Here is a 237,193-nt window from a genome sequence, read left to right on the forward strand (position 1 = left end):
AGAAAATGTAGCCGATATTGGGCTTCCGAATCATGGTTCTGCTTGACATATGTGTTTATTAGTACGGTCGAAAATGACTATAGATTGCTAGTATTTACCAAAAAATTCGTTATATTTACTAATTATTTCTCTCAGTGTAGAGTCTAGTTATTAGAGCCATGTAAACACCCGGCTCCAGTTACTTGCGCAAGTATCGCACAAGTAATACTTATGACAGACATACAGCTGTACTTGCGTTGTACTTCGAAAATTGTATGTCTGTCACCATGTACAGCGCTAGAACCATGCAAGCAACTCGGTACCAAGACGGGTCTATGGTACTAGGTGAGGCCGTTTCGTCACTAAGTTGGTTAGGGGAGCGGTATATGAAAACAGCACGGAAGAAAGTAGAAGGGGAATTATTTGCTTGTAGCGTGAAAGAGACAGACTGATCACGAGCGAGCTTCGGCAATAGCGTATTGTGTTTTGTTTACAAACAAAACACAGTAGACTTCCAATATGGCTGAAGAGTGGTTTTAGCAAGTTGGCCCACCTTAGTATTTACTTCTAGGCGCCTTGCTCGGTACAATCGCTGTATCTGTACCTACCTATTTCACCCAGGGGTACGACTAAAACGTCAAATCCCTCATATTGCCAGTGTACCCAATATTGCTGCGGTTTACTGACATTTTGGTTCAATCAATTACTTTTTTTTTTTTTTATCTGTATTATAGTGACTTTCAACTCATTTGGCTGGTTCGTCACTTTTACTTCCATATGAAAACAGCATTCCTATTCAGTTCGTGAGGAAAAAAACTATAAACTATATATACCTGTGGCCAAGAGTAGTTGAACAATGGTAATGGAGCTAGCAAAGAAAAGGAAGGCTACGATGCTCGACAAATCGGGGATGCTGGTCGTCATTGAAGTGTGGAAGGACAATATTCTGTCCCTTCGGAGCACTTCCAAGAACTCCCACATCTACAAGCAAATGTGTGAGGAGCTGAAAGGCCACGGCGTTATACTTACGGCGGTCGAATTGAAAAACCGGATCAATAATCTCTCTCGGAAGTACAGGTAGATACTTTTTGAAAAGAATATAAAATCAAGTCAAAATAATGGCATATTTGGTCCCTACGTGGGGAAATGTGCCCTTTGTCAAAATAATCACAAGTGCCCCTGATTTTCATAAATTCCTGATCCACTGAAAAAATTCATGAAATTAATGCCAGAGATAAGATATTTTTGTGGCATTTGTGATTATTTTGACAACTGAGCTACTAAAAAGACATATTTACGAAGCATACGGACCAAATATGCTTTTATTTTGGCTCGAATTAACATGCTTTTCGGCTGTTAAAACGTTTGAGTCAGCACTCTACGGGAAATTTTTTGAGATAGTGTACTTTTACAGATCCGAAAGAAACGCCATGGGGCCCTCGGGAGGATCACCTTCTTCTTGGGATTATTTTGATATTCTACACAGCTTTCTCCATACTTATAAACAAAACAGGTGATTGGTTCCGGTAAGTTAAAAGTAATTTTGACAGTAAATTTTCGAAAGAAGGAGACTGCATGGATCGACTTTCTCTTGTGTTAAACATCATCTAGAAAGCTTTCCTTACCATTTTTAATTTATTAAATGTGAGATAAGAACTTCCCTTTCAATTTGAGTCGTACAAATATAGTATCAAATCTCATGCAATGGGTGACTTTAGCGGTGGTCCAAATGACCTGTTTGGTATAATTATTCTGAAAAGAATCAAACTGAGACCTTGCAGAATCATGCGCGGAACGTGAATGTATGTAAATAACCACTCAGTCTTAGCATTCAAATTCATTTTCATTGAAGCAGCTTTGGATTTATGAGTAATTTGAGTTGGGTTCTGATTCAAGATAGAATAGATAGTTCATCCAGCATCTTCTGGAAAGTATTCCAGCCAAATTTTATAGTTTTTCACTCAACTTGAAAACAGTTTTTTGATCTATATCAGGCATTAACGAAGCAACTAACAATATCTTTTATTTTGTTCCAGATGATGACTACTGCGATGCTGAGTATTTAGATGAAGCGTACAACCCGGAGAACGACACATTCGCTCAATCTATGTTTATGTCACCTTCTGCGCCGACATCATCAGTATCATCGCCATCACCAACACTGCCATCATCAAGCCGCAGGAAAAATTGTTGGAATTGGCTATAAAGGAAAACGAAAATATGGTTACTTTTATGGAGCATTCCAAGACTACAGATCTTCAAATAATCGAGCTCATGAAAGAAAATAACGCGTTGATGAGCAAGCTGGTCGATAAAATTTGAATTGTGTACTTGGAAATTTGAACCAAATAAAACATGTTCAAAAAATCAAATGAATACAGAAATTGATAAAAAGTTTGCGGTGGTGGGTACCACCCACTGTTTATACAGTGAATATAGAGGGAGATAATGGGACAGTTTCCCTGTGATATTAACCGAAATGTACCATCAGTGCGTTTCTAATCCTGGATGCTGATGCGTTTTCGTTTCTTACTATCAATCCTCTTTGTGGTTGTTGCTTCGAATTTAAGGTTTGAATCTGGATCATCCATTTTTTGTTAATATGGTCATTGTGGTTGTTACATAGGTTATGTAGAATGCAGCAAGTTTTGATAATTGTATTGACATTATTTCGGTCGACCTCCAAACCTTTCCCGATTCTTCTGAAACGGGCCTTCAGATGGCCGAAAGCATTCTCTACAACCCGTCGGCATGCTGATAGATGATAATTAAATAACTTTTCATGCTCCGGCTGATCTACAGAAAATAGAAATGGCTTCATCACCTGGTTTGACAGTCTGAAAGCCGAATCGCCGATCAACAGCATCGGTACTACAACCCCTTCGATTAGTTTCGAATGCGCTTTAAATGTCTCGTTCGTGCAGTGTACTTTTTTGAGTTTGGAGTTCTCAAAAATAGTTGAATCATTTGAACGGCCAGGAACTCCTACGTTGATATATGTGAACCGGTAACGATGATCCACCGCAGCAAACAGAATAACCGAATGCCATCCTTTGAAGTTATAGTAGTCGGTTGCCTCATTTTTTGGTACTTTGACTTCTATATGGCATCCATCAATGGCATCGTAGCATTGTGGAAAACCCAGTTTCTCGAAGCCACCGACTATTTCTGATATCTTCTCCGAGGTTGGTGGGTATGCGTCAAACACTTCGTGTTGCACAACATCTACAACCGCATTGCAGATTTCAATGACCAGTTCACCCGTAGTTGTTCTTCCTACACCGAATAGACTTCCAATAGTTCTATATTCCGCTGACGATCCGAAAGCATATAGGGCAATAGCGATGCGTTTCTCCAACCGAATAGCAGACCGCCAAAGAGAATCTTCTCTTTGCAGGCGATGTAATTTTTGACCAACAAATTAAACGTACATCTGTCAACCCGAAACGTGTTTTGAACTTTTTATCACTAAACTTTGGTACTTCATCTTCCCAAAATCTAGAATTTTCTACCTGAAAGACCGATGTAGTTAGAGAAATTAAAGTTGATATTCAAATGCATCTTACAGTTGACCACACCCTACGTTTTCGGGATTTAACCGGACTAGAGAGTAACGAAACGTATTTCCTGTAGAGCTTCCTAGATATCAAAGCTAACATCCTATATTTTCTGCTCTGCTTCAACAGCATTTGAATTTTTCTGTTATTTTGAATCATTTTCGTTCTGATTACGTTCAGCATCCTGAAGAAATAAAGATACAAAAAATAAACAAGCAAGAACGTTGACGGCATTGAGCTTCGTATTACGAAACGGGGGAGTAGGCATGACAATATGGGTTTTGCAGAAGAAATGAACACACTTTCAAAATAAAAACTATGAATGATAATTATTTTTCCCAAATCAAATTAGTACTCCATGTAAATGAAAATCACTCTTGCATGCAAGTAGTGAAAAAATATCGTACAAAAATTATGTCTAAATATAATTTTATATTATAATGGTAAGTTTTGGTGAGTATATTTGGAAATTTATAGAAAATAGTTTAAATTAGGGTCAGAACAACGTACTTCTAGTAGGCAAACAACGCCAAGAAAAAAATTTCATACAAATTTTAGTAATTGAAAACTGCCTTAGGGTCGACTAATCTGATAGAGAAGAGTTGGCCTCACACAAACTAATGTCGTATCCAGATGTCGACACCATTTCGTCGTCAACCCGAATGCAATAGATTTAAATGCCTGATTGTCAAGGCTGATTTATGTGCGATTCACATAGCACGTTACGGAGAAGAACGTCTACGTTCCGTCAACGTCTCCACCAATTCACACATGCAGTCAATGCTTCCACCAGCACCGTCACGTCAAATGCCAAACGAACGATTTATTTAATTTTATTCATGGTGTCGCCACCTACAACAATTTTAAATTGCAATGCCCTCTTTCAAATCAGCATGCCTAGAATCAGTTCTAAATTTTGAAAAATTCAATGAGAATAATTGAATTCAATTATTTAAATGCTTAAACCCCGTAGTCCGACCCTTATGCAACAATAATAATAAGTCGCGAATGATTTTCACTCCGAAATTTGGAGCTAAAAGATATGTTGGCATAAAAAGTACAGTAAGTTACTTATAGAGCGATATGCTGAAGCACCACTCAGTGTCGCATTGGAGTCGGTTTTGACCAGTAATTGGACATTTGCGACTGGTGGCGACTTTCAATGTAGGGCCATAATTTGGGCCCCGAACTCAATGTTTACAAAAATGTCCAACTAGAGGTAAAAATGTCTAATAAAACGTGTTGCATCACAGATCTGTTCAATAAGCTTAATGTCGATGTAGATGTAAATTACTGTACAACGAAATCAAAACAAAAGCCGAGACACAAAGCCCAGACAAAAACCAAACGAGCCGTCCGTCTCCGTCAATTATTCTTTTCTACAAACCCTGCCGGTCGTTTTCGTTGAACGTATGCTGACGGGTCGTTACGTTACTGGTGTATGTGAATGTTTTCATGAGAATTGCATTGTAGAATCATTGACGTATCGTGACGTGACAGGACGTGAACGTGACGTGTATGTTGTATGTGAATCGCACTTTAGACGGTGCCAGTCAACGCGCTAGTAGAAGAATCCAATCACTAGAGTCTAGTTATTAGAGCCATGTAAACACCCGGCTCCAGTTACTTGCGCAAGTATCGCACAAGTAATTGGCCACGCCAGCGAATAGAAAATTTTCTAGATACTGGCGCCAATAGATAAATGACAATTACTTCCAAACAGTGCGTCATATTAGACATTTGTGTGAAATCGAAATGCCAGGCAGTTTCAGTGGTGCCATATATTTATTTGTACTGGAAGGGCTTGGGCTTGACTAGTAGAACACAGTTATGCATGAGGAATGCAAATCCAAAATGGTCGCCTCCACAAAACGGTGGTTCACATATTTTCTCAAAACCAGGTCAATATTGGTATCAAATGAAAGGACTTGACTAGTAGAACACGGTTATTCATGAGAAATGCAAATCCACGATGGCCGCCACAACAAAATGGCGGATTACATATTTTCTCAAAACCCTATCAATATGGGTATCAAATGAAAGGACTTGACTAGTAGAACACAGTTATCCATGAGAAATGCAAATTCAAAATGGCCACCACCACAGAATGGCGGATTACATATTTTCTCAAAATTGTGGAAATTGTACGCTCTAAAAATTGAACATATTGTTAAGATGTCTCTAGGAGGGTGGGAGACATCATATATAAGGTGGGAGGTTCGTATATAATGTTAGCATCATCATGATAAACACGGCGAATGGGATAGAAATTATGAACTGAAAATTGAATAAAATATACATATACACGCTGAAACGCTGTGGACAAATATAATGCATTTTTATCGGCTTATGTATAATGCATTATCAAAATAAACCCATATGTATTGTAATCAGGGTTGCCAACTATAATTTTGAAAAATCAGGGAAAATGAAAATAAAAATCAGGATAAATCAGGATAGCTCATATTGGGTTGTCCGGAAAGTTAATGCCGATTTTTGGGAATACAAAAATATCATTTTCAATCAAAGCATTATAATTTAATTTTATATCCATAGTTCTGTTTCACAATCTTTCGCCATCTTTCACACAGCTTAAATATTCTATCCTTCCAGAACATGTTTGAGAAACCGGTTGCTTGGATTTGCCATTCCAAATCTCACCAGAAACAGAGGTATTTCTTCCTTCGGGCGAAGACCGGATGTGTAAAAGAATTATTAAGCATGGTATAAATCATCGCATAAGCGGAAATGCTAGTGTTGAACCTGGTTTTTTGATCGTTTATATTTTTTTCCGATAATTCTACAGCATCACTATAGTCAATTGCAGAGAAATTAATATTCAAATTTTCACTGAATTCATCATCCATGCTTTAGAATGAATCTTTACTCGACAAATGAGGAAAGTATATCAGCAGTGGAAGACTTGTTGAATTTTTCCTATTTTTAATGATATTTGGTACTGTTATAAATATATTCACCATAGTCCCATCATTGAAGTTGATTCTACTTTGAATCAGACGAGCAAATTATTTATAAAATCTTTTTATATTGACTGTGGATTCAAATTTTTTCTCTTGAGTAATTTTGGAAAACCTCGAAACAATTGAGGATTAAGATTAAAAAAAAGTTAATTACAGATCTGCGTCTAGAGAATTTAAATTAATGTATGATATATACAAGTGCGAACCGGAGAACTATCATGACAGAAAACTTTGACATGGAAACCAGTATATTTATTACGAATAATGTAAAGAGTACAAAAATCAGGAAAAATCAGGATCATTTCAGAAAAATCAGGATAAATTGAGTGTTTGTCAGGATATCAGGGAGCGTGCTAAAAAGTCTGGGAAATCCTGAAAAATCAGGAAGGTTGGCATCTCTGATTGTAATCATAACTTGCTGTTCTATTCATAACAACATTTATGGTCGTATTCCACCAATGATGACAAATGTGTAATTTACGAATGAAGCTTCGCCATAGAAACTGAACATTGAAAAAAAAAAATAAAATGTGGTAAGAGCATCAGTTGATATATTTTAAAGCATTCTCATCGGAATAAATTGAATGATACAATAATTATACCACTAAATAATGTATGTACGCTTAAAAAACAACTTAAAAATATGATTTCTGAATAAATTTCTTTTTTTTCAGTTTCGAACACACTCCGTAAAAAGCCATTTTTTAAATACCCTCTGTTGGTATTGTATCTAGAATTTACAAGGTAATGAAACGTTAACGTCAATTAGTTTTTAGTAAACAGCTTTTTAGCTGCCGGGGAAATTAACACCAAATTATATACTATATATATTCCATGCCAATTATTGTTCGTAATTGTTCTTTATAGTTTTCATTCAAGGGCGCTACATTTTTTTATATTCTTTCTCGAAAGCTGAGGATTTTTTAGACAACCTATCCAAAAATGTGTCCTTCGTTTTTAAATTATGATTTTTCAAATTTAACCGATGGTTCAAAAAATCATGTTTCTCCTTTTTTCCAAAAATTACGTTTTTCAAAAATTCATAACTTTTGATCTACTGAACCGATTCAGATAATCGACATAGTTAATTCAAGTCAATAATTTCACACTTGCAAAAAATTATTTTTTTTTATTTTAAAAAAAAACATACAATTATTAATGACGAAAACAAATTTTTTTTCGCAAGTGCAATATTTTTCCAAAAAAATCTAGGCTTTAATTTGATATATCTATCATCTGAATCGCTCTAGCAGTTCAAATGTTATGAATTTTTGAGAATAGGAAAAAGGGGAAGAAATTAATATTCCGAACTATCGGTTAACTTTAAAAAATTATAACTCAAAAAAGAAAAAAAGAACATATCTAATTTTGAGTTAAAAATCCTCAGTTTTCAAGAAAAAATATAGAAAAATATAGCGCCGTTGGTCCCGAAACCATGTAAACGGATACAATCAAGAATTACAAGAAAAAAAATTCAAATTTCTTGCAAGTTTGACATTTTTTCCAAAAAAGACTAGCTCATTAACTTCAATTTGATGTATCGATAATGTGAATCGGCTTAGTGGTTCAAAAGTTATGAGTTTTTGATAATCATTTTTGGGAAAAAGTGAAAAAAATCGAATCACCCCAGCAAGCATTAAATCGTATAACTTTGCATATGATAAGTTACATATAAATTCGTATCAAATCACAATCGCATAAAATATCAATCAAAATATCGATCATGTATATCTAAACTCGCATAAAATGCAAAAACACGATTTTCCATGTCATCGATGGATTGAGTTTTAACATTGTCGGATCAAATGGCATATCAGTCCAAAAAGCATCGCATATCGTTATATACGGCTTTATATGCGTACACAATATGGCATATACGTATATAGCTTCCACTTTTGCGTGTATATACTAGTTATATGCATCATATATCATACAAATGTGTCTTGGTTGTATGTATATCGCCTCCAATTATAGCTATTCATACGACTTAATGTTTGCTGGGACCCAACAAAAAAATAATACAGGTTCAATATTTTACCATAACGAAAACAACCCAGCAAACATTAAATCGTATAACTTTGCACATGATAAGTCACATATAATTTCGTATCAAATCACAATCGCATAAAATATCAATCAAAATATCGATCATATATATCTAAAATCGCATAAAATGCAAAAACACGATTTTCCATGTCATCGATGGATTGAGCGGTAACGTTGTCGTATCAATTCGCATATCAGTCCAAAAAGCATCGCATATCGTTATATACGGCTTTATATGCGTACAAAATATGGCATATACGTATATCGCCTCCACTTTTGTGTGTATATGCTAGTTATCTGCATCATATATCATACAAATGTGTCTTGGTTGTATGTATATCGCCTCCAATTATAGCTATTCATACGACTTAATGTTTGCTGGGAAGCTACCAATTTTCACGAAAATCTGAAAACCACTATATCAGTTTGGCATGGAATGGCTGCAATAATACTGCAGTAATACTGCAATGGTTCACAAATTTCAAAGTTCGCGTTTTTCTTGTTGTTTTTCATGTCTTTTAGTACGGCCATAATAATAATTAAGATTACTGCATTTGGATTGATGGTAGAAAATATCATTAACTTCCTTGAATAGTGGATGTGATATAATCCACTTTATATATGGATATATATTAATAAATATTTTCAAACGAATACATTTGTCAAACAAACTGCAAAACTAAATACTTTTATACTATGCCTTAATTTTTTGATTTTAACGTTCAAAGACTCTTCAATAAAAATGGCATTGAAAAACTGAGTAAAACTGACATACAATTATGACGGATGATTGCTTCTTGATTGACGCGTGCTCCAACTGGCGAAGTGCCAATTAAAAGGCACTCCAACTAAAAAAGCGCTATAAAACTACTATAAAACTGTGAAAATTATATAAAAAATATACGAAGACTCTTTTTGTCGTTTATGAGTTTGTTTTTTTTAAGTTTTTTGGCATGTTTGCGGATTAATGGAAAGATATGATATGTTGATCCTTGATATGAGAATGAAAGTTAACAATTGGAAAAAAAATTAAATTCATGTGAATGGAGACGATTTTTGTGTACAGCACATGCCACGTGGGCCTTTTGCTGATTAAATAAGTAAGATTTCTTCCAAAACGTCATAATTTTACAACCATTGAGTCGATTTAAAAAATCGTAATATCAAATGAATTCTTATTCTTCTATGAATCAACTTCAATCTGTCATTCAAACAAACTCAAAAATTAAATACTACATAAAGACTTTAATTATAAAGTTTAGAGAATTTGCGACTTAATTTTCTACAATTCGCTCTTTCACACCAAATTTCTATCTTGTCGCAATTTCAAACCTCTCAAAATGATAGGTCAAAGAACGAAAAGCAGGAAAAATTAACAAATAATGGGGGGTAAATAATAAAGCAAAGGTAATCATGGATTTTTAATAGATTAATCTCATAAAAATATTGAAAAAAAACATTCCTTTTTTAATTTCTCTTTCAAATTTTGATAAAATTGCACTGAATAGTTAAATAAGGGCAATATTAATATTTGAATAAACTTATGTAATTATAAACATGTTTATATAAACCTTCCCATCTTCTCATTTTTCATTAAAGGCCTTGCGTCAAGACAGCTAGAAATCCATACACTCTCAAACCAAGTATGCGTGAAAAAATTATATTCTTCACGTAAACAAGCGATGAAAATGTGGACACTTTTTAGTCAGTGAATTGTATGGAGTTCCACTGCTGTGATCAAATTCAATTCCCTCAACGTATACATGGAAGAATCTCCATTCGCGTTGACGGCATTGTGCTTCATGTAGATACTGGCGCCAATAGATAAATGACAATTTCTTCCAAACAGTGCGTCATATTAGGTACAAGACGGGTCTATGGTACTAGGTGAGGCCGTTTCGTCACTAAAGCCGGGTTCAGACGGTGCGAGTAAGCATACGAGTCGGTCTAGTCAGTTACTGCAGTACAGCTACTCACACCGTGTGAACACATCATGCCAGTTAGTGTCATGTGTGATTCGGCGTGCGAGCTACTTCAAATTTTTTTGAATTTACTCGCACTCGCATCCCTCAAAACGTCAAAAACAGAATTTAGCGCTCGAATCAGGGAGGCCAAATCTTTACATTGTCTTTACATGTCCCTATTTTTAAGATATTTGAAAATATGCGAAGATTATTATAGACTTGAAAATTATTGAAAAAACAAATAAAACCCTCATAGTTTCTAAGCGGAATCGTTGTTATTAAACGGTTTTATTTAGCTTGCCCTGTAATCTGTTTGTATGTTTGTAACATGTCCCACATTAGTAGAAATTTGACCCCCTTCTTGTTGACCGATTGATCTGAAATTTGGAACACACCTTTATCTCTGTAGTCATTACAAAACTGCGTATTTCATTATCTTGTAAATCCAAGATAGAGGCCGCTACAAAATGGCGGATCCCTTTCTTCCTCAAAACCTCATCAATGTGGGTTTTCCAAAACCCCATCAATATGGGTATCAAATGAAAGGGCTTGACTAGCAGAATACAGTTATTTAAGAAAAATGCAAATCCAAGATGGCTGCCACTACTAAATGGCGGACTACATAGTTTCCCAAAACTTCATTAATATGGGTGTTGGGGGGAAGCAAACTACGCCACTGATGACTTGATCTGAACCTGCGCATCCGGACGGTGCCACTCCATGACGCACCCAGACAATCATTGACAGCTAGCTGTCATCACTGTCATTCTGAAAACTTCTCTCGTACCACACATTCTTTGCTAATCACAAAAAAGGAGTAGAGATAGAACCCAAAATAAAGTTGAATTCCCAAATTGTTAAATAATTGAATCATCCTGTCGTGCTTTGAATTTAAAACGAGGAGATCAAATGTAGGTAAAACCTAATAATGTAAAGTTCTTGTTTAATTATTGTTTCTCTTAATAAATACAGCTTTGAGCTCGCTATACATTGATAAAAACGCGTGCTGAATAGAACCTCCGAAACCCCCGTAACAATGGGTATCAAATGAAAGGGATTGACTAGCAGAACACGGTTATTTGTGAAAAATGCAAATCCATCAAAATTCTACCAAATGGCGGACTACATATTATGTCAAAACACCATTAATATGGGTATCAAATGAAAGGGCTTGAATAGTAGATCACAGTAGATCATGAAAAATTAAAATCCAAGATGGCCGCAATCACAAAATAGCAATATACTTTATTAAACGGTTTTATTTAGCTTGAACTGTTCGTATGTATGTATGTATGTCTGTAGGATTGTCCCACAGTAATAGAAATTTGACCAATAGGAACTGACCGGATAGGAACTGCTGTCATTTTAAAACTGCTTATCTTGAAAAATCCAATTTGGCCTCCGCTCAAAATCGCTGATTCCATATCATCTCAAAAAAAAGGTTGATTGAGATATGTGTATCAAACCAACGAACTTGACTTGGAGAACACACTATGTATTTTCTGCAATCTACTCAATATCGGTATCAAATGAAATTTTTTGACTGATAGAATACAGTACAATGCCTTTATTGTAGAGAAATATTCTAATGAAACAGATAATGTACTAAAAACTAGAAAATAAAATGAGTAAACAAAAACTTTTTAAATTATAAAATCCATTAATTTTCATTATCCACAATTAGTGATTTCATCATATGTCCCACTATTTTATTTTAGTCTTATCAATGCCCTAGACTAATGAAGGAGAGGTGTGATAACTACTAACTGCAACTTGCCTAATTATTTTCTCTAGCTTTTAGTACATTATTATGTTTAATCACAAATAAACCGTTTAACTTAAAAAGTTTTTTTACTCATTTTATTTTGTTTTGCACGCTGGTGGGGCACGTTTTCTTTTTGAGATAGTTTTCTTGGGATTCTAAATATAAAATCATTATCGGGCACAATTTTCATTCGAAATTCACTCACAACTTCCAAAAAAAGTATTGTTCTAAAAAACAGAATACATATTCCATTTAAAAAAGTAGATTTTTATTCATTATTTTAGTTTTTGAGGCGTATTTATTCCTCCTGCAAATCTACTATCATTTTCATTTCACAAATTGGTACACGAAGCTGCTGTCAAGGCGAAATAATTCAAAATTTGAAAAATCTTTTAGACTGCCATTTGTAGCACTACATACTTTCGGAATTATTTTAGCTATGGATGCTTTCGAGATTCTAAAAAAATATCGACAATAATCTGAACGATATTCCAGAAGAAAGGTACAACATTTCTAGTTTCACTTATGTAGGTATAGCATCCCTCATGAGTGTATCTTGCGTTGTATTTGTGGAGCAATTAAATCCAACAGTTTTTTCACTTTTTCAGGTGTTATTCTCAACACTGCTCTGTACTCTCGGGGATCATCATCGTAGAGTTACTTCAATATTGTATTTGTTGCTCCTTTTTTTTGCATCCAATTCCTGGACCGAATCCTTTTTTCTTTCTGCTTTTTCCGGATAGTACCTTCAGTTCAAAGAAATTCAGCACAAAGTATTTTTAAACACGGCCAGTGTGTGTTTAGCGATAAAATTGTGTAATGATAAATTCAACTGAAAATCTAAGACGAAAACTGCCAATAAAGAAGTCGATTTCGGATCAATCATCTGACAAATTCGGATCTGATTGCTGTTTCTGACGATTTGATGGACATTTGAAAAACCGCCTGGCATCTCTGGAAAACCTGTGCCGTAGTATCTAGTTTCTTGCCAGCAGCTCACATTGTGTGAACGGACAAGGCGAGTCAACCATTTGTCAAGCGAGTTCACCTGGTCAGTAGCTGCTCATTGTGAAGCCAGCTACTAGCAACGTATAAATGGGCCTTAAAGCCGGGTTCAGACGGTGCGAGTAAGCATACGAGTCGGTCTAGTCAGTTACTGCAGTGCAGCTACTCACACCGTGTGAACACATCATGCCAGTTAGTGTCATGTGTAATCCGGCGTGCGAGCTACTTCAAAGTTTTTTGAATTCACTCGCACTCGCATCTCTCAAAACGTCAAAAACAGAATTTAGCGTTCGAATCAGGGATGCCAAATGTAAAGACATGTCTCAATTTTTTAAATATTTGAAAATATGCGAAGATATTTATAGACTTGAAAATTATTGGAAAAACAAATAAAACCCTCATAGTTTCTAAATGAAATCGTTGTTATTTTGATATGCACGCTGGCTGGGCATGCTTTCTTTTTGAGATAGTTTTCTTGAGAATCTCTAATATAGAATCATTATCAGGCACAACTTTCATTCAAAATTCTCTCACAACTTGCAAAGAAAGTATTGTTCTAAAAAACACAATACATATTCGATTTTAAAAAGTACATTTCCATTCATTATTTAAATTTTTGACGCGTATTTATTCCACCTGCAAATCTACCATCATTTTTATTTCACAAATTGGTACACGAAGCTGCTGGCAAGGCGAACTAAATAAAATTTAAAAAAATCTTCAATGTTGTCATTTATAGCATCACATACTTCCGGAATTATCTTAGTTATGAATGCTTTCGAGATTCTAAAAAATAACGACAACAATCTGAACGATATTCCAGAAGCAAGGCACATCAATGTCGTTTTTTAATTTCACTCTTGCAGGTATAGCATCCCTCATGAGTGTATCTCGGCGTTGTATTTTTGGACCAATGAAATCCAACAGTGTGCTACTGGAAACCTGAGACGAATACTGCCTATAGAGGAGTCGAATTCGGATCAATCATCTGTCATATTCGGACCTGATTGCTGTTCCTGACTATTTGATGGACATTTGAAAAATCATCTGGCATCCCTGGTAAGCCAATGCTGCAGTATCTAGTTTCGTGTCAACAGCTCACACCGTGTGAACGGACAAGGCGAGTCAACCAATTGTCAAGCGAGTTCACCGGGTCAGTAGCTGCTCATTCAGTCAGTCAGCTACTAGCAACGTATAAATGGGCCTTAAAGGCCCATTTATACGTTTCTAGTAGCTGACTTCACAGTGAACAGCTACTGACCCGGTGAACTCGCTTAACAAATGGTTGACATGCCTTGTCCGTTCACACAATGTGAGCTGCTGGCAAGAAACTAGATACTACGGCACAGGTTTACCAGAGATGCCAGGCGATTTTTCAAATGTCCATCAAATAGTCAGAAACAGCAATCAGGTCCGAATTTGTCAGATGATTGATCCGAAATCGAATTCTTTATTGGCAGTTTTCGTCTTAGGTTTTTAGTTGAATTTATCATTACACAATTTTATCGCGAAACACACGCTGGCCGTGTTTAAAAATATTTTGTGCTGAATTTCTTTGAACTGAAGGTACTATCCGGAAAAAGCAGAAAGAAAAAAGGGTTCGGGCCAGGAATTGGATGCAAAAAAAAGGAGCAACAAATACAACATTGAAGTAACTCTACGATGATGATCCCCGAGAGTACAAAGCAGTGTTGAGAATAACACTTGAAAAAGTGAAAAAATGTTGGATTTAATTGCTCCACAAATACAACACCAAGATACACACATGAGGGATGCTATACCTACATGAGTGAAATTAGAAATGATGTGCCTTTCTTCTGGAATATCGTTCAGATTATTGTCGATATTTTTTTAGAATCTCGAAAGCATCCATAGCTAGAATAATTCTGAAAGTATGTGGTGCTACAAATGGCAGTCTAAAAGATTTTTCAAAATTTGATTTATTTCGCCTTGACAGCAGCTTCGTGTACCAATTTGTGAAATGAAAATGATAGTAGATTTGCAGGAGGAATAAATACGACTCAAAAACTAAAATAATGAATGAAAATCTACTTAAAATCTACTACTGAATTTTGAACGAAAATTGTGGCCCATAATGATTTTATATTTAGAATCACAAGAAAACTATCTCAAAAAGAAAACGTGCCCCACCAGCGTGCAAAACAAAATAAAATGAGTAAAGTTAAACGGTTTATTTGTGATTAAACATAATAATGTACTAAAAGCTAGAAAATAATTAGGCAAGTAGCAGTTAGAAGTTATCACACCTCTCCTTCATTAGTCTAGGGCATTGATGAGACTAAAATAAAATCGTAGGACATATGATGAAGTCACTAATTGTGGATAATGAAAATCCAACGTGCCCCACGATTTTATTTTAGTCTTATCAATGTCTTAGACTAATGAAGGAGAGGTGTGATAACTTCTAACTGCTACTTGCCTAATTATTGTCTTGCTTTTAGTACATTATTATGTTTAATCACAAATAAACCGTTTAACTTAAAAAGTTTTTTTTACTCATTTTATTTTCTAGTTTTTAGTACATTATCTGTTTCATTAGAATATTTCTCTACAATAAAGCCATTGTACTGTATTCTATTAGTCAAAAAATTTCATTTGATACCGATATTGAATGGATTGCAGAAAATACATAGTTTGTTCTCCAAGTCAAGTTCGTTGGTTTGATACACATATCTCAATCAACCTTTTTCTTTTGAGATGATATGGAATCAGCTATTTTGAAGCGGCGGCCAAATTGGATTTTTCAAGATAAGCAGTTTTAAAATGACAGCAGAGATAAAGGTATTTTATAAATTCGGTCAGTTCCCAGTTCTATTAATGTGGGACAATCCTACAGACATACAAACATACATACGAACAGTTCAAGCTAAATAAAACCGTTTAATAAAGTAATTTGCTATTTTGTGATTGCGGCCATCTTGGATTTTTATTTTTCATGATCTACTGTGATCTACTATTCAAGCCCTTTCATTTGATACCCATATTAATCGAAAATGAGAAAATATGCAGCCCGCCATTTGATAGTGGCAGCCATCATAGATTTGCATTTTTCATGAATAACTGTGTTCTACTAGTCAAGCCCTTTCATTTGATACACATAATAGGGTTTTTAGAAAATATGTAGTCCGCCATTTTGTAGTGGCAGCCATCTTGGATTTACATTTATCATAAATAACCGTATTCTGCTAGTCAAGCCCTTTCATTTGATACCCATATTATTGGGGTTTTGACATAATATGTAGTCCGCCTTTTGGTAGAATTTTGATGGATTTGCATTTTTCATAAATAATCGTGTTCTACTAGTCAAGCCCTTCCATTTGATACCCATAATAATAGGGTTTTTAGAAAATATGTAGTCCGCCATTTTGAAGTGGCAGCCATCTTGGATTTGAATTTTCCTTAAATAACCGTAGTCTGCTAGTCAAGCCCTTCCAATTGATACCCATATTGATGGGGTTTTGGAAAACCCACATTGATGAGGTTTTGAGGAAGAAAGGGATCCGCCATTTTGTAGCGGCCGCCATCTTGGATTTTAAAGGTCATGAAATACGCAGTTTTGTAATGACTACAGAGATAAAGGTGTGTTCCAAATTTCAGATCAATCGGTCAACAGGAAGGGTGTCAAATTTCTATTGATGTGGGTCAGCGCTACAGACAAACATCTTACAAACAAACAAACATACCAACATACAAACAGATTACAGGGCAAGCTAAATAAAACCGTTTAATAACAACGATTCCGTTTAGAAACTATGAGGTTTTTATTTGTTTTTCCAATAATTTTCAAGTCTATAAATATCTTCGCATATTTTCAAATATCTTAAAAATAGAGACATGTAAAGACAATGTAAAGATTTGGCATCCCTGATTCGAGCGCTAAATTCTGTTTTTGACGTTTTTAGGGATGCGAGTGCGAGTAAATTCAAAAAACTTTGAAGTAGCTCGCACGCCGAATCACACATGACACTAACTGGCATGATGTGTTCACACGGTGTGAATAGCTGTACTGCAGTAACTGACTAGACCGACTCGTATGCTTACTCGCACCGTCTGAACCCGGCTTAAGTTGGTTAGGAGAGCGGTATATGAAAACAGTACGGAAGAAAGCAGAAGGGGAATTATTTCCTTGAAGCGTGAAAGAGACAGACTGATCAGGAGCGAGCTTCGGCACTAGCGTATTGTGTTTTGTTTACAAACAAAACACAGTAGATTTCCAATATGGCTGAAGAGTGATTTTAGCAAGTTGGCCCACCTTAGGATATACTTCTACGCGCCTTGATTAGACATTTGTGTGAAATCGAAATGCCAGGCAGTTTCAGTGGTGCCATATATTTATTTGTACTGGAAGGGAAAAATCATTTTCGGCTATGGTGAAGACAATTATTAAACGGTGTTATTTGGCTTGCTCTGTAATTTGTATGTTTGTATGTTTGTATGTTTGTAACATGTTTGTTTGTAGCGCTTTACCACATTAAAAGAAATTTAACCCCCTTCCTGTTGACCGATTGGTCTGAAATTTGGAACACACTTTTATCTCTGCAGTCATTATAAAACTGGGTATTTCATTATTTTAAAAATCCAAGATGGCGGCTGCTACAAAATGGCGGATTACATATTTTCTCAAAACCCCATCAACATGGGTATCAAATCAAAGGGCTTGACTAGTAGGACACAGTTATGCATGAGGAATGCAAATCCAAAATGGCCGCCTCCACAAAACGGTGGTTCACATATTTTCTTAAAACCCGGTCAATATTGGTATCAAATGAAAGGACTTGGCTAGTAGAACACAATTATTCGTGAGGAATGCAAATCCGAAATGGCCGCCACCATAAAATGGCGGTTCACATATTTTCTCAAAATCCCATCAACATGGGTATCAAAGGAAAGGCTTGACTAGTAGAACACAGTTATTCATGAGAAATGCAAATTCAAAATGGCCGCCACCACAGAATGGCGGATTACATATTTTCTCAAAATCCCATCAACATGGGTATCAAATGAAAGAGCTTAACTAGTAGAACACAGTTATTCATGAGAAATACAAATCCAAAATGGCCGCCACCACAAAATGACTGATCACATATTTTCTTAAAACCCTATCAACATGGGTATCAAATGAATGGACTTGACTAGTAGAACACAGTTATCCATGAGAAATGCAAATTCAAAATGGCCGGCACCACAGAATGGCGGATTACATATTTTCTCAAAATCCCATCAACATGGGTATCAAATGAAAGAGTTTAACTAGTAGAACACAGTTATTCATGAGAAATACAAATCCAAAATGGCCGCCACCACAAAATGACTGATCACATATTTTCTTAAAACCCTATCAACATGGGTATCAAATGAATGGACTTGACTAGTAGAACACAGTTATCCATGAGAAATGCAAATTCAAAATGGCCGGCACCACAGAATGGCGGATTACATATTTTCTCAAAATCCCATCAACATGGGTATCAAATGAAAGAGTTTAACTAGTAGAACACAGTTATTCATGAGAAATACAAATCCAAAATGGCCGCCACCACAAAATGACTGATCACATATTTTCTTAAAACCCTATCAACATGGGTATCAAATGAATGGACTTGACTAGTAGAACACAGTTATCCATGAGAAATGCAAATTCAAAATGGCCGGCACCACAGAATGGCGGATTACATATTTTCTCAAAATCCCATCAACATGTATCAAATGAAAGGGCTTGACTAGTAGAACACAGTTATTCATGAGAAATGCAAATCCAAAATGGACGCCACCATAAAATGGCGGTTCACATATTTTCTCAAAATCCCATCAACATGGGTATCAAAGGAAAGGCTTGACTAGTAGAACACAGTTATTCATGAGAAATGCAAATTCAAAATGGCCGCCACCACAGAATGGCGGATTACATATTTTCTCAAAATCCCATCAACATGGGTATCAAATGAAAGAGCTTAACTAGTAGAACACAGTTATTCATGAGAAATACAAATCCAAAATGGCCGCCACCACAAAATGACTGATCACATATTTTCTTAAAACCCTATCAACATGGGTATCAAATGAATGGACTTGACTAGTAGAACACAGTTATCCATGAGAAATGCAAATTCAAAATGGCCGGCACCACAGAATGGCGGATTACATATTTTCTCAAAATCCCATCAACATGTATCAAATGAAAGGGCTTGACTAGTAGAACACAGTTATTCATGAGAAATGCAAATCCAAAATGGCCGCCACCATAAAATGGCGGTTCACATATTTTCTCAAAACCCTATCAATATGGGTATCAAATGAAAGGGCTTGACTAGTAGAACACAGTTATTCATGAAAAATGCAAATCCAAGATGGTGGCCACTACAAAATGGCGGATTACATATTTTTTCAGAACCCCATCAATATGACTATCAAATGAAAGGGCTTAACCAGTAGAACACAGTTATTTATGAAAAATGTAAACCCAAAATGTCAGCCACCACAAGAATGCGTCATATATATATTTTTCAAAATCCCATCAACATGGGTATCAAATGAAAGAGCTTAACTAGTAGAACACAGTTATTCATGAGAAATACAAATCCAAAATGGCCGCCACCACAAAATGACTGATCACATATTTTCTTAAAACCCTATCAACATGGGTATCAAATGAATGGACTTGACTAGTAGAACACAGTTATCCATGAGAAATGCAAATTAAAAATGGCCGGCACCACAGAATGGCGGATTACATATTTTCTCAAAATCCCATCAACATGGGTATCAAATGAAAGAGCTTAACTAGTAGAACACAGTTATTCATGAGAAATACAAATCCAAAATGGCCGCCACCACAAAATGACTGATCACATATTTTCTTAAAACCCTATCAACATGGGTATCAAATGAATGGACTTGACTAGTAGAACACAGTTATCCATGAGAAATGCAAATTCAAAATGGCCGGCACCACAGAATGGCGGATTACATATTTTCTCAAAATCCCATCAACATGGGTATCAAATGAAAGAGCTTAACTAGTAGAACACAGTTATTCATGAGAAATACAAATCCAAAATGGCCGCCACCACAAAATGACTGATCACATATTTTCTTAAAACCCTATCAACATGGGTATCAAATGAATGGACTTGACTAGTAGAACACAGTTATCCATGAGAAATGCAAATTCAAAATGGCCGGCACCACAGAATGGCGGATTACATATTTTCTCAAAATCCCATCAACATGTATCAAATGAAAGGGCTTGACTAGTAGAACACAGTTAAGGCCCATTTATACGTTGCTAGTAGCTGACTTGACAATGAGCAGCTACTGACCCGGTGGACTCGCTTGACAATTGGTTGACTCGCCTTGTCCGTTCACACAGTGTGAGCTGCTGGCGAGAAACTAGATACTACGGCACGGGTTTACCAGGGATGCCAGGCGACTTTTCAAATGTCCATCAAATAGTCAGAAACAGCAATCAGGTCCGAATTTGTCAAATGATTGGTCCAAAATCGACTTCTTTATTGGCAGTTTTCATCTTAGGTTTTCAGTTGAATGTATCATCACACAATTTTATAGCAAAACAAACGCTGATCGTGTTTAAAAATACATACTTTGTGCTGAATTTCTTTGAACTGAAGGTACTATCCGAAAAAGCAGAAAGAGAAAAGGATTCGGGCCAGGAATTAGATGCAAAGAAAAGGAGCAACAAATACAATATTGAAGGAACTCTACGATGAGGATCCCCGAGATTACAGAGCAGTGTTGATAATAACACCTGAACAAGTGAAAAAACTGTTGGATTTAATTGCTCCACGAATACAACGCCAAGATACAGTCATGAGGGATGCTGTACCTGCAAGAGTTAAATTAGAAATGACATTGATGTGCCTTTGTTTTGGAATATCGTTGGGATTGTTGTCGATATTTTTTAGAATCTCGAAAACATCCATAGCTCAGATAATTCCGAAAGGATGTGATGTTATAAATGGTAGTCTAAAAGATTTTTTTTTTTAATTTTATTTATTTTGTGAAATGAAAATGATAGTCGATTTGCAGGTGCAATAAATACGCTTCAAAAATTTTAATAATGAATGAAAATGTACTTTTTTAAATCGAATATGTATTCTGTTTCTTAGAACAATACTTTTTTTTGTAAGTTGTGATCTGATAATGATTCTATATTAGAGATTCTCAAGAAAACTATCTCAAAAAGAAAGCGTGCCCCGCCAGCGTGCAAAACGAAATAACAATTATTTCGTTTAGAAACTATGAGGGTTTTATTTGTTTTTCCAATAATTTTCAAGTCTATAAATATCTTCACATATTTTCAAATATCTTAAAAATAGAGACATTTCATTACATTTGGCATCACTGATTCGAACGCTAAATTCTGTTTTTGACGTTGTGAAGCATGCAAGTGCGAGTAAATTCAAAAAACTTTGAAGTAGCTCGCACGCCGGATCACACATGACAATAACTGGCATGATGTGTTCACACGGTGTGAGTAGCTGCACTGCAGTAACTGACTAGACCGACTCGTATGCTTACTCGCACCGTCTGAACCCGGCTTTATTCATGAGAAATGCAAATCCAAAATGGCCGCCACCATAAAATGGCGGTTCACATATTTTCTCAAAATCCCATCAACATGGGTATCAAAGGAAAGGCTTGACTAGTAGAACACAGTTATTCATGAGAAATGCAAATTCAAAATGGCCGCCACCACAGAATGGCGGATTACATATTTTCTCAAAATCCCATCAACATGGGTATCAAATGAAAGAGCTTAACTAGTAGAACACAGTTATTCATGAGAAATACAAATCCAAAATGGCCGCCACCACAAAATGACTGATCACATATTTTCTTAAAACCCTATCAACATGGGTATCAAATGAATGGACTTGACTAGTAGAACACAGTTATCCATGAGAAATGCAAATTCAAAATGGCCGGCACCACAGAATGGCGGATTACATATTTTCTCAAAATCCCATCAACATGGGTATCAAATGAAAGAGCTTAACTAGTAGAACACAGTTATTCATGAGAAATACAAATCCAAAATGGCCGCCACCACAAAATGACTGATCACATATTTTCTTAAAACCCTATCAACATGGGTATCAAATGAATGGACTTGACTAGTAGAACACAGTTATCCATGAGAAATGCAAATTCAAAATGGCCGGCACCACAGAATGGCGGATTACATATTTTCTCAAAATCCCATCAACATGTATCAAATGAAAGGGCTTGACTAGTAGAACACAGTTATTCATGAGAAATGCAAATCCAAAATGGCCGCCACCATAAAATGGCGGTTCACATATTTTCTCAAAATCCCATCAACATGGGTATCAAAGGAAAGGCTTGACTAGTAGAACACAGTTATTCATGAGAAATGCAAATTCAAAATGGCCGCCACCACAGAATGGCGGATTACATATTTTCTCAAAATCCCATCAACATGGGTATCAAATGAAAGAGCTTAACTAGTAGAACACAGTTATTCATGAGAAATACAAATCCAAAATGGCCGCCACCACAAAATGACTGATCACATATTTTCTTAAAACCCTATCAACATGGGTATCAAATGAATGGACTTGACTAGTAGAACACAGTTATCCATGAGAAATGCAAATTCAAAATGGCCGGCACCACAGAATGGCGGATTACATATTTTCTCAAAATCCCATCAACATGTATCAAATGAAAGGGCTTGACTAGTAGAACACAGTTATTCATGAGAAATGCAAATCCAAAATGGCCGCCACCATAAAATGGCGGTTCACATATTTTCTCAAAACCCTATCAATATGGGTATCAAATGAAAGGGCTTGACTAGTAGAACACAGTTATTCATGAAAAATGCAAATCCAAGATGGTGGCCACTACAAAATGGCGGATTACATATTTTTTCAGAACCCCATCAACATGGGTATCAAATGAAAGGGCTTGACTAGTAGAACACAGTTATTCATGAGAAATGCAAATCCAGTAAGGCCGTCACCACAAAACGGTGGTTCACATATTTTCTCAAAACCCGGTCAATATTTGTATCAAATGAAAGAGCTTAACTAGTAGAACACAGTTATTCATGAGAAATACAAATCCAAAATGGCTGCCACCACAAAATGACTGATCACATATTTTCTTAAAACCCTATCAACATGGGTATCAAATGAATGGACTTGACTAGTAGAACACAGTTATTCATGAGAAATGCAAATCCAAAATGGCCGCCACTATAAAATGGCGGTTCACATATTTTCTCAAAACCCTATCAATATGGGTATCAAATGAAAGGGCTTGACTAGTAGAACACAGTTTTTCATGAGAAATGCAAATCCAAAATGGCCGCCACCACAAAATGGCGGATCACATATTTTCTCAAAACCCTTTTAATATGGGTATCAAATGAAAGGCCTTGACTAGTAGAACACAGTTATTCATGAGAAATGCAAATCCAGAAAGGCCGTCACCACAAAACGGTGGTTCACATATTTTCTCAAAACCCTATCAATATGGGTATCAAAGGAAAGGGCTTGACTAGTAGAACACAGTTTTTCATGAGAAATGCAAATCCAAAATGGCCGCCACCACAAAATGGCGGATCACATATTTTCTCAAAACCCTATCAATATAGGTATCAAATGAAAGGGCTTGGCTAGTAGAACACAGTTATTCATGAAAAATGCAAATCCACGAGGGCCGCCACCACAAAATGGCGGATCACATATTTTCTCAAAACCCTATCAATATAGGTATCAAATGAAAGGGCTTGGCTAGTAGAACACAATTATTCGTGAGGAATGCAAATTCAAAATGGCCGCCACCACAGAATGCGGATTACATATTTTCTCAAAATCCCATCAACATGGGTATCAAATGAAAGAGCTTAACTAGTAGAACACAGTTATTCATGAGAAATACAAATCCACGATGGCCGCCACCACAAAATGGCGGATCACATATTTTCTTAAAACCCTATCAATATGGGTATCAAATGAATGGACTTGACTAGTAGAACACAGTTATCCATGAGAAATGCAAATTCAAAATGGCCGGCACCACAGAATGGCGGATTACATATTTTCTCAAAATCCCATCGACATGGGTATCAAATGAAAGGGCTTGACTAGTAGAACACAGTTATTCATGAGAAATGAAAATCCGAAATGGCCACCACCACAAATTGACGGATCACATATTTTCTCAAAACCCTTTTAATATGGGTATCAAATGAAAGGCCTTGACTAGTAGAACACAGTTATTCATGAGAAATGCAAATCCAGAAAGGCCGTCACCACAAAACGGTGGTTCAAATATTTTCTCAAAACCCGGTCAATATTGGTATCAAATGAAAGGGCTTGACTAGTAGAATACAGTTATTTATGAAAAATGCAAATCTAAAATGGCCGCCACTACAAAATGGTGGATTACATATTTTCAGAAATTTATGGAAAATTATGAAAAATGCAAATCCAAAATGACCGCCATCATAAAATGGCGCCATGTTTTTCTCAAAGCCCATCAATATGGGTATCAAATGAAGATGCTCGACTGGTAGAACACAGTAGATCATGAAAAATCCCAACAAACATCGAAACATACTTTTAATTCTACTGTCATTATAAAACTGCGTATTCCATGTTCATGGAAAATTTGATTTAGCCGCCGCTAAAAAATTGCTGAATGGTTTGATTTGGAGAGTACACTACACTATGAACAACATAATTTCGAAAAGGTCACCGCCATAAAATGGTCCACTATGTATTTTTTTTGCAATCCCCTCAATATTAGTACCAAATGAAATGATTTCACTAATAGAATACAGTACATCATCGAAATATTCCGAAATATTTACCTTACTTTGTAAGAAACAAAAATTGAAAAAACACAAATTTTTTGAATGGTTTTAATGTAGAGAAACTAGGAAATAAAATAAGTAAATTATCACATCCGTTCTTTCATTGATCTAGGGCAATGATGAGATTAAAATAACATCGTGGGGTATATGATGAAACAACTAACTGTGGATAATGGAAATCCAACGTTTATTTCTTACCTAATTTTCTTCGGAATATTCTCATGATGTATTGTATTCTATTAGTCAAATCATTTTATTTGATACCGATATTGAGGGAATTGCGAAAAATACATAGTCGACTATTTAGTGGCGGCGACCTTTTTGAATTTATGTTGTTTATTATGTTTCGTGTTCTTCATGCCAAGTCATTCAAGGATGGCGGCCATTTTTGATTCGCATTTTTCATAAATAACTGTGTTCTACTAGTCAATCCCTTTCATTTGATATCCATATTGATCGGGTTTAAAGAAAATATGTAATCCGCCATTTTGTGGTGGTGGCCGTTTTTGATTCGCATTTTTCATAAATAACTGTCAATCCCTTTCATTTGATACCCACATTGATCGGGTTTAAAGAAAATATGTAATCCGCCATTTTGTGGTGGCGGCCATTTTGGATTTGCATTTCTCATGAATAACTGTGTTCTACTAGTCAAGCCCTTTCATTTGATACCCATATTGATGGGGTTTTGAGAAAATATGTAATCCGTCATTTTGTGGTGGCGGCCATTTTGGATTTGCATTCCTCATGAATAATTGTGTTCTACTAGTCAAGCCCTTTCATTTGATACCCATATTGAAGGAGTTTGGGAGAATATGTAATCGGCCATTTTGTAGCGGCAGCCATCTTGGAGTTTTAAAATCATGAAATTCCTAGTTTTATAATGACTGCAGAGATAAAGGTGTGTTCAAGGTGTGGGCTCAAATTTCTATCGATGTGGTAATGCGCTACAGACAAACATGTTACAAACATACAAATTACAGGGCAATCTAAATAAAACCGTTTAAAAACAGTTCCTATCGGTGCTTTATGAGAAAAATCTGTGTTCTTACTGTACAGAACAAAACAAAAAAAAATACCTTTCCGGATAAATCTGTACATTTGCCAACACTGGATGGTTCGACGGTACAAGGAATATAAAATTCAATTCCCTCAACGTATACATGGAAGAATCTCCATTCGCGTTGACGGCATTGTGCTTCATGTGTTCGATTTGTGAAGCGAAAATGATAATAGACAATGAAATCATGGAAATATCAGGACATTTATATAAAAACAGCTGATGAAGGTTCAGTACGACGTGTTTTAATTAGTAAATTAACAAGAAGTAAAATTTTTCATTCAAATTTTGACAATTTAAAACTGCCTCCGGGCCTACAAAACCGATAAAGATTAATTTGCCTCCCAAAATGGTTATCGCCACCAGATGTCGCCACTGTCATTCGTCATCGAGGATAAAGTGACAGCCAAGCTGTCCAGTTGCTGAAAATGTGTATAAACGCACAGCACCAGTCAACTGGTGATCTAAATATGGCGTGCCGTTGACGTTCAAGTAACTGGCGCCAATCTAGGTAGTGCGGACTGAATCAAAACGGCTGTCAAAAAAGATCCAATTGAAATGTCAAAAGAGATCCAACGATCAGGAGTGTTATTTTTCTTATGATAATCAACACTATAAAAGAGGTATTGTTGTCAAGGGCAAAAATAATTAGAATTATAAAATGAACGAGCTACATTTTTCCGTCAATTGTTTAATTAACCATTGCATCTCTGAAAGAGCATCTCAACCTTTCACTGAGCAACGCATTTTTAATCTCCCCTCCCTTTGACATAACGTTTTTTCCGAACGAAATAAAAACAAACGAAGTCAGAGTCACGTAAATGTTTACTCCTGCGATTTGAAAATATTCGATAAAAAGTGGAAGGAAGAGATGCCAGATGATTTTTGAAAAAAGTCTGTAAAAACATGTGAATGTCTGTTAAAAATGTGGAAAAGTCTGTAAAAGTGTACAGATCTATAGAAATGTTTTTTAACGTTAATTTTCACATATTCATTAATACTTTGTACATCGCGATGCACGTAAGATTGTATTTTGTATATATATACAGCCATTCCATGCCAAACCAATATAGTGATTCTCAGATCTTCGTCAAAAGTGGTAATTTTGTTCTTTATCGCAAAACATTAAACTCGTATTTTTTTATTTTTTCATTAGGGTGCCCATTTCCATTTTAGGGTGATCCAAAAAATTATTTTTTTCCACTTTTTCAAAAATGACTTTTTTCAAAAATTTATAACTTTCGAACCACTTAACCGATTTAGATGATCGACATATCAAATTCAAGCCAATGAGCTTTAATTGAGAAATATTGAAATTGCAGGTAATATGGATCCTATTTTCGCAATTATTGATTGTAGTCGTTTTTCAATGTATTCATGGCTTTGGACTAGGGGGCGCTTTTTTTTCTATATTTTTAATTGAAAGCTGAGAATTTTTACATAAAATATCTCGATATCAAAGATGCTTTTTTTTCGTTTTTGAAATATGATTTTTCAGAACTAATCGATGGTTCGAAAACAATTTTTCCCCATTTTTCCCACTACAAAAAGTCATAACTTTTGAACTATTGGACCGATTCCTATCATCGACATATCAAATTGAAGCTTACGAGTTATTTTTCTATGGAAAAATTTTACTTTTGCGAAAAAATTGAATTTTTCATATTTGTAATTATTGATTCAGTTAGTTTTTCATAGTTTTCTCGGTTAAAGATAGGAGCGCTATAATTTTTTATATTTTTCATGGAAAGCTGAGGATTATTTACCTAACATATCTCGATATCAGAGATGCTATAATTCTCATTTTTAAGTTATAACCTTTGTAAATTTAACATGTTTTAAGTCTTCGATCAATATTCCCGCTTCTAGAATCCAAACTTCCCGCAAGTGTGATATTTTTTCAAATTTTGCTTATTGGCTTCCATTTAATATATCGATCATCTAAATCGGTTCAGAAGTTAAAATGTTATGATTTTTTGCAGAATATTATTTTTGGACAAAGGGGGAAAAATGATTTTTCGAACCACCGGTTAACTTTGTAAAATCATATCTAAAAAACGAAAAAAATAGCATCTCTGATATCGATATATGTTATGTAAAAAATTCTCAGCTTTCAAGAAAAAATATAAAAAAATATGGCGCCCTCTAGTCCAAAGTCATAAAAAAATAAAAATACGATTACAATCAATAATTACTAAAACATAATCATTTTTTTCGCAAGTTAAATATTTTTCACTAAAAGGCTAGGTCATTAGTTCAATTTTATATGTCGATCTTCTAAATCAGTGATTCAAAAGTTATTAATTTTCATTTGTCATTTTTGGGAATAAGTGGAAAAAATTGATTTTTCGGGCCACTTAATAACTTATGTGTTGTAAGTGTGTTTAAATGTTTCAACAATCTACACATACATACATACACATATATACGCGTTGTTAATTTTTATAAAAATCAGTATTTCTTCGTTGATATATTGGACATCCACCAAAGCTTGCGGTCTTGTCGTTGATGAAATTTATAAGAAAATGCAGTGAATATTTTCCATCCGCCATGCAAGGCTATACAAGTTTTAGATCACCACACGGCCATGAACCATGTCTGTGGTAACAATATCGAACAGTAACCCATATTTCGTCATAAGCAGACCCGAAAGCGAATGTAAGTTGTTGAAAATAGAATGAAAATTTTTATTCGATGTTGTTTAAATACTTAGAAGACATAGTCCTGACCCTAACTTAAATATTCTTCAATAAATCTCCTTGCATTTCAGCAAAACAATCTTATCTAGAACAGAAAATAATTATCAGAGACAATTTTCATTCAAGATTTTTCCTTTCCTGCAGAGAATGCAATTTTTCATTAATTGTGAATAACCGTATTCTCTCTTTCGTCTGCAATGATGTCATGGCAAAAGTACGAGTTTCAAACTTTATACACACCAGATTGGCCAACCAGAAAGACTGCCGGGCCGCAGGTTGAGTATTGTGCTGGTCTAACGTCATGTGTATTGATATAAACTAAATATAATAACTTTTCTGTATTAAAACTATGGAAAAATGTCATATGGTGAGTCGAATATCTTTGATGTGATGAAGAAGGCCTCTTATTTTTCAAAACCTGTGAAATATTTTTGTATCCAAAAAGTCTACAACAAAAATGAAAAGTGTTTTACAGATGTCTGTAAATTTACAAACATATTTGTAAATCTGGCATCCCTGGTGGTCTGAGAATTTATTGCAAGAAATCGCTTGAAAACATGCATGAATTTGCTTGAAAATGAAGTGGATTGAGTCCGCACCACTTAGGCGCCAATTACTGGTCAATGTGTAAATCAGCTATCAGTATGCATACACTCTCCCAAGGCGCCTAGAAGTATATCCTAAGGTGGGCCAACTTGCTAAACCCAAGGCGCGTAGAAGTATATCCTAAGGTGGGCCAACTTGCTAAAACCACTCTTCAGCCATCTTGGAAATCTACTGTGTTTTGTTTGTAAACAAAACACAATACGCTAGTGCCGAAGCTCGCTCCTGATCAGTCTGTCTCTTTCACGCTTCAAGGAAATAATTCCCCTTCTGCTTTCTTCCGTACTGTTTTCATATACCGCTCCCCTAACCAACTTAGTGACGAAACGGCCTCACCTAGTACCATAGACCCGTCTTGGCTAAACCCACTCTTCAGCCATATTGGAAGTCTACTGTGTTTTGTTTGTAAACAAAACACAATACGCTTGTACCCAAGCTCGTTCGTGATCAGTCTGTCTCTTTCACGCTTCAAGCAAATAATTCCCCTTCTGCTTTCTTCCGTACTGTTTTCATATACCGCTCCCCTAATCAACATAGTGACGAAACGGCCTCACCTAGTAACATAGACCCGTCTTGCACTCTCCTACGAAACATAGTGGAAAAAAATATATTCGTCGATGTAAACAAGCGGTGAAAAAGGAGATAAAGGCTGATTTAGACGATGCCAGTCAGCGCTCTAGTTGAAGTATCCAGTGAACAGAGAATAGACACTCTGTTCAAGTAACTTGTACCAGTATCGAACAAGTAATTGGCCTCTAACTTGAACAGAGTGTCTGTTCTCTATTCACTGGATACTTCAACCAAGGCGCCTAGAAGTGTATCCTAAGGTGGGCCAACTTGCTAAAACAACTCTTCAGCCATCTTGGAAGTCTACTGTGTTTTGTTTGTAAACAAAACACAATACGCTAGTGCCGAAGCTCGCTCGTGATCAGTCTGTCTCTTTCACGCTACAAGCAAATAATTCTCCTTCTACTTTCTTCCGTACTGTTTTCATATACCGCTCCCCTAACCAACTTAGTGACGAAACGGCCTCACCTAGTACCATAGACCCGTCTTGACTTCAACTAGAGCGCTGACTGGCATCGTCTAATGTGCGATTCACATAGCACGTTACGGAGAAGAACGTCTACGTTCCGTCAACGTCTCCACCAATTCACACATGCAGTCAATGCTTCCACCAGCAGCGTCACGTCAAATGCCAAACGAATGCAATGCCCTCTTTCAAATCAGCATGCCTAGAATCAGTTCTAAATTTTGAAAAATTCAATGAGAATCATTGAATTCAATTATTTATATGCTTAAACCCCGTAGTCCGACACTTATGCAATAATAATAATAAATAGAATAATTCTTTCAACTAGTCGCGAATAATTTTCACTCCGAAATTTGGAGCTAAGAGATATGTTCGCATAAAAAGTACAGTAAGTTACTTATAAAGCGATATGCTGAGGCACCACTCAGTGTCGCATTGAAGTCGGTTTTGACCAGTAATTGGACATTTGCGACTGGTGGCGACTTTCAATGTGGGGCCATAATTTGGGCCCCGAACTCAATGTTTACAAAAATGTCCAACTAGAGGTAAAAATGTCTAATTAAACGTGTTGCATCACAGATCTGTTCAATTAGCTTAATGTCGATGTTGATGTAAATTACTGTATAACCAAATCAAAACAAAAGCCGAGACACAAAGCCCAGACAAAAACCAAACGAGCCGTCCGTCTCCGTCAATTATTCTTTTCTACAAACCCTGCCGGTCGTTTTCGTTGAACGTATGCTGACGGGTCGTTACGTTGCTGGTGTATGTGAATGTTTTCATGAGAATTGCATGGTAGAATCATTGACGTGTCGTGACGTGACGGGACGTGAACGTGACGTGTATGTTGTATGTGAATCGCACTTAAATCAGCCTTAAGGCTTCGTTATATTTACTAATTATTTCTCTTAGTGTATAGTTTATTCGATTTGACTGGACGGAACTGTGTATCTTTTTTCATTTATTGTAGAGAAATATCCGAAATATCGGTTGCATATTCATGGATCAACTGGCGAAACTCGAGAGAAAGAAAGCAAATCGTATAAAGAAGGTATTTTCTTCAACGTTAAAAACATGATAATAGTTTCACTTAATTTTTCTTGTTCGTAGCATAAAAAGCGTATCGCAACATTCAATTTGAGTCTGCCATGTTATGCAGCTGAAATACGGAAATTGGATCCCATAGCACTGGATAACAACATGCTGGCATATCTCGAGACGCTCATAAACATGTTAACAAAAATGGTCCAGAAAGAAAAGATCCAATATCCATGGAACGATGAAATTGATTTTCATGACAGAAATGTTAGTTTTGCAATTGGTTGCAACTATTGCAAAAAACCGGACACCAGTGCTTTCGGATTTATGGTGCACATCATGGATACGAATCAACATAACTCCGTTGACAAGCGCATGAAAAAATTGCGAACAGTGAGAGATACTTTGATGACCAACTACGCAACTTTTCTGAATGAAGAGAGAGAAATTCTGCAAAGAAATGGATTTGATCGTCCGGTTCTTGAGAATATGTTAAATTTTTATTTCATAACGCAATTATTCGTTCAGGTGACTGCCAGATACAAAAAGTCATTGAATTATTTGGGATGCTCGCCATCTACAATAGTAGCACGTGGAGCTCTTGATTTGTTGAAGGAACTTGGCGATCTGATTTCGCGTGCGAAATGTGTTGAATCGAAACCAAACATTGACAAGATCTTAATGAACAGGGGGCATAAATTATTTTACCAGATCGAGGACATGACATTTGTGAGTATTATTTTACTTTCCAATCCAACGTAATATCAGTCCGCAAAGCTTATACTGTGTTCGTTTTAGTCCTCTGCGGGTGGTGCTTTGACATATGCCGAAACTAATTTCGAAAAGTGTCATCGTGGAAATAGTCCACCATTGTCGTAGAGATTGAAATAGTCATTTCTAACCAGTTCCAGGTAATCGAAACGAAACATTGGTCAATCCCATAGTGCGTTCCAAATACCACTGGATCATTACAAAATATTTTTCATTAGGAATGAAAGAGGAAGAGTGTTGAAAGAAAGTCTGGTACTTACGTATTCACACCACCGCAGCGCAATTTCTATCATGAATTGTTTTTTTTTCCCCAATGAAATATATTCTGCTAGCTGAGCCGGCAAACTTCGTCCCGCCCAAAATTTATTTTCCTTTATCACATCCATGTTTTCTTACTAAGCGCAAGGTCATGGGGTCAATCGTAGAACTATTCATCAATTGATCTTCTAATCTACCCTTTAAATTATTTTTTACTATAAAATTTCAGTACTTCTATCAAAACTCGACATTATTTTTTTTTATCCCATTTATTTAAGGCTCATTAGCATTTTAGCTGTAACAGAGCCGAATTTTAATCGTGTACATGTCACATGGTTATCATATATCTATAATTAGCACATTACACAGTTGCCATTCGCCAGTATTCCATCTATACCATTACATATAGTACATTCACACAGTAGCCATTTAGGCGTAAGAGTATTCTTTCTGTTCTTCCATTATCCAGTTGGACCACCGGACAGCGGAGACAGTTGATTGATCCCTGTTGAGTTATGTGCGATTCACATAGCACGTTACGGAGAAGAACGTCTACGTTCCGTCAACGTCTCCACCAATTCACACATGCAGTCAATGTTTCCACCAGCACCGTCACGTCGAATGTCAAACGAATGATTTATTTAATTTTATTCATGGTGTCGCCACCTACAACAATTTTAAATTGCAATGCCATCTTCCAAATCAGCATGCTTAGAATCAGTTCCAAATTTTTATAAATTCATTGAATTCATTTATTTAAATGCTTAAACCCCGTAGTCCGACCCTTATGCAACAATAATAATAAATAGAATAATTCTTTCAACTAGTCGCGAATGATTTTCACTCCGAAATTTGGAGCTAAGAGATATGTTGGCATAAACAGTACAGTAAGTTACTTATAAAGCGATATGCTGAGGCACCACTCAGTGTCGCATTGGAGTCGGTTTTGACCAGTAATTGGACATTTGCGACTGGTAGCGACTTTCAATGTGGGCCCCGAACTCAATGTTTTCAAAAATGTCCAACTAGAGGTAAAAATGTCTAATTAAACGTGTTGCATCACAGATCTGTTCAATTAGCTTAATGTCGATGTAGATGTAAATTACTGTACAACCAAATCAAAACAAAAGCCGAGACTCAAAGCCCAGACAAAAACCAAACGAGCCGTCCGTCTCCGTCAATTATTCTTTTCTACAAACCCTGCCGGTCGTTTTCGTTGAACGTATGCTGACGGGTCGTTACGTTGCTGGTAGAATCATTGACGTATCGTGACGTGACGGGACGTGAACACGTCTCGTTCACGTTGTATGTGAATCGCACTTTATTTATAGAACAGCAGCCCGATGTGTCTTGCAGAGCAGAGCAGTTGTATGGATGAATCGATCTTATTTCGACCGTGGATCGATCTCCATCGCTGATGATTGTTGCGTAGACGTAGCTATTCTGTAACAACACAAAGATGGTCAATGAGGGCCCTGAGTTTTGAACTCAAGATCGATCGCTTACTAAGCGATAGCGCAACCAATGTGGCTACGGAGACCCCCGTCGACATTATTATATCAGATAATTTTCAGACACTATTTTCGTGCAAGATTTTTCATCCACTTGCAAATAACATGTTTCTCCGTTACTTGGAATAAATGTTTGGTACAGAAAATATGATAGAATAAAGAGCCCTAAATCGAACAATTCGTTTCTCGAGTTTTGCTCTTATCAACACATTTGGCGATCCATTTTTATTTATATACAGTGACTCAAATCCGTAATCGTACTCCACTGTGCAGATCTCTTTTCCCTTCTTTTGAAAATGTCGAAAACAGGCTTTCGGAACATTCTTACTTGAATGGCGTTAACGTTCCCTGTGGAAGTTTTGCCGTCTCAACGTATGCATTAATTAGCGTCATTTATTAATACTTAGTTGAGATTTTTTAAGCCAAATAACACGCCTTGAATGTATTCCGAGGGCCAAGCTCTAGAATACGCGTGACCACAGTGCAAGTCGAAGGAAATTTCTTTGACGAAAAATCCCCCGGCCAGAACGGGAACCGAACCCGAACACCCGGCATGATAATGTGAGACACTAACCACTCGGCCACGGGTGCACATTCTATTTAGATGAAATCATAGTTCTATATAAGAGTTAAAAGGTTTGCTATCTGTTTTCAGAATAATGGTTTTTATTTCTCTAAAAATGGCAAATGTATGTGCTTATGTACGACTCAAACTGACTCAAACTCATAATCGTACGCTGGTTGAAATCTCTACTCGATTTCGAAGCCGTTGGCCAATTTCCGTATTACATTATCAGTATGGTATCCCTTGTTCATTGCAACTATATTTAGCTGTCTTTAGCCTTATCTACTAGTTTTTTGGTGTATACGGAAGGAATGTTTATCATTTTTTTTCATCGAGTAGTTTTTAAAATTGTTATTTTTAGAAATTTCATGGTTTCTAAATTTTCTACACAGATAATTTATTTATTTTTTTACTGGGATTGATGTCGAAAGATTGTGGAGGAATATTAATAACTTTTGAGCAATTGTAAACATGTACGAACTTTATATGTTTTGGCATAACCAAGATGTGTGGAATAAAGGTGTGACCGTGTCGTTAATAAGTGCGCGAGGGGAAACGGTATAAATATACAGAGGACTGTGGAGAGGGATTTAACTGCAAATAGAGATGTCTAAATTTTTCGTTTATTCGATTAATCGTGGGGTCATTTTTAAATTTAAATTTTAAATTTTCTTTCAGTATTCGATTAATCGAGCGAATATTTGTTACTTGTAATCAAAACGAACAGTCATTTATAATAAAAAATGATGTCATAATTTTAATAGTTACATTAAATATAATTTTGAAATAAATATGGTGTACTGAAAAGGTATTTCAGTATATTGATAAATTTGCCATTTCATGATTTTTTGAGGACGATTGAAAAGAGAGCACACCATGAAAATGATGCACAATATTTTTATTATACCAACATAAAATGTTTTCTGTTCAAAATTACCTATTCTTCGAATGTTGTTGAAATATCTGATTTGTGTGTATTTTTCTGCTTTTTCCCTATAACTACTAGTTCAAAAAAAGTATATTTATAGAATCATTGACCACTAGTATGGTATATTTTCCTCGACACCCGTAGTTTGAATACTACTATTTTAGAACATGAGTTGAGACCACCTTTTTCAAGTCCACATGTTACTTCTGCAGACCCTGAATTCTTCATCCCAGTATCCTCCATCTTGGATTTTGTATGTAAACAATCTGCAATATTTTGCAATATCTTTTTTTTTTGCTCTTTGTGTGTGGTATTGTTTTGGTGGGAATAAGAGCATTGAAAAGTTGAAAGGTAAGTCTTTTACGGTTAAAGTTAGGTTTGTGATATACTCTATCTTATATGTTTCAGCTCAAGAGAATAAATCGACTTTCGATGTCGGTCGGTGATGGAGGTATTTTTCCCGCGTTTTGCAGTTAGAGACGTCGGTTAATTATTCGATTGTAAGGTTTCTGGAATTTCAAGTTTTCCTATATCTAATATTCTTTGTTTCTGTGTTCTTGATTAACAAAAACCTAATGCCTGTTTTTGATGGGGCATAAAAAGATGATATAAAAGGATTTCTAGGAACTTCCTGCGACTTGTTTTATCGTCGATATTGTTCAGCTCATATATTATAGAAAAAACCCGAAGCTGTAACTGTAAAAATAACCATAAGCCACCGATTAATTTATAATTTACAGTTTACAATTCTTCCGCAAGTGCATTTATTTCACAAGTGTGTATATGCGTGACCATTATATTTAGTGAACAACTATACGAATGTCAAACATTTGTACTTTACTTTTGCACGTATGAATCTAACGACGAGTATATCGACGAATAATATATGAATCCATTCAATCCGGTGACAAAAGGACTAAAATAAAATAAGAATAGTCCGCAAATGATATAATGCATTATATTTAATAAATATTCCAAGCTACTGACATTAATTTATACATTTCATTGAACAATATTCTAAAATAGGAAAAAAAAGTCACTTGTCCAAAAAAGATGCTCCTGTACGCGCGTCGGTGTCTCAGACCGAAGGTGGTGAAAAAGTGATATACGTCCCCTTCATATGAAAAATATATGAAATATATATGAAAAAGTGATATACGATACGCTAAACGATGATGAACAACGAATGACGAAGCTAGAGAGAATCGCAATGTCGTAGTGTTGATGTATTCTGAGAAATGAACGGATTATTGATTTCTTGGTCTCTCAGACCTATGCGCGAGTATAGGAGTGTTAACCGTCATGGTGTTTCGTCGAAATTCTTCGGATATGCTAAATCATTTACGGTTGAACCATAAAAATGATTCCCTGGTGGTGGAGGAGACTGGGAAGAAGAATTTAGGGTCTGCAGGAGTAAAATGCGGACTTAAAGAAGGTGGTCTCAGCTCCCGTTCTAAAATAGTAGTATTCAAATTCAGAGTGCCGAGGAAAATTACCATACTAGTGGTCAATGATTCTATAAATGTACCTCTTTTGAACTAGTAGCTATAAGGACCAAGCAGAAATATTCAAACAAATCAACTATTTCATTCAACATTCAAAGAACAGGTAATTTTGAACAGAAAAAATTTTATGTTGGTACAATAATAATATTGTGCATCATTCACATTGTGTACTTTTTTTTCAATCGTCCTCTAGAAATCATGAAATGGTAAATTTATCAATATACTAAAATACCATTTCATTCAAAAACAATTATTCTTCACCATGTTTATTTCAAAATTATATTTAATGTAACTTTTAAAATTATGACATCATACTTTTTTATTTCAAATATGTCTGTTCTTTTTGATTACAAGAAATAAATATTCGCTCGGTTAATCGAATACTGAAAAACAATTATTCGAATGAATCGAACATTTAAAAATGACCCCACGGTTAATCGACAATTGAATAAACGAAAAATTTAGACATCTCTATTTGCAGTCAAATACCTTTCCACAGTCCTCTGTATCAAGGCGCCTAGAAGTATATCCTAAGGTGGGCCAACTTGCTAAAACCACTCTTCAGCCATCTTGGAAGTCTACTGTGTTTTGTTTATAAACAAAACACATTACGCTAGTGCCGAAGCTCGCTCCTGATCAGTCTGTCTCTTTCACGCTACAAGCAAATAATTCCCCTTCTGCTTTCTTCCGTACTGTTTTCATATACCGCTCTTCTAACCAACATAGTGACGAAACGGCCTCACCTAGTACCATAGACCCGTCTTGCTCTGTATATTTATACCGTTTCCCCTCGCGCACTTATTGACGACACGGTCACACCTTTATTCCACACATCTTGCTCGATTCCTTCACCTTTTGTTGACACTTTGCTTTATATTTTCTTTCGGGGTGTTCAAGTAAACATTAAACCCTCTCAAAGCCAAAAAAGAAGAAGAAAGGGTATACTCACGTTTATCAGATTATGATAGCTTGAACAGTGGCGATCCTAATATTATGCTCCCCATATTCAGTCAATCGCAAAATTAAGGAAGCACCCCGTGCTGATTTGTTATTTTTGTGTTTTTGGGGGTTAAAAAGTGAATGATTAAAAGCGACTAATATTCATCGTAAAATTGATCCTTTTCACTTTCATGTAGTGATAAGAAACAAATTGAAATGGTCACATTTCTACTTCATGTTCAAAAAACAAACAAAAATTATAGGAGGTAGTGTCCAAGATACGACCACATTGTTGACCTAGAACTACGCTGTTATTTTATATAAGTCGCTTGTTTATACCTTCGAGTATTATTCAATAATGCTGTGAAATTTTAGAAACAACTGCTTAGTAGAATAATCTCTGAAATGTTTTTTTTCATTGTAGAAACAGTTAATGATAATTGATTGATGATTCATTCTTGCCCACGGAAAACAATACACTAGCTGATCGTATGTCGTAATTTATTTCATGTCAATGCATTGAAAATTTACATCGAACGCTATTCCGGTGGCCTTTTTCGCAATTGACATAGACTCAGCTACAGTCGATTATATACACGTTGCACCAGCACCATTATTTCACATCCCATAACTACATCAATGTATCTCTGACACCGCATGGAAACAACAACAATGACAACACTTGCAAGTATCAAATATCATGCTACAGGTTATTCAGTATTGCCTCAAGGAATCGCACCTCTAGGCATCGTTCGTACAACGTAAACCAAGCGCCAAACAAGCGTTCGCCATAGCATGCATACAGAGCCATACATTCGTGGCTTGAAACCACTATGAATATAAACACTTCTCATCATTTTGCGCTATTCTCAAAAGAAACGCTCCTGTTAATATTACTGGCCTCGAAAAAAGTTGCATTACTTTCTCATACTCGAGAGAAGCGCAGCTGTCACCCTTAGTGGAGGAAGTTTACTGGCAAGCGAAACCTAATCACATACAAAATTCCAGAATGATATTTACTTTCTTGGTGACTAAAGAAGCGAAATAAACTCTTTTTGTTAATATCAATGTAGAGTTGATGAATGTTAGTTTGGCAACCATGACCGGTCAAGAGCGAGCGAGATAATCAGAGAGGCAAAGAGGTGAAATAGGCGACGGCGCGTAGAGAGTGGCTAAGCAAGAGAAGTTATCGGGGCAGAAGTTTAATAACCATCAGTGTGAGCGGTCGCTATAAAACGATAGCATTTGAGAGCGTGTGAAGATCTCTACAATTTGGCGCAGTCGAACGGATTAAAAAAGTATAATTTTTTTTTTATTGCGCTCCTGAGTGGTTTTATTTATGCATACTCAAACAGAGTGATAGCGGCAGCTTTTGATTGCTTAGTGATGATGTGTATATCAATTTATTCATTTTGTAAAGTGCAGGAGTGAACATACTAAAACAGGAAGTGAAAGGAATTGTGATGTTGTTGTGTTGTGAAAACGATGCCAACCCGAGGCCAAATCGTGGTGGAAAAGATGCGAGTCCGGTTGAAGACCGAAGCGCACACCAACACTGGCAAAAGATGCGAGTCCGGCTGAAGACCGAAGCGCACATTAACAAAATAAAAGATGCGAGTCCGATTGAAGGCCGAAGCGCACACCAACACTGGCAAAAGATGCGAGTCCGGCTGATGCCAACCCGAGGCCAAATCGTAGTGGAAAAGATGCGAGTCCGGTTGAAGACCGAAGCGCACACCAACACTGGCAAAAGATGCGAGTCCGGCTGAAGACCGAAGCGCACATTGACAAAATAATAGATGCGAGTTCGGTTGGAGGCCGAAACACTATAAAATATGCGAGCCTGACTGAAGAACGAAGCTCACAAGCAATAATCCGCCTGGCTGGAAGAATGAAAGTAGACAATCATGTGTGGAGGAACACGAGAATGAAAATGATGCACGATGAATTGTGAATATCTGTAGAAAGCCTGTGTATTGCGGTAGTAAATAATCACGCTAATTAACAATACCAATAAAAGGGGTTTTGATCAAAGTTTATGAAATCTCGGAAAAGCTTGAATCATCATGTTTGTACGGATTTTAATCTGGCACTAGTACTATGTTTTTAGATGTTGATTTTCATTGCTTTTATAACAATTGATGGAAATGGTAAAGAAATACATTTTGCAGAAATTGGAACTACGATCAACTGGTATTGTTGTTTGTATTGAACAGCTTTGAGTTTTTAGCATTAGTGGAAAGTGGGATTCAGTCCTCTCTAACTATATTCTCATTTGTACTTAATCAAGCAAGTTGCATGAAACACGACACCAATCATGAAAAATTTTAAGGAATTTTTCTTCCCGAAGAAAATTTAATACTTGAGGATGTTAACGATGGAAGAAAAGTGGCTGAAAATATGGTGGAAATTTTGCACAACGATGTGATCGAACCAGTTGTGGAACTTCCGGTATGGATATCGCTTTTCAATGAAGTATTGAAAGGGAAGGATGATATTAGATTTAGCATCAAGATGAAGTATTATAATGAAGCGATACAGCGTGAACACTATCCACTGCCAATGACTGATACCTTCCTGAATAAGCTACGAGAACTAATTAACTTTTCGGAAGTTCACATTACGTCTGTATTTCACAATTTTGATTGATGTTTAGAATCAATTGTGCGCCGGATATTTTCCAGCGAGTTTTGTCAGAGTTGTGATTGTGAATGAAAGCAAATGTTTGAATGAAGTACCTGAGCTTGAGATCTTACAGTTTCAAGGGAGTGTTGTAGAAGTAAGCTCAACTGATGAAAAATCTTCTATTCATTCGAAACTTCCGGATACTAAGGAAAAAGCTCGTAGTTTTAAAGAGCTTATTAACTTCGCCGGCCAATTTGTCCACTCGAACTGAGGTGTCCAAAACTCATCAGAGGCGATGTTGAAGTGTTCGGCGAGAGCCATATTCAGACTTTTGAGGAATGTGTTGTCAAACATAGGTTAGAGTTTTTTCGACCCAAACGACGAAACAGAGCTGTCAGAAGGTGCGTTCCCCATAGGCCAGGGGGCAGTTCTCACCCAGCGTAACAGTGAAAAGTTCGCATAGGTTTTTCATAGGAACAATACATATGTGCGCTAAAGACACGTCCACATTACGCCAATCGGCCTAGGCCGTCCGGTAAAGCCGACTAAATGTGGACGTACCGCCCGGGCTTGCCGACGTGCCGAAAACCGACTTGAATCAAACCGAACCCAACCCGAAATAAGTGGGTCCGGTTCGAGAAAGTCAAACCAAAATAAAACGAAGTAAATTAGTGTTGACGACATTGTGCTTCGTGCATCCGATGGGACTTCGGCTTCGTGAACCCGATGGGGCGTCCACATTACATAACGAACCGAATATGACGCCTGGTACAGGCCGATCGGCATCATTCGGCATAATGTGGACGCGCATTAAGAGAGGATCCCACGGCTAGAGTATGCGAAAAAAAATAAGAAGCAAGACTATACGAGATGCTGAGTGCAGTGTGAAAAGCAATTCACAAACCTGGATTGTCCATAAGATCTTTTCGTAATCAAGCTTTTGTTTTAAAGAGAATAGGAAGTAAGAGACGGTATCGAGTTCAGAAACGAAAAGATTATTTTACCGAAGGATCTTCGCAGGCGAGCAGGAAAACTAGCGTCTCTTGAATAAATAGAAGTAGTTACCATGTGGCGGATCCTTAGCGAGAGGTGTTGTGGACGAACATGGATCGCGATATCGAGGACTACATTCATTTGTGTGCAAAATGTGAAGTAGTTCGCTCACAAGGTTCACCGGAGCACATGACGCGAAAGGAAATGCCAGATCGGGCTATGCAAAATATTGCCATTGATTTAAACGGCAAAACAAATTACGCAACGTTCTCATCGATTACTACAGCCACTTTATCAACATTATTGAAATAAATGGTGCTACCACAGGTAAAATAATTGAAGCCTTTGATATCATCACAGTTAACTTTTAACAACGAAGAGTTTTGTACTTATAAGTACGATTCCATATTAGCACCATATGTATGGCCTAGTGGAGGGATGGAGTTAGCACATTTTGCGAACTTGTGCATTGCCAAATCAACTAATAGATTGGTGCGAGGAAATACTATGCATATGCATGAAACGCGTGCGGTGACGAACAGGGTAGGGATAGAACACCAACGGAACTGTTGACTGATGTATCATGCTGAAGCACCGAGTCATGTTGGTGACGTGATGAAGGAACTGAAGGATGCCAACATGATGATAAATGTAAAGTTATACGCAAACCAGCTAAGATACACAAAGCTATCAGAAGTCAATGTTGGAAATGATGCTCATTAATTACGAAACTGGAATGTTCGAGACTAAGTTTAAATTGGAGAAATTCGCCGTGGCTGGAAAGTGCGAATAATGATATAGTCACAAATGGGGAAGATTTCTTGTACCATCGTCCTGCATTTCTCATGAAAGAGACTGATGACCATTCTAATCAACCTCAGATGGGAACATCAGATGCATACTGTGGTTCTACAATTGAAACAAAGTACCTGAAGAATTCTCCTGGGATATCGTTAGATGAGTACGACAGCCAACAAGAGACGCAGGATGGATTCTGGGAACCCAGCATTCCGAAACGTCACATGCGCGATAGTGGTAGCCGGCACGATGTGGATTATAGCTAGTACATGTAGTGCAACAGAGAATGCCGATTTAACTCCACTTTTGTTTGCTGTTTATTCGATGGAGCTGGGAAGGGATGTAGAGTTGATGAATGTTAGTTTGGCAACCATGGCCGGTCAAGAGCGAGCGAGATAATCAGAGAGGCAAAGAGGTGAAATAGGCGACGGCGCGTAGAGAGTGGCTAAGCAAGAGAAGTTATCGGGGCAGAAGTTTAATAACCATCAGTGTGAGCGGTCGCTATAAAACGATAGCATTTGAGAGCGTGTGAAGATCTCTACAATCAACAACCTCGAAAACAGTAGCAATGCTTCATTATGATCAATATTAGCGCAAATGCAATCCTAGTTGAAGGCAGTTTTGCGACTGGCACGCGAACCCAAATAAGTTATAACATTCCAGTGAGACATTCAAGGTGCTTGGTATTCTCCAAATAATTTTTTGGCGCACAACCTTTACGCCTGCTGCGCCATAAAGTCAGTTTAATGCATTGATGCATTCTCAAAGGCACCAAAGAAGCCCTTATGATGATGGAAAACGATGTTAACTGCTTGGAAAAAGACTGAAATCTGCCACACAGCTTGTACTCTGCTGTAACACCCATCGATGCGAATTCGCTGATGAGTTAGTCAAGAGCGACCGCCTTCACCACCAGCGGGGGGAGCTTGATTTTGGTTGCTGCCTAGGTAACGGCGTTTACATTTTCGACCGACGTGCCGAAATCGCCTACTTCGCTGTTGTCCGATGCGATGTCACACTCGCGAAGGCTCGGTTTAGTGCGAGCTCTTTTGGGCGATTACACATTATCCGGTTTCTGCCGGACCGGTTTTAAAAAGCGCCGCTGGGTTTGGACGGAAAACCGGACAACAATGTGAAAGAGACCTCGTGCTACACAAAACCGTACATCTCTCACAAATACATACATGCATTTATTTATAAGTGGATTTGACAGGTAAACATTGCTTCAAATATTCCGGTTACTTGCAGCTGACTGCAGACGGAAAATCTTAAACTCATGGTCACTGCCCACGAGCGTTCTCATATGTTTGTTCCTTGGAAAGTACATAAGGCCGATTGTTGGAGTGTAGCACACATGAGCATGATCAAAGTGAGACCAGGCCTCACGGACATTACGCACGTCCTGCATCATAACGGCGTTCTTAACGTACCTATCGTGAATACTTCCGCCCCACTTCAGAATACGTTTCCAAAAACTAACTCTAGTCCAGTTGCGGTTTACTCTTTCATACGCATAATTATTTTGTTTCCAAGCATACACGAATAGCATGATTTATTTCACACGCTCTGTTGCCACATATTTTTTCAACAGTCTCAGAAACACGGTTAGATAAAAGTGCAATTTGATGAACCAATAATAATAACATTCCGTAATAAGCTAGAGGCACTATTTATTCATATGTATAATGTGTTCACTTCCTGTGATTATTTTGGAATTTACTTACAAGAGAATGTATGCACATCTATTCATTTTAGAGTGTTTTTATTTCATTATTACAGAAAAAAAATTACGATTAAAATAACATAATTCGTTCAAACACTATTCCATTGCTGCTTCCGCTGATCCTCGTCCAAGAACGCGCTCAACATATGCCGCAATTCCTCGAGCACGTAATCCTGGGGCAATGGCAGCTTCTCGAGTCCAATTCGCATCACAGCTATAAATACGCGGATCCGGAGCAAAGAATGACCGAATCAGATAAGCTGGAATTTCGTTCTGACAGAACCGATGCTTTGGCGTCGGGCATGGGAACATTTTGACCACAGAGCACATATAGGACAGTTTGGGCTTGAGTGCCTCGGTTTCGTCGTCGATCGTGTCCCGGGTCAGGTCAAACTGGAATACCCAAAGAATATTAGACGAGAGAATTATTTTTAGTGTGTTCAAATTAACAAAAACTAACCTTCTCATTCAGCTCGATTAAGTCGCTCAAAATCCGCCCCTCGATGAACCAGTTGGAGATTTTTTTGACCTCCCCGATCTCGTTCAGTAATAATTTCAAATAAGGAATGTTGCCTGTGAACCAAAAATAGAGGTTAATTAAATAACTCGATCTGCTTGTCGAAAAACACCACTCACCGTTAATAACACAGTCCGTGGCAATATGCTCAATGATGACATCGTGCACCTGTGACCATTGCTTCTCTTTGAGCAGAAATTTGCATCACAGAATTAGTTCCACAGCACTGGTAGTGCTGGTAGTGTTGAAGAAGTGAAATAAAAATTTCAGCATCCACATCACTTGCAAATTATCAACTGGTTTCAAAATCAACAAACAAACGTCAATAGTGCACACATACTATTACATGAGACGAAAAATTGCCTGAATTGCACTAATACTAACAGCATGACAAAAAACTGTCAATTCATGTTGATGGCATAGAGCTTCGTGCGCCGCTTTTGGGAAATGATAGTTATAATGGATTTTCAGGTGCAATAAACTCATATACAAAATAAAAATTATGAATGAAAATTATTATTTTCTGATGAAATATGTTCGTTTTGTAATAAAGTAACACGTTCTTTTGCAAGTAGGGAAAAATCCCTGAACAAGAATTGTGTTTAACAATGATTTTATATTATAATGATGAGTTTTAGTGAAAATATCAAGAAAATTATACAAAAATGGTTAAGTAAAAGTCAGTACTTCGTGTTTGAAGTAATAAAATAACATGTAGTAAAAATTTTCATTAAAAAATTGAGTAACTTAAAACTGTTTTGAGGTCTAATAATCTTATAGAGGATGATTTGCTTCCCCAAACTGATGTCTCCACCAGACGTCGATACTATACTACTGTGATCGCGAATAATGCTTGTCCGGTCACCGGACATTGTAGTCGCAGTAGACGGCTGCATCACGGCGCCGTGAAGAGGTTGGTACGGTCGAAATGGTACGGTCAATGTGGGGCCATAACTTGGGCCCCGAACTCAAGGTTTACAAAAATGTCCAACTAGAGGTAAAAATGTCTAATTAAACGTGTTGCATCACAGATCTGTTCAATTAGCTTAATGTCGATGTAGATGTAAATTACTGTACAACCAAATCAAAACAAAAGCCGAGACACAAAGCCCAGACAAAAACCAAACGAGCCGTCCGTCTCCGTCAATTATTCTTTTCTGCAAACCCTGCCGGTCGTTTTCGTTGAACGTATGCTGACGGGTCGTTACGTTGCTGGTGTATGTGAATGTTTTCATGAGAATTGCATGGTAGAATCATTGACGTATCGTGACGTGACGGGACGTGAACGTGACGTGTATGTTGTATGTGAATCGCACTTAATGTGTAATCGGCCTTTCACTGCACCAACATCGCGTGCATCATTAGATGACGCTGGCCTAGAAATTAATTGCTCCTGGCAATGCGTTTGGTTTTTGCAGGGCTCGAGTCTGCCCTTATCTTCCTCTTGCTCATAGCACTATATGCAAAGCGTCCACTTTATGACGCGGAAAGAAAAACACACGATACGAATAACGCGAAAAATGAACAGAAAAACCAAACGACGATATCCAAGTTGGATTACCACTGGTGGGGTTCAATCTTAGATCGAAGCGCAGTGATAGCAAAGTGATCTGGATTGCTCAACAGTAGAGATGTGCCAGCTGCTGAGCTGTTGAGCTGTTGAGCTGCATAGCTGTGGAGCGCAGAAGCTGCAGAGAGTGTGAATTGCGAGACGCGAAAGGATTTTTCGTCTCCCGCGCTTCATGGCATGACGTCAGTTTGTTTTCGTGTATTCCTCTTCGTACTTAAGCTTTAGCAGAGATGCCAGATGGGAAAAAAAGGTTTTTGTTTTGAAGATATTCAATCGTTCGTTACTTCATTAAATTTTTCTTATATGGCCAAACAAAATAATACACATTATTATATGCTTGTAAATAAATTTAATATATTACATTGTTATTTAAACATTACTGTGGAAACACATACATTTATTTCCGCGTGCTGAATCAAAACAATTCAGAAAACCACCCGGCATAAATGTTGATGATTGATACTGGTTCTTTTGTTACCTTTGTGATCGCGAATAATTATTTCTCGTTGCACCTATTAGTGGATTTATTTTGATATCCTCGGATGCAAAAAAAAATCTCGATGGTTTTTTTTCAAAAAACGTTGTCTCGGCCAATGTTCCTGGAGGCATTCTATTTGGCTACTGCTGGTTTTTCTGTTGTTTAAGTTCAGCATATCCTAAGCATCTTCTATGTTTCAGTTTTAGTTTTTGTACAATTACGAATTAAATTCGTTTATTTTTCGCTTTCCGTCTTTTAAAAAAATGCACACTATGCAATGTCCCATGGTGATTACGTTTCATATGCAATTGTGTGGACAACTGCAAAATTCAACTGAGCTGATGAGCTGTTCCAAATGAGCAGCTCACTTGTATGAGCTAAACGGCTCTGAGCCGCTCACCATGATCAGCTGATTTGCTCATCTCTACTCAACAGTCCGATGCCGAATGAAAGTTTGCCTCAGCGAGATCCACTGTTTATACTCTAGGCAAGTATTCCGCTTCATTCTTCTACTTTTCCTTTGTTCACGGAGACTTTAAATCCTACGATTTCCCCTCCGTTGGTCATCGATAAGTTGTTCGTTATTGACAGCTCTGTTCGGGAAAGCACTCAAATGGACAGAACAAATGTATGGGAAAATGGAAACGCTTAAAGTTTTCATGAATTTTAACCATTTACAAACCAGAGGATTCAAATGTATAGCATATGAAACAAATCTTAGGGAATTTTCGATTCGTTTAGTATGTAAATCGCCAAAATCCGTTCGCGGCAAAAATAGTTATTAACGCTAACTTTCATAAAAACGTGACCAGTTTTCTGATTTGGCACCCTTAATGAAAGACGTAGTTCTACGTCAAAAATCTTCAATTCAGACGTTGCAAAATTGAGTGTACAGTTCATGTAATACTCGAAAAGAAAATTGAAATCAGTTCAGAAATGTTAACAGATAACAAAAATCAATCTCCTAGTATTGGGTATGGCCCCCTTTGGCGTCCAACACTGTCTGCAAGCGCCGACGCGAGATTTTTGATCACTGTAAACGGAATGCTCTCCCTGATCTCCTTAATCGTCGTTTCGAGTTCTGCTTCTTTCCCCGTTTATTCTTCAGACATTTCTTGATAGCTCACCATAGATGCTCAATAGTGCCCAGAGTGTTTTGAGTTGATTGTGACATTATAGAGCAGGCACTCCCGCGCGATGAGATCAGTTTGCTTCGGGTCATTATCCTGTTGAAAGTAGTAATCACGAAAAATATATTTCTTCCTTAGAGAATTTCTGCACGGGACACTGAAGGTTACGTTTCAGGATGTTCACTTAAAACCATCTTGTCCATGCCGAGTCGATAAACTCCATGGTTTCAGTTCCAGAAGCCGCCATCGTACCATACATCATCTGACTGCCGCTGCCGTGTTTTACTGTGGGAACCAAATGCTGAAACTGGAGCACCGAACCTGGTTCCCTTCCCACCATCTGTCCTCCATCCGATTCAAAGAGATTGGTTTTCATCTCATCCGCATAAAAGACCTTGTTTCAGAACTCCTTAGGTCTGTTAACATACGCTTTAGCAAACTGTAGTTATTTTCAAACGGTTTTATTACTTGCCTTGTTTGTATGTTTGTAACATGTCTGTAGCGCTGTCCCACATTAATTTAAATTCGACCCTCTTCCTGTTCACCGATTGATCTGAAATTTGGAACACACCGTCATCTCTGCAGTCACTATAAAACTGCGTATTTCATGATCTTGAAAATCCAAGATGGCGGCCGTTACAAAATGGGGGATCACATATTTCATCAAAACCTCATAAATATGGGTTTTTACAAAACCCCATCAATATGGGTATCAAATAAAAGGGCTTGATTATTAGAATATAGTTGTTTATGAAAAATGCAAATCCAAAATAGCCGCCACCACAAAATGGCGTCATATATTTTTTTTCAAGGCTCGATCAATATGGGTATCAAATGAAACGACAGGACAGTTATTTATGAAAAATATAAATCCAATATGGCGGCCGCTACAAAATGGCAGATCACATATTTTCTCAGAACCCCATCAATATGGGTATCAAATCAAAGGGCTTGAATAGTAGAACACAGCTAGTTATGAAAAATGCAAATCCTTAACTTAAGCTAACTAAATATTTTAGGAACAGCTAGAGTACTATTAGAAAATTTGATTACTAGTCTACATCTGGATTTTTTATATAAAATAACTGGAAAATCAGGGAATATCAGGGATTTTTCCCGGATTTTGAGGCGACACCATGGAATAATTATCTGGTGATTGATTAACCTATTTTAGGCCAAGCGTTCGAAAAATCGAACAATAACTTTGATAATTTTTCATGTCTTTGGAAAGCAACCATATGTTAATGTTTTCGCACCAAAAGATAACTTAATTCATTAGCTTCAACTTACCATCACTCATTAATTTCGTATAACTTTATTGGGCAATAAATACGATTTAAACCAAGTATGTCTGGAAGCTGTTTTAAAATTCAATGAAAAAAAACCCAATAAAATACTAAAATATGTGTGCTTTCATACAGTATTACTTTGATGAAAGAACAAACATTGTATTGTAGGGCAACAATCATTTGATTGAGCCTCCTACAAGGAACTAACAGCCAGAAAAATTGAGTGTTCGAAAAATCGAACGTTGGCCATAACGAACTTTTTTTTTCTACTGTTTATATACCAATACATCTAACCTCCGCAATGCACTCTGGTTTGTTTACTTTGGAAGATGGATAGTTATTCATTTATTTTTGAATTTTCAGATGTGAATGTGTACAAGTATCGATTTATTTAGCAAAAATTGTCGAAAATCTGTATTATTTTTCATCCGTAATTACCATATCTGGAAGTGCTGGAAGATTCTAATGAAATTGCTGGTGCGAATATTCTTTCGCTGGATCCGGTAGGCGATCTCATCGATGAAAAATACCTAAATGATGATTCTATTCAACTGGATAATAACCATCAAACCCTCAATGCCATTGTTTTTTTCGCAGAGTTTTTGTACTTTGTAGGTTTTGGGAAATGTTCGAAATGCTCGGAAAGAAATAATTCTTAAGTATTGACATTTCTTCATGGATTTTATAAACCTTTAAAACATATGAATCCGTAATAATAACCCATAAAACTACTGTAAATCATGAAAAAAACAAATTTATTTTATATGTTTTGAAACATTTGGGTATCAGATTTGGTGCGCTGAACTAGAGCATTTAAAAGTGGACAAACCAAGATCATATTTTCGATTGGACAATCCTACATCATTTACCTTATCATTATTCTTTATCATGCCACACACCGCCCACAATTGATTTATTGATATGAATACTATCAAACATTCACGTCTTCTTACTAAGCGAACGTGGGTCCAATCGCAGAACACTTCATTGATTGATTACCCTTTAACCATTTACAATTTCCTTTTACTATATTAAATTTCCTGGTACTTCTACCAAAACTCGCAAACAATTTTCGTTCAAGATGTTTCTCCGTTACATGAAATACATGTTTGTTGCAGAAAAAAGAGCATATGGGAACTTTTTTTTTCAAACTTTCTCTCAAAGCTTTACAAAAAATTCAAAACTTTTTCTCACCATAACATTGATCTACGGGCAGCGACAAATAGAACAAAATAAAGACGTCTCATATCGGACCAATCCTCCTTCGGCAGTTGTCCTCAGCAACACATGTGGCCTTTCATTTTTATTCATATACAGTAATCGTTCACTAACTGGTCCTGGTTTAACTGGTCTGCTTTTTAACTGGGCGAACGTTAACTGGTTCTTGGATCAGTTAAATCGACGCCATATTCAAATGGAAGATTTGCTGTGAGGGGCATTCGAATATAATTTGAAATGTTGTGAAAATTTACATTATTTTTGCATGACAAAAAACATTGATTAAATTACAGAAACATAATTTTCTCAAATTATATTTCATAACTGCCGTATCAAACAATTCATCGAAGTTCCCCTCGATTTTTTTGACGTTTTACAACCCGGACCAGTTAAAACGCGAATGTCGATAACTGGTCTTCATTCTTCGCCCAGTTAGCGAATGTTTACTGTAGATAGAAAATGAAATGTAGGAATGTGTTATTTCGCCTGAAAATCCATTTCCACCTTCTGAAAAGAGCAATTTCGTTATCGCAAACATCGGATGGACTAACAACGCTTATTACGGTGTAATTTTTGAACAAATGGGAATTCAATTTTCCGAATTTCACGACTTTCCTTCAGAGTTTTCCAATTTTTCTCTCCACTGTATTGATCCATGGGTAGAGACAAATACGACAAAATGAACACGGCTCAAATCGGACTATCCCTTCTTCTGGTTTTGCGCTCAGCAACACATTTGGCCTTCCATTTTCATTTATACAGTGATAGACATTCGTTTAGCCACACTTGAAAAAGAAAACATGAACTGACCGCCACCCATAAGAACCTGAGAGAGAGGAGCCAGCTCGCGTTTGTTGTGATCGCCCTTATGTCAGCGCGAACCAGTCACGGTGAACCAAGGGGAAGTATTGGAATATGTAGAAAATTTTAACATGATATTTCTTCGCAAAACATTTTATAAGAAAACTAGCTAACCCGGCAAACTTCGTCCCGCCCATTTACTTGATTAATTCTCGAGTAATGCAGAAATTTGTGTTTTATTTGTATGGCAGCCACCCCTAAGAGAGGGGGGGAGGGGTATCTAACCACCATAGAAACATTCATTGCACCCTAAAGTTTCCATATGCCTAATTTGGTTTAATTTGCTTGATTAATTCTCGGGTGTGTGTTACTTATTGATCCAAAAATTTGTTTCCAAAGCTCAAAAATTGCTTTGAAAGCAAGCTATTGAAATCACAAAAATCTGTATATAAGCAGGTAGCAGCTCCGAAATCCTGATGAATGGAGTCACCACCAAGAGCATGTTTGTGCAAATGAAGGGCACTGGAGCATCGTGTTCGTTCAAGCATGGCCAAAAAGGAGTCCACCGAAGAGAAGAATAGTATCGCTAAGAAGGCGACCAAGAAAGCGTCAGCATCGAGCTGGTGTGGCTGCCCGGAAGCAAAAGTCAAACAAATCCTCGAACATCGCTGCATACAAGCCGAAGCCATAGAAATCAGAAGCAGCTTCGTTAAAAACTACCGTCGCCACACATAACGCACAACACGAGAGTGTTTTCAGCAAATCAAATCCAGTTCTTTTCAGAAAGAGTATATCAAATACTGCGCTCAAATACATTCTTTTCGTAATTTCTTCGATCAAGTGCGATCAACGTAAAATTACATCTTTCGAGAACTTATAAGGGGTACAATGAATCTTGAGAAAAACAAACGGGAAGTGGGTATTGTGAGGAAGGGCAGAGTGCTTATTAAGAATGCAGACACAGCATCATTTTGAGTCAACCTATTCTTATTTCCATCGGACACAAACAAAATTCCCTCAAAATGCACCTGGGAGAAATCAATGTTGACTCTTTTCATTGGGAGATTAGCGCTTATTTTGTATATTCCACATACGCTGCATATTCAAGTTGTATCGGAAAATATACAATTATGGCTCACATTGCAAAAATCGATTCACCGAGCTTGCAGCAATAAATCAAACTGGAACCAGTTAAAGAATGAAAGAATTCACGAAAATTGAATGAACGATCGGAAAAAGTCACAAATGAGCGCAAAACACCCATTAATTCACACAAGAACTCCACCGGTAAGCAAATCATAAAAATCAGTTTACTTCTTATTTCGGATATTTTTTAGAAATCATCGAAATAGTTCTTTTAGACAACTATATCGGAATTATCAAAAGTAAAATGACCTGGTACATATTTTATTATTTCCTGATCATGTAAGTGCTCAAATTTTTATCCCCATATATTCCTGTTAGGCGTAGTCCTAAGTCAAAAATAAAATCGCGGATAGAAACGCACAAATGATCTCACAAACAAAAGTTCACGTCAAGTTTCAACACATTTCTTATAAATGAATGACAACAACTTGCTTGATTGAAATTGTCCGATTTGAATTTTCTTGATGAGAATTCGTAAAAAGAATAAGAAGAAAACAAACTATCTGTCATTCAGCTGGCTCCTCTCTCTCAGATAAGAATCATCTCATTTTCGCCCGGCAATACATGGAATGGAAACTTTGTATTTTCCGTCGAAAAAAAGTCCAATTTGGATGGTCCGGACTGTTACAGTGGCTATTGGTACAATTTAAGTCAACGGCATGTCGTGAGATCGATGCGAAACTTTGGGGGCGGAAGTTTGACAGTGTGGGGAGCCGTTTCCTATCACAGCAAGCTTCTCATTTGTTTCATTTTCACCCGAATGAACTCCGAAAAGTATCTTCAATTACTGGAGGACGTTTTGATTAGCCATATTGAGAATAACGCTACCGAGGATGTCGTTTTTTCAGCAGGATTATGCATAGATCCACGTTTCCAAGCAATCGAAGGCATGGTTTGCTGAGAAGGACATTCCGCTTCTTGAATGACCTGCTGGCAGTCGATTGCAATCCCATAGAGAACCTATTGAGAATATTGGCAGAGATGGTCTATGCAAACGGATGACAATTTGACAACATTTCCTGTCTCAAGGCAGTAATTCAGGAATGTTGGGCTATAATCAATATGGTATTACTTTAAAAGCTGTCTGACTCGATGCCAAATCGAGTTTTCAAAGTGATCCGAAATGGAGGTGGACATACTAAATATTAGTTACCGATTGGACTCAAAATTTGCCGCACAATTTTTCTTTTATTGAAATTTTAGGATGCGGCTAAACGAATATCCACCCTGATTCCACATATTTGAATTACTTAGAAAACAAAAAGTGAATTTATACTTTTTTTTAGAATAAATTCGATGAAAATAAACAATAATCATCTTTTATGAGCAAAACTGTACAAAAAATTGACTTATTTTTAAAAATATTAAGGAAAAATAGGGTGCGGCTAAACGAATGTCTACCACGGTATATAGATAGAAGTAGGAGTGCGTAAATTGGCATAAAAATCCATTTCCATCTAGGTTCTAGAGAAGGTTGTGGTTCAGCACTTCGGGATTACTACGGGAAGGACGTCTTTTAATAGGACGGCGCACCGGCCCACACGACGAATATCATCCAAGCATGGTGTCGGGAGAATTTGATTGATGTTCTCGATAAGACTTTGTGCCCTCCCAGCCCCTCGGACTATAATCCTCGGGACTTTTATGTATGGTCGTCAGTGCTTGGAAATATCTGTATCATCAATCTTTTCAGCTGAATTTCCGACCACATTCGATCATTATACCATTGCATTCGGGATACCGAAAATGAACCAACGCTGAACTTCACAATCACAGCACACAGATCACAGTTGATTCATCCAGTTTTGTTCATTCTCCTTTTCGTTCTGTTCTGCGTTCACGGAATGTGAGCAAAAGAAAATATTCCTAGTTTTGTCATCCATTGATATCAATATATCAGTTCATTCACTATCAGCATCGTTCACGGACACTGACGAAACGGAGAAATTCGTCGTGGAAGATAACGAAGTATAGAATGTTCATAATAGTGACAAGAATTTAAATTGTTCAAGTTTGTAAGGTTTCCGTCTCAGTTAAAATGCTTTCATTTTACATAGTGAATATGCAATTCCAATTCCACTTGTCAGAAATGCTTCAAAAGACTCCAATTCCGATGTAAAAAATTATAAGAGGCTGTGTCCAAGATACGACCGCATTGTTGACGTAGAACTACATTGTTATTTTATATAAGTCGCCACACATTGGTGGCTTGAAACTACTAGGAATATAAACACTTCTCATCATTTAGCGCTATTCTCAAAAGAAACGCTTCTGTGAATATTACTGGCCTCAAAAAAAGTTACATTACTTTCTCATGCTCGAGAGAAGCGCACCCTTAGTGGAGGAGGTTTTGCTACTGGCAAGCGAAACTGATTCACATACAAAATTTGGCGCACAACCTCAACGCCTGCTTCGCCATAACTTCAGTTAATGCATTGATGCATTCTCAAAGGCACCAACGAAGCCCTTATCATGAAGGAAAACAAACAATGTTGACTGCTTGGAAAAAGACTGAATTATGCCACACAGCTCGTACTCTGCTGTAACACCCATCGATGCGAATTCGCTGATCAATTTGTCAAGAGCGACCGCCTTCACCACCAGCGGGGGGAGCTTGATTTTGGTTGCTGCCTGGGTAACGGAGTTAAACAACTCTCCCCACGAACTGATTGCGAGCGAACGGTTTGTGAACGAACTGATTCCGAAAGAACGGCTTGCGAGTGAACTGATGGAGAATGAACTGCTTGTGAACGAACTGGTTCAGAACGAACTGTTTGCGAGTGAACTGTATGGGAAAGAACTGATTGAGAGTGAACTGTTTGGGAACGAACTGTTTGAGAACGAAGTGTTTGCGGGCGAACTGTTTGCGAACGAACTAGTGCAGCTGATCTGATTTGCGCTGGAAGGAATGGACAAATATAACGAGAACGTTTGTACGGAAAAACAAACGATATTGTCATGATGAGCAAAATGCATCTAACGAAGGGTTTATTTTGTTAATGTATACTCATTTTTGTGTTAAAAATTAAATTAGATTTTAGTAGTTTTAAAAGCAAAACTATATATTTTCAATTTCATGTATTCTTTCATATATATATTTCATATATTCAGCATTCATATATTTCCTGATTATCAGAAAAAAAATCTGGGGGAAAGCTGGGGCGATTCATGGATTAGGTAAACATAAAATCTTATAGTGAGGGCAAAGTTTTTTCGTTGCTTTCAATTCATTGTTTGGCTTATTGCGTGTACGTGTTATCGTGATTGTTTGTATGATCGATTGTTAGTGACAATCGCTGCTGATTTTTCCCCTGAATGAACATTATGAAATATGATCTTATATGGAACCTGTGTGTTGTCCAAAAAGAGAATATGAAAAATTGCACATATTTTATGCACATCAAATTATTACATAAACTTTTGTTGACCGATAACCATATTTTCACATACAGTTTGCGACTTCTAAAGAAGAAGCAGCTTATCTTTCCCCACTAAATTTCAAAAATATAAATCCCATACGTACACTATCCAATTCAACGATATCAATTAATAGCTGTCTATTGATGTTGGGTTCCAGCTAACATTCAAAGTTGTTCTTAAGAGCCCCCGCAGACTGCAGACTGATTTGTCGGCCGATAGTTTGGTCGGATTCTTAATCAGTACGGAGAGGTATGCATGTGCGCACATTACGCCGATTCAGTTGGGTCGGTTTTTGCACCAGAAGGCCGACCCGACCAAACTGTTGGTTGACAGAAAGTCTGTTGTATGCGGGGGCTCTAATACCGTTGAATGAAAGAGCGAAAGAACGGTTCAAAAGAACTGATTCGTTTAGATGAACGGTTAATGAGTGAACCGTTCATCAAAGGGAACTGCTTTGCCCATCTCTAAGTCCGATGCCGAATGAAAGTTTGTCTCAGCGAGATCCACTGTTTATACTCTAGTCAAGTATTCCCCTTCATTCTTCTACTTTAGCTTTGTTCACGGAGACTTTAAATCTTACGATTTACCCTCCGTTAGTCGTCGATCAGTTGCTCGTTATTGACAGCTCTGTTCGGGAAAGCACACAAATGGACTGAACAAATGTATGGAAAAATGGAAACGCTTAGAGTTTTCATGAATTTTAACCATTTACAAACCAGGGGATTCTAATGTATAACGTATTAAACAAATCTTACGGAATGTCCGATTCGTTTAGTATGTAAATCGCCAGAATCCGTTCGCGACAAAAAAAAGTTATTAACGTTAACTTTATTTCATAAAAACGTGACCTGTTTTCTGATCTGGCACCCTTAATGAAAGACGTAGCTCTACGTCAAAAATACCGTCTTGACTCAAATTTCAAAAATTTGATTTTTGACTCAAATGCCGAAAACACAAACATAAAATGGTGGTGTCCAAGACACGACTGCAATCAAGGATGGAAAACAAGGGAGCATGATGTGATTTACGATTAATCGCATACTGCACAGATCGTAATCTGTGCAAACTGCGACTAACTATTAATCCTCACCCATCATAACCAAATGATTTTCTCTTGGTAACTCTGAGTTGACCAAAGCATTACTAGACTGAAACTAGTCTGAATAATTGAGTTACTCTCCTTCCTCGTTTTGCTTTCAACTCCTAACAAGAATTTGCTCCATGGGAATGAGTGTCTCTATGACGTACGATTCTCGCTCTCTCATCCGGGCGTTCAATTTTCCTTTCCGAGCGCGTTTACTTCGATGAAACTGGGTAAAATAAAAAAAAATGCGCTACAGCAGATAGGACGACTTTAATGTTTCATGTTTCACGGAGGATTTCTCAGATGGTGTTTAAATTAATCAAGAGACTACAAACAATAATCCCTCTCAAATCACTAATTTTATGAGTTAATGTAAATGCGTTATTGGCCAAGGCTTTTACGACATCGAACACGTGGTCTTGCGAGATATATTTTTCCGCCTGCCCAAATACAGACCACTTTTTTCGGGGCCGAGTAAACTGGTGTCTAGAAAAGACCTTGATTACCTTGAATTAATAAAAAAACATAAATTAGCGCAAATATGTCAACATGTGTTTTTTTGTTTAAGCACGTAAATATTTGCTCATAATTTTTTTGGATTGTGGCACTCTACATAATTTGTATGCAGATAGACTATCCACAGTTTGTGGGGGAATGGAATACTCATACAACTCAAATGGATAATGATTATCTGCTATCACAAAGCCGAGAAATTTTTTGACGTTTTGTTTTACTATTGATTCATTCAAAAAAAAAAGCTTTATTTTTAAATGTTTTCTTATCCTGAGACTGGCTCACCATATTGCACTGCTACTAAAACCGTAGGCTAACTTCAAGGATATTTTTTATTCATTTTCGGCGAATAATCAATAGAGTGCCGTGTTATGAAACATCAGAATAATAGCAAAAACAATATTACGATCATAAGGTGTTGGACAGGTTATTCCAGACGACATTGGAATATATTCCATCTGATCATCTTTAGAAAGGTTAATGACCTTCAAAGGATAAATTTATCTTGGGCACATTGAATTGATGTTCATGACTTCCAGTCGGACGTTTATTCGCTCTGATAATAATTGTGTGGTCCTCACTAAGCATATATTCCAATGCCGTCAGTTCACTGAAATTATTCGCATACCGTTTGATGATAAGGTAAGATGTTGATAATCATTTGCTGCGATACCTATTGTTCCAACAGTATTCATTCGACAATATGAAGACTGAATACCTGAAATTAACCAGATTCTACCATGCAAATCTGCGGTCAAAGCAGTATGTACACTTGAGAGATGCAACAAGTTTGAAGGGATATAAAAAAACATTAGTCGTTCGACAAATCTACTGCCACATATGTCGGAAGTCCACGATACATGAATATCATACGTCCATACTATTTCATTACATTTATTCGCAACGAAGAACATAACCACACAGAATTCAATTAATCAAATATGTGATCCGTTTTATCTACAAAATAAAAAAGGGTCTGAAATTCAATCGAATTCGAAAGGTGTTTCGTGAAATCACTAATTGAATTACTGTTAGAAAAATTATTTGGAGAGAAATGTGAATGTTCAGAATTATTGGAATCTAAAAACGATTTTGGGCGGGATGAGATTCGCCCAAATCTGCTGGTAATAAAATTAATCAATTGCATCCATTACCCGTCTGCTGTTTATCGGGCGGGAGACGACAGCAAAATAAAATCGACACGAGACTGAGTCAGCCACTCACTGCGGACAGTGCAATAGAGAATTAAAAATCCCTCGATGAGTGTCGTAAGATTTCAGTTGATCGTCTCTTGTTACACTTTCCGATCAAGAACTCATCATCCGCTCTATGGAATGGGATTAATCGTTTGTGGCTTGCACTCACGATAAAACCTGAGTAGTAGAAGTAATGCTTCGAGAGTGCAAGCAGTTGGGATTCCGCTCTCATATTTCTTTTTTGAGATCTTGGTAGCTCACCGTTCCAAGTATTCTCTCTGTGTACATATGAAGAAAAAAAGAGCCTCGCCTGCTGGGGGTGATTTAAAAACATCCGACTAGAGGGATATACTTATTCATTGATCGTTGAATGTGATTTTTTACCATCCCTGACTGCAATGGGAATTGACGAATTTACGTTAGAACTGCAACCAGATGGCGCAGCGAGTAAAATGAGGATGTTTTGTATTATTGGTATGAAATTCGTTCAAATTTCCTAGAAAAATCAGAATTTATCTACAAATTTCCCGGTTTCATGTATTCTTTCCGCGCTGAAAAGGTTAGAAAATCATCATTTTACAATGTGCTATGTATATTACGAGGAATGGCTTGTTATAAGTATTGTAACTTCAATTTTTTTCGACTAAGTAAACGATGAATAGGGTGTTTTGCGCTAAAAATACTGCAAATCCTTCGCGTATCGGCCCCTACATAATCAATTATATCATGGCGCATATGATATCGATTTCATCGCGATTATCCTTAGTATCAATAACCGGTATGCATTATCAAACTTGAAATTTCGAAGATTATCTATGACTTTGGTCAAATCGCGTGTTGAAACCATCGTAAATATACAAAACTCCAACTTTCGTACTATATACTGACGACGTTCAATGGCTGAAATGAATCTTAATTGAAATAAAATGAGTAATCACCACCGAATCTTGCTTTTCAGTGCGTAAAATAAACAAACACCCTCACTTTTGTGGTTCTGAGCTCTAATGTAGATGTCGCATGAGCTGTATCAGCTTTGCGTAAATTCGTCAATATTTCGAGCTCTCTTTTGCAAACGGATCAAACTGTGCAATCGGATTAGCGGATGAAATTGCCAACATCCAGCTTTGGCTGACATGGCTGCATTCGCTACTCGGATCGATAGCTGTGAGTGTGCATGCAGATCTTGCTCTTTTGTTGGCATTTCCGCTTGCGCCACCGATTAGCGTTGCCCTTTCGGAGTAACTTCAAAAATAACTGAATAAGCAAGGCACTGACTCAATGAGAAAATCACACACACGTCGGGATATTGAAAATGAACAGTCACAACATTCCTGAAAATTCAATGGCGATGAATAAATGTGAATGAATTCTCATAACTCGAGCTTTAAGGGAATAACTCGAGCTTTAAGAATGAATATGAATGAACACAGTTGTAAATGTGTTTGCCGTCGAATGAATGACAGCAGCATCGACAAGCAAAATAAACGCGTTACACTGATAAAAATATATTTTCAATATTACTTAACAAGCTCAATATTTCCAAGCCCTGATGGTCGTACATGCTGGCCATGCAGGGCATAAAGTGAGCACTATGGAGCAATTTAAGAAGCTCATTTCCAAGATCTAGGACGATATGCCGATGGACTAGATGCATGCCGCGTGCGATTCTTTTGAGAAACGTCTCAAGCTCGTCATACACAAAAAAATGGGTGGGTTATATCTATGATATAACCGCAAGGTTGACGTGGGACTATTGTTGTCTTAGTAAGCATTTGTATTGTATTTATTAAATTATCGATTGAATGAAACAATTTTCGATAGTACACAAAAGTACTCGCAACTTGCAAATATTTGCAAAGTTTTGTTTAGTTTATTGTATTATAGAGGCTTACTTAAAAATTCATTCGCCTCTAATATTTGCAAAGAGGATTCCCCCAGACACCGTGTTAGGGAAACACAGCTCGGTGGCAACAAAAACACCCCCTACTTGCATGTATATTTGCAAAACGGATTCTCACAGGTATATGCATTATGAAGTCTGTGTTGGGGAAACCGTAAATCGGGCCAATCAAAACATGGTAGCTAGGGCGTTTAGATAACGCTTGACATTTTACAGTTATTTAATTGTTTACCTCATAGAAAATAACAAAAAAGCAACGATTTCTCATAACTCATTTCTCATCGCCGTAAACCAGTGGCGATTGCATTACAAAACCCATTTGGATGCTGCACGTGGTGACGGATCGGCTCCTTCACTTTCGAGAGCTTACGACGAATATAGCGGGGCCCGTCACTGCTGAAGAGACCTCTAAATTCGTTCGGTTTTGTAACAGGGCTTACGAATATTTCACGAATCAGGGATAAGTTATTCATGTGTCATCGGCTTCAATTTTGTTGAAATATAAAACGATGAAATTGATAGTGTTGTTTCTGTGAGAAATTTCTTTTACAAATGAAACGAACCATTATTCATCTATTTCATTTTATTCTTTTTGTCATTCCGTTTTCAACCAAGTTTTCACATGATTGTGCCCCGTTGTTGTATTTTTTTGTTGTTGTTGTAATATTGTACGATCGAGTTTTCGGCCCTATAATGTTGATATTCTCTACTCTAATAAGTGTACATGCTGTTTCATCACATTATTTTCTTATACACATTGGTACAGAGATTGTTTCGCTTCTATTTGAGAGCTCACGGCACCCTAATTTAGTCTATGTCCGTTTGTTTCGGTTTTGTTAATTCAACATTTGAGTAAACATCATTTCCTCACGCGCGCGCTCGTTTCATAGGTACTAACGTTAAATATAAGTGTTATATCTGTCTATTTCTAAAAAAATTAAGTGATTTTGAAGTTTTCTAAACTCAATAAATATATACAGACGATCAGTTTTTCTATAACTATCTAAATTATACATCGTTTATTCAGTTTTGCTCTACATTCGTGCCTAGGTAAATACGTTTTTGTTTTCAGTTTTTTCTCAACATTCGTTCATTTGTTTTCTAGCGAACGCTTCTCGTTCTTTTTTCTGAACAACAACGAATATTTTCGATTCGTTTGATTCTAAACCCCCTTCGCGTACTTTGTGCTTGTTTCAATCGTTATTGTGTAATATTCCCAAACATACCTTAACAATGTTGTCTCTAGCACAATAATCACAATTCATTCGTCTGATCGGTTCATCTAATTTTTTGCTAATTTTTCGACACTAACAGAAATGTAACTAAACTTCTACATGTAAAAAAGTATAACTTTTCAAACAATGAAACAAAATATTGTGGTGGTCGATCCTGGAACGATTCTGGGAAATTCTAGACCGGTAGCTCATTAGGGCGAGGCAACTAGTGAGACGGGCAGAACTGGACAGTTGCCTGGAATCAATCAACGGAAGCCAATCCTCTGTGGACCTATGGAGACGTGACAATGTGCTGAATGGAAATAGAGGAATGCATAACCCTATCCTGCAAGCGAATGGCACGACGTACAGTGACCCTATCGACATCGCGAACACTTTAGGGGAATATTTCTGAGTTCATCCGACGACAGAATAGGGACACGAATTCAGCCAATCGATTCGTGGCTCCGATCAACCGTTCAATATCCTTGATCTGCTGTACGTCTGAGACCCTGCAGAGGATGACGAACCGATGGTTTGTCACCTACTTGACAGAAAAAATGAAGTTGGACTACCGACAATTTGCCTTCCGACCGAGGATGGATACAAAACAATTTGGAAGGTGCAAAAATTTGAGGCACCAGTTCTAGGTGCCTCAATGAAGAAACTGGTGTACATCAAGTTTCCGTCTCAGCCTCTTCCTTTAAGCAATGAACACAGCCGGGAACTATCGCGAAAGGAGTGTTCATATTCATCTTTGCGTACGACAGCCTTCGATAGTGGTGGGAACACGCACAAGGCCACACGCATCAAAATCCAGGCAGCTAGAGGTTTTCGGCTTCCGTCGTAGAAAAATTAAAATCCTGGCAGTGGAGGTCCACTACCACCTGAACTTCCAACACCATTTTGACGAGGTGAAGCAGAGCCGTGCCACCTGGTTAAACCTTTTGTAAACTATCTTTAAACCTTTAAATTGGAGTAATGCCTAATGCCATCACCAACAACCTAGGGTCTCGAATTGACATAGCTGGACAGAGATAGACTCCTAGAAAACTCTATTTCCAATTTACAACAATGCACTGCGATATTGTCATTTTTTAACGGAAACTCAATTAGGTATGATTTTATCCATTAAATCAAATTATTTTTCTTTTTGATGTTCAGCTAGTATAAAATACAGAAAACAATATAATACGTTTCATTCTTTAACCAAAGTTTGTAAGTATGATAATTTTATAGTTAGAATTTTTTGTAAAGAATAAGAAAAAAACTTTTGTTTTTTTCCAAAAAGTAGTTTTTTTTGAGATTTTAAATCTGTACAGTTGCTTGAAGGGCCAATCAAGGCGTGTAGAAGTATATCTTAAGGTGGGCCATCTTGCTAAAACCACTCTTCAGCCATCTTGGAAGTCTATTGTGTTTTGTTTGTAAACAAAACACAATACGTTAGTGCCGAAGCTCGCTCGTGATCAGTTTGTCTCTTTCACGCTACAGGGAAATAATTTCCCTTCTGCTTTCTTCCGTACTGTTTTCATATTCCGCTACTATTATGATACTAAAGTTAAGATTATGCTTCAAGATTGAACTTATAAGTATAACCCTTTGCGGTCGTATTAAATTACGACAAGTGTATCGTACTGGTCCCATTTTTTTACATGATGTATAACATTAACATTAACATAACACAGTATAACATTGCGAGATTATGAAAGATGAACAAGATTCCATTAATTTTTTGTTAACTTCTGATAAGTATTTACTAAACAATGTTTTTATTTTTATGTTTGAAAAATATTTGCCATAATTATGCTTGGTGTGATATCTTTCGCATATATCGCAAAAATAATTAGTTTGACGTCTTTTGCCTTTTATTCTTCTGTTTGAACATACAAAAAATTTGTTTATACTGAGTACCGTTATCTATTATTATATTATTCATTATGGCTGAAAGCAGACAAACGACTGCAATGAAAATTCAGATTTCGATACAGATTTTCTGAAAAAAAACACGGATAAAAAGATTTTTTGAGACCAAAAAGACAGTTTTTATTATGGGATTCCTGCCCGGGACCGTCATTCAAGAAATTTGCATAAACGGAGGTCTGGGAAAACTCTGCTGTCTTCCCTGGAACAACACACGATTGTTCCATTTCAGAATATTGTGGCAGAAGTTAAATAAAAGCCCGTCAATTCGGATTCGATCAATCGAATTGAAAGGTTTTTTTTTCTCTATTTTATACTAACTGAACTACAAGAAAAACATAATTTGATTTAATAAAAAAAATTATCAATTTACACGCGTTCTTGTTTGACCAAATTTTGATCATAACACCCTTTAAACCTACGCCGATAAATCTTCAACCAACGTAGACAATATACAGTACATAGCAAATACTTGGATGAAGTAATAGATAAATAAGAAATCTTTCAGGAGGCATTTGAGTAATACTTAAGTGAGTAAGTAATTCTTACACTCACATTTGTCGACATCGGAAATAATTGATAGAACACATTGTTATTGATGGTCCCTACGAGTCTTCTGAGTGGAAATCATGTTACTAAGAAAAACTATCACCATGTCTGAAAAATACTATTTTTGTGATGGAATACGTGGACTATCCAGAAAGTTGCAGACGTTCTTCACTGGTGCAGCTGTGTCATTTTGGTCATCTTGGTGGAATCTTTTGACACCAGGATGACCAAGATAAGCCTCGTTCATTACGGCGCTAGTTAAGAACGTCTGCTAATTTCTGGACAGCCTCCGTCTGATCGAACAACACAACGGAAATCTACGCACGCGTGTGATATGTGATTATATGTGAATGAATGTTCTGTGACACACAACCGGGCTCAGGTTTTCTCCTCATTGTTGCTATCTCTAAAAGGAAAATAATTACGTATGCAAAAACTCTACTTAGAAAAAAATGTGATTTATTTTGCGTTTCGTTTTCATTTCTTTGTTTGAGCGGCGTCCTCTGTGTGCGTTTATAAAACTTAAAAAATTCTACTTAAACTAGAAATTCTACTTAAAATTAAACACATGTCAATTCATTGCATTTATCCGTTTTGCGTTCAGAAAAAAATTGCTCCAATTTCGATCAAATTTGTTGTTTCGATCTGTCAACTTAAAACAAAGACTTGGCATTTCATCTGTTATAACAATTATTGTGGTTCATCAGTGAGATTTACATGCTTACAGTTTGAGTATCGTGGTCAGAAAATGAACGTGATTTATTAATGAAACGAAATGCATATGCCCAATCTTCATCCCTTGGAAGTAGTAGTCCCCGTTGGCTGCGATACGTTTGATCCATTCATATGAAGCTTTTATCTCCATACTCCATAGAAAACAAGATTTTCGTATTGAGCACAAAAAAAGACTATGATGATTTATCTATGATCATGATGTTATTCTATGATCATGATTGAATTATTGATTCAAACAATGTGCCGGACTCAAGGCGACATACGCTTCATATAATGGGTATTTCGATAGGGACGCTACAAAAGCAAACGACACCATATTTTTTCCTGCTCTCTTGACATTTCTCTTCAGTAAGGTTTGCCATTTGATAATAAAAAGATATACGATCCAACAACGAGTCGAGGTTATTAAAATTTGCTACCGAAATTCAGAGTCAATGGCCTCAACTTAAAGAGCGCTATGTCCAGTTTATGGTCGTCATAATCGTCCTGCCAGATCAACAATTGAGCATCTAGTGGAAAAATTTGAATCCACAGGCACAGTACAAATGTTCCCGTGCCAGTGAGACAAAGAAGTACCCGTAGTGTCGAGAATATTGATGCCGTTAACGCATCAATTGAGGAAGATCCAAATGAGTCTCTCACACGTCGTTCTCAAGTGTTGGGCATCTCTATGACATCGTTATGGCGAATTTTGCGAAAAAATCTTGGCTTACATCCTTACAAGATCAAATTGACGCAAAAACTGAAGCCGCTTGACCACCAGAAGTGTCGTATGTTCGTGAATTGGGCTGAGCAACAAATTGAAAATGATTTTCACCAAAAAATCATCTTCAGCGATGAAGCTCATTTCTGACTGAATGGTTTCGTCAATAAACAAAATATGCATCATTGGTCGGGCAACAATCCACACGTACTCCATGAGTCACCATTGCATCCCGAAAAAAATACGGTTTGGTGCGATTCATGATCCGGCGGCGTCATTCGGCCGTACTCCTTCCATGATGATCAAGACCGGCACGTTACTGTGAATTGGATTCGTTACCGCTCAATGATAACCGAATATTTTTGGCTCGAATTGGGTGACATGGACTTGGACAACATTTGGTTTTAACAGGACGGCGCCACTAGCCACACAGCGAATGTAATAATCGATTTATTGAAAACCAAGTTTGGTGAGCGTGTTATCTAACGAAATGACAAAGTCAATTGGCCGCCTCGGTGATGCGATTTGACGCTGTTAGACTATTTCCTGTGGGGCTACGTCAAGTCTATGGTCAATGACAACAAGCCAGCGACGATTGATGAACTTCGTACGAATACCGAACTTGAAATTGCAACAGTATCGGCCGATTTATGCTTGAAAACCGTCGAAGATTGGGTTCAGCGTCTGGACTTTTGCAAGCGTGCCCGTGGTGGCCATGCAAAAGAAATCGAGTTCCATACACAATGGCATCAAATGTACTTTCACATGAATAAAGAATTTCATTGTTATCCAAAACCGTTTTTGTTTTGACGTAGGACTACGTCTAACCGGAAGATATAGGGGGTGAAATGGAAATCTAGGCACTGAACAAGTAGGAAAAAATGCAAGATTTGGAACGCTTATAACTCGAGCATTTCTCAATAGATCGCGAAGGTTTTTGCATCAATCGATAGGAAATATATCTACGCATCTATCATAACGAATAACATTTCATTTTTCTTGAGATAAATAATTGAATAATTGTTAAATATCAAGCATTGTCCAAATGCCCTATGTGCCCATTTTTGATTGGTCCATTTTGTGCTCCTCAAATCGTACCGACCAAAACGGGCAACCAGAGCAGCAGCGAAATAGAATGAAGCACGATTGGAAAGGAAAAAGAAAAAAAATGAACGAAACATTAGTCGCAGTATCACACATGCGTAATTCTCGAGCCAGCCAGTCAGCTTAAAAATCCCCGCTCCGCTGCAGTAACGATCATTCTTTGTGTGGACACCGACTGGACAACATCGTTGCTGGACGAGCTGGACGGCGAGGGATCGACACATACACGCGCAGAACTCTTTCCGTTAGGATGCCATTCAGCATCGAGAAAGTTCCGGAAAGATCTAATCATTGCTGGAAAATAATCTGCCAGTTCCTTTGGGAATTTTCAAAATATATTCATGTGAAAGAGTTTAATTGAATGTTTTCTATCCATGTAACACTGTGACCAAATATGTTTCAATCAAGTGCTATTAACAGGTGGTTATCGAGTTGGCATTAACCACTGGTGGGCTTCCAGTATCGAGGAAAATGTGGAAATATCTAATCGTTACTGAAAATAATCTGCCAGTTCCTTTGGGAATTTTCAAAATATATTCATGTGAAAGAGTTTAATTGAATGTTTTCTATCCATGTAACACTGTGACCAAATACATTTGGTTTTGTGGTTTTTCAATCAATCGCAATTAACAGGATAGCTTCAGAAGATTATTCTTCCCCATCAGTAGGATATTTCCGTATCCAATATTGTATGCGCCCGCAATCGATTATTGCTCAGTCGCCGAAAGTTCCGAGCTCAGAGAGTTCATTCCCCTCTAGTTTGCCTTCCAAATTGCCATTGTAAACCACACCTTCTCTCGATTCAATCACACACAAAAAGCATACTTAAGCGATATTCTGGTGGTGAGACACATTCATTTTTCGTGAGGACATCGACAAGACAATATCGTTGCCTAACGTGCTGGTGAAGGATCGACACATACACGCGCAGAACTCTTTCCGTTAGGATGCCATTCAGCATCGAGAAAGTTCCGGAAAGATCTAATCATTGCTGGAAAATAATCTGCCAGTTCCTTTGGGAATTTTCAAAATATATTCATGTGAAAGAGTTTAATTGAATGTTTTCTATCCATGTAATACTGTGACCAAATATGTTTCAATCAAGTGCTATTAACAGGTGGTTATCGAGTTGGTATTAACCACTGGTGGGCTTCCAGTATCGAGGAAAATGTGGAAATAACTAATCGTTACTGAAAATAATCTGCCAGTTCCTCTGGGAATTTTCAAAATATATTCATATGAAAGAGTTTAATTGAATGTTTTCTATCCATGTAACACTGTGACCAAATATGTGTCAATCAAGTGCTATTAACAGGTGGTTATCGAGTTGGCATTAACCACTGGTGGGCTTCCAGTATCGAGGAAAATGTGGAAATATCTAATCGTTACTGAAAATAATCTGCCAGTTCCTTTGGGAATTTTCAAAATATATTCATGTGAAAGAATTTAATTGAATGTTTTCTATCCATGTAACACTGTGACCAAATATGTTTCAATCAAGTGCTATTAACAGGTGGTTATCGAGTTGGCATTCCAAGTATCGAGGAAAATGTGGAAATATCTAATCGTTACTGAAAATAATCTGCCAGTTCCTTTGGGAATTTTCAAAATATATTCATGTGAAAGAGTTTAATTGAATGTTTTCTATCCATGTAACACTGTGACCAAATACATTTGGTTTTGTGGTTTTTCAATCAATCGCAATCAACAGGATAGCTTCTGAAGATTATTCTTCCCCATCAGTAGGATATTTCCGTATCCAATATTGGATGCATAAAACCTTGTGCCTCCAACGTAACGCTCTCGTTTTCGAAGTTCTCCAAATATTCATTCATTCAGAATGAATTCAGATTCAACTTTATACAAATGATCTCTAAATCAACGATAGTCCTACGTCACCCTTGCGGTTATACCATAGATATAACCCACTTCCTGTTATTTAAAAAAAACTTTTGTAGCGCTCTTATTGAAAAACCCGATAATTGGTTATAGCAGACGATGTTTTGATTAACGTGAAAACCCGCGACTCGGCGACTTTCTATCCGAAGCGTCTTAATAGAATTTTAGCAAGTGTATACAGAAAGCGTGGAATCCGTAAAGTCATAAGAATCATGAACAAGTGAGATTGCTGAAACTCTTGCAAACACATTCTCATCTACATCTAGCTCAGAAAACTTTTCCCCCGGATTTTTGAAACACAAAATTCAATCTGAACAACATAATACTATAATATATGAAATTGACGTACAGACTGTTACATATGATTGACGTACAGACTGTTACATATGGAATATGAATCCAATCCCAAGCGAACCACCCTCTGTTTCCTAACATGAGTAATTCGGAAATCACAAATCACTACTCATCTCGACCTCGTCTAGCACGACCATTCTATGTAGGGGTAGTGGGGGCAAAAAGGTCATGGGGGGGGGCAATGTGGTCACCTGCTTGTTTGGTAGTAGAACTATTGACTATAGATGCCGTATTGATAGTTACCTTATGTTTGAAGAATTTAATTACTCTTGAGTCACCCTGTACTTCAGTAGAGCTGTCGTATGTCAAAATACAAATAAAAACAGAAATTACGCTCTCGATATGGTATCTAAGGAATTTCTCGTAAAATTTAGTTTATTCAATCTGATATGTTGGACAAATCATCAGTTTGGACGACTGTTTACATATTCTAGGAGAGGTGAACAGATATTTTGTTTAATCTCAGCGATTAATTAGCATAGACATTATTTTCATGTTTGGGGGCAAAGTGGTCATAGGTGAATAACAATTTACAATGTTCTGTTTACTACATCACATTCTGCTCTTGAAAAAAATCCTTTTGTAGCTTTGACCCTGGATAAATATGCCACTCCAACTAAACCAAGCCTCATTATGCGGAACGTTATGTGTTTCTTATTACGCTTTTGTATGCAAAAGAAAATTTGAATTGAGACTCTAGGTGAATAGGCCAAGCTTATTTCATGCATGTACCTACTATAACAAATATGATTTGAAAAAATTTTGACGAAAAAAACGCATAAATCTATCCCATTTAGCTTGATATGTGCAAGTGACCACTTTGCCCCCACTAGGTGACCACTTTACCTCCAAGCAAATAAAAAGTTCGATTTTTCACCTTTTTTTTAATGATGAAAAGTGTACTATTTTGAATTTTAATAGTAAAAGCCGTTTGCCATCTTGAAGAACAATGAGTTGAACTATAATATTCTTCGAGAAACGGGAATAAAATCGGTATGTTGGCGCTGGAAATGCGCATATTCATTAGGGTGGCCACTATGCCCCCACTTCCGCTATGGTACTTTGAAACATTGGATAAATATCAATTAAACATTGAAAGTATTTCTCGTCGTGGTTTTCATACGATTTGTCCATGGACTGGAACGAAACCAAACATAGATTTATCATTAGCTCGTTTTGAAAAATCTAGTACTTCAGATGACCAATATTGTATGCTTTTTAGAGAAATAGAAAGCAAGTTCTGTGATTTTTTATTTGTGTATACTGATGGCTCTCAGTCCGGCAACTTTACCGCATTCGCAGTATTTAGTTCGTCGTATCAGTATCAAGAACATCTCGCACCAGGATCAACGATTTTCTGTGCAGAATTAAAAGCAATTCATCATGTGATCAAATATGTATTTCAAGCATATGTATCACCAAAGCCTTGAATACATCCGATTCTCTGAGTTTTCTGAAAGCTATTGAAAATATTTTCAGTGATAATCCATTTATCCAAAATATCCAAGACGATTTAAAATCCGCAAATGGCTATGGCAAAGTAATTAACTTTTTATGGATTCCAAGTAATTCTCGAATATATGGAAATGTCGCGGTAGATGAACTGGCCAAACAATCTTATGTGTTGAGCATCAATGATCCAGCTCTAGACATATACACTGGTAAAGCTCAAATAAAGGCAAAACTAAAAGAGTGTTGGTTGAAAACTAACGGGTGTTAAATAAAAAATGAGACTTTTTTCAATAACTTTCAGTAACTCAAATAAAGAGCGTAAAATTTTCTTTCTCCAAGAAAATTGCTCTTTGGGCTCCCTAGAAACAGTAGGCGTGTTTAGTTTTGCTAGTTTGAATTTAGTCAAAGCAAAGATGGCGTCGAAATAGCACGTGCTCCGCGAACGCATTGTACGGTTCTACGAAACGCATTTCCAGCAAGGAAAAAAGTTCACGGTGGCACATTTTAAGGAAGAAAATGAACCTGTCAGTACGGTATATCGTATTCTGGGTTTCCTGAACGTAGAGCGGAAGGTCGGAAGTGGTCGTCCGGTGACGATAATGACGAAGCAGAGGAAGACATCGTTAAAGAAGCTGTTTGACAACAAGGACGCAACCAGCCTGCGTGACGCCGGTCGGAAATATGACTGCTCCCAAGTATTGATCCATCGGACCCTCAAGATGGAAGGAATCGTCTGCAGGAAGAAGACGAGGTCGCCGGAGTACACGGAGGAGCAGATTGAGACGGTTAAATCACAGTGTCGGTGGATGACCAAAAAATACCGCGGGACATCTTTCGTTCTGGACGACGAAAGCTATTTTCCGCTGTCCAAAACGCATATCCCAGGAAATGATAATTACTACTCCAGCGACAAATCATCCACACCGCCTGAAGTGAAATACAAGTTCAAGCACAAGTTTGAAAAAAAGGTTATGTTGTACATCGCCATTTCCGACCGGGGCGTTTCAAAGCCTTGGTTTAAGCCGAGCGGTCTGGCAATCAACCAACAAATCTATCGAGAAGAGTGCCTCGATAAAATCCTGCTGCCGTTCCTGAACGAGCATTACGCGGATGGGAAGTACGTCTTCTGGCCGGACAAGGCGTCTTCCCATTAAGCCAAGAAGACGCTGGCGTATCTTGAGGAGAAAAAGATACCGTTCGTGCCGAAAGATCGTAACCCAACAAACTTGCCCCAGTGCCGTCCAATAGAGGATTTCTTTGGCTCACTCAGTGCCCTAGTGTATAAAAACAATTGGAGGGCCAAGGACACGAAGCAACTGACTACAAGAATCCGGAATTGTATCCGGAAAATGGACGTAAGAGCCGTACAACGTTCTTGTGAGAGCATCGCGACAAAGTTGCGTCGAACAGCAGACCACGGCCCTTACTCAAACATTCGCTGACATTTTTTTGAAGAAAATACATTATGTTATTAATAAAAAATACTGAAATCGATGAAAACAAAAAAATTATATGTGATTGAAAAAATTCTCATTTTTTTTTTAACACCCGTTATAAAAACTGTGCCTTATGAATGTTCACGTCATATCGGCAATCATGAAAAGAGTCAGTGATTCTAACGAGAATTAAAATTGGCCACATACACATGACACACAGTTACCTTCTCGATAAGTCCCCTCGACCACTATGTACAAAATGTAATTCATATCTTTCAATCAGACACATTCTAGATGATTGCGTTCTATATGCAAAAGCGAGACAAAAGTTCGGTATCAGTACTTCAAACTTAGGAGACGATCTCTTCTTCTTCTTGAATGGCGTTAACGTTTCCTGTGGAACTTTTGCCGTCTCAACGTATGCATTAACTAGCGTCATTTATTAATACTTAGTTGATATTTCTGAAGCCAAATAACACGCCTTGAATGTGTTCCGAGGGGCAAGCTCTAGAATACGCGTGACCACAGTACAAGTCGAAGGAAATTTCTTTGACGAAAAAATCCCACGGCCAGAACGGGAATCGAACCCGAACACCCGGCATGATAATGTGAGACGCTAACCACTCGGCCACGGGAGACGATCTCACTGGTGTTGAAAATTTGTTGAAGTTCATTGAAGAAGCAAAATCAGATAACAAAATTTAGATATTGAATGTGTTAAGATTAAAGTTATTCATAAGTAGGATGATTTGTTAACATTGTAATATGTAGTAGCTTGTATATGTAAGTATTGTAGAGTTGCACACAAAAAGCCATATGTGTGCTTTGTCATTTCCTTGAATAAAAAAATAAGTGAAAAAAACTTTTTAAGTTAAACGGTTTAATTGTGATTAAACATAATAATGTATTAAAAGCTAGAAAAGAATTAGGCAAGTAGCAGTTAGCAGTTATCACACCTCTCCTTCATTAGTCTAGGGCATTGATAGGACTAAAATAAAAACGTGCGGCCAAATTGGATTTTTCAAGATAAGCAGTTTTTAAATGACAGCAGAGAGTCAAGCTAGTCAAGCACTTTCATTTGATACCCATATTGATGGGGTTTTGGAAAACCCATATCGATGAGGTTTTGAGAAAATATGTGATCCGCCATCTTGAATTTTCAAGATCATAAAATACGCAGTTTTATAATGACTACAGAGATAAAGGTGTGTTCCAAATTTAAGATCAATCGGTCAACAGAAAGGGGGTCAAATTTCTATTAATGTGGGTCAGCGCTACAGACAAACACGTTACAAAGTTACAAACATACAAACATACAAGCAGATTACAGGGCAAGCTAAATAAAACCGTTTGAAAAAAAGAACCATGAGTGTTCTAAAGTAGTGAGAGCTAGGGAAGACCGACGAAATGTGAAACATGTGTTAAGGATGGACCGATTGATATACCCAAGATCCAATTTAGTGATGCGGTCTCGTTTTTCTAGAAACAACGTGACAAAACAGCTCTACGATGAATAGTGAGGTAGGTTCAATGCCACACATTGCTACTATTAAAACTCATTCATCATCAATTTAACCGTGCAATACACGTAGCCATATCGACCTTAGTTTCATTATTGTTTGAACATCATTCAGAAATTCGAACCAATGCACATTTTTTGAGAAACCAACATTGTATTTTATTCCCAAACATCCGGTAATATATGTCATATTACTCAGATCGATTCACCTTCATAAAACCATAGTCCCGGTCAACCTGCGATATACACCAGTTCGTTTTACACCGAAGCGGCTCGTGTCTGGCTATTAAATTAAACTCAGATGGTGTACCTAATTATACCCTACCAATGCGACAGTTTAAGTTTACCGACGGCGGTTGTTTATCCAGGAGGAAAAAAACGTCACCTTCAATGCCGGCGACAGCTGACTGAAAACGGAACAATGTCTACCAATGTGACAAATGGAACACTTTGTGTTGGTTAAAAAGATACACAATCACTCTCCCTGCCTCCCTGGGGGTGTTGTTTGGTTCTTCTATTTGTGTTATTTAGCAGTGAAATGCATTCGCCAGAGCGTATAGAAGCTAACCACCCAAACCTTCGAACGCGGTTATAAATTGAGTGTAAACATTAGCACGGATTGGATGAAGCGATAAAATAGACGAGTGGTTAACATGAACAGCCAGCCAGCCAGCAGCCACACAACCGCCATTTGAGTAATCATTATCGCACATTCAGTCGCTGCCAATTCGCGCACCGTTGCGATGATGCAGTGGTATTACCTTATCGATATATCCTTCGAATCAATACCCCAGCCACCCCCCTCCCTTTTCACGACGCGTTGTAATGGCATTAGTTGTGGAATAAAATGCATACACGGTTGTTAGCCCTACCAGCCCTTTTCAAGCGTATTACTTAATCTATGTTTATCACAAGTCTGCAAGCACCACAAATCAACCTCTAATGCGAACCGGAACGATCTAAAATTAAAGCTTGGGTGCATGTTGTAATCCGTTCGAGGTATTTCATTTGCAACGCCTTGCTATGTTTACGATTAACGTTCTACCGTTTTGTCTCAAATTTCGAACACTTCATTTTTTAAATGTAAATTTACTGAATTTTATGTTATAAATAATTGAATAATGAAAACCCTGACATTCTTTATGGTATAGGCTTCATTTCAACATAAATTACAGGTATCGATACAGCACATAATTTATAGCACTAAGCATTTGCAACAAAGTGACTGTGAAAACCAGTGACAAAATTTTCGCGTTGTATTCCGTGAAAATGAGCATCGTTAATTTTTCGTTTTTTTTGTAGTTGTTTTGACTTTTTTGTTTGCTGTTTTCATGCTAAGTGCTATAAAAGGTAAGAACAACTATGAACAAAGGTAAGAATCTACTATTCTTCTATTCAGTCCATTAACTACCTTTGTAACAGCTTCAATATGACCGTTTTGAACACTGGGGAAACAACAGGTGTGCCTAAACCTCCTGCTAACCCAAGCGCTCTTGACCTCTCGCTTTGCTCGATTTCACCATCGTTAGATTACAAGTGGAATGTAATCCAGGACCCCAACGGTAGTGATCACATGCCAATAAAAAATTCCATCACCATTGGGTCGAATTCTTCTGAATCTATAAACATGGCATATGACCTCACAAGAAACATTGACTGGAAAAAATATGCGGACGCGATTGCTCTAGCCATCAATTCCAGAGATGGCTTACCTCCATTGGAGGAGTATAACTTCCTTTCTCATTTGATCTATGACAGCGCAGTTCGCGCTCAAACGAAACCCATCCCAGGTTCCACCATTCGCCGAAGGCCTCCCAATCTATGGTGGGATAGCCAGTGTTCCAAGCTTTATCAGGATAAATCGAATGCATTTAAAGCTTTTCGGAAACGTGGAACCCCTGAAAATATTCAAACGTAGCCCTTGAGAATCAATTCAAAAATTTGATCAAAGGGAAAAAACGTGCTCTTTGGCGAAATTTCGTCACGAGAAACGTCAATGAAAAAAATATAGAAAGTGGCTCGAAACATGAGAAATTGTTCTTCAAAGAATGAAAGCGAAGAATATACACATCGATAGATTTTTAATTTTGCACGGAAGGTGTGTCCTGATTTCGCTCCTGTGCAAAAAAATGTTCGAGATATACCACAAGATAGGTGCGATCTTGATTCCGAGTTTTCGATGTTAGAGTTCTCTCTTGCTCTCCTTTCTTGTAAAAATTGTAACATTAAGTTCAACTTGTTGAAAAACCTCCCTGATGTGACGAAACATCGCTTGTTGAATTTATTCAATCGATTTCTGGAGCATAATATTGTTCCAGATGATTAGAAACAAGTACGAGTTATAGCTATTAAAAAAAACCGGGAAACCCACGTCCGACTTTAATTCGTACCGCCCAATAACTGTGGTGTCTTGTATACGGAAATTGTTGGAGAAAATGATCTTGTTTCGCCTTGATCAATGGGTTGAAACGAATGACCTCCTCTCAGATACACAATATGAGTTCCGCAGGGGCAAGGGGACGAATGATTGTCTTGCGTTGCTTTCTTCAGAAATTCAATTAGCTTACGCAGAAAAAAAAAACAAATGGCTTCAGTATTCTTGGGCATCAAGGGGGCTTTTGATTCAGTTTCAATAGAGGTTTTGTCAGACAAATGACACTCTCGGGGTCTGCCGCCTCTATTGAATAATATGTTATATAACTTGCTTTGTGAGAAACATTTGAACTTTTTTCACGGGGATTCGACAGTAAGTCGGGTCTCCTACATGGGACTCCCCCAGGGCTCATGTTTAAGCCCCCTTTTGTACAACTTCTATGTAAGCGACATCGACAATTGCCTTACACAAAATTGCAGCCTAAGATAACTTGAAGACGATGGAGTGGTTTCTGTCGTAGGATCAAACGAATCCGACCTGCAAGAATCCTTACAAGATACTTTGAACAATTTTTCAACCTGGAATTCTCCACGGAGAAAACAGAGATGGTGTTTTTTTCTAGGAAGCATAGACCAGCAAAACCAAAGCTTCAACTTTTGGGTAAACCGATCACTCATGCTATGTCATTCAAGTATCTTGGGGTCTGGTTCGACTCCAAATGTACTTTGGAGGCCCATATTAGGTATCTGAGTAAAAAATGCCAACAAAGAATAAACTTTCTCCGTACAATTACCGGCACCTGGTGGGGAGCCCACCCAGAAAATCTTATAATGTTGTATCGAACCACTATTCTCTCAGTGATGGAGTATGGCAGTTTCTGTTTTCAATCAGCTGCCAAAACACACCTCATTAAACTCGAGCGAATTCAGTATCTTTGTCTCCGTATTGCGTTGGGATGTATGCCCTCAACCCATACCATGAGTCTCGAGGTTTTGGCAGGCGTACTCCCACTAAAAGATCGCTTCAATTTATTATCTCTTCGGTTCCTCATCCGGTGTAAGGTTATGAACCCATTGGTGATCGGAAATTTTGAGCAACTGATCGAGCTAAATTTTCACTCTTCATGAGTTCATATCATGAATTCATCTCCATGCAGGTTATTCCTTCTTCGTATATTCCCAACCGTGTTTGTTTTCCTGACTACATCAATTCCTCTGTACATTTTGATCTGTTCGTGAAGGAGAAAATCCATGAATCCATTATCTTCTATCGGGGATCGTTCCTACGATCTTCAATGCAAAGTATGGGCGTATCAATTGTTATAATATGTACTTTACTGATGGGTCCTCTATGAATGAGTCCATAGGATTTGGAGTGTTCATCGTATTTTTTAGCACCTTACACAGGCTTCAGTATCCTTGCTCAGTATATATTGCTGAATTGGCAGCGATATACTGGGCGCTGCCAATTCAGCAATATATCCTAGCTTGTTTGTCAGAGATTTAAAAATATGACCGATCGTGCAAGATAACAGTACAAGTGATTCCAGCGTTTCTCTAGCGTATCATTGATGTTGCTCGAACGATTAATGCCATGCCATGCCACCAACTCAAGCTAGCGTAGAAAGGCTGTTCTCTGCTTTGAAAATTGTGAAGTCATATCTTCGAGCCTCAATGAAGGAAGATTTGGTTGAAGCAATTCTGTTTTTACGAGCATTATAAATTTTATTCAAATTCTTTATTTTAATAGGCTCAGTTACTTAAGTTTAAAGGAGCCAAACTCTCAACTACAGGGCTTCTCAGATTAAACACTCACGCAAAAAAATCGAATAGCTCCCTATAAATATATTTTTTCGCTCCGTCGATGATAACATTTTATTTCCAACTTCGGGGCGATAATATTCAGCTACTCGTTCAGTTGGGTCGGATGATTTTTAGCGTCAACATGTACACTTTACAAGAACGTGTATTTTTAGTGAAATTGTATTACTCGAGCAACCGAAGCCTTAATGAAACTTTGTCCTCTTATAGTAAGAATTTCAACATTTCTCGTCGTCGATTACTTCCTCTGGGGGTAGGTGAAGGACCGTTGCTGTGTTAATAAGCCACAAAATTTGGAGGAACTTAAAGAAAAAATAACTCGGATTTTCAACAGCATCGAAGTCGTAATGTTAGAGTTGTGCAAGAAGAATTTAGTTCACCGTTTAAAACGCGTTATCGAAAAAAGAGGTGATCACATCGAAAATTTCCTAAAACAAGCTTTATTTTCGTATTTTAAAATAAAAATCGGTTCACTTTTGTAGAAGTTATTAAAATTTGTTACGTGAGCGTTTAATCTGAAAGACCCTGTATATTTTTACTAGTATATATCAACATTTTTCTTAACTTTAAGGTTAATAAAGTAGGAAACCGATCACTCGCAGTCCACTCGACTTTAGAAGGGTGACATATTTTCTATAATATTTTCTATGCACCCGTGGCCGAGTGGTTAGCGTCTCACATTATCATGCCGAGTGTTCGGGTTCGATTCCCGTTCTGGCCGGCGGATTTTTCGTCAAAGAAATTTCCTTCGACTTGCACTGTGGTCACGCGTATTCAAGAGCATGCCTCTCGGAACACATTCAAGGCGTGTTATTTGGCTTATGAAATCTCAACCAAGTATTAATAAATGACGCTAGTTAATGCATACGTTGAGACGGCAAAAGTTCCACAAGGGAACGTTAACGCCATTCAAGATGATTTTTGACGAAATGGCGACATTTTTTTGTGAAAAAATACGTTTTTGCCTCAAAAATCAACACAAAAACGTTCACCAAAATTTTATTTTTCAAAATATAAAAAAATCCTCAGTAAACCGTGTCCGCTTCAGCAAACATCAAACGACGTTCTTGAAATGGATTTCCAAGCGAGCACCAGTTTATATACAGATTTGTGATATCATTAGCCTGATTTCAATGAAATTTTTAAGCTATTGAAATAAGTTTTCGGGTTAATAATTAAGACGTTCCCGCCGTTGCTGTAAATCATGTTTCTCGCCATCTGACGGCCGCGCTTAATGCTTTTCGCTCTATCGAACGGAAGCAGTGTTTGCCGATCGAACGTTCTTCTGAATAATTCACTTTCTTTTGTTCCAAAATGATCGACTTCTTCAATATTATTTTTTCTCAGTGTCATTCGTTTGTTGTTACATGTTACGAATCATTACACAATGACACAATAACGATGAAGCAGCCTAGTCCGAGCCACCGGTGTTACGCGCCGGCGGGAACGTGTTAATGAGCTGGAAAAGAATTATTAAAGCTCAAAGGAGCAATCGATTTCTCCAGCACCAGTCTTCAAACTGCAACGCTCTCGTTTTTAAGAATTTAACACACTTCGTACCAAGAGAGAATATGTGTTGGTTATGAATTCGCGCTGAAGAAAACTAAACTCGAGTGCAGCGCAGCATGTTTTCTGAAGACTGCCCAGCAGGAATGATACCCCCTTTCCCGCCAATGAAAATAATCTATCGATGGGCCATTCGTCAACAAATTATATTAGGCTGTCAAAAAGTCCTGCGGTATTTTTTTTGAATTTTCATTTGTTCATAAAATTAGTTATAATCATCTGTTTTAAGTCAATGAAAACTCAATGAAAGTTGATAAATGCTCATCTTATTTCCTAACAAGGATAAGACAACTATTGAGTGTTTTGGTCGAAAAATTATTCAAGATTACCTTAGCATGGGTTCCCTCTCATTGCTCGATACCGGGCAATGAGAAAGCGGACTCGCTAGCTAAGGTGGGCGCTTTAGAAGGCACACTTTTTGAAAGGCAAATTGCTTATAATGAATTTTTCCACATTCCTCGTCAGTATACGCTCGTAAGTTGGCAGCGCATGTGGAGTGAAGATGAGTTCGGTCGTTGGTTACACACGATTATCCCTAAGGTCTCGACGAGTGCATGGTTCAAGGGATTGAATGTAGGTCGTGATTTCATTCGCGTGATATCTCGGCTTATGTCCAATCACTACAACCTAAACGCGCATCTCTATCGCATTGGGCTCGCAGCAAACAATCTTTGTGATTGTGGCGATGGCTACCACGACATCGAGCATGATGTCTGGTCGTGTATCCGGTTCCATGCTGCTCGCTCTCAGCTCTCTAGAGCACTGAGAGCACAAGGCAGACAATCGGATATCCCCGTCCGGGATATCTTAGGTAGCCGTGATCCTGATCTTCTGCTTCATCTATACCTGTTCCTCAGAAACGCCGATGTCAACGTTTAATGATGTTTCCTTTGTTGTGTCCCCGTTTCATATCCCTCCTATCCAAACGATAAACTTTTACTTAGTCGCGGCAATACATACACACACTCTTTACAGATACACGGGCCAAAGGTTGTGCAGTCCACTGATCATTCAACAAGAGCCAAAGGTTGTACCGCTTATGACAACTCTACACGAGCTGATGATTGCGCCGGCTAGTGACCATTCTATCCTGGATTCTTCGAGTCGAGAAAGACGCACCACGCTAGATATGGGGTACAGACTAGGGGGGCGTTGCTGATTAATGGTCAGCTGCATCCCAATAGCAGGTATCCCGTGTCGGGCACACGTACAGAGCATCGAAGACTGCAACATACCAATTATGAGAACACTTGTAATTCTAACCTCGAGCCAACCGCGAGTAATCGGTTACATATTACTAACATAGTTGTAAGCAAACATTGTCGAAATATTGAACTCCCGGCCCCGTTAGGCTGACGCCATATGAGCCTTAAAAAAAATATATATTTTGGATAAAAAAAAAATAAAAATCTGTTTTAAGTCAAATATGCGCCGTTTTGTTCGATGACTTGTTCCCAACGAGATGCCAACTTCATAATACCCCTGTTATAGAAGCTCGCTTCCTTATTGGCAAAAAAACTCGGATAGCCAATTTTCACAGGCCTCTTTTGTGGCTAACTTCTGACTACCTAGCTCGTTCGTCATGGACAAAAACAGGTGGTAGTCACTTGGTGCAAGGTCTGGACTATACGGCGGATGCAAAAGAACCTCCCATCCGAGCTCCCGGAGCTTCTGGCGCGTCACCAAAGAAGTGTGTGGCCTGGCGTTGTCCTGATGGAAGACAATGCGGCCTCTGTTTATCAAAGATGGCCTCTTCTTCATGAGTGCTACCTTCAAGCGGTCCAGTTGTTGGCAGTACAGGTCCGAATTGAGCGTTTGGCCATAGGGAAGCAGCTCATAATAGATTATTCCTTGACAATCCCACCAAACACACAGCAGAACCTTCCTGGCCGTTAATGAGGGCTTGGCCACCGTCTGAGCCGCTTCAGCGGGCTTCGACCACGACCGTTTGCGCTTCACGTTGTCGTAAGTGACCCACTTTTCATCCCCAGGCACAATCCGCTTCAGAAACGGGTCGATTTTGTTGCGATTCAGCAGCGATTCACATGCGTCGATACGGTCAAAGATGTTTTTCTGCGTCAACGTGTGTGACACCCATACATCGAGCTTCTTTGTGAATCCAAGCTTCTTCAAATGGTTAATAACGGTTTGATGACTTATCCCTAGCTCTTCGCCGATGCTACGGCTGCTACAATGCCAGTCTTTCTCGGCTGATTCAGCGATTTTGTCGCAATTTTCGACGACAGGCCTTCCGGAGCGTGGCGCATCTTCGACGACCTTTACACCAGAACGAAAACGTTGAAGCCATCGTTGTGCGGTGGAAATGGAAACTGTATCGGGTCCATAAACTGCACAAATTTTATTGGCAGCTTGAGATGCATTTTTGCCTTTGTCATAGTAGTACTGTAAAATATGTCGGATTTTCTCTTTATTTTGCTCCATATTTGCGACACTATAACTCACGAACGACTTAACCAAACAAAACACTGTCAAGGACTATATTAAAGCGCGCAAAAATACCTTTCCAACAAGCTATAGTATGACTCGATACAATGAATACAACTAGAACTACGCGCTTACAACGACACCTCGCGGAAATACCGCAGGACTTTTTTGACAGCCTAATATTATAGCTCCTGCTTTCATCAAACCATGTGGTTTCTTTGATATAGTGGAATATACTCTACACCGTATGAAACATTTCATATTTTCGGCTATCAAATCCATAGTCAATATCACCATTTGTAAACAATATGTATCGAATTGTTCGGTCCGGCTGCACAAAAGAAATGGGATTGGGAAGGAAGAGCATAGTATATAGACGAGCGAGCAAGCGAGACCATTTTCCCGTTTAATATTCACAAGAACAACCTAGTACCACTATTTAATTCACGATTAGACGTAAAATTTTCAATTGCATAACCACCCTTGAACTTCGAGACACTTGAATAACTGATGAACTACCTAATCTTGTTGTTTTTGTTGAATGTATTCCCTAGCGAATGTGAATTGACCTAGAAATAATACAATTTAACCCTACCATATCATTCATGCAAACATTGGAAAGGACCGGTAAATTATGTACACTAGCCGTCATAGCTGTATTCCTAACATAATTACAGACTTCTTCTAATCAGTTTTGTATACGCCGAAAGGAGACGGCTTCCCCGAAACGTATACTCACACACATTTCCCCGCACATTCTCTTTCTCACTATTTCAGCTTCGGACCGATGGTAACTACTATCTAGCAGATCTTGCCAGCGTAACCGCCTTCCAGAGCTTTCGAATCTCGGTTTCTCGCAGATCTGGTGGGGTGAAAAAGAACAGCTGCTCCGTGGCGTTAAGTTTTTCCGCGATGATGGCATCCTTCTGGTGCTTGTTGAGTAGCAGCGTACCGGTCGGAGTGATGGACGCGTTGATCCGCTTCGCGATCGTTCCCGTGAGATGTACATCGTCGATCCAGAAGTATGGCTGCTGTTGGGCTTCTTGGTACAGCTGGAATGCCACGTCCGGCGTGTAGATGATCGAATACCCGGGACAGTGGTTGGGGTAATACTTGTTCCGGTATTCCGTCACACTGACGTACCACTTCGAGCGATGGGTGCGTTTAACAGCCGCCCTGTTGATCTCTTGGCAGAAGAGCAGCTTCCGCCTTTGGGTTGTTGATTCGAGCACGTCATACAGCACCGGTGTATTCACGAACACATCATCATCTGCTTTCAAGATGTACTTAGCGTCCGGGCAGTGATAGGTGAACCATTTTAATGCCATCACGTGTTTGTATGTCATATTTCGGTACGCATCTACGAAGTTACCCTGCACGATATCGTCGTATAGACGGTTCTCCTGCTGTATTCGTCGTTGGAGCGCACTAGAGTTAACAGCTCCGAGAAGGAAGACGAGCTTCGCTCGTGGGTCGTATTGCCCCCAAGTATCACGAATGGTATTCCTATTGTACCAATTGGTTGGTGCTGAATGAACTAATATTAAAACTAGTGGTGACCGTCGCTCGTCACCCTTAAGGCTATTGTTACGCACACTTTCACGCTTTCTCCGCTCGCTCTCACTACAGTTTCTATAATTGATAATGAATTTAAAATGTTTTAAATCTATTAAACTGGTATAATCATCTTTTGGCAACATTTCTATTGGATTGACTAATATCGGCGCAGGCGCCCGTGGGGCGGTCTGGTTGACCACCAGGCCATTACTCCCTGCCGTTCCTCCGTCTTCATTTTTCACATCACTATCGCCACCGAAACCTGTAGATGCCTGTGATGCCATAGGCAGAACGTGATGTGGTGTAGATGCTTTCGGGGCGGCCGTTCGCACATACGCTAGCGGCCCGATGGCAACCGCTGGCTCCAGGTATGTTATGCCGGAACTGCCAAGACTGTTGGTGACACTGCTGCCAGCACTGGTGGTTGCTTGGAACGACATATGCCATATTGTGACGACCAGCGTTAGCACGAGCAGAGCCCCAAACAGAGGACGACGCTCGAACATGACCAGATGTGCAGCGCGATGGAGGTGCTTTCTTCGTTCAGCGATACTGGAACTCTCGCATCGTGCAACTGCAACTAGCTGCCAAAGAGAAAGAGAAACATAACGTCAGTTGAAATCCACTAATGTGTCAAGTAACATTTTCGATGTATACAAAATGAAAGTTTGTCTGACTATCGTGTACAGATTTGAAATCTATCGAACCGTTATTTGTTTATATGGTTCTTGAGTATCTCCAACTCAATTTAGTATAAGTATGGTAATTCAAAACTCAGGGCCTTCATTGACCATCTTTGTGTTGTTACAGAATAACTACGTCCACGCAACAATCATCAGCGATGGAGATCGATCCACGGTCGAAATAAGATCGATTCATCCATACAACTGCTCTGCTCTGCAAGAAACATCGGGCTGCTGTTCTATAAATAACTCAACAATGATCAACAACTGTCTCCGCTGTCCGGTGGTCCAACTGGATAATGGAAGAACAGATAGAAAACTCTTACGCCTAAATGGCTACTGTGTAAATGTGTACCATATGCAATGGTATAGAAGGCAATACTCTAACGCCGAAAATGGCAACTGTGTAATGTGCTAATTATAGATATGATAAACATGTGACATGTACACGATCAAAATTCGGCTCTGTTACAGCTAAAATGCTAATGAGCCTAAAATAAACAGAAGGGATAAAAAAAAAGTATGATAAGATTATTATAGAGCTTGAGCTTGGGTAGACTGTACAATTCGTAGCTGCTCTCTGTGATTGACCTGAACCAATCAAATTGCACAAAGAACACACAGAATGACGCTTGGGACTAGCAAATCATTCTCGTTGTGCAATTCTCGGTGATTCGAGCTTTAAATGGTCAATACGCCGGCCACGTCCTTACAGTCACCAGGGAAAGGGAAGGAATGTTAGTATGATATTCGCCGCCCGAAGGCCAGAAGGGTCGCCTCTATAGCGTGGTTCCTTAGCGTTTATCATGGAAGGGATAGTTGTTAGTGGGAATGGTTAAGAAAAATCAGGATTCACTGTGGTAAGTGATATGATTATGTAAACGGAAACTATCGATCATTCGACGAAAATCCAAAAATCTCATGTGACACTGCCACGTAGATTATCTTTATGTATCCTTAAAAAGAAAACTTGTAAAATTAATTGGATCATCTATATATACTACTATTCATCGCACGTATTTTTAATTGAAATTCTGGGAAACCTGAGAAGGTAGCCGATAAAACTTCTCTAAAACCAATCGGACCTGTTATATATATCTTTATTCATAGTGCGTTCTCTGCATCGGACTCCATTCGTGACGTTGCCAGTATCTGTCAATTCTTTCGAATCGGTTAAAATGATTGCTAACCGGTTCCGGAGAAAGCATCAGAGCTACTTCAATGTTTTTTTTACACGGGCGAATAGACCCATGTATACAAATCGAACGTCAAATTTCGTGTTATGGGTGCGTTCGCCATTCTCCGGTTCGCAATCGGTTCAACTGGCACACCAGTTACTGACAACGTCCAAATAGCCCATTAGGCTTTCCGCGATAGACAGCCATTCGCTCGGAGCGGAAACCATGCGGTCCCCTTCGCAGCTGACACAAAATGAAACACCAACATTACACATTTCTAACACACGAAAACGACACCATAGTAACCAATTGAATCTACTATTGACAACACATAAGAACTACACGGGTGGTGCAAAAAGGCGGTTATCTCATTCACAACACAATCTACATCTATTCGAAATCCAATATGTTTAAAAACTGCAACGAAAATCTAAACGGAACGTGATGAAACTTACAGGAAGGGAGGAAGACACGAAAATTTAAAGAACAATACATAAAACAAAACTCAAGCCACTGAATTCCAATAATTGACGCAAAAAATATGAGACGTAAATGACAAATTTAAAACATGAAATCACAATAACAAGTATGTATTTCTCGAGGCAAGTATGAATTTTTGACAATCGGATATATTCTTATCATTATTAAAGTGTCTTAGAAATCTTTGGATGCATGTGTACAAAATATTCAAAATATCGTTCAAAGTTCATCCCACTAGCCAACTATAATTCAAACACTGAAAGAAAACAAACACAGCACCACGATAAAAACTTTCCCAAGCTTAGAACCTCGTTAACCCCTTCCCATATTATTCAATACGTCACACATCAAGTGATTTCACTAGCCTGCTGAGCGTTCTAGTGCCCTATGTTATGCAAGTACCCACGAGTGAGACTCGATGTTGTACGGGAAAGGGTTAATGTACGGCTGGATACAAATCCATGGAGCGTATTTTGTCTGCCATATGGCAACAGAACCCCTGCATTTACATGTATTGTAGTATGTGTATGAGAATGAAAATAATTGAAAAATTAGCTCTAGCACCAACTCATCATGTTGCACTTCCTGCAATTTCTCTTATGGTGGTATTCACTCATATGGTTACACTACGATACGCACACCAACACGCACCTCGATTAACACGAAGCATGAAATTCCACATGACGACACTACACTATTACAGGAAAAGACACTTCCTACTTAAGTAGTAGATTTCCTGTAAGTGGAACCACACTTTTTCACCGGAGAACGCTATATATCCACAGCAAAAACGGAGCTACCGAAAACACGTCTGCTCACGACGAATGACCAAGACTCTCAAGTATGATAAGATTATTATTATTTATTAAAGACACTTTACAGTTATGTGATATTCGTGTTATAGAAGGTTTGAGTTTTGATTTTTCATTGAGGCCATCCCGAAACGAGTACTTGTCTAAAATCTTGGAAAGGCAGTAACAGTTCGGCTGAAAAGTTTATAAGGTAACACAGTAAAATATTTTTTTTTGCAAATTCAATTTTATTATTCATATTATTCAACATAATTGCCTTCGAGGGCGATACAGTGATTATAGCGATCTTGCAACTTGATACCATTTTTATAGTACTCTTTCGGTTTTTCCTCAAAATAGGCCTCAGTTTCGGTAATCACGAAAATATAAAATAGACGCTGGGGGCCAGATCTGGAGATTACGGTGGATGCGGAAGCAATTCGAAGCCCAATTCATGCAATTATGCCATCGTTTTCATTGATTTGTGATTTTTCCATTTTTTTTACAGTAACAAAAGTTGCTTCACTCTCAATGCTGTAACTCACGAACCAATCGACCGATTGCTGTCAAATTTTGACACGTATCCATTGAAAGATGATGCTTTGTGATAGTCAAGTAGATTTTTACAAGAGGCGCCATCTAGACGTCAACCTTATGAACTTTTAAACCGAACTGTTACATAGGGTAAAGGGTGTGTCACATCAAATTGCGGAAAAAACGCTGTAGAAATTCGCCCAGTAGACCGATCCTTTTGAAAATTTTAGACAGTAAAATAAAAACTATTAAACAACTTTTGGCATATTCTTTATATTCATACTTCGAGCCCAAGCCCGTATGCTCGTACCTTCCTCTTTACCCCATCCATAAGGTTCTGTACAACGTCAGGTTGTAGTTTTTTTTGAACAGAAATCCATTTTCTCTTGAAGTCCGTCTCCGATTTGACAACTTTTGGGTTCTTCCGGAGGGCCTGCTTCATAATCGCCCAATATTTCTCTATTGGGCGAAGTTCCGGCGCGTTGGGCGGGTTCATTTCCTTTGGCACGAAGGTGACCCCGTTGGCTTCGTACCACTCCAACACGTCCTTTGAATAGTGGCACGAAGCGAGATCCGGCCAGAAGATGGTCGGGCCCTCGTGCTGCTTCAACAGTGGTAGTAAGCGCTTCTGTAGGCACTCCTTAAGGTAAACCTGTCCGTTTACCGTGCCGGTCATCACGAAGAGGGCGCTCCGCTTTCCGCAAGAGCAGATCGCTTGCCACAACATGTACTTTTTGGCAAACTTGGATAGTTTCTGCTTGCGAATCTCCTCCGGAACGCTGAATTTGTCCTCTGCGGAGAAGAACAACAGGCCCGGCAGCTGACGAAAGTCCGCTTTGACGTAGGTTTCGTCGTCCATTACCAGGCAATGCGGCTTCGTCAGCATTTCGGTGTACAGCTTCCGGGCTCGCGTCTTCCCCACCATGTTTTGCCTTTCGTCGCGGTTAGGAGCCTTCTGAACCTTGTATGTACGCAGGCCCTCCCGCTGTTTGGTCCGCTGGACGAATGAACTTGACAAATTCAGCTTATTGGCGACATCCCGGACCGAACTTCTCGGATCACGTCTAAACTGCTTAACTTCGCGCTTGTGATCTTTTTCACTGCCGGAGCATCCATTTTTGCCGTTCTTCACCTTCCGGTCGATGGTTAGGTTCTCGAAGTATCGTTTTAGTACTCTGCTGACCGTGGATTGGACGATTCCCAGCATCATACCGATGTTCCGATGTGACAACTCCGGATTCTCGAAATGAGTGCACAGGATTAATTTACGACGCTCTTTTTCGTTCGACAACATTTTTCCAAATTTACGAAAAATTGACAGTGAAGCATGGCCAACGTGATCTATACACTCTTATCTGATTATAAGCGAAAGCTGAAGATATAATTCCTAAAAATTAAATTTCTACAGCGTTTTTTCCGTGATGCAATTTGATGTGACACACCCTTTAGATAGGGGCAATATGAACGGGTGGAGCGAAATGGGCCATCCTTCGATTGGGCTTGTTACAATTATTTTTCAACAATTGTGTTCGAAATACTTTTATTAAGTAGCTCCGTAAAAACAGTATTCAAATTCAATAGTTTTATAAAGATATTTAAAGAAATCTCACACAGGCTGATTATCACGATAAGCATATAAGAAAAGATTCTACAAAATAACATCTGTACGCTTCATACTGAAAATTATGACTCTGCTCTTCCTATCAATTCGTACTAGCACTATTTCTGAACATTTCCACTGATTTATTGCGCTACTTCGCCGTTTCATGTAAAAGATCAGTTGATTTTTATTGAGCGAAAATGCGCGGGGCGGAATGGGCATACCTGCTTGGAGCAGTATTTTTTCAACATACAGTGACTCAAACCCGTGATCGTACTCCACTGAGAATCGAAAACAACCTTTCGGAACATTCTATTTATTTTATTTATTTATTTATCACCGTCTCGTTGTTTATAATTCCACAGACTGAATCCTTATACACTGCGTTTCACAACTATAGAACCACTCATTTTTTCTGAGTTTCTAGAGATATGTAAGAAGTCGGTTGAATTGAAGTATATAGCGTAGAATACAATAACTATCTTCATTTATAAGTGGCCATTTCAACTTTATTGTTGTGTTCAGGCGCGGAACATTAAAAAACTAAAATTCCAGTGTTTCATAACTATAGAACCAGATGGAAAAACTTTATGCAAAAACAGCAGTAAATGATTCTGAATTACTTCATTGCACTTCTGACTGTTCATTCATGTTGATGGCAAGCTAACATGAATCTAAACCAGGCCTTTTTGAGAAAATTCTTCTCAAGCCATCAAACTGCAAAGTTATGAGTTGAAAAATTGAATGACACCTTCCGTAAATCCTTCCAGCATGAAGAAATTCTATTCAAGTTGAATTTATATTTATCATAGAAGTTCTCCTGAAATAGTGTAACCCATGAGATTAGCTTTCACATTAGTTTTTGGACTCGCAACTTTGAAAATGTTTATGGTTTTCGGAGGATTTTCTCAAAGCGTACCATCAACACGGATGAACAGTCAGAAGTGCAACGAAGTACTTCAGAATCATTTACCGCTGATGTACATAAAAAAACTGTGTGATAATCGGGTAATTTGGCATCAATTCATGAAATTCGAGAAGTCAAGGCATTGTTTAATGAGTAGGGGTTTCGGATTCTAAACTTGTTAGCTTGTTTACCTGAGCAAAACCCTATTAAGAACTTACGAGGAGTGATCGTATGAATAGTAGATGCAGCTTACAAGCAGTATGAGGGTTTTGAAATGCTGAAACGAGCAGTATCCTCTGCGTAGAACGAGATACTCACTACAACATGGCGCAGCTTGGTCGTAATCACGCCGAATGGGTTATTTGAACTGATTGAGAACTAAAGATGACCTACGAATTAGAAACTTATCGTAATTCATGTTAAATTGGCGTTAATTTTGTAAAGGAGCGAGCGTTTTTCCATCTGGTTCTATAGTTATGGAACAATGGAATTTTTGTTTTTTTAATGTTCCGCGTCTGTACACAACAATAAAGTAGAAATGGCCAGTCTTATAAATGAAGATAGTTATTGTATTCTACACTATATACTTCAATTCAACCGACTTCTTACATGTCTCTGGAAGCTCAGAAAAAATGAGTGGTTCTATAGTTGTGAAACGCAGTGTATTCGCTCTATGAAACAACGATTCTGCGGTTTTACGCCGAAAGAAATCCGGAAAGTGGAGTATGATTTTTCCGATAGAAATGGTATTTATCATCCTTTCAATAGCCAAAAACAATTAGCCAGAATAGATTAGTTAGATGGTTTTCGTAAAGCGCCACCCATAACTCTCACTTCGGACAATAGAAGCAACCTTCGTCGCCAGGACACAAGGATTCAATCGCGCTGTAGTCAGGGAATTCTACGATTTACTGGAGGACGTACAGTAGAAATACGAAGTAAGTGTACCCCCTCTCTGATTATCATCCCTGAAGACAGTTCTAAATTTGTTCAATCTCAATAGAAATTATTAATTGCTGTTCTAAATTCACGTAATTATTACTCTTACTCAACCTGTATTAGAATTATTTCAATACACTTTCAAATATATTATAATATAAAACCATTATAAGAAAAAACTGTTCCAGATTCCTTGTAGAAAACTTGATACACTATTAAATAGGATATTTATTCTCAACGGAAAATTTAATATTCGTTCATAATTTTTATCTAAAAATGTGTTTATTTGTTTCTAGAATTTAACGCTTCATTTGCTTCATGTACTCCTGTGGTTTCTCTCAATTTTGTATTAGCTTAGAAAGAGCCGAATATCCGACCGCCGGATATCCGCCTATTCGGCTTCGAAGCTGACCGGATATCCGTTTTCCGGTATCCGACCAAACCACTTTTATCACTTATCAATACAAATATTTTATAAAACATTCCCGGGAAATGGTAAAGGGATATTCAACTCGTTGTTTTTGAAAGAGACACTATCCTAGATAAGCTGGGGGCGTCTAGGAATAGCTACGCGGGCGACCTGAGGGAAATGTGAGATTTAGCGCATTTAGATAATGCTTGATATTTCACAATATTTCAATTATCTCAAGAGAAATAAAATTTTATTTATTGTGATAGATGCGTAGATGTATTTCCTATCAGTTGATACAAAAATCTTTGCGATCTATCAAGAAATGCTCTATTTATAGGCATTCGAAATCTTTCATTTTTCCTATATGTTTATTAATATTTTTTTTACCCCCCATATGTACCTGTTAGACAAAGTCCTACGTCAATACGTTTTGTCCGAATTTGACTCTTTTCGTTTCCCCTCTATTAAAAATAAAATAAATTAAATAGTATTGCCAGATATAAGTGTAAAGTTTCAAATTTTCAGAGTGTCAGAGTGAGATATCTGCTCCCTAGTTCTATTATAGCTTTTCGTTGTTTCAACGTTTGCATTAAGAAAATGGACAAAATTTGCCGATTTTCATGGGTTTACCTTCATACGCACTGACGAAACTACCCATGCAGCATCAATCATAGTAACCCATGAGTCAGCACTTAATAAGACTTAATAAGACTTAATAAGACGACTGAATAAGTATGGAGCGATATGCATATGCGCACACTACACCAATTCAGTACCGGCCGATAAAAAAGTTTGATAGACTTCCCGATTGCATTCGAACTATTCGGTCGGACAACTATCGGCCGTCCGTTCAATCAGTACTGGCTAGCATCGATCTACGCACACACGACGACTGTTTATCGGCCAATTCCAATCGTCCAATTCGCTCTCAAATCGCTCTCAATTTCGGCGTCCGACATACGTGTCGTGCGAATCACTGAGAATGAGATGCAAAAATTGAATACACAGTCTTTCGAGAATATTCGGCCAACAGTTGGCTAGTGTGCGACTCTCGACCAACACGACTGTTTGGTTGGCTCGGTGTGCGCACTAGTAACCCAACCCGATCAAACTATCGGCTGGAAAAAAGTCTGCAGTGTGCGGGGGCTCTAACTGTGATGGCGAAAACAGTGAAGCTACTTCAGAAGTGTGCGCGTTCAAAGAACGGTACCCCGCCGTGTCCAAAACGGACATCGTGCGGTACTTTGTGGACGCCGGATACGCCCATTCCGGCATCTACAACATCTTGGCACTGTTGGACAACAATCAGAGCATCGAAAGAAATCCCGGTTTCGAACGACCGACGACCCTGAGCGACAAGAAGCTCCAAAAGATGCTAAAGCGGAAAATCGAGGGAAAAATGGCTACATCGCTGCGTGCGCTTGGCCGGGACGACGGTGCAATCTGCCAAACAGTGAAAAAGTACCTGGCGAACATGGACATACATGTCAGGAAGCGGAAGTCCCGTCCACTGGTCTCGGAGCTGCAGGTAATGACGCTGCGGCAGCGGCTGAATACTATACATGGGAAATTTATCAAACTCAACTATCTGTCTTAGTTTCTTGCATCACTATCCGAATAACGTCCATTTTTTAATGCAAACGTTAGTCTGATATAGATTCTAGGCTCTGCCCCATTGAACCGTTTGAGGAAATCATTGAAATTTCATTGAAACTTCTAATCTAAAATGCTAATAAAAATGGAACAAAATAACCTTACGAGGGTCGTTCAAAAAATAAGTTTCAATGCCTCAGAAATCGCGGAAAAATAAAGTTAGGACAAAAAACAAGATCGTAATCTACGTTTTGTTTTCTGAGGCAGAAATTTTGCAAAATTGATGAAAAAATAAGAAAAAGTCGGGAGAGATGGACACTAATTGGAAAATTATATTTTGAAATTTAAGTTGATGTACTCAACCGATTTTTGAGGTCTTCAAACATGCCTTACAAATAATTGAACCAAAAGGCTTGTCTAAAATCACCTAGAAGGGCATTGTAATTTTTCTCATTTATTCATGTGTTGTGCAGCTGTGTTCACGGGGGACCTTTCTCAACAGTTTCTTCATTCGCTGGTTCGTCCATGACTTCCGGTTGCTCTTGCAAACGAAGTTAGTGACCAACTGTTAAAAAAGGAGGGGATAATCGAATTGTTCTCAAAACAAAATGTTCGTCTTCCCCATCGGTGGAGTGCCCGTCTTTCCCGACATGATTAGTATTTTTAACATCAATATTTCTGGAGTAAAAGCGAGAAAAAATTACCGCTTATTCGATAAAATGAAAGGAAAGTGATGGTAAAACACTCGCGTAATGAAAAAAAATTTCCAAACAAAATTCTTATTAATAATAAGAACCTTATTTTCTACAGACGAAAATTTACATCGAACTGTTCTTTGCAGATCGTTTTTATGTTTTTTATTCACAAATTTGACAGAAGACCAGATAGGTGCACACAAGATGTATTGCAAGTTTGTACATCAATAATACATAAGTGTCCATCTTAACCGCCCTGTTCGTCTTTCCCGACTTTCCCCTACCTAACACCCCAGTACAACAAATGGTCGATGTTAAGTCAGACTGGACCATGTGACATTTTTATGATTATGAGAAAAACGAACTTGAAGTTCAATGCTCTGCAATTTTCAAAGTATTTAATTTTTCCGGTTCCGGTTCACTACGACTGAACAATTTCGAAATATTTCGCAATCAATTAACAGTTGTGAGTCCAGTGTTGTAAACGGTCGACATTTCTCTCAACCATCACATACTGCTCTTGCGCGAGAATCACGGCTCAATATGTCTTGCGGATGTGACCAAGAATGCATTGCTAGGTTCCAACAGAAATAAAGAAATAAAGTTCCTCAGAAATAAACGCACAGCCGCGAACACGAACATCAATTGAACGTTTATATATTCTCTCTTTCTGTCGAACGTACCCAGAAGAGCGGTGAACTAATATGACTGTATGCCCAAAATTGATTTTTAGCTCATGTTTTGTCATTCCGATTTATGATATTAAATGAGACATAACATAACAGAAAATGTCATGACTCACAAATACTGGTAAGCATTTGTATAATATACGTGGTACAGCAATATAAAATTATTACGAGCGAGCGAAACAAAAGACAAATAAGCTTTTCGCATACTTTGCCACATACACGGCCCAGACCGAGATAGATATTGCTCTCCTTCATGCGCTTCTTTTTTTACTCTTAGAAAACACTTCCCAACTTCATTTTATAATCAGGTGCAATATTATCACATATTTGCTGAACAACTACTGAAGTATCATTAGCCTTGAGGATAGCGTGGTCGTGTAAAATAGTTTTGCACTCCAGCCGGCCTTGGTTCGATCCCCATTGACGTCGTATGGACTTTTTTTTTGGCACAATCCCAAATGAAATGAGAATAGAAAACAGAAAGAGATGTCTGCACGCATACATACAAACCATTTTTAAGCTATTAAAAAAGCTCATTATTTGCGCATTTGACTCTCCAGCACACGGAATGGCATAATTTCTGCCAAAAATGAAATGTTCTCTGCCAACGCGAGTTTAGGTGTTATTTTAATGTCATTTGACATTAAAACTGCAGTGGTATGCATTCTTTCTTAAAACTGCGTCGAACACTGATTTTTTTCGTTAGCAAAAAAAATGCAACTCGAAAGTAATTTTTTAACGAAAAATCCGACCCCCCGGAACACGAATTGAGCCCGAAACACCAGCATGATGCTATTTACTCACGGTAGCCACAAATAATCACATAGCACAATATCCACAAAAAAGGGGGGTCTCCGTAGCCACATTGGTTGCGCGTTCGCTTAGTAAGCGATCGATCGTGAGTTCAAAACTCAGGGCCCTCATTGACAATCTTTGTGTTGTTACAGAATAACTACGTCCTCGCAACAATCATCAGCGATGGAGATCGATCCACGGTCGAAATAAGATCGATTCATCCATACAACTGCTCTGCTCTGCAAGAAACATCGGGCTGCTGTTCTGTAAATAACTCAACAATGATCAATCAACTGTCTCCGCTGTCCGGTCTAACTGGATAATAGAAGAACAGAACGAAAACTCTTACGCCTATATGGCAACTGTGCAAATAAATGTGTACCATATGCAATGGTATAGAAGGGAATACTCTAACGCCGAAAACATGGCAACTGTGTAATGTGCTAATTATAGATATGATAAACATGTGACATGTACACGATTGAAATTCGGCTCTGTTACAGCTAAAAAATGCTAATAAGCCTAAAATAAACAAAAGGGATAAAAAAATATATCCACAATATTTGAGGAAACTCGTCCTGAAGGATTACTTGAAAAATTTCATGACACATTGATCGAAATCAAGGTGCTTTTCGATTTCGATTCTACTGATGAAACCTACGACGAAGCACGTTCAATTCACAATTCAGTAAACTATACCATGATGTCAAATTCTTTCTCATATACACCATAAGACCAATGCATGACCCACCGGTCCAGGATCTATTAATTTAATCAGATAGTAATCGTTATCACACGTAATTAAAATTGCAAACATTTCGCAAGAAATACATTTTTGTCGTATAAACACCTTTCTTCACATCGAACATGTGACTTCATAGGAAGAAATATCTTTCCGTTCTTCATTGAAATATAAAAGTTGAAGATGATAAACGTTTTTTACCATTGTTCAATGACAACTGCAACAAATGTTTTGTCCTACACTGTAAATGGAATTAGTCATCTGTGAAATAGCGACGCAATTCAAGCTCACAAATTACGTCACTGCCGTCCACGATTGTGTCCCAAAAAGGAAACCTACTGTATTGTAATGACCCCAAGCATTAGGAAGCGTGAGGAGTTGACAAACAATGTATTTCCAATGTCTGTTTGAAAGACAATGAGGACCGACTTCATAATTTTGTTCTGAAATGCAAATAAGAATTGCACACAATATATCTCAAAGAATTCGCGTTTAATGGATGTCTAATTACGTTGTACTATAATATAAATCATTCCCGAGATAAGTTTTTCATGAACTCACAAAATTCGAACTATCACGCAAGAAGGCGAACAAATAACGGGAAAAAATCACAAGGTGTAGTTGCGTTCTATGAGTATGAACCTTGGGTAGTTTCTGGCACTGAAGGCTCCGAGAATGGAATGTGCTGCTAACGCTCAGACAAGGTGGGCGCCTTCATTCATGCTATGGGGGAACGAAGAATTCAAACGTTAACCCGTGTGGTTTTCACCTTATCGAGTACCACACGTGGTGTGGCCGCCGATAAGAACCTCTATAGTATGCAAATTTATACAAAGGAGTGAAAAAGCGTCGTTTGCGTGCGGTTTAATAATTACACGTTTGATTGGCCTGAGCTTTGCGGGTAGTGTTTTTCGACCTAGTATTACTGATACCGCAATGATACTTGCTGTGACATCTTCGTGTGTTATACTTTTGCTCAAGATTTAAGTTGTACACCACAGGAAAAAATTATAAACACATATTCGAGGAACTTTAGCAAGTAGTTTTCCTGTAGCCTTTGTCATATTTTTTGTAACGCTGTTTCATTATTTAGAAGTCCTTCCGACCTTCTCAGCAAAGGCTGATTCATTTCGTCCCTTGGTATTATTCAACGAGTCCCCTAATAACAAAGCGCCAATCGAACACGTTCCCGCGTTCGCACGGCGACGGATAGCAGATGATTCGGGCATATCTGCATATGTATCGTTTTCCCCATTCGGCACTTAATTATTAACGTGTTCTTACTCTTTTTTCCCTCCCATTGTTTAGTGTTCGGTGTGAATTATTACAGCGGTATAACCGGCATGCAGTGTCCGTATTCTGTTCGCTGTAACGGGAGCTCAATAGTTATATATACGCGCGATTTTCCTTCGAATCGATAAAGTGGAGCAGGATTTGCATTTTCCTCCCATACAGGCTTTTACAAGGCAACCGTGTGTGTGTGTACACGCCACTCAAAGGGTCGAGTGATATCGGCATCGGGGTTTCAGTTGGCTAGATAGCAGTTTTTGGCATAATTACAGCATCTACTGGCGACAGGTAGTCCCACTAAAGAACCACAAAAGCCCCTCTCCATTGGTTTTTTGTTCCACATACAAGGTACATGCTGCTGCCCTTGTGCCCAGCCTGGTGGTGCCACAATCGATGTTGTTGGTCATATCACTTGGCAATGGAGAAGTTCCGACTATACCGTGCATATTCTTGGCTCACAGACGCCGGATTTTGGCAAGCTAGTCAATTGTTTTAGCGTGCGGTGCCTGGAGAAACACATTTTATATTGAGCATGTGTTGAATCCGTGTGGCGGAGAAACTTGAATGGTTCATAATTGAAGGTTACTCAGGAAATCGTTGATACTGGGCGATAAAAATATATTTTTTCAAATTTACTCAGATGAAATTTAGTATCCACCATCATACTGATGATACATTTCCTCTTACTTCGAATAATAAGTTTTCGAGGTACTGAGGGTGCAACTATGTTTCCACACCTGTGGCATACAACGATTACACACAGAAGAGGGGTAGATGAGATCCTCTAGGGAGAAAAACAGGAAGTGGGTTATCTCTATGGTATGACCGCAAGGGTGACGTAGGACTATCATTGATTTAGAGATCATTTGTTTGAAGCTGAATCTAAATTCATTTTGAATGAATGAATAAATGAATATTTGGGGGACTTCGAAAACGAGAGCGTTACGTTGGAGGCTCAAGGTTTTATGCATCCAATATTGGATACAAAAAACCTTGTTCTTAAGAATAATCTTCAGAAGCTTTCCTGCTAACTGCACTTGATTGACAAATCACAAAACCAAATGTATGTGGTCGCAGTATTATATGGATAGAAAACATAAAAATAAGCTCGCTTGAATGTAATTTTCAATTGCAAGGGGAACTGGCAGATTATTTTTCAGCAACGATCACTTCTTACAGGTTTCTTCTCGATAACCAGCAAACGAAAAAGTTGCGCGCGTGTATGTGTGAGTGTGGCGGCTGCTTCGATGTCTTCCCGGGGAACCGTTTTTCGATGCTGATACTCTCTTGGTCTCCTTCTGATCGATCGGCTTTTCTGCGCTTCCTCACAGTTAAAACAAACTGATTGCAGGTCAGGTCAGGCCAGGTAATGAATCCCTCGATCTCTCGCCGTTCAGCTCGTTCAGTAACGATGTTGTCTTGTCGATGTCCTCACGAAAAATGAATGGTATTCACCACCAGAATATCGCTTAAGTATGCTTTTCGTGCGTGATTGAATCGAGAGAAGGTGTGGTTTACGATGGCAATTTGGAAGGCAAACATTGAACATAAAAGACAAATGTCTTAAGTTTGTGAGAATAAATGATAGTAATAATAATAATAATAATAATAAACTAGAGGGGAATGAACTCTCTGAGTATGAAAATTTCGGCGACTGAGCAATAATCGATTGAAAATTATATAATTTTCGCGATACGAAACATTTTCCGTTGTGCGCGCATACAATATTGGATACGAAAATATCCTGCTGATGGGGAAGAATAATTTTCAGAAGCTTTCCAGCTAATTACACACAAATTAGAAAATCAAATGTATTAGGTCGCTGTGTTATATGGTTAGAAAACATTAAAATAAACTCTTTCGCATGAATGTATTTTTCTATTCCCAGGGAACTGGCAGATTATTTTTCAGTAACGATTAGATCTTTCCGGAATTTTCTCGATGCTGTATGGCATCTAAACGAAAATACTCCTTTCAGTTTGGCCTGTAAAATACTTTTCTGAACTCTAATCCGTCAAATTTGGAGCCCTGAAAAGGGCCGTTTATTATATAGCACGCTTTCCTTGGATTCGACGGGCTAGCTGAATGTCCTTGGGCATGATGTGACGCGTTTCGCATGGATAGCACACAAATTGGTTTCTTCGAATAACCCTCCTGCAGCGTCATAACCGCGGAACTTTGGAAGCGCAAGTCGGTTTTGAAGTCCTGAGCAATTCCACGAACCAAATGCTGCAAAGGTAGCTTGCGGATCAGCAATTCGGTCGACTTCTGATAGCGACGAATTTCATGCAAAGTTCCCGGTCGATAGCGATGTGGCTTCTTCACGCTTCCTGCGGTTAATGCGCTTATCCGAGCTGCTTTCGTGTGCCTCACCACCGAAAGACTAACGAGCTGTCTGCTTGGTCCCAAACAAACGAGTCCTCACGGTGCGAGAGTAGAGTAAGAAATGAACGAAAGCAAAGGAAGCGTCATTTTATAAACCATAAAAGTATAGAATGTAAACCCCACCCTTATTGTATTCGTTGCTTACCCTGAGAGAGACACGAATAACATCGAAGTAAGTATACAGTAATGTATTTGCATCCGGACACTTTGCGTTACATTTAATATCATACCGCAGCCACAACATTTTGTGCATGTTGAATTAATGCGATTGATTAGTAACTATCAAGTAACTATCAGTAACTATATTAGTAACTATTAATCGCATAAATTCAACATGAAAAAAATGTTATGGCTGTGGTATGACATTGAATGTAATGCAAAGTGTCCGGATTCAAAAGCATTACTGTAAAAGAGAGTTAACTCGACTGAAATTTTTTCAGTTCGGCCTGCAAAAACGAAATTAATTGGAAGAGTACAGCATAATGCATTGCGGTGAGTATGAGCTTCCCTATCTCACATCCCAATGAGATTAATGGGTTTCCAAGTGGGCGCGCTACATACGGATACGAATGATTTCAATAACCTGTTTTAGAAGCTATCATTAAGATATTGAAACAATTTTTCGAGTCAATAAACAGCAATCATATAACCCTTGGACATTTTATCTTTTGTATGAAATGATTATCATACTGTTCCGTTGATCTGAAGCAGAATGAATCACGCTTAAAGAAGGAATGGATTTTTTCTTGGAATTTACTCAGCAAAAATAATGCCCTTTCCCAACAATTGAAAACGACAAACGATAAACAGTTTCATCAAAGTGATTTCTTCGATATGGGGATATATTCACTGCATCATGCCATATATTTCATATTCTTCATTATGAAATCTATATCCATGCCCCAAAGACATCCAGCTGGCCCATCGTATCCGAGGAGAGCGTGCTATATTAGCTTGGCATATAATCAACGGCCCTTTTCAGGGCTCCAAATTTGATGGATTAGAGTTCAGAAAAGTTTTCTACAGGCCGAACAGAAAGGAGCATTTAGCGAAAATCGTGGTGTCGATGATAATTCGATACCGATAGGTGCCATGGATATGGATTTGATAGTGAAGAATATGAAATACATGACATGATGTAGTGAATATATCCCCATATCGAAGAAATAACTTTGATGAAACTGCATTATAAAATTATTTGTATACGAATGCCGCAATCGATAGTCGACCCTAATTTGCGCTGGGTAATTTCGTCGGAGGACTCGATTCCTCCTTTGAGCACTAATAATCTCTTTCTGGAAAAACGAAGTGGTATGAATCACATTATTCGAAAGATAAAATGAAGAAGTTTTCTGCCAATTTCCTTCAACCTCCAAACATCTCTTTCTCCCGTTTGTCATTTTTGCGTTCGCTAATCCTTTCTCACAACACCCATTTCTCGTTTGAGAAATTATTGAGTAAACATCGTTTGCCAGTGCGCGTAGAGCGGGAATTCCTAAAGATTCATTGCACCTCTAATGAATTGCCGAAAGACGTGGTCTTACGTTGATCGCACTTGATTGAAAAATCCAAAACGAAATGTATTTGGTCGCACCATTATATGAGTAGAAAGCAAAAAATCGCTCGAAAATGACTTTATTTTCCCGATGTGAAACATTTTCCGTTTTTCATGTTATGCATCCAATATTGGATACGAAAATTTTCTACTGATGGGGAAGAATAATATTCAGAAGCTTTCCTGTTAATTGCGATTGATTGAAAAATCACAAAACCAAATATGTTTGGTTGCAGTGTTATATGGATAGAAAACATTAAAATAAACTCTTTCGCATGAATGTATTTTTCAATTCCCAAGGGAACTGGCAGAGTTACGCGCGTGTATGTGTGTGTGTGGCGGCTGCTCCGATGTTTCAAGCGGAATCGTGGCATCACTCTCCTCTTGATGGATTCCCTTCTGGCCTTAGGTGCACAAACAGGCTCTTGGTGACACCGTTCATCAGCGCTTTCATGGTGAACGAAATTAGCTTCACCACAACAGCGACAACATGCTCCAATCGCTGTTCAATTATAACTGAGTGGGTTTACGAGCGGCGCTCGCTTATATACCGATTGGTGATTTCAATAGCCTGTTTTGAAAGCAATTTTAAGACTATTGAAACAAGTTTTTGGATGAAAAAGTAACAAGTATATAACGCGTAGACATTTTATCTTTCGAATGAAGTGTTTATCATACCATTTCGTTCAGTTGTTTAAGAGCTATTAACGCTCAAAATCTCGGTCTCCGGCGTAACGCTTTCGTTTTCGAAACTTTGGTTTGGCACCCCGGTATAGAAATGAAAGACGTAGTCCTACGTCAAAAAATGTTGGGCGCAAAAAATACTCCCATTCGAAATCAAAGTATTCCAATATTAAAAAGTTTTTCTCAAACTTCTTGGTGTTTCAGTCAATACTACGTAAAAGTAGGTAATTAGTAGACCATTTTGTCAATTTAGTATCATTGATTTATTTCTTAGAAAAACAAAAAAAGTTATTTGTTCCTGAATGGGTACTTTTAGAGTATGACATAAAATCCACTTCAAGCTTTATTGAAAAAAATAAAATGACCCCCTTCGATAACCAACTGACAACGCTTTGGCCTACTCTCCACGAAATTCCGGAGGTTTTGGGGGTCAAGCTCATCCCAAGCCTCCTTCAACGCAACAAAATAGTTTTGCTTGTTCGTAACGACCTTGTTGTCAAAAATCGCCCATAAAATCTTCATAGCATTCAAGTCGGATCTTTGGAGCGGCCACACCATTGGTTTATTCCGGGCCAATCTGAAGAATACGTCTGTTTTCTTCACAGTATGCTTCGGGTTCTTATCTTGCTGGAAGATGTAGTCCCATTCTTATCATGGATTATGTCCGTTCTCACAAGTTACATCATGGACAGACTGACACCTGAACAACGCCTATCAATTGTGCAGTTTTTTCACGATAATTATAGTTCAATAAGAGGAACTCATCGCGTTCTTCACAAAAAGCGGCGAAACTCATTTTTAGTTAAATGAATACGTCAATGAGCTAAACTGTCCAATTTGAAGTGAAGAGAATCTTCGTGCCATTGTCAAAAAATTATTGTCCCCTAATAAAGTAACTGTTTGGTACTCTTTATAGGCCGGTTGAATAATTAGTTCATTTTTGACGTAGGAACACGTTTTTGACCTCTTAAAAGGGACTCATTCTACGTAATTGAAAATGGATCATACAACGAAAGTTTAAGGGTTTTCAAATACATGTTAGGGGCATTGTTGTCGTGATATATGACATATACGAGCAATATACCCTTGACGGGAATTTTTTTTTTCTGAGATACAAAAAGTGGTAATAATTAAATAATCACGCAATTCCACGAATAACATTTTATTTAGAAAATAAACGCGTCCTAGTGCAAAGCAGGAATTTTTTTTCTCCCTGGCCTGAACGGGCCATAAAATGTAAGACGATAGCCACTCGGCCACTGGAGTCACAATATCAAATTATCAAGCATGAGTTGAAGTGGTGCGACAAAACAATCAAAACACCAACTGTTTTGGAAGAATGGCCAATTTGAGTGAACAAGTATGTTTTAAAGTTTTAGCACTCGATTTATAAAAATGTTACTTGCCTACCTTTTTATACAGATGTGTTCTCGTTATTTGTTATAATAATACAATTTCATTTGAAAGAAATCAATTATTCTTGCTATTTCCCATCACAAGCTACAAAATTTTATAATCCGACCCAAATCAAGGAAGAAATTCTCTGACTCTCCAGTATTTTTTCAGAAAAATTTCAGTTGTAGATTAGTAATCGAATTTTCTACAATTTTTGTAGTTACGATTCTTCAGACATTTAATCGGCTGAAATAATGAAATTTATGAACGTCTGTCGATATCTTCTGACAAACGAATTGTTAGTGATTATTTTTTTAAATTTTTTTTTTTGGTTTGGATCAGTTTCACGAAACTGTTACAATTTTAACGAAACGATTTTTCTTTCATTTTTTTTGAATGCATCCATTCCTTCTGTACGTTCTCCAAAATTTTCTTCATTTCTCCTCGAGAAGTTTCGCTTTTGACGGAAAAGCTCTACCGATGCGTCCAAAATTCGTTAATATAGTCAAAAGCTTATCTAATCGTTTCGATCTTTTTTTTTCATCGGAATCAACGACAGAAGCTTAACGCTTATTAAGCTTTAAAACCAGTGTTTTTAACATTTATTCGCATCACAGACGAAATTGTAGGATTCGTCTGTCGTCTGTCGTGGATCTACCGTGTAAAATATGCAATCCCAGGAGCTACCCAGGTTCAAAGGTTTTTCTTCACAATTTGTGGGTGCTCGCGTATAATGACCACGTCACATCCATCTACAACAGAAGAATGGTAGACAGCTTTATGCTTTTATCGTACCTCTCTTTCTGCTCACGCAACATATCTGCAAATATCAATTAATAGTCCCAATGGCTTTATTTTCTTTTTTTGCTGTAATGAATCCATTTTTTAACATAACACCTGTAACGATGCAAAAAGAAACTCCTTCCTTTTTTTCGCTACTGGAGCTGTAGTTCATAAACACAGAAGCAAATATTAGGGGTTGTGTTCAGCGCACGACCACATTTTTGACTACGAAATTATTTTTATTCAAACAGAGGCGACGCGTGACCAGGTGAGCTACCTGTCATCATAGTATTTGGCTTTATATTTCGCTCGACCAAACATTTTAGGGACATTTATTGCATCAAAGCTTTATACTGTTCTCTGGTTCGCTCATTATTGGAGTACGCCTCTATTGTTTGGGCACCTTACTACCAAAACGGTATTCTACGTGTGGAAGCTGTCCAGCAGAAGTTCATGAGGTTTGTGCCATTGTGCCATCTACCGTGGAGTAATCCTCATAATCTCCCCAGCTATGAAAATCGCTGCAAACTTATCGGAATAGAAATATTGCATGATCATTGAAGGATTGCCTAAACCTGCTTCATATCAGATTTGATATTGTCACATATTGATTGTCCAGAGCTTCTGCAGAAGGTTAATTTCAACGTGCAAACAAGAAACCTGAGGTCTCACAGTTTCCTTCAAATACCGTTTTTTAACACAAACTATGGCTACAATGTGCCGTGAGTGCAATCACTTGAAACTGCAGAAAATGTTTGATTGACGGCGAGTTCAGATGGAAGGTTTGAACCCAGAAGTAAGTGGTAATCTACTTTTTTGTAGTGTTGCGTGCGGGTTGGGTGGTGTCAGAGATCGAAATCCTCGCTCGGATGCACGATAAATATTCAGTCAATCCATCTAGTTTTCGATAAACCGTGTATTGTTGATATTTTCGTCTCTTCCTTTTCACCGAAAACTCTTTTTCAGAGAGAAAGAGATGTGGAAAATATCTATCTCGGAAGTTCAACGAGAATGCTTTTTCGTCTCTCATTTGGTACTGAAAATATGGAGCGAAAAATCATAGCTAACTTTACCAACGTTAGCCTGGTGACCGGAATAAATCGCCACAGTAAACAACTGCAACAGAAACAACCGCTTAGAAAAAGTGTAGTAGGCTAGAAATATTTGGCGCGGGAAAAACATCATGTGCCTCACATTTCTATTATAAATTTATTCTCTTGTTCTCGTTTTTCGAAATTTATTCTGAGGACAATGTAATGGGGACGAAGTCCCCATTTGGCGAGGATAAGGAATCGAGGCGGCCCATGCCGCCAAGATGACGCAATCCGAGTCCACCGCCGACCCGCCGTCGGAAGCGGCGGTGTCTCGCACGCAAACCTGGGATCCACTGATTGCCCGGTTAGTTTGAAACATAGGATACGATCCTTTAGCAATGTCCGACCGAGCTCTAGCGAGCGTCGGACGGTATACGTCTGCCCGGGGCGTTACGTTTGCCTGGGGCGATACGTTTGCCCGGTTAATTCTTGTTTTGAAATACAATACCGCGCCACAATATTTATAGCCTACTACACATTTTATAAGCGGTGGTTTCTGTTGCAGTCGTTTTCTGTGGCGATTTATTCCGGGAACCCGTTAGCCTATTTGGACAGCGTCCAAACGATCTGCACTTGTACAGCGTCTGAATTGTACAAATGTTAATCCTTCTCATGTTCACTTCACGATGAAACCCAATATTGCCGCATATTTTCATGCAGTGTTTTCAGCTGTACTGAAGAAGTGAAAAACCATTATCGGCATCAAGGAGTCACTGAAAACGAAACCATTTTTCGGCAATCATAACTCGATGAAAAATAAAAATCGGCATTGAATTTCTCGCAAGAATCGAAGTGAGCGTATAACATTCTCTCGCCTCCTATATTCTCAGCTATTTTTCCCTGTGGGTAAAAACGGATGTTTTTCGTCTCAAATCGGCGAGCATTTCGATCTCTGGGTGGTGTATTCAAGTTTAGTCACCAGATTACATTCTTCACGGTGAAGAAGTTTTACCCAAACTGAAATGAAAATAAGGATATTCGGGATAATATGGAAATTACAAATGAATTTCCTTCGATAATGTTTCATCCGTGCTACATGAGACATTCGAGTTCCTAGTCCTAGATCTCAATATGCTGAATAAAATCACAAGTTTCCAAATTATTATACTTTTGTGCATCTTATTTTCTGGCGATTATTTCTATTTTCTATTCAATGAATGAAACATGAAGCAACTGTCTTTATTTTTTTATTCTTCATAAAAATTAGGTAGAATAGAATAAATTGGAGAATATTGAAAAAAAAACCGGAAATTCGAAAGAATCGATTACGCAAATGTTTTGCAGTGAAAAGTTTATGCAATCGGAGTTCATCTCTTCAGTTTGATTTAACGTTGACGACATCGTGCTTCGTATTCCGTGGTTGTGAAAATAATAATATCTTTCCGGTGAAATAAGCACATCGAAAAGCGTTTCATTAAATCAATAACTGGAACTCGTATTTTTGGACACAGAAAACCATCCCTTCGGGAGTATGGCGGTAACTTACGGTTTTCACACCGAGATTGACGTAATCTGAGGAAAATGACCCAAATAGCATCATCACAATCTAATGTATTTTTGTTTTAAGTCTACCACAAATTATTATATGAGTTTGAAAAGTATGAGGCATTATCATCCAAAAAAAAAAATGTAATCCCTAAACTATCATCTCTAAACAAGGCTGCATAACGATTTATGATATGATTGAGAATTTTGTGATAATATATCAATATTTAGTCGAAAGGTTCTTATGACGGAACGTGTTAAATATTTTCTCCATGGCGAAACAATTGCATGCTTTGGCTTCGTCATAAATTTCTGGTGAATGTATGAGTATTTTTAAAATTTTTATTTTTTTTCTATTTTAGAGGCTTTCAACTATACATTTCATTCGTCTCTAGTCTTGAAAATGACGTATTAGAAAATCATTCAACGGAGAGCCCTGGGATTGGATACACGTTATTCGGTCACTTAGTTCTGCTTCCGCGTCCGTTTAATTACATATCGCATACGGATACTCCAGACGGGGCTTCTGCAGAAATTGTATGTTTTTTTGAAATATTACCATGCGAAAGTCCTGTGCTTGCTCTGATTGGGATCAATACCATCCAATGCAGTTGTTGTTCTCAACGTGGGCTATACATGCACCTATCTCGCCGATAATGCAACTCTTCTACAAAATTGACGTGCCAAAATATATCGTTTTCTATCCGACACCCAATAGGTCAGTGCGGCTTACCTTTCAGTGTTGCCTTAGTAGAATCCCGACTTTACAAGTACTGGGAAGCACAAGTTCTGACAGCAGCGTGTTGGGTTTATTAAAGCCAAGCAGTTGCTCAGTTGGCCGAGTGGTTAGCGTTCCACACTATCATGCCGGAGGTTCGGGTTCGATTCCCGTTCTGACCGGGGGATTTTTCGTCAAAAAGTTCTTCCGGCTTGCACTGTGATCATGCGTATTCTAGAGCTTGCCACTCCAGAGTACATTCAAGGCGTGTTATTTGGCATAGAAATTTCAACCAAGTACTACTACACTCTGTCCAACTTCTATAAGACCACCCTGATTCTATTCCGTTACAACACAAACAGTTAGAATTTCAACAAGATACATTCATACATTGTTGAATGCTTAGAATAAAGTTTATTCAACGTGAATTTCGTTCAAAAGAGTTGTTTGTTTATTTATTGTGCTTAAATATGATAATTTCAGCTGCCCAGTTTCTATAAGGCCATTTCAAAATTCATAAGTATTGTCAAAGAAATATTCAAAACGATCGGCTGATTTACATGTCAATAATTGGCAACCTTGCCATTTCAGCTAATAACCTGGAAAATTCATGTTGAAATACTATTTATCAAATACTGCTGAACGGATTTGTTAATATTTTTCCATGTTTCCGAAATTGCGACCTTGAGCTCTTCAATCATGGTGTACCGTTTTCCCTTAGTGTAGATTCTTCGTACAAGGATCCCCCTAAGATTTTCAACAGGATTCAAATCTGGAGAGCGAACCGGCCAGTCCAAAAAATTAGGTTTTTGATCCTTAATCTATCGCTTAGTTTCCTTGCTAGTATGAATAGTAGCATTGTTTTGCTGGAATGTGATTTTTTGTGACGATATTTACGCAAAAACAATAGAAGATGGAATTCCAGAACATGTATATAGTCCTTCAATGATGTGAATGTGATGTGCACGAGCCTCCACTAAAATTCCTGGAAAATGAAAAATACTGTTCCTTCTTCCGTAAATCACGCCAGTACCCGTTGAAACCATTAGAACCATCCTAATTGAACTTGTCTTCGTCAGATAACCTATACATCGAAGAACTTTTCGTTATGGTATATAGCAAAATGTATTTTTGGAAACATTCTTTGCCACAACATACCATGTCCCACTGTCGGTTCATGTGAGCTTTGGCAAAACTCAGAACTTTTACCAAAACTTGACGAATTGTCACCCGGGTAATATGCAAATTGAAATATTGCTTTATTTGCATAGGCGATTTTGAGGTATTCGAAGCTGTTCTAGCTATTTTCCGCTTATCCCGGTCAGAGAGCTTCGATTTACGTGGAGCTATCTCCTTCTCGCCGTATCCTTGAGGATTCGCCAAATAATTAAGCACTGCTTGATGGGTTCGTCCAATCCGACGAGCAATTTCTCTGATACCAACATTTTCTTGGTGAAATGCATCGATTTGTCTTCCTTCTCTCTCTGTGAGCACTTTTCCCTTCGGCATTTTCCAGATTCATTGATCAAAACAACTAAAACAACGGAAGATGTAACTGGTCTTATAGAAACTTGACACTTGAAATACGCAAAAACATTCGTTTACGCTCAGCGCTTGCACACACATATATGAGAATAATCCAATATATGGTAGTCACCAATACCTACACACTAGAATATCAATCGAAGCATTGTTTGTTTTCAATGACACAAAGCAGCAAGATCATCACCTGGTCTTATAGAAGTTGGACAGAGTGTAATAAAAATGACGCAAGTAATGCTACGTTGAGAAGGCAAAAGTTCCACTGGAAGGCTAGTGCCATCCAAGAAGCTGCTCAGTTTGGCAGCTTTTACACATGTTTTTTTTCTGGCGAAAAAAGATTTCCGAAATTCTCTGATGAATTAAGCAAGTGGTTTGTCACTGGAGCCCAACCATTGATTGTGTGCTAGTACATTTGGTCCGTGGATGCCAGAAATATGTGTTCATTCTCCAGTATTCATTGTACAACGTTGAGTAAATTAAGTGTATTTTAATGCATACTTACGCCACAACTAAAATTCGATAAAAGCAATTTCCTACCTGCAATGAGAAAGAAAAATCGTTGTAAATCACATAATATTTAACTATAATATGTTGGATAGAAAAATAAAACTTTTAACATTTAACAGAAAGACGTATAGAATGGCAATCATCATAAAATAACAACACACGAAATCGAATCAACCAACTGTTTGCGCTTATACGCCAATAATCGATTTTCGCATGCAGTTGGAAGCCATATCATATCAAACAGTTTACCAAATCGTTTTAAAATAGCCGTTCATTGTTTTAATCGCGAACCGAACGATTCGATAACCAGGAGCAAATTGTACACATCCATAACCGAGTACCGCAAGCACATAGGTCGTCCAGCTGTAGGGGTGGTACACCAAACTTCCTTCAATTTCTCTGCGGATACACATCATGTTCACGTCACTGCCGGCGGGTCGAAAGAAAGTCCAGAAAGAGAGGAGGGTGTTTTTTTTTGCACACGTGTTGTTGTACATGACCAATTTAGCGACTCTGCATGCAAAGTGCAAGTCCACGCATACACACACATGTATACATACGCGATAGAGGAAAGCGATTTTCCTTTGTTGGCAGTTATTATGGGTTGAAATTAACTTTTGCTTTTAGCATAATTGCTCACCGCTTGGTCTTTCCGGTGCGGTTCATGGGTTGGTTTCCGTGCACCGTTTGTGCCGCTCAATTGAAGGAACAGAATGGAATAGATTGGGGAGTGACAATTATGGTGTGGCAAAAAAAGGTTCACGAGTGCGTGGTATGTGCGCCATAATTGGAGGACGATGAAATTTTGAAATCAGCCACGTCATTTAGGGTAAGGTTTCAAGTAACATGAAGTAATGCTCCGAACTCCATAGCTTGGAACTCATCATCAGAAGCTTTTCGATTTTATGATAAAAAAAACTGGCACTACTTCAATACGATGCCCTCGCGGGGCTTGTGCAGATATATGAGTTTGTTCCTCGCCGCAGCAGCCGGTAACTGTGCTTTGCGCAATAAAACAATATTTCACAGTCGCAGTAAAAGCGTAAAAGCCGGTCATAATCTGTAATTAGTATGAAATTCACATCCCCAATAATTTTCCGCTTCATGTACTTTCTACTGAGAGTCTCTACTCGCAATAGAGGAAAAGAAGTTTGAACGGTACAAACGTTGAACAGCTACAACCCGTGTGTCTCGAAGAACTTTTTCATAACTTCCTGTCCGTGATTTTACACAGCTATTTCTGACAGTTATACAGTGCCAATACATTGATGATGTGTGTAATCGATTTGGTGGTACAGTAATAGGCATAAAGGCCACCCTTGCATATTTACAAATTTTTCTCAATTTCTGGACTATTTCATCAAAAACTACTATCATAATTGCATGGAATTGTACATTAACTATTACTCTTTCATGTAATTAACAATTTTTGCCATTTTTGTTTACTTCTTTACAAAACTTATTTAAAGTGTGCAAATATGCGATGACAAAAATAAAAGCCCACCCCCAAAAAATAATATTAAAATCATTCAAAACCTTTGAAAAACCCCTCGTTTCCACATGTTATGACAGCTAGGGCTGCGCGATATTATTTACAACCTTTCAATGATTCAATTGACGCGATATAAACAAAGTATTGTTTACGTTGGCACATAAAAGTGAATTGTTGTGGCCTACACAAAGAGTTTCCAACAAAATCAAATAGGGTGGAAGGAAAATCAGCATGCTAGTCGGAAATCTTGTTGTTCAGTGTCATTTGCAGCAGATTTCACAGCGGAAGATTGCAGAGAAGTTCGGAATAATCCGGGAAGCAGTCCGTGAAATTGTGCACAAGCACCAAGCTTACGGTTCGCTTACTGACACATCCGGAAGAGGCCGTCGTCGGAAGACCGATAGCCAGACGGATCATCCGAAAAGTGAAGAAATCTCCAAAAGTATCAGTCAAATTCATCCAGGCAAACCTCTCATTGGCGATATCGACCAGACCGTACGCCGCAAACTAGCTGAACAAGACCAACAAGAGCAGATTCACAAAAAAAAACGTTTGTTTGCCCACAAGAAAAATGAGCAGAAAAGGTTGGAATTTGGCTGGAAACATGTCAACAAACCCAAAGACTTTTTGAATGAAATACTTTGGACTAACGAAACGAAATTTGAGCTTTTCAACAATAAGCGGCGCGAAAGAATGATTACAGAGATGGCATTTACAGGTTACAATCAAGCACGGAGGAGGCAATGAAATGGTGTGGGGATGCTTTTCCTGGGCTGGTGTTGGAAATATGGTGCGAATCCATGGAATCGTGACAGCAGATGTCTACCTAGACATCCTTAGGGATAACCTGAAGGAATCACTTCGAAAAACTGCCTACGAAACAGCTTCGTTTTCCGACAGGACAACGACCCGAAGCATACTGCCTATTTCCGTTAACGCAAAATGAAACCCCTTGAATAGTCCCACACAGTCCTGATCTCAACCCTGTGGGCCATACTCGACAACAACGTGGTGAATCAGGATGTCACTAATAAGGACACTTATTTCACGGCTCTTCAGAAGGCGTGGAACGAAATCGACCCTCAGCAACACCTAAACTTGATCGATAGTATGTCCAAACGTCTTCAACAGGTCATTGAAGCTTTAGGAGGCCACACTAAATATTGATGCTTTCATTTATTTTGTGTTTTTTTTTGTGTGATTGGTTATTTCTAGAACTCAGGCTTTTATACTTGTTTTCTATTTTTATTTTACGTGCCATTCAAATAAAAAGTATGGTTTAAGTTTTAGGAATTAAATACGATGGAAAGGCAATGAAAAATGTTATTTTTCTTATAAAGTCTCATGAAATTACTATTTTTACTTAACAACATTGTTTTTATTCAAACAAAATTGAGAAAATCGTTATCTAATAAACAGCATTAATACAATGTAAATAACACTTTGTTTATATCGCTTCAATATCGATTGTTATCAATACCGCGCAGCTCTAACTGTCATAACATGAGGAGAAACGAGGGTTTATTCAAAGGTCCTGAATGATTTTAACATTATTTTTTGGGGCGGGCTTTTATTTTTGTCAACGCACATTTGCACACATTAAAGAAGTCATGCAAGGGAGTAAATGAAATCTAACAAAAAAACAAAACTTGTCAATTACTTAAAAGAGTAATAGTTAACAAACGATTCTCTAAAATTACGGTAGAAGTTTTTGATGAAATTATTTAGAAAAGTTTCTAAACATTCAAGGAGAGCTTTTTTATGCCTATTCAGCCATTCCATGCCAAGCCGATATAGTGATTTTCAGATTTTCGTCAAAAGTGGTAATTTGGTTCTTATCGAAAAACACGAAAAACGTATAAGATGAGTGAAAATGGTGATGATGGTGTAACAAATATAAATTGGCCGGTGTATGTAAACTATAGAAGTATCGCCGCAGATATAGGGGAAGACGGGGTAAGACCGTCCCCCTAAGAAATCTAATTTCAGTTAAACGTCCTTTAGGATTTCCCCTATTTGTTGTGCTACATATAATTGAGTATATAATAATTACCTACTAAAAATGTGTAACTTTTGATTGTATAACTTTTTTCGAAATGATAAAAAAACACTTCTTATTTTGCTGGCGGGGTAAGAAGGACCACCCGCGGGGTAGACGGAGCGATACTATTTTCAAACAGTTTAGTCTAGTAATAATAACAGGAACAGTGTTGTTTAAGGTACTAAATGTTTAGGGTTGTTCATAAACTACACACAAACTTCTGAAAAGGATATCTGTATTCCATGTGCAGAGTTTTCAAAAAATTCGAGAAAAATTTACCAAATTATCAGACGATTATCTACGTGGGTCTAAAATCTCTCAAAATCTGTTCACGTGAAGTCTTAATGACCCGAAGTAGGTATTTCTGGTTCCGATATGTTGATGTCACAACGTGTGGCGCTTTTACCCCGTCGAAAATGGTCCGTCTTCCCCCCAGAGCACCTTTGCATTATTTTGCGCGTTATACGCATTTTATATTAAATTCTTATTTCGGTTACCTTGAAAATTAGATCGCTTGCAACCGCAATAGACGAAAACTTTGTTTTGTTTACAATTTTGATATTTCGTGCGCTCAAGTTTTGCAATGTGTTTCGAAATGACAAAAATATTCTATTAATGCTTCTTCCGTAGCATATTTGCCAAAATACTGAGGATTTCTTGTAAAACTAGAAGTGGTCCGTCTTACCCCCCCGGACGGTCTTACCCCGTCTTCTCACAACACAAAGAAGAACAGCGCTTGCGATGCATTTTCATTATTCTTGGGCGTGTCGTATTGTTATCGTGAGGGAATAAAAGAATGAATTATGAATCAACCATCTCCATCTGATTCTATAACAACTATGTAAACTGTTTTCAGGACCACCAAAATTTACTACTGAAGAGGTATTTGGGAAATTTCTATGAATTAAAATTTACGGAGAATATTGCATCGGTCACCACTTTTACCTTTCTTATTCATAACACTCAGGCATTGAGAGATGTCTTTTGCCTCAAAGCGTTGTATGTGTCTCTCGTACGCAGTATATTGGAATACGGTTTCACCGTTTAGGCCCCATACCATGCTGTTCACATCGCTCGCCTTGAAGGTGTGCAGACAACTTTCATCCGATATGCTCTTCGTCATCTTCCGTGGTGCAGCGACCAACATCTGACCTCATATGAAGAACGCTGTGCGCTGATTCTCATACCGACACTGGAAAAACGACGTGAGTTTTTCCAGAGGCACCTGATTTTCGACCTTCTTAGCAACAATCTTGATTGTGCAGAAGTTTTGAACATCTTTCGAATCAACACTCCTGGTAGATCAGCCAGACAATTTGTTTGCTTCCGACAAGCAGCACATCGTACTCTATACGGACAAAATAATCCTTTGGATATTTGTCACCAACAGCCAACAGTGTACTACTTGTTTGAATTTGGTATGACCAGAAATGTGTTTAACATATGAATCAATTATTGTCTGTCCGACAATTTTTTGGCGAAGACTGGATAAATAAATAAATTTCGTAGTCCTACGAATAGAGAACCGTTGCCCCTTTCTTTTCTTTCTCATCAGAATTTTTTCTTCCAAATCTTTTTTTTCTGTATCATCGAAAATGATTGTTGCATAAAAAAATCTTTTTTATTAGCATAAAAAATACTCACTAATTTTCTTTAAAATATTATATTTACTTATCAACTTCATATTTACATTTAGTACTACAAATGCTACATTTGTTGTAAAAGTACATCAACATTTGCAAACCTCGAATCACTCGTACGTTTAATAATATTTATAGATAATCTTTCTAAATTTAGATTGTATACTATTATTCAATAAAATTTTTGATCAGCCAAATCTTTCAATCTTAAAATTGCGTTCATCGTGCCGTTTCGGAGCCGATTTCGAAACGTCTTGTTCAGAATAAATTTAGTAAAAACGAATTCCGAGGAGTGAGGCATAGTGAAATCGTTAGAAACAAGGAATCGAAGAACCGAAAATATGAGCGGAGCGTTAATAAAGCGATGCATTCCTTCAAAAATCTCTAACGCAATCTGTACCATTCAAAATATTAGTAACATAGAATTTTTTTTAAATAGTACTGAAGCCTCAAATTACTAATTTGTTTAATGATTGTTATACACACCAGTTATTAATAGTTTCGAGCTGCCCTATGTTGTTTCGATCAAATTAATGTAAGACTGTGATCATCGATTTATCGATTTAGATGTTTAGTTTTGTTGTTGTTATAATCAGAAAAAAAATATAAGTTGCCGAGGAGTGAGGTATAGTCAGAATAATCATATGCGAGCGAACTGCTTTTCTTTTAAGGCAACCGATTATTGTCCAGCAGACATTTCTTTATGGAACAATTTCATGTTTAAGCACGGTATGCATTCCTCATCATAAAAACCTGAAAACACTTCCAATACTTCTTTGATGCTTGTTAGATTGGGAATGTTTTTGGGATTTAATCTCTACCTTATCTGTTTTACCAACACCACGTGTTATTAACTAATCACTCTACAAAATCTGTAGTCTGTACTGTTCAGAATAGGATTCATGGATTGATATTCCATTCCATTTTTTCAGATTTTCATATACAGTAAAACTTGTTTTTGTGCGATTTTTTTTTATGCGATTTTTTTTGTGCGGTGTATGAAAAGAAGCATATTTGACGAAGTTATCGTCCATTTAGTTTTTTTCGATGGTTTATATGCGTTTCAGCGCGAAAAGAGCATATTTGCGTCTCAATTATCCACTTCTGAAATCATTCCCCTCCTCTCATCAAATGCTCTAAGTTTTTCTAAGTTTTTGCATGACATCATTTCTAACAGAAACACGTTTCGACATGCAGCTAAAAGCACAAAACAGCCACGCGCAACCAAAAAGGCAAAGTGTCCTATCGCAAAGCAGGGAAATAGAAGGAAATTGAACGGTGAATGGCGTGGATTTGAGTTATTTTCTTGGGGGAAACTTTTTTATGCGGTCCCTATCTACCGCACAAAAAAAGTTTTTTTCAAAATGTGTACCGAACACGATTTTTTAAAGCAGTTGGTGAAGTTTTGTACGATTTTTTTATGCGACTTTTTTTGTGCGGTCCCTATCCCCGCACAAAAAAAGGTTTGCCTGTATTCGTCAAAAGTGATGAATTTGTTCTTTATCGCAAAACATAACATATTTCGAGAAGTTTTTTCGTTTTTGAGGTATAATTTTCCAAAGGTAAACGGTGGTCAGAAAAATCATTTTTACCCTTTTATCCAAAAATGACTATTTGCAAAAAAAAAATCATAACAATTGAACTACTGAACCGATTTAGATGGTCGACATATTAAATTGAAGCCAATGACCTTCTTTGAAAAAAAAACATACTTGCGGGAAGATTGGATTCTAGTCGCATAAATCCTGTAAGAAATCCTCAGCCTTCAATCGGTTCAGTGGTTCAAAAGTTATGAATTTTTGAAAAAGTCATTTTTGGGAAAAAGTGGAATAATTTTTCGGATCACCTTAAAATAAAAACCCTAATAAAAAAAATAAAAAATTACGGGTCTAATGTCTTGCGATAAAAATACTAAATAACCACTTTTGACGAAATTTGAAAACAACTATATCGAGTTTGGCATGGAATGGCTGTATTGGGAAGATCGATCTTTTTCTGTGGTTTGAGTTTTTTGGAAAAACAAAAAATCACCTAAGGAGGAGCAAAGGAAATCGGGGTTTTCAAAAAAAAAAAAATATGCCAAATGTCTTCAAATTGCATGAAACGTCGAGATCATCTCGTTTTTTTTTTTGAAAAATTGACAATGAAAATCCTCACTTCGAGACTTCCTGCGAAATGTTGATTTGCACGATAAAATACTCATGCGAAATATTAGTTGATTCGGACTTCATTTACGCAATTCAAAGACATTTGGTATCATTTTTTTTTTTGAAAACCCCGATTTCATTTACTATTTGCTTTAAAACTGTGTCGAGGTAATAAGCTGCATTGATTTTCATACTTTTATCAATGAAAATAACTTTTACCTATTGCTTTGTTTTGCAGCTTCCGAAACACCATAAACCAACCTTTTTTGACGTAGGACTATGTCTTACATTAAGGGTGCCAAATCAGAAAACAGATCACGTTTTAAATAAAGTTAACGTTAATAACTATTTTTGCTGCGAACGAATTTGAACGAATCGCATACCAATCGAATCGGAAATTTTCTAAGATTTGTTTGATATGCTATACATTACAGTCCCATAGTCTGTATATGGTTTAAATTGATGAAAATTGGAAGCATTCCCCATACATTTGTTCTGTCCATTTGTGTGCTTTCCTGAAGAGACCATTCAATAACGGGCAACATATACAGCCGCTAGAATAGAAACAACGAAGGGGGATAGCGAAAAGAGAATATTTGGGAAGTAAACTCCACCCTCAAATAGCGAGTAAACTGTCGCTGGCATATAAGTATTGCATCTCCTCTGAGGAAAATTCTCAATCATTCTTTGTGTGGACACCGACTGGACAACATCGTTGCCGGACGAGCTGGACGACGAGGGATCGAGTGCCTTTCTCAAGTCAATGAGGGTGGAGGTGTAGTGCAGGAGTAGAGTAAAGTTTTCCCAAGGGCCTTTCTCAAGACTAGAGATGAATAAACTGAAAAAGTTTAAAGTCTCTATAATCAAAAACCCAACCAAAGAAAAATTATCAGAATCTTTCTGCGCCCGAAACAACAAAGGTCGATCATTCTGCTCGTTTTGTGTTTTATGTTTTCCCTCGAGCTGTGAACGCTAGCGAATATTTCACATGAAATGTGTTTCGATGTTTCATTTTTATCGCTGCAACTGTGTGCATTTGTTAGACGCGTGTTTGATGCTTGTTGGATGGCGATGCACGGAAGATGCCTCCTTTTAAATACTCAGTGCAATGCGTGTATTGATATAAATAAATAAATTGCGACATATTTCCAATTAGTGTATTGTCGCAAAGGCAAGAAAGAATCGTTGCTTCTGGAATTGATTCTACAAAACCACGCAAGCCATTAAAACTTTTCAGGGTCCCCGGAACTTTTTAATAAAGAGTTATTTATGGAACTTCGACGTATTCGCAAATAATATCCGAAACGATAAACCAACAAATTAAAAAAAAAAAAGATTGCGTAATCCTATGTCCTAAGCGGTCGTGTGTCGTATACAACCCCTCGAATTTTTGTATGCTTCGAGTTGCATATCTCGCCGTGGGAGTGTTCTTCAATTGACATTGAGTTCCTTAGACAACTTCCGAGCAGATTGAGCAGGATTCCGGCGAAGTGGATCCCGTACAATCTCTTTTAACTTTGGTGTTCTCGCAGTTCTTTCTCTTCCTGATCATGGTGTGTCCTCTTCACTCCCGGACTGTACATATCTATCTATGGTACGTTGAACAATACTTGATTCTTGATTCCGGGGAGTTTGAGGCGTCTAAAATTATATCCTGGTTTAAAAACTTCACAATATTCACTATTCACGATAACTATTTCTCTGTGCTCGTTCATCTTCGCAAACTAAATGTAAACAAAATGCACATGATGTCACTCTGTCATTTTGTACTATAATGATGACCCTTTAATTTAACATACAGATTTCAGCGTTCATATCATATGAAGAGAGTATTGGCAATCCAACAAAATTGTGGTCGAACTTTTTTTGTCATGATGTATGCAGAATAAGTAAATAAATTGGAAAAAAGGCATTCGATTATTCAAAAATCGATTCTTTGCTTTAGAAAATCTATCCATAAAGATAAAGGTCATCCAATCCTAGTACAGAATCTGTACTGAAAAAATCGAAAAAATCTGTACCATTCCAGATGAATATGTACGGGTAGCAACACTGTTTAAGAGCTATGTTGTTTTTTACTGTGAAATCTCAAAACAAACTTGGCATGTAAGCGAAGTGGAGGACATGCGGACATAGGAAATTTTGATTGTATCTACTGTTTCCCAAAACTTAAACGCAGTTTCTTGTAATTCAATTAAAAATTATTTCAAATGTCTGTCACATACCAAAATATACATTATATGTATTAAATTTTCAAAATCGAACTACTCAAAATGCCTCATATCGAAGCAACAAAAATTACATTGGCACTAGAAATCATTTATGATGTTGTGTGTTTTGATTCCCTTTCCCACTATTGATTGCAACTATACAAATCAATCGTATATTCGTTTTACCCGCACTTCCTCTTCTGGCAGAATCGAGCACTGTGAAAAATATAACGTACGCAAGCTTCGCGCCAGGACAGTTGTGTCAACTCAGCAACTAAAAAAATCCCTTTAAACTGGCTCCTCAGATGTTCAATTCCTGGCATTTTTGATGGAATGTACAAAGTACACACCCGTCATCTGTACTCATCTGTAGTTCCCCACCCCCTCACTTCAGAAATTTATGCAAAGTTTAAACTCAAGCCTTGATGGTGAAAATGGTGAGAAGTTCAAAAGGGAACGACACACAATAGTCACACAGCCGCTTGCTTGCGGGAATCCATCAACATAATGATAAGAGTGAGTGTAAGACAATCGAGCGATTCTTCTGTCTCTTCATCTTCAAATATAACCTTTTCGAACCGTGACAAGTGGCGGCAGCGGGAAAGCGAAAAGCTACGTACAACAAAAGTGCATATATTTATGACTGACAATAGAATATTGCAGCGAGAACAACACTATTCCCCGCTATCGGAACTCCCGCTTATTTTTGCACCCCGGAGGACCTTACAGATTCACTTTAGCGTGCAACTCTTCCTCCCCCATTGTTTCGAGTCGCCCATTAACTCTGTTCGTCAGAAGCACACGTTCCGTGTCTTGTGATTGCAAATGCATTACTGAAGCGCTACAAGAAGAAAAACGATAAGGAAAAGGAAAAATCCTGCCGGCTTGGTGGAGAAAAGATTTCCAGTCACGCCCCCCGGAGGGACGTAGACACACTCCCGTTGTTTTGTTCCAAGGGGAGGGACCCCAGGACGATTGCGACTGTAATCGTGAAATCAATGCACACTAGGGGACCGGATAGTGCCAGCGCATGAACGAATAATGCTGAATGGTACGATTTTTAACGAATATGATTCGTAATAGCTGGAAATAATGAGATCTATCGGAATCATTACGTTAACGAGACCGGGTAACATTGGGTAAATATATTTACGGCGATAATAGAGAGTGAAAAAGTATGGATTATTTACAAAGCACGGAGTAAAGAACTGATATCCCATTTATTGTCATGTCGTTTACTCTTGATAAGAACGGCAATGGACAAACTGACAAGGTAAAATGCTGTCATTAGCATATGGATACTGATGACGCGCCTAAACCGATCGAAGAGCTTCCGAACGTACACACTATGTCATTTAGCGCTTTACAAAATCGTTATTCATTTCAACTGTAAATATTTAGAAATTCAAAGGTATAAAAATATACACAATCGGTCGGTCATGGGGTGTGGGTATTCACGTCACAGCAAATTTCCGAACGAAAGGGAAAGCGATGTATGGCTTTTCCCACCCCCACTGCTAATAATGGATCTGCAGCTTTTGTCGTGTGTACAGGCCGCCTTATTCAAACATGTCCACTTAACCCGATGTCAGCAATAATTGCAGGATAAACTGTTTCGCTTGACTGTAATCCACTGCGGTAGATTATTATGTTTTCTTCGTCCGTATTACATACACTCGCCGGCTCGGATCAATCGGCGTCAAGCTGGGAGGGGCCACACTTCGAAACCGATACGTTACCCAACCGGTGTGGCTCATGTTGGAGGCAATGCGTCTTTTGATTCTTCCTAGTGGAATAATACATGAGCCATGGCGTCGTGGCCAGTTGGAACCTATCGCCGTGTCAAATGTATATATTTGGACAACGTAAACTCGCGTCACGCAACAGATGCATGCACCAAGCCATGAAGTGTGGAGCGATGATTGCGTTTCAAGAGGTGAAGTTTCGCGCCCAATCATCGTTCATTGAGTGTAACACGTAACGTAATTAGACATCTTTGCATTTTGCGTGCGACAATCGTTATACAACTAGTTCAAAATATGTCGCCATGTCACATCATCGTAGATGAAGAATCATATAATGGATCTGTCTAGACAACGATTAGTGAACGGCATAATCCAATCCTTTGTTATAGATACAACACTTTCAATAGAACAAGGAGATGAATCATTCAGACTGAAATTTAACAACGTCAAACAGTTCACTTCGACACAGCGATTTATGATTCTTTTTCACATATGCATATTGAAAAATATTTTCAGTTTCTCTTACGTCATGTGTTACGGACTGCTCACGGTATTTAAAAACATTTTATTCTGTAGCAGGCTTTTCCTATCATCATCATGTAGTTTTTTTTTGCAAATAGTATATACAAGTCCATGCAAAAATAAAAATTTTAAAAAATAGAAGTGGGTTATATCTTTGATATAACCGCAAGGTGGACGTAGGACTAACGTTGACTTAGCAATCAATAAGTAACAAGCATATAAATCTTAGACGTTTCATCTTTCGAATAAAGTGATTATCATACTACTTCGTTTAGCCGGAAAAGAATTATTAACGTTCAAAGGGGGGATCGATTCCTCCTCGGAAATATCCAGCGCAAAAAGTACCCACTCCCCAAGCCCCGAAAGTTGGAATCATCGTTGATCCGGAGCAGGATTATGGATTCCTCCTCGGAATTACACAGCGAAAATAAGACCACCTTCCCAACAATTCCAACTTCCCAATAACGACGATCGATTGCAGCATTCGTAAACAAATAATTTTACAATGCTGCTTTTATAAATGTGATTTCTTTGAAATGTACTATAATATCCACTTCGATCATTTCCACTACACCGTATCATACCATATCAAATCCATAGTCAATCCGAATACAATAGTAACTGATGCTTGCATCTAATTTACTATGTCAATTAGATATGGGCAAACCGTTCACGAACGGTACGAAAGAACTAGTTCACCGAAAAGAGTGAACGAACGGTCGTTCTTTTTCAAAGAACGATAGTTCTCTCCACGAACTGATTCCGAAAGGACGGTTTGCGAGTGAACGGTTTGCAAATGAATAGTTTGCGAGTGAACTGTTTGAGAGTGAACTGTTTGTAAACGAACTGATTTAGAACGAACTGTATGGGAAAAAACTGATTGAGAGTGAACTGTTTGTGAACGAACTGTTTGGGAACGAAGTGTTTGCGGGCGAACTGTTTGCGAACGAATGAGTGCAGTTGAACTGATTTGTGCTGGACGGAAGGGATAAATATAACGAGAACGGTTGTAAGAAAAATAAAACAATATGGTCATTTATGAGCAAAATGCAAGTAACGCAGGGTTTATTTTGTTAACGTGTTAACGTGTTAAACTAGATTTTCGTAGTTTCAAAGTCAATTCCGCGTAATGTTCATATACTTCCTGATTATCAGAAGAAAAAAATCTGAGGGAAGCTGGGGCGATTCATGAATTAGGTACACATAAAATCTCATAGTGAGGGCAAGTTGAGAAGAAAGTTTCTTCGTTGTTTTCAATCCATTGTTTGGTCTATTGCGTGTACGTGTTATCGTGATTGTTTGTATGATTGATTGTTAATGTAAATCGCAGCTGAATTTTTTTGTCTGAAAGAAATATGATCTTACATGGAACCTGTGTGTTGTCCAAACAGAAAATATGAAAACACATATTATGTTCGCATTAAATTATTGCAAATACTTTTGTCGGCCGATAAACATATTTTCACATACAGTTTGCTACTTTTAAAGAAGAAGCAACTTATCTTTCCCCACTAAATTTCAAAAATATAAATCCCATAAGTACACTATCCAATCCAACGATATCAATGAATAGCTGTCTATTGATGTTGGATTCCAGTTAACATTCCATGTTGTTCTTAATGGCACTGAACGAAAGAGCGAAAGAACGGTTCAAAAGAACTGATTCACTTAGATGAACGGTTGGTGACTGAACCATTCATCAAAGGGAGCTGTTTTGCCCATCTCTAATGTCAATCTCCCCTGGCTCCATGGTTTTAAAGTTTGTGTTAGGGAAGCATTCCGATTTCCAGAAACGAGTACAAAAGTAGACGCAGCTCGCATCTATTTTGCAATACCGACTTCCCCAGGATTCATGATTTTGAAGTTTGTGTTAGGGAAATATTCAAATTTGCAGAAACGCAAATAGATAATTCAACAAAATTGGCTTTGAATTAGCTATTTAATCCTCGACGGAAATAACGTACATTAAAAAAAACAACAAAGGGCCTGGTCGGGTAAGGGAGTAAAAAGTGCCCCCAAACCAAATCATCAGCTGTATGGCAAATATTGTATAGGGGCTGTCCACATACCACGTGGACAGAAAAATCATGTTTTTGAACACCCCCCTCCCCCTCCGTGGACAAACGTGGACATTTACTATACCCCTCCCTCTGTTGTCCACGTGGACATTTACTATACCCCTCCCCCTGTTGTCCACGTGGACATTACACCAATTATTTCTAAAAAAATCAAAATAAAATTGAACCTATCTTAAATTTCATTTTGGGATTGATTCTATTTTGTGTTCTATAGTTTTATGGATAAAAATGTTAGCTTAAATAATAATAACGGTTTAATTTAAATTCGTTTATTCTTTCTCCAACATTCTCCGGGAAGTTATTTGTATCGCTCTTTAGTTTCTTCTAAATTCCATTTATGCTGTCAGGTTGTTTTTACCGCTGAAATCCATATAAAAAATCACTTGAGAATCTATTCTCGGGAGTTCTTTTTTTCTTATTCTTATTATCATTATTTATAATCATATACAATCATTTGCCGACGAAAGTTGGTTGAGCTGTAACAGTTCGGCTGAAAAATTCATAAGGTTGACGTCTCTTGCAAAAATCTACTTGACTATCACAAAGCACCATCATGGATACGTGTCAAAATTTGACAGCAATCGGTCGATTGGTTCTTTTTTTTTTTTTATCTGTCACTATAATGATTTTCAACTCATTAGGCTGGTTCGTCACTTTTACTTCCATTTTTGGAAGAATGTCGGGAGTGAGAATTGAACTCGTGACCTTTAGCGTGAGAGGCATGGATGTTACCACTACGCCAGATCGCCTCCGGTCGATTGGTTCGTGAGTTACAGCATTGAGAGTGAAGCAACTTTTATTATTGTGAAAAAATTGAAAAATCACAAACGAATGAAAACGATGGCAACATTGCATGAATTGGGCTTCGAATTGCTTCCGCAAGTTAGCAACGGAGGTACCCGGGCGGCGACAGCAACAATTTGCTGACAACAACATTGGCGGTCGTTGGCAATCGAGCCAGCAGAACGGGGTCATCGAAGTATGCTGACGACAACTTTGGATCAATAAACTTTGGCAGTTTTCGGCGTGGATAAGCAGAGGCAGGAAACTGCAACTTTGCATTATGAACTGTAGCAAAATTTAATTGATCAATTAAAAGTTAGTTAGTGCTAGGCTATCGACAAGTGTGGTCGCGTTTTTTAAAAAGATTATCACGTCCGTGAAATCTTAACTCGCATCCACCGTATTCTCCAGATCTGGCCCCCAGCGACTATTTTCTGTTCGCAGACCAGAAAAGAATGCACGCTGGCAAGAAATTTAAGACCGATGATGAAGTGATTACCGAAACCGAGGCCTATTTTGAGGAAAAATCGAAAGATTACTATAAAAATGGTATCGAAAAGTTGCAAATCGTTTTACTGTGTTACCTTATATATTTTTCAGCCGAACTGTTATATGTTTTCAAAAAAAAAATCAGACAATGAAATCTAGGGCTTCATTACAAAATCGTTATTGAAATCGCGAGACAAAGCAGCAGTGATAAAAAATCGATATCGGTATCATCATGCTGTTCAAGTTATAAGAATGTCGTGTTAAATTATGTAGTGTTAGTTTGTTTAACACACAAACGGCGGCTCAAATGAATAATTAACCTGTATCGTGATCGCTGGCTTCATCTACCAATGATTTTTCTGTTCAACCGCGTAAGACTTGGAAAATATTAGGTTGTTCCCGAATTCGTGCCGACTTTAAGGGAAAAAATCCAAAGTATCATTCTTACAGACACACAATTATTCGAATGTATTGGGTCATTTAAAAAGTATTCGCGTTTTTCTGTTTAATTTCTGAATGTTTTTTTGATGTAGGACTACGTCTAAAAATTTCGGACGCTTATAACTCGATCATTTCTTAATAGATCGCAAATATGTTTGCAAGGTCTGGGATAATCCATGGATGCATCAAAACTTCCCAACTAATCGCCCTAATTTTTTGGTGCGTCATCAAAGATTTATGTGACACTTTTCTGTTGATCGATTCTGGTGGTTTCTTTCATAATCGCCTCGTGAAATCTATCCAGTTGTGAATCGTACAACACTGAATTAATCTTTTGGCTATGTAACTCCTCATAATCGAAGATTCGCTTCCAGTTCCACCATACACACCGCGTCCCTTTTTGTGTAATCCTGGCTTTGATGTTATTTGCAGTGGTTTGTCTTGCTTATCTCATGATCTTTGCGAACAATATCGTATTTTACCCATTTATATACACCGTGATCGATTTTCTGATGAAAATTCAGTAAAAAATTTACAAAATGTAGCGAAAATTTACTATAATTCATGTGGCTTCCAAACATCGAGTTTCTTCGCGAAGTTTTTTTTTAAATATTGATTTGTTAATTCTTATGCCTAGTTTACACAGTGTAAGGTATTGCTGAATCGATCCTTCCGCAATTTCAAAGCCCAAACTCCCAACACTTGTTTGGTTTCTCGTAAAAAACTGGACAAGGTTCTTTTCCATGCTACCCAATGAGTCGAAATTATTGCGCTCAAGAAAAGTGGCCTGAAAAATTGATAACCGGAAAGTGCAATATCTGGTGATGATGGCGGGTGAAATAGCACTTCTCAGGCAAATCTAACATTTTCGGCCAGGTTGTCAAAGAGAAGGAAGATTGACATTGTCCTGATGGAATATGACGTCTATTTTTTGGCTAATTCTGTTAGTTTATTCTGGGCTTTAGTTTCGTTTAGCTCTTCTGGACTTCTATCGAAGCTCTGTAGAATCACATAAAACGGAATTCCTTTCCAATCTCACCAGAAACAAAACGCAAAAGTATGGAACCGATATATTGTAGCGTTCTACGTGACCAAGCTTCACCAGGTGATTTGTTGTTAATTTTCCTTTGGTTCATCACCTTTGGAGTTCTCAGAAGACAGATATAACAACAAAACCAGTACTTAAGAAATCTATGTCGCGCACTTTTCAAATTACAAGATTCTAACATACTTTGGTGGTATCTTCGTCCTGGCGGAATGTATGATCCTCTTCTGCCAATGTAAATAAATCCATCACTCTCAGTTCATGTGCGTTACTCTCAAAATACACATTTCAGCGAAACAGTTCAACAATATGAAAAAATATGGTCTCTTATTGAAAAATACGGAGTACTCGCAAGGGGCGGCAAGATTGAAATTTGATAAAAATGCAGAGCAGATTTTATTCATTATTGGTTATGGATTTCAAAAATATTCATTTTATGTATCCACGTGGACATTATCTGAACACCGTCCTCCCTCTCCGTGGACAATCGTGGACATTTTCGTACCCCCTACCCCCCCTAAAGTTGCCCACGTGGTATGTGGACAGCCCCATAGGATATTTAATAAGAAATTTTGGCGGTTTATTTGAACCCCTATGTGTTTTGATGTAAGATCTATAGTGAAAAACGTACTTTTTCGTTTATTTCACGCCATCCTCAAAAGCTTCGAGATAAAAATTTGAAAAAAATACTGAATGTGCTACAATATCCTCCTTTACCCGGCCAGGCCCTTTTACCAATTTTTCATGCGTTCACCTGGAAATGAGGCCACTTGTCCATCGTCATGAGTTTTTATATAAAATTTGACAGCGCTATCAGTTGAACTGCGAAAGTTATGGCGAAAACTACTACTTTTATTCCGCCGGATATGCCCTTTCCGGTGTCTATAATATCCTTACCTTTCTGGAGAAAAATGATGGCATTGAACGTCGCAATGAAAGACGAGACGTATTTAACGCAGGATTTTTTTTTTTTTTTTTCTTTCTTTATTAAAGAGATTTTCAGCCAAAGGCTGGTTCATCTCTAAGAGTCACAAACGCAGGATTGCAACGACTGACAGGGAACCAAAGTACCTGCCGGATGTTGCCTTCCTCATCCAAAAATATCATCCGGGCGAGGATGTGGTTTTTTGGCCGGACCTGTCCGGGGTCCATTACGCGAAGAAGTCGTTGGAGAAGATAAACCGCTTGAAGAGAGATGTTGTTCCGAAGTCCGCCAACCCTCCGAACGTCCCTCAGCTACATCTAATCGATAATTTCTGGGCAGACCTAGAGCGGAGGGTCTACTCCAACAATTTCGTGGCGAAAACAGAGGAGGAACAAATAAATAAATCTTAGAAAAAAACAGAAAAACATGCCAACAAATATGTGTTCGACAGCAATGGCGAAAGTTCCGCCCAACAGACAGGGTTGCCATAATAAAACTTGTGGAAAATATTTTTATCTCAGTTTTTTTTCCTAAAACTATGGATATCTGTGTTGAATTTAGAATTTTAATCTTTAGCCATAATTTGAGCTTTTTATCATTGGTTGGCATAGTTATCATACGATGTTAAAGGTATCCACGAAGTGCTAGTAAACATATACATTAGGGTGCCAATGAAAATGTTCATTTCGAATTTCAAAAGTCTCCCAATGAAAAATGTTCACCACCTCGAAAAAACACCCTATGCAAAATATCAGTTCAATCGGACTTAACACTAGAACTACCAACCGGTCAATATAATTGGTTCACAAGAATACGTCTTGAAATATTCTAAATATTATTTAAAAATGTTATGACTTTTTCTAAATATAGTTTATTTCCTTTGAATTGTTTATATTTTGACAACCAAATATCACACTGGTCAAAAGGATTCGTTTGGTGGAAATAGATGTATGAAAATTGTCGGTAGTTCTAGTGTTAAGAAAGAGTGGCGCAATGCGGTCAAAGTTTGAAATTTTGAAAATCGAAAAATCACCCAAGGTGGGAGTGGAGTTTTCAAAATAAGTTTTTTGATGCTAAATGTCTTAAAATTGCATGACATGACAACATCAAGATCTACTATCATCTACTATCTTCCGTCAGAGAATTGTGTCTGAAGATAATCTGATATTATAATGACGAGTTTCGGTAGAAGTACTAGGAATTTTATAGCAAAAGATAATTTTAAATGGTAGATTAGAAGATCAATCAATGAACAGTTCTACGATTGGACACAGGAACGTGCGCTTAGTAACAAAACGTGAATGTGATAACGATAAATAATTTTTGGGCGGGACGAAGTTTGCCGGGTCAGCTAGTAGTCTATACAAGGTACGAGTTCAATACAGAATCATTTATATTCATCATGTTCAAATTTACAATGTAGAACTTACTTCCAGCGCATATTTCAGTGGCGGAAAATGACCAGACAGAAGATAAAAAACAAATCACTACCAATTTGAACGGCTAGTTGAACCGATGAAAGCGTATGTAGACATTGCTCGAGACTTTTGTGAGGGCGGTTCAAATAGAATCCCGGTTATGGAAAAGTGCGAGGAATTCAGTGAGGTGCTAATGCACTGAGACCACCAATGCAAGAGCATCGCATTCGTTGAATTGTAATATTTTCTGGAATACGCTTCTAGTTATTGGGTAGTCCAGCAAGTTTGTGTGCTCAACTGATGATAATCGAATCGAGACGCTGGTGAAGAATAATCCACGGCACTGAAGAATAAATACGACACATCAATTAACAGGTTCCTTACAAGTATCTATGTTCATGAGCACCTGGTGAAACTTGATTACGAAACGCTACAATGTATGAGTTCTACACCTTTTGACCGAAAACATTGAATGTATCGTATCTCCATCAACAATTCGCTTCATAAATGCAATGAAAACCCGCAGTATGAAGCAAATAGTGTCAGGCGAAGAAAAATATTATCCTTTACAACAATGTTCAGCGAAAAAAAAAATCTTTGAGGTGAACGAAATGAACCATCATTAGATATCTCCAAAGCCGATCTTCACCTGCAGAAAGTCATTCTTTGTGTCTACCTACCACTTCTACCAAACAGCCAATTGATAAATTTCAACAAGCACTATTCGTAACTAAACGAATCAAAATCGTCAATCTAGAACAAACGTTCAGAATTGGCCGAAGTGTCCACTTCCAGAATAATGTCAAACCTCATGTCCAAAAATTTTTAGAGTTTGACTAGGATGTGATAGTCTACCCGCTATCATCAGATATTACATTTCTTGTTTATCACTTGCTTAGACCCCCAATAAAAAATATTGAAGGTCAAAAATTTCGACTCCGTAGCCACATTGATTGCGCGTTCACTTAGTACGCGAACGATCGTGAGTTCAAAACTCAGGTCCTCAATTGACCATCTTTGTGTTGTTACAGAATAACTACGTCCACGCAACATTATCAGCAATGGAGATCGATCCACGGTCGAAATAAGAGCGATTCATCCATAGAACTGCTCTGCTCTGCATGAAACATCGGGCTGTTGTTCTATTGATAACACAATAATGATCATATCAACTGTCCGCTGTCCGGTGGTCTAACTGGACAATGGAAGAACGGATAGAATACTCTTACGCATTAATGGCTATTGTGTAATGTACCATATGCAATGGTATAGAAGGAATACTCTTACGCCTAATATAGCAATTGTGTAATGCGCTTTTACAGATTCGACAAAAACAAATGACATGTACACGATAAAATGCTAATGAGCCTAAATAAATAAACAAATGGGATAAAAAAAAGAATTTCGACTCATTGGACACAGTTCTTTGACGAGAAAATAAAGAAGTTCTGCGATGATGAATTCTGCAAGTTGCACGAAGAATGAAGAAAGATTGTGAAACAAAACGGTGCACATTTTTTCTTAAATATCGGCATGATTATTCCAAACAGCTCAATATTACCCAATATTTATTAAGTTGAACGAAAAAAAAAATCATTGGTAGATGAATCGCGGGGATTTATTGAAGCCCAGGCGAGGAAAGATTTTGCAACAGTAAACTGGTTTTAATGGGATGATGAATTTGCGGATCAGCTAAGTGAACGGCATCAGTTATTAGGCACTGACTTACATCTGTTAGTTTGATCGGCAATTTTGGAGTTGAACTCGCCAAAACTACATAGCACAACACAACATGTTTATATCCTTATATATGTTATCATTTTCAATCACTGTATTCTAATTACGAAGTACCTGATTTCATTGTCTGATTCTCTTGAAAACTCACACAGTTCAACCAGCTTGCGTCGATTTATGATAGAAAATGTCCAAGATTAGATTCACATATGATGTTTTGCTATAACGTAAATATTATGTTTTATAAGTGATCACATGGTAAATGAAATTTGGAAGTAATACGAATAGCGAGTTGTTGTTCCCCAAAGATGTTCAATGAATTAAGAAGAAATCGGCTCTATCAATTATGTTCACATGTTTATAATGTACAAACATAGAATAAAGGCCAGAAACAAACATAAACATAAATTTAGGCGCAATTGAACTATTTTTACGATAATTTTTTCCAAAAAATGTCCACGTGGACAACAGGGGGAGGGGTATAGAAAATGTTCATGCTCGTCCACGGAGGGGGAGGTGGGTGTCTGAAATCGTACTTTTTCTGTCCACGTGGTATGTGAACAGCCCCTAAGGTTGGTCAGAATCGAAAAGCTGGAGCGGTCAATGGATTTTTCAAACGGTTTTATTGTCTCATCAAGCCAGAGAGAATAATTTACCTCTCTCAGTTTCTATTCTTCTGGAGAAGGCTTGCGAATTTGCTCAGAAACTAGAAATTCTCAACATTAAAGCACAATCAACAAGGACGGAAGCGATAAAATACCGTTGCTGGTCATTGGAAACTATGTTTCAAAAAGAAGAAGTCATTACCAGTGATATACGAGCAACACCAAGGTCTGGATGGTCTTAATGCTTTTTGAGAAATGGATCATGCAACTTGATGACAAATTTCCCAAAGAAAATAAAAAGGTATCAATTCTGGAATTATGTGTAATGTTAATGTATCATACTTATATCTATTTCTTCTCAAAGGTGGTCATGTTCGTTGATAACTGTATCTCTCCGACCGAAAGCTCAAATCAACAAATTTTCCACAAATCTTTACATCCGTAGCTCAGCAGCTGAACTTCGACATAATCAAGAACCTGAATCAGTACTATCGCCATGTTCGATTAATTAGTTCGATTAGTTAAACGAAGACTGCAAGAAATGGAGGATGTTTGTTCTTTTTAACCTTCATGTTAGTCAGCATTCTTACTGTATTTAAAGGCACTCTAGGACCCCTCAGATGTACCGGTATTGGATGCAATTGAAATACTTTCGCCCTCTAATATCAATAAGGTTAAATCTGGTTTGCTGAAAGATTTGCTGAAAAATTGCTTCAGGAAAGCCGAATTTTCTTTCAATGATGATAGTGATATTTCGTTGGCATAATTAACGCGTCGTGAGCTTGCTGATGTCGACAGTACCGTACTGTTCGATTGCTCAACGTCCTTTAATGATTAGTGCGAAAAATACCAGAACGTGATTAACTGTGATCTGATGTCATATACCGACATACTGGAACATGTTGAAAAAGCTGAGGAAAACGCTGAAAATAGTAGTCCTATGGAGGCGATCTGGCGTAGTGGTAACATCCATACCTCTCACGCTAAGGGTCACGAGTTCAATTCTCACTCCCGACATTCTTCCAAAAATGGAAGTAAAAGTGACGAACCAGCCAAAAATGTGTTGAAAAAGTCACTATAATAGAGAGAAAAAACAGGAAGTGGGTTATATCTATGGTATAACCGCAAGGGTGACGTAGGACTATCGTTGATTTAGAGATCATTTGTTTGAAGTTGAATCTAAATCCATCCTGAATGAATGAATAAATAAATATTTGGGTGACTTAAAAAACGAGAGTGTTACGTTGGAGACTCAAGGTTTTATGCATCCAATATTGGATACAAAAAACCTTGTTCTGAAGAATAATCTTCAGAAGCTTTCCTGCTAACTGCACTTGATTGACAAATCACAAAACCAAATGTATATGGTCGCAGTATTATATGGATAGAAAACATTAAAATAAACTCGCTTGAATGTAATTTTCAATTCCAAGGGGAACTGGCAGATTATTTTTCAGCAACGATCATTTCTTTCCAGGTTTCCTCTCGATAACCAGCAAATGAAAAGAGTAGCGCGCGTGTATGTGTGTGGGTGTGGCGGCTGCTTCTATGTCTTCCCGAGGAGCCGTATTTCGATGCTGATACTCTCTTGGTCACGAGAGTATCAGCATCGGCTTTTCTGCGCTCCCTCACAGTTAAAACAAACTGATTGCATTTCAGGTCAGGTCAGGCCAGGTAATGAATCCCTCGATCCCTCGCCGTTCAGCTCGTTCAGTAACGATGTTGAATATCATTTCAGTATGCTTTTCGTGCGTGATTGAATCGAGAGAAGGTGTGGTTTACGATGGCAATTTGGAAGGCAAACTAGAGGAGAATGAACTCTCTGAGTATGAAAATTTCGGCGACTGAGCAATAATCGATTGAAAATTATATAATTTTCGCGATACGAAACATTTTCCGTTTTTCATGTTATGCATCCAATATTGGATACGAAAATATCCTACTGATGGGGAAGAATAATCTTCAGAAGCTTTCCAGCTAATTACACTTGATTGAAAAATTACGAAATCAAATGTATTTGGTCGCTGTGTTCGCCATATAATTTGAAAACATTAAAATAAACTCTTTCGCATGGATGTATTCTTCAATTCCCAGGGAACTGGCAGATTATTTTTCAGCAACGATTAGATCTTTCCGGAATTTTCTCGATGCCGTTGATTATATGCTAAGCTAATATAGCACCCTTTCCTTGGATTCGATGGGCCAGCTGAATGTCCTTGGGCATGATGTGACGCGTTTTGCGTGGATAGCACACAAATTTGTATCTTCGAATAAGCTTCTGCAGCGTCATAACCGCGGAACTTTGGAAGCGCAAGTCTGTTTTGAAGACCTGAGCAATTCCACGATCCAAAAGCTGCAAAGGTAGCTTGCGGATCAGCAATTCGGTCGACTTCCGATAGCGATGAATTTCACGCAAAGTTCCCGGTCGATAGCGATGTGGCTTCTTCACCTATCCTGCGGCTGGTGCGCTTATCCGAGCTGCTTTCGTGTGCCTTACCACTGAAAGACTAACTAGCTATCTGCTTGGTCCCAAACAAACGAGTCGTCACGGTGCGAGAGTAGAGTAAGAAATGAACGAAAGCAAAGGAAGCGTCATTTTATAAACCATAAAAGTATAGAATCTAAACCCCACCCTTCGTTGCTTACCCTGAGAGAGAAACGAATAACATCGAAGTAAGTATACAGTAATGTATTTGAATCCGGACACTTTGCGTTACATTTAATACCATACCGCAGCCAAAACATTTTGTGCATGTTGAATTAATGCGATTGATTAGTAACTATCAAGAAACTATCAGTAACTATATTAGCAACTATTAATCGCATAAATTCAACATGAAAAAAATGTTATGGCTGTGGTATGATATTGAATGTAATGCAAAGTGTCCGGATTCAAAAGCATTACTGTAAAAAAGAGTTAACTCGACTGAATTTTTTTCGGTTCGGCCTGCAAAAACGAAATTAAGAGCCCTCGCCGACTGCAGACTGACTTGTCGACCGATAGTTCGGTCGGCTTCTTAATCAGTACGGAGAAAAAAAGTCTGTAGTGTACAGCATAATGCATAGACGTAAGTATGAGCTTCCCCATCTCACATTCCAATAAGATTAATGGGTTTCCAAGTGGGCGCGCTACATACGGATACGAATGATTTCAATAACCTGTTTTCGAAGCTATCATTAAGCTATTGAAACAATTTTTCGACTCAATAAATAGCAATCATATAACTCTTGGACATTTTATCTTTTGTATGAAATGATTATCATACTGTTCCGTTGATCCGAAGCAGAATGAATCACGCTTAAAGAAGGAATGGATTTTTTCTTGGAACTTAGTCAGCAGAAATAATGCCCTTTCCCAACAATTAAAAACGACAAACGGTAAACAGTTTCATCAAAGTGATTTCTTCGATATGGGGATATATTCACTACATCATGTCATATATTTCATATTTTTCATTATGAAATCCATATCCATGGCACCTATCGGTATCGAATTATCATCGACACCACGATTTTCGCTAAATGCTCCTTTCAGTTCGACCTGTAAAAAACTTTTCTGAACTCTAATCCATCAAATTTGGAGCCCTGAAAAGGGCTGTTGATTATATGCTAAGCTAATATAGCAAGCTCTCCTCGGATACGATGGGCCAGCTGAATGTCCTTGGGCATGATGTGACGCGTTTTGCATGGATAGCACACAAATTGGTATCTTCTAATAAGCCTCCTGCAGCGTCATAACCGCGGAACTTTGGAAGCGCAAGTCGGTTTTGAAGTCCTGAGCAATTCCACGAACCAAATGCTGCAAAGGTAGCTTGCGGATCAGCAATTCGGTCGACTTCTGATAGCGACGAATTTCATGCGAAGTTCCCGGTCGATAGCGATGTGGCTTCTTCATGCTTCCTGCGGCTGATTCGCTTATCCGAGCTGCTTTCGTGGTGCCTTACCACCGAAAGACTAACGAGCTGTCTGCTTAGTCCCGATGAAACGAGTCCTCACGGTGCGAGAGTAGAGTAAGAAATGAACGAAAGCAAGGGAAGTGTCGTTTTATAAAACATAAAAGAATCGAATGTAAACCCCACCCTCTTTATTGTATAAGCTTACTGTATACTCACGAATATAATAAGGGTGGGATTTAGATTCTATACTTTTATGGTTTATAAAATGACGCTTCCTTTGCTTTCGTTCATTTCTTACTCTACTCTCGCACCGTGAGGACTCGAGCTCGTTAGTCTTTCGCAGACAGCTCGTTAGTCATTCGGTGGTAAGGCACACGAAGTCAGCTCGGATAAGCGCACCAGTAGCAGGATAGGTGGAGAAGCCACATCGCTATCGACCGGGAACTTTGCGTGAAATTCATCGCTATCGGAAGTCGACCGAATTGCTGATCCGCAAGCTACCTTTGCAGCATTTGGTTCGTGGAATTGCTCAGGACTTCAAAACCGACTTGCGCTTCCAAAGTTCCGCGGCTATGACGCTGCCGGAGGCTTATTCGAAGATACCAATTTGTGTGCTATCCATGCAAAACGCGTCACATCATGCCCAAGGACATCTAGCTGGCCCATCGTATCCGAGGAGAGCTTGCTATATTAGCTTAGCATATAATCAACGGCCCTTTTCAGGGCTCCAAATTTGATGGATTAGAGTTTAGAAAAGTTTTTTACAGGCCGAACTGAAAGGAGCATTTAGCGAAAATCGTGGTTTCGATAATAATTCGTTACCGATAGGTGCCATGGATATGGATTTCTTAATGAAGAATATGAAATACATGACATGATGTAGTGAATATATCCGAAGAAATCACTTTGGTGAAACTGCATTATAAAATTATTTGTGTACGAATGCCGCAATCGATAGTCGACTCTAATTTGCGCTGGGTAATTTCCTCGGAGGACTCGATTCCTCCTTTGAGCATTAATAATCTCTTTCTGGCAAAACGATGTGGTATGAATCACATTATTTGAATGATAGAATGAAGAAATTTTCTGCCAATTTCCTTCAACCTCCAAACGTATCTTTCTCCCGTTTGTCGTTTTCGCGTTCGCTAATCCTTTCTCACAACACCCATTTCTAGTTTGAGAAATTGTTGAGTAAACATTGTTTGCCAGTGCGCGTAGAGCGGGAATTCCTAAATATTCATTGCACCTCTAATAAATTGCCGAAAGACGTGGTCTTACGTTGATCGCACTTGATTTAAAAAATCCAAAACGAAATGTATTTGGTCGCAGCATTATATGAGTAGAAAGCAAATAATCGCTCGAAAATGACTTGATTTTCGCGATGTAAAACATTTTCCGTTTTTCATGTTATGCATCCAACATTGGATACGAAAATTTCCACTGATGGGGAAAAAAATATTCAGAAGCTTTCCTGTTAATTGCGATTGATTGAAAAATAACAAAATCAAATGTATTTGGTTGCAGTGTTATATGGATAGAAAACATTAAAATAAACTATTTCGCATGAATGTATTTTTCAATTCCCAGGGGAACTGGCAGATTATTTTTCAGCAACGAGAATTCCGCGCGTGTATGTGTGTGTGTGTGTGTGTGTGGCGGCTGCTCCGATATTTCAAGCGGAACCGTGGCATCACTCTCCTCCTGATGGATTCCCTTTTGGCCTTAGGTGCACAAACAGGCTCTTGGTGACACCGTTCATCAGCGCTTTCATGATAAACGAAATTAGCTTCACAACAACAGCGACAACATGCTCCAATCGCTGTTCAATCATAACTGAGTGGGTTTACGAGCGGCGCTCGCTTATATACCGACTGGTGATTTCAATAGCCTGTTTTGAAAGCAATTTTAAGACTATTGAAACAAGTTTTTGGATGAAAAAGTAACAAGTATATGACGCGTAGACATTTTATCTTTCAAATGAAGTGTTTATCATACCATTTCGTTCAGTTGTTTAAGAGCTATTAACGCTCAAAATCTCGGTCTCCGGCGTAACGCTTTCGTTCTCGAAACTTTGGTTTTACACCCCGGTATAGAAATGAAAGACGTAGTCCTACGTCAAACAGTAGTCCTATCGAGTTGGAGAATTTACAGGAAGGTTCAGATAATTGTGTTGAAATTACACCTTCGAACGTTGAATCAAACCTGAAGAATATGTCCGGAATATTGAAATCAACTGAAAATGTTCCTGTGAAACTATTTGAACATTTCTTTGTGATTGAACAGATCCTGCGTGATCGTTACAATTTAGTTTGAATAACATACTTAATCAATATTTTCTTTGTTAACCTAGTTCCTTATGCAGGTCGGACTCGATGGTATACAGACTCGATTATATATGATTCGATAATATACAGTTTGATAAAAAAGTTTTTTTTTAATTCAAATATGACTTGTTTCAAGAAAAAATGTAACCTTTCAACGTTGAAGTGCAATTTAAGTGGCTTTTATAAGTGCAGTTGCTTAAAAATCGCTATTTTTGAAGATTTTGATTGGATTTACAATCATTCATATCGATATTGCAGCGAAATTAAGAGAGATAGAGGTTGGGGGTCAAAGAACACATTTTAGAGTGGTTAGAGAGCTTTAACTTGAAAGAACAATCAAGTTTAGTATGAATTTTAGGAATAAAATTAATAATCACACATTAAAAAAAAATACTAATTTTTAAATTTCCCACTTTCAAAATGTTATTTATTTTTTTCACGTATAACGTCGAACCACACTCGTGGCGATTAGACTGTGCCAGAACGTACAACATCCAAGTATGGAAAAGTTCATTCGCTCATTTCTCCAATCTGATTATAAATCACTCTTGTATCTGCTTGGAATAATCATGGCGAAAAGAATGCAGCAACAATCGTAAGATTGCACGATGAATCATTTTACACTCCCCGACCATCTTCATTCGGGACTGATAGAAAACATAACAAAACATAGAGTGGAAAACAACATTCAATGAATGAATATTCCTTTTGAAGGATCGCACGAACCAAAATAACAAGTGAGTCAAAATAGATTGAATCTGCGTGTATGTATGATTTTATTTTCCCTTGTACTTTTTTCCTTGTCAGCATTCAAGTGCACATGAAATCCACCTTCCCGCTCATCAATAACTTGCGTTAATATGGTCTTTTGCGTTGGCTTAGATCGTTTCATACTAGAAACAAAAAAAAATATCATTGCAATAGTGCACAGCAAACAACTCGATTTCAACTATCTACCTATATTTACTGCCGCGATCGAGGCTCAATGATTGCTATTTGAGTGAAAAATGAATGATTTTAAAGAGATACTCGCTGGCTCAAGCAAATGAGGCAAATGAGGGAATGCAAAAATTTCTGAGAATAGAAGAGCGGAATCGAGACTGTATTTTTCCATTCTAATCGAGAATGAACTTTGCGAAGAGGATAGGTGAATGTTTTCTGTTTCAAATAAAGTGAGGCATAAACGGAGAATAGAAGGGTGAGTTTTATCTGTGAACGAGTGTTGTTGAACGAATTTCGATGCGATTTTGCCCATACCTGACAACATCGAACCTTACTCGTCGTCTATCGATGTGAAATGGATACATGCTTGCTTCAGGCGTGTGATGATGCGGGACTGCTGCGATCGTAAGTAAGATACACACACTTAGCAGAGTATCGAAACGACTCACTGTGCTGGTGTGTAGGTCCTGTTGTTGGAAATTAAATCGTACGACAACTATACAACTTCCCCTACTATATCCTGTACTAAATTTTCTCATCTTTCAATGTAAAGCCAGTTTGAGGTACGGAGTCCGAAACAAAAAAAAAGGTTTATAACTCTGTCATCGTTGAATTTCGAACATATGGGTAGAAGGTTTTTTTTTCATGAAATATAACCGTCTATCACCTCCTGAGAGATTCTGGAAAAAAATATTTTTTTCATGTGAGAAAAGTGTTTCCTGATTTTAAGAGGATGAATCAAAATCATACCATAATTAGGATAATTACCCTAATATATGACAATTTATGACATAAAAAAATATATGACAAAATGTTCTGTATCTCGATACCTCCCTAACTCGATGGTCCTTTGGTTATTCGAGTTAGGGAGAGTTGACTGTATTTTAATATTATATTTTTTATTTATTTATTGTAAGGCTAACCGATCCATGTACAACGTAGACTTTTTTACACTCAATCGAACATGAGAAAGCAGGACATTACGCTACCAATGAATCTCAAAAAATTCATTTAAAAAGATTCATTTAAATGTATAGGTGAGGTACGAAAAAAATATTGAAATTGATTGGAAAATAAATAATTATTGCATAAAATTTGAATCTTATTTAAGGTGAAGGTGGAAGGAAGTCATTGTAGTAGTATAGATAAAACCACGTGTAAAAATGGGGTAATAGTGTTTGTGAGAGAAGAGCAATTTGCTTCGTTTTTGTTGATTTTTGTACGTAAATAGATCAATTCTCTTATCAGACTGTGTAGTGTTTCACTGACACGAGTCAGAAAACAAAGAAACAATTCAATCTTAAAGTAAAATGTATGAACGATGTGTTCCGATGAGCAATTGCAAATATAAGTATATATAGAAGGTGTATTTGCATATGAAATAAAAATCTGATTATACGCGAGCGTAACATGAGCAAATTTATAACACATGCGAATTGGGGCTCTATTGGTATTAACAAGTTCTTCCGCACAGTAACTCGATGTTGATAATTCCCTAATATTTTCCTTTATTGATAGTATTGTTTTCAAATATTCACGTTGGAGAACCTTAACCCTTCTCTTCGTTGGCCGAGGCTTTTTGATTGAATACTTTTCCGGTTACTATTTTTGAAAACATAGGCAACCGTGCCAGTGTTCCGAGCTCTGCAATATAATTTTCTTAACCAATGTTAAAGTTGCTAAATCTTACATTATAGACCAATTAAAAGTAAAAATAATAATTGTATTGATATCAACACAATTTCACTTTATTGATTTCCATGACATGAAACGCTATGACTCAGGAATAACATTTTATTGTGTGGTTTTTATAGCTGTTTCGATGATGTTGTCTGGCATCAGTGTCGAAAAAATAACGATGCTTTCATCAATACAAGCAAAATCATTGCGGAAAATTGAAAAATGAAAATTTAACTTTCAGAGCACTAGCTCGAGTTTTCCGACGTTTTTCCCTGTATGTACAGTGCGACGGCAGATGAAAATTTAATATCTTGTGAGTAATCGATTAGAGTTTGGTTGATATTACTTGATAGGAAGTGTGCGAAAACGATCATTTTCTTTACACTGTTTCGCAAAATTATTGATTTTCGGGCGAGGGATGAGAGAGGGAGAAGAAAAAAATGAGCGCCATTTGTGGCATTCTTCCACCTTCACATAAAAAAAATATTGTAGATTCTGCATGAAATCCCAAAAATCTGCAATCTGTACATACAGATCTTGGTTTTAAATATTCTAAAAAGTCTGTATAAATACAGATTATTCTGTAGATATGGTTTGCTGACAGGGCGTCGAAATATTTTTCTAGCATTGTCAATAAAATTATGTTTTATGGGAAATTTGTCCCAATGAAATTATCTTTAGTAGATTTTTTACCGCCATCCGAAAATTGACCATTTTTTGTAATGCAAACGTTAACATTTTGAATCAAGGAAGTACTAGATTAGATACCGCATCACTGAAATGGCTATAACTCGGTAAACAAAGAGAATTCCGAAAAAATCTTCCTAGGACATATTCTCGAATGTCTAACTTTAGAAATATAAAGAAAAAAATGTTTTTTTTTCTTCGAATATCTAAACGAGAACAAGAAAGGGAAACTTAAGAAGAGACGAATTTACGTTTACGATATCCCAGGCAATTTGAAGGTTGTACTCGAAAAAAATGCAACACTTCCTTTTATGTATAACTTTTTATTGCATGAGTAAAAATTGGTGAAATTTTGGATGAAACTAGTTTAGAGTGTAATGTTTACTAAGTTTGTCACAATCTGTCAAGTGGTAATCGAGAGTCCAAGCAAGAAGTGCTCCGATAGAAATTTATGGTAAATTATGGATAAATATTTCGGCCGATCAAAGAAAGCTTTCCGATTCCGATAGGTACACAAAATACAATCAAGCCACTTTCGCCAGCGTAATCTAAACAAAGCACTAATGTAGCCATTTAAGAAAAAAAGAAGTTGAGATTCATACTCATTGTGTAAATAAACATTTAGATTTTTCTTTAATCAATAAAAAAACAAGGCCATAGAAAACAACGCCTTTCAGGATTATGTCATGTGATGCTGAAACCCATCTATCATAGAAACAAACCTCTCGGGACAATAAATATCATGAGACTATTATTAATTCGCGTTCAGCTGGCTGTATTCATTTGTTTCGCCGCCGACAGTTGCACTTTGGATGCCGTTGTTTGCCAACTATATGTGTAAGGCAATGAATTATTGTTGCGCTTCATTATCACATGCGGGAAGACTCTACTGCACAATTGGATGAAAACTAGACTGGTATACATCAACAGCATCATTAATTAACTGGCAACCGTGTCAAGTGGTTTACAAACAATCTCAACATATTCTGAACAACAAATGCACCCATAAAATGTCTAAATGTTTTCTTTCGCGATAGAAGGGCGCATCAAACAGACAAGAAACAAGTGCTCCAGATTCACTCGCGCTTGCCGCCGCACGTATGTTCATCAGAGTAGTAACACCTTGTATGACGCGACTACTAAATGAACTGCCGGCCGTCGGTACTATTAAAGTTTATTGCGGTAAATTAGACCCTGAACAACTTCTGCGACGGTGGAAAAAATGCGAGATGCTGGTTTATTTTACCATAGATATCTCAACAAACTAATAAACAGTCGTGGCTTGTTAGGATCGCGCATTTCAACCCATTACTTCATCTGGAGCACAGTAGGACGCAATAAATGCAATAAAAAGTACCCATTCTTGAAAATGTGGCATTTTTTAGAGTGAACTAATTCTTGAAGTCGTGTGGTGATCATCAATTGAAAAAAACAAAAATCATCTTTTTTCGATTTGCTCTATTATTGAAGCTTGTCCGTTTTCCTTTCTTTTAACGAACTAACTCTAGTACAAAGCATACATCGATTAAGAAGAAGATGAAGATCTGTAATTCTAGGGTATGGCACTCTATAGCTATACCAAATCTTCATTCGTCTATTCCTTCCGATGACAATCGCTCTTATTGTTCGTCGGTTCGTTATTATGTAAGTTCCATATTTCAAACGCCGAAATCTTATGTTTTCCTCTATTTTGTCCCACAAGCTTTCTAAACCGAACAAGTCAGTAAACCCAATTAGTCAGCTTTTTTTCGTGCCCTCATGTTTTCGCTCTCATTTTGCCGCGTCCAATGAATCAAATTTTAAGGAATATGGTGCGCGTCGCAAAACATTGTGTGCTCGATCGAGATGACGGCAGCCAACGGAGCATAACGAACGCAATGACATCAGGCTGTCAGTATTTTTGCGACAGGACCACGAGGCGACGCATGGCGGTGCCAACATAATTATTCATACACTCGAAAGAAGATGAATAGAGCACAAAAGGAGTGCACATAATTATACAGTGCCAACTGGAAGCTACTGCGAAGCACATTTCTGCCGCTGGAATCTTTGCTTGCCAACAACAAACCGTCCTGGCAAGTGAATATTTAAAACGCATTTTCCAGCGCCAACCTTAATATGGTACCAACAGAGGGACTTCTCCCATATGCATGTACCCATTCTGACGAAGCACTGTTTCGTTAATTGACAATCCCGCAATTCCCGCGGGACGTTAGCCTATTTTTATCTCGACCCAATAAACAATTGCAATGCTGGCCATGTTATGCCAACAACAACGGTATTGTAATCACCCATTTCTTCCATTTTCCTGTTCCAATATTAATGAGTCCGGACTATTCTAATCACTTCTGTCAACAGCGTTTGTTTATCGAGGCCTGAAACAATTGAAAACTGCAGATATGATAAATTGAAAAAAATGGTGTGCCAGAAGCGAAAGCCAAACATAGACACACAGACACAGGAAACGGAATAAGCGGGGACATGTGTCTTCGGCTGATTTCTATTTTTGTTTTTGCCGCTGGATCAGCGAATTCCGGCGGCGTCATCATATGCACGTGCATTCGCTTCCTGTTTGATGTGTGTGCGCTACTGACGTTGCACGGATGCTCGGTGGACAGTTGTGATGCAGCAGTAAAATCCAGCACCAAGTATGAAGAGCGCATATCCACCATTGCATTGCTCCGTATCCTCCCGGGACGCGCTGCCACATGCGAGAGGAAGGATTAGGCCCTGTTTGGATGTAGGATGAAGCATACGTGGAGTGCGCGTTATTTATCATTGCACACACACTTCATGTGTGTGCAAAACCCGGCAGCGCGGGGGGTTGGTACTCCACAGACGCTCCACCGACGAACCACTAAATTATTCGAATCGTTCGTCCGGATACCGGAGATGGTTTCCGCGTTAAAATAGGCCAAGTACCAATATTGCATCCTACCTTGGATGAGCAGTGCGTTTGATATTGATTGCCGCGGAATAGGCCGATGTCGACCGTATTCCAACGACTATTTAAAAATTACTGCGTCAAACATTCGTGTCTTCTTTGAATCATCTTTTAGTATGTTCTGGATTAACATTTAGACTGTTAGTTGTACGGATGAGAGCTTGGAATTTGAAAAGGGTCGTGTTGAAAGGTCGTATGTGCCAACAAGTAAATCCATTTGTGAGTGGAGAATTGAAATAATTGTACTGGTGGGGTAAGACGAACAGTTTCGAATGAAGGTAAGACAACTTTGCGCTATTTTTCTTTGTCTCTGTTCACATTTCAGTTGATGGACAGACAAACGGTGATAGAGAGACAATAAAATTATTCCTCTCACGAGCGAGAAGTTTGCTCGTTTGATCGTTGTTGCTGATATTCGTGTAACATTGGGCTTGAAGTCCCCGCAGAATTTTTAACGTCCAATAGTTTGATCGGCTTCTTGATCAGTACGGAGAGATATGCATACATGCACAATGCATAGATTCAGTTGGGTCACAAGGGGAGTGGCTTACAATATAATTCTTTGCTGATATCCAAATTGTATTCCGCTATTACTCTGGTTGCTTGTTTTGGTCGGAGCCATTTGAAGAGCACAAATTGGATCAATCGAAACGTGACACATAGTGCAATTGAAAATTCTTGATATTTCACAATTATTTAATTGTTTATCTCAGGAAAAACAGTGTTATTCGTTGTGATAGATGCGTGGAAAATTTTCCTATCAATTGATGCAAACATATTTGCGATTAATTAGAATATGCTCGAGCCATAAGAATTTCAAATCTTTTCTTTTTTCCAACTTGTTCAGTGTCTAGATTTTCATTTCACCCCCTATATCTTCCGCTTGTGCTCCCGTGGTCTAGTGGTTAGCGTCCCACATTATCATGCCGGGGGTTCGGGTTCGATTTCCGTTCTGGCCGGGGGTTTTTCGTCAAAGAAATTTCTTTCGGCTTGCACTGTGGTCACGCGTATTCTAGAACTTGCCATTCCAGAACACATTCGAGGCGTTTTATCCGGCATAGAAATATCAACTAAGTACTACTAATAAAAATGACGCAAGTAATACCTTACGTTGAGAATGCCAAAGTTCCACTGGAAACGTTAATGCCATCCAAGAAGAAGAAGAAGATATCTTTCGGTTAAACGTAGTCCTAGGTTAAAAATTTAAATAGTCGCCTCTCATCGTGCATCTTGTCGAAATAACGTGGCTGAAATATTATTTAGTGTAATTTTTTTCGAGCATGGATCTGTAACAGATCAGTAACAACAAGCTAGACCAGGGTTGCCATAATAAGATCTGTGTTTTTGGTCTCAAAAAATCTTTTTATGTGTTTTTTCTCAGAAAATCTGTATTAACTCTTTACGGTGGTTTGTCTACTTTAATCCACCACAGCAAAGAAGGATACTAATATTATAATTCATGCAACATTTCGAACTTTTTCAAACAGTTCAAACTGGCAAACATTGATTGGCATAGTTAACATTTATTGGCATAGTTATTATGAATTTGACGATGTTGATGGTATACGCGAAAAAATTCGTATTCACTGTGCTTTAGTAGAAAAAATGTTATTTATTTATCGATGGCTAGCCGATGACGCAGATTTTTCCTTTTTTTCCTCTTTAGATTGAACATGAGAACATGATAAAGCAGTACTCAACGCTACATATGAATGATATAATGGCTCTCATTCAGACTGATTCGAATGATATGTGAATGAAATTGGTGAGTTAGGAAAAATATTATTGAGATCAAGCCATAACTAATATTGGCTCGTTATTTTGAAAAATCTATAAATCTGTATGAAAACCAGAAAAATCTGTAATGGATCTACAGATTCTTGGTTTCAAAAAGTCTGAAAAATCTGTATAAATAAAAATTATTCTGTAGATATGGTAACCCTGCGCAAGACTATGTTCAAGCAGTTGCAGGGCAAATACAGAAGCTAAGATGAATTACCGCAAATTCAAAACCATCGTATAGCCGTCGAGCTTAACAGTCAAACATCAGTATAACCACTGGGAAAAATTTCAGGCGTCCCTAAACGGAATTGTTGCAGAGCTTCGAATCGTCTGCATGTAAATTGTTCGCTCGAAATGTCGAAATGCAAATGCAATGCTTTCTCCACAAACACTGAGAAGAAAAGCAATATTGCAACTTAAGCTCCACCCGTTTTCAACTTATTGAAACGGGCGAGAGTATGGAAACCGTCATCTGCGATTTCTGTTACACAGTTTCGCTCCAACCAGCGGGCAGTCAACAGTGCTTTATAAAGCCAAGAAAGGAGTCTTCGAATCCAAATGGTTACGCGATCGCTAAGGCTTCTGAAAGGCTTAGTTGCATCTGAATGAATGATTGAATATTTTCAGAATTTGCTGAACGTTATTCTTGTAATTGTGTGAGTGGATGAGTATAAGTGTTGAATTAAAAGTAATACAGCGAAGAACATAAAATTCGACTCTTTTGGACTGCATCGGACTGATGGTCCTGGAAAGGATCGATGGTTGGCTTTGTAGAAGTTACTGAAGATGGTTGATACATAACTATTTCTTGTTCTCGTGAGAATAATACACGAGATATATGTCTTTATTTTCAGTATAAATCTCTTCTTCTAGAGATGTACTGTCTCCACAAACGATTTTATATTTGTTCACGACCACCATTACATGTATTTGTTATGGAATCATTAACATACCATTTCGTTGAGCCGGAAAAGAATAATTAACGCTCGAAGAAGAAATGGATTCCTCCTTGGAAATGCATAGCTCAAATAATACCTCCCTTCCTACCAATTGGAACGACGATCGATTGTGGCATTCATAAATTAATGATATTTTATCTCCTGGTTTCATCATTGTGGTTTCTTATGGTGAAATATCCTCTACACTGGCGGTATTTAACCTTTTTTTCAAGAAGGGTCACAAACTCGTGTTAGTCATGGTGTTATAAAGAAAGGCGGTGTCCAAAATACGCCCGCATTGTTAACGTGGGACTACAAAATCCGAACCGAATTGGATGTGCTGTAGGGTGGTGTTGTTGACAGCAACCACTACAGAACAAATTTTCATCTTCAGTTTTCCACCGAAGAACGAAGCTCTCATCGCTAAAAAATACCTTCTTCACATCCGGCTTAAAATATGCTACACTTAAGCCTAAAGGCGAAAAAACTGATAAAGTCTGAGAGTCTGAGATCATAACACTAATAAATCCGAACACGCTCCAATATCCACAGAAGCTCTCTTCCAGTAAAAAAATACAAAAAACATCTCGCTTTTCATTACATTGGGTATTATTATAGAATGCATCGAAATTGTTAAAATTACTCTTTAGTCGAAAGTTTTGAAAAGGGCCTTGAAAAAGGGCCGATTAGTTTTCGTGGTTTTGTAAAAGCAGTTGAAAATGGATAATTTATGATTCATTCTTGTTCTCGCGAGAACAATATATTGAATGTGTCTTATAGTAAATGCACGTATCGCACTTAGTATGCATTGCGAATATTCTTCTCTTACTAGGAACAGTGCGGCCGGATGCGATTTCATATTTGTTACCCCTCCACCGATCTATTTGATAATGCATAAAATCAACAATTCTTACTTGTGATCCAATCATACATAGTTAATCTCACCATAACGGTATGAAAACCGACGCGACACGTCCTTTTTAACATTTCTCTTCTGCTTCGTTTCTGCCCGTCAGCGCAAGCTCTGCACTATGTTTATTTTGCACATATTTTAAGAATGCATTCTGAAGCGAAAAATTTGCGGGTAATTCGTCCCCTTGCTATAAATAGTAGAATAAGTTGAAATGTAAATAAACTATAGATATACGAATAGATTTAAGAATTGAGTGCTCATCAACATTGTTACAATTTCCTTATATCCCATCCTTCTCCTAAAAATATGTCACCCTTCTAAACTCGAGTACACCGCGAGTAATCGGTTTTCCACCTTACTAACCATAGATGTAAGAAAAATGTTTATATATATATATATATATATATATATATATATATAGTTTTAAAATTATATTTAAGAATTCGGCTCCTTTAAACTTAAGTAACTGAGCCTGTAAAAATAAACGAATTAATAAAAAAAAAAATCACTGATGTTTTCAACGTCGTTGTTTCGATGTAGGATAATTTCGAGTTCATTGAATTCATGTTGGAATACTTGCGGTTGACTCTAGCGTCTGACGTCCCTACTAAATTCGATGGTTGTCATACAGAGGAAAGTGAACGTCATGAAGAAACTATTCTTTTACCTTCCATGTATATCCATTCTACCCAGGCAAAACACAGGAACCACCTGGCCACCTATGGCAGTGTTCAGCATATCTCAATTCACTTCGGCGTCTTTTCTTGTAATGCGCTCCTTCCAACAACTAATCACCTTTCATCTTTCATCATCGATATCAATCAAACCAAACGACCTCTTTCAGGGTCACCAAATTCTTATCAAAGAGTTTTTCAACATTCAACAAAAAAGCATATTCCCACGTCAACTATGCAGTCGTGTCTCGGACACAACCCACCTACTTTTTGAAATTCTCGAGAGATATGTTGTCAGAAAAAGATGGTGTTGTCGGTGATCCCCAAGATCTCAGAACAGGTACAGGACTTAACTCTACTCGACTTCTTTTTGTGGAAACAATTTGTTTTTATATTTCCTTACTTTGTAATCACTGGGACTGTGATCAATGGTTTTCTAACGAAAAGTTCAACTCAGTCCTCAGAGACCGAGACGGGGCTCAACGTGTTAAATTTGGATTAGATCGGTGAATTTAATTTTTCATAAGAGGACGAAAACAAAGACTCGATAACAAGATAATTGATATTTTTCAAAATCTATTTGCCATCAAAACTAGAGTTTACTTCCTTTATCTCTTTATCATTCATTCACCTACGTAAGTCTTCTCTTCAAATTGTTAAATGAAAAGTAGACGATAGAGAGCGGATGTCAACTAGATCTTCATCGCCTCCACTTTCTTTCGGTTTGCATCGCAATACACGCGATGTGAATCGGTACATTTTCTGACAAAAACAACCATGGTACTTATGATTCAGTTATGTCGATATTAAAAATTAAAATACCCAATACGAAATGACCCTAATGACGTGATACATTAGTATTGTAAAGTTTAGGTATCACTTAGCGAGTGACCCATAAGGTGAACCTAATGCAATCTTGACTGGTGGAGTGTATCTAGTGTTAAGCACATTCAGTAATTCAATTTGATATATTACTCGGCGATAAGGCGTTCAAAGCATTCATATTCATATTTTCATATTTTAGCAGAACTATTATTGAAAATGGACAGTGACATGCAGGTTTCAACATCATAAAAACAAATAGAAATCACATAAATGACACACCATTACTCACCAAACGACTGCAGCTCACGAAGCAGCGAAAACTTGTGTAACCCTCTTCCGAGCGGTTGCAGTGTTCAACATCGACAGTAATGAAATAAAATATCAATGACCTTAGTGAAAACTACGGTAAAAAATGAAACTAGCATTACTTAATGATTAAATAATGCCTGAACTGTCACTTTCAACAATTATATTTAATAAGCATCATATTAGATTTAAGCGAACTCTTAATTATTATGGGAGCTTTTTGCACGCCACTGTGTCTCGCACCATTGCGTGATATATTATATATTCAACAGCTAGGAAGCAGAGTGCACAATTCACGTGCAATATTATCAGTCAAGTACAACGCTTCAAATCATCTGTACTGCGAACTAGACAGGTGCTAGGTAGGAATAAGGGATCTATTTTTATCCGTTGGAGAAGAATAACGCCTACGGGAACTACTATTCATCGCCGAGCCGATGTTCTCCAAGAGCCACCATCTCATCTATGAATGCAGCCTTTCATAGTAGACCAAGGTTATTTTTTGCCTGTCTTTCATAGACAAGAGACTTGTAGCGAGACAGCTTGGAATTCATCACACGGCGACTAAATTGATTGAAAGCTGATATCAGTTCTGGCGAGTCACGCGATCTAAGCGCCAATCCCCTATTCGTTTGTTGGAGTGCGCTTCGCGGATGGTTGACATTCAATTAAAAGGCTGAATGCGAACAGCCAGTAATTATAGCGCCGAAGTAGCGGATCACTGCGTTCTGTTTACATTAGCAGCAAAGTAATGACCTCAAGACTTTCATTTGCGTGTAATCAAATAGCAACACACACACACACACACACAAATTAGTGCGATTGGTTTCGTCCATCGGATAGTAATTGAATTGATCATTAATTATTGACCTAGATCTTTGTGATTGGATGCATACATATCCAGCTTCGAGGGTTCGCTCCAGATCGATACCATTCGACGGAATATTGGAATAATAACTCTGACAAGTTGGTTACATTTCATTAATTAGGAAGAAATTAACCCTATATTATCATATTCCAATACCGATATACCAGGTGTGAGGGTTGAAATTGTTCGATTGATATTTCAGATGTTGCTAGCAGGGTTGTTGTACGCATTTCATCGATTAAACATATACAGTAGAACCCCGATTATCCACGAAATAGTCGGGCTAGGCCATCGCGTATAACAAAAATCACGGATAATGCAATATAAGGCTAAACATGAGTTTCAAACACGAAAAATATATATTTTAACATGAAAACTATGTTTCATCAATACAGAGATTATTTAACTATTAATCTGTGAGGTCGTGTACATCAGTGATCAGATAATGTGAAAGCCATGACCAAAACAAAAAAGCAAGACTCTACCACTCACTGACAAATTTCGGAAAGGTTTATAGATTTACTAGGGAACTCACTTTCGCGGATAACCCGCATCGCGGATCAACCGCTCGCGGATAATCGAGGTTCTACTGTATGTCCTTTTTCATTTTATATCAAACTTCAAAATTAAATCAGTGTCCTGCAAATGACAAAACTTGGTGGTCCAACGTATTGAAAATGTCGAGTTTGGTTACGAATAAAGATCATTTGACGAATTCCATGCCAACTCTTCTTAGGAATTGACAGCACCATCTCAAATAGTAGTGAAACGTTGTGGGTGTAAAAACATGGATCATTTAAGCAACTTTGCAAACTTGAAATATTCGAAAAATAATTAGACTACTTTTTGGAAAAAGCCAATTTTTTTTCTTAATTTCTTACAAAAAATTATAACTTTAAAACTATGATACCTACAAAATTCTTGTCAAAGGATTAAATGTAGGAAATTGTTTAAATTTTCGCAAAAAAATACCAAAAATTGTTTGGAAAAAAATTTTGCTGACAAAAAAGTTATTTGAAAAATTGTATTTCATTTTTCTCAAAAACGTATTTTTTTCAAATTCCCGAAAATATATTTTTTGGGGAATTTGATAAAAATACGTTTTTGAGAAAAATGAAAATGAAAATGAAATTAAAATGAAATATATATATATTAGGCTGTCAAAAAAGTCCTGCGGTATTTTTTTTTTTGAATTTTCATTTGTTCATAAAATTAGTTACAATCATCTGTTTTAAGTCAAATATGCGCCGTTTTGTTCGATGACTTGTTCCCAACGAGATGCCAACTTCATAATACCCCTATTGTAGAAGCTCGCTTCCTTATTGGCAAAAAACTCGGATAGCCAATTTTCACAGGCCTCTGTGGCTAACTTCTGACTACCTAGCTCGTTCGCCATGGACAAAAACAGGTGGTAGTCACTTGGTGCAAGGTCCGGACTATACGGTGGATGCAAAAGAACCTCCCATCCGAGCTCCCGGAGCTTCTGGCGCGTCACCAAAGAAGTGTGTGGCCTGGCGTTGTCCTGATGGAAGACAATGCGGCCTCTGTTTATCAAAGATGGCCTCTTCTTCATGAGTGCTACCTTCAAGCGGTCCAGTTGTTGGCAGTACAGGTCCGAATTGAGCGTTTGGCCATAGGGAAGCAGCTCATAATAGATTATTCCTTGACAATCCCACCAAACACACAGCAGAACCTTCCTGGCCATTAATGAGGGCTTGGCCACCGTCTGAGCCGCTTCAGCGGGCTTCGACCACGAACGTTTGCGCTTCACGTTGTCGTAAGTGACCCACTTTTCATCGCCAGTCACCATCCGCTTCAGAAACGGGTCGATTTTGTTGCGATTCAGCAGCGATTCACATGCGTCGATACGGTCAAAGATGTTTTTTTGCGTCAACATGTGTGGCACCCATACATCGAGCTTCTTTGTGAATCCAAGCTTCTTCAAATGGTTGATAACGGTTTGATGACTTATCCCCAGCTCTTGGCTGATGCTACGTCTGCTACTAAGCCGGTCTTTCTCTGCTAATTCAGCAATTTTGTCGCAATTTTCGACGACAGGCCTTCCGGAGCGTGGCGCATCTTCGACGACCTCTACACCAGAACGAAAACGTTGACACCATCGTTGTGCGGTGGAAATGGAAACTGTATCGGGTCCATAAACTGCACAAATTTTATTGGCAGCTTGAGATGCATTTTTGCCTTTGTCATAGTAGTACTGTAAAATATGTCGGATTTTCTCTTTATTTTGCTCCATATTTGCGACACTATAACTCACGAACGACTTAACCAAACAAAACACTGTCAAGGACTATATTATACCTTTCCAACAAGCTATAGTATGACTCGATACAATGAATACAACTAGAACTACGCGCTTACAACGACACCTCGCGGAAATACCGCAGGACTTTTTTGACAGCCTAATATATATATGAATAGCCCTTACAATTTCCAACAAGTCGTCCATACATCGGAAGTGGGCACTTTCACAGGGAAAAAGTTTTTCGAACATCAACTTTGTCATGTTTCACATGTTTATCTTGGAAAAAATACAACTAATCCTAATTTTGTTTAAAGTCAAGATATAGATATAGTGTATTCCAAAAAGTTTTAGATCTTGTTAAAATATAAACTTTTGTCGAAGACATCAACTTTCTATCTTTTATAGTTTTTGGAATATATGTAATTTTTGTATGAAGACTCCTGAAAAAAATATGTTTTGGTCGTAACATTTTTGTTTGTAAATTCTTACGTTTGACATGTTCTTGATGTTCCTAAATAGAGAAAAGTTAGCAGAGCATTTTTAAATACGATAACTTATACAAACAAAAATATTACGAGTTGAACATTTATTAGCATTTTTTCAAAGAAAAACATGAAAATTGTTATTCGAAAAACTTTTTCCAATAAAAATGTGCCCATCGTTCGATGTATGGAAAACTTGTTGGAAATTTTAAGGGCTATTTATATCTATTTCTTTCAGAATTTTGGAAGCATATGTTTTCGAGAAAAATGAGTTTTGATTTGAATGAAAAATGAATTTTCAATGAAAACCAAAATAATTTCCTACATTCCAGTCTTTGACTAAAATTTTGTAGGTCTGATATTTTTTTTGTAGGTTTTTTTTTTAATTTTGAGTTTTTTCAACTTTTTATCGAAATTCTTAATTTAAAAACTATAACATATACAAAAAGATGGTCAGAGAATTGAATGTAGGAAATTACTTAGGTTTTCATTAAATTATCAAAGTTTTTTTTGGACAAAAAAAAACATGCTTTTCAAATTCTGAAAAAAAAATAGATATAAATAGCCCTTAGTATTTCCAACAAGTTTTCCATACATCGGACGATGGGCACATTAGAAAAAGTTTTTCGAACAACAACTTTTCCATTTTTTTCTTTGAAAAAATACTATTAATGTTCAATTCGTAACATTTTTATGTATAAATTATCGCTATCTATATGCTCTGCCAACTTTTCTCTATTTGGAAACATGTTAAGAACATGTCAAACGTGAGACACAAAAATGTTACAAGCAAAACATTTTTTTTTCAGGAATCTTTATACAAAAATGACTTATATTCCAAAAACTATAGCAAATAGAAAGTTGACGTCTTCGACGAAAGTTCATATTTTAATAAGATTTAAAACTTTATCGAATACACTATATCGCTATCTTGACTTTAAACAAAATTAGGATTAGTTGGATTTTTTTCAAAGAAAATATAAAAAAGTTGTTGTTAGAAAAACTTTTTCCCTGTAAAAGTGCCCACTTCCGATGTATGGATAACCTGTTGGAAATTTTAAGGGCTATTCATATATACATTTTTGGGGATTTTAAAAAAATACGTTTTTGAGAAAAATGAATTCTAATTTTTTTTTCACACTCATCACACTCAATTCTTAAACCTATCTTATATCTAATATGTGTTTACATTTCATCTTATTCTTAATAAGGGATCCGATCTCTCACAAAGGAAAAGGAAAAACTAAGGGTATAAGGACAATCACACACGAAGATCGATAGCTTTAAGGAATACATATATTTGGGACATGTAATCAAGGTCTAACCGAGCCAACACGTCTCTCACCGGCACCATGGGCTGCCTTCCTCGGGCCCGAAGGGTGTCTTCTAAATTCGATCTGGCGACAAGATACAGCTCGCACGACCAAACAACGTGCTCGATGTGGTAACCTTGGCCACACAATTTTAATTTTAAAAATAACTTTTTTTTAGTGAAAAATGTTTGGTATTTTCACGCAAATATTTAAACTATTTCCTACATTTCATTCTTTGACATGAATTTTGTAGGTATCATAGTTTTTAAGTTATTTTAAGTTTTTGTAAAAATTTAAGTAAAAAAATGGCTTTTTCTAAGTTGTCTAATTATTTTTCGAATATTTCAAGTATGCAAAGTTGCTTAGATTATCCATGTCTTTACACCCACAACGTTTCACTGCTATCTGAGATGGTGCTGCCAACGGGCAGTCGAGTTGGCATGCAATTCGTCTGTTGGCACGGGCACTTTGGAAACGACTCGGATTGGATTAGCACTTGGAAAAAAGACCGAATTTTGATCAAACGAAAAATTCTTTTATTCGAATTCAATTTCTCTATTCACTCGACTACCTTTGAGAAGATAGACCGACGTATACGCTATGAAGTTTTATCGTGTTCTACACTATTCTGGTTTGTGCATAGCAATATACACAAATTCAGTGGTGATAAGGGATACGAAAAAACTAACTATTACTATGGGATTCTCTTATCTCGTTAGCCGAAGGCTAATGATAAGGAAGGGTATACTAAGGAAACATTGAGAGTGATCGAGTGCGATCGATATAGCCTTATATACAAGATCGTAATGATGTGCTAGGGTTTGCGCTAACATCGTCATTTGCGAAATTCCCTTCTTCTATTTTTTCCTTTGAAGAAAAAAGCGGTCAAAGCACATCGGTTGTTTGTTATAACGTTATTTCGAGAACCCTATGCGCCAAAAATAAACCATTGTTTTCACCGGGCGAAGCTCCTCCACTGCTAAACCAAATCATTTCGGTCGAAAGACAATGTTCTTTGTGTGTTGGGACCAGGAGGGTACGGTGTACCATGAGCTACTAAAACCGGGTGAAACATTGAATACAGATCATTACTAACAACAAATGATAAATTTAAAGTTTGCATTGATGGGACAAAGACCGGAATGGACTCAAACACACAGAGAAATTTCAGCATGACAACGCACCGGCGTACACCGCTAAACCCGTAAAGGACGCAATAAAAACGCGTTACTGGGAAATTTTATCGCACCCGCCATATTCTCCAGATCTGACCTCGTCAGATTATCATCTTTTACTTCAATGGAACATGCACTTGCGGAACAGCAATTTTCCGAACATAAAGATGCCGAAAAATGGATCGGCGAATGGTTTTCTTCGAAACAAAAAAAATCGAGGGGTTGTATCCAAGACACGACCGCTTAGGACATAGGACTACGCAATATTTTTGTTCAATTTTTTTTGTTGGTTTATCATTTCGAATATTATTTGCGAATACGTCGAAGTTCCATAAATAACTCTTTATTAAAAAGTTCCGGGGACCCATCCAACAAGCATCAAACACGCATCTAACAGATCCACACAGTTGCAGCGATAAAAACGAAACATCGAAACATACTTCATGTGAAATATTCGCTAGTGTTCACAGCTCGAGGGAAAACATAAAACAATAGAGGCGAATGAACTGAAAAGTTTAAACCCTCTTAAAGCCAAAAAGAAGAAGAAGAAACATAAAACACAAAACGAGCAGAATAAGCGACCTTCGTTGTTTCGGGCGCAGAAAGGTTCTGAGAATTTTTCTTTGGTTCGGTTTGGTTTTTGATTATAGAGACTTTAAACTATTTCAGTTCATTCATCTTTAGCCTTGAGAAAGGCCCTTGGAAAAACTTTACTCTACTCCTGCACTACACCTCCACCCTCATTGCCTTGAGAAAGGCACTCGATCCCTCGTCGTCCAGCTCGTCCGGCAACGATGTTATATAGTGTCCACACAAAGAATGATTGAGAATTTTCCTCAGAGGAAATGCAATACTTATATGCCAGCAACAGTTTACTCGCTATGCAAGGGTGGAGTTTATTTCCCAAATAATCTCTTTTCGCTTACCCTTCTTCGTTGTTTCTATTCTAGCTTCTGCATAAGTTGCCCGTTATTGAAAGCTCTGTTGGACAGAACAAATGTATGGGGAAATGGGAATGCTTCCAATTTTCAAAAATTTTAACCATATACAGACTATGGGACTGTAATGTATAGCATATCAAACAAATCTTAGAAAAATTCTGATTCGATTGGTATGCAAGTCGTTAAAATCCATTCGCAGCAATAATAGTTATTAACGTTAACTTTATTCCACTAAAACGTGACCTGTTTTCTGATTTGGCACCCTCAATGTAAGAACGTAAAAAGTTTTATTGGAGAGGAATCAAAATGAATGTGTATGAAACTGAGAATCGAAGCGGCCAAAGTGTCTGAACTAAAAATCTCCCAGATTGACACCTTAATTTGAAGGAAATCTATCTTCAAACCAGAACATAATTAGGCCCAAAAACTCTCTCTCTATAATACTCATTACATAACCTTTTTGCTCACACCACACAAATACAAATTTTATATACAATATTCACAAAATTCTCGACTTTCACACAGTTTTTTTTTCGAAAGTTCAATAACGATGTGAACTAAAATCAATTCTATTTAAAAAAAAATGAAATGTTCTCTAATAATTATTTGATTTCTATCACCTATATATTCACACCCTATTGTATGCAATTGTATTGTCCTCTGAACAATATAAGTAGATTAGTTCTCTGAGCCGTTTATACTGGAGGAGGCCATTCAATTGTTTCAAGGCAGTATTTTAGTCTAGAAATTTGAAAAAATCAGAATTTTTTTTTCGTCATGTTTCTGAAGCTTAGGCATTTAAGAATATATTATAGAAAGGGATTTTTGAAAATCCTATTATTTACCGAGCTATAGCCATTTTAGTGATGCGATATCTAACCTGGTACGGCCATAATAATGAACTTAAAACGTGTTTTTCTCGAAACTAGTTTTTTTCAAACTAGCGTTCACAATGTATCAAGTTCTACGGAACCAATTCATGTCGAATTTATATGAATACAATCTGCATGCATTTCTCTATTGCATGAAGTTCAACTATTTTTAAAAAATCGGGAAACGTAAGAAAAAACGTTTAAATTCGCATTTTTCTCTTCAAACGGCCGCCATTTTGTCAAAAACCATGTTTTGACATGTCCGAGTGGCATCTTTACTGATTCGGAATCTCTTCGAATTTTTGTTTCAAATAACCAGAAAGGCTGGAATCGTGTACGCCATGGCACAACTTCTTTTAGCCCCTCACTTCATCAGGTTCTGAAGCACGACTGATTCACACAACGAATTCCATTGAATATTTCAAAACTTTAGAAATATACCTAGAGCGTTACATAGGGGTTTTTGAAAATTCGGAAAAATGCCAAAATGGCGACCATTTTTGTTAAAAATGAGTTATTTTTCATGAAAAATCGCTATTCAGAAGCTCGAAAAAGTGAGATATCTGTCGGATCTGCCGTTCAAAAAATCGAAAAAGTGAAATATCAAAAACGGCAGATCCTGAGATATCGATACCACCAGTTGAAGAAACATGGTTTCGAGAAAAAAGCGTTTAAAAATTCGTACAGCAATACTATATCCCTTGAGGTGACTTCATACTTTGGGCTGTAACTTTCCAACGAAATCAGATATCAAAAAATCATTCGAGGACAACATTTCTGAGGTCATAAGCTTCCCTAAAATGCAAAATCAGAAAACAGGTCACGTTTTTATGAAATAAAGTAACCATTAATAACTGTTTTTAGGACACAGTTATTTATGAAAAATGCAAATCCAAAAATGGCGGCCGTTACAAAATGGCAGACTACACATCTTCCGAAAACCCCATCATATGGGTATCAGACGGAAGTAGAGCACAATTATTTATGATAAATCCATCTCCAAGATAGCGAATTACTTTTTTCATGCAACTTCCGTATAAGGGTATCGAATGAAATGATTTGACACAGTACATTATGAAAACATTTCGAAAAATATGAAGAAAGATTTTTTTTTAACTGTTTGGGATATAAAACGGGGAGAGAACTGTGTCGTTATCGATAAATTACTATGCTCTCCCGACTGATAATTCGACATGTTCAACATTATATGGATCAAGAGAAATCGGTTCTAGTGATTATCAAAAAGTACTGTAATTAATTGATTTCGGAGCTGGTAAAGCGATTTACAGATTTTGAGTCAGACGAATTAGTAGCATTATCATTACTGTTATATCCTCGCTCCAAGCAGCAAGGTTTTGGGGATAACAGAAAGTACAACAATGTCGTTGAAAAGGACGCTAAACATGACATCCATAGGACACGCGCCTACGAAACCACAACAAATCGTTGGTATGGGAGGAGTTTGTTGCGTTAATTGACAATCTTCAATCTTCACATGATCCAGAAGCTGCCGCAAAAGCGGATGTAGATATATATTTAGCGGAGCCACATTTGCTGAGAATAAGCAACCCTTTGCTTTGGTGAAAAGAAAGGAAATTTATCTACGATTTTTTTCTAAATATCATTTATTCCAGCGGCTGTGAGCAATTTTTCCGAAAGCAGGACAAGTTTGCAGTGAAACACGAAGTAGACTTTCTTCAGATAACATTGAAAAAATAATGTTTGTAAATCAAAATATGTAGTGAAGATTATTTTAATGGAAATATATCAGAGAAAACCTTCAGTAAAGTAATATTTTTACTACTCTCTGCACTAATTATTGTTTTAAACCATTTTTTTATCCCATTTATTTATTTTAGGCTCATTAGCATTTAGCTGTAACAGGGCCGAATTTTTAATCGTGTACATGTCACATGGTTATCATATCTATAATTAGCACATTACACAGTTGCCATTTGCCAGTATTCCTTCTATACCATTGCATATGGTACATTTACACAGTAACCATTTAGGCGTAAGAGTATTCTTTCTGTTCTTCCATTATCCAGTTAAACCACCGGACAGCGGAGACAGTTGATTGATCATTGCTGAGTTGAGCAATCTTTAAATGCTTTTAACCCTTTTTTACGTCTTCCATTCTTTACATATCCGAATAAAACGCTTCTTGAAAAGAACCTTCTAGCCACTCAAATGAACCGTTTCTTTTCATTGAGCGCACGGCTTTGAGCCACTCACTGACATGAATCGTTTTGCGTTTTGTATATGGATAGCCTCTTAGTACTTTGGAGTTACTGTAACAAGTTTTCATTCATGTCGGTCAAGTTGTCGATTTTACCCTGACAGGATGTCGATGTTACCAGTACTTCTAATTAGTCTACCTAAAAACACCAATTTTTGTATTCTATCAAAATTGACTTCTACCTAATAAATGATCAACAGATTCAGTAGAATGGTTTATGAAGAGTTTAACACTCTTATACTCGCGCGAAAAATCCTAACTCGTGCACTCACAGACTGTGTGTGTCTCTGTAATATTGCTATTGTGTATTTTTAGGCGTTGTTGGTCTTCATTCAAAGAAAAAGATATAATTGAATGAATAAAACTCCAGAAAATATTTTTTTATTTAACTTCATTCAGTTTTAATAGTTATTTGATTCAGCCACCTAATTGATTTTCAGTCTGTCAGACCCAGTGTTGGAAAAAATCATCTTCGCTAAATTCAAATGCTTAGATTATCGGGCTAGGTTGCATCGAAAACCTATATATTCCAAACGAAAATCAAAATGACAGATCCAGACAACCAGTGAACATGAGCAAATGAACTTTTGCTCTTCATTATGTTTTGAAGTTAATTTTTCCACCTAGTGTCATTTTCATCTTGATTATTCAGGATGCCAGAATTGAATTTCATTTTAGCCAAATGAATATCAGCTGTTGTTTACTTTTCATCTGAGGCGGTTGTGTGCGGTTGGTTTTTATTTAGTTCGGATTGTACTGCTGCTTAAGTCCTTCCCAATCAACGCAGTCAACAAGAAGATTATGATGTGTCATCCATTTGACCATCGAGTCTAGAAGCAATTGTTATTCAATTGTGATACGGCGCTTAGGGATCGTTCGCGATGCTGTTGTTACAGTCTCGCCAAACAAAATCCTGCGCGATTTGTTGCAAAGTTCGTTTCATCGAATTCTGGGGTTTTTGTACTCTAAATAGTTGAGCCTCATTAATTTTTTTTTATTTTTCAATTTTGACTCAAAATCATGCCAGAACGAATATCGTTTCGAATGTTATGAATATCAATTTGTTTCTTTTGATATTCAAAGTATAAATAAGAGCGAAGTTATGAACCCCACTCAATGTCGCATTCATTCATTACAGCAAATTTGTTCAACGATATGAACAAAATGAACCCGTTTATTATTATCATCAATATAACGAGGGCAGTGTGTTTCAAGCTAAAAAAAAAGTCGTGAATATTTGTTGATATTCTGAGACACTGGTCAGACCTGACCTATGCGTGAGTTCTATAACGTATTGGAGTCACAGAATTGTGGGAGATCTTGACAATATGTGGAAATCCTTGGGGTGTGTTCAGGTTGATTTCTCCTACTTCATTTCAATTTGAAATCGAAATTGCATTTGGCAAGAGAATTTTTATTCTTCAAGATAGACTAGTGTAGACGATCCTTGAATTTCGGCTGCGACGCATTCATTGATATGAAAATTCCGAGTTACACACTAACACAACTGTCGAATCGAATAATTAATGCAAATGCACAACCATTTTTTACAATCATGTAGCTCCGAGTGCGTAAACGTATTCAGTTCCCGGAAACTGTTAATAAACAAAAAGTGTGTCACGTACACACGAACCGTTTGGCGGTTCTAAACTATAGATACAGCTAAACACTTACCCGAATGCAAAATGCGCCAATTAGCTATAAACATTCACCGAGCACCCTTACAGCCAGCACTGGATGCGGCAACGTAATATAGTTAAACGACGCGCAAGGTGATGATGGAAGATTACTTCCATCACGCAATAGAGCGCCTCTTTCGTGATCGTCTCGAGACGGGAAGAAAAAACTCTACGCGCGGCGTGATAGTTTCCGGGTGTGGGCGAAGGTGAAACTTCAACGTGTGGCCTCACCACAAGCAGCACACTTTTTGCGCGCTATCAAATCTCACCTCAAGCTTTACACCCACTCACTCAGCTCATTCCTTCACTCCGATGAGACGCTTGACCGTTTGTGCATCTAATCTCGATTTTTACTCTGCTCTCTATGATGTTGTTTTCTTTGAGCGATTTCACCCGTACTGCGTCAGGAAATTCTCGACACTTGTAACATCAGATCGATAAGTTGAGATCGATCGTAATCACATTGTTTTCACAGCATTTTTGTTTATGACGGTGTCTACACGTTGACGGTGTCTGACGGTGTCTACACGTTGTTTGTGGTTAGGAAAGCCAATGTTATGTGGAACATTGTTAATGGTAGCTGTAATGGAAGAGAAAAAAAAAGATCAATACAAATTCCCAATGTGTTTTTTTTTCTTTATTTTATCCCAATGCATTCCGTGGTTTAAAATTGCTATCCAATACGCCCATACGTATGTGATATCGAACAATTTGTTGTAGTTTGTGTAGGAAATAAACCCTTTATGTTATACTAACTGACCCGGCAAATTTCGTCCAGCCGAAAATTTATTTTTCGTTATTACATCCACGTTTTCTTACTAAGCGCTGTTCCTGGGTCCAATCGCAGAATTATTCATTGATTGGAAAAAAATACCTTTAAAATTACCATTTACTATAAAATTCCTAGTACTTCTACCAAAACTCCTCATTATAAAATCAGATTATTTGCAGACACAATTCTCGTTCAAGCTTTTTCAAACATTTGCAAATAAGCAGGGCCCTCATTGACCATCTTTGTGTTGTTACAGAATAACTACGTCCACGCAACAATCATCAGCGATGGAGATCGATCCACGGTCGAAATAAGATCGATTCATCCATACAACTGCTCTGCTCTGCCAGACACATCGGGCTACTGTTCTATAAATAACTCAACAATGATCAAACAACTGTCTCCGCTGTCCGGTGGTCCAACTGGATAATGGAAGAACAGAAAGAATACCCTTACGCCTAAATGGCTACTGTGTGAATGTACCATATGTAATGGTATAGAAGGAATACTGGCGAATGGCGACTGTGTAATTTGCTAATTATAGATATGATAACCATGTGACATGTACACGATTAAAATTCGGCTCTGTTACAGCTAAAATGCTAATGAGCCTTAAATAAATAAATGGGATAAAAAAAAATTGCAAATAACATGTTTCTCCGTTATATGGAATAAATGTTTGATATAGAAAATATGATAGAATAAAGACAGCCCTAAATCGGACAATTCCTCTCTCGAGTTTTGCTCTCATCAACACATCAAAAATTATTTTCATTTTCGAACGAAGATCAATTAGCGCAAACATCAAATGGACTAAAAACGCTTGTCAATATGTAATTGTAGAGCATATGCGAATTGAATTTTCCGAATTTTCCCATTTTCAGAGATTTTAATTTAATTTAATTTATTTCACATCGTCTTCGATTATTCGCACAGACTGAACTTATAAACTAAATATAATTCTTAATCCTATTTTTAAAATTTTGTTTCGGCAAATTAAAGTCGAATTCATCACATACGGCATTAAACTGTCGAATACACGAGTCAAGAGGGTTATGATAGCCGTAGTTAGTACTATGATACGGGACTGCTAACAAAAATGAATTCCGAAAACGAAGGGGGGAAAGGCGGAGTGTTCAGCGGAATCTATGCGAGAAGTTCAGGGTAGTCAATAATCCTTGAATTATGTCAAAAATTAGCAATCGCTGCATTGTAGTGCGCCTGGAACTTAATGATTCCAATCCTAATAGCTCACATCGGTCGGAATACGGAAGAAGATTGGCTGGATCATTCCAAGGAAGTTGTCTCAGAGCAAACCGTAAAAAGTTTTTCTGGAGCCGTTCGATTGACAAAGCGTGAACTACGTAATAGGGAGACCAAATTGGAACAGCATACTCAAGAATACCACGAACTAACGTGCAATACAAAGTCTTCAAAGCATGAATATCGGTGAACTCGTACGCATGACGGCGAATGAATCCTAATACACAGAAAGCTTTAGCGGTCCTAACCCCACGTGCTCGTTGAATCTGAGCTGAGTATCAATCATGACTCCGAGATCACAGATTGACGATATTCGTTCCAGTATTGACGATTCCATCCTGTATTGATGCAGCACGAGGTTATTGGAGCGACCATAGGAAATGATCCTGCATTTTTTGTCCATTTGTTGATCCTGCATTCCATTATCGCCACACCATATGAGCATTGTATTAATGTCCTCTTGAAGAGCAAACCGATCCGAAAGCGATGAAATCATCCTGTAGATTTTCAGGTCATCGGCGAATGCAAGCTTAAATGATGAAAGCAGTAAGCTCAGATCATTGATAAAGATGTTGAACAATAGTGGTCCAAGAACACTGCCTTATGGTACTCCATAAGTGATGCTGAAATTGCGAGAAATAGATGAATTGACCAAGACATATGCAGTGCGATCGCGGAGATATGAAAATATCGAATCTGGGAAACCTATCTACTTTAGTTTTTCGACTAGTAAGACATGTGGGACAGTGTCGAAAGCTTTCGCGAAGTCAATGTACGCTGCGTCGATTTTTCGCCATTTTTCAACTTCACTGGACAGTGTGGTAACTTAGCACATCAGATTCGTTGAGGTTAAATTGCCATGTTTGATTGAAATATGTGTATTATTTGTATGGGACCCCCTCTCCATTCCTGAGGAGGGAGGGATGTCATACCATCATAGAAAAATGTCTCGTACATAAAAACCCTGTGTACCGTCGAGCGGTAACCGGACCCTACGTTGTGTTGATTTTTCTTTCCGGATCCACTCCAAGCGTTTTATGCAAAGCACCTAAATTTATTCAGCAGAGCACTACAAACTCGACTGAGCTACATGGGCTAATTTTATTGCGCACAACTTCTAGCATAGACCAAATTACATCGACTGACTTGTATAGACTGAAAGAGTTAACTATGCTACTGACCGCCGTCGCTGCCAGTGCGCGCTTGTGTTGGTGCAAGCGTTAATCGCATTTGTCAGCGACGGGGTTCGGCTCCTAATGTCAACTAGGCATTACACCGCAAAACCAAAAAAATAGCAGTGGGCGCAACACCCTGACATCCCAAATTTGGCTCCATTTGCTTGATCAGTTCTCGAGTTATGCAGAAATTCGTGTTTCATTTGTATGGCAGCCCTTCACTTAGAGAGAAGAGAAGGGGTATTTAACCACCGTAAAAATGTTTCGTGCCCCTTAAAACCTTCACATGAAAAATTTGGTTCGATTTGCTAAATTAGTTTTCGAGTTATGCAGACATTTGTGTTTCATTCGTGTGGCAGGCTCCCCTTAGAAAAGAGGAAGGAGTGTTAAACCACCTTAGAAACATTTATTGTCTCCTCAAACCTCCACATGCCAAATTTGGTTCTGTTTGCTTGATTAGTTTGTGAGCTATGCAGAAATTTGTGTTTCATCCTTATTACAGCACCATACCCCCCCCCCCTTTCTGGGAGGAGGGAAGAGTGTCTATTTGTCATAGAAATGTTTCTTGCCTCCTAAAACCTTTATATACTAAATTTGGCTCTATTTGCTTGATTAGTTCTCGAGTTATGCACAAATTTATGCTTCATTTGTATGGCAGCCCCACCTTAGAGAGGGGGTAGGAGTGTCTATTCACCATAGAAACGTTTCGTGCCCCTTCCATGCCAATTTTGGTTCCATTTGCTTGATTAGTTCTTGAGTTATGCAGAAATTCATGCTTCATTTGTATGGCAGCTCCCCTTTAGAGGGGGGGAGGAGTGTTTAAAGGGTGTGTCACATCAAATTGCATCACGCTAAAAACGCTGTAGAAATTTCATTTTTAGGAATTATATTCTTCAGCTTTCGCTTTAAAATCAGATAAGAGTGTATAGATCACGTTGGCCATGCTTCACTGTCAATTTTTCGTAAATTTGGAAAAATGTCGTCGAACGAAAAAGAGCGTCGTGAATTAATCCTGTGCACTCATTTCGAGAATCCGGAGTTGTCACATCCGGACATCGGTAAGATGCTGGGAAACGTCCAATCCACGGTCAGCAGAGTACTAAAACGATACTTCGAGAACCTAACCATCGACCGGAAGGTGAAGAATGGCAGAAATTGATGCTCCGTCAGTGAAAAAGATCACAAGCGCGTAGTTAAGCAGTTTAGACGTGATCCGAGAAGTTCGGTCCGGGATGTCGCCAATAAGCTGAATTTGTCAAGTTCATTCGTCCAGCGGACCAAGCAGCGGGAGGGGCTGCGTACATACAAGGTTCAGAAGGCTCCTAACCGCGACGAAAGGCAAAACATGGTGGGGAAGACGCGAGCCCGGAAGCTGTACACCGAAATGCTGACGAAGCCGCATTGCCTGGTAATGGACGACGAAACCTACGTCAAAGCGGACTTTCGTCAGCTGCCGGGCCTGTTGTTCTTCTCCGCAGAGGACAAATTCAGCGTTCCGGAGGGGATTCGCATACAGAAACTATCCAAGTTTGCCAAAAAGTACATGGTGTGGCAAGCGATCTGCTCTTGCGGAAAGCGAAGCGTCCCCTTCGTGATGATCGGCACGGTAAACGGGCAGGTTTACCTTAAGGAGTGCCTACAGAAGCGCTTACTACCACTATTGAAGCAGCACGAGGGCCCGACCATCTTCTGGTCGGATCTCGCTTCGTGCCACTATTCAAAGGACGTGTTGGAGTGGTACGAAGCCAACGGGGTCACCTTCGTGCCAAAGGAAATGAACCCGCCCAACGCGCCGGAGCTTCGCTCAATGGAGAAATATTGGGCGATTATGAAGCAGGCCCTCCGGAAGAACCCAAAAGTTGTCAAATCGGAGGCGGACTTCAAGAGAAAATGGATTTCTGTTAAAAAAAACTACAACCTGACGTTGTACAGAACCTTATGGACGGGGTAAAGAGGAAGGTACGAGCATACGGGCTTAGGCTCGAAGTATGAAAAATGGAAAATGCCAAAAGTTGTTTAATAGTTTTTATTTTACTGTCTAAAATTTTCAAAAGGATCGGTCTACTGGGCGAATTTCTACAGCGTTTTTTCCGTGATGCAATTTGATGTGACACACCCTTTATTTACCATAGAAAAATTCACTTGCTCCCTAAAACCTTCATATGCTAGATTTGGCTCTATTAGCTTGATTAACTCTTGAGTCCGATCTCTTTCGTTCAATTGCCACATAGAGCGTATTGTCAAAGAAGCGCTGAAACTATTTGCACTCACTCGTCGATTCGGGCAGGACTTTACCGATCCGCACGCAATCCTGAAAATTTACACCTGCCTTGTACGATCCAAACTCGATTTTGCGAGTGTGGTGTGGCGACCGCAGTACGATCTACTTATTCAAAGACTTGAAAATGTTCAAAAGAAGTTCTTGAAATTTGCGCTAAGAAATCTGGGATGGAGAGAAGAATCCCGGCCATCATATAAAGATCTCTGCCGTTTGGTAGATCTGGATACCATTAGCAGCAGGCACAAAATTACAGACGTAACTTTTTTTTGCAACGTACTGAACGGACGGATCAAAAGCCCGCGTCTCTACTTCAGGACACCAGTTTTAACGTTTTAAAACCAGCCCCGTTTCTCTTCGTCGACGGAGGATGGATTTGACCCACCCCTGAGGAACAGAAATTACACCCAGCATGAACCGACAGCCAGATTTATGCATGAGTTCAACGTGCTGCAAAATGTTGTTTCTGTAAATATGACATCAGAAGAAATTCGAAGAAGATTAAGATTATATTTTAGAGACCAACTGAATGTATAAGTTCTAAGTTTGTATGTTTTATGTTTTCTGTATTCACGTTTAATTTTAAGAAGGCTAACGGGCCTATAGTCCAAATAAACAAATTAAATTAGAAAAATTAGAAAATTAGTTATGTAGAAATTTATCCTTCATTTGTACAGCAGCTCACCTTAGAAAGAGGGGAGAGGTAACGAACTATCATAAGAACCTTCCCCGACCACAAAAACCTCTACATACCAATTTTCATGTTAATTGATTCAGTAGTTTCCGAGTCCATAAGAATCAGACAGATAGACAGACAGACAGAAATTCATTTTTATAAATATAGATTGTCATGAAATTAACACAAATTTAATCGCCTGTGCCAAATTAAAATATTAAATAAATAGATAAAATAATCGTCGCCGATGACAAAAAAAATGTAATTGATGATTTCATTTTGAAGAATTTCAAGATTGAAGAAGCCGTTTTATATGTGTAGAGTCGACGAAGAAGTGAATGAAATACTGACACAGACACAACTGCATAGTACCCAATGATGAGAAATTGAATTTGTAAAATTTACCATGCACATTTTTTATGAATAATTTTCAGTATATACTCCATCATTGAAGATTTTACTCACTTCATTCATCGATTGCAAGAAGTTTTCCAACACAAAACAAAAACTAATTTTGGTAAACATTTCGTCCTTCAGTCACGGTACTTCTCACAAGCAATAAATCTTCGGAATGAAACATTTAGACTTTTGCATTCTTTCTTCGGTACGTCTCTCAATCGAAAAGAGAGAGCCAAATATATAGCCAAATCCAAAACTGAGGCGCCAAATTCGTGGCTTCTTGGAAAGGCAACAAATGTTGTTGTGAAACACAGGCGCCGCCCGTTCTCGGCCCGTTCAACCATCCCATCCAGAATCAAGGTCGCGTGGAAACGGCTGGCGTCTTCCATCATTATCGTCTCTTTTGCTACGCCCGCCCGCGTGCTTCCTCGGGTCCATTTTTCCGCCAATCTGCGCGCTGCAGGGAAGAGTGAATATTGACATCAGCAGAAATTAGTTCAAGGTTTTCCGGGTGTTATTTGCTTTGCGCTGGTGTGCTGGCTCGGGAAGACAGGAAGAGACGATCGCACTGTTGTCATGAAAATGTTCGTCTCTTCGGAATATTTTGTTGTTCCTTCTTCGACATATTTGTGAGGTATCCAATTCACTATTGGTGTTAAATGAAACTGCATCTTGTTCTCATTTTTTCAAGCCATTAGCAGTATCGAACTGGGTCATGGTTTCATGATGGCTTTGGAAGATGTGAATCTTTTTCGAATTAGGTGTCATATCGATACAACCCATGGAAATTTGATGGCCGCATTCATACCCACCATCCAACGTCAATTTTGACGTCCAGTATAATTTATCGGAGAGGACAGTTGACGTTAGGTGTGTATTGCACTTTAGCTTTTCCGCGTCTGCTCAATAATTATATTTCACAACGAGCAAAAATGTATCTTTAGAGCAGGAATGGCCAAACGGTAGTCCACGGTCTAACGGTCGCCCGTGTAGGTATTCCTAGGCGCCCGCCACCTAGTCTAGGATAGTGTCACCTCCAAACGCAATGAATTGAATATCCCTCCACCTTTTGCTGTGATCATTTCATAAGGTGTTCATGCTAACCTCAATAAAACATATTAGTTGTAAGATTTATAAATGTTCTGAAGAATCCAACTTCATTTTATATTTCATGACTTGATTAGTTTAGACTAAAATTGTTCTTTCGCAACTATTTTTGAGCTATAGGATCAGTGGTGAGAAAATAATTCGTGGTTATATTTCTGCCTCGATGGAGATATGGTTCTTCTAACTTTAGAACTACAAATTCGCCCAAGGGTGTTGAAGTTCGCGTATCATCCTCATCACAATAAGGGAACCCATTTATAACGTATTTAAATTGAATATCCACTGCCAACCAAAACTTTGAGCCAAATTTGTGCGGCTTATTTTGCATGTGTTATGTGAATTTGCCGCTAGCATTAGAAGGGAACAGTTGCTCGTCTATTGAAGACTATTAATCTAGTCTATTAAGACTTATCGTCTATTAATTTTCTAACGACTTTTTGGTACAGTCAACGTTGGTAGACCGCAGCCTAACATTTGAACAATTAGTCGCTCGTGATGCCCAAAAGTTTGGCCACCACTGCTCTAGAGCAATTCCAAAATATGTTTTAAAATGATTTTAAAAACATTTATTTCTGATTCAAATGAAAGTTTTTATTCCGTTTGGGTTTGAGGAAAAATGAGTTTTCCACAGCAATTGGTAAGTTTAGTAAGAGAAATCTTTGATAATTTATATCTCAAAAACTATAAGTTGTATCGAAATAGTGTCTTAGGAAGAGTTATAGAGTATTGATGCTCAAACGTGAAAAAAATTTACACTGAGGAAAAAATGGTACTCTTTTTTCTATTTACAGAAAAAAAAAACACTTTAATTTGCAATATCTAAAATATGTATTTTTCAATTTTTTAAAATTTCTTTTCATATGAAATAGTCACACTATAAGGAAGACTGTTCGACTGACGAACGATGTTTGAATCTGAGTTACATATACAGAGTATCTTAAAGATACCTGACTTCAGGTACAATCTAGGCATAACGAAAACAAGTTAATTATTTTTGTACCCATAACGTCCGGTTGAATCAACGAGGTGTATTTGTGTTGTTAGGATTTCGATTCTACTTTGAAAACTGTTAGGCTAAGGTGACATTGGATCGGAGTACGCACGAAAAATTGATTTACGATAATCGACGAAGAGAAACAAACAATTTTGTTTTCTAGAAGCTGGCGAATTCTAACGAAGCAAGGAGGAACCAATCTAACCACACCAAAACAATTCTATATAGTTGTTTACTTCTCACGCTTGCATGCGTTTTGTGCAGCCACATTTTCGCAAGAAGCTGCAAGCAGTGCAAAGTTGCTTAAATGACCAATGTCATTACACCCAAAACGTTTCACTACTATCGGAGATGGTGCTGCCAACTTCTATGACGGATTGGCATGAAATTCCCTATTCGCATAGTGCTGAAATCGCGCAATTATTGTTTTTTTGCTCCCGAATTTGTAAACAAGTTTTTCTTAAAGCTATATTTTCCAAATTGGTGTGAATGATAACTCAAAATTAAAATAATGGATTTATTTTCCCCCAACTTAATATTTTGTCGATCTTTATCTTTATCAGTTATTCAGGAATAAGCTCCGTCGCCGCGAAAATAAAATAATGATGATGATGATGGTCCCACCTCATACCGCTACAAAGGTTAGAGCTGGACGATTTATTTTTAAGATAATTATGAATTTACAGATATACATGGAAACCAGTATGCAAAACAAAACGGACTGGTTTTGTTTCAGACATAAATTTACTATCACTAGAACAACGGGCAATAGGCGAAAACTGAAAAATTGAATGGTCAAGGCTTGTCAAGAAAATTTCCATACCGGGAAGATCCTTAACTGATCGGGAATTGAACCCGATATCTTGAAGTTTCTACTAGAGACTCACTCTGAGATCTGCCACAGTACAGAAAAAACCTCGACATAACCATCTGCTAATGCGATAGTTTACGAGTATTCTGTAGGGGCTATCCCGAGCTCGATTCCGGTTTCCACTGTAGATCCTAGAAAATTTCATTATCCATCGGTTTTCGCCAGTGTTCAGAATCTAGATTGTCTATGCCTACAGAAACGCGCGCGTGGCTCAGACGATTGTAGACTACTCTTGTATGTATTTTTTAAACTTAATGTAAAAACAACAATAATGTAGAAAAAATCCATCATCATCAGTATGAACATAGTAGCTAATGCATCTGAAAAAATACTAAACACATAAACACTTTTGCTAATTCATAACACAGATTTAACATATATGATACACAAATTTTTGAACTCGGCTATTGTTGCTGCTCGTTTAATATTTCTGGGCATCGAATTGAAGAAATTCACTCCTTTATATTAGGCTGTCAAAAAAGTCCTGCGGTATTTCCGCGAGGTGTCGTTGTAAGCGCGTAGTTCTAGTTGTATTCATTGTATCGAGTCATACTATAGCTTGTTGGAAAGGTATTTTTGCGCGCTATAATATAGTCCTTGACAGTGTTTTGTTTGGTTAAGTCGTTCGTGAGTTATAGTGTCGCAAATATGGAGCAAAATAAAGAGAAAATCCGACATATTTTACAGTACTAGTATGACAAAGGCAAAAATGCATCTCAAGCTGCCAATAAAATTTGTGCAGTTTATGGACCCGATACAGTTTCCATTCCCACCGCACAACGATGGTTTCAACGTTTTCGTTCTGGTGTAGAGGTTGGCGAAGATGCGCCACGCTCCGGAAGGCCTGTCGTCGAAAATTGCGACAAAATCGCTGAATTAGCCGAGAAAGACCGGCATAGTAGCAGCCGTAGCATCGGCCAAGAGCTGGGGATAAGTCATCAAACCGTTATTAACCATTTGAAGAAGCTTGGATTCACAAAGAAGCTCAATGTATGGGTGCCACACACGTTGACGCAAAAAAACATCTTTGACCGTATCGACGCATGTGAATCGCTGCTGAATCGCAACAAAATCGACCCGTTTCTGAAGCGGATGGTGACTGGCGATGAAAAGTGGGTCACTTACGACAACTTGAAGCGCAAACGGTCGTGGTCGAAGCCCGCTGAAGCGGCTCAGACGGTGGCCAAGCCCTCATTAACGGCCAGGAAGGTTCTGCTGTGTGTTTGGTGGGATTGTCAAGGAATAATCTATTATGAGCTGCTTCCCTATGGCCAAACGCTCAATTCGGACCTGTACTGCCAACAACTGGACCGCTTGAAGGTAGCACTCATGAAGAAGAGGCCATCTTTGATAAACAGAGGCCGCATTGTCTTCCATCAGGACAACGCCAGGCCACACACTTCTTTGGTGACGCGCCAGAAGCTCCGGGAGCTCGGATGGGAGGTTCTTTTGCATCCGCCGTATAGTCCGGACCTTGCACCAAGTGACTACCACCTGTTTTTGTCCATGGCGAACGAGCTAGGTAGTCAGAAGTTAGCCACAAAAGAGGCCTGTGAAAATTGGCTATCCGAGTTTTTTTGCCAATAAGGAAGCGAGCTTCTATAACAGGGGTATTATGAAGTTGGCATCTCGTTGGGAACAAGTCATCGAACAAAACGGCGCATATTTGACTTAAAACAGATTGTTCACGCACATCATATGCCGCGCGTGAATTCTATGTAATGCTCCTTCCGAGCACCCCCGTAAAAACTACTAAGCAAGCTTTGCTTTTTCCTGTTTTCTAGTATCCATAGAGATAATAAATTTTATCATTCGGAAAAAGACAGCCAACCGCGTCGGTCGCTATAGAACATTGTAGCAAATAAATTAGTTCGAGAAAATTGCTTCGTTTTTGAGTGCGTGTACTGAAGAAGGAAGAATCAAAATAGGTGAACCCAGACCCTCTGACCATCAAACCGAGACGGGTCCGAACATTGGTGCCGTGACCAGGATTTTGCTGTAGGTCAAAGGGTTATCGGATACGCAATTTTTGGTCGTTTGTTCGTCGCTATTCTACATGCCAGCTATAGGGTAAAGGACCCTGCTGCATTTTTAAAATTGGAGCATAGAATATCAGCATACAAGGCCTATTGTACAGGCTCAAACGGTGAGTACCTGTCCAATAATTTATGCTGATTCTGTTGGATCTACCGGATCTTTCTTTCTCGGTACCTGCTGCGCACTTTTCTTTCTCGAAATTTCCAAATACGGCTTGAACTATTTCAACGCATGCTACTGCGATTTGGTGCTTGAGTTTTGAAAACTATCTCGCTTGAACGAATTGCCCGCGATCACGGGAGGCCTTGTTCATCGTTACGTCGTGAGCATTGGTCTTTTTTCACGAGTTACCCAATCGATGCCGACACACTTACCTGGACAGCATTGGTCAAACAACGCTTCCGGATTATTGTTCCTGTATCAGAATTAAACAAAATACAAGGCCTATTTTCATAGGCTCGCAGGTGAGCCTCTTTCCAATCCTCATACTATTCTCCAGTGGGTGCTTGTTTGTGTTCCTTGTTTCGCAGCTGTCGTTTCATTTCGTCTGCTTTCCATCAACATCGTCATCATGGGGAAGAAGATGAAGGCAAACCTTCAACTCCGAGAGGCTGTTATTGGATTCGTATACCGGACCGAAAAGTTTGTTAAGAACTACGACGCTGACACCGACGTCCACCAACTGCAAGAACGGATAGCAAAACTGGATGAGAAGTGGAGCGAATTTGAAAGCGTCCAAGGTGACATTGAGGAATTGGAGGAGGATGAAAATAACATGGCGGCCCATGAGCAGTTTCGAGCGGATTTCGAGGAGCTGTTTTTTAAGGTAAAGGCAGGGTTGAGGTCCAAGTTACCATTCTCTCCACCCTCTCCCACCGCTACTTCTTCCATTAGAGATAGGAATGTGGGTGCATGTACTGGCATTCGATTGGCCAAGATCAGCTTGCCAGAGTTCAGTGGGGAATACGATAAATGGCTGCCATTCTTTGATACTTTCCGATCATTGATTCATGAAAACACGGATTTAAATCAGATCCAAAAATTTCATCATTTGCGAGCGTCTCTAAGGGGTGAAGCACTTAAGGTGGTGGATTCCTTCCAAATGAGCGAAGCTAGTTATGGGGTCGCCTGGTCTGCCTTGGTGAAACGTTATTCGAATAAATACCTTCAGAAGAAACGCCATGTAAACGCGATGTTGCAATACCCGAAAGTGAAGAAGAGGTCGGCAAATGGAATACACGAGTTAATTGAATGCTTCGATCGACATACGAAAATTCTCGATCAACTAGGAGAAATTACTACGGACTGGGGAGCGATGTTGATGCAGCTGTTGGTGTCGAAACTTGACGATGAGTCGCTGAAGGACTGGGAGGAGCGTGCGGTCAAGAAAGACGATCCTGTTTTCGCAGATGTTATGGAGTTTCTTGAAGGACAGACACGGATCCTGGATGCTGTAGCGGTCGATCGACGTTCGGAGAATCTGCCATCACATTTCTCCACCGCTAACTCCAGCTTCAAGAAATCGGGTTCCAAATTTTCTGTGCATGCAACCACGGACACTCCCTCGATGCAGTGTCTTCAATGCAACGGTCGACATTACCTCACAAGCTGTCCTGCATTTGGCCAGATGTCATTAGAGAAACGTTTCCAAGTAGTCAACTCTAAGAAGCTGTGCAGTAACTGTTTGAAACAAGGTCATCTGAATCGTGACTGCACTTCGCGTTTCCGTTGTCGCACTTGTAGCAAGAAACACCATTCTCTTCTCCACCCTGGAATAGACGCGGCGGCTTTCACTCCAACTGTTAATCCAACTACGCAGGTGCCGTCTTCGAATCGGCAACAAACAAGCCCTTCCACACATGTGGTTTCAACAGACGATTCTTTGCAAACGGTGCAGAGTTCAGTGGCCACAATTTTCGCTTCCAACGTCGCGACAGAACATCGAGAGTATCATGTCTTCCTTTCCACGGTACTGGTGACGGTAAAGGACTGCAACGGGCGGTCACATCTGGCAAGGGCGCTTTTGGACAGTGGGTCACAGGCAAATCTTATCTCGGATCGTCTGTGTCAAATTCTCAAGTTACCTCGGAAAGGAGTTAGTGTGCCGATTTCTGGTATTGGTAGTTCTACTTTTCGAGTTTCACATTCCGTGTCGACGACGATTTCATCTCGAATAAGCGATTACTCAGTACCGATGGAATTCTTTGTAATGAAGAAAGTGACTGAGGACCAACCATCAGCGACTATCCCCATTGGAGACTGGAATCTTCCAACCGACATCGAGTTAGCTGATCCAGGGTTCAACAAACGTGGTGCGATTGACCTTCTTCTCGGATTGGAATATTTCTACGAGTTCCTCCTGCTCAATGGTGGCCGGGTTCAAATCCAGCGCATAGGCAACGGGCGTCCACTATTCGTCAACACAGTATTCGGGTGGGTTGCAGCAGGAAAGGTTAACTTAGGTCGAATGAATCCAGTTCCCGTTTGTCATGTGGCAGTTGACAACTCATTGGAGCAGAAGATCGAGCGATTCTGGACTATTGAGGAGATTCAGGACGTTCCGCGGCTAACACAAGAAGAAATCTATTGCGAAAATCATTATAAAGTCACGTTTTCGCGTGACACCGAAGGACGATATGTGGTTCGGCTCCCAAAACGATTGGGTTTCGAAAAGATGATCGGAGACTCAAGAGAAATGGCGGTACGGCGATTGATTCAGCTGGAGAGGCGTTTTAAGCGGGATGAAGATTTGCATAAGCGGTACAGTGACTCCATACGAGACTACTTGATCAACGGGCACATGTTATTGGTCGAAGATGTGGAGGAACGGTCTGAGCATCGGCTCGTGTGTTACTTGCCACATCATCCGGTCATCAAGGAGACCAGCACGACAACAAAGATTCGACCAGTGTTCGATGGATCAGCCAAGACAACCAGTAATTATTCCCTTAACAATGCACTGATGACGGGACCGGTTATTCAGGATCAACTAATTGATCTGATCTTACGTTTCCGCAAGCACAAGGTAGCGTTAGTCGCAGACATCGAAAAGATGTACCTACAGGTGAAGGTGCATTCGGACGACTGTCCACTCCAACGCATTCTCTGGCGGTTCTCTCCATCCGATCCGATAAAGACTTACGAGTTACAACGGGTAACATTTGGTTTGGCGCCCTCTTCTTTCCTCGCTACTCGATCACTCCAGCAGTTGGCGGAAGATGAAGGCGATGCGTTCCCACGAGCGAAAGCGGCGCTCGTCGACGATTTCTATATAGACGATTACATCGGAGGCGCTGATTCTGTGGAAGAAGCGGTATTACTGAGACAGGAACTTGAGCAGTTGTTACCAAAAGGTGGTTTTCGATTGCGCAAATGGAATTCCAGTACGGAAGGCGTGCTGGAAGGCGTATCTGCAGAAGATTTAGGAACGCAAACTACATTGGTGCTCGACAAGGAAGAGCAAGTGAAGGCGCTAGGTGTCATTTGGAAACCGGGGCCGGATGTACTTGGTATCGACGTCTCCACATCTAGCATAATCGGTTGCTGGACTAGGCGACAGGTGTATTCGGTCATTGCACGACTTTTCGACCCACTCGGACTCATTGGTCCAGTCATAACATGGGCCAAGGTTCGGATGCAGCAGCTCTGGGTGGCTTTCCAAGATTGGGACGAGCCACTTTCACAGGAATTAACGGAACGGTGGGCTCAATTCTACGAACAACTTCCTCTCCTCTCTAATGTTAAGGTGAATCGTTTCGCCTTCTGCTCGCAGCCATACCTGGTGCAGTTTCACATCTTCTCAGATGCGTCGGAGGCGGCGTATGGGGCGTGTATTTATGCTCGAACGATTAGTCAAACGGGACTGATCAAGGTGGAGTTATTGTCATCAAAATCACGACCAGCACCGCTGAAAAGGGTCAGCATCGCAAGGTTGGAGCTCTGCGGGGCGTTGCTCGCAGCGAAACTCTACCAAAAAGTACGACATGCGCTAAAGATGGACGACACTGAAGCTTGGTTTTGGTCTGATTCGACGGTGGTCCTTTGCTGGTTGAGATCACCATCCTATGTCTGGCCGACGTACGTTGCGAACCGTGTCTCACAAATCCAGGAATGGACGAAAGGTCATCGATGGAATCACGTCAAGGGGACGGAGAATCCAGCCGATCTCGTGTCACTAGGAGTCACACCGAAGGACTTTGTCGATCTGCAAAACTGGTTCCACGGTCCTGCTTGGTTATCGTTGCTGGACCAACACTGGAATAATCCCAAACGGTATGATGATCCACCGGAAGACCAATTAGAACGAAAACGGATCATTTTAACCGCTTTAACACATATGGAACCACATCCACTAATCGACCGTATCTCATCGTACTGGAAGTTGCTTCGAGTAACAGCTCTTTGTTTACGCTTCGCGCGGAAATGTCAGCGTCGACACAACGAAATTCCTGACATCTCTCACATCAGTGTCGCAGAACTGCAAGTCGCAAAACAAGTTTTGGTTCGTCAGGTGCAGCAGGAAGCGTTCGCTACAGAGCTTAAGGAGCTATCCAATCATCGCGTCGTCCCAGTCCGTTCACCGCTGAAACTCCTCAACCCGTTTCTCGATCAGCAAGGCGTACTCCGTGTTGGTGGCCGGCTTGAAGCCGCGAACGAATCGTTTCCCGTAAGGCAACCCATCATCATCCCTAGCAAACACTCGTTCTCGCGTCTTGTCGCTGTTGCATACCATCAGCTCTCCCTTCACGCTGGCCCACGTATGACGCTCGCACAAGTCCGCCAGGAATATTGGCCCCTGAATGGCATGTCTCTAGCAAGCTATACTTACCGGAATTGCATTCGCTGTTTCCGAAGCAACCCTGTCCCTGTCACTCAACCTCCCGGACAGTTTCCTCGTTCTCGAACACTTCCCGCTCGACCTTTTGCCACTACTGGCGTAGATTTCTGTGGACCAATCTACCTCAAACCCGTTCACCGCAAAGCTGCAGCGCAGAAGGCCTACATCGCTGTTTTCGTCTGCTTCTGTACCAAAGCAGTTCACTTGGAGTTAGTGGGCGATTTGTCGACAGCTAAATTCATCGCCGCTCTTTGTCGTTTTGTTGGAAAACGAGGCGTTCCTGCCGAAATCCAATCGGACAACGGGCTCAATTTCAAAGGAGCTAGCAACGAACTCCGAGCGCTATACGATCTGCTCAATGATTCCTCAAGCGCAACCACCATTAGCAACGAAGCGGCTCAGAATGGAATCGTGTGGAAATTCATTCCACCGAAAGCTCCAAACTTCGGTGGTCTTTGGGAAGCCGCCGTCAAATCCGCTAAGTCTTCTCTGGTGAAACTTCTCGGACAACGTCGGCTGTCGTTCGAGGATATGACCACCGTTCTTGGTCAGGTTGAAGCGGTAATGAATTCTCGCCCTTTGACACCCCTTTCCGAGGTCCCCGACGAATTGGATGTCCTGACCCCGGGTCATTTTCTCACCGGATCTTCGCTGTTGGCGATTCCAGATCCGGACTATACAGGCGTTCCAACCAATAGGCTCGAACACTACCAACAACTTCAACAGCTCATCCAGCAGCACTGGAAGCGTTGGCGAAGGGAGTACATCTCGCAACTCCATAACGTCAACCAGCGTGCCTTTCCACCGATCAAACTGAAGGTCGGACAGATGGTCGTCCTGAAGGAGGATGACAAAGCACCGTACTCTTGGCCCCTCGGCCGTATCACTGAAGTCCACCCTGGCCCGGACGGAGTGGTCAGAGTAGTGACTCTGAGGACATCGCAAGGGATATACAAACGGCCGGCGTCTCGTGTTTGCCTGTTGCCGTTTGAGAAGGACTCGAGAGGGCAACCATCAACCTCCTGCCTTCTGCAGTCAACCAGTGGAACCCCGAGGGACGTGACGTCACCTACTCACAACTATGAAGCACAAGGACATAACAAGTGATGAAGATAAAATAATTGTAATATAGATTTAGTAAATCCTCATGCGGATTTAGGTGGCCGGCATGTTCACGCACATCATATGCCGCGCGTGAATTCTATGTAATGCTCCTTCCGAGCACCCCCGTAAAAACTACTAAGCAAGCTTTGCTTTTTCCTGTTTTCTAGTATCCATAGAGATAATAAATTTTATCATTCGGAAAAAGACAGCCAACCGCGTCGGTCGCTATAGAACATTGTAGCAAATAAATTAGTTCGAGAAAATTGCTTCGTTTTTGAGTGCGTGTACTGAAGAAGGAAGAATCAAAATAGGTGAACCCAGACCCTCTGACCATCAAACCGAGACGGGTCCGAACACAGATGATTGTAACTAATTTTATGAACAAATGAAAATTCAAAAAAAAATACCGCAGGACTTTTTTGACAGCCTAATATAATAGCGAGTTTTGCGACCTACTAAATAGAAAGATGGGTGTTCTTGTATCATTCGCGTTTCTTGTATTATACCTATTAGGGATTGCATTACCGTGCCAAATTTTCAATAACCGGTTATCCGGTAATGAAAATTTCATTACCGGTAAAACCGGTAAACAAATACTTCAAAATAAAACCATTATCTTGAAGAAACGGTTTTTATTGATAATGTTTGTTTTACAAAAAGTTGGTTAAAGTAATACTTAAGGACACAGAGAATGTTAATTTTGTCGCCTTCTAATCTCGATCGGATCTCATTAACAAAGCTTCCAGAAGAGGAAACGTCCGTTCAGAGTCCAGTACCATTGTCATGTATTTGTCTCTGATCCCTCTTTACGAAAACTCTAGTCCGAAGGTTTTCATCAATCCGTTTATAGACGTTCAGTTTGGGCTGGACGTTGTTACCTTTGTTTGTTGCAATTGTCGTTCAAATTTTTCCTTGATGCTCAACTGTTCTGCAGGTTCCGCATCACCCAGTGGATTTTTTTCTTCCTGTTGTCCAGCTACAGAATAAATATCATCATCATCATCAAATTTGATCAAGTCAGGATCAATTTCAAATCAGGGTTGCCATAACAAAATCTGTGTTTTCGACCTGAAAAAATCTTATTATCTTAGTTCTTTTCCAGAAAATCTGTATGGATATCTGTATTGTATTTATTAGACTAATTTTTAGCCATAATTTGAGCTTTAGTTATTATACGATGTTGAAGGTAACCACGTGGCGCTAGTAAACATATACATTGTAGAAAACACAACGCTTCATTGAGGTGTAATGAAAGTTTAAACAGTTGCATTTTTTCATGCTTGTTTGTATTGCGCAACGTAAATACTCTTATCATAACATATTCTAGAGCACACACAAAAATGTAAGGCATAACTGCCAACGAATGAAAACGTAGATTCAAAAACTGGATAACTGTCAACGAATGAAAAGATGAAAAGGGGACATTAAATTGACATGAAGCCATGTGTTCAGGATAAGGACAGGTTCTGATAGAAATTTTCATGCTACATAAATTAATCGGTATGTTTTCATTTATATTAACATTTTTTGAACTTTTATTGTTCAACCGTTTACCAATCATTTCAGCAGTAGTTATTTGTCTACTCTTATCCAGTTCAATACCTGTTCCAACAGCTTCAACTCACACGAAGATTTTGTGGGTTCTATAGATTCTACTCAAAATTTCCAAAGTCTAATCCTGCGTCCTTAGATTTGATGTATTGTTCTGGGCATATATTATCCAAAGAGTAAGATAAAAAGTTCTGGTTTCCTAGTGGATCTGAGTAAATTCAATAGCAAAAGGTAGTTCAAAATAAGTAAAATAGATTTGCTCATCGAGTCGTTCAAATGATGTAAAATTCAATTCGCTGTTTGGTTTCGTATTTTACTTGAAAATTAAAGAACAGGTTCAGTTCTCGTTGAACATCCGCAGACTGCGTTCAACGACGGATTCCAGTGAGAGCAAGCTTGTTGCAGATAAATTCAGAATATTCAATGATTTGAGCTCTACTTTTTGCTGAATTTAGTTAAACTCAATGTAACTCGATAGATCTATAGAATGTATCTTTCATCTGAAACTTATTTTCATCAAAACTTCAGACGACAATAGCTAAAATTTTGAGGATTCCCAGTTCGGTAGACTCATCAATTATGATTGAAGAGTACGAATTTTCAATTTTCTCCAAAGGAATAGTTTTCAATGCTCGGATTGTTAGAATCCCTAACCAGGTTGGCTGCCTCATTTGTGTAGACCGCAATGCCTGTTCCAAACATTGACTCTACCGATTATTCATTTGGCAATTTTATAATTATCTATTATTAGATGATTAGGGAGTGTTCATATCGATTGCAATATATATCGACATCTCGTAAATTCGTCAAGAAATGACTAAGAAATAAGCTCTCGAAATGGAGAATTTTCGTGAAGTGATCGGAAATAATTATTCAAATTCATTGAATAAAAATAATTGTTGAGTAAAATTGGAACCTTATCTTAAAAAATCTGTAAATTCTGTATGAAATCCTGAAAATCTGTAATCTGTATCTATTCTTGGCTTTAAAAAGTCTAAAAAATCTGTATAAATATAGATTATTCTGTAGATTTGGAAACCCTGTTTCAACTGCCTGCTTGATCAATTCAGTGAGGTTTGATAGAAGACATCAAAGTCATCATCAACTGTGTCACGATTTCGAGCAAAATGATTATTCATTCAGGGCTTCAAGCAGCTGCTTCGAAATTTCTGGTGGTTGCTCTGATAGCTGTTCTAGTACAAATTGCAATCTGACGTCAGCTTCATGAAGCTGCATTTCTTCCGCAATAGCAGTTTAACAGCGACCAGAACTGGTTCGAGGGCATCAACCAATTCTTTTAGCGCTGTCAGTTCTTCATCGCTGAAACTTATTTTGTGTTTCGCTTTCAGATCGAGCAGCGATTTTTGAACTGAAGTTCGGAGGTCGTAGAATCGGCGGAACACTGCCGGTTGTGATTTTTCGATCTTATTTTGATTCTCGAGTCATATTTCAGAGCGGCATAAAGACAAAAATTATTTATGGTGTAAAGATTAAAATTACCGAAATTACCCGTTAATGATTGTAAAATTACCGGTAATTCGGTAATGGAAAATGACACGGTATTGCCGGTAAAACCGGTTAACAATCCCTAATACCTATGTAAATCACTTCCTCGTTCAATTCGCTCACACAAGTATCGAGGCAGCATTCCATTCAAAATTTTAAAGATGAACACCATTGTGAAGTAATAAATCCTTTGCCTAACAGATAACCACTGTAGCGCGTCCAACATTATGCTAGAGGAAGTGTATCTATGACATTTTAATACTAATCGCATAATCTTATTCTGTAAGCGCTACAATCTCAATAATTGTGTGCTATTGGCAAGGAACAAGATAAATGAGCAGAAGTCTAGTGATTTGTACAATCTAATTTTACTAGTTATAGTTAACTCATTCTTCAAACGGCATATGACGCTATACTTTTTAGCATTTTTTTTGATGACATTATCAATGTGAGATTTAAAAGCTTGTTTGTCATCAATCACTGCTCCTAGATATTTGATTTCTGTAACGCATTCGAGTGCCTCACCATCGATTTCAAAATTACCGTTGAATCTGGAGTTTGCTGAAGAAATGAGCATGTATTTAGTCTTACTAACATATAGTTTCAATTGTTTAAATTTCAGCCACCGAGCAAGAGAATGAAGATCTTCGTTCAAATGTACCGCGGATTCATTCAAGTCCTTAGCTGCGATAAACAGAACAGTATCATCCGCGAACAAATTAACATCACCATGTAAACTATGAAAATCAAATACAGTAGAACCTGTTTTTGTTCGGTTTTTTATGCGATTTTTTGTTGGATACTTGAAAAAAAAATGAAATCATCCGTTATTCATTGTATTTTTTCTATCCTTGATATGTATTTCATCACTCTACATAGGGACTGTGTCAGCTAATTTCCATTCTGATGCTTTGTTTTGTTTGTTTTATGGTGTCAGTAGGAGCTTAAAGAAAGGAGCAAAGAATTGATTTTATGATTTGCGCAAGTGAGTAGACCGCTTATTAGAGTGGAAAAAGGAAATCGAATGTTGATCACGAATAAAATCATTAGGATTTGAGTTAGTTTCTTCTTTTTTTTCAAATTGTGTAGCGAACACTATTTTTTAAAGTTACTGGTGAAGTTTAGTACGATTTTTTATGTGATTTTGTGCGGTTCCTATCCCCGCATAAAAATAGGTTTGTCTGTACAATCAATAATTACGAAAACAAAATCATGTTTTTCTCCCCAGGAGTAATGCTTTTCTAAACAAGAATAGCTCAGTAGCTTTAATTTGATTTGTCGATCTTCTGAATCGGTCCAGTAGTTTAAAAGTTATAAATATTTGTGGCGGAAAAAGGGATTTTTGCCCGTTTTTTTAACATTTAAAAATGAAGGGTTCGGAATTTGAAACTATTCGGAATATGTGACAAAACGGTACCGCTATTCGAAAGAAATATTTTGTGTAACCGCGATTGATCAATCATCTTAAACTGTTAAGGAATAGCAACGAGTATCGGCAAAAAAATAGCAATACATATTTATCAACCAATCAATTAGAATGTCGTGGACAAATCCGTGAAAGCCCGATAAGAAGTGCCGGATTGATTGAATTGTTATCTGTATCGTGTCGTTTGAAGTTTCAATTACACATAAGCGGTAATCAAATGTTATCGAAATGACGAACGAACGTGATGAATTATAGAGGTTTTAAACTTTTCAGTTCATTCGCCTCTAGATATCGAAATGACAAATCTAACTTGGCATTTAAAGCAAAATTGTGGTGGAATCAATTTTTGTTTTTCCCACGAATTCACCATGGCCCTTGATCGTGGGCTGCTGCTGCCTTCATTCCGCTTGCTGCTCACTTGTTAGCTTGCTTTGGGGTTTGCGTTTGGGTTTGTTTCTATCGATTGGCTTTCGCCAATTGAAACTCGTTACTCACGGGTCCATATATATCGGATGACGCGCCCAAAAATTCAAAAAGAAAATTCCTGTTTACTGCCTGATACCAGCTTCTTCTCGTTTCTTGTAATTCACCATTGTTCGCAACGGTTCTCGTTCCCGTCTTCTGGATCATTATAGCTGTGAAATCAATATCACGGGAATAGAATTGTTACAAGAAAAATCTGTTGGAAAACCAATTGCCTTGAAACAAATAAGATATTATGCTTCGAGGCCATTTGGAGATAACATCCTTCAATAACTGTGCGTTTCACAATGTCCTCGCTCTATAAATTCACCTTTTCCACATTACACAGCTTTCTTCGCTGATGAATCCTGTCGTATGATGTAAAGCACTTGAAACACCCTCTCTTATTAAGATCTTCTATTTTGCCACTCAAAACAACAAGGCTATCTCATCGAACTTTCACTCACAACGCAATCCATTCAGGGTAGTTTCACATTTCCAACGGAGGTAAGAAAAAGCAAGTTTCTTTTCAATCAAAAGCAAGCGGCGAGGATAAAATGAATTGTTGATTTCAAACTGTGCGCAAAGTAGAGGTTCGAAACGCATACAAACCGTACCGTATGTTGATTTTAACTGACACGATGACTCTCGCTGTGCCACAGAAGCTGTTGAGCGAGTGGCCGGGGGCTCGAAAGAGCATCACACGCACACACACCTACTCTGTTTAGCATCTCTCGTGACACAACAGCTTGACAGTTCAGCAATGTTTGTTTTCAATTTTCCAGTTATTTAGGCGTGTTTACACATACATGGTTAAGGCAGGTCTACACTGTGGCAACAGTTTGTTCCCTCAACCTTTGGGATATCAAAATTGTCGTGTTGGAATAGGATTCAGTTCTTGTTTCATATTTTTATTTGCTCTGCCAAAAATTCTAGCGTTCAATTTCAGAGTATAATCTAGCATGTAAAAGTTATCTAACCAATCTCGATTTTTAAATTTTTAATTAAATTGAAATAGTTAGAAAAAACGTTTTAACCGTAAGGGCGATTACACATTATCCGGTTTCTGCCAGACCGGTTTCAAAAAGCGCCGCTGGGTTTGGACGGAAAACCGGACAACAATGTGAAAGATACCTCGCGCTACACAAAACCGTACATCTCTCACAAGCACATATATGCATTTATTTATATGTGGATTTGACAGGTAAACATTGCTTCAAATATTCCGGTTACATGCAGCTGAGTGCAGACGGAAAACCTTAAACCCACAGCTGCTGCGGCAACCACGAGCGTTCTCATATGTATGTTCCTTGGAAATCACATAAGGCCGAATGTTGGAGTGTAGCACACCATGAGCATGATCAAAGTGAGACCAGGCCTCACGGACATAACACACATCCTGCATCATAACGGCGTTCTTACCGTACCTATGAATACTTCCGCCCCACTTCAGAATACGTTTAAAAAACTAACTTTAGTCCAGCTGCGGTTTATTCATTCATCTTCTTCTTCTTGAATTGCGTTAACGTTCTCTGTGGAACTTTTGCCGTCTCAACGTATGTATTAACTAGCGTCGTTTATTAATACCTAGTTGAGATTTCTTAAGTATATTTAAATGTATTCCGAAGGGCAAGCTCTTGAATACGCGTGAACCACAGTGCAAAGTCGAAGGAAATTTCTTTGACGAAAAATCCCCCGGCCAGAACGGGAATCGAACCCGAACACCCGGCATGATAATGTGAGACGCTAACCACTCGGCCACGGGTGCACGCTAATTATTCATTCATACGCATAATTATTTCGTTTCCAAGCATACACGAATAGTATGATTATATCACACGCTCTGTTGCCACATAATTTTTCAACAGTCTCAGAAACACGGTTAGATAAAAGTGCAATTTGATGAACCAATAATAATAACATTCCGTTACAAGCCAGAGGCACTATTTATTTATATGTATAATGTGTTCACTTCCTGTGATTATTTTGGAATTTACCTACAAGAGAATGTATACACATCCATTCATTCTAGAGTTTTTTTTATTTCATTAATACAGTAAACAAATTACGAATAAAATAACATAATTCATTCAAACACTACGAATTGCATCGACAAATGGCTAAGTGAGTGTCAGGACTACATGTGTTAGGTAATCAAACAATATGAAGTAGAAATTTTCATTCAAAGTTTTATATTTTTACACTGCATTCGGCCCTTCTGATCTGATAGAGAAAAAAAATACCTCCCAAGCACTAGTATCGCCACCAAACGCCGACACTGTACATTTGTCATCGCAAATATGAATAAATCAGACTATATAACGCACACCAACAAACCGTCGCATTCTTGAACCTGAAAACGTATTTTTATTACAGAATCAGTTTGGAACTAATTCAGTTTTAAAAATGAATTCGCTAAAAGTAATGTACTTTCTTTTTAAAGAAAGTCAAAAAACCTCAATATGTCAAGCTTTGAAAAGTCATAAAAAATCCGATTTGATGCTATTGCCCCATATACATACATGGCAAATGCTTACCGAATTTGTTTGGATGAATATGCAACTTTGACAGGCTATAATAGCGATTATGTTGAAACTGAATTGCGATCTAATATGAATATATTCATGAATTGTCAAAGCACAAAATACGACTTTTGCCATACTCATATATGATTTATTACAGACATAGAAAAAAAGGCACAATTTTTTTTCGTAAAATGTTTGTTATAGCCTCACGAATCGTCATTTTTATATTTGAGTATTTATGTTTGTAGAAATAATAATTCTCGCGTAACTTTTGAAAAGGTCCAATGTAACATTTTCGTCAACTCGAGAAAAACGAATTTGAAGACCCGAACATTAATCTGCGAATTGTCTTGAAAGGTATCGATCTCTATCGCTACTTTCACCACTAGCAGTCAAGAATAGCTCTGAAAAACCAATCGTAACTGTTGTTCCGTGATTTGAGCTTAAATTAGAAGCCTAGGAACGAAAAATGTTACATTGGACGTTTTGACTGCCGCGTTTGCACATTGGACATATTACGTTGCACGATGAGAATCTGAAACTAACTACTAAACAGCAATCCAAATATCAGCATTTCGTTCTAAAGACAGATTATTGTTGTTATCACTCGTTGAATTGCACTGAAATCGCTAACAACGCCCGTAGGAAACAAAAACTCAAAACGACCGAAGTACGACTTCGTGTTGTTTTGACTGCTTTGTTACTTCGGACGTTCCGAGCGTCGGAGGAAAGTGGCGTCCGAAGTAACAACCGAGTGCTTAAAATCCGAATCTGCACATTGGATATTTTTTGTATCGGCGATAAAAAGATGAAGAAGATAGATACATGAACGATTGTTTTTGTAATGATTGAAAACTAATAGCGTGCATCCATTAACTCGATTTGTTTACTTTTGTTACATAGGACCTTTTCAAAAGTTAAGCGAGAATTGTCTGATTGACTTGTGTTGGGAATGGAATATGAATGTTTAAAATGGCACAGATTTATGTTTGGTGAAATCTGCTCCGATGTGGGTTCGAACTCCAGTCGTCTGGATTATCATCCACCAGCTATCTCACGCGGCTATATGAATTCAATTCAACAGCGGTTAAAACTTTCGAGTGCATCAGCATTTCATTGACATTTCAATATGATGTAATATGTTCTTTATTGGGATCTAATTTGATTTACTGTTTCATGATTTCCTTCAGCATGCAACACGATTTACTACAGTACAGAATAGATTTAAATTATACGCTTATACGACACACAAGCTGCATCAGCGTAATATTCGCATATGATGCGGATTACATATATTTTACGATAATGTACATCATGAATTTGATGTTTATTATACCGAATTGCGACTTAATTTGATAAGGGTATATAAAATCGAGTTTTTACATTTTATGCGATTTCAAATATACACGATACATACTTTGATTGATATTATATGCGATTATGATTTATTCGGATTTCTTGTAAGACTTGGTACGTACAAAATTATACGATTTAATGTTTGCTGGGTAATAACGATTATGTTGAAATTGAATTGCGATCTAATATGAATATATTCATGAATTGTCAACGCATCTAATACGACTTTTGCCATACTCATATACGATTTTTTACAGATATAGAAAAAAACAAATGGCGCAAAATATTTTCGTAAAATGTTTATTATAGCCTCACGAATCGCCATTTTTATATATGAGTATTTATTTTTGTAGAAATAAAAATAACTTAATTTACTTGTGTTGTTAGTGGAATATAAATTGATGTTTGGAGACACAGATTGATGTTTGGAGAGAACGGATCCGATGTGGGTTCGAGCTCCGGTCGTCTGGATTATCATCCACCAGCTATCTCGCCGACAGAGACAGTGAAATTCCTTTAGAAGCGTTAGTGCCATTGAAGAATAAGTTCTAGAAAATAAATTAAAATTAAACGTAATTGTAATGCACAACATTTGGCGTGTGGATATTTAAAATTTGGAAAATTCAGAAAATCACCATTTATCTTTTTCACGCTGTGGCGCTTTAGAATAATCCCGCGCTCCTTTTTGATTGGTTGGCCAAAAAGAATCGCTATTCACGAGAAGAAAAAAGACTCTTTGGGCCTGATCACAAACGTCACTCCATGGTGAAAACAAAAAAAAAAATGAAATCAATAGTTTATCGTGATAAACAAGATGCTACTGAAACGACTGCTACAGAATAAAATAATTAATTGGTCCATGGGCAAAACAGTTCACTTTAATGAACCGTTCAGTGACCAACCGTTCACTTAAGTGAACTAGTTATTTTGAGCAGTTCATTCATTCTTTCGTACGTTAGAGGGATATGCCAAAGCAAGTATAAAAAAGTGTGAGATGTTATGTAGGACTGTTCTTTTCATTCATAATATGCTGTTTGTTAGCAATAATTATATGTCCGAATTTTGTTAAAAATATCTTAGCAGAATAGAAAATCAAACTATGATTTTGAAATTTTGATTTAGTTTGAGCCGCGATTCATCCTTTTCAGCACAAACTAGCGTTGCGCTGCTTTTCTTCAATGTTTTACAAGAATTGCTATAGCAAAATTGTACCAAAACGCGAAAGACTTTCTTGAAATTATCGAGCACAATATGATATAATATAAAAACATTTAATATCAGCGACACAAATTTTTATTTATTGTTGAAAAATACTGTTTGAATCGTTTCGCTTTCAACTGTATTTTTTGTGAGGTAGATTTGCATATCTCACTGAAATATTTACCCTCCGCTTAAAAATATGAAATTAAAACTTAATTTGATAAACAATCGAATATTGACATCTTATTTTTGTTATTTCATTTGTGTCCATTCGTTAATTTGAGGACTATTTACCTTGTAGCAGCATTCGTCTATCACTCGTTCGTCTATCACTTCCTCTTATACCCCGATCACCATACACAGTTCGATCTGAACTGTATGCACAGTTCAGCCAGCGGTCTGTTCGTTTTGAACTGTATACACAGTTCATCGTTCACCTTACAGTTCGTTCTGAACTGAACTGTATACACAGTTCAGCCAGCGGTCTTCGTACACAGTTCGTTCTGAACTGGGTAAGCAGTTCATGTGAACTGTTACCCAGTAAAAAAGAACGACCGTTCGTTCGCTCTTTTCGGTGAACTAGTTCTTTTGAACAGTTCATGAACGGTTTGCCTATCTCTAGTTCAAATCTTTAATAGATCAAAACTCTACGTGGCATTCATTTTATTATTGTATTTCTAAATCACTAACGCTTTATCAACCAAGAACGCATGATAAATCCACCGTATATAATGGAATAATGCTTCATTTTATACAGCGGACAGTAAATCCTAATGTCATGAAAAACATTAAACCATGAAATAGTCATAAGAGACAAAATCGTCATGAGGGAGTTTTGGTCAACTAACTCAACATAATCGTCAATCAAAGCATTGAATTCAATCAACCGTAGATCATTCGCGCTTCAATTATATTCTACAAGGTAAAATGCATCGTCAGGGATGTTTCACAATGCGTGGCGTGGCCTCCATTTCTGTGTCACAATTGAACGCCGTTAATGTGGAGGAGCTGTTTAAAAATGGGTATTGTATAAAAATTTATAACAGTAAAAAATGACTGACGGTAATATTTTTAGTTATTCTCCTGAGTGCAATATTTGTTCGAAACCGATGACAATTTCATTACACAACATCTTCGTTCAGTTTTTGACAGCTGCTGGCTTGACGAACTCGAGCAAGAGAACGAATGACGACCAAAGTGCAAGAATAGTGCGAGGAACTCCGTGACGGAATTTTCGCTTATCAATAAACGATTATTCTGTGCTGTTTCCGTTGATATCACAATAAATTTTGCATGTTTTGCTTCGCGGGGAATTCCTATTGTTGCAGCCGTCATATAACAACCAGAACTATCAGGCGATTACCGAAAATGTTCATTGAGTGAAGTTGTTCGATTTGAACTAGATTGTATGCACTGATGGCTTTCGGCAAGTGACGATTCATCATTGGAATATCAAACGGGAAAAGTGGTTGTTCGTCACTATTTCTGTGTACATAATCAATTTTACCGACAAGTTCATAGTATAATTCAGTGTTCAACAGAATCAAGCCTTCTGCATGGTTGTCCAGCTCAAAAGTGGAATTATATAAAATAGTGAATACGATTTCCTCCCATATGCGGCCGATAAAATAGTACCCCTTTCATTCGCTCCGCCGCCGCTCCAGCTTACAACCCGCCCTGTCGCCGTCTTGCTTCGCAGCTTCTGAGAGCAGACGTCCTCACTATCGACGGACGGACAGATAGTAGTCAGTGGCGATTAGCGAGAAATTACACAATAATAGTCGAACGCCGCTAGAGGAAGCTTTTAATTTTTGTTTTGGAATCATTGCTGCCGCCTGTTCCTGCTGAATTGAATCGTGAATATCGCAACTGGGAATACTGGAGGAGCGCGAGACACAGCGGAAAATTGGGCCGATCAATTGGATTAGTGGTGAACGGACGCGAAAATGGTATGTTATTCATGAATGGTTGCAGTAAATGTCGACAGCCCAGGGAACGTAAATATGTATTTCGGTGGATTTTTATTGTATATATTGAATGTATTGAATGAGAACTAATTATTAGAGTGACCGTGTCATTTGTATTTGCCAAAATTTTCATTTTTGTAAGACTACATACACTATAGCTATACGTATAAATTGGACTAAACACTGTGGACTTCCTCAGTGAGATCTGAGAACTTCCAAGATGCTCTGCTTATTGAGTTGTTATTGTTTCTTGTATAAGAAAGTTGTTAAAATATTGACTATTCTTTATGAATATTTTGTTCATGTTTTGAAATAAGTTAATTTAGAAACAAAACTTCGAAATTGTATAATTTTAATAAAACTCATTTTGTTTTGATGTGGGAGCTGTCCCATTTCTCCCCAATCTATTGTGGGGCTCAATTTTAGCAGTAGTCATTTGTTATTTGTTGACTTTAGATGTAGAGCCAATAGGATTGGCTAATTGCTGTGGAAATGGGTTGTCGTTGTCTAATCAGAGAGTTGTCATCAGTACTATAGCGTTTCAAAGTCCGACAACAGTGGTCTCATACAGAGCCTTTAGAACCTTGAATTTAGCTGTTTTATTTTAACATTTTAAGTTTTCTAGCTAAGTTAGCCGCTTTATGCTCTGATCTCTAGATAAGAAAGTTCATTCGTTTCATCCACAAATTTGTCAAGATGCTAACAGGTCAATAATTATTGAACTCATGCAGGTTTAGGTTACTGTTCAATGAATTGTATAAATTAATTTTAGTGGTGTAGAATATTTATTGGGTATAATGTATAACATTATTACAGGATTATTCTTATTTGATAAGGACGTCGTTTGTTTCATACATTCAAAATTAAAATACAAATGTTCACTATAATAGATCAAACTAATGGTCGCAGTGGTACAATGCTCTTACAGAAGAAATACAAATGTTTGACTTTCGTTTACTTGCTATATACATTAAGTCATGCGGAGTCAATCAAATTTAATTTTCAAGTGCATTTAGATTGGAAAAAAAACTTTCTTGCTAATCTCTATTTTCCAAGCTGTCAAATGTTTTCCCTATAAAAGGAGCAAACGTTTTCGTGACTCGAGTTTTGTTCAATTATAGTACCGCTTCGAACGGGACAGTACCGTTTTTTACCATTTTCGATTGTCCCTTTCTTATCAATTTGTACCGTATTTTGAGTATTAAGAAAAAATATTTGTAATATTGTCTTCTTCTACAACGATTAGTGATCCCTCGAACATTCATTGATCTTGGCGAAAGAAATTATGTAGGGTAGATAGGGGCAATATGGTCCCCCTAAGAACGAAACGTCCTAAAACACGTAGAAACGTTTGTAAATTATGCTACATGTTAAAACCTCGCGATTTGAAACATTATTGATCGATGTAAATTGTATGAATATACTTTAAAAAAGATTTATGTGGAAAATTTACACTTTTAAAAATGCGTTCCATTTCCGTCGATCGAAAGTACTACGGGGCAAAATAGTTCACCATGCGAGGCAATATGACCTTGTTAGTTGATTCAATCTTTTGAGCATGTTTTCGCTAGGAAATAACGTAACAAGTTCATAAAGGTTAAGTTTATTCTATTTTGCAACTATCACGTATATTTCATTGGGTTCAATCAGTTAGAATGTACATAATATAACAATGTGATCAAAGTGATTGGACTGCAATTTTTCGTTACTCAAAGCAGGAACAGAGAATATCTGTGCCGTTATGTACCCACTAGTGGCATCGATAGTGTTGGATCCATCCATCGCCGCCCGTAGAGGAACTGAATTGTGCCGACAGTAGCAACCAAGGGAGTCCGGTGGAACATTCTATAATCGTTATTCCGTGTTGAGCACTCAGCGCTCAGCTGAAGTTATAACGCTTTACTGCCCTTTTCCCCCGCATTGTTAGAATTTTGGAATTTCTGGTCTGTACCTGTTGAATGAAGATAATAATTTTTAGTTTACTTGCTTCTCCTATTGATAAGAGATAGTTATTGGAATCACTGAATTCTCATCGACGTTGAATTGTCTTAATGTTGGAATGTTGTATTTCTGTTGTACGTCCTCCAGTAAATCGTATAATTTCCCGACTGCAATGCGATTGAATTCTTGTGCCCTGGCGGCGGAGGTTGCTTCTGATGTCCGAAATGAGAGTCGTGGGTGGTGCTTTCGAAAGCCAGCCAACCAATCTATTCCGGCTAATTGCTTTTGGCTATTGGAAGTGTGAGGAATATCATTTCTTTCGACCGAATCATACGCCAGCTTCCGGATTTCTCTTGTCGTAACACCGTAGAATCCTTTTTTTTTTCCAAAATATATATTTTTGTCAAGGCTCATATGGCGTTAGCCTGACGGGGCCGGAGTTCAATATTTTGTCAGTTTTTCTTATTATCTATGTTAGTAATATGTAACCGATTACTCGCGGTCGGCTCGAGGTTAGTATTACAAGTGTTCTCGTAATTGGGATGTTGCTGTCTCCAATGCTCTGTACGTGTGCCCGACACGGGATACTTCCTATTGGGATGCAGCTGACTTTTTGATTGGTCACTAGCCGGCGCAATCATCAGCTCGTGTAGAGTTGTCATGAGCGGTACAACCTTTGGCTCTTGTTGAAACATCAGTGGACTGCACAACCTTTGGCCCGTGTATCTGTAAAGAGTGTGTGTATGTATTGCCGCGACTAAGTAAAAGTTTATAGATCGGATAGGAGGGATATGAAACAGGGCCACAACGAAGGAAACAGGGACACAACGAAGGAAACAGGGACACAACGAAGGAAACATCATTAAACGTTGACGTCGGCGTTTCTGAGGAACAGGTATAGATGAAGCAGAAGATCAGGATCACGGCTACCTAAGGGTGGGTTTAGACTAGGGATATATTCATGTGAAGAAATATGATGAGATTTATAGAAATCGCATCAACCGTTTACACTAGCGTGAACTTCTATAATGAATATATTCATATTTTCGGTGAATTTATTCACCTAAAGTAGAACTGCATCCAACTTTAGTGATTTCTCACCAGTGAGAAATTCACAAGCGTTTACATATGCTGAATTTATTCAAGTTATATATACCTCGAATAAGTGTATCATATTTATTCTCACCCGTTTACACCTATTTTCACGTGAATAAATCCATCTATAGCTATAGATCTCCCTAATGTAAACCCGCCATAAGATATCCCGGACGGGGATATCCGATTGTCTGCCTTGTGCTCTCAGTGCTCTAGAGAGCTGAGAGCGAGCAGCATGGAACCGGATACACGACCAGACAACATGCTCGATGTCGTGGTAGCCATCGCCACAATCACAAAGATTGTTTGCTGCGAGCCCAATGCGATAGAGATGCGCGTTTAGGTTGTAGTGATTGGACATGAGCCGAGATATCACGCGAATGAAATCACGACCTACATTCAATCCCTTAAACCAAGCACTCGTCGAAACCTTAGGGATAATCGTGTGTAACCAACGACCGAACTCATCTTCACTCCACATGCGCTGCCAACTAACGAGTGTGTCCTGACGAGGAATGTGAAAAGATACATTATAGGCAATTTGCCTTTCAAAAAGTGTTCCCATCTTAGCTAGCGAGTCCGCTTTCTCATTCCCCGGAATCGAGCAATGAGAGGGAACCCATGCTAAGGTAATCTTGAATAATTTTTCGACCAAAACACTCAATAGATGTCTTATTCTTGTTAGGAAATAAGATGAGCGTTTATCAACTTTCATTGAGCGGATTGCCTCTATTGAGCTGAGACTGTCTGAAAAAATAAAATAATGGTCGATGGGCAGTGTTTCAATGATCCCTAGAGCATAGTATATCGCACTCATTTCTGCGACATACACGGAACAAGGATCTTTGAGTTTGAAAGAGGCACTGGAATTTTCATTGAAGATGCCGAAGCCAGTGGACCCGTTTATGTATGAACCGTCAGTAAAGAACATTTTATCAGATCCAACTTTCCCATATATCCCCTGACGTAACACTCTTCATCGCTTCGATTGCCGCGTTCAAGCCGTTCTGTGACCACTTTTTACGGTCGGATGTTCTGGTATAATTCCGCACCATGATTCCATATCTAGCTATTTTCAACTATGTTTACAAATGTTGACAGCTGTATTTACAGGTTATGTTGAAAAAATACATGGTCTTATTGCCCCAAGCAGGTATGGCCATTCCGCCCAGTACACTTACGCTCAATAAAAATGAACTGATCTTTTACATGAAACGACAAAGCAGTACAATAAATCAGTGGAAATGTTCAGAAATAATACCAGTACGAATTGATATAAAGAGCAGACTCATAAATTTCAGTATGAAGCGTAAAGAGCTTATTTCGTTGACTGCTTTTCATATATGGTTTTCGTCATAATCAGTCAGTGTGAGATTCGTTCCAATAACTTTATAAAACAATTGAATTCGAATACGGTTTTCACGGAGATACTTAATAAGAATATTTCTAACACAATTGTTTAAACTAATTTTTAAACAATTGTGTTAGAAATATTCTTATTAAGTATCTCCGTGAAAACCGTATTCGAATTCAATTGTTTTATAAAGTTATTGGAACGAATCTCACTCAGCTTTTGGCCATTTGGCCATTTCGCCCCGCCTGGTCATATTGCACCTATCAACCCTATCTGCCGCTAAAATTGCTGTTAATTTGGATGATTTTATTACAACTCTTCAACATAAAAATAACTATGGATGGGTTATACCTATGATATAACCGCAAGGTCGACGTAGGACTGTCGTTGGCTTAGTAATTATTCGTTTTTTTTCAAATAGCAATAATGGCACTTCGAATGTTCCTCATTGGGTACGATATCGCCGCCGCGCAAAGCTATTGATTAAACTAGTGAATGAATGAAACAATTTACGACTTCAATTGCTAACAAATCCAAATTTAGGTCAATTCATTCAATATGGCAGTGGTTATCGCAGCAAATAGTTATCAACATTTTGCCTAATCATCAAACGGTATGCGTAGAAGTTCAGTGAGCTGGCGACATGAAGGGACATGCAGTCTTGAATAACCAAGCTGAAGCATTGCATTTGTACCCGCTTTTGTAGACCGTGTTAGCAAAACGCATTCCAGAGTGTAAAAATGCATGGGAGTATAAAAAGTACTGCCGAGATTTGGAATGCCGATCTTCCCAACTTATTGGTTTCGGAATCTGTGTTGGGGAAACATTGCGATTTGCAAAAACGCAAACGAGTACAAAATTACCCGCTATTTGTATCTATTTTGCAATGCCAATTTCCCTTGGCTTCATGGTTTAGATGTCTGTGTTAGGGGAACATTCCGATTTGCAGAAACGCAAACAAGTACAAAAGTACCCGCTGCTTATATCTATTTTGCAATGCCGATTTCATATGGCTCCATGGTTTTGAGGTCTGTGTTAGGAAAACATTCCAATTTGCAAAAGCGCAAACGAGTACAAAAGTACCAGCAGCTTGCATATATTTTGCAATGCCGATTTCCCCTGGCTCCATGGTTTTGAAGTCTGTGTTAGGGAAACATCCATTCAATCCTGCGATGGTACCTCAATCGCTGTTCAATTATAACTGAGTGGATTTCCGAGCGGCGCTCCCTTATATACCGATTGGTGATTTCAATAGCATGTTTTGAAAACAATTTTAAGGCTACTGAAACAAGCTTTTGTCGTGCTCCCGTGGCCGAGTGGTTAGCGTCACAACTAACATGCTGGGTGTTCGGGTTCGATTCCCGTTCTGGTCGGAATTTTTCGTCAAAGAAATTGCCTCCGTCTTGCACTGTGGTCACGCGTATTCTAGAGCTTGCCACTCAGAATGCATTCAAGGCGTGTTATTTGGCATAGAAATCTCAACTAAGTACTAATAAAAATGACGCAAGTAATACTACGTTGAGACGGCGAAGCTCCTCTAGGAACGTTAGTGCCATTGAAGAAGAAGAAGAAACAAGTTTTTGTACCAAAAAGTAACAAGTATATAACGCGTAGACATTTTATCTTTCGAATGAAGTGTTTATCATACCATTTCGTTCAGTTGTTTAGGAGTTATTTACGCTCAAAATCTCGGTCTCCAGCGTAACGCTTTCGTTTTCGAAACTTTGATTTTACACCCCGGTATAGAAATGAAACACGTAGTCCTACGTCAAAAGAAAGAAGTATTTTTGACTAGTGAGGCGAAAAAGGGTTCTCAAAAATACCGAGGCTTGTGTAAAAAGATTCGCATTGTTGACGCATGACAACGGAATTATTTTATCGTTTCGCTTGTTTATCACTTCGGCTGGAGGCATGGCTCCGGCTGCTGTTTGTCATGTGATCCCATATTCAATAACTATAATAGTTTGGTCGGGTGAACATCGGGGCTTCTATGAAAACAATCGGTCAGTGATTGAAGACAAAGAGGCTTCAGTCGACGTTTTGACATTCCCCGCTCAGAATTTGTTCCCTATATTTAAGGTAATTCGAACGTGGTTAACCCTGTGACTGCCACAGGAAGTAAAATACTAATGGGCAAAAAGGGACGGCACAGAAATTGAAAATGTGAAACGAGTAACGCAGTTCGCACACTCCGGGCAATAAGCAACTAGAAAGCTGCAATACGCAACATGCAACAGGCAACATATTTTATTGTTCTTCGCATACCAGGGCAACAAAAACGCCTGACATTATGCAAACAATCTGCTTAATGTACCAAACTTGTCATATTATGGGCGATAAGTTGCTCTTCAACCGACACGTCGTGTTGCTAGCGATGTGTGTTGCTCTGCAAAGGCGATAGCGATATCGTATTGTGTCGGTGTGCGAGATCAACAAAAACTTATCGACTTTTATCGACTTACCGACCATAATTTGGCAAATTTCGTTCATTAGGCAGGTGTCAATGTCAGGCGTTTTTATTGCTTTGGTATACGAAGCATAACAAAATATGTTGCCTGTTGCATATTGCGTATTGCAACTTGCTAGTTGCTTATTGCTCCGGTGTGCGAGCCACCTGAGAGTTTCAATAAAGCAGTCACCGAGACGGTCTGTACGCAAATATATTGTTGCTTCGCTTCGATTCAAAGTTCCATCTCTACAAAATAACATTAACTCAGGAATTAAATGGACGTGATCATGCAGTAACCAAAGGCTTTTTGAAACAATTCTGCCAATCCAAATGAACCCAAGGTACAGTAGAACTTTAATTATCCGTGGAATAATCGGGCTAGGTCACCGCGTTTAACCATTGTGGGGGCTTAAGTGCGCACTTATTGAATTGAATTTCTAAGATAACTTGTAACAAAAATAAATGCTTCATCATCACCAGCGGGAGAAGCATCATTACTAGAGTGTGTAGGCACCATTCAGTGGGGAGGGGGTGTGTTTAAAGATGTTTTAAAGATGGAGAAGGGTGGGTGTTATGGTCGAACATGATTTTGTTATGTGCTGAATGATTCTTGGTACCTATAAATATGATAGCGGGTGTTATCTGACGGGGTGTCGACTACCTTGAAAATCCTTGAAAATCAGGGAATAACAGGGAATTTTGTAACCAATGTGGAAAAAATAAAATTCGATCAATAAGAATTCTGATTATTGTAGTTATTAGAAAATTTTGATGAAACCAAAAGCTGAGAAGGTCTAGCTAGGGCGTGATAAAATGAGCTTTATGCTAATATTTGGCTTTGTTCCGAATTCTAAATCTGAGCACGATGAAACTTCGTAAACTGTACTTTGCCGTTGGTTTTGGGCAGTCTTTGAAAGACTACAAAGAGGCTGCAGATGGATCTGAATGTCAGATTTTGGGATGAAGATGAAATGGAGGTGGTGAATCGTTACACGACGTCATTGTTCTTGGAATGTTCTCAAGCAGCTTTTAACTTGCAGCTTTTAAAAAATGTCTGAGAACTATATATTCGAACAAACTTCTTCTTGTGTCGATAGATGTTGCCAATGTGAATTGGCCATATTACGCGAGTTGTAACTGGACTTTTAAAATGGAGAGAAAACTCTTGGATTTGGGTAGCTTCGAACTGCATATTTCACTCGGTTCATCAATAGATTGATGGATTCAAAAACTCGCCAAAATTCTTGAAGTCTTTAAATTTCGTCTGGGATGCAAATCATCACTGGTTTTAAAGCTTGTGAAGTATTGATATATCCTTGATCTTACCGTCATTAATTTCGATTAAACAAAATAGCTGGAAAACGATTCGAGAAACTTTTGACCATTGGCCCCATTGACCTTTTTGATATTTGACGGATTTTGGACGTATCAGGTGATCTCCAGCAGACTTAGCACTAAAACAATATTGAAAGCAGTAAAAGCAACAAGTTTGCTAACTATGATCCCAAAAATGAACGACTGGAGCATTTTTGGAAACGATAGGTTTACGGGGCTTTTTAACCAAAAATGGTCTTCTGTTTCTCGTGTGGAAACCCCAACGTTGAGAGGTCTTTTCCATTAATACCGAATGTTTTTAGAAAACATTTGTGAGGAAACGGTTACACTATGCGACAAGTTTACGATGGTATGCTTCACTTTGAAAGGATAGCATCAATAAAAATGTTGAGCTAGTCAATTCAACGAGGTTCAAAATTCCCTTTCTCTTTATCATGAAGACATGGAAAGTCGGAAGACAGAAGCTTTTGCGTTAAATGAGTTAATTAATGAGTATGTTAATGAAACCGGCTACGGGATGCAGAAGCGAAATCTCTAGAGGTGAAACGAAGAAAATTTTGGAAAACGCACATAAGGGAGCCTAAAGAGAAAAAGCATTTCGTTAAAATCGTAACCATTTCGTGACATTAATCCGAATCAAAGTAAAAATGACTCATTCTGTACTAATGTTTAAGGGTCCTTCAAGATAACTTTGAATTGTATTAGAGAATCCATTTTTTAATCTTTAACGACACTTCTCAGTTGTCGTGCAGCTCAATTAAAATCACATCACAATCACAAATTATAGGAAGATATCGACAGATGTTCTTAAATTTCATTGTTTAAGCTAACGAAATATTTTAGGAACTATAGCTAAAGTACTAAAGTAAAGAGAATTTAATTACTAGTCTACATCTGGAATGGAAAAATTACTGGAAAATCAGGGACTATCAGGGATTTTTTTCGGGTTTTGAGTCGACACCCTGTCTGAAAATGTCCAACATTTTAAACGGAATTCGTTTTACAGGGTCTCTCAGATCTAAAAGACCCTGTATTAACACGTTGAGCCCCGACCAAAATAGGGAAAAATATATCTTCCAATTTTTGTTAATTTAAACCATTTATGGATTAAGGAATCGTCATGTATAAGAAATCAAACAATTCTCAGTGAATTTCCAATTCTATTGATATGCGTCTCGTCCATATGTGCACCTCGTGCACTGCACAACCTAATATTTAAAAAGTGAAACGCTCCTACTATGCACAGACTAGACCTCAGAAAGAAACGTATGGAAAGTATGAAAAACAAACGGCTCTCCCAGTTCACGCACTGTGCAGAATTACGTATATTGATTTCTATTTTGTACCATTTATTCTATGCTCTCCCCAGTCAGTGCACATCGGTGAGTGCACAAAAATTACTTTTTGGCAACGAAAGATATGTCGTTTTCCCTCTTCATAAATACAGTATACATCAGAATAAATTCAGAGTGAGTTTAGTTTACTGCATAAATTTGGCGTATCACTAGCTAAACTGGCTGTGCAAACATATGATGGAGCTCGAGATAAAGGAGTAATCCAGGAGATTGCAAAGAAGTCGTTTCCAAACGCTAATTATATTTATTGTAAGGCGCGTGTTCTCAATATTATTTTCTGCACTCTTGCACGAATAACGGGTGTTAAATAAAAAATGAGAATTTTTTCAATCACATATAAAAAAAATATTTGTTTTTTCATCGATTTCAGTATTTTTTTATTAATAACATAATGTATTTTCTTCAAAAAAATGTCAGTGAATGTTTGAGTAAGGGCCGTGGTCTGCTGTTCGACGTAACTTTGTCGCGATGCTCTCACAAGAACGTTGTACGGCACTTACGTCCATTTTCCGGATACAATTCCGGATTCTTGTAGTCAGTTGCTTCGTGTCCTTGTTTTTATACACTAGGGCACTGAGTGAGCCAAAGAAATTGTGATGCTCGTTCAGGAACTGCAGCAGGATTTTATCGAGGCACTCTTCTCGATTGATTTGTTGGTTGATTGCCAGACTGCTCGGCTTAAACCAAGGCTTTGAAATGCCCCGGTCGGAAATGGCGATGTACAACATAACCTTTCTTTCAAACTTGTGCTTGAACTTGTATTTCACTTCAGGCGGTGTGGATAACTTGTCGCTGGAGTAGTAATTATCATTTCCGTCTCAATCTGCTCCTCTGTGTACTCCGTCGACCTCGTCTTCTTCCTGTAGACGATTCCTTCCATCTTGAGGGTCCGTCAAATAGGCTGGTTGCGTCCTTGTTGTCAAACAGCTTCTTTAACGATGTCTTCCTCTGCTTCGTCATTATCGTCACCGGACGACCACTTCCGACCTTCCGCTCTACGTTCAGGGAACCCAGGATACGACATACCGTACTGACAGGTACATTTTCTTCCTTAAAATGTGCCACCGTGATCTTTTTTCCTTGCTGGAAATGCGTTTCGTAGAACCGTACAATGCGTTCGAGGAGCACGTGCTGTTTCGACGCCATCTTTGCTTTGACTAAAATCAAACTAGCAAAACCAAACACGCCTACTGGTTCTAGGGAGCCCAAAGAGCAATTTTCTTGGAGAAAGAAAATTTTACGCTCTTTATTTGAGTTACTGAAAGGTATTGAAAAAATTCTCATTTTTTATTTAACACCCGTTAATTCAAAAACAAGGAAATGTTTTTCTTCCCTCTCTTCGTTGGCATCATTCTTCATCCAAAGCCCAAAGTGCGATTACGAGTTGAAGAAATTTATGCAGCAGAATATCCCGAACTTGTGCAAAGTCAAGTGGACCTACAACTCTAGGATGATCAACATAGTTGAAACATATAATAAAGAAATTTTTACTTGTCTGGAAGGAAGGTATCGAGGTGACACAAATTGGGGCGGTGATACGATTTCACTCGCACCAGGCCTGCAAGGATACATGCTGGATTTTAATACAATTTTCTTCAATCGCTTCAAATTTCTCATTTACCGACATTCGGTACCATACATTACAAAAACGAGAACTCTAATTTTGACAGTGAAATTAGGAAATGAACTGCGAGTGTTCTATCCGAAGCCAGAATTTGTCGAAATGAAAATACCGGAGATTATAAAAACACTGATCGGTAGCAATCTTGACGATATTTTTCCAGGAATTGTTTTATTCGCAAAGCTAATACTAACGCTTCCTCTAACCACAGCATCGGTCGAACAAAGTTTTTTGATTCTTCGTAGACTGAAAAAATACTTAGGATCAACGATGGGAGAGGAGCGACTGAAAAAGCTTATGATTGTGGCTATTGAGAACAAATCCCTTCTTGAGCTTCAACATCAGAGCAATTTTTTGGAAAACCTTGTTGCGACCGATTTGCGATTTAAATTTCATTACCGTATCACCAGAAGAAATTTAATTAAAAACATGATTTGACTCTGCAATCAAGACTCTAATATTATGTTTAATAAATATTCTATCGCACTCCATTACACATCTAAACTTATGCAATTTAACATTGAATTTATATACAATCTACTACGCACGATTATGAAAAATAGCTCAAAATAAGCATTAGACTCAGAAATGTTTGAAATATGAGGAAACACGAGATAGTTCAATCAATCCACAATATTCGAGCACTAATTAATCCCTTTCTTTGGAATGTTGAACAGAAATTTATCAAATTTTGGGTTTCTCTCGCTCACCGTGTAGGTGCACAACTAGTCAATTTACTCACGAGACACCACTGGATATGCAAATAATCAACATCCGTTGGCAACAAAAATCGTTATTAACCTTAAAACTATTTCAAAAAAGTGACATATTCCCTGATATGGCACACTTACTGAAGGACGTGGTCTTGACGTAGGGCTAGTTGATTCAGATGAAAAACTGGAGGCTGAATTTCTTAAAACTTAAAACATAAAAAAGTAGAAAGCTAGTCTAGAAGAAACATAACAGTATTATATTAAGAATTCAAAGTTACATTAGTAAAACAAAATCCTGTTGATATACGGTACAGGATTAATAATGAAAAGATTAAGAGGCGAAACAAATAAACCGTACCATTTGCAAATCGTGCAAATATTTTCAAAAAAGAAACAAACGTTTCTAGAATGTGAGGAATTCGTAAAAAGCAGAATCGCGTGAGTTCAAACACAACAGACAAAAGAACAGTCACGACGCTATGATAATTGTCAAACAGAACTTTGATCTAAAATGTGACAAATTTGATGATAAAATTACAAAAAAAAAACAAAAACACAAAATTTCCTTCGCAAAATCTCTTCAGCATCTAAATATACCTTCGTTTCAGAGAACAAAGAAGGTCATCTAAGAATGTTTGATAGATTTTTTTCCCGGTTCTATTTACATAATAAAATGGAATAAAATATTATGTATTTTTGTTATTTTTTTGGGTTTACGTTTCCGTTTTTTATTCCTGAATTATTTGGTCAGCCTTTTTATTTACCTTTTTGACCGAGCCAGAATAAGGGTGTCGAATACCTGGAAGATTCATGAACATTTCGCTCAGTCTGATTCCCTCGTATTTATCAACGAAAGGGTCGAATTGCCTAATTCTTGCATGATCGAACATCCATTTCTTTTTTCTTCATATCGTTGAACTTTTCCACTGAAATTTGTATTCTGAAAGTATCGTTGGGCATGTAATTTAATTCCGTTCGTTGCTGAGGATCATTCATTCATCTATATAAATAAAAATGGAAGGCCAGAAGCGCAAAGCCCGAGGAAGGAATGGTTCGATTTGAGCCGTCTTTATTTTGTTGTATTACTCTCTTTCCGTAGATCAATATAGCGGAGAGAAAAACCGTAAAATCTTCGGAAAACTCTGAAGGAATGTTGAAAAATTCGAAAAATTTAACTCCCATGTGTTCTACAATTACATCGCAAGAAGCGTTGTTAGTCCATTCGATGTTTGAGCTAACGAAATTGATATTTGTTCGAAAGTGGAAATGGATTTTCAGTCGAAATATCGCATTCCTATATCTATATAAATAAAAATGGAAGGCCAAATGTGTTGGTAAGCGCAAAACTCGAGGAAGGAATTGCCTGATTTGAACTGTATACATTTTGTAATATTCTCTGTATCAAATATGTAATCCATGCAAAGGAAAAATATGTTTTTGCGAGTGAAATAATTTTATATTATAATGACGAATTTGGTAGAAGCACTCAGAAATTTATTTAATCAATGAAGAGTTCTGCGATTGGACCCGCGAACGTTCGCTTAGTAAGAAAACGTGAATATTTGAAAGTATTCATATAAAAAAATATTTTGGGCGGAACGAAGTTCGCCGGGTCAGCTAGTTCATGATAAAAATGTACGACATTATTTTGTGAGATGCGGGGTTCAATCCAGTTTCCGCTCTGTAAACGCCGCATAATCGCTACCTTTCAAGATCACATTCGGAGATGAACAACAAATTGAATGAAATTGCTCGAGGAGTGCTCAGTGAAATTCTTCATTGAAATGCTTTTTTTTCTTTTCTAAAACGCTTTTATTTCTCAAAAATTTACGGAGTTGTACAGGAAGATGATCGGTAGATGAAACCATCAAAAACGATGGTACTGCAGGTTCATTGTGTTGACTAGGTAAAACAGATGTTCGTCAATGCTTAGACGAACTGTGTCCGGCTCCATGGATTATGTTATGGTGACTCCTAAATAATGATCAGGTTGATCACGGAGGGGGAGGTGGGTTCCTAAAATCGTTCTTTTCTGTCTACTTGGTATGTGGACTAGGATTGAGCGATCTTTAGAAAAAGATCGGTCTTGACGGATCGATTTTCCAAACGGCGTAGGGATCGATTCACTGTTTTAAATCGGTACCAACGAATCGATCTTTGAAAAATCGATTTTTTTTTTAAATTTATTTACTTATTCTAATGGGAGTACCGGTAAGTTTTTTTGTTTTTCTTCCAAAAATTAATGCTTTACTCTGCAAAAATTATTACAAATTTAATATTCAAAGTATTGCCCATCGCTAGTCACAACTTTTTCTCATCTTTCTGGCAATATACGGATTCCTTTGCGGAAGCAATCGGCCGGTTTGTCGGCTAACCACGAATCAATCCAATTTTTGACTTCATCAAAATTGGAGAAGTGCTGGTCTATAAGGCCATGTTGCATCGATCGCAAAAGGTAGTAATCGAACGGAGTAATGTCTGGAAAATACGGCGGGTGGGATAGGACCTCCCATTTCAGCGTTTCCAATTATGTTTTGACCGGTTTCGCGACATGCGGCCGAGCATTATAAGTCGAGCAAAATAACTTTATCGTGTCTTTGCTCGTATTGTGGTCGTTTTTCCTTCAGTGCACGGCTCAAACGCATCAATTGTCGTCGGTAGAGGTCCCACGTAATGGTTTCATTGGACCCACTTTTCATAGCCAGCAACGACTCGATGCAGAAAAACATTTTTCTCATGCCGTTGGAGCAGTTGTTCGCACGTGAAAAACGACGTTCGACGTCTCGTGGCTTCAATTCATAAGGCACCCAATGTACTATCTTTCGGATCATTCTCATTGCTTTTCAACGATCGGATATGGTTTGCTGAGCTACTCAAAGTGTATCTGCAAGTTCTCGTTGCGTTTGTGACGGATCTTGATCGAGTAAAGCCTCCAATTCTTCATCTTCAAACTTTTTTGGCGATCTGGAACGTTCTCGTCTTCCAAGTTCAAATTTCCACTTTTAAACCGTGCAAACCACGTCTGACACGTACGCTCAGTTGAAGCATGGTCACCATAACCTTCCACTAAAATGCGATGACTTTCCGCAGCTTTACTACGAAATTCTACATTCGAAGTGGCAAAAACTATGTTGTTTACGCTTCAACTTTTTGACATATACTGAAAAAGACGCTCATGACTGTAGCTTTCAAACGAATGTCTCGAAATTTGATTCACTATAATAATAATCAAGTTACGCCATCTGTTGTAAAACCGAGAAAACTTACCGGTACACCTAATGTATAGGTGTTGTCTTTGGTTTAAACATGGAATAAACAATTCACATTCCTATTCAAACCTCAAAGACAGTTTATATTGATTTTCTGAAAATCCGTATTTTCCAGGGCATTTAACTGATATTTATCCAGAAGTTCACTGACAATAATCCCATAAAATCCAACTGTGCCACACATCTGGCATTTAGTGAAAATCTTTATAAAATCCAATATTATCCATCCAATTTCGCAATAATTTCCACTGTCAACCTAGTGAATGGTGTGAATATAACTTGTGACCACTTGACCATTAATTTGAAAACCTTGAAAACCAATGATGAAATTTTTCAGGTGGTTTTTGGTGAGAATAAGATCAATATTAACTCAAAAATTATTTTATAAAATTTTCTAAAAAGATCGATTTTCACTAAGTTTTAAGTACATACAAAGAATCGGTCCTAAAAAATCGAAAATCTGAGAGAAAAAAAACGATTTTTTTCAAATATCTATCCAAGATCGCCCAATCCGCCCAATATTAAGACATTTGGAATAATAAAAAAAATTAAATCGCCATTTTCATTGCGACTTGGTCCCCTCTGACTTAACACCGACCATTTGGTATGGGGTAACTTTTTGAAATTTTAAGGTCGTTTTTTTCCAAAAAAAAGGTAAGGTCGATTGGCACTCCAATACGAATGTTGTAAATCGGATCATGTCGAAGAGATGTCAAATCAAAATAAATAAATGAAATTGCTGGGTTGAAGATGCATAGACATACAGAACACTTTTTAATTGAATTTTTTGTCATCTTTTTTTTCTACATGTCATGTATCGAGATTAAATTTTTCATAGGCGTGGTTAGTACTAATAGTCGGTCTAAACTACGCAATGAATTTTATGTGCACCAAAACGTATATTCTTCCGTTCGTTGCAGAACTTCCTACGCTTTGGCCAGTCGGCGGACATTGACATCGTATTTGATGGGGCGGAAAACCGCCAATACGCCGACATAAAAACTGAGGACGGCAAAAAGGAGAAATATTTGCTGTATTATGACGGTGAAACGGTTAGTGGAAAGGTTAACATAACGTTGAAAAAACCCGGCAGCAAACTGGAGCATCAGGGTATCAAAGTGGAACTTATTGGTGAGTTGTTGAAAATTGGCACACATTCTAATGAAAATAGAACAACGAGTTAGAGTTAGTTAACGACTTGATTGGCAGTCAATTGAGAGCGTTGCCATTCAGATCGGTTTGCCTTGGTAATACTAATTAATTTCAATGAATGAGCTGAGATTGTGGGATGCTCAAAGCTTCGTAACATAATTGTTGATTCTAAATTTCCCAGGACAAATCGAGCTGTACTATGATCGTGGAAACCATCATGATTTTCTCAGCCAGGTACGCGAACTTGCACGGCCGGGAGATCTCATCCAGAACACATCGTATCCATTCGAGTTCGCGAACGTTGAAAAACCATACGAAGTGTATGTGGGTGCAAACGTTCGTTTAAGGTGAGAATTTTCTAATACAAATGGGTACCTATATGATGATTAATTTCACGTTGGTTTTTGTTTTCGTGAACAGGTATTTCCTCAGAGTAACAATTGTGCGCCGGCTTAGCGATATCATCCGCGAAGTAGACATAGCAGTGCACACACTGTCCAGCTATCCGGACACCAACAGTCCGATCAAAATGGAAGTAGGTATCGAGGACTGCCTACACATAGAGTTCGAATACAACAAGAGCAAGTAAGTTTAGTGGATCCAACTTGAAATTATTTGATTGACCTTTGTATTTAATAGGTATCATCTTCGAGACGTCATTGTTGGCAAAATCTATTTCCTGCTCGTTCGTATCAAGATTAAACACATGGAAATCGCAATTATAAAGAGGGAACAAACTGGATCGGGTACGTAGCGTAATTATTTGATTACCCTTGCACGATCAAAATGGATTGAGGCTCCCAAGCGCCATTTCATATGTATTTTTTATTCAACTTCGGTGGTTTACCCGAAATTTCACTTTCTATTTAGAAGTCCTCAAAATTTATTGGATGTAAACAATACACGTTCAAAAAAGATTGTTCAAAAATAAGTTATTCTACATCGTTGAGCCAATTGTATGTGAGGGAATAATTTTGTGAACAGATTTTGATTTCTAAACCAAACACATTATTGATATGTGAGCTGTTCCACCGCAAATGACAATTTTTTTTCATAAATTTCCTTTTTTTTATTTTCTAATTTGGCTCACTTTGCATCATACATCATTGATTGATCAATATGTATGATGACAATATTGATCTTATTCTCACCAAAAACCACCTGAAAAATTTCATCATTGGTTTTCAAGGTTGCCATTCCGACTCTAGCCTTGCTTTTGAGAAAGACCTAAGCAAATGTTGCTTGGTAATTTTCAAGAAAATATAACTTAGAAACGTTTGGTGCAATTGACATGTTGTCTTCTGCAATGTTTCAGGTAATTATTGGAACTATGTGGAGAAGGTATGCACTTTTAAAAAAATATTTTATTTCGAGAACAACGCCTTCAACTCAATTTTCTCGATAAATGTGTTTTTGATTTTTTCCATTTTTCGATATGTTGGTTAATTTTTATGGTACAGGGCGGACCCGATTATATACGAGGGTAGTCGGATAAGTATTTAGCCTACAAAAAAAAACAAAAATTTTGGAAAATCTTTATTTCTCAACATAGGGCACTATTCCAGAAAACGCAACGAGCAATTCGTCTCGTCTCGTCTCGGTTCCAGTCACTGTCGAGACGAGTAGAATATCCAATTTCAGTACACGAGTTTCGTTGAAATGTTTTATTTGGTAGACTGGAGAGATTTCAGTCAGTTTTTCTCGGTATGATCAGTGATGTCAGATGAGAAGACATGTTTTTGTTTTGAGAAAAACAACAAACAGTTTTGAAATTGATCAATCCTAGATCAACATGTCAAAAGGGTATATATTCTTTGATCGATTCTCTTCGCCGTCTTTCTCTTTTGATAACCACGGCCTTTCAGACAGATTTTGCTCCAGTTTTGCCATGTAGTTTGATAAACGAGGTCCCCTTTCACACTCCTTGTCGTCGAACACATCAGGAAATCCTGTTACTGCTGCGTTATAAATGAAAGAGAATGTAGATGAAGAGAATCGATCAAAGAAGATAGACCCTTTTGACATGTTGATCTAGAATCGATACTCTTTTCTCAGTGCCAAAATATAAAAAAAACATAACAAAAAGGATTAAGTTTCATATATCTTTTGATTCCATTGATATTTTTCCTCGAGCATATGGGTTCATCACTCAGGCGTTTTGTTATTATGGATTCATTCACCTAATCAACGATTTATCAAGAAAAGTTTTAAATCTATATATATGTATTTCCAATAAAGTAGTAGTTTTGAATTACTCATTTTCGTTCAATATGTGAAGACCCTTTTCGTGCCGTGTTAATACAGGGTTTTCCATTTCGGGCTTCCGAAAGTATACAGCCCTGCGCTGACAACGGTTTGACATAGCTGTCAACCAAAGCGTCATATCGTTAGTTGAATGTCTGCCATTTTACAATATGGATCGTTTTAGCATCGCACAACGTGTTAATTTTGTTAAATTATACTATAAAAATGATGAAAACCCGGCAAATGTTTTTCGAGCATTACGGACGGACTTTGGTCGTCATGGACGGCCTACAGAGCACACAATACATTAGCGAGTGCGTAAATTCGAACAAACTGGATCCGTAGCGGATATTGTGAAACATTTGCATCATCGAAATGTGCGTTCGGCCGAAAATATTGCTGCTGTTGCTGCCAGTGTGGAGGATAACCCGAATGTTTCGATTCCACGGCGTGCTCAGCAATTGGGCTTGTCAAACACATCATTGTGGCGAATTTTGCATTTGGACTGGCACCTACATCCATGTAAAGTCCAACTGGTACAAAAATTAGAGCGTGGTGACCATGGAATGCGTCGGGCATACGTCGATTGGGTGAATGAACAACAGCAGCAAAATGCTGAATTTTCGCATCAAATTTTCTTCAGCGATGAGGCACATTTCGAGCTCGGTGGCTATGTGAACACCCAAAATTTCCGTATATGGGGCTCAGAAAATCCACACGTGATTGTTGAGAGGTCATTGCATCCGCCAAAAGTCAAGTTTGGTGCGCATTATGGTCTGGTGGAGTCATCGGGCCGTATTTCTTTGAAAATGAGGACGGCGAGACGGTAACTGTGAATGGTGAGCGCTATGGCCGCATGTTAACCGATTTTTTTTGCCACAAATTGAAAATATGGATACGGATGACATGTGGTTCCAGCAGGACGGCGCCACGTGCCACAGAACACGACCGAACATGGCCATATTGCGAACGAAATTTGAGGGACGCATAATTTCGCGTTTTGGTGATGTCAATTGGCCGTCCAGATAATGCGATTTGAACCCGCTAGACTTTTTTTGTGGGGTTATGCGAAAGACCGTGTCTATGCCAACTCTCCGCAAACTCTTGAACATTTGAAAGACAACATTCGTGAAGTTATGACCGAGATACCGCCCCATATGTGCCGAAAAGTCATCGAAAATTACCTGTTCCGGATCAAGGTGTGCGAGGAAGCCCTAGGTGGACATTTGAATGATGTTGTATTTCACACATAATGGCATAAACCAAACTTTAATTTGACATAAAAGTTTAATCGAAATTCGAATTCTAAGTGTGTTTTATTTCAATTTACTTTCGGAATTTAAAGTTGGAAAACCCCGTATATTTAAAACAGTCATCTAGCATCCCTGGATATTAGTTCAATGTTTACATTTGATTGTGTTGTTTGGAAGAGGCCCATTTGAAGATCTGTAGAATCTAGCAATTACTGAACTGAATTTGATGGTTGCAGTTGAAAACATACATTGCTTATGCAATACTAGTTTAGCCGTGAAACAATTTTTGAAGATAAAGGCGGGGCTGAAGAATACCGATGCTTTCAATCAACAAGGTGAACAAACACATCAAACAAACTAGACGATTCGACTGATTCATCGACGAGCGCGGTCAAACGGTCGTCGAGCCAAACGAGCTACTCGTCTGTTTTTAGTCGAGCTCGGCTTCTGGAATATGAAAACAAACGAGACGAGCGCTCGTCTGTTTTCTGGAATAGGGTCCATAGTCTCCTTTTAGCTTGATACACTTGACCCCGCGATGCTCCAACTTCTTTAATCCATATGAAAAATACGTTTTCTCGAGGTCTGCAAAGTAGGTCTCCGTGGCGGCGATGACCTCCTCATTCGACTCAAATTTCTGCCCGGCGAGCGACTTTTTCAAGTTTGGAAACAAAAAAAGTCGCACGTGGACAAATCTGGACAATACGGTGGATAGTGCAGCAGTTCGTAGTGCAATTCGATTAATTTGGCCGTAGCGACGGCGGAATTTCCATTTTTTCCATTTTTGTAAAATCCACAGACACGCCCGCTTCCACACACGGTAAAAACAAAACTACCAGTCCGATTCGGCTGAAATCTTGACAGTAGCCATTTACAAGAATGTACTACACGATAAGTAATCTCTCTTGCGATATTAACACCATCGGGCGGTGAGGCTAAGTACTTATCGGACCGTCCTCGTACAGTCTTCGATTTTTTAAATTTGTTTTTTATGCTTATATTTTGTGTTGTATCAATATAAAAAAAGAATTTAAATTTTGAGTTATCCCCTTAAAATCAAAAAACACCTTCTCACATGAAAAAAATTATTTTTTTCCAGAATCTTTCAGTAAGTGATAGACGATCATATTTGAATAAAAAAATCTACGCTCATGGACAAATTTCAACAATGACGGAGTTATTGAACTATTGTTCCGGGGACTGTTTGTCTTAAACCGGCTCTACTTCAAAAAATATGCTTCGTAGAACGATTCTGTTGTTTCCATTTGAAAAATGAGAGAATTTAGTACAAGATATTGTTGTGAAACATCTATATTCAGTAGGGTGCCAAAATACCAAGCAACAGCTTGATGAACAATATTCGAAAGCGATTTCTATTCAAGGAACACAAAAATATCAATCATTTATTCCGATTTCCGTAGAGAAAATTAAAGTTAGACAAATCTCAAACTGTAATGATAATAAAATAATAGTTTTATTCTGAATATTACTGGCAAGCTAAACCAGTGAACACAAGCTAAAAAATCGGAATAATCAGAATACACACACTTTACTGCAAGTATGCAATTATTAATTCGTACTTAATTTTAACCCAAAATCATATCAGGTACAAAATCTACAATATGGATTTTCTATTTTCTCTCTATTTTGTAGCTCGGAAATACAGATTTCAATGTGGCAACATTGGTTACATCTATGATATAACCGCAAGGTTGACGTGGGACTACCGTTGGCTTAGTAATCGTTTGTTTGTATTGGTTAAATTATTGATTGAATGAAACAATTTTAAGATTCAATTGAATTCAACATATTGACTGTGTAAGTAAAGAATTTGAACAAACGCTATGCAATGTAAGGCACCTTAGTTTTGATGGTTGTGTTAGGGAATACATTTCGATGGAAACGACAAAGCATCTGCAAAGCGGATTCCCCCAGGCACATTGATTTTCTGGCTCTGTAAGGGAACACACATACATAACATACTTCGATGGGAACAAACATTCCCCTCCCACTTGCATGTATATGCAAAGCGGATTCCTCCAGGTACACTGATTTTGAAGTCTGTGTTGGGGAAACCATAAATCGGACCAATCAAAACGTGGTAGCTAGAGCGTGTAGATAACGCTTAACATTTCACAGTTGTTTAATTGTTTATCTCATGATCTTATTTATTCATTGTGATAGATGCGTAGAAATATTTCCTATCAATTGATGCAAACATCTTTCCGATCTATTGTGAAATGTTCGAGTTATAAGCATTCGAAATCTTTAATTTTTTCCTGCATATTCTGTGTTTAGGTTTTCATTTTACCCCCCATATATTCCGGTTAGACGTAATCTCACGTCAAATATTGTAGGCATAATGAAACAATAAGAAATCTATATATATATAAATGGATATCTGTCTGTCTGTCTGTCGGTCTGTCTGATTCTTATGGACTCGGAAACTAATAAACCGATCGACATAAAAATTGGTATGTAGGGGTTTTTGGGGTCGGGGAAGGTTCTTGTGATAGTTCGAGACCCCTCCCCCTCTCTAAGAGGGGCTGCTATACAAATGAAACACAAATTTCTGCATTACTCGAGAATTAATCAAGCAAATGAAACAAAATTAGGCATATGGAGGTTTCAGGGTGCAATAAATGTTTCTATGGTGGTTAGACACTCCACCCCCTATCTAATATTATAATGACGATTTTTGGTGGAAGTACTAAGACTTTTATAGTAAAAGGTAATTTTAAAGGGTATATTAGAAAATCAATCAATGAAAAATTCTGCGATTGGACCTATGAACGTGCGCTTAATATGAAAACATGAATGTGATAACGAAAAATAAATTCTAGGCGGGACAGAGTATGCCGGGTCAGCTAGTTTGTAATAAAATGCGACTCTCTATCTTTACATAAAAACATGAAATAAAATACTTTTAATAATAAAATACATCAAAAAATAAATAAACATCAAAAACATCATTGTTTTAAGTGTTATTTTCGAAATTAAATAAACATATTTTTTAACAGCGCATACTACATGGACTGAAAAGTTCCGAGATTTTATTTGAAAATCATCTATTCATCTATTCATTTATTCATCAACATAGTTTCCAACATTTCGATTTCCATTCTGTAGTACGAAACGTCTTACGTCTTCGAAGTATGCACATCAATTTAATGGTCCCAAGATAAATTTATCCTTTGAAATTAACTTTCCTAAAGATAATCAGATAGAATATATTACTTTATGATCGTGATGTTGTTTTTCCTGTTCTGATGTTTCATAACACGGCACTGTATTGATTATTCGCCGAAAACGAATAAAAAATATCCTTGAAGTTAGCCTACGGTTTTAGTAGCAGTGCAAATCGTGAGCCAGTCAGTCTCAGGATAAGAAAACATTTAAAAATAAAGCTTTTATTTTAATGAATCAGTAGTAAAACAAAACGTCAAAAATTTCTCAGCTTTGTGATAGCAGATAATCGTTACCCATTTGAGTTGTATGAGTATTCCCCCCCACAAACTGTGGATAGTCTATCTGCATACAAATTATGTAGAGTTCCACAATCCTAAAATTTTATGAGTAAATATTTACGTGCTTACACAAAAAAACTCATAAAATTAGTGATTTGAGGGGGATTATTGTTTGTAGTCTCTTGTAGATGAATTTAAACACCATCTGAGAAATCCTCTATGGAACATTGAACATTAATGTAGTCCTATCTGCTGTAGCTAGTGATCCCCGATAATCGTTCGATTAAACGATTTATTGAATACTCCCTACAGAAATCGATTATTAATCGAACGAATACTGCACAGGGTTGCCATAATAAAATCTGTGTTTTTTCTCAGAAAATCTGTAACGAAATCTGTATGAACCCTTTGGGGTCGTTTGTCTGCTTTCAGCCATCACAGCAAAGAAGTATACTAATATTATAATTTATGCAACAATGTATCAGTGCACACTTTTTCTAAACGTATTTTAATGTCTTGTCAATTTATTCACGAACCAAAACGGTGCTACTATGAATAATAGATAACGGTACTCAGCATAAACAGAAGTTTTCTTTCATGCTCGAGGAAAGGATTAATGGATTCATGTATTGCGGCACTGTGTAGATGTAATGAGCATTATTCCGTATGTTTAAATAGAAAGATAAAAGGCGAAAGACGCCAAACTAATTATTGTTGTGATACATACGAAGGATATCATATGAAAAATAATTATAGCAATTATTTTTTTAAACATAAACATAAAAACAATGTTTCAATGTTTAGTGAATACTTATCCAGAAGTTTACAAAAAATAAAGAAATCTTGTTCATCTTGCATAATCTCACAAAGTTATACCTCACTGCTTTTTTCATATAAAAATAATTGCGACCAGTACGAGACACTTATCGTAATTTAATACGACCGTAAAGGGTTAAATTTATAAGTTCAATCTTGAAGCATAATCTTAGTTTTAGTATCATTGATTGGCACAGTTATTATGAATTTGACGATGTTGATGGTATCTAGTGAAAATTCGTATTCGCTGAGTTTTAGTAGGAAAAAGATACACAGTGTTATTTATTTATTATAAAGCAGCTGACTTTTGCATTTTTTCGCCTTAAATTGAACATGAGAGAGCAGTACTGCACGCTACATATGAATAAGAAAACGACTCTCATTCATACTGATTCGAATGCTTTTGAAATAAAATTGATGAGTTGGGGAACATATTTATAATATTATTGCGATCAAGTCATAACTAATATTGGATCGTTATTTTGAAAAATCTGTAAATCTGTATGAAAAACAAAAAAAAATCTGTAATCTGTATCTACAGATTCTTGGTTTGAAAAAGTTTGAAAAATCTGTATAAATACAGATTATTCTGTAGATATGGTGACCCTGATACTGCACAGCCAATTAACGATGCTCAATGGCGTCAACGCGAATTAAGCTTCGTTTACGATTTTAGGGGGGCGTAAAAGATAATAATTGATTTTCAGGCGGAATGAACACTTTTTGATTCCATATAGCTTTCTAGCAAATGAGGAATATTAGTCTAACTTATTATTTCTCTCAGTGTGACGATTAATCGATTATTTGGGGCGATTAATCGTATCGAATAATAAACAGTTGAAAACTATTCGATTAGCTGATGAACGATTAATTTCAAAAATCGGGAATCACTAGCTGTAGCGCATTTTTTTCCGTAACGTAAACGTAAACACGCTCGGAGAGGAAAATTGAACGCCCGGACGAGAAAGCGAGAATCGTAAAGTGTACGCCATAGAGATACTCATTCCCATGGAGCAAATTCTTCTTACGAGTTGTAAACAAAACGAGGAAGGAAAGTAACTCAATTATTCGAACTAGTTTCAGTCTAGCAATGCTTTGGTCAACTCAGAGTTACCAAGAGAAAATTATTTGGTTATGATGGGAGAGGATTAATCGTTAGAAATCCCCGATGTCGCAAATGACTTGACGGTAGCTACAACCACTCGTATCCATTCCGCATATGCCGTTGCTACCGTCTCGCCAAATAAAAATTATTTTGAACTTGAATTCACTGCCAGAACGAACATCGTTTTGGATGTGACGAATATCAATTTGTTGCTTTTGATATCCAAAGTGCAAATAACAGCGGAGTTATGAACCCCACTCAATGTCGCATTCATTCATTACAGCAAATTTGTTCATGCAACAGCGATATGAACAAAATGAACTCGTTTGTTATTGTTATCAATATAATGAGGGCAGTGTGTTTCAAGCTGAAAAAAAGTCAACTACACTGAAATAAAATCATATTCGTTACTCGTCAATATTTGTTGATATTCTAAGACACTGTTAGAGATAGGAAATTGCGTTACGTAGAGGAGAGAGGGGTTCCAAAATCCGGATGTTCAGTATTATGTATTTTGTGCATGACGCTTTATATTTTTTTGAAAATATTCTAGTAATTTTTTTTAGTCCTTCTCAAAAGTTAGGATAGAGTCAAAATGAAAAACCGATGATATAAGTTATCCTTTTTGGCAATAAAGAATGCGTCTGCAAAATTTGAGCCAAATAAAAAAAATATGAAAAAATCGACCTTCGAATTCAAATGGGCTGATGTGTAATTTATATTTCCAATTTAATAATAATTAATGATATATATTTTATTAATCCAATTATATTTACAATCATTCATTCAAATCTCATTTACATTCACTGATATGCAACTATTAACGATTTACTACTTACTCCAGGTCCCAATATTTTCACGGAGAACGAAATCATCGCCAAGTACGAAATAATGGACGGTTCGCCAGTGAAAGGAGAAAGTATACCGATCCGGGTGTTTCTCGCTGGTTATGATTTGACCCTAACGATGCGGGAAATAAACAAAAAGTTTTCCGTTCGTTATTTTCTTAATCTGGTACTGATCGACACCGAGGACCGGAGGTACTTCAAACAGCAGGAAATCACACTTTGGCGCAAGGCGGACAAAACGCGTAAATCGTTGACTCCATCGCAGGCTGCCGCGATTGCAGCCGCTCAGGGTCAGCCCGGAGCTCTTGCCGTCAGTGGAGGTCTGCAACCTCAAGCCAATGCGACCAATCCACACATACCACATCATCTGGTGGGGCAGGAAACGGTGCACAAGGAGCTACTGGGGGATGATCTGAGCAATAGTAGCAGTGGAAAGAAGCCCGAAGAGAATAATCCCATCATGGGGCTTTTCACAGAGGATAATTCCCAGTCAGGTAACTTTTAGATCTGATAACAATTCGTTAAGAAGCTATTAATCCAATATATCTGTAGATCTGCGACCGAAACCTGCTGTTCGACAGCGCAATGATGATACGGCGATTGGCAATGACGACAGTAGGTCTGCATTGAAACCGGAAGAGATTCCATCGACGGCCGATGTCACGGATGAGGAGACACTGCCACAGTCCCAACAGCATTTGCACCGGGAAGCTGGTGATGGCGCCGCATCTATCTCACACACCACAGACGAGGAAACGTCTTCGTTGTTCGATGCGAACGATTTGAGTTTCAATGCCAGCAGTAATGTTCCCGCGGTGGCGGTGAACGACGAAAACTCCTCGACTCCACCTGCTCCAGCACCCGCACCGGAACCGACGGTTAAACCGGAAGCAGCGCCGCGCGAATCCAAGCAGCAAAAACAACAACTCGAGGAACCACTGTTGGAATAGGCCACGATCCACCAAACTGTTCACGAGTAGAGTATACAAACACACACTAACATGCACTAATGCAAACCGATCTAAACAAAACCAATAACAACAAGGAATTTATTCTTTACAAACAGGTACAACTCTTCTATTATTAGCCTTCATAAATTCATAGAGAAAAAAAACTTACTTCACAAACGTAATTTTGTTCGAATATTGGGTTATTTCTGTTTTAAGCAATGATTGCAAGTAAATCATTGATTATTTTGTGAACTCTCTCTTCACATTTTCTCCTATAAACATAACACAATTTTTAACCCAAAAAACAAATCAAAATTTAGAGCGGTATCACACGAAAAATAGCACCAGTTTGGGTAATATTTACTAAAGCAATTTTCAAAAAACGCATTTCATTGTCCGAGAAAGGATAACAACCGAACAAAAAAATGGAACGTCTTTGATTACATTCGTATTCAAAAAGCCGGAGGCAATTACTGTAACAATCCTTTGCAAACCACGTTGATGAACGAAACTATAAATAAGAAATTGTTGTATAGTTTACTATCCCTTTTTGTTTAGTTCTTTTTCCCCTCCAGCCCGAGCTCACCGAAGCTGGAAATATTGTGTTAATAGAGAAAAAATATGTGAAAATTTTAAGTAAACAATATTTAACAAAAAAAAACAAAATGTATCAAAGGATGAACTAGGTACTAGGTGAAATTACAAAAGTACTAAGCATGCTAAATTTATTAGGTGATGCAAAACAAGAGAAACCGAGAGAGTAACGATCAGGCGACGAAGGACTCCAGGAGTACAGCGTTGAAGTGAAGCGTGGAAAGTGAAGGAACGGCGAATATATTATATTAAAGAATAAACAAGTTATGTATATCGAACAAAATGGTGCCCTGCTTAGGCGTGATTTGAGAAAGCCCTATGCTATACTACTGTAATAGGAAATATTTATATACAACCATTCCATTTCGTGAATAGTGGTAGTTTTGTTCTTTATCGCAAAACATTAGACCCGTATTTTTTATCATTAGGGTGATCATTTCCATTTTAGGGTTGCCCAAAACATCTATTTTTTCCCATTTTTCCAAAAATGATTTTTTTTTAAATTCATAACTTTTGAACTACTGTGCCGTTTCGGTTGATCTACATATTAAATTAAATAGGTGACCATTTCCATTATAGGGTGGTCCGAAAGATAATTTTTTTCTCATTTTTTCCAAAATATATTTTTTTTATAAAAACTAATAGCTTTAGAACTATTGCACCGATTCAGATGATCGACATATCAAATTAAAGCCAATTAACTAGATATGTTATATTTGCTGAAGATTTGGAGTTTGGTCTTTTATTCATGTTTTTTTTATAGTTTACAATGTCTCATGATGAAGGGCGCTTTAATTTTTAAAATTTTTTCTTGAAAGCTAAGAATTTTTTTATATAACATGTCCAAAATTCACAGATGCTTTATTTTGTGCTATTGAGTTATGATTTTTCAAAATTAACTGATGGTTCGAAAAATCATTTTTCCCTTTTTTCCAAAAATGACTTTTTTTTTAAATTCATTCATTTTTAAACTACCGGGCCGATTCAGATGATCGATATACCATTTGAAGCCACGTGAAATACCACATGTGCATAAAAATTAAATTCTAGACGCATAGGAATATTGAACGAAAACTGAAAACATGTTAACTTTGCAAAATCACTCGTAAACGAAAAAAAAAACACTTCTCTGATCTTCGGATATGTTATGTAAAAAAAAGCTCAGCTTTCAAGAAAAAATATAAAAAATATGGTGACCTTAGTTCCGAAACCATGTAAACTATGAAAAACAATTACAATGATAAATTTTGAAAACAAAATCTGTTTTTTTTCCAAGTGTAATGTTTTTCAAACAAAACTAGCTAGCTGGGTTTAATTTGATTTATCGATTATCTAAATCGGTCCAGTAGCTCGAAAGTTATGAAATATTGAAAACGTAATGTTTGAGAAAAAGGGGAAAAGTTGATTTTTCGGACCACCATAAAATGGAAATGGCCACCCTGATGAAAAAAATAAAAAATGCGGGTCAAATATTTTACGATGAGGAATGAAACTACCAATTTTCATGAAAATCTGACAATCACTATATCGGATTGGCATAGAATTCAATATTGTGCTTGACCCATTTTCACCCCCTCTCAGTGTAAATTTATATTTCGAGAATATCGAATTTCGAATGGAAAAAAAATTTATGTTCAAAATCAGTAATGAATCATCTGGCAATTCTATCCAATATTTACAATTCTAGTAGTTCTGTGAAATGCTGGGCATGAGATTTTTTCTGAGGTGTTGTTTGATGGCTATTTACACATCAAACTTTGATGAATTATTAAATAATAACTATTTGTACTAGCTCAGATTTCATACGATGAATTTTTACAATTACTGCGTCCGAGTTCCCTCTTGAGTTGGCAAACCGATTGGGACATTGGAAGTCTTGTGCGGTAGTTATATACAATTATTCCAAATGTTTCTTCGAGAGCGTGGTTCAAAGGACGTAAGTCGTGACTTCATTCGTGTAATGAGTAGACTTATGTCCAACCACTACTCGCTAGATGTGCATCTCCACAGAATAAATCTTGTTCAAAGCAATCAGCCCTATTCTGTATTCCGGATGTCCAATTCGTTCTGAACCGTTATTCCGTTCGAGTTGTAATTTCGCATTTGCTATTTCGAACGTTTTGCCCATTTAATGTTCGAAGAGAAGTAGATCGAACAAAATGCAAAAACAACTAGAACGGAATACAGAATGGAATTTTATCAAGTCGTTCGAAATATTTCGAATCGATCGAAATACAGAAAAGGGGTGAATGTCTGTCGGCGTGGAAACGATTACGATGACATCGATCACGCAGTTTGACAATGTACGGATAATTACACAGCCACGGATAATTACCTTTTGAATGTCCTTAAGGCCCAAGGAAGACAACCCTATGTTCCTGTTAGAGACGTGTTGGGAACTCACGACATCTGCTATATGCAGATGATCTATATGTTTGTGAAACGGTCTAGTATAAGAATTTAATGGTTTTGTGTTTTTTCTTTTTCGTTGTTAGTTTATTTGTCTTGTCCCCTCATCTCACCGTCGCCCACCCTCGACAGATAGTCGAACACCAGATGCTATCCCTGGTCATTATGCACAATGCTACAGTGCGTGCGGCAACTCTCGGTTGAGACCACGATACCTCATATCCATATCCCTAACCTGACCCGTCCCACAAAATTGTTGCCCCTCCAACCTCGAGTAAACCGCGGGTAATCGGTCAAAACCTACTAAACATAGATTTAAGTTGAAATTTTGTATATACAAATCTTGAATTAGCGGCTCTGTAAAGCTCATGCGATTGAGCCTTGTAAGGCATGAGCTTTACGCAATAAATGAATTGGGAAAAAAAACTATTTGTACAACAGTTAAGTAATATGCATTGGAAGTTGTGGAAATATGTCTCCTATTAAACGGCTCACAGCTTTCAAAAATATTCGCGATATTTGTCAAGATATTACTAATAGTAACTTTCTCCATTTTTGACTCAATTTCATCCCCATAACCCATTTTCACCCCCATCGACGGTACGCGAATTTTTTGTGAAGGATATGCTTGCTTCGACTGATGACACTAATGTAATGTAAGGCTGTTTTTAGGATTTCATACTCGTATGACTAGTGTTCTCATGAAGTGAATATTGGATACGACCAAAAAAAAAAAGATTGCGACGTTTACTGGATGGTTACTGATGGGTTCAGTAATTGAATAACATTTGAAAACAATATCTTTGTCAATAGAGGACGTATGATAACTTAGAAACGCATAAAGTGCGCTACACATACACCGTCTCGTCATCGTGAAGTAAACGTAAAGGAATGAAATGTCATGCGTCACCGTCCCGTCAACTATTCTCTTGGACTTATTTTGCCGACGTCAAAGTTGCCGGTGATTGTGTATGAGAATGCTACCATACGATTTCCATTGTTTTGTTGTGTTCTGGTTATTGTATTAACTTGTATTAACTGATTAGCGGAATAAGGGTTTCTCAGTTTTAGTTTCAGTGAACAAACATCTTTAATTTTTCATTACAATGCTATTTTTCATTCAATGTGCTCATACATCTGATGCAGTTTTTACATTTGATTAACCAGCGCGTGTGAGGTGATTGTTCGAGTTTGTCTGGTAATTACTGTTATGTTTTTATTGCTTCTCATAGCCTCTAAACTGGAATAAGATTGTTATGTAGCTGACAATGGCTGCAAACACCTGTAATTGGTTACAATGTGCGGGATGTTATTTAATTCTGTATACAACGGAAAAAGACAAATCATTACATTGTAGAATACACGTAAGTTCACCGTGAATAATCCACACGCTGTTATTTTGGGCGATTCATTCATCAGTTTTAGGTTGATGAGATCAAGAAAGTTCTGCAAAATGTGGGAAATAGTGAATATTGATTAGATACCCATAGTATTTAGAATACATACCAAATAATCTTCCGAATGCTTTTCGCTGGCAAAATGTTGTAGTGATAAAACTGCATTCTTGAATTCTTGCTCCTATGAGAAGGGAAAACGAATGAAATAAGTTGCAATTGTCATGTTTTCAACGAATATGGAAATATTTAGAGAAATTATTATTTAAAAGTAGCTATACTAAACATAACAAAACCCGAACCAAGATATAGATTGGTACTTCAACTCATTTATTTGTGCCTAACCCATGGTATACCTCAGTTTCTATTTTATCGAAGCTATACGCAACTCCGAACAAAACCAACGCGTTGCTGATGAGAACTTTTACAAAAACATAAATCGTGGCAACTTTAGCGTCATCTGACATCTTCTGGGTTGTCCAGCCTGAGATGAGCTCGTAGATGGTGAAGGACACGTTGATCAGCAGCTGAAACAATAACAGCAGAATCCGCATTCCAAAAGTATCCGAGAGTGCCCTTTTAACCTCGGTCAAACGGTCGGCGGTATCTAGCAGACGATCTAGTGGCTGAGTTTTCAGGAGTAATCTTAGCTGGCTCAATTGGTGCCTGACAAAATGCGCGAATAATTGTACGAATATCAAATTTCCAAGTATAAAGTGCTCTATAACGCTGGTTGTAAACATTACGAAGATACTTAAAAACGTAAGCCTCGACCAAGCATTCACAAGGTAATAGAGGAAAAGGGTCCAGATGAGCAGTAGAATGATAACCATTTGTAATCTAGTCACATATATCCCAGCGTGAAACTTGGATCGAACTTTGAAGAGTTCACTTTTATACAGCACATAACTCGACATCAGTTTCCCTAGTTTTAAAAACTCTTCTCGCCGAATGAAACTCTCGAGTAAGACCACGATGAGAGTGCTGAAAGTGATAGTCATTCTGGCGATGACCGAAAATTCTGCCACGTTCGATACTGTTATTCTGTGCTCGGGGGCCAATAAATAGAAGATTGTGATACCAACGGTAACCATAACCATTATCAGGTTCCGATATACACCCGCGAGCAGTACTTCGGAGCGCACCGTATCAAGTCGTATGTTACAAATTAGCATGGTGTTGTAGGTGTTGAGGAATTGCAGCTCCCTCATTGTCGATATTATGACTGGGGAGTTCACGTCCAACGGGTTACCTATATATGCGTGAGGGTATCGGTGAAATTGTTTTGATCTAAATTATTCAGTATATATTTGCATGGATGTTTTGTCAAATAATAGAAATGCATTACCAAATTGAACAGCACATTATACTTCAAATGATACTTTTATTATGTTTCATTTTCTTTCCTCATTTCTTAGTAGAGCCAAATCATCCACACTTGTAAAGGGTGGAATGATCATGATTTGGTCAACTTAAATTTGACGTATTTTTGTGGTATGCATTTGAAAAAAAAAACCTGAACACCCTTTATTTTGTAAATGTGTGGGTGTAGAATGATTTCTCTATAGTGATTCTCGACCTTATCGTAATTTATTTTTTTATATATTCCAGTCGCGAAACACTGAACCACAATCAAATGGGGTAGGGAACCATTGGTTTGGACCAGCTATTCGCGTTGACTGCTTTGAGATTCGTTTACGAGTTTAGGGGAGCATCAAAGAATAAATGATTTTCAGGCGGAATGAACAAATTTTTAAAAATAAAATTAAATAAATTTAAAATTAACTTCTTTGTATCAAATTTGTATTCTATTTAAGACGGATTTCGCGTCAACTCGACCAGATGTTGGCATCACCCTCTAAGAACTCAATGAAACTTTCTGGGTGTGAAGACCTCACTTAATTAAGCAACTTGGCATACTTAGTTTTTCGAAAATTGATCTAGACTAACATATGGAAAGGGCTAAATATTTTTGATCATCTTTTCTTAATTTTTATTTACTCAAAAATGGTAAGTCCTACAAAAAAGTGATCTAAGGAGTTTTAGGAAAATGATTGAACTTTTAGAAAAAAATACTGAAAAAATATTTTTTGACATTCTACACTGAAAAAAATCGATTTCAAAAACTAAAAGTTTCTCAGAATCGTCATCTCAGATTTCGATGAAATGACAGATAAATGGTAGATAAATATTTGCTCTACAACTCTCCCATACATCGCAACTTGTGCATATTTAAGGCAAAAAAGTTTTTCTAACAAAAACTTTTTCAAGATTTTTTTTCGAAAATTTTCTATTTTTTTGGATTTACAGTAGGTTGGCAGCGAAAATGGTCATGTCAAATTCCAAAAACTGACCATGTACATTTTGTTTTATTGGCCCAAAAAAAATACCTGTGCAAAATTTCAGCTCAATCGGACATGATTGGGGGGTGCCTCAAAGCTCTCAAAGTTTTTATTTTTTGATCCTCGACAATCTCCCAATTTTTTTTCGATACCGAATGATACCGAATCAGGTGTTATCTCGAGAAAAAAATTTTAGCCGAAAATCGACTTTTTGGGACTTAGCCTGAGTGGCTAAAAAATCAAAACTTTGAGTGCTTTGAGGCACTCAATCATGTCCGATTTAGCTGAAATTTTGTACAGGTGTTTTTTTATGGACCAATAAACAAAATTTGAAATTAGATGATGAATTTTTTTCCATACATCCTTTGCCATTCTAGTGTGCAGTTATAGAAAAAATCAATGACAGGTAGGGATTGATGCTGACCCTCGGATGCTAAAGTACATTTTTCAGCTTGTTTTTGTAGTCAAATACAATATGTTTCAATTCAAAGAACAACGTCAGCTCTCAAACAATAGCCATCTGCCAAAAATCTCTTGATCGGTCGGTCTGGTATCGAATAGTTGTTGTAGATTTAGGTATCTATTAAGAGTCATTGTGGATATAATAATAATAATAATAAGTGGATTGTATCGATACCTAAAGGATGAATAAAATGACTCTGCAGTTGTTTGAAAATTACCAGTCGTGACCGGCAGCAAATGTGATGTGGCGGAAAAGAAATAGCATTGGGCCTTATTCCCGTATCCACTTACACTTACGTTCCCACTACACTTACATCTCACTTCACTTTTTTGCACCTATTCCCGTTTCTACCGTTCGTGAAGTGTAAAAATAAACCTCGTGTAGTAAGTGGAGCGGATACCAAAATGACCCTGTGTTCATTTCCAATGTCGTTTCAAAGAGAAACGTCGGTTGTATTTTGTTTATCGTCAAGTTGTTTCGATATACCCAGAAAATGAATTACTAAAAAAAACTTCTAAATCTTTTGTAATGCAAACATTAATAGAATGTACATATTTTCTGATTGTAAAATGAATGCAATATATCATAATAATAATAAATCAGATGCGATACACATCCCCACGATTGATTAATAGCGAATTCGTTTTTAAAACTGAGTTAGTGCCACACTGACTCTGTAATAAAAAAAAAACGTTTTCAGATTTACGAATGCGGCGGTTTGTTGGTGTGCATTGTATCGTTGTATAGTCTGATTTGTTTATGTTTGTGATGACAAATGTGCAGTGTCGACGTCTGGTGGCGATATTAGTGCTTGGGATGTAATTTTTTCTCTATCAGATCAGAAGGGCCAAAAGCAGTGTAAAAAAATTAAAGTTCGAATGAAAATCTCTACTTCATATTGTTTGATTACCTAACACACGTAGTCCAGACACTCACTTAACCGTTTGCATTTCCTGTTTGTTCCACAAATAATAACTAATATAGTATAAAATCATCATCAGACACAGTTTTCGTTCAAACTGTTTTAGCAATTTCAGAAAAAAACCTCTTATATCATCACATAAAATAAGTATTCGATACGTTAAAGTAAATTTTCATTCATAATTTTGATTTTGATAGCATGTTTATTTTACCTGAAATTCCATAATTATTTTCGCCTCCCAATGAAAGCACACGAAGCCTAATGTCGTCCACGCGAAAAAATTGGAATCCGAGTTGGATTCCAATAATACAAAAGCAAAAGCAGCATGTTTTCCATTTTCATAGTCTTTATTTTTAGATTTTCCAAAACAATACTCGGAACATGACAGTTCAGTATAGTTGTATTGGTGAACCCGAGTACGAACTCGTGAAACATCTCAGTGCGACAGCTTTTGGGTTGAACCTAGTGCGAAACTGGGTTGAAACTGAGTGAAAAAAAAAAGTTTTGACAGTAGTTAGTGTGGCACTGGGGTTGAAACTGAAAGTCACAGGTGGGTTGTGTCCGAGACACGACCGCATAGTTGACGTAAGATTCCGTTAGGTTATGATTACATCCTTCTGCCATCATGATTTTGGACATGTTAGAAGAATTACATCGTTATACTCTTTGATAATTATTCGGTGGCCCTGAAAAATGACGTTTTGTTCGATTATTGGGTGTTGTTTGTTTACTCCAACAGTGTTTACAACCGAGTGATGATGGCAGAAGAATGTAATTAGTCGTTGGATAGGGCGCATCACGATAGACGATGCCGAAGTGTAATGAGATATGATGAAAACCGCCCTCTGTGGCCCTAGACGAGATGTCTCCTGTGGTCTGTATAGATGAAATAAAGAAAAAAAACTCACCAATGTAATATAAGATAATTATCAATATCGAACACAATTATCAATTTTTCTCTCATCAGTTGAAACATGTAACTTTATTTTCGCTTCTATTTTCGCTTCAAACCCAACGTAACACGATGCTGTGTGCCGTAATGCGAATATCAATTGGACTAACAGCACCTAATACGATATATAGAGCATATGGGAAATCACGTTTTCGAATATTCCTTCACCTTTCCTATTTTTCTCGCCGTATAAACTTTCCTTGGGTGGAAATGAACACAACAAAATAGACAGCTTAAACCGGACGATCCGTTCTCGAGCGGGAACACACTATGGTTTTTTGTTCATGGAAATTGAAATAAATCATTTAAAATTTCAAGTCATAACACAACTGCTGCCATATATAATTTTACACTTACACTTGTGCTGAATGTTTCACAATACACGATCGGTCATTGATATGAAATTTCACGAAGCAACCAACATTAAAGTACCAAATTTAAATTTTATTTGCTAGAATTAATCGTATCACTCACGTTACTTGCAATATAGAAATGCATTTGCATCGTTGATTTCTACAGGCAGCTTGTTTTTGATGTCTCTGTTAGGGAACACATTTCGGTGGGAACAAAAGTTTCCCTTGCTTTCATGTGTTTGTAATACCGATTTCCCCGTATCTTCAATTTCGACCAATCAGAACGAGGTATTTCCGTTTGGGGATCGTTTGTTTGATAGTTAGTTCCATGACATATATTATTTTATTCAATGTAAAAAATTGTTATTGAGTGCTGAAATCGATTGATGCATAAATCTTATCGATCCATCATGAAATGACTGAGCAATAAGCGTTTGAAATTGGACAATTTTCACGATGTGCTCGATTTTCAATTTGTACCCCAATATGTTTCCGAAAGACGTAATCCTACGTCAAAACGAATTCGTTATAATTTTATTACGCGGTATTAGAAGCTTCTACGATTGCCATTATTACCAGCCAAAGCACGGTATGGGGACATGACGAAGTAGATCCTGAAGACGATTTCGGGAGCGATGGTGAATACTACAATGACCAGCAAATTGAAGAACAAAAAAAAAAACAGAGAAAAAAGGCAGTCAAATGTGTCAGGCCTACTTGTAGGACCCGAAATGTTCACTGGATCCGCAGACAAAACTGACCCGAAGTCTACTGAATTTAAAAACATTAAAAAATCAGATTTTTTTTTTGAATCAACGTTGAATCGACTGCTTATACTGGCTTATACTGGCCGATTTGACATTTGTTTACCATTGTTATCGCGTAATATGTACGAAGAATTCGTATTGCAAGAATTTACTAAATTGGTAATATTTACCAAAAAGCTCGTCATATATACCAACTTTTCGGGAGAGTGTATGATCGGCGATTATGATGAGCACGAGGAATCGCTCTGTTTACACAAACGAGCGCGCGAAGTGTAAACCAGAATAACATCGGTGGATGAACTCGGTGTATTCATAATGAATTCTACCAAATGCTTACAGTGGCGTGCAATCCGGAATAATTTTGTACTCACTACACATTGTTTTCACGTGTAGTGTATTCGGGAATAGGGCCCCATGACTAACACGTGTTTGTGGCCCCTCTGATAAAAAATTGAGTACCACTGGCTTAGACACTTCAAAAATAATTATTTTGAAGTTGATAATGAAGAGGAAAGGTGATAATGGAGAGGCCGACGTTTGGAATTAAAATTAAAAAATCCAGATCGGAGATTTCCGTCATTCACCGAATATAAAATCAATCGACACTGGAAGATGCCTACCTTTTCTTCGATGAATCCATAGCGATAGGTTATTACAAAGAAGAAAGACATGTGCCAGACTCCGTCCGTTATCCAACCCCAATTGTACCAAAGCGAGAAGCTATCGTCCTGAATTCTTATCAACATATTGTAACTTATTACTGAGATTGCTATGAATGCAATCGAGCTGCCGAGGAGTAGTTGTTTGCCAAATATTTTCGTAATCATTGTTTTCAATTCATCGAATTTGTCCATAACCTCCATCATAGGCCTTAGATTTTCAAGATTAATCACTCGCTGGAGATTTTGATATCGTGTCGATAGCAGTTCCACATAGAGTTGACCAAAAAGTAGACGTAGATATAGGTTGTATTCCAGTAATACTCGTCCTAGCACGGGAATCACACGTTCATAGGTGTACATATTGAAATCCCACATTATTTGCCCTGATAAGATAAACATGAAGCATGTAATGTACAGAAATTCCACTTTAATCCATTTATATTCGCAGCGTTGACAGAAGGAGGGGAACATTTTTGCAAGTTCTTGGTCAACACGAATTATCTGCTCACAAAACGCAACAGTCTCAGCTCGATAGCATACGCTCACAGTCACGCTCAGTAAACTGGAAACCATAATGATAATGTGCATCAAAACCAACGATAAAGATGAGACATTCTGCGTGACATTGAAATGTTCAGAACTTTCTAGTTGTTTCGTCCCCATGAAGTGTGTGATTAGTGCCACACTCATTACGGCTGCGAAGTTTTTCATTACACCTTTCGATACTGCCGTCAATCGATTGTGGCGTCGTACAATTAACACGTTCGATATGAAAAATCGATTAAATATGTTTATAACACTAACTACATCCATTGTCAAGATGCACCAGGTTATGAGGATATACGCTGGTGAACTGAATTTATTTGGGTTACTCGCTACTTGCCAATTTAAATGGATGCTTACTATGAAACCCGTTAACAAATAAGTCGCGCCAACGTCCTCGGTTGTGATCGAACTCTGACCGACCGTATTGGTTAGGATGGCACGCAGACCATACGACCTCCGACATCGTCAACGTACAGTTTTTGATATGCATCAACGTTATTAATTGGTTCGTCTATCCGATTCAAGCGTTTTTCATGAAGCACGTAATCTACATGATGCATGAATGACAAATACATATTTCATATTCACAAAGTGTTGTCCATACGCTTTGTGAAATATGAAATATGTAATCTTGTCGTACGAGAATGTATTTTTGTAATTCTTTAAAATTGACATTGGTAATCATTTGTCTTCTTTTGTATTTGTATTTGTATTTCTTTGTATTTGCCAACAGATGATTTCCATCCCAATGACATTAGTACTTAAACTAACTTAAACTAACAACACAAATTTTAAAAAAGACGGGTGGGTAATGTCGGGGACATAACCGGAGTGACGTAGGACTATACAAAGGGGACAGCTTTTGTTAAATATATATTTTAAATATATTGTTTTATTTTCTTCTCCTACGTGAATACCTACCTATCTACCTGAAAAATGGATTAGTTTACTGTTTACTCTTTATGAATATGTTGATGGTTCTGAAAAGAACCTTTGGTGTTGTGTTTTTGTTATCACTCGATATTCCCATCTTGTTCGGTTAAACATTCCTGTTTAGCTGTTGCGTTTACCACTCGCCACAGCTTTCACAGTTGGAAAATTTCTTCCCATCCAGCTTGTGACATATTGTTCAGTAAATTACATTTAATGCGACGTGCCGGAGAAACACTTTGCCACTCACTGAAACTAATTGTTGTCTTGATGAGCGCCGAACCGAAGCTGCTCTGTTCTTGATGCGGGTTTTCTGATTGTCGTGAGCAGCTTTGCAAGCGAACTCGAGCATTCCGACGGCCGAAACTCTATAATCGCTGTTAGGTATACTGTTGCTCCGGCACCAATCCGTTCGGCCTAGTTACCCTTGCGGAGCAATCAGTGAATGCGACCAACAGGGAACTGGAGACCTGCACGGTTCGAGTGAGACTTTGCCTTTCCCTTAACTTGTCTTCCTTTGTTACGTCCACGATGCCGATGCCGTACCACCACACGGGTTTACGGTTTGAAAGAAAATAAGATATTTTTTTGGGGTCCGCGTGTTTTACACTCTAGCGGTACACACTCACAGGATAGAGACAAATCGGCAGACTCAGCCAGAGGGGCGAGTCCAACGAGACGAACGAATGAGCGTTAAAAGGGAGCGATGGCAAAAAAATACATTCATTACGATTTGTTCGCTCGTTGGATTCACATGCAGGCTAAAAAGGGTCCTTTTCAGGATCACAAAATTATCTTCAATCTAAAGAGTTTATTGTTTTGTTATCACTCGATATCCCCATCTTGTTCGGCTAAACCTTTCTGTTTAGCTATTGCATTTGCCACTCGCCACAGCTTTCACAGTTGGAAAATTTCTTCCCATCCAGCTTGTGACATATTTTACAGTAAATTACATTCAATGGCACGCATTACCACCACTCAGTATCGGATTGGAGGTAATTTTAACCTGTAATTGAACATTTGCGATGACAGTGGTACATTGTCGACTTTCAATGTGGGGTCATAATTTGGACCCCGAAAAAAAAACAAAAAAGTCCAACTAAATATGTCGCATTACAGGTCCGTCCAATTAGCTAAATGTCGAGATAAGTGTAAATTACTGTACTTTCAATCTAGAAGCAATTTAAGAATTGGTGAAAATTAATAAGCTCAGAACAACTGCCAAATTCACATACTCATCATATCCTGGCAAACAAATTATGAAAAAATCAATTTGTGTTTTATTATTATTTTGGATATTGTTTTAGAAAGCATTGAACTGTATTTCCTAAACTCTTTTTTGGAAGGTTTAATGGCCCTGAAAAGCGCCTTGTTTTATGGAATGGTTCCAATTTAGAAAACTTAGTACTCGTGGTTTTGAAAAAAACCATTTCGAACGCCCTCGATGCCGCCTTGTTCTGGATTTGCCACCAAAGCAGTTTGTACGAAGAACAAACGTTTTTCTTCTGCTACCTGCTGCCGTTTTGCGATTGCGTTTGCGTCCGCCTGTTGTTGTCTTGATGCCCACCGAACCAAAGCGCAAACAGTTTTGCCAGCCAACTCGATCACTTCGGCAGCCGAAACTCTATAACGGCGGCTAGGTGGACTGGTGCACTGGTAATAACGCGCTCGGCCTAGCTACCCTTGCGGAGCAATTGGCGAATACACCTACGGGAAACTGCAGTCCAAAATGGTTCGAGCGGAATTTTGCCTTTACCTTCACTTTTCCTCCTTTGCCATGTCCAGACATGGCTGCTTGTGTTAGTTTGTTGATGTGTTGTGATGCGAACCGATCTGGTGTACGGTTTGAATGAGAATGATCGTTACGGCAGCGGAGCGGGGATTTTTAAGCTGACTGGCTGGCTCGAGAATTACGCATGTGTGAGACTGCGACGAATGTTTCGTTCATTTTTTTCTTTTTCCTTTCCAATCGTGCTTCATTGTATTTCGCTGCTGCTCTGGTTGCCCGTTTTGGTCGGTACGATTTGAGTAGCACAAAATGGACCAATCAAAAATGGGCACATAGTGCATTTTGACAATGCTTGATATTTCACAATTATTCAATTATTTATCTCGAGAAAAATGAAATGTTATTCGTTATGATAGATGCGTAGATATATTTCCTATCAATTGATGCAAAAACCTTTGCGATCTATTGAGAAATGCTCGAGTTATAAGCGTTCCAAATCTTGCATTTTTTCCTACTTGTTCAGTGCCTAGATTTCCATTTCACCCCCTATATCTTCCGGTTAGACGTAGTCCCACGTCAAAACTGACAACACCGTAAGCTAACAAAAAAATCGTCTAAATTCGCGCTTATTCGATTCTTGTGATACATTGAAATCAAACACAAAGTAACACTTATTGAAAACACGACACATACTCCGCACTGGTTCATGTAGGCCATAGTTCGTTCTACCATGAGGTATGATGAAAAATGAGTGTGATCGTAGATGACGACGACGGGTGTTAATGTGCAGCCTACTGAGCAGTATAGGACAATCGATATTGCCCTGCAAAAGATTTGCAACGAAGCATGCATGTCAAGCAGATCGAGGATTGAGAAGAAACCGGGTAGAGAAAACCATGCGAGTTATGCTGCCAAGAGATTGAGCTCAAGTTGAAGTCGCCCAGGATCATAATGTTGTCTCTCGGTTCTAGTTGTGAAACAACCCAATAGAGAGAGTCAAGATGTTGGTTGATCAAAGGTCCATCGTTTACCCTATCAGGAGGCATGTAAACTACGCACAAGTAAAGTGTAGCGTCCAAAGTGGTAATAGCGATCCACAGATGCTCTACCGTCGAGCAACTCGGAGGATTGAGCGTACGGGATTTGATCCTTGAGTGAACAGCCAACAATACACCACCTCCCGTGCGTTTGTTACTATTCAGCGACGAACGATCCTGCCTGTAGACGGAGTAAGAGTTGTCGAACAGCTGACTTGATGCAGTGTTTCCATTGAGCCAGGTTTCGGAAAAGACGTAAATGTCGTAGGAGCCATCACTCAGAGCCAATTGGTACTCTACGAGAGAGCTGTTGATACCACCAACGTTTTGGTAGTAAATTAAGATATCCGAGGAATCAGGACTGCCATTTCTCTGTTGTTGCTCATTCCTGTGGGGTGAGTAGACATCAGAACAAGGTTTGCCGTTCCTTATGGAGTACTTGCCATGGGAGGCAGATCGGAAGACCCCTTCGTCAACACTATACTCAGGGCCGGGACGACTTGAAGGACAAGAGTGAAGGTACTGTGGCTGTTCGAAGATAGTTGGCACGACTGAGCAAGGTGAGTCAGGGGCTTCCTTACTGCTTTGTGTCGAGCGTCCCGGGTCGGATAACGGTGTTCTTTCAAGATGATGAGAAGAATCAGAGGTGACATCTGTTTTTTGTTTCGCAGTCCTACTGGGTGAATGTACATCAGGACGAGAATTACCATTACCAAGTGAATACTTGCCATGGAAAACTTCAGTCAGGCTTGTCATTTAATCACTTATAATTTCACGCTTCCACAATGTTTGGAAATTGTTCAAACTTATCACGATAAATTAAGAAGTTTTGAAGATTCTTGTGGCGGTGGCGGTATTCGCTGATAATTAAGGAGAAATACCGTCGTAGAGGCGAATGAACTGCAAAGTTTAAAGCCTCTTAAAAACAAAGAAAGAAGAAATACCGTCACTGGCATGAGTCAAACCCCACATTCACGGATCACTATCACACCCACAGAAACTCACCATTTGGTGTGAATTTTGGTATGGTAGTATTCGTGACCGGAATAAATCGCCGCAGTAAACAACTGCAACAGAAACAACCGCTTAGAAAAAGTGTAGTAGGCTACAAATACTGTGTTTTAACGAGGATAAGGAATCGAGGCGGTCCAAGCCGCCAAGATGACGCGATCCGAGTCCACCGCCGACCCACCGTCGGAAGCGGCGGTGTCTCGCACGCAAACCGGTGTTCCACTGATTGCCCGGTTAGTTTGAAACAAAGGATACGCTTCAGCGAGCGTTGGACGGTATACGTTTGTCCGATCATCTTTTTTTTGGAAAAACAATATCGCGCCACAATATTTCTGAATGGTTGTTTCTATTGCAGTCGTTTTCTGCGGCTATTTATTCCGGGAATCAGTAGTATCCTCGGGTCGTCCTTTTTTTTTTAATTGAGGAACGTGAATAGCTTGCGTCATTGTCAAATGTTGACCTAATTTTCAGTTAACTTAAGAAATCGTGGCATACAGTATGCAAAAAATATATCCATCCCCCTACCAATCTACAATTTTGACATAGGACTATGTCTTTGATTTCTATATAGGGGGGTCACGCTACCAAAAATGTAACGATTCTTTAAGAGTTTTCAAACGCATACTACTCAAAATCGTTATTGCGACATATGTTGTGTAATATACCATTAGACAGGAAATTTATCCAGCATTTTTTTGCTTAAAACGTGAACAGTGAATATTTAAAAAAGTTAACAATCTGACTATTAAAATAGGTATGTTTTCTTTCGATTGCACTAACCACTCGTTTTCCTTCCCGACGCAAAAAGCAATCTTTTGGCCTAAATTCGGGCGTTAGCATACAATGTGAGTTTATGCATATAATAAATTATTCTCCATTTAACGATGATATGCATTTATCAGTTATTGTATTGTATGTTGTCCAATCAATTTGTGCTCAACTTACGTTTTTATCGTGTAGGTCTTGCTACTAACAATTTATGTAATTGTGGTTCAGGATGTCATACTAATGCTCGATATTATGACATCCTGGACCACAAGAACATAAATCGTGGCATACAGTGTTTGGTTATGTAAAAAATGCAATTGATGAATTTAACTGACTGTTGATTTAGAAGTTCGAAAGGGTATACTCACGCATATCAGATTATGATGGCTTAGTCGCTAATGGTATTTAATGGTATTTTGTGTACATTTCGAACAGAATATGGTTCCAGATTCTACCACGTTATCTTATCTATCCCGTTTAAAGGATACAAGTTTATACAGGAAACGATTTTTTCGATGTATCAAAGGAGGAAAAATTACAGATTTTGAACAATGGAAAACCTCAATTCAAATGCAATCACTTTACACAATCCCAGTTGTCCAAACGAAGTAGAATCATTTTCTCTAACAATTTACGAATACAGGATAACATTGCAATCGGCCTATACGAGTTGTGATCGCAAGCCGGCTTGTTGGGTTTCCGTATGGCTATCACTCTCACTTGTCTCCAGTCATGCGGGACAATATTCAACAAGTTTCTGGAGCTGAATCTCATCTTATTTCCTAACAAGAATAAGACAACTATTGAGTGTTTTGGTCGAAAAATTATTCAAGATTACCTTAGTATGGGTTCCCTCTCATTGCTCGATTCCGGGGAATGAGAAAGCGGACTCGCTAGCTAAGGTGGGCGCTTTAGAAGGCACACTTTTTGAAAGGCAAATTGCTTATAATGAATTTTTCCACATTCCTCGTCAGTATACGCTCGTAAGTTGGCAGCGCATGTGGAGTGGTGATGAGTTCGGTCGTTGGTTACACACGATTATCCCTAAGGTCTCGACGAGGGCATGGTTCAAGGGATTGAATGTAGGTCGTGATTTCATTCGCGTGATATCTCGGCTTATGTCCAATCACTACAACCTAAACGCGCATCTCTATCGCATTGGGCTCGCAGCAAACAATCTTTGTGATTGTGGCGATGGCTACCACGACATCGAGCATGTTGTCTGGTCGTGTATCCGGTTCCATGCTGCTCGCTCTCAGCTCTCTAGAGCACTGAGAGCACAAGGCAGACAATCGGATATCCCCGTCCGGGATATCTTAGGTAGCCGGGATCCTGATCTTCTGCTTCATCTATACCTGTTCCTCAGAAACGCCGATGTCAACGTTTAATGATGTTTCCTTCGTTGTGTCCCCGTTTCATATCCCTCCTATCCGATCGATAAACTTTTACTTAGTCGCGGCAATACATACACACACTCTTTACAGACACACGGGCCAAAGGTTGTGCAGTCCACTGATCATTCAACAAGAGCCAAAGGTTGTACCGCTCATGACAACTCTACACGAGCTGATGATTGCGCCGCCATTCTATCCTGGATTCCTCGAGTCGAGAAAGACGCACCACGCTAGATATGGGGTACAGACTAGGGGGGCGTTGCTGATTAATGGTCAGCTGCATCCCAATAGGAAGTATCCCGTGTCGGGCACACGTACAGAGCATCGAAGACTGCGACATACCAATTATGAGAACACTTGTAATACTAACCTCGAGTCAACCGCGAGTAATCGGTTACATATTACTAACATAGTCTAAGCAAATATTGTCAAAATATTGAACTCCCGGCCCCGTTAGGCTGACGCCATATGAGCCTTAATAAAATATATATTTTGGATAAAAAAAAAAAAAAAATCCCAGTCCTATGTCAAGATCCCGTCCGTGCCTCTAGGCTCAGACCCATCAACTTTTTTTTGTTTTTTCGGTGAAAATCAGGTTAATTTGATGAATGATTTTTTCAATTTATTTTTATTTATCACATTACCATTGAAAATACGGCGTTTACATCTTTAGATTTTATGTGATGAATTATAAAAAAGGGTAAACAGTTAAGCAAAAAAATTCGAGGGGTTGTATCCGAGATAAGACCGCATAGGACGTAAGACTACGCAATTTTGACGTAGAACTACGTCTTTCAGGAAGGGTGCCAAATCAGAAAACAGGTCACGTTTTTATGAAATAAAATTAACGTTAATAACTATTTTCACAGCGAATAAATTCTGATACTTTGCACACCAATGGAATAAGAAATTCTCTAAGATTCGTTTGATATACTATACAATACAATCCACTAATCCCTAAACAGTTTAAATTAATGAAAACTGGAAGCATTTTCATTTTCCCATACATTTGTTCTGCCGATTTGTGTGCATTCCCGAACAGAGCTGTCAATAACGAACAACTGATACATTCGTTTCTGCCCGTTTTCAACATATTTGGTTTAAATAAGCCATCCGCGATTTGAAGCCCCACCACTTCTCGTTTGGTTGGTTGGTTGGTTGCCGCAGAGCATCGAGCGGGTGAGGATTGTTTTCTTATCGGGCGAAGGAGGAGTATGGAATAGAGATTCTTTCCACAAGGGCCCTTCTCTGGGCTAGAGGGGGGAACCAAAACTAGAATAGAATGAAAACACAGATGCGAGTGAGCTAGCATAACACAACGAGCGGATATCATTCATGTCTAATGCTGATTTCACACACAGCTCGATACAAGGAGAGGAAGCAGCATACGAGAATTTTTTGTGCTATTGCGGATATGGAAGAGAATTTTGGAATATAGATAGACACTGCATTTATTTAGATAAACGTATATTACATAAAAGTATGCTTTCATATTCCAGCAGGGTAACCTTACTGTTGTATGTTGTGGGGTTCGATCACATCTCAAGATGAATATAGAAGCAAAAGGGTTCATAGTTTGTGATCGATATCTGAGTGGGAAAGAGAAAGTCTGATGCGAGTTGAATCAAATCAACGAGAAGTGCTGATAGCTTTCGACTCTACCCGACTCTTTCGAGTCTTCTGAAGTAGTAAAAAATTAAATAGCTAAAAAGATATTACATAAATTTCGATGCATTCTAAAATAATATCAGAAGTGATAATCAAATGGATTGAATAATATAATTCCATAGTTCTACGTCGAAAACTGCGGTAGTGTCCTAGATACAACCCATTACAATTTTTTTTTGAAATTTGTTGATTTATCGTTTCGTATATTATTTGCGAATACGTAATAACTCTTTAATAACTCATTAGTAAAAAAAATAATAATAATAAATCATAAATAACTCATTAGTAAAAAATTCCGGGGACCCTGAAAAGGTTTAATGGCCTGCGTAGTTTTGTAGAATCATTTCGAGAAGCAACGATTTTTTCTTTTTTGCGAGAACAATACTAATTGGTCATATTTTTTTTTCTTTCTTTATTAAAGAGATTTTCAGCCAAAGGCTGGTTCATCTCTAAATATTGGTCATATGTCTTAATTTGTTTCTTCATATAAATGCACGCATTGCACTGAGTATACAACGAGAGACATCTTCCGTGCATCGCCATTCAACAAGCATCAAACACTCGTCTAACAGATGCACACATTTACAGCGATAGAAATGAAACATCGCGAGAAAGACCGTTCATGAAAAATCGTTTCTCGACTCTCGGTCAAAACCGTCAACAAAGCTAGGAGCTTGTTGCATCAAAACAGAGCCGATGCGCACGAGAACAAACACGAATCGCAACTAAAAGTACCGAAGGTGTGCTATTCACATGTACAGAAAATTAACAAGTTCTAAGTTTCGCGCAGCGTAAACAAGCAACACACCCAAAGCCAAACACTGATGGCTAGAAGCGACCTATAATCATTTGCAGTCTTCTCTTTGTTCGCCTACTTTGCCAGATGCACTTCAAGTGAAACACAAAACGAGCAGAATAATCGACCTTTGTTGTTTCGGGCACAGAACGATTCTGAGAATTTTCCTCAGAGAAAATGTAAAGTTTATACGCTAGCGACAGCTTACTTACTATGCAAGAGTGGAGATTACTTCGCAAATATTCTCTTTTCGCTATCGCCCTTCGTTGTTTCTATTCTAGCGGCTGCATAAGTTGCCCATTATTGA

At 38.1% G+C, this 237,193-nt stretch overlaps 6 protein-coding genes and 1 long non-coding RNA gene across 11 annotated transcripts in view; 4 read left to right on the forward strand and 3 right to left on the reverse strand.

The window, feature by feature from the left end:
• LOC129771637 (uncharacterized) overlaps positions 1-2,330 on the forward strand; it is a 44,633-nt gene extending 42,303 nt beyond the window's left edge. The window contains exons 6-8 of one of the 3 annotated variants that reach the window (XR_008742431.1): positions 714-1,056; positions 1,394-1,505; positions 2,016-2,155. Coding sequence is in view for 1 of the 3 variants with exons in the window: in XM_055775498.1 (XP_055631473.1) it covers positions 2,016-2,185 (170 nt within the window). In the remaining 2 variants the exon portion in view is untranslated. Of the gene's footprint in view, positions 1-713; positions 1,057-1,393; positions 1,506-2,015 lie in introns of all 3 variants that reach the window. The other 2 variants (XR_008742432.1, XM_055775498.1) reach the window with 2 other exon arrangements.
• Positions 2,331-2,425: 95 nt separating this feature from the next.
• On the reverse strand, positions 2,426-3,638 carry LOC129766718 (putative nuclease HARBI1). The gene is made up of 3 exons (XM_055767317.1): positions 3,546-3,638; positions 3,411-3,491; positions 2,426-3,331 (listed from the first exon to the last, which is right to left on the reverse strand). Exons 1-3 carry the CDS (start codon positions 3,636-3,638, stop codon positions 2,450-2,452), a joined length of 1,056 nt encoding a protein of 351 aa, XP_055623292.1. The 3' UTR covers positions 2,426-2,449.
• Positions 3,639-31,387: 27,749 nt separating this feature from the next.
• LOC129768688 (uncharacterized) lies at positions 31,388-32,737 on the forward strand. The gene is made up of 3 exons (XM_055770478.1): positions 31,388-31,630; positions 31,690-32,346; positions 32,416-32,737. The coding sequence occupies exons 1-3, from the start codon at positions 31,580-31,582 to the stop codon at positions 32,494-32,496; spliced, it is 789 nt and encodes a 262-aa protein (XP_055626453.1). The 5' UTR covers positions 31,388-31,579; the 3' UTR covers positions 32,497-32,737.
• An 11,608-nt stretch (positions 32,738-44,345) lies between these two features.
• On the reverse strand, positions 44,346-45,027 carry LOC129771773 (uncharacterized). Its single transcript, XR_008742474.1, has 3 exons — positions 44,870-45,027; positions 44,694-44,806; positions 44,346-44,626 (listed from the first exon to the last, which is right to left on the reverse strand). It is a non-coding gene; the product is annotated as an uncharacterized LOC129771773 (long non-coding RNA).
• Positions 45,028-68,655: 23,628 nt separating this feature from the next.
• Positions 68,656-182,784, reverse strand: LOC129765473 (beta-1,3-galactosyltransferase 9). 3 transcript variants are annotated; one of them, XM_055765834.1, is made up of 3 exons: positions 182,752-182,784; positions 159,672-160,256; positions 68,656-83,726 (listed from the first exon to the last, which is right to left on the reverse strand). In XM_055765834.1, the coding sequence occupies exon 3, from the start codon at positions 83,646-83,648 to the stop codon at positions 82,383-82,385; it is 1,266 nt and encodes a 421-aa protein (XP_055621809.1). In that variant the 5' UTR covers positions 83,649-83,726; positions 159,672-160,256; positions 182,752-182,784; the 3' UTR covers positions 68,656-82,382. The 3 variants fall into 3 exon arrangements, with proteins under 3 accessions (XP_055621809.1, XP_055621810.1, XP_055621807.1); XM_055765835.1 differs by having other exon boundaries at positions 159,946-160,256; positions 182,466-182,783; XM_055765832.1 differs by having other exon boundaries at positions 182,466-182,783.
• Positions 171,820-177,192, forward strand: LOC129766719 (uncharacterized). Its single transcript, XM_055767318.1, has one exon. The coding sequence runs from the start codon at positions 171,820-171,822 to the stop codon at positions 177,190-177,192; it is 5,373 nt and encodes a 1,790-aa protein (XP_055623293.1).
• Positions 182,785-188,388: 5,604 nt separating the features above from the next.
• LOC129769309 (vacuolar protein sorting-associated protein 26B-like) lies at positions 188,389-216,692 on the forward strand. Its single transcript, XM_055771468.1, has 7 exons — positions 188,389-189,164; positions 205,235-205,445; positions 205,648-205,813; positions 205,887-206,051; positions 206,106-206,212; positions 215,196-215,693; positions 215,752-216,692. Exons 1-7 carry the CDS (start codon positions 189,162-189,164, stop codon positions 216,147-216,149), a joined length of 1,548 nt encoding a protein of 515 aa, XP_055627443.1. The 5' UTR covers positions 188,389-189,161; the 3' UTR covers positions 216,150-216,692.
• Positions 216,693-237,193: the final 20,501 nt, after the last annotated feature.

This window comes from Toxorhynchites rutilus, chromosome 2, assembly GCF_029784135.1.
Source record: "Toxorhynchites rutilus septentrionalis strain SRP chromosome 2, ASM2978413v1, whole genome shotgun sequence".
Lineage (NCBI taxonomy): Eukaryota > Metazoa > Arthropoda > Insecta > Diptera > Culicidae > Toxorhynchites > Toxorhynchites rutilus.

Excerpts from the sequence above, each read along its gene's own strand:
- LOC129766718 (XM_055767317.1), bottom strand. The coding sequence starts at position 3,638 with ATGTTAGCTTTGATATCTAGGAAGCTCTACAGGAAATACGTTTCGTTA. Across the intron at positions 3,492-3,545 it reads AACGTAGGGTGTGGTCAACT|GTAGAAAATTCTAGATTTTG; the intron begins GTAAGATGCATT and ends TCGGTCTTTCAG. Across the intron at positions 3,332-3,410 it reads CACGTTTCGGGTTGACAGAT|AAACGCATCGCTATTGCCCT; the intron begins GTACGTTTAATT and ends ATTCGGTTGGAG.
- LOC129765473 (XM_055765834.1), bottom strand. The coding sequence starts at position 83,648 with ATGTTCGAGCGTCGTCCTCTGTTTGGGGCTCTGCTCGTGCTAACGCTG.
- LOC129766719 (XM_055767318.1), top strand. The coding sequence starts at position 171,820 with ATGGGGAAGAAGATGAAGGCAAACCTTCAACTCCGAGAGGCTGTTATT.
- LOC129769309 (XM_055771468.1), top strand. Across the intron at positions 206,052-206,105 it reads TTCGAATACAACAAGAGCAA|GTATCATCTTCGAGACGTCA; the intron begins GTAAGTTTAGTG and ends TGTATTTAATAG. Across the intron at positions 215,694-215,751 it reads AGAGGATAATTCCCAGTCAG|ATCTGCGACCGAAACCTGCT; the intron begins GTAACTTTTAGA and ends ATATATCTGTAG.
- LOC129768688 (XM_055770478.1), top strand. The coding sequence starts at position 31,580 with ATGGATCAACTGGCGAAACTCGAGAGAAAGAAAGCAAATCGTATAAAG. Across the intron at positions 31,631-31,689 it reads AAGCAAATCGTATAAAGAAG|CATAAAAAGCGTATCGCAAC; the intron begins GTATTTTCTTCA and ends TCTTGTTCGTAG. Across the intron at positions 32,347-32,415 it reads AGATCGAGGACATGACATTT|TCCTCTGCGGGTGGTGCTTT; the intron begins GTGAGTATTATT and ends TGTTCGTTTTAG.